At 36.8% G+C, this 288,358-nt stretch overlaps 2 protein-coding genes across 2 annotated transcripts; one reads left to right on the top strand and one right to left on the bottom strand.

Annotated features, from left to right (window-relative positions):
• The first annotated feature begins 149,212 nt into the window (after positions 1-149,212).
• N6AMT1 (N-6 adenine-specific DNA methyltransferase 1) lies at positions 149,213-180,166 on the top strand. The gene is made up of 6 exons (XM_036746150.1): positions 149,213-149,361; positions 165,538-165,624; positions 166,100-166,190; positions 167,480-167,563; positions 172,126-172,267; positions 175,716-180,166. Exons 1-6 carry the CDS (start codon positions 149,213-149,215, stop codon positions 175,820-175,822), a joined length of 660 nt encoding a protein of 219 aa, XP_036602045.1. The 3' UTR covers positions 175,823-180,166.
• A 631-nt stretch (positions 180,167-180,797) lies between these two features.
• LTN1 (listerin E3 ubiquitin protein ligase 1) lies at positions 180,798-281,110 on the bottom strand. The gene is made up of 30 exons (XM_036744270.1): positions 280,848-281,110; positions 265,602-265,805; positions 264,966-265,064; positions 264,128-264,358; positions 247,036-247,088; positions 244,242-244,422; positions 243,597-243,770; positions 242,896-243,086; positions 240,933-241,080; positions 239,479-240,303; positions 238,451-238,492; positions 235,476-235,665; positions 231,819-232,058; positions 230,385-230,538; positions 229,596-229,743; positions 229,127-229,313; positions 219,129-219,288; positions 217,670-217,774; positions 213,205-213,347; positions 208,015-208,150; positions 207,684-207,828; positions 196,030-196,231; positions 193,481-193,718; positions 191,979-192,053; positions 189,905-190,091; positions 184,749-184,920; positions 183,073-183,293; positions 182,143-182,337; positions 181,742-181,909; positions 180,798-181,223 (listed from the first exon to the last, which is right to left on the bottom strand). Exons 1-30 carry the CDS (start codon positions 280,887-280,889, stop codon positions 181,161-181,163), a joined length of 5,319 nt encoding a protein of 1,772 aa, XP_036600165.1. The 5' UTR covers positions 280,890-281,110; the 3' UTR covers positions 180,798-181,160.
• Positions 281,111-288,358: the final 7,248 nt, after the last annotated feature.

Here is a 288,358-nt window from a genome sequence, read left to right as displayed (position 1 = left end):
ACAAAAATAAAAATTGACAATTAAAAGAGAAAAACAAGGAAACTACATGTTGCATAAAGGCACCATTCATAATGAATTAATACCAAGTCTTAATCTAAATGTACTGGATAGAATAGCATCTAAATGTTTAAAGGAAGAGTTAATTTTTTTGCATGGTGAAATAAATTGTCGAGAATCTCATTGTGTCCCTCTTAGACCTTGAAAAGTCAAATCAAAAAATAAACAAGAAAAAAGTTAAAGATCTGAACAAAGATTTTTAATATTTAGATATGACACATCTTTGGTGATCACTGAGTAGGAACAGGAAAAAATACATATTTCTCAGCTATTATGGGACCTCTACAAAAATTGACCATATATTAGATGTAAAAGCCTTGATGGCATCAACAGTTAAGAAGACAGGAAGGTTTAAGAGCAGAGATAAGGAGTTTGGTTCTGGACATGTTGAATTCAAAACACCTGTGTAACGTATGGTATATGTCTATCTGATTTACTGTTACATATAACACCGATTAGTTTTATACTATTCAATGCATGCAATGAGCTTTATTAATCAAAGCATACTAAAAACAAACCACCATGATATTTTAGAGATTCTTCTAGGCTTTATTTTTACTGACCCAAATGTTCTATCTCTGCCCAGTTAAAGATTGAATGTCTCTCTCAGGGATGGTCTTCTGGAAAGTCTCCAAATCTCCACCAACCAATCAGCACTGCCCTTAAGCCATATGGATTTACTGGAGTATCAAGAGTGGAGAATATCAGAGCTGGACCTAGCTAGGAACAGGCTGATATCTAGGATCTCAGGTAGGTTTTTATGTTTTTAACTAAAATATTTACCACCTAATTTGACTGATAATTTAGTTCAAAATTACTGATGAAGTTATTTATAATTTTTTTTCTCCTGGTAGTCTGTCTTATCTTGAGGTATACATATGTTAATCAGTTGTTTTTAAGAATATACATTATTATAACAACATACCACACAGGACTTATCTTATTGTTGAAAAGCAACTTACTCAAGATAGCTCAATCAATCAAAAAACATTTATTAAGTGCTTACAATGTGCCAGGCACTGTGCTAAGACCTGGATTTAAAAATTGAGGTTTAAAACAAAATAGGTTAAGTTATGCTAAGTTGGTGAACAATCTTATTAAGATAATAGACCTTTTTCTCACTACATTATCAGTTATACTAAATTCATATTTATTTATACTATCCTATTAAAGTGATACATTACAATCTATAAGATATATAATTCAAAGTTTTAATAGGTAGTTTGTCATGTGGTATTGGAATTCAACATAGAGACTAAAGATGATATATAGATCTAGGAATAATTTTCTTGCTCAAATATTCAAATGGATCTATGATCTCATCAATTCAGAAGTTTTCTCCGATGATGAGATTGCAACACATTCATGTCTGCTTTTTCTGTATAATTCTTACACATGTCCTCACAATAATAGTTCGCCATAAGGAGCCCACCCAACATGCTATAAGACTTCCTTACTTTTCCCCAACATCAGGAAGGTTCAAGAGGGGCACTCTGGATGTCCACTTGTAATCTCTTGCTCTTGACACATGACCAGAGAATCTTGTCTTTCTGTTATATAATTATTTGTTGACTCCCTTTACTTTTGTTCTTCTTTAGAATATTTTATGGGTTATATGTTGTAGCCTGCTCACACCCACCATGTTCCATTGCTCTTTAAGTGGTATTTATATCTAGTTATTCAGAGGCAGTACTGTTTGACTTCTTTCTGCCACATAAAAACACTAGTAAAAGCTAACATTATGAAGATCAACCTTTGCTTTCATGAGGAACTTGGGGTTAGTAAAGGAACTTTTCAATTTCTCAAAAGCAATCCATCACACTCTTCCTTTACAAGACTAGGAAGAGATAATTATCCATCTTTGCTGTCTGTCCTTATTATCCTTATGGTTGGAAAAGCTCTATATGTGTTCAACAAAATTCATGTTGAAATTTGGGCAATATGCATTCTTCATCTACTTGTTATTTATTATGAGGATGGATAAATCAAAGTCCTTTAATTAATTATAAATCTCTTCTAGGAGACTCTTATATTCTGGGGGCTGATGGAATCAATATTTCAATCATAATCTTGAGAACCACTATCCATAGGGTTCCCTCTTCCATCTGGACTCTATACTGGTCCTTCTACCCACTACAGTAGCAATTACCTTTAGCAAGCATATCTCCCTGTTCAATATTTATCATTCAATGTGTTATTTGTGTTATTACATTTTATGAGGAATATTTGCATAGAGATAATAATTAAGTCAATATAAGTGGATCGAGTCACTAAGTGAATCTGGAGAGAAATGACAAGGGACACAGCATGGACAAAGTACACCCACAGGAAACATGATAAAGATGATGGTTCAGTAAGGACACTGAGTAGGAGTGTGTGGAAAGGTAGTAAGAGAAGCAATAGAGTAGTGTAATGGAATTAATAAGTATTTATTAAATGCCTATCATGTATAAGAAACCATGCTAGGTTCTGAAAATACAAATACAATAAACGAAACAATTTTTTTTCTTACAAGGAGCTTACATTATGATGGGAAAGACAATAACGGTATATATAAGAATATACAGTATCATTATAAAGAATACAAATACAAGGCAATTTGAGAAGCAAAATAGTTTTGAATAATATCCTATATTTTTTTGCATTTGTTATGAATTCTCTTTTTAAATTTTTGATACTGGAATTTTGTTTTCCCTCTTTTCCTTTTAATCGAATTGACTATTTTTTATTTAAAAAACTAGCCTCTAGTTTTGCTTATCAATTCAATTGCTTTTTCCCTTTTTAATTTCATTAATTTCTCCTATAATTTTCAAGATTTCTATTTTGGGATTTCATTGAGGATTTTTATTTGGATGATTTTTCTAGTATTTAGTTACATTCTCAATTCATTGTTTCTTTTTTTGTTGTTAAATAATGATGTTTACAGATAATAGAAATCCCCCCATAGAATTGTTTTGACCATAACTCCCAAATTTTGGAGTGTTGTCTCATTTTTGTTATTATCTTTCTTGATTATCATTAATGATCTAATGATTATCTTTAATAATTGTTTCTAGGATTAATTCTTTGCTCTAATGATTCTTTAGGATTAAGTTAGTCTCCAGTTGATTTTTGATCTTTTATTTTTTTGCTAACACTTTACTTAACATAATTTTATTGCATTGTGATTAGTAAGGGATGTGTAGAAGGTTTCTGCTTTTCTGTCTTTGTGAGTTTTATAGGTCCTAAAACATGTTCAAATTTTGTAAAGCTTCCATATACCACTAGGAAATTGAAAGTTAATTGAAAATTAGCTTTCAAAGAAAAAAATCTAAGACCAGATGGATTCACAAGTGAATTCCATCAAACATTCAAAACACAATTGATTCTAATATTACATAAATTACAAAAATAATAAAAGAAGGTATCCTATAAAATTTTCTTCCATGAGACAGATACAGTCTTGATACATAAACCAAGGAGAATCAAAACAGAAAAAGGAAACTACAGATTAACATCCCTAATAAATTTGGATAGAAATAGTTTGAATGAAATGTTAACAAAGAAGCTGAAACAAAATATCAAAAAGATTATATAGTATGACCAGGTTGGATTTATATCATGAATGCAAATTTGGCTTAATATTGGCCAAACTATAGATGTAAGCACATTGATAAAAAAAAATAACATTACTATATCAATAGATAGAGAAAGAACTGTGGACAAAATACAACACACATTTCTGGAAAAAAAAACCCAGAAAAAACACATAATGGACATTTCTTTAAAGTGATAAATAGTATATTTATGGTGATATTTGTACACATAAGGCATATTTATATTGACAAATAATACACCAAGAACTACTATCATATATAATACAAACAAGCTAGAATCCTTTCCAAAAAAATTGAAGGGTGAAACAAGGACGTCCATTGTCACCATGAGATAATAAAAAGAACTTGTGGGAATAATCATAAGAAGAAATAAATTTATCATTTTTGCATATGATATGATAGTATACTTAAAGAATCCAAAGGAGTCACTTAAAATTAATTTAACAGTTAATAACTTTAGCAAATTTGCAGGATATGAAATACATCCAATCAAATCATTAGCATTCCTATATAATACCAATAAATGCCAGCAAAATGTAATAGAAAGAGAAAAGTCTTTAAAATTATCACACAAAGTATAAAATACGTGGGCATTTACCTTCCAATATACGCACAAGAATAATATAAATATAATTACTAACAACTGTTCAAAGTAAAAAAGACAGACCCAAATAATTGAGAAAAGATTAATTATTCATGGATAAGATGAGCTAATATAACAAAAATAGCAATATTACCTTAATTAATTTACTTATTCAATGCCATTACAATTAAACTACTGAAGAATTACTTTTTAGAACTAGAAAAAATAGTGAAATTCATATATTTGAAATATTGCCAAGAATTTCTAGAGAAAATGAAAAGAAATGTGAACAAAGAACTAGCAGTTCTATTTATCAACTTCTATTACATAGCAGCTACTCTTAAAATAATTTGATACTGGTTAAGAAATGAATTAATTAGTGGAATAGACTAGGTATACAACATATGGAAACAAATGTATCTAACACCCCAACATTCAGTAAATACAAAGTTTCCAGCTACTGGGATAAGAGTTCACTATTGCACAAAATCTGCTGGGAAAATTGAACATCAATATACAAGAAATGAGTTTTGTATCAGTACCTCACATCTTATACAAAGAGAAGCTCCAAATACGTATGTGACCTAAGCAGATGTATCAGGAGGGCCGAGTTTATAATCTCAAAGAGGATCATAAACATGTCTGAAAGGTTCGGAACCGCCGGAGATAAGAAACTCTCAAAGTAGAAGGCAGAAGAATCAAACATTTATTTAGGCTCCACAGTAACCAACCCATGAACCAGAAGCCCCATTTTGATATGTTGATCATAATCTTCCAGGCCCAATAAGTACGCCTTGAAAGAGTAACCAGGAGGCTACAGAGAAACATGATTGCGTAAAGCAAAATCATGTTTCCCCCTTTTATGGTAATAAGATTACCCACTGGACTGAAGTCTTTGTTCAGCTTCCTCCCGTAGATCAGCTCTGCTACTGGCAGCTCCTGCCTCAGCTGTGTCTGTGTCTGTAACTGAAGCTGCAACTGAAACTGACGATGTAACGGTCGCTGTAACTGACGATGTAACTGTCGCTGGCTCCAACCGGAAAAGGAAAAGAAGAGTCTTCAAGCTGTCCTCTCCCCTCTTATAGGGTTTTTGACATCATCAAGCTCCGCCCTAATGACCAGGGCCGATTGGTTCCTGAGTTGGCCCCTCCCCCTAGCATAGCCGCCAACACCTCCCCTCAGCCAGCCCCATGACTCCTCACACAGGAAGCTGTCTGCTTCCCGGCATGCTCCCCGGGCCTCCTGCCCCGGAAGAGCAAGCCACAGTGTCCAGAGGCTCAATGAGGCAAGCTGAGCCATTCAAAGAAAACAAAAGCCATTATGGCTACAGCAGAAAAGGTCACATCACAAATAAGAGAAATATGAAAAATACCTACTAGAGCTATGGATAGGAGAAAAGTTCATGACTAGAAAGTAAGAGAGGGTCATAGAAGATAACATAGATAATATGGTTTGTATAAGATTTTAAAAGAGTTTGCACAGAAAAAAATCCAAAAAGCTAAGCCTAAAAGGGAAATAAATTAACAGGGGGAAATATTTGCAACATTTCTCTGATAAAGCTCTCATTCCAAGATACACAAGTAACTCAAATATATAAGAAAAAGATCCATTCTTCAATTGATAAATTATCTGAGGATGTGAACAAATAGTTCTAGTTCTTAAGGAAAGAACCCCAGGTTCTCTAGCCACATTTCCAAATCACTACTTTTTTATTTATTTTGATAAGTTTTTATTGGTATTTTCTGCTTCTTATAGCACCATAGTATTCTATGGATCTCTCTCCCTCTCTCTCCTAGAAGAGGGCATCACATATGATAAATACATGTATATATGAATATGCATGTCTAGGTATAATATATCTTTGATATCAAACCCCTATCAGAGAAATTTAACATGAAGACTTTTTTTCCCATTTAATCACTTCCCTTCTTATCCTAGATACAGTAATACTGTCTATGCAGAAGTTTTTTAGTTTCATGTATCAAGGTTATCTCTTTTATTGCTGCTCTCTCTTATTTGGTAAAGAATGGGTCTCTGGCCCATAAATGTGAGAAGTATATGATCTGTTTCTCTTCTAATTTTTTGTAGTGTATGACATTTAATATTAAAGTCACATATCAATTTATAATTGTGGAGTGTGGAGAAAGATGTTAGTTTAAGCCTAATTTCTGATACACAACTTCCCAGTTTTTCCCAGGTTTTTTTAAAATCAAATAAGGGATTTTTCCCTAGGTCATTAATTTGTTTTTTTAATTTATTTTTTATTTTTGATTTACAACACTCAGTTCCACAAGTTTTTGAGTTTCAAAATTTCTCCCCCTCCTTCTCCTCCCCCCTCCCCCCAAGATGGAATGTAATCTGATATAGGTTCTACATATACCTTCACATTAAGCTTATTTACACAAAAGTCAAATTGTAAAGAAGAATTACCAGTGGATTGCCAGCCGATGCAATGAACCATGAGAAAGAAGAAACAAAACCAAAAAAGAAGAAAAAAAAGAGAGAGAGAGCAAATAGTTTGCCTCAATCTGCATTCAGAATCCATAATTCTTTCTCTGGATGTAGATAGCTTTTTCCATCATGAGTCTTTAGGAGCTCTCTGAACTTTGTATTGCTGAGAAGAGCCAAGTCTATCAAAGTTAGTCATCACAGATACCATGTGTCTGTAATCGTGTACAATATTCTCCTGGTTCTGCTCCCCTCACTCAGCATCATATCACGTAGGTATTTCCAGGTTATTATGAAGTCCGTCTGTTTCCCATTTCTTATAGCACAATAGTATTCCATTGCATTCATATATCACAACTTATTTAGCCATTCCCCAATTGATGGACATCTCCTTGATTTCCAATTCTTTGCCACCACAAAAAGAGCTGCTATAAATATTTTTGTACATATGGGTCCATTTCCCACTTCTAAGATCCCTTTGGGATACAGCTCTAGAAGTGATATTGCTGGGTCGAAGGGTATGCACATATTAATAGCCTTTTGGGCATAGTTCCAAATTGCTTTCCAGAATGGCTGGATGAGTTCACAACTCTACCAACAAGCAATAGTGTTCCAATTTTCCCACATCCTCTCCAGTATTTATGATTTTCCTGTTTTGTCATGTTGGCCAATCTCATAGGAGAGATGTGGTACCTTAGAATTGATTTGATTTGCATTTCTCTAATCAATAGTGATTTAGAGCATTTTTTCGTATGACTATAGGTATCTTTAATTTCTTCCTCTGAAAACTGCTTGTTCATATCCTTTGACCATTTCTCAATTGGGGAATGACTTATAATCCTATAAATTTGACTCAATTCCTTGTGTATTTTAGAGATGAGGCCTTTGTCAGAGACACTGGTTGTAAAAATTCTTTCCCAATTTTCTGCTTCCCTCCTAATCTTAGTTGCTTTGGCTTTGTTTGAACAAAAACTTTTCAATTTGGCATAATCAAAATTATCCATTTCACATTTTGTGACGCTCTCTATCTCGTGTTTGGTCATATAGGTCATTAATTCCTTTTCTACTTTATCAAAAACTGATCTGAATTCTATTGTTTCTGAATCTCCTTTGTCTATTCTGTTCCATTGATCCAGATCTTGATTCTCTAACCAATATCAAGTGGTTTTGATGACTGCTGCTTTACCGTATAGTTTGAGATCCGAAAGCGTTATTTCCTCCTTCCTCCTTACTTTTTTCATCGTTCCCCTTGGTAGTCTATATTTTTTGTTTTTCCAAATGAAACTTGTAATTATTTTTGTCAAGTTCTGTAATGTATTCCTCTAGTAATTTGATTGGTATAGCATTAAAAATGCAAATTAGTTTTTGTAGTATTATGATTTTTGTTATATTGTCATGGCCTAGCCACAAGCACTGAATATTTTTCCAGCATTTTAGATTGTCTTTTATTTCTTTAAGGAGTGTTTTGTAATTGAATATATACAAGTCTTCTGTGTGTTGTGGGGGATTGATCCCCAGATACTTTTATGTATTTTGTAGTAATTTGGAACGGAATTTTCCTTTCTATTATTGCTTCTTATGTTTTGTTATTATTATAGAGAAATGCTATTGATTTTTTGAGGTTTATTTTGTAACCTAAAACTCTGCTGACTTTGTTACCTCATTTAGTATCTTTACTAATTTAGTATCTTTACGAATTTAGTGTCTTTACTAATTACCTGGGATTTTCCATGTATCCTGTATCATCAGGAGACAAGGATAGGTTTCTCTCCTCATTACCTATCTTTGTTCCTTTAGTTCCTTTCTCATGTCTTATTGCTAGCATTTCCAAAACTATATCAAATAGTAGTGAGCACTGTTGCTTGACTTCCTTATTTATTGGAAAAGGTTTTAGTATTTCTTCATCGCATATGGTGCTTGCTTTTGGCTTTAAGCAGACACCTTTTGGTTGTCGGTAAGTGAATCTAGAGAGAACTGATAAAGGACAGAGCATAGGGGTACACTCTCAGGGAGCATGATAAAGATGATGGCTTTCAAATTGCAAAAAGATGATTTCAATTTCCTAGTGGTGTATGGAAGTTTTAAAAAACTTGAACATGTTTTAGGACATATAAAACTCACAAAGGCAGAAAAGCAGAAACATTCTACACATCCCTTACTAATCATAATGCAATAAAAATTATATTAAGTAAAGAGATACAAAAAAGGATTAAAAATTAACTGGAGGGGGCAGCTGGGTGGTGCAATGAGTAGAGCACAGACCCTGGAGTCAGACAACCCTAAGTTCAAATCCGGCCTCAGACACTTGACACACTTACTAGCTGTGTGACCTTGGGCACGTCACTTAACCCCAATTGCCCTGCCTTCCCTCCTCAAAAAAAAAAATCAGCTGGAGACTAAATAACTTAATCCTAAAGAATCATTAAAAATGTGCCCATGCCTTTTCTATGCTCTATACTTTTCAGAGTTTTTAGCGTAAAAGAATGGTGTACTTTGTCAAAGGCTTTTTCTGCATCTATTGAGATGACCATGAGCTTTGGGTTTATTTGTTTTTTAATATGACTAATTGTGTTGATTGTTTTCCTACTGTTAAATCATTCTCCTCATACAAATTCCATTTGATCAAAATGAATGATTTCTTGGATAAACATTGATAGATTTTTGTTCAAAATTTTTGAGTAGGTGTTCCTTAATGATATTGGTTTATAGTTTTCTTTCTGTGTTATATCTTTTCCTGGTTGTGGGTATTAGGACTCTCAAAAAAAGATTCTGGTAAGGTGCTATCTTTCCCAATTTTTGAAAATGAGATTGATAATTTATTCCAAATTAATATATATTAGCCCTCTGGTGATGCTTAAAAACACCTCACGTTCTCAACCATCCAGCCAAAAGACTATGATGAAAGAATTTATTATTTATTATGTTTGTTTAATAATTTATTTTTCTCAATTATGTGCAAAAACAATTTTTAACATGTAAAAACTTTTAAGTTTCAAATTCCAAAACCTCTCCCTTCCTTCCCACCCCCCCTCATTGAGAAGGCAAGTTATTTTATATAGGCTATGCGTGTGCAGTAATGTCAAAAATGTTTCCAGAATAGTCATGTTGTGAAAGAAAACACAGGAAAAAAATGAGAAAAATAAAATTTTTTAAAAGTGTACTTCAGTCTTCATTTAGTCTCCATTAGTTCTTTCTCTGAAAATGGATAACATTTCTCATCATCAGTCCTTTGGAATCGTTGTTATTGCTGAGAATAGCTAAGTCATTCACAGTTGATCATTGTACAATATTGCTGTTACTACGTACAATGTTCTCCTGGTTCTGCTGATTTCACTTTGCATTCGTTCATGTAAGTCTTTCCAGGTTTTTCTAAGAGCATCCTGCTCATCATTTCTTATAGCACAACAGTATTCCATCACAATCATATATGACATCTCATTAGGAAACAAACCTAGTAGTGGTATTGCTGAGACAAAGGGAATGCATGGTTTTATAGCCCTTTAAGCATAGTTCCAAATTGCTTTCCAGAATGGTTGAATTAGTTCACAACTCCGCCAACTATTCATTAGTGTTTCAATTTTCCCATGTTCCCTCTAACATTTGTCATTTCCCTTTTCTGTCATACTAGTCAATCTGATAGGTTGTGGTAGTAGCTCAGAGTTATTTTAATTTGCATTTCTCTAATCAATAGTGATTAAGAGCATTTTTTCATATGACTATAAATAGCTTTGATAATTTCATCTGAAACTGCCCGACCTTTGACCATTTATCAATTGGGCAATGGTTTTTGTTTTCATAAATTAACTTGGTTCTCAATATATTTGAGAAATGAGGTTTTTATTAGAGAAACTTGCTATAAAATTTTTTATAGTTATGATTACTGTGTATTTCCCTCCATCCTATCCTCCCCATTTATCCTACTCTTTCTCTCCTTTTACCCTGTCCATCCTTTAAAGTGTTTTGCTTCTGACTACCACCTCCCCCAATTTACCTTCCCTTCTCTCAGCTCCTCTCCTTCTCTTATCCCCTTCCCCTCCTGCTTTTCAGTAGGTAAGATAGATTTCTATACCCAACTGAGTGTATATGTTATTCACCCTTTGAGCCAATCCTGATAAGAGTAAAGTTCAGGTGCTCCTTACCCCACTTCCCCCCACCACTTCCCCTCAACTGTAAAAGCTCTTTCATGTCTTTTATGTGAGATAATTTGTCAAATTCTACCTCTCCCTTTCCCCTTCTCCCAGTGCAGTCCTGTTTCTCAACCATAATTTTTATCTTTTTTAGATATCATTCCACCACCTTCAACTCACCCCCATGCCCTCTGTCTGTATATACTCCTAACTGCCCAAATAATGATAAAGTTCTTTGGAGTCACAAGTATAGTGCTCCCATGTAGGAATGTAAACAGTTTAACCTCATTGAATCCTTTATGATTTCTCTTTCATTACCTTTTGATGCTTTTCTTGAGTCTCGTATTTGAAAGTCAAGTTTCTATTCAGTTCTGGTCTTTTCATCAGGAATGCTTGAAAGTCCTCTGCTTTTTGAAAATCCATTCCCCTTCCCCCCAAAGTATTGAACTCAGTTTTGCTGTGCACATGATTCTTGGTTCTAAGCCTAGCTCCTTTGCCTTCCATAATATCATATTCTAAGCCCTCCAGTCCTTTAACGTAGAAGCCGATAGATCTTGTATTATCCTACCTGTGGCTCCATGATATTCAAATTGTTTCTTTGTGGCTGCTTGTAATATTTTGTCCTTGACCAGAGAGCTCTGGAATTTGGCTATAATATTCCTGGAAGTTTTTGTTTTGGGATCTCTTTTAGGAAATCAGGGCATTCTTTCAATTTCTATTTTACCCTCTGGATCTAAAATATAAGGGGAGTATTCTTCGTGGTTTCTTGAAATATGTCTAGACTTCTTTTATTATGGTTTCAGGTAGTCCAATAATTCTTAAATTATCTCTCTTCTCTCATCAAAAAAATTTTCTAATGAGATATTTCTCATTTTCTTCTATTTTTCATTCTTTTGATTTTACTTTATTGTTTCTTGATGTCTCATGAAGTCATTAGCTTCTGCTTTCCCAATTCTAATTTTTAAGGAATTATTTTCTTCAGTGAGCTTTTTACCCACTTTTCCATTTACCCAAATCTGCTTTTTAAGGAGTTCTTTTCTTCAGTGAATTTTTGTATATCTTTTTTCCATTTGGCCAATTCTGCTTTTTAAGGAGTCCTCTTCCACGGATATTCATGTCTCTTGTACCATTTGGCCTTTTCTGTTTTTAAGGTGTTATCTCCTTCAATGTTTTTTGTGCCTCCTTTACCAAGCTCTTGACTCTTTTTTTCATAATTTTCTTGCATCACTCTCATTTCTTTTTCCAATTTTTCCTCTACTTTCTTCTTTGATTTTTAAAATCCTTTTTGAGCTCTTCCTGGAATTATTTTTGGGCCTCTTTGAGGCTTTGGATAGAGCAGTTTAGACTTTGTTTTCTTCTGAGTTTGTGTTTTGATCTTCCTTGTCACCATAGTAACTTCCTATATTCAGCTTCTTTTTTTGTTGTTTGCTCATTTTTTGAGCCTATTTCTTGACTTTTAATTTTATGTTAAAATTGGGTTCTGCTCCCAGGATGGAGGAGGCACTGTCCTAAGCTCCAGATATATTGTGCAGCTGTTTTCAGAGCTAGTTCTGGGGTCTGTAATTTTTTAATTCTTCCAAGTTGGTATGATCTAAGGAGAGGTCTGTTTAGTACTCTTCTGGCTTATGCTCTGGCCTATGAGCAACCAAAAACACTCTTTTCTGCCCTGAAAATGTGACTAGTGTCCCTGATCCACTGGTTTAAGCTCTGATGTGATAATGCTCCTTCTCACCCTGGGACTGCAAACCAAGACTGAGACCCAGATTTAAGTATGGGCAATTCAACAGAGTCCTTCACCCAGTGCCAGCACAGGGACCCCTGTAATCTCCTTCTGACCAGTGTTTAGATCCCCTTCCCATCTGTGGGCTGAGAGTTCTGAAAGCCTCTACTGCCAATTCAGTTGCCCCCAAGGCCTGCTGCTGTCATGCCAGGATGTTACCTGTGCTGGACTATACTCCATTCTTGTCCCATTGTGACAGACCTTTCCTACCAATCTTTTAAGTTGTCTTGGGATAGAAAATTGTTTCATCTCATTCTTTTGTTGGTTCTGCTGCTCCTGGATTCATTTTGAGGTATTGTTTAAAGTCATTTGGAAGGGAATTTAGGAGAGCTCAGGCAAATCCCTGCCTTTTCTCTGCCATCTTGGATCCATCTTCATCTTTCTCAGTTATTGAGAATAATTTGTGAAGTATGGGTATAAACAGTTCTTTAAAAGTTTGATATAGTTCTCCCGTGAATCCATCAGTACCAAGAGTTTTTTTTTTCTTTTGTAGTTCTTTTATAGCTACATCTATCACATTTTTATGAGATTGTGTTATTTAATATCTCTTTGTAGTATTCTGATCATTTGGATATTTTATATTTTTGAAGGCATTCCTTTATTTTTTTGTTCTCAGTTTTGTTCATAAAGTTGTATAATGTGTTCTAATTATTGGTTTTTTATTTCTGCTGCTATTTCTTCTTCCTGCTATTTCACTTTGCTCATTTACCATTTTATTGATTTGATTTTCTGTTCTCTTTACTCAAATTAACTAAGGAAGGGTTTGTCAATTTTATTTGTCCTTTTGAAGAATCAGCTTTTAGTTTTATCCAATATTTCTATGATGTTTTATTTCTAATTTATCCATTTCCCCTCTAATTTTTAGTATATCCTCTTTTATGTTTATTATTTAGTTTCTTTATTTGTTGATTTTTTAATTTTTAGAAATGCATATTCAGTTAATCATCTATGTTTCTATTTTGTTAATGTATGATTCTAAGGCTATGATTTTGCCCCTGAGGACTGTTTCAGTTGCATCCTAGAAATTTTGGAATGTTGTTTCATCATTATCATTTTCTTTTACACAATTATTCTTTTATTGAGCTCATCTAAACGTAATAGGATCACACCCAGGTCCTTTGTCTAATCAGGTTCCCTCCAAGATCACTGGTTTTGATAAAGTTCTGAGGGGTTACATGTATCATTTCCCCCATAAAAGAATGTAAATAATTTAATCTTAATTAGTCTCTTATGATTGTTTATCTATGACATGTTTACCTTTTTATGCTTCTCTTAAGTCCTGTGTTTCAATGTCAAAATTTTTATTCAACTCTGGACATTTCATCAGAAATGCTTGAAAGTCTTCTTTTTCATTGAATATCCATTTTTCCCTCTGTAGGATTATACTCAGTTTTTCTTGGTGGGTTATTCTTGGTTGTAATCCCAGTTCCTTTGCCTTTTAGAATATCATATTCTGAGCACTCTGCTCATGGTTTATAGCTAAATCTTGTGGGAGCCTGACTGTGGCTTTATGGTATTTAAATTGTTTCTTTTTGGCTGCTTTCAATATTTTCTCCTTGACCTGGGAGCTCTGGAATTTGTCTATAATGTTCCTGGGAGTTTTAATTTTGGGATTTCTATTAGAAGGTAATTGGTGGATTCTTTCTATTTCTGTTTTGCTTTCTGGTTCCAAGATACCTTGGCAGTTTATTTTCTGGTCTCTTGAAATATGATGTCTATTTTTTTGTAGTTTTCTTCTCCTTTGGTCTAAAACTCCTAACCTGGTTGTTCCACTGCAGGATTATGTGCAGGGCTAAAGATTAGTACTGAATCCCTTACGCTGTACTGTTGAGCTCAGAGCCACATTGATATTTCCAGTGCTTGTTTTGTTCTCTGTCCTCAGTTAGGGCCCATCCTCCATTTCATCTTGGATCTGTGATTCAGAATTGGGCAATGGATAACACAGCTGCCAGATTGCAGCCATTCCTGAACCCAGTGCTTGCTCAGTGAACGCCTGGGATCTTTCTGCCCAGTGCTTCTTGCCCTAGTGATCTGCCTAGGCCATCTTTCTGTCTCTGACTGTTGGAATGTTCCCTGCCACCACCATATACTGCTGCTCAACCTTTGCCCTGGTGTAGTAGACCTCTCTATCTCCCTGAGCTTCCCTAGGCTTAAGAATGACTCGCTGTGACTTTTTCTTGGCTTTCTCAATCAGAGTTCAGGCTGGCCTATTTTCTAGACTGTTGTGGAAGAGGGGTGCTAGGCAAACTAGGCAAAAATGCTTCCTCTCACTCCTCAGTCTTGACTCTTCTGATTAACCAGATGCTGATCTTTCCACTGCAATATATAGAGCATTAGAACCCTGGGCACCTGAGATAGGTGCCAAGAATACCACTAAGAGAGGGAAAGAATGCAGAAAGAGAGCTCTGGATAAATCAAAGATCATCAAAATATACATATACAAATTAGAGAATACTGAATATAAAGGAGCCCTGATTGGGAAACTTTCTTAAACTGAAGACCACAATCTGCTCAGCAACATATAATCGTAGAAAATTTCTTGGGACATTGAGCAGTTAAGTGACTTGCCCAAGGTCACACAACCAGTACATGTCATGCATGGGATTTAAATTTGAGGTCTTGTTGACTCTCAGGCCAGTTCCCTACCCATCATGCCATATGGTTTTTCCAGAGCATAAACTAGCATGTAATAAAAGGACATACTTATAATCAGTACAGCATCACTGTGGTTCCAGACACAGGGGAGTAGCTAAAGGGCAAAGGAACAGAAGAAACTTTTCTATATTTTATCTCTTCTATAGGATTTACCATTTCAACTTTCCATTCAAGTCTCAGAAAGCAGTTTTCCAGGAAATATGCAGGGAAGAAGGGAAAAGGGAAGGGTACTTCCCACATAATAACAGTTCATATAGTCATAGAACTTTAAGGTTCATAGTACTGTCCTCAACATAACCCTGTGAGTTAAGTATTGCTCATTTTAAACGTAGCGAGACTAAGGCTAAGTTTTGACTTCCATGTGGTCACACAGCTAGTATCAAAGCAGGGATTTGAATCCAAGTCAGGCTCTCTTTTCATGCGAAGCTGTTTCCTGCCTACGTCTTGCCCAACTTTTTGAGAAATGCACAACACAGATCATTAATCATGGAATTTTAGAAGTAGAATGTCCTTAAAAAACTATCCCTGCCCCAAGGAGCCTGTAGTCTCAAAGGGGAGATGAGACATATCCACAAATGAAACAAATGCATGTAGTTAAATAAGACAATGTGCCAAAATTAAGACAAAGAACAAGTGTTACAGGATTTGAATGGAGAAAGTAATGCGGGGTGAGAAGGCATCACAGAAGTGGTGAGTTTTGAACGGAACCTTAAAAAAATAGAGTTTTGACTGTTAGAAGGGGGAAGGAGATGAGGAAATTTATTTTTTTTCTTATTCACTCTATTATGATCATATTTCAAGACTTCAGTAGTTTATTAATTTATACTATGTAGTGATTACAAAATAGCCAAATATTTTACTATGACCCCATCTCAGTGGATACCAAGGGCTTGGTCTGTTTTTGTTTTTCCTGCAAAGATCCCTGAGTAACATGAAGTAAAGCAGCTGACTGAAAATGTTGAGTTGTACTTTAAAAAATGTGCTAGACAGGCAAATCTGGCCAAAGTCCTAAATTCCATGGAATCCACTTATTACTTACAGCTGTGTTGGTTTGCCTTTATAATGCATTCTCAGCATTCTCACTTATGTGAAATATCCTGAAGTGCACAAACACAGATATGATTGACTTACTTTTGTTTACTAGATATGTATGTATTAGTTCATAAACATACACACACACCCCCGCAAGAGGGACTTTGTGTTTAAAGGGATCTGTTTGTTTTTCTTAAATAATAAAATCTTTTACAAAAAAAGTCTTTACTGTTTTGATGCTTTTGTACAGTGTAACCCTTGTATCATCAGCTCTCGCATTATCTGAAGGACCCTGGTATAGCGCGGGAGACGGTTACTGACTTTACACAGAAAGTCTGGGAAATGTGTTGTATGGAATGATCTAGTATAAACTTTCACCAACTTCCCTTCAAAGTGTTCACAAAACTCAAAGATGCAAAATTATATTTATAGGTCAATGAAAACAAATTAAACTTGAATAGTGCCCATGGAAAATAACATCACCTGCCAATGAGAAACACATAGCCTCAGTAAACTTACATTCAAATCCTAGATAGGAATTTTCTCCACAATGGTTTCTTCTGTGGTTTGGGGCAGCTCCCAGTAGGTGGCATCAATACTACTTCCCCATCATAACTTCTTCTGTTTTTCTGGTCCTGCCACTCAATTGTGGTTCCTCTGGGTATTTGTGCAGATCGTTAGGTGTTGCTAGCCCTTTGTCAGAGAGATCCCTTCACTGCTGTGGGCTCTGTCCCAGAGGAATGCTCCAGAATTTCCCAATTTTGCCAGGGGACACACTGCTCCCTGGGTGACTGCTCTAGTAACTTCCAGAAAAATAGATCATCATTTGAGGTAAAGTTTACAAAATTCTCTGTACTCCCAGTAGTTCATCCCTGAGATGAGGAACCAACTTTCTCATCTCCAAAGAAGTCCTATGCACCAACACCAGGTTCAGATATAATGACTTCAAAGCCTGATATACTTATCCCCTCTACCAGTTTAGAAACTTAACAAAACACTCCACTTTCTCCCCAGTTATCTTTTATTCATTTTTTCTTGGAATAATTGACCCTTGTTAATCAAAGAATAAGAACCTACTACCCTGAGGCGAAGAGTATTGGGTTCAAACTCTAAAGGCAATATGAAATTCAGGAAGTTAGAGCGAAAGAGGGGGGAAAAAGAGTCTTTATGTCACTGTGAAAAAATCCCCTCTCCCTCCATCTACCACAACTTAAAAATTGTAAAGTTTAAAATAGCTTTGAAGTCATTGAGTAAACCTTCCCAGACTTCCAGACTTTCCTTGCCTTAGTCAAGTCACTTCAATGACTCAAGTTTTCTTGGTTAATGAACCATTCTCCCTTCTGCCATGCTTCTATGTTTTGTATGCTCCAAGTATAAGGTACAGCCTGGGAAAAACTTCTGAAAATCAGAGGCTCAAAATGTCTAGGAAGTTGAGAAAAGCATCTGCCAAATTGTGATGATAGGCCATTCGAACAACTAGATGGGGAAGGATATTTCTTATCCAGCAAGCTGGAAGTAGCCAGCTTAGTCTAGGGAGAAAAAAAATAGATGTCAGTTTCTTGGTGGAAATCATTAAGAGTACACTACCAAATTGAAGAAAAAAAAGTTCAGATATTCTTCTTTGACCAAAGGGACAAAAACGTTTTTAAAAATATTTGCTTTTCTTCCAAGTCCTCTCACGCTTTTTCCAAACTTTCTATCTTAGCTGGTTTTCCAAAGTAAGACTAATAGTAATGGTTGGCTTTGCCATCAGAGATGAAGTTGTCTTATCCACCATCCTATCTACTATCCTATATTAGCCCCTCTGGAGGCCATGTGGCCTGGGTCCAGATGATAAGTCTTGAATGTTCATCTTACAATAAGCCTTAATTCCCCATGATGATTCCAGCTTAGGCTATACTCCCAGATTGAAATGCCTTTCTTTTTTGTACCCTGTGCCCTCGGATGGACTTCTCCAAGTTCACTGGCAAAGTTGATCTGTCAGACACACCCTGAGCCGATAAACATTTAATGCTTTTTTTGACCTGACTTTTGGCTGTAACTGTCTCCTTGCACTAGATTTCTGAGTAATGGCTCTTGTCCAAGGGAGTTGTTTCTAGAATCCTGATATATCACTAGAAAAATGCCTAAACATACAGTTATAAGAATAACAGAACATTTCCCAACAAAACCACCACCACAAATAATGATAAACTATAGTGCTACAGTCAGTATACAGGATTTGTTATTTTAATTATGACGTCTAGTAATTCATCAAAGATTGGGTTGGCACTTCATGAAATAGGATGAGGCTGAGGAGGATAGTAATTCCTCGTTGAACTCCATGTCCTAACAGAACTTTTACAGCCACAGTATGTCTAGTACTTAGAATTGGATAAATATGACTTGGCTGCTCCAAGTGTTTGGAGAAAACTTGGCAGGGCACACTTTGCCTCTTTGGATCTCCCTGTCAGTTTGAATCAGTTTTTTCAGTTCACATGATTAACGATACTCCCACAACACTGGTTCCATTGCTTCACCACTTCTGGTTATTTACTGTTGTCTGAGACCGGTTTATTGTATTTTAAATGCTATTTCTTAAAAGCAGAGTTAGCATTTTATAAAGAAACAAATTGAGTAGCGACAGGAACTCTATTAATATTTGGTAAACGGACTGCTAATGATGATAATGGGAGGAGAACAATGTAATATATTGTGTCAGTTTCAGAAAGACCTCAATTACAATACTGTCTTTGACACAACCTAGATATATTACCATGAGCAAGTCACTTAACCTCTCAGTCCAGATAACACTCTGAGACCACAAGTTACAGATGGAAGTTTCCTGAATCAGTTCAGGAAGTTTCTATACCAAGAGATTCTCTACACCTATGAAATCACAGGTTTGTGCCATGCACACCAAATAGATAATTCTGCCAGTTAACCCCTGATTAGTAAAGCATCCTTGCAAGCTTGTGAACTATGAATCTGTTGACATTTTTTAGTATTAGCCAATTTTTCATTTAAATTCTTTAAGTGTTTATTCACATCAAATAAGAATTAATAATACAGTCTACCATTTATGTAGCAGTTTAAGGCCTGTAAAGCCATTTACAAATATCTCATTTTATCCGCACAATAAACTCTGGCAGATAGATGCTATTACCTCCATTTCTCAGATGTAGAAACTCAGGCAAATAGCAATTGTGACCCAAGGTCACACAACTAGTAAATGTCTGAGGCTAAATTTGAACTCAAGTCTTCCTGAATGTGTCCAGTGCTCCATCTACTGTGCCACCTCCAGCTTGAGGATCCAATTCTTATTATATATGTGTTAGCAAAGACCTGGTTATTCATTGTCCTAAGTTCAATTTTAGAGGTGTGCCAGTGGTTTATGTCTGGGAACCTCATTATTTGGCTTGTTTTGGCTATCTCCTAAAGATACATTTCCTCATTGTAAGCAACAGAGGCTAAGACAGACATCAACATAGATAGGATTATTTCAGTGCATGTAAAGAACAGAGAAGTAAAAGTTTGTAGTCATAGATAGCTTTCTACACATTATCTCCACCCCAGTCCAAGTTACAATACCCACAAAAAATTCACAAAACTATTAAGAGAAGTTCCTATATCCACAACATAGAAGCAAGGGCCAATTCAGTGTCATCTGCCTTCCCTTTTCCCCTTGGGGTCAGTATGACTTTTACTCTAGTGTAAGCTGCCTTTCTTTTAACTCTCCTTCTTGGTCATCTGTTTGCAGTGGCCAGCACTACCGCTATCACTTGTTTTGCAGCTCTGGCTGCCTCAGATATTTTCCCCACTAATCTTTCAGAAATAGTCTCTGCCCACTACAGTTGATTTTCCTTCTTCACCACTGCCATCTACCTTGCTTGCATATATGAATTTTTCTCTTCTCTAGCAGTCTCTGCCAGGCTCTTTTTTTGCCAATACACCCTGAGCTCACAGTATTATTAGAGTGGATTCTTTAGGAAAGGGATCGTCTCCTCTTTCAGTCTGTATACTCAGAAAGGGACAGAAGACAGTCCCTGCCCTCAAAGAGCTAACAACTACTGGAGGAGACAACAAGCAAATATGTACAAACAAGCCATAAACAGCATAAATAGGAAATAATTCAGATAAAGCAAGCACTTAAAATCAACAGGATTGAATTGTTGTCCATTCATGCTTCTCCATCTTATACTTTAGAAGTGTGTGTGTGTGTGCATGTGCATGTGCGTACTTCAGTGCAAAATTTTACATTTATTTCTATTTGCTTTCATCTTATTCAATCCATTTTTCTAGCATATCAAGATCCTTTTGGATTTTGATTTTATTGTTTATGATGTTAGCTGTGTGTCATCTAATAATTTGTTGAGGCCCAGGGAAGTTTAGTGACTTACACAAGGTTATACAGATAAAAAGCTTCAGATGTATGATTTAAAGCCAGATTCTCTGACTCGAGTCTATCTTCCATATTTCCACTATATCACATGGCCTTTAAGGAGAAATGACATTAAAAAACTCAATGATGAAAGAAACATTAGCACAAATTGTACAGCAGAATTAAAAGAAGGGAAAGTGAATAAGCATTTATGTAGTGCCTACCAGGTGCAATGCACTGTGTTATATTCAATCATTTTTTTGGTCCTGTCTCTTTGTGGCCCCATGTGGGGTTTTCTTAGCAAAGATACTGTTCTGGTTTGTCATTTTTCTCTCCAATTCATTTTATGGGGAAACTGAGGCAAACAGAGTTATGTGGCTTGCCCAAGGTTGCCCCAGTTAGTGTCTGAGGCCAAATTTGAACTCATGAAGATCTGACTCCAAGCCTGGCTCTATATTCACTATACCACCAGCTGCCCAAATTTAATTCTTAAATTATGTTTCCTCAATCTATTTTCCAGGTCAGTTGTTTTTCTTGATGAGGTATTTCACATTTTCTCCTATTTTTTTCATTCTTTTGACTTTGTTTTATCATTTCTTAATGCCACATAGAGTCATTGGCTTCCATTTGCCCCACTCTATTTTTTAAGGGATTATTTTCTTCAATGAGATTTTATTCTCTTGTGCCTTTTTATCAAGCTGTTAATTGTCTTTTCGTAGTTTTCTTTCATTGATCTTCTTTCTTTCCCCAGTTTTTCCTCCACCAATCTTATTTGATTTTGAAAATTATTTTCTAGCTCTTCCAGGAATTCTTATTGGTCCTGTGTCCAATTCATTTTTTTTCCTTTGAGGTTTTGCTTGTAGCTGTTTTGACATCACTGTCTTTCGAGTTTGTATATTGATCCGCCTTACCGTAGAAGCTATTTATGCTCAAGTTATTTTTTTGTTGTTGTTGTTTACTCATTTTCCCAGCCTATTTCTTGACTTTGAACTATATATTAAAGCTGGGCACTGCTCACCTGCAGAGGGGGTGGGGTGGTTGTGGGAGGCACTGTCTCAAGCTTCAAGGTTTCTCACATTGAGGCTTTCGGTGCTAGTTCTAGAAGTCTGCAAGTTTTGGGTCCTTCTAATGTGGGGTGATCTGAGGAGAGGTGTGGTCACTAGTCTCCTGGTCTGTGTTCTGGTCCTTCTCCTTATCCTCTAGTGCCTTGCAGTCAGAAGTGCTATTGCTCCTCAGGGCCCCTACTCCCTTTTGACCAAAAGCACTCCTCTCAGCCCTGGAGCTGAGACTCTGAGTGTTCAAAGGTCTTGCCAAACAGTGCCTCATTCTGTGCCTAGTATTTAGCACGAGTACCCTATAATCTCTTTCTGACCAGTTGCTAAATCTCCTTACTGCCTCTGAGTTAAGAGCTCCCAAAGCTGCTGCTGCTGCTATTGCCATCAAGTCCCACAGCCACATGCTCTCTAGGCCAGTCCCCACTTTAGTGTTGCAGACCTCTCCTTCCAACCTCCTAAAGTGGTCTGAGCTAGAAAAATGTCTCATTCCAACCTTTTGTTGGCTCTGTCAGTCCAGAATTCTATTTGAGGCATTATTTTAAAGTTGTTTGGAGGGGAATATTATGAGAGCTCAGGTATAGTGTTTCCTCTACTCCATCACCTTGGCCTTATCCTTGGAAGTCCCCAGGTAAGTTATTCTTGGTTATAATACTAGTTCCTTTGCTCTTTGGTATGTCATATTCTCAACCTCCTACTTCTTTATCTTGTTCGATCTGTCTATGTGATTGTGTGTCTGAAATTTTTCTTTCTGACTGCTTGCAATATTTTGTCTTGGAACTAGGAACTCTACATTTTGCCTATGATATTCCTGGAAGTTTTAATTTTAGAGTTTCTTTCAGGACATGATTGGTGAATTCCTTCAATTTCCATTGTTCCCTCTGGTTCTAAGAAATATAGACAATTTTCTTTTATGGCTTCTTAAAATATGGTATCTAGGCCTTTTTATTTTGGTTGTGTTTTTCAAGTAGTCCATTAGTTATTTTCTGCAATAAGATTTTATGTCTCTTTTACCAAGCTCTTTATTATCTATTTGTTATTTTCTTCCATTGTTTTCATTTCTTTCCCCAATTTTCCTTTATCACTCTTATTTTATTCTTAAAATCATTTTTTTCTCTTTGTTATCCCATTTCTTTAGCCTTTTTAAAAATTTTTATTGGACTTTTGCCCAATCTGCATTTTTCTTTGAGGCTTTGCTTATAGCTGTTTTCATGTTGTTGTCTTCTGAGTTTGTGTCTTGAGCTTCCCTGTCACCATAGTAGCTTTTTATGGTCACGTTCATTTTGGGGGGGGAGGGGTTGTTATCTCATTTTTTCCAACCTATTTCTTGACTTTGGACATTACATTAGAGTTGGGATCAACTCTATTCTGAGGGGTATGGCTAGCCTGAACTTCTCTGGCTAGATCTAGGGACCTGTAAGTTTTTGGTGTTTCCACAGTAGTGTGATCCAGGGAGTGCTCTGGCACTGTCCTTCTGGTTTGTATTCTTGTCCTTATCCAGGTAGGCCTCTGCTCCCTAGTGACCACAGACCATAACCCCTCCTTTTGCCCTAGAACTGCAACACATAACTGGGTAATGAGTAAAGGAGGTGCCAAGTCTATTGTTAGTACAGGGCTCTTCTGTAATCTCTTTATGACTAGGTGTTTAGTCCCCTCACAGTCCTTAGGCCCTGAGGCCTCTCAATGCCTTCATTGTTGATGCTAGTGCTGCAGATGTAGGTGCTGAAGCCACCTCCATGCCCCATGGCCAGTGCAGTTTCCTCTACATGCACTCCTGACTAGCTCCCATCCTCAGTTTTCCTAAACTGTCCTGCCCTGGAAAACTGTGATAGATACTGCTGCTTATCTTTTTTGTTTACCAGTCATTTGGTCCAGTAGCTAGGCTTCTGTGGTTCGGATGAGGACTATCCATATTTCAGTTAAGTCACAGGAAATCCTGAGTTGTAAAGGAAAGTGTGAGTGTTGGTAACAATGTAAACATTGTGGCCTTTGTATGTCCAGACCCTTCAAGTATCTTTGGAGTTTCAGCATTGTGGGACTAGTTCCAGCCTGTTTTCAGAGCACCACAGCACTAGACCTCAAACATACATCTGTGTCTCCTGTAGAGAAATTCCATAGAGGATACTGCCAGCAGAAAACAACAGTGCTGAACCCACTGACTCAGGGATGGACACAGAGTAACTGTGCCTTTAGTAAATCTCAAGTAATGGAAGGATTGTCTGAGAAAAAAAACTTGGAGAGTTTTTCATTGTATGTCTTAGATGTGGAGTTGAAAAAAATACAGTCCACTTCAGTGACTCCCAACCTTTTAAAAATAAAGCTAGAAAAAAATAATCTTCTAAGAAAAATGAAATAGCATTTATTATGTGATTACTATGCTAAGCATGAGGGGAATAATGCAAAAGTAAGGCAATCCTTACTTTCAAGGACAGTAAAATCTAATAGGAGGAAGTAGTGCATAGAGTGGTGCTCAGGGAAGAGTGTTTTCATATGGGAAGTCACGGGAATGATGAGTGGAATAGTAAAGCCGACTCACCAAAGGAAAAGGAAAGTCAGAGGTAGTAGTAGTGCTTATTTAATTTCAGCTCTCAGAGCAAGATGTGGAAAGAGGATAGAGGGGAGGGGGATTGTGCACGGCAGCAGGGCAGAAAATGGACAGGTGAAGACAAGGCTACCTGAGTGGTTAAACCTTCCCAGGCATGTCCCAGTTTTGAGGATGAAGCAGCAGTGGCAGGAGGGCAGAAAATTGCTACAGTAATGACAAGGATGTGTATCCCCAATAAGTTCTTAGCTGAGTGCTCTCTGGGCACGGTCACTGCAGATACAGTTTGGAGAATGAAGTGACAATAGCAGAGACAAAGGAGCCATTGGAACCATTCAGCAAACTGTTAATATGACTGTCACAGTATCTTGTGGTACCTATAACAAGTATGGATTATCAGATGTCAAATAAGAATTGAAGGTGGATAAGTGCACTATGCCAGGAGTTGAAGATGTCTTCCATGCTTTTTTGGACAACAAGTGTCCCTGGGAATCTCATCATTCCCGAAAATCAAATCAGTCTTCAAACTTAGACTGAATCCGAACCCTCTGCTTCTCTGATTGGACAGTAGGGCAATGAGCTACTCCCAAAAGTTCCATTTAAAGATGGTGCCCAGACCATCCATCTATTTCCCACTCAATAATACTCCTTTGGACTTCTCCATTATGCCTTTGCACTAGATACCTTCATCACCACCACCCCTTTTTTTATCTTTCTTCTGTTTGTTGTTTCCCCCATTATATTGTAAGCTTCTTGAGGACAAGGATTGTCTTCCTTTTTTTGAATTTATATCTCCAGTGCTTAGTACAGTGCCTGGCAAAATGGTAGATGCTTAATAAATATTTGTGACTGACTGTTGGATCTGTGCTATCTTATTCCTATGGCAGAAGACAAGGAAGAGACAGCCTTCATGCTCCTCAGATAGAAATGACCTAAATAACCTCTGCTCACCACTATCACCCTCTCTCCTCCCACAATTAAAATAGCCCACGGAAAAACTCATAGTTGATATGAATTACTTGAAGGTGTTGCTATAGCTGGGTGATGTCATCATCATACCGGGGAAAGACTAAAATAACCAGAGGAAAGAAGGTATTAGGCTGTCTAGAGACTAGAGATTCTAAACTGTCCATTGACATATGTCAATTCTATCAAGTCTGTGCCAAACAGAGTATTTTGTATTTATTCCTGGGGGCAATAGGGGGCCACTGGAATTTATTGAGTAGGGAGGTGAGTGAGTAGTGGGGGACGTGACATAATCTGACCTGTGCTTAGAAATTTAGCGGATGGATGGAGAATAAAGGATGGTCTGAAGTAGGGAGAGTTTTGAGTCAGACAGACCCAGGTGTGAGTGATGAGGACTTGCACTAGAATGATGACAATGTCAGAGGAGAGAAAAGGGTATATTCAAGAAATGTTACAAAGGTGAAGTCGACAAACCTTGGCAACAGATTGTATATGAAAGATATGGAGAGATAGTGAAGAAACCAAGATAACTTCTAGGTTGAGAGTCCGAGGGACTGGGAAAATAGTGTGACCCTCTACAGTAATTGTTGTTGTGTTTGTCCTTCATTTTCGAAGAGGACTGTGACATCAGGGAAATGATGACATGACCCGCAGGTGACTTTGATTTGAGTGAGGGAGGGCTATGCAAGGTCACCAGCCTCACTTTCTCCTCCAGACTCAACTGGGTCCAGTGGCCTGACATTCATCAGGATGACTGGAGATGACTCAGAATTCAATGGGAGACACTGGCCCTTTTAGACTCAGGCCTTTTCATGTGCTCACTTAGAGTGAGGTAACTCCCATTCAGCGAATAAGCCTCTTTAAGAAGTGAGTCAAGGGATGGCCCCTTTAATTAGGAAAAAAGAAAAAAATCAAGCTAGGAGGGGAAGACCCTCAGGGTTGCTGTTCTCTTTGGAACATTGCCATTGGCATTCACTCTAAGGCAGGAGGTCCCAAAATGTAGTCATTAAGTGGAGCTTGCACAGGGACCTATTGTGGTTCAATCTATGAGCTTCAGAGTGAACTGGGTTTAAGGTTTTGTGAAAGAAAGAAAGAAAAAGAAAGGAAGGAAGGAAGGAAGAAAGAAAGAAAGAAAGAAAGAAAGAAAGAAAGAAAGAAAGAAAGAAGGAAAGAAGGAAAGAAAGGAGGAAGAAAGAGAAAGAAATCTAGCCAGTAAACCCCAAGTTAAGTGGGCAGCTTCTGGCCATCAAAATTTACCTTCCTTTGGAGAGGAGGAGAGTGAGAGGGAGAGGACAAGCTGAGTTACTGTATTGGTAATTAAGGTGGGCTTTTAGCACTTATTCAATCAAGTGCTCTTGAAGAGCTTGGCCTTTGTTTCCTTGATTAAATTAGGAGTCCTTGATGACCTCCTTGCCTCAAGGGAAAGCCTAGTTTACATGGGTTTGAGTGACATGTTTGTGACATCAGAGGCTTTTAGACCACATGGGTTTAAGTCACATTTTTGTGATGCTTTTAGGTCATGTGGATGAGTCACATGTGTGACTCAACTTTGACCCTGAACAAGATATATAAACCCAGAGGCTAGTGTTCTCCCTTGGGCCTCTGAGCCACAGGAGGACTGGCATGTGACTCTGGGCCAGCCATTGTTAAGAGCTCGCCGGCTCAAGGACCCAGATGTTGATGCTTTTTGGTAACTATGAATTATGATTTGGTTTGTTTCTAATGTATATTTGTAATTTGTTTGTATTTGCTCTGAAGTTCAGGATGCTGGCTTTTCCTCCTGAACTAAGTGAATGATATTTGTATGTTGGGTTAAAGTAAGATTGTTAACCCCTTAATGTTACTTTCCTTAGTAAAGCAGATCAAAAGAACCTGTACTGGCAGCATTCTTGTTGTTGGGCTTGTGTTGGTCTTCCACCCCCACAATAGCTGCTAGCTGAATTGTTGCTACAGTTACCCAACTTGCTGGGTCCCCTTTCAGGCAGCTTAGTCTACTCACAGGTTGTGTTTGTCCTTCATTTTTGAAGAGGACCATGACATCAGAGAAATGATGACATGACTTGCAGTGATAGGGAAGGTAGGAGTGGGTAGTATTTAAGTGAGAAGATGAGTTCCATTTTGTATATATCGAATTCAAGATGTCCACTAGACATCTAGCAGTTGAGATGTCTAAAAGGAAATTTGAATTGCTGGAAATTTGAGATTGGAGATCAGCAGAGAGTTGGGGGCAGGATATGTAGATTTGAGAATCATTAGCAGGGAGACAGTAATTAAATCCATGGAAGCTGATGACATCACTAAGAAAAATAATATAGAGGGAGAGAAGAAGAAGGCCCAGGGTAGAACTCTGAGGAGCATCTACAGTTAGAGGGCATGATCTGGAGTAGGATCCAGCAAAAGAGAGAGAGAAGGAGCAGTCAGATAGATTGGAGAAGAACCAGGAGATAGTGGTGTCCCATAAGCCTAGAGAGAAGTGAGTGTCAAGGAGGAGAGATATCAAAGAGGCCAAGGAGCAGAAAGACTGGGAAAAGGCCACTGGATTTGGCAACTGAGAGATCATTAATAACTTTTGAGAGAGTAGTTTCAGTAGAATAATAACGTCAGAAGTTGAATTGTGAAGAGTTAAGAAGAGAATGAAAAGAAAAGATATGGAGGCACCTGTTGTAGATGATCTGTTTGAGGGGTTTAGCTACAAAGGGCAGAAGAGATGTAGGATGATAGTTAGAGGGAATGGATAGGTCAAGAGTGGAGACATGGGCACTTTTGTAAACAGTAGACAACGAGCCAGTAAACAGGGAGACACTGAAAGTAAGTGAAAGTGGTGATGACAAAGGGGGTGATCTATTGGAGGAGATGGGTTGAAATGGGATTGCTCAAAGGGGAGTTAACCTTGGTAAGGACTAAGGCCACTTCATCATGTACAACAGGAGAGGACAAGATCATGGCAGAAAGCATATGAGTGATAGGAGATGAGGAAGAGGGAAGAAGAGGGAGCTCATGGAGAATGGCCTTAAGTTTTTCTATAAAATATGAGGCAAAATTCTCAGCTGAAGGAGTGGGGGAGGGCCAGAGAGGGATCCTCGTCATAAGAACCAATATGAAACACACTTACTTGATAGCTTTGTCAAGACACTTAGGGATCAAGTCAGTGGTTTCCTCCTAAGAAGGTGATGTTTGTATGGTTGAATAGATAATTGCATGCATTGATGAGTGTAAGTCATCAATGTGGGTTTATTTGTTCTTTTGGTATTAGCATATGTAATTGAAGATGAAGTTGTGTAAATTGGCTTGGTACATACACCATGTGTTACACTTCTCCTTGCTAGGAGAATACACAGCTGCCTGATTCCCTGGAACAACTTCACCTTAGGATGGATCCCTGTGGACAATGATAACCCACTGGAACTCATTCCTCGATGATTTACCTCTACCCTATCATACTTACCCCAGATTTTGAGCCCTAGTCTCCATTGTCCAAATCCTAGTTCTCCATCTTCCACTGACTGCTCCTTTATTCTTTTAACCCCCCCCCCAATTTCCCACTCTAAAATTCCCCAACATTTCCACTGTGCTCTCTAGAATATCTGTTCCACAGGTAACAAACTGGATTTCATTTTAAGCCTTTTCCATTCTCACTTCCTCTATTTTCATGAACTCGTTGAGATCTGGCTCCCTTCTGATGACACAGCTTCCCTGGCTCCCTTTTCCTGCCCTTTCACTCATACCCTGTGGGTCATAGTATGGGAGCTGGAATACTCCTCATGCCTCATTGCCACTACCATGTCTCCCTCCACCATTATCACTCAGTAACCACTCTTCCTTGGAGGTTAATTCAGTCCATATAGATTACCCAATCAAGATTCTAGTAGCAGTTGTTGACAGACTTACGGGATACTCTATTTCCGTCCTCAGTGAGTTCAGTGCCTGGCCTACAGGCATTCTCTCCTCCCCAACTCCTTCCCTCATACTAGGGGACTTCAACATTGGTGCTACCTCAAATATCCTAATTTCTCATTTCCTCAGTTTGCTTCATTCCCATGACCTAATGTTCCATTCCACCTTAGCTGCACACAGAGATGGCCATATCCTTGACCTTGACATCATCTACCAGGTTCCACTTCCATGTTCACAAACTCTAAAATTACTTGAACATAATCTTTATCATACAACCTCTAACTTTGCAAGACACCTGGCACAGCCATCACTGTAGAAGGAAAACAACAGAAAGACAACTAAAAAATACAAAAAATAATGTGATGACCACCTGAGAGTAGTAACAGTGAGGGTGGGAAGCCTGTAGGGCAGTTCCATTTTAGCATGACCTACATTCCTTCCATTGCTATTTTTCCCCTAAAGGCCATCACTCTTCCATTGGCGACACTCCTCTCCCTTCCCTATCTCAATCCCTTGCTGAATCAACTCAACTCTTCACTGTTCCCTAGCCACTTATCCTATTGCTAATCATACCTTGCCAAATCCCAGACCTGGATTGCTCCACCATCTCATGCTTTTGCTCTTATTACATGCTACTGAACAGAGGGGTAGAAAATCATCAAGCCATGTTGACTGGGCCCACAACTGTATGTTTTCTAAACTCAACTGGGCTGTCATTGCACCAAAGCAATAATTCTGTTGTTGTTCATCCATTCAGTCATGTCTGACTCTTCATAACCTCATAGACCATAGCAGGCCACACCCTTCTATCCTCCCCCATTTCTCAAAGGCTGTCCAAGTTCATATTCATTGCTTCCATGACACTATCTCAACTTCTGCTATCCCCTTTTCTTTTTGCCTTCAATCTTTCCCAACATCCCAATGAGTGCCATCTTCTCATTATGTGGCCAAAATATTTAATCTTCAGTTTAGTATTTGACCTTCCGGTGAATACATTGAATTAATTTCTTTAATTTTCTAATTAACTGATTTAATCTCTTTGTTGTCCAAGGGATTCTCAAAAGTCTTCTCCAGCAACACAATTCAACAGCATCAATTCTGTGGTGCTCCACTTTCTTTACAATCCAACTCTTTTAGCCATACATTGCTAGTGCAAAAACTATAGCTTTGAGTATATGGACCTTTGCTGGCAAGGTGATGTCTCTGCTTGTTAGTATGACGCCCTGAAGTGCCATAGCTTTCCTTCCAAGGAGCAAGTGTCTTTTAATTTCATGGTTGCACTCACCATCTGCATCAATCTTTAAGCCCAAGAATATAAAATGTGACACTGCTTCCATTTCTTATCCCTCTATGTGCCAGGAAGTGATGGGGCCAGTTGCCAGGCTCTTAGGGTGTTTTTTCTTTTAATGTTAAGCTTCAAGCCAGTTTTTATGCTTTCTTCTTTCACCCTCATCAAGAGGCTTCTTAGTTCCTCTCAAAAGAGTATCATCTGCATATCTGAGGTTGTTGATATCTCTCCCAGAAACCTTAATTCTGGCTTTTAATTCGGTCAGCCTGGCATTTCACATGATGTATGCTACATATAAGTTAAATAAATAACAGAACAATATACAACTTTGTCACACTCCCTTTCCAATTTTAAACCAATCAGTTGTTTTATCTTCAGTTCTAACTGTTGCTTCTTGGCCCTCATACAGGTTTCTCAGGAGACAAGTAAGATGATGTGGTACCCCGATCTCTTAGAGGACTTGTCTATATGTTTTCTACCCCTCTCATATACCCTCCAATTTTATAACGTCCCCCACACACACAAATATTGATTCACTCATAGGTAGAGTGTCACCAAGTTCTGTGCATAATGCCCCAGGCCAGCACTTTCACTAATATTTTTACTTTTACCTCTCTCTACGTGTTAACACTTAGAAGGAAATATCTTACTACTGGGACTGCTACGGTTGCTGTCCTTAGCCGTTGCATTCATTTATTCATCTTGAATTTCTATTGTCTGGGGTACTCAAGAATCAAATCATCTCTTCAAGTCTGGTTTTCTTTCTAAGAATTTTTCAAATGCTTCCTTACTAGTGACTGTCCATCTTTTTTTCGTTTATAGTTAAACTCAGATTTGCAGAGAAGCTCACCGTGGGCTGCATCCTGAGTACTTTGGAACACTTTATTCCATTCTTTTCTATGTTTTCTGTTGGGTCCAGAATAGTCTTGTGTTATTTGAATTCCTTTTCCTTTTTGTTTGAAGGTCTTTCTCCTAGTTGCTTGCAGAATTTTTTTTTCTCCATGGAAGTGTTAATTTTAATCACTATGTATGTTTTATTTTGCAGCCTTTTGTTATATTTTTGTTTTCTTTTCTTTTCCTGGATGAGATCTATGGATTCTTTTTATTGGTGCTTCATTTTCTGTACTCAGTAGTTCTGGATGGTTTTCTTATATTATTTCTTGCATTCTGGTGTTTTTGGTGTTTTGGTGTTTTTGTATTTCTGGTGTCCAGGCTTTTTATTTGTCATTTTCTTCTAAAAGGCCTATGATCCTTAGACTTTCTCTATGCATCCTGTCTTCAAGATCAATGTGTTTTGTTTGAATAGAGAGCATGTTTTTAAATGTTATTACTTTTTCACTTCTCTTCTTCTAGATTGTCTTTCACTTCTGTGTATTTTAATTCCCAATAAGTTGTCTTTTCTTTTGTTTCTTTGGAGAGAATTATCATCACAAATTCAAGTTTTTCTACTCTGCCTATTATTTTTTGCTGTGCAGGTCATAAATTCTGCTCTCACAATTCTTATATTTCTTTTTTAAACTGCTCAGGCCCCACATATTGTGGTTCCATGTTCTCCTCAAATTCCACAGGGTCCTATTTCTCATCAGGTGTTGGATCATTTTTCTTTGTTTTGCTGTATGTATTCATATATGTCTGAACTGGTTTACTAAATCTGGAGGTCATATTTCTTCCTGCTGTTAATTTTTCCCTATTGATTTATCTGTGTATATTTAAGGTCTTTGGCTTTTCTTCTTACTGATTTTTTTTATAATTTCAGTGTTTTTCCCTCTTATTTCCCCATACTGTTCACTTTCTGGCTTCCCTCCCCTCTGATGGATTTTCTAGGGTGTAAATCTCAAAGTGTCTCAGCCTTTTCCCACGTAAGGCAATTCATGATTCACCAGCCTAGGTCTCTGCCTCAAGTGACTTTTAGGTGAACAAATCTGGTTCCAGGTCTTTCCTGAGCTCTTTCCTTTAGGCTTAGTGGATCATCACAGAACCCCATATGTTTCCTAGGTATCTTGTTCTGGCATCCTATCTGGCTTTCTCCGTTCCTAAGTTTTTCTGCCATGAAACTGGCAATTCAGAGAGATTCCACACTGTACTACAGAGTTGATTTCTGTAGTTTTTAGGTCTCTGAGACTCTGAGAAGAGGTGGATGCGTTAAGGTACAGGGTTGAGCTATATTTCAAGCCCAGACACATGGTAGAAGGTGAGGAAAGGGTTCTGAGTGAGCTCAGGGTAGGTGTCAGTTCACAGGTAGTCTGGGTTTTTTTAATCTTCTTTTAGATTCCAAGTGTCTTAGATCATGGTGCGTAATTTGTGTTTTGGGAGAGGTTTAAAAGTTGTGGAGATCAGAGAATATATCTAGTCCTCCATCACATTGGTCATGTGACCTAGAAGTCGCCCTCTAAATTGCTTTAATTGAAATTGTGTATTTTTGTCTATTGTTCTAGTAGACTTTAAATTTAAAATATTCGTATTATTAATTGGTCCCAAATTGTGGGGGAAGGTGTTTAAAAAAAAGTTGGGACTGATTGTTAAGGGATCAAATATTTTAATTTAAAAACAATAATAGTCTAAATTAGCTTAAATGAGATTCTCCCTAAAGGCTTTGGAAAAGTAAGGTAGTAGGTAGTAATTTTTAAAGGTCTTTTTAGATTTTACCCTTTTAAAAATAATGCGAAAAAGTGAAATTTCCAGCAAGTAAAAGCCTAGCTAAAATGACTATTGACTCAATTAGAATGAAATTCCCTTTGGTTTCCCAAGAGAGTTGCTGCTTCCAATTCAAAGGTCTTTTTTTTTCCTGGTTGTTGTTCCCTGGAGGTAATAAGGACTTGTACACACTTTAAATGAGCATATTCTTTGTATGACAGAATCTACTAACCTAATGGGCTGATTCCACAAGGGTCTAGCTACCAGCTAGCACAGAGACTCTAAATTACACATTCCTTAGCCATCACTAGCTAAACAAAAACTTTCTACATGTTTTCTTTCAAGGATACCAGATATCCCAAATTCTTAGTACTTCTAATCTTAATTTAGACCTCAGATCTAATAAGAAAACATTCTAGAATTTATTGAAAGTTGAGAATAAAATAATTAGCTATATTGAGTTATGAGAATTTTTAAAATTGTTTTTACTGTAGAAAATGAATAATGAGAATTGTCTCCTCCGATCCTCTCCTCTCCTCCATGATTCCCTTTGGCATATATAGTGACTTCTATAAGCACTTGGAAGAATTGCTCATTGAATTCACTAAGGGAAATCTTTTAACCCAAGATTAAGATTTTTATTGTGAACATCTGTGTATGAATATTTGGTACAAAGTATAAAATGACTGCACTTTCAAAATATTCTTTTGCAAAAGTTCCCTTCTCTTGGGTGATGACTAATTGTCTTCTGGTGATTAGTAATAATGATTATGTAAAATGATGATTCTATGAGACTTTTTCTACCAGTAAATGAAATAACACATTTCATACTTTAGATTCTTGTATATTTAGTTATTCCCAAGAAATTAATGAGATACGTTTTATAATATGTATGCATATTATTACATGCATATGTCAAATAGAACAAAATTCCCTATGTTTTTAAGAGAGCTGTTACTATCTACCTAAAATCACACATATTTTCCATAACTGAATATGCATAAATCATATGGATGGGAGCAGCATGGTTCAGTGTTAAGAACTTTCAAATTTGAAATGGGAGGATCTGGGTAGTAATCTCAACTCTGCCACTTAAAACTTGTGTGGCCTTGGTCTAGTCATTGCACCTCCCTGAACCTTAATTTTGTCATCTGAAATATGAGGGAGCTGGAAATCTGTCCTATGCAATTCAATTCAACAAGTACTCATTAACACCCATGCTTTATACTGGATATAAAGACAGTCCTCAGCCTCAAAGAGGTTGCCCTCTACTGGGTAAAACAAGACCATAAGACATAAGCAAATACAAAATATACACAAAATAAACAAAAGTAATGGCTTGGAGGCACTAACAATATTGCACATGTGTTTGTGTAACGTCAGCTCTGGGATCACTCAGACCAGCAGGTCAGATCCCTTGAGGGTGGCCAATACTTTTCTCCTCAGCATTCTAGGGATAACCCTGGAGGTGAGGCTTGTGGCTTCTAATATCACTCACAAATACCCATCTAATATGTTCCTCACTGTCAGTTAATAAGTTAACATTTCCTCCATGTCAATCAATAAATTAACATCTATTAGTTTTTACACGGGAATATTTACTGAAAAGATAAAAACGGACCAAAGTACAAAAAGATCTCCTCAGGTCAGAGGCATACTTTTCCTTCTATCCGTGCCTTTGGTCCCCGAGGAAAGCTGACTCAAACTTAAAGCAATTGGAACCATATATGCACCAAAAAGAAACCCAGGAGTCTCTTACTTTCTTATCAAAAAAGTCCCTTCATTATGTCAGTCTGAAAATAGGCTCACCAAGTCTCCATGTGGATTTGAACCAGAAGAGCATATTGAATATGCCCTCATTGTCCAGATCCCCTTGCCCATTATATATGCACATAAGGGGTGGTTCTTTACCAGTCTGATAGCTTGTTTCATATTTTTAAATTTAAAATGAATTTTATTGTTTTTGTTGTTTTTATAATCACATATTTTATCTCCTTCATTGAGGGTCACCCCTAATAATAATTTTTAAATATTAACAAGAAGAGGGGAAAGTACCACAAATCTAATCAGCATATGAAATCTCTAAAGTTATCTGCATCCATGATCCTCCACTTCTCCAAAGAATCAGAGGGAGAGGCCTCATATCTCTTCTTCACGAACAAATTTGGTTCTTATATTTTTGAAGGAATAAGTTTTGATTACCGTTATATTGCTGTTCTATCAAATTACATTGTTGTAGTCACCATGTCTGTTATTTTCTTGGTTTTGTTTAATTCATTTTGTATCAATTCATAAGCCTTTTCATGATTCATGTTCTCACTTCTGAAATAATATTCCATTACCTTGATTACCACAATTTGCTGAGTTATTCCTCAACTGAGCATCTATATTGTTGCCAGATCTTTACTGTAACAAAAATTGTTGTTATAAAAATCTTAGTGTATATGAGTCCTTTACCTCCTAAAGGTTTACGAATAACAGGGTAATCTCTTGGTCAAAGGAAAGAATATTTTCAGGGAAGATGGTTTTTTGATATACCAACTCCACATAGATTAAAGAAAAAAGAATGAATGAATACAGCATTTATTAAATGTTTACTATGTGCAAAGTACTGTGTGAAGTGCAAATAAAAAAGTACAGGAGAGGACAGAGCCTAGAAAACAGAGTAAAGTGAGCATTTTTGCTGAGTTCTTCAAACAGTCCTCTCTAAACATCATTTTTAAAAATTCCTCAAATCAAATTCCAAGTGTCAGAACCAACAAAAAGTCATAATGAGTCATTTTTCCAACCCAGGACAACTTAGGAGGAAAGAAAGAGAGGTCTGTGGTCAATGGTGTGGGGACTGTCCAGGAACATGGCACAGAGGAAATGAAAGTAGCCGTAGGCCTTGGAGGCAGTAGTGGTGGCAAAAGTAGTGGTAGCAATATCAGGAGCTCTCAGTGCCCGGAAAGTACAGGATTAAATACTTAGAAAGAGATTAAAGGAGACCCAGGATTGGGTGCCATTTGGTAACTCTATCTCCCAGTACACAGTTCCGGGTCATAGTTTCAGGGCAAAGAGGAGCTAGGAATACAATAACAAATAATTTACCCAAAAAAGTGAGTATAATCCTACGGGGGAAAAATGGATGTTTAAAGAAATAGAGGACTTCTAAGCATTCCTCATGAAAAAACCAGAGCTGAATAGACAATTTTACATTCAGAAACAAGACTCAGAAAAGCAGAAAATGAGTGAGAAATCATAAAGAGGTTAAATCTTTTACATTCTAAAATGTTAAAATGATAAATGTAACTCAGAAGAAGATTATTACCATTGGGGCAATTAGAAGTAGCCAAATTAATAAAGCACAAGAGTCATTCCTAATTGATAAATGGTCAAAAAAATATGAATAAGCAGTTTGTAGAAGAAAAAAGATCAAAGCTACCAATAGTCATATGAAAAATGCTCTAAATCACTAATAATTAGAGAAAAATTAATTAAAATAACTGTAAAGTACCACCTCACATCTAACCATCCTGCAGAATAACTGGAACCATGTCCAAAGGGCTACAAAACTGAACATACCCTTTGACCCAGAAATACTGCTACTAGGTCAATATCCTCAAAGGAAAAAAAAGGATCTATATGTACAAAAATATTTATAGCAACTCTTTTTGTGGTGGCAAAGGTTGGGAAACTTAAGGAATGACCATTAATTAGGGAATAGCTGAATAAATGGCATTATATGATTATGATTGAATACTATAGTTATTCCTTCCACATCACAACTTTCCCCATTGTGGTTTCAATATATCACAGGTTCGCATAAGAAATTAAATGAGAATTTTAGGGGAGTTTTGCAGAAGCCACATGATATATTAAGGCCAGCAGATGACACAGAGCCTATGAACAAATACTTAAACTAAATTTTACGATAAGGTAAACACCCCATAAAAGAAAAAAATTCGGACTTCTTCTCTGGTACAAAGGGAGGACCAAAAAATTTTACTCAGATTTTCCAGATCGTGGGGTTGCTGCTCCCCTAACTCCCATGATGTGGAAAAATGCGAGTGTATTGCATTATAAGAAATTTATTAGGGGAAATACTTTCAGAAAAACCTGGGAACACTTATATGAATTAAAGAAGAGTGAAGTGAGCAAAAGTAGCAGAATATTGTACAGAATAACACTAATGTTGCAATGATGACCAAATGTGAGACTTAGCTACTTTGATCAATACAAGGATCCATGACAATTTCAAAAGACTCATGATGAAAGATGCTACCCACCTCCAGAGAGAGAACTAATGAACTCTTAGTGCAGATTAAAGCATATTTTTTACTATCTTTATTTCTTGTTTTTGTTTTTTTTTTTTTTGCAACATGGCTAATGTGGAAATACTTTGCATGTGTATAATGAGTATTGTATTTCTTGTCTTCTCAATGAGTAGGGAGGGGCAGAGGGAGAGAGAATTTGGAACAGAAAATAAACACTTTTTAAAAAGAAATTTAAGGTAACTTCTGCTCTCAAGAAGCTCACAGTCTAATGGGTGATATACATATGGAAAGTTTTAGCTGCAAGTCATATTAAAAGATCCTACGGTCTTTAGGATGTGGAAGCAAAGCAAATGGTAATGTTGCTTCTTTAATGTTGTTTCTACTGATAAATTCGCATCAGTTTCTGATCTTGCACCATTTGACACTGTCAAAGACTTTGGTGACTTGATTTTGTTTTCTTGGTCTTCAATATTACCTTCGTAAGTAATTGCCAAGCTGCATCTCCCTTAGAGTCTTCTAGGACGATGGCTTCAGGCACTAGGCTGGAAGCATTGCTATCTCAAGTTACTTGGGTTCAGGGTCCTGAGCTTTCTTCATCAGCATCTGGGGTGGGTAGGTGGGGGGATGATGGTCCAAGTGGTGGTGATGGCAGCTTGACTTCCTTAGCACACACTGTCTCCTATGTCTCCCTCAGGGTACCTTGGAGATTCAGTTAAGCTGGACCACCTGACCTGTGAGTAGAAAAATATACCTCTTTCTCCATGGGAGCAGTATTTAGTGGGATCTCCCCATTCTTTTTATATTGATACCTTCCCCTTTTACATCCCCAGTTTCACATTCTTCCTTCTGCCATACCCCTCCTTGTCCTGCAGTCCCTCTTCTTGCTAGGAGACCATAGAGATTATTTTCCTTTTGCTGCTTCCCTCCTTATGTACTTGCAGAAGCCCAGCATAAATATTCCCCCCAGAAGTGTGTAAAATGCAGCACTAATACATAGTTCAAAGTCAGGAAGAAGGCTGGAGGAATAAGCAAACAAACAAATAAAAAGAATCCTACCATAAAGAGGTAATTGAGAGATAAAGAAGCTTCAGACACAAATTTAGGAGAAGAGAATGATTCAAAAACATCTACAAGGAAAACCTTAAAGAAAAAAATTCAGCTTAAATACAAGTCCAAAAAGAATTCCTGGAAGAGATAAAATGAGAGATTAAAAAAGAAAGTTAAAAATTAATTTAAAAAGCAAATAATACCCCCTACTCCAAGATAAGGTCAAAATGGGTACACGATTTAGATATAAATGCTGATTCTATAAGCAAACTAGAAGAGTAGGAAATAGTTTACTTGTCAGATCTATGGAGAAGGAAAGAATTTATGACCAAACAAGAGTTATAGAACATGATGAAATGCAAAATAGATGATTTTGATTGCATTAAATTGAAAAGGTTTTGCACAAACAAAGCCAATGCAACCAAGATTAGAAAGGAAGCAGAAAGCTGGGAAATAATTTTCACAACCATGGTCTCTGATAAAGGTCTCATTTCTAAAATATATAGAGAACTGAATCAAATTTATAAGAATACAAGTCATTCCTCAATTGACAAATGGTCAAAGATATGAACGGGAAGTTTTCAAATGAAGAAATTAAAGTTATCTATAGTCATATGAAAAAAATGTTCTAAATCACTATTGCTTAGAGAAATGCAAATCAAACCAACTCTGAGGTACCACATCACACCTATCAGATTGGTTAACATGACAAAAAAGGAAAATGATAAATGTTGGAGAAGATGTGGGAAAAATGGAACACTGTTACATTGTTGATGGAGTTGTGAATTAATCCAACCATTCTGGAGAGCAATTTGAAACCATGCACAAAGGACTATCAAACTGTGCATATCTTTTGACCCAGCAGTACCACTTCTAGGGCTGTATCCCAAAGAGATCATACAAATAAGAAAAGGACCCACATAGACAAAAATATTTATAGCAACTCTTTTTGTGATGGCCAAGAATTGGAAATTGAGGAGATGCCCATCAGTTGGGAAATGGCTGAACAAGTTGTGGTATATGAAAGTAATGGAATACTATTGTGCTATAAGAAATGATGAGCAGGCAGATTTCAGAAAAACCTAGAAAGACTTATATGAACTGATGCTGAGTGAAGTGAGCAGAAGCAGAAGAACATTGTATGCAGTAACAGCTTCATTGTGAGATGACTACCTTTCATAGACTTAGCTCTTCTCAGCAATGCAAGGATCTACGACAACTCCAAAAGACTCATGATGGAAAATGCTGTCCACATCCAGAGAAAGAACCATGGAGTCTAAATGCAGATTGAAGCATACTATTTGCTCTCTCTTTTTATTGTTGTTTTTTGTTTCTTCTTTCTCATGATTCCTCCCATTGGTCCTAATTTTTCTTTATAACATGACTAATGTGAAAATATGTTTAATATTAATGGGTATGTAGAGCCTATATCAGATTGCATGCTGTCTTGGGGAGTGGGGAGTGGAGGGAGGTGGAGAAGACTTAAAACTCAAAAGCTTATGGAAGTGAATGTTGAAAACTAAAAATAAATTAATTATTAATAAAAAATTAAATTCACACAAATAGTCAATTACAGAGGTGAAAAAAGAAAACCAAATGAGATCAGTTGAGAGGAAAAATGCAAAAAGAAATAAAAGTTGTGGAAGAAAAAGATAAGAGAATGAATAGCTAGGACTAAGAAGTCCAAAGTTTGAGAGGCACAAAACCCTACCCAAGAAACAAATACTCTGAAAATTAGAATGGACCAAATAACTCCATGAGACAAAGTCAAAGGACTTTGAAAAGTCTTTCAAACAGAGAAAAGTGTGAGGGCTGTCATGGTAAAAATAAATGACCTGGAAAACAGATCAAGTAGAGATAATTTAAGAATTATCAGAATTAAAAGCCATGACCAAAATAAGAGTGTAGACACCATATTATAAGAAATTGCAAAACTACCCAGAACTCATAGAATTAGACAGCACAGTAGAAATTGAAAGAATCTACTCACCTCCTGAAAGAAACCTCAAAGTGAAACTCCTAAAAATAGCATAGAAAAAATTCCAAGTTCCGAGGTCAAAGAAAATTACTGCAAAAATCAGAAAGAAAGCATTAGAGAACCAAAAGTCACAACAAGAATTACACATAATTTAATAGCCACCAGTAAAAATGAGCAAAAATTTTGGAATATGATATTCCAGAAGGCAAAAGATTTAGCCTTACATCCAAGAATAATTTACCCAAAAGAAATGGAGTCTCCAAAAGAGGGGGGAGGAGGGAATGGACTTTTAATTAAATGGAGGATTTTCAAACATTCCTGATGAAATGACCAGAGCTGAGTAGAAAATATACAAACACAGGAATCAAGAGAAACATAAAAAAAATTAGTAATCAACAATAAGGGACTAACTAAGGTTAAACTGTTTACATTCTTATATAAGGAGATAATATACATATCTCCTTAGAAATTTATTATTATCAGATGTCATAGAGGAGGTCAAATTAAACAGAGGGCCTGAAAATAACTCTGTCATATTTCAATAATTTTAAGAGACAAGAAAGGCAAGAGAAGAGGGACACATTGGTAGAGAGAAGGAAGAAAAAGAGTTGGAAAAATTCAAGCACATAAATTGGGTATACAAGTAGTCATCCATAGAAAAAGAAAGAGGGAGTGATGATGGATTGAGCAACGTTTGGTAATTCTCATCTTAATTGGACAAAAGAGAGAAGAATATACATGCAAGTACAAACATAAATTTCACTCAATGAAGCAACAGGAGGGAAAATTATAAAGAGAAAATTATATATAAATATATATTAAAGGAAAGATTAATCAAAGCATAACAAACTCTTAAAAAGAGGATGGGAAAACAAAAAAAGGAAAACTATAAGAAAATAGGATGGAGAGAAATACGCAATCAACAATCATATTTGTGAATGTGAATGGGATGAACTTACTCATAAAATGGAAGAGGGTAGGAGAATGGATTAGAAACCAAGATCCCATATGTTGCTTCCACGAAATACACTTGAAACAGAGAGATAAATGCAAAATTAAAATAGGAGGCTAAAGCCAAATTTATTTTGCTTCAGGCAAAGTAAAAAAGGCAAGAATAGAAATATGATCACAGGCAAAACAATAGCAAAAATAGTTCTAACTTGGAAAGATAAACAAGGAAATTACATTTTGCTGAAAAGTATTGCATTGGTAACTAAGGTGGGACTTTCTTACTGTTTTAGAATGATAAAGTAATTAATTCTCTTTGATTGAGTCTTACTAGGTGCTAAACCCCAGGCCCACAGCCTTTTACTACTAGGTGCAAAGCCCCAGACCCAAATCCCTAATTACTAGGTGCTATGCCTATGTGGGAGTGAAGCCCTCAGGGTCCTAAGGCAAGTTGCTAAGACCAGAGCCAATAGTAGGAGCCCAAGTTCTGGTTGCTCAAATACTGTTTGATGACATCCAAAGACTGTACAAAAAGAGAGAACAGAGTTATTTGCTGGAGGCTCTCATTCTTGGAAGAGTATTGGCTTGGGACTCTGAGCAGTCATTGTAAGAGCCTTCTGGCTCCTCAACACAGATGTTGATGGTTTCTTGGTAATTGTGAATTATATTTGGTTTGTTTATATTGTGTATGTTTGTATTTGCTCTGAAGTTCAGGGTGCTGACTTTTTCTCCTGAACTAAGTGAATGATATCTGTATTTTGGATTGAAATAAGATTGTTAACCCATTAACGTGGCTTTCCTTAGTAAAACAGATCAAAACACCTGTGCTGGCAGCGTTCTTGTTGTTGGGATTGTGTTGGTCTTTCACCCCCACAATAGCTTCTAGCCAAATTGTTGCAAAAAGTACCAAAGTCAATGAATTGATAACAATATTAAACATACTAAATGACATAGCATGTACATTCTCTTTTTTTTAAACAAATACATTTAATTTATTGAAGAGCTTCATTCATATTTCCAGCCACACTCCTCCCCTCTTCACACATACAATCACATATGCATTCATAGCATTCACACACAGGAAAGGTTAATAGTCATTTAATGTAACTACATAAGTTACAAGCAATCTCCCTGTCCCAATGCATTTTCAAAGACTACATAAATATGCAATCTATCCCTCCCTTTTCCTATCACAACATTCCACTGGGGTGATTCTGATTAGCTCTCCCCTACTGCAGCTACAGAGAGAGGGGCTGATGGATGTATACTGGGCGTGAATGAAGTCAGCTTCTGCAGTCATCCATAAACCCAGCTCATTTGAATTGTTCACTGCCTACAACCTTTTCATGCTTCTCTTGATTCTTGTGTTTGAAAGTCAAATTTTCTATTCAGCTCTGGTCTTTTCACTGTGAAAGCTTGAAAGTCCTCTATTTTATTGAAAATCCATATTTTGCCTTGGAGCATGATACTCAGTTTTGCTGGGTAGGTGATTCTTGGTTTGAATACTAGCTCCATTGACCTCCGGAATATTGTATTCCAAGCCCTTTAATCTCTTAATGTAGAAGCTGCTAGATCTTGGGTTATTCTGATTGTGTTTCCACAATACTCAAATTGTTTCTTTCTCGCTGCTTACAGTATTTTCTCCTTGATCTGGTAGCTCTGGAATTTGGCGACAATATTCCTAGGAGATTTCTTTTTGGGATCTATTTGAGGAGGTGATCTGTGGATTCTTTCAATTTCTATTTTGCCCTGTGGCTCTAGAATATCAGGGCAGTTCTCCTTGATAATTTCTTGAAAGATGATATCTAGGCTCTTTTTTTGATCATGGCATTCAGGTAGTCCAATAATTTTTAAATTATCTCTCCTGGATCTATTTTCCAGGTCAGTGGTTTTTCCAATGAGATATTTTACATTGTCTTCCATTTTTCCATTCCTTTGGTTCTGTTTTATAATATCTTGATTTCTCATAAAGTCACTAGCTTCCACTTGCTCCAATCTCACTTTTAAAGTAGTATTTTCTTCAGTGGTCTTTTGGACCTCCTTTTCCATTTGGCTAATTCTGCCTTTCAAGGCATTCTTCTCCTCATTGGCTTTTTGGAGCTCTTTTGCCATTTGAGTTAGTCTATTTTTTAAGGTGTTGTTTTCTTCAGTATATTTTTCAGCATTTTTTTAGGTCTCCTTTAGCAAGTCATTGATTTGTTTTTCATGGTTTTCTCGCATCCTTCTCATTTCTCTTCCCAATTTTTCCTCTATTTCTCTAACTTGCTTTTCCAAATCCTTTTTGAGCTCTTCCATGGCCTGAGACCAGTTCATGTTTTTCTTGGAGGCTTTTGGTGTAGGCTCTTTGACTTTTTTGACTTCTTCTGGCTGTATGTTTTGGTCTTCTTTGTCACCAAAGTAAGATTCCAGAGTTTGAGACTGAATCTGGGTGCATTTTCGCTGCCTGGCCATATTCCCAACCAACTAACTTGACCCTTGAGTTTTTCAGTGGGGTATGACTGCTTGTAGACTAAAGAGTTCTATGTTCCACGCTTGGGGGGATGCACCAGCTCTGCCATACCAGCACTCCTCCTTCCCCAAGAACCCCCAATACGGACTGGACTTAGATCTTCAGCAGGCTTTTCACTCCTGCTCTGATCTGCCACTTAATTCCTCCCACCAGGTGGGCCTGGGGCCAGAAGCAACTGCAGCTGTAGTTCTGTAGCTGCCCCACCTCCACTGACCCCAGGGCGGTAGCCAAACCGTGAACTCCTTCCACTCCTGCAGCTTTTCCCACTAACCTTCTCTGTTGTCTTTGGTGTTTGTGGGTTGAGAAGTCTGGTAACTGCTGCAGCTCACTGATTCGGGGCGCTAGGGCACGTTCCGCCCGGCTCCTGGTCTGGTTGGTCCTCGCCGGCCACGCTGGGCTCTGTTCGGCTCTGCTCCGCTCCGCTCCCAGCTCCATGTGGTATAGACCTCACCCAGAGACCATCCAGGCTGTCCTGGGCTGGAGACCTGCTTCCCTCTGCTATTTTGTGGGTTCTGCAGTTCTAGAATTGGTTCAGAGCCATTTTTATAGGTTTTTGGAGGGACTCAGTGGGGAGCTCACGCTAGTCCCTGCTTTTCAGCAGCCATCTTGGCTCCGCCCTCCATCATGTACAATCTTAAAGGAAAAATTTAAATGAGTTACAGAGAAAAAGAATAAAACTAAAATAATGTTGTTCATTCATTCACTCACATCTGATTCTTCATGACCCCATAGACCATAGCACATCAGGCTCTTCTATTCTCCACTATCTCTCAGAGTCTGTCCACATCATGTTCATTGTTTCCGTAACACTATCTATCTATCTTAACATCTGCCATCCCCTTTTCCTTTTGCCTTCAATCTTTCCCAAACTCAGGGTCTTTTCCCATGAGTCCTATCTTCTCATTATAGGGCCAAAGTATTTAAACTTCAGCTTCAATATTTGGCCTTGCAGTGAATTACCTGAATTAATTTCTTTAAGTATTGACTTATTTGATCTCCTTGCTATCCAAGGGACTCTCAAAAGTCTTCCCCAGCAACACAATTCAAGGGCATCAATTTTGTGGTGCTCAGCTTTCCTCATAGTCCAACTCTCACAGCCATACATGGGTACTGGAAAAACCACAGCTTTGACTACATGGACCTTTGTTGGCAAGGTGATGTCTCTGCTTCTCCAAATGATGTATAAATGTGCCATAACTTTCCTTTCAAGGAGCAAGTGTCCTTTAATTTCATGTCTGCAATCACAGTTTGATATGATCTTTGAGCCCAAGAATAGAAAATCTGTGGGGCAGAGTCAAGATGGCAGCTGGAAAGCAGGGACTTGCTTAAGCTCTCCCCCAGGTCCCTCCAAACAACTGTAAAAATGACTCTGAACAAATTCTAGAGCTGGAGAACCCACAAAATAGCAAAGGGAAGCAGGACTCCAGCCCAGGAAAGCCTGGATGGTCGCTGGGAAGGGTCTATCGCACAGAACTGGGAGTGGCATGGAGCACAGCCCAGTGTGGGCCGTGCCAGGACCAATCAGACCAGGAGCTGGGCAGAACAGGCCCTAACACCCTGAATCAGTGAGCTGTGGCAGTTACCAGACTTCTCAACCCACAAATGCCAAAGACAACAGAGAAGGTTAGTAGAAAAACTGCTGCATCGGAGTGAGGTTGGCCCTAGCCTCAGAGGTGTGGAAGTGGTGCAGCTCTGGGGCTGCTTTCAGAGCTCCAGCTGCAGTTGCTTCCAGCCCCAGGCCCACCCTGTGGGAGAAATTAAGTGGCAGATCAGAGCAGGAATGCAGAGTCTGCTTGGATCTGGGTCCCAATCTTGGTTGGCGGTTCTTGAGGGAGGAGGAGCGCTGCCGTGGCAGAGTTTGCTGTGTAAAAGTAGCTCTGAAAACAGCAACAGCAGCGCAGCCCCTAAAGCTTGGGACAAAGTACTCTCCACTCTACAAGCAGTCATACACCGACAAAAAGCTCAAGGGTCAAATAGTTGGCTGGGAACATGGCCAGGCAGTGAAAATGGACTCAGATTCAGACTCAGACTTCAGAATTTTTTTTTTGGTGACAAAGAAGATCAACACATACATCCAGAAGAAGTCAAAGAGCCTACATCAAAAAGTCTCCAAGAAAAACATGAATTGGTCTCAAGTCATGGAAGAGCTCGAAAAGGATTTGGAAAAGCAAGTAAGAGAAGTAGAAGAAAAATTGGAACGAGAAGTGAGAGTGATGCAAGAAAACCATGAAAAACAAGTCAATGACTTGCTAAAGGAGACCTAAAAAATACTGAAGAAAATAACACCTTAAAAAATAGACTAACTCAAATGGCAAAAGAGCTCCAAAAAGCCAATGAGGAGAAGAATGCCCTGAAAAGCAGAATTAGCCAAATGGAAAAGGAGGTCCAAAAGACCACTGAAGGAAATACTACCTTAAAAATTAGATTGGAGCAAGTGGAAACTAGTGACTTGATGAGAAATCAAGATATTGTAAAACAGAACCAAAGGAATGAAAAAATGGAAGACAATGTGAAACATCTCATTGGAAAAACCACTGACCTGGAAAAGAGATAATTTAAAAATGATTGGACTACCTGAAAGCCATGATCAAAACAAGAGCCTAGATATCATCTTTCAAGAAATTATCAAGGAGAACTGCCCTGATATTCTAGAGCCACAGGGCAAAATAGAAATTGAAAGAATCCACAGATCACCTCCTCAAATAGATCCCAAAAAGAAAACTCCTAGGAATATTGTCGCCAAATTCCGGAGTTCCCAGATCAAGGAGAAAATACTTCAAGCAGCGAGAAAGAAACAATTTCAGTATTGTGGAAACACAATTAGGATAACACAAGATCTAGCAGCTTCCACATTAAGGGATTGAAGGGCTTGGAATATGATATTCCAGAGGTCAAAGGAGCTAGGGTTAAAACCAAGAATCACCTACCCAGCAAAACTGAGTATAATGCTCCAAGCCAAGAATATAAAATCTGACACTGCTTCCATTTCTTCTTCCTCTATTTGCCAAGAAGTGATGAGGCCAGTTGGCAAGATCTTAATTTTTTATGTTAATCTTCAAGACAGCTTTTATGCTCTCTTCTTTCACCCTCATCAAGAGGCTTCTTAATTCCTATTCACTTTCTGCCATCAAAGTGGTATCATCTGCATATCTGAGATTGTTGATATTTCTCCCAGCAACCTTAATTCTGGCTTTTGATTCATCCAGCCTGGCATTTCATATGATGTACTCTGCATGTAAGTTAAATAAGGTAACAGTATATAGACTTTTCCAATTATACTCCTTTTCCAGTCTTAAGCCAATCGTTGTTCCCTGTCCCATTCTACAATCTGTTGCATGCAAGAAACATAACTGAAAACAAAGACATACACATAGTGGCTGGAACATAATTTAGGTAAATTCCTCCAAAACAGGAATTGCAATTATGCTATCAGATAAAGAGAAAACAAAAATTCACAATGTAAAAAGATATAAAAAAGGAAAGTGCATTATGCTGAAAGGGACCACAGGCAACAAGGTAAATACATCTTTTACAGACCATAATGCAATAGTAATACTAACCATTTCAGGGACCACATAGACCCAAATGGAAATTTAACAATGAAATTCTAAGTAACCAGTGGATCAAAGAACAAATCACAGAAAGAATTTAAAATTATGCAAACTAAAATTATAATGGTGAAAAGACATACCAAAATTTCTGGATTGCAGCTAAAGCAGCCCTCTGGTGGGAAATTATATCCCTACAAACATACATTAAAAACATAGAAAAGGACATTATTGAACTAAACATACACTTTAAAAAGCTAGAAATCCAACAAATAACCAAACCTAAAGTAAGCACAAAACAATATGAGATGTTGACAATTAGAAGAGAAGTCAACTAGAAACAAAAGAGAAATTGTTTTGGCTTTTAGAAATTTTACTATAGTAACTATGTTGTAATTGTAAATCAGCTTGCAGAACTTATTCTTGCAAATCTACTAGGAGCTTTTCAGTTAATACATTTGTTCTTATGTTGAAGGCTAAATTTGTCAGGAAGAAAAAACAAATCAAATGCATTAGGTAATAACCCCAAATGCACGCCTGCCTAACCAGCCCCTCCCTTTGGCAAACAAAATTCAATGTATGCTTCATATTTCAGCGTCTATTTCTCTTTTAACTCTTAAAATACTTTCAGGGATGATTATCATTCTTTTCTTCAACTACTTTGTTGACTGTAGCACAAATAGAAAAAAAAAAGAATATTATAACTGTCTAATTGTTGAGAATCAGGACAGAAAACAGAAGAAAATGTTTACTTGAGAAGATATTTTATGATTTGGGTCAATTATACACCAGGGATGGGCGAATCCCAATGAAGTCTGGGTTTTTCAGATGAGCCAAAATTATTTTTCAAATACTTTGGGTTTCATTAAAAGTTTTCTGTATGACTTTTAAACTGATATAAATTGTGAATTGTAATCCATGTGGTTTTAAAATAATTTTCATGTAAATCATCAAAAAAAGTTGTTCAAAAACACTGTGAACTCATTTAGAAATTGTTAAAATTTTATACTGGGAATTTTTTCTTGTTATAAAAAAAACAAATAAAAATATGCCATATTCTGCTAAAGCTAAAAGCCTTTAAACCCCAAATTTCTTTTTTAATTTAAATTTTGATTTTAGTGAAATCTATAAAATTAATACTGTGCATATATTAATATAAAATTGATCTGTAGAATTTGCACATATATTGCCACAATTCATATACCTAAATATTACAACAATTCATATACTTAAATATTGCAACAAACACATGTGAAAGATCCCTTTGGTGAAGACAAGTTTGGAGGCATAATTTTTAAATCATTTGTTCCATCACATTTTATTTAGAAAGTTACTTTTTCAAGCAATCAGTGATAATATTTTATGGGAGAAATTATATCCTCACTACATTTAGTATAGAATATTATTTTTTTCCTCTATCTCTAGCTTAGTTGAATCTAAGGAATCAACTAACTAGGCAATTTAATATAAACCTAAATCTTGAACATTTATACACATGGTTGTTTTCTTTATAGAGTATGGACTTGGTATGTGTCTGTATTCCAACAAGCAACGTAGCTAAGTATGGAGAAGCTCCAGATCAGGTTGGCCAAAAAGCAAAGAATGTTTTTGGCGATAGCAACTCTTGACAACCTTCTCTCAAGCTATAGAGGACTTGTGATCTGCATTAGTGGAGAGAGGGAACATCAAGAAGGGCCTACTTTTCTGGTAACTTGAATTAAGAATTCATTTTAGAAGTAGCAGGATGTTTTTTGGCTAGCCTGGGCAAAAGTACATCCACTTCCTTTTTTGGCATCTTTATTCTCCTCTCATAGAAACCTTTTCATGTCTGCATCTGGGGTTGTATTGTATTGTTTGCATGACATGCTCGAGTAACTGAAGACATTGACTTATTAAACTATAAGAAAGAGCTGAGAGAATTAGCAGTTGCTGTTCTTGAATAAAAGACTTAGAAAGACTTGAAAAATCTTGGCTAATTTGTTTTTGTGTAATTTCATTATGAAGAAGAGATACAAAAATGTACCCCCCCTCCTCTCTTTTCAGAGATAAGTCTCAGTGAGTGTGGAATACTACCTATTTTGCCAGATTTGGTCAACATGCTGATATGTTTTGCTGAATTAAAAAAATTCTTTGTTTTAAGGAATGGGGAAGGGAAAGGATATGTGGAGAAATTAGTGATTTGTATTAATCTTTCATGTTTATTAATACTTCATATATTAGTTTATAGTTCTTTTGAGAGCTCTTTGTCCATATTCTTTGACCACTTATCCCTCGTAGAATTCCTTTCTGCAGTATAGATTTGGGTTGATGAGACATCATGGTATAGTGGATAAATAACTGGCTTCAGAGTTAAAAAGACCTGGGTTCAAGCATTGCCTCTGGTATATCCCGGTTGTATGACCATTGGCAAGTTACCTAACCTCTCAATTCCTAAGCAATTTTCTAAGACTATAAGTTGCCGAGAAGGTAATCTGCATTAGCAATTTAGTACTGAGTAGTGAGGAAATTGCTCCCTGACCACTCTCTATACTATTGAAACAATTACATACATACACTTATATTTTACTAGACCAGTAATTTTGTATACGTGCATATACAAATATATGTCTAAATATGTGAGTATATACACATTACATATGTCATATGTAATATACACTACATACATTTATATTGTTATGAACATTATGTATTATATGAATGTGTTAATATATATTTTATATAACATGTTTATATATGTGTATATATATATATACATACATTTATATTTGTTTGGGTAGAATGGCAACAGTGAACTAATATATCTCACTTCTCGAAGTCCCTTCAGAATGTCATTTTCCTTTTTTATCAAATTTGACAAACTAATAGGCATTTCTCTAATTATTAATAATTTAGACTTTTTTCCTATGGCTATTGATAACTTGCTACCTCTTCTTAATCCCTTCTATTTCTATTAAATCGCTACCATTTTTGTCTTTTATCAGTCCCAGTTTTTCATGAAACATTCCCTTGATAGCTCTAATTTTCTTGAAGAGATCTCTTGTCTTTCCTATTCTATTGTTTTCTTCTAATTCTTTGCCTGGCTCCTTGAAGAAAACCTTATTTCTCCTTGCTATTCTCTGGAATTCTGCATTCATTTGGGTATATCTTTCCCTTTCTTCTTTCCCTTTTGCTTTCCTTCTTTTCTCAGTTATTTGAAAAGCCTCATCAGACAGCCATTATGCTTCTTTGCTCTTCTTTTTCTTTAAATGTTTTTGTTGCTGCCTCCTGCACAATATTGTGAACCTCTGTCCATAGTTCTTTATGAACTCTATCTACTGGATCTAATCCCTTAAATCTATTCATCACCTCAACTTTATATTCATAAGGAATGTTATTTAGGTCATACCTATATGGTCTGACAGTTTTCCCTACTTTCTTCAATTTAAGTCTGAATTTTGCAATAAAAACCTCATGATCTGATGCACAGTCAGCTCCAGGCCTTGTTTTAACTGACTACATAGAGTTTCTTCACCTTTGGTTGCAAAGTATATAATCAATCTGATTTCAATATTGATCATCTGATGACATCTGTGTAATAGAGTCTCCTTTCAGGTTGTTTTATGACCAGCAAGTTATCTTGACAAAACTCTATTAGTCTCTTCCCTGCTTCGTTTTGTATTCTAAAACCAAACCTGCCTGTTATGCCAATTACATTTGATTTCCTACTTTAGTATTCCAATCCCCTATGATGAATGTGACATCTTTTTTTGGTGTTATTTTTTGGTATTATTTTTGAGAGTTGGTTGGTAATAATAGATATGAAAATAAAAGGGAGGGGGTCAAAAATATTATTACTACTTGATTAAAACTTTAAAATATTATTACTACCTGATTAAAACGTTGAAAAACAGTATATGAGAAGTTCACAATTTCTTGTATAGTTGTCTTCCTCGTTCTTTGTGTCTTGAGATGTTTGTTAAAAATTATTGAATTCATGATAGAAAGGATTTTTTTTTCAAAGAAAAGGGGTAACACAAAAGAACATTGCTTAAGATAAGAGAGTTGAGGGAAGGAGAGGGAAGATTTTGAACCACATTTAACTAGGTAGAAGGGAAGAAGAAGGGCTTAAGAGGATGAAAAATATTTATAGCCGCTCTCTTTGTGGTAGTAAAGAACTGGAAATTGCAGGGATGTCCATCAACTGGGGAATGACAGAACAAGTTGTGTTGTATGATTGTGATAGAATACTACTGTGCTGTAAGAAATAATGAGCTCAATGATCTTAGAAAAGCATGGATAGATTTGCATTAAATAATGAAGAGTGAAATAAGTAGAACCAAGAGAATGTTGTATACAGTAATAGCAATATTGTTTTAAAATGACTTTGAGTGAATAAGTTATTTTGACTATTATAAATACCCAAATTAACTGTAAAGGACCTGTGAAGAAAGACACTATCTGCATCCAGAGAGAGAACTGATAAATAGAAGTATGCACATATTTGTCTGTAATGGTAGCCATCTCTAAGGCTGGTGGGGGCGGATGGAGGGAATGGGAGGATAAAAGGGAAAAAAATTAAATTACATGATAACTTTATGATATGTTTAAAAGGAATAGCAAGTTGTACATAATAGATTTGCAGTTTTATGTGCAATCATCTTTTTTTTTCCTTATCCTGCTATGTTATGGAAACGCTTATTTTATTTCTTAAGTTCAGCTTCACTCTTTTCAGGCTGACCATAAGTCCAAATAGCATTTACTTTGAGCCTTTGCTTGTAGCTGTTTTCACATTGTTGTCTTCTAAGTTTATATCTTGGTTTTCCACCATAGTTGCCTTTTGCAGTCAAGTTCTTTTTTTGTTGTTTGTTTGTTTGTTTGCTCATATTTCTTGACTTTGAACTTTATGTTAAGTCAGGCTCTGCTCACCTGGGAGCATGGAGACACTGTGCCAAGCTTCACACTTTTTTGTTCAGATGCTTTCAGAGTTAGTTCTGGGATTCTGCAAGTTTTAGTTGCTTTCAAGGTGGCGTGAAGCAGGAAGAGGTGTGGTCATTGCTCTCCTGTCTGTGCTCTGGTCTTTAGCCAAGAAAAGTTCCTGTTCCCTTTCAGCCTCAAGTACTCCTGCTCCTCTTGGCCTGGAAACTGTGACCAGCATTCCTGCTCCCTTGTGACCAATCACAAGCACTCTTCTCCACCCTGGAACTGTGGCCCAGAACTATTTATGGATAATAAAGTTACCAATAAGTTCCAGCTGCACTCAGTGCCAGAAAAAAGTCATCTGGAATCTCTTTTTGATCAGTTATCTAACTCCTTTATCGTCTCTGGACTGAGAGCTCCCAAAGGTGTTGCTGCTACCAAAGTCGATGAACTTTAACAAAATATTTTTGATAACTGTAATCAAATATAATTGGTTTCCTTTGTAATCATATGTGTTTTATTTTATGCATTTAAAAACATTATTCTGAGAAGTTGTCCATAGACTTCACTGAATTACCAATGGGGTCCATGACACCAAAAAAGTTAAAAAAAACTCTGTTTCTAGGAAGAGTCGAATCTGCTTTGCCAATCCTTGAGCAGTAAGCATTCGTTAACAATCCACATGTGTAGATTCCAGGTCATTTATAGGGATGGAGGACTAGACATTTTCTCCATTCCTCATGAAATCTCAAAACTCCCTCTGTGCAGGCTAATACATCAAGAAGCCTGATGAATTAATATCAGACAACTCTAATTCTAATAATTAAATTACTTATTCAGTATCCCTTCCTCAATAGCCCCAGTTCTCAGAGAGGGCTTCAAAACCGACTTCTTATGCTCTGATATCAACTCGGGAATTTCCTCGCTTCAGTTGCATTGTCTGTTGATACACCTTGTCCCTGCCTTTACCAAACCATTCTGTTGCAACAAGCAGCAAGACTCAACAACACTGCCCACATTTCTCCCCCCACCCCATATATTGAGAAGGTAAAGGTATAGGAAAGGAGAAAAAGATTCTACCAGGAAAGACAGCTTACTGCACTACAGCAGTGATTAGACAGAAGAAAAAAAGAACAGAGGGAAGTGGGGCAGGAAGTCAGTGTGGGGAGTGGGGGTGGGGTGGTAGGGTGGTGATATGTGTGTGTGGTGGGAACTGCTTCAGACTGTCAGACCCAAAGGTGGGGCCAGTTCAGTCCACTGAGAAGTCATTTGGGGCTGGGAATAAGGCCAATGAAAAGTGAATACTCCAGCATTCGAGGAGGTTGAGACTAATTTGAGGATTTCTGGGTCACGAACAACAAGATGGAAAACAAGATATTTTCTCTGACTCCTCTGACCTCTCAAACCTCTCCAAAAAAGAAATTATACACTAAAGATAAAGCAATTCCAACTGTCTGCATGTCCTAGAATATTCAAACCTAAAAGAAGGTTTTAAAAAACCCAAACCATCAAGCTGACATTCATTGACCCTGACCTTGACCTCATTCAGCACCCCTCCCTAACCTCCAGTGCTACATGTAGTGATGCATTAGCAGACCCAAGGACCCAAAACAAGCCTACAAGAAAACCTGTCCCTATATCTCAGTACCCTCTCCCTCTTTCCAGGGCCTTTGGAAACCCCGGCTTTAGGCTGTGGAAGTTTGCTTGTGCCATGACAGCCAATGCACCATAGTCCTTCAAGAGCAAAAGCCTATCAAGGACCACAATTCTGTAGTACCAGCTCTGCCAATCTCTGAACTGTCTGTGTGGGGCCAAAGAATTGAGAAAGAGGAGTGGGACAGGTCACCTGGACAGGAAACCATGCGGGGAGGAGGCTCCTAAACAGCATTCCACTAAGCCTAAAGGAAAGAGCTCAGCATCCAGCTGGGGCCAGTTTTGTCCCCCTTTTCAGGGTCAGAGACCTAGACTGGAGAACTGTGAATTACCCAGGGTAGGCTGGGGTGATTTGAGACCCAGCCTATAAGCCACCATCAAAGAGGAAATAGTCAGAAAATAAACAATAATACAAAATAAGGAAGGGAGGGGAAGACAAATTACCTGGAAGAAAATTCACAGACCCTGAACACATGCAGATAAATAGGGACATAATAAATTAACAACAGAAAGAAATAAGGCCTCCAGATCTAGTAAAGAAGTTCAGACATCTATGAATAAATACAGCAAAACAAGAGAAAATGATACAATACTAGATAAACAAAGGGCCTTGTGGAATGTAGGGAGAACATGGAACTAGAATACTATTTCTGAGCAGTTCCAAAGTGAAATGAAAATTATGAGAGTGGAAATTATGGCCTACACAGCTAAAAGAATGGGCAGAATTAAAAAGCTAGAAAAATGGAGACTGTGTCAAGTCTCATCAAAAAAACAAAAAAGAAAACAATAGATTGAGAATGCAAATATACATAAGTGAAGGATCATCTAGAAGAAGAGAAGCAATAAACAATAACATTAAAAGAAAATACGTTCACTGTGCAAGCAAAGCATCCTGGTCTTGAAGATAGGATGTGTAGAAATAGTCTAAGGATCATAGGTCTCCCAGAAGAACACAACAGAACCCCTTTACCCCCAAAACAAACTCTTGATGTCATTATGAAGGAAATAATAGAAAAGGATTGCCTAGAACTTCTGAACATAGAAAATGAAAAGTATGCACAAACAACCATGAACTCCAACCCACTCTGCCTAATTGAATTTATAAGCAAATTCCATTAAACAGCTAAAGAATACTCAACTCCAATAATAACCATAAGTAATAGGAGAGGGGATACTACCAAATTCCATCTATGATATAAATATGGTCTTGATATTTAAGCCAGAGAGAGACAAAACAGAGAGAGAGAACTAGAGGAAATTTTCCCTAATGAATATTGATGCAAAAATGTTAAATAAAATAGTAGCCAGAAGACTGCATTAGTATATCACAAAGATCATACACAATGACAAGTCTGGATTTATACCAAGAATACAGGACTGGTTCGATACTAAGAAAACTACAAACATAATTGACCATATTAATTATAATATGATTTTTTAAATCATGTGATGATATCAATTGATATAGAAAAAGTTTTTGACAAGATATAACACCTCTTCCTACTAAAAACACTAGGAAGCATAGAAATGGAGCTTTCATAACATGACAAAGAGCAAACCACAAACAGCATTATCTGTAATGGGGATAAGCTAGAGGCCTTTCCAATAAGATCAGAGGTAATGTAAGAATGTTCATTGTGACCATCATTATTCAATAGTGCTGACCTTGCTAGCTATAACAAAAGACAGGTACAGGAAATTGAGGGAATAGGCAAAGAGGTAACAAGATTATTACTTTTGTAGATAATATGAGAAACAATTAAGAACTGCAGCAAAGTTACAGGATAGGAAATAAACCACCATATGTCATGAGCACCTCTGCATAGTACTAATAACATCCAGCAAGAAGAGATAGAAAGAGACATTCCTTTTAAAATAACTACAGAAAATATAAAATATTTTGGCATCTGCCTGATAAGGCAAACACAACTACAAAATGTTCTATCCAAGTAAAGAGAGATCCAAATAATTGAAGAAATATTCACTGCTTGTGAGTAAGCAAAGAAAATAGGATAAAATCACAATGCTTCAAAAATTAATTTGTTTTTTCTGTACAATTCAGTCATTGCCAAGGAATTATTTTATGAACCTAGAAAAAATAACTAAATTTGTCTGGAGAAACAAAAGGTCAAGAATATAAAGGAATTTAATGAAAAAAGTGAAAAGGAAAAGGGCCTTGTAATACCAAATCTCTAATTATATGACAAAGCAGTAGTCATTAAAATAATTTAATACCAGTTAAGAAATAACTTGTTCATTGGAACAGATTATGTGTGCAATATACAAATGCAAGTGAGCACAGAACCCTAGGAGGAAGGCTAAAGATTTCAGATAAGAAAAAACTCACTATTTGACAAAAACTGTTGGAAAAACTGGAAATAAGTCTGGGAGAAACTAGATATCACCTAGGTATTATAGGCTAGTATCTCATACCTTATACCAAGATAAGCTGCAAATGGGCACACGACTTAGACATATAGGGGAATATCGAAAACAAATTAGAGAAACAAGTAAGAAAATGCCTGGAAAGGGGAAGAATTCATGACTAAACAAGAGATTGAAAGGATCAGAGAGGGTAAAATGGATAATTCTGATTGCATAATTTTTTTTTAAATTTTGAAACAACAATGCAGCTAATATTAGAAGAGAAGCAGGTGAGTGGGGCAGAATGTTTGCCGAAAGTTTCTTTGATAAAGGTCCCATTTCTAAGATATAATGAAGAGTGAAGAGAGCAAAAATAGGTGAACAGTGAACAATGTAAAATCCCCCCAAAACAGAAGCAATAAAATGAATTACCAGAATTTGCTATGCATAGTTACATGCTAGGAAAACTGAAAATAAAAAAAAGAAATAGAAAAATGTTTTCAAAATAAAAAATATCCAAACTAATGGAAAAACAAGTAGAGATAAGCCAGCCTCAGAAACTCTCAAAGTGTGTATGTGGGTGGGTGGGAGGGTGGGAACTCCTGGCCCTGATGATTTCATGATGAATACTATAAAACTTTTAAAGAGCAATTTAAACCAAATGACAAACCAAGATTACAAAAACCATTTGCAAAGACTTAGAAAAAAGAATTCTATTATGTTCCTTATTTGAGAAAAATATAGTTTAATAACTAAAGCAGGGAAAAATAAAGCAAAGAAGGAGCACTATAGACCAATATTATTTATGAATACCAATGCAAAAACTTTTTAATAAAACACTTTCAAATAGACTTTAGCAATTCATCCAAGAAATCATTCATTATTAGCAAACTGGATTTATATCAAAGAGGCCAGAGTGGTTCAACATTAGGAAAACAATCAACATTACTAATTATATTAAAATAAAACCATCCCAAGCCACATTATTATCCCAATAGACGCAGAAATATCCTTTGACAAACTACAACACTAATTTATTCTAGACCTCCCCCTATTCCACAAAGTATTACATATAAAGGGACTTCTTCTTGGTACTATAGTCTCTAAACGTACAGCATGCATCATATGCAATGGGGTTATGTGAAATGTATCCCAATTAATAGTAAAGCAAGGATGTGTCTTTCCCCAGTATTATCTGATGTAGTTCTAGAAATGATACCATAGCAGCATTGTTGGCATACAGTTGGTCAAAATAATTGCTTCTTCATTAGTGGTGAATTCATCTTTTTCATTCCTCATACTGGTAATTTGACTTTTTTTTTAAATTAAATTAACCAACAGCCCACTTTATTAGATATTTTTAAAACTGGTTCCTAGTTTAATATATTATTGAATGATTTTTTATTTTCAATTTTGTTAATCTCTCATTTTCAGTATTGCTATTTTGGTTTTTAATTGGGGTTTTAGTTTTTGTTTTCTAGTTGTTGTTCTTGTTTTTGAAGATGCATGCCAAATTAATTGATCCATTCTTTTTGTCTTTTATTGATGAAAGAATTAGATATACAAATTCTCCCCATGTACTGATTTGTCTGTATCCCACCACCAATGCTGATATGTTTTCTCATTGTTGTCATTGTCTTTAATGAAATTTCCTGATTATTTCTATAATTTGTCATTTGACTTACCCGTTCTTTAGGATTAAGTTAGTTTCCAATATTTTTAATGTTTCTTCAAAGCCCCTTATTGAATATAATTTTTATTTGTTATGGTTGGTAAAAAATGATTTTTTTAATTCCGCTTTTCTATATTTTTTCATGAAGTTTTTATGTCCTGATACATGATAATTTTTGTGAATATACCATGCACAACTGACAAATAGATATGCACTTCTTATTCCTGTTTAATGTTACCTAGAGGTCTATCATATCTAATGTTTTATAAAATTATATTCATGTCCTTAACTTCTTTCTTGTTAATTTTTTGTTCAATTTGTCTAAGTCTGAGAGGGGTAAATTGAGGTCCTCCATTATTATGTTTTAATGTTTACTTCTTCTTGTAACTCATTTAACATTGCCTCAAAGAATTTAGATACTATGCTATTTGGTGTGTTTACATTTAATATTGATATTAATTCATTGTCATGACACCTTTCAGTAAAATGTAGTTTCTATGCTTATCTTTTGCTTTTTTGAGATCATTATTGCTCCCTGTGACTTTTTTTATTTCAGCTGAAGCATAATAGATTCTACTTTCACTCCTTTTTTTAAAAAAAAAAACTATATGTGTATTTTTCTGTTTCAAGTATGTTTCTTGGAAACAATATATTATTGGATTCTGGTTTCTAATCCATTATTCTATCCTCTTCTATTTTATGAATGAGTTAATTGCATTCACAGTTATGATTGCTCTGTATTTCCTTCCAATCTATTCTTTCATATTTCTCCTATTTTTTCTGCTGCCCCTTCAGGAGTCTGTTTTGCTTCTGACTTAACCTACCCTCTCTCATGTTCCCCTGTTTCCCCTTAACCTCTTTCTGTCCTGTTTTTCTGTTGGATAAAACATATTTCTGTACCCAATGGGTTGCATATGTATTCTTCCTTTCTTTTACTAGTTCAAATGAGAGCAAATTTCAAATATTGTTTGCTCCCTCCTCCACTGTCATATCCTCGTATAAGACTCTTTTTTGTGCAACCCATTCACATGAGAAAATTTCCCCCATTCCTCTTCTCCCTTTACTCCTCTCCTAATGCATTCCCATGGCCTCCCACTCTCCCATATTCAGTAGTTCCCAGGAGTTCTAACTCACCCTCTATATGCAGGACAAGTAGCCATTTCGAGAATCAAATCCCCCAGACCATTCCCATCTACCTTCATAAAACATCTCTTTTAATCCATAGGCATATTCATCAGCATAAATCCTTCCCACTATTAAATAAAAATCTCCCTTCTGGGGGCAGCTCGGTGGCACAGTGAGTAGAGCACCGGCCCTGGAGTCAGGAGGACCTGAGTTCAAATCCAACCTCAGACATGACACATTTACTAGCTATGTGACCTTGGGCAAGTCACTTAACCCCAATTGCCCTGCCCAAAAAAAAAAGTCTCCCTTCTTTCACTCCACCTTTTGAATTCTCTTCCCCTCCTATTCACCCACTTCACTGCAGGCTATTGTCTTACTAAACCACAGGAATTACCTTTCCATTCTTACTAGCCTTCAATAAGTCATGAAAATGATACATCCTTTATAAATATACAATGATATAAAATTACTATAACAATGTGAATGGAAATAATAACTACTACAAAATTATCAAAATAAAGTCACAAAATCACCAAAAAAAGATATGAGAAGGTACCCCAACTTGGGGAATACTTGGAAGAGTTGGGAAAATGGAGCACTATTCAGATGTGCTGGAGAGCCAGGAGAGTTGCAGTAACAAGTTTGTAACACCAACTCTTCACTTTCTACCGCACACGGTGCAAGAGTACATAAACCCTCTACTAGAATGGGTTACGCAGACAGGAGAGACAGCCAGCATGAAGGCATGAAGATGGGACACAAAGCGTTATAGATGAGGAACAATATGAAAATTTTGGCTGGGCCGTAGAGTGCAAGATGTGGCATAATGCATCATAATAAGATTACAAAGGAGGAATAGGTCCAAGTTGTATAAAGCTAAATGAACTAAATGGAGACACTTATATTGGATCCTTAAATTAATAGCAAGTTTTCTATCTATCTGAGTTTATTAAGCAAGGGAGTGATGTGGTGAGACTTGCACTTGTGGAAAATCATTTTGTCAGCTGTGTCGAGGATATGTTGGAGTAGAAATAGACTTGAAACAAAAATACCAATTAGGATCCTGTTACAGTAGTAAGTCAGTCAGGTAGCATTTATTAAGCACTAGGTGAGAAGTGTTGAGGGCCTAAAGTAGGGCAGTATCTATTTGTGTAAAGAGAAGTGGCAGATACAAGATTTTGCAGAGGTAAAAACAGCAAGACTAGGAAATTGATTAGTTGTGTGGCTTGAGAGAGAAGTATCAAGAATAACACTGAAATTGTCAATCTAGGGGACTGGAAGGATAGTAGGGCTCTAAACAGAAAATTCCTATATAGGGAAGTTTGGGAGAAAAGATGAGTTTTGGGAGAAAATAATGAGTTTTTAAAATAATATAGTTGGAGATGCCTATGAAAATATGCAGTTTGAAATATCCAAAAAGCAGTTGGAGATACATGATTGGAACTCAGGCGGGAGAGTGAGGTTAGATACAGAGAGATGATAATTGAATGCATGAGACCTGATGAAGTCACTGAGTATGAAAGTTTAAAGAGGGCAAAGAACAGGAACCAGACAGAATCTTAGGAAACATCTGAAGTTAGGGTCTATGATATGGAAGATGAAACAACAAAGGAAACTGAGAAGTATTCAAATAAATTCTCCTCCTATTGGAGGAGAGCCAAAAGAGAAGATTGGAGAGGAGAAAGTATTAAGGAGAAAAGGTGGTCAGCAGTGCCAAAGACTTCAAAAGGCTGTAAAGGATAAGGACTACCAAAAGACCACCAGATTTGGCAATTAAGAGATCACTGCTAACAGCAATTTAATTAACTGATGACCTTGAAGCTTTGTTACAAAGGGTTAAGAAGTGAATGAGAAAAGACTGGAAGGGAACACATAGAGAGATTGACCTTGGCAAGGGGAAGTGCCATCTTTTTATCAGAGAGTAAAGGATGAGAGGATTAGGTAAGTGATGTCAAGGGTTTTTGAGAGGCACAGAGAGAGGGAATTCATAGTGATGTTTTTTATTTTCTCAGGAAAGTATGATGTGAGCTCTTCAGCTGAAAATGAGGTGGGGAAAGGATGGTGGGCGAGGTTTGGTGAGGAAAGAGATTTGGAACAGACTCTGTAAGGCGTGGGAAAGAGAATCAATTAGGGAGGAGTAATAGGATTGTCTTGCTGAGGTGAGGTCCCAGTTGAGATTAAATAACATAATTTTGTAGTTCTCTCTGTTGACTCAATTGAGTGATTTCCTCTAGCTCTGTTCAGCAGCTTATGAGTAGAAGTAGTGGAAGAAGACCGTAGGTGGATATGTTTGCATGTTTACTATTGCTATTCCTTTGAAGTAAATGTAAATATTCCTTTGTAAAGGCTGATATATTTGTTAAGTGGCTAAATGCAACTGGGATCCCGCTGATCTCCTACAATTAGGGGCATGTGATCAGTGGGGCCTAGAGCCAATGGCAGAAAGTCTAGATACCCCCAAGCTCCCTTAAGAGTATTGAAGAAATATGGGGAGGGGGAGATGTGTGTGTAAATTGACATACTTGTCTTTCAGGCAGAGGGGACATTGTTATAATGAGAAGGTTGAAAGCACAGGGATTAACCACTGATTGGATATGGGAGTTAGAGTGAGGAGTCAAGGCTGACACCCAGGTTGCAAGCCTAGACATTGGGGAAGATGGTTATATATTTCACAGTAATAGGGAAGTTATGAAGATTAGATGGTTAGGGAGGAAGTATGAGTAAAGCTTTAGTTTAACTTAGTTTAGTTTACTTTAAGATGTCTAGAAGACCACCAGTTCAAAATGTCTAATAAGCAGTTAGAACTGCTAAACTGGAGGTTGGGAGAGAGGTAAGAAATGGACAAGTAAGTCTGAGAGTCATCGGCGTAGAGATGATGATTGAAACCCCAGGAGCTGATTACATCTCCAAGTGAAAAATTATTTTAAAAAAAAGTATAAAGGGAGAAGAAAAGAGAGGCCAGTTCATAATGGGTGTGACATGGATCCAGAGCCAAGCGAAGGAGACAGAGGAGTGGTCAGACAAGTAGGAGAATGAGGAGTGAGCAGTGTCATAAAAATGTAGAGAAAAGAGGATCAAGGAGAAAGAAGCTATTGACTGTGTCAAAAACTTGACAGAGGTCAAGAGTGACTTGTATTTTAGTACTTGAAAGTGTATTAGAAGGTGTGTTTATATCGTTCTTTCACGGTGTAACCTGTCAAGAAACAAATGAATAACAACAATTTTGCCACAGTCCAATGTGTTCTCTTTCCTTAGAAATCCATGTAATGAAAAACATGTGCAGGGGCACACAGACCTACACTCAAAAGCTTCTGGAAGAAAGGAGAACAGTAAGCCAATTGTCAGCAAAACCCCTCAGGCATGAATCATACCAGAACTTAAAGAACTTTTGAGATTCTATACAACAAACATCTTAAAGAGAATGGAAAAAATCCTACAATACTTAGAAATGCTTGGCTTTTTGTCACAGTTTCACAAAAATATGTTTCTGAATTTTCATGTATATTTTTATTTATTTTTATTTTCAGTTCCAATTTTCCTCATTCCCTCCACCCCCTCCTTCACTCTTTAAAAAGGCAAGAAATATAATATCCATAAAAATGAAGTTATGTAAAACATATTTCCACAATAACAATGTTGTGGGGGAGGGGGAGTTTAAAAAAAAGTAAAATGAAAAAAAAAACCATGCTCCGATGTGTATTCAGAGTTTATCAGTTCTCCCTCTGGAGGTGGGGAGCCTTATTTATCTCAAGTCCTTTGGAATTGTCATGAATCTGATCAGTAGATCAGAGTAGCTAAGTCTTTCACAGTTGATTATCGTTACCACATTGTTGTCACTAGTTCTCACCTCATTCTCCATCAGCTCATGTAAGTCTTCTCAGGTTTTTCTGAAAATATCCCCTTCATCATTTCAAATAGTGTAAAAGAATTCCATCACAATCATAGACCACAACTTGTTGAGCCCTTCTTCAATTGATGGGTGTCCCTTCTGTTTCTAATTCTTGGCTACCACACACACACAAAAGAGCTGGTATAAATTTTTTTTCTGTAAATATGGGTCCTTTTCCTCTTTCTTTGATCTCTTTAAGATATAGATCTAGGTGCGGTATTACTGAGTCAAAGGGTAGGCACAGTCTTATAGATGTTTGAGCATAGTTCTCTCTAAACTGTTCTCGAGAATTATTGGACCAGTTCACAACTCCACCAACAATGCATTAGTGTTCCTATTTTTCAACAACCCCTCCAGCATTTGTCATTTTTCTTTTTGATCATGTTAGCCAATCTGATGGATGTGAGGCGACACCTCTGTGTTGTTTTAATTTGCATTTCTCTAATCAACAGTGATTTAGAGCACTTTTCATTGGACTATAGATAACTTTGATTTTTTTTCTTCTGAAAATTAGCTGTTTATATTCTTTGACTAATTATCAATTGGGGAATGGTTCTTATTTTTATAAAATTGACTCAGTTCCCTATACATTTAAGAAATAAGACCTTTATTGGAAAAACTTGTTGGGAATTCCCCCTCTCCCAGTTTCCTGTTTTCCTTTTAATTTTGACTGTATTGGTTTTGTTTCTACAAAACTTCTTTAATTTCATGTAATCAAAATTATCCATTTTACCTTCTGTGATCTCTCTATTTCTTGTTTGGTTATGAGCTCTTCCCTTGTCCATACATTTTACAGGTAAAATTTCCCATGTTCTTCTAATTTGCTTATGATATCATCCTTTATGTCTAAATTATGTACCCATTTTGAACTTATCTTGGTATACAATGTGAAATGTTGGTCTATGTCTAGTTTTCCCCTGACCATTTTCCAGTTTTCCCAGTGGTTTTTCTTTTCTTTTTCTTGTATTTTTTATTATTTATTTAATATTTTAGTTTTCAACGTTGATTTCCACAAGATTTTGAGTTACAAATTTTCTCCCCATTTCAACTCTCCCCCCCACTCTAAAATGGCATATATTCTGATTGCCCCATTCCCCAGTCAGCCCTTCCTTCTGTCACCCTAGCCCGACCCCATCCCCTTTCCCCTTACTTTCTCATAAGGCAGGATAGATTTCTATGCCCTATATATCTTATTTCTAAGTTGCATACAAAAACAACTTTTTCTTTTGAGCATCCGATTTTAAAACTTTGAGTTCCAAATTCTCTCCCCTATTCCCTTCCTACCCACCCTCCCTAAAAAGGCAAACAATTCAACATAGGCCACACATGTATCATTATGTAAAACACTTCCACAATACTCATGTTGTGAAAAGACTAACTATATTTCCCTCCATCCTATGCTGTCCCTCTTTATTCAATTTTCTCCCTTGACCCTGTTCGTTTTCAAGAGTATTTGCTTTTGATTACCTCCTCCCCTTATCTGCCCTCCCTTCTGTCATCCACCCTTTTTATCCCCTTCCCCGTACTTTCCTGTGGGGTAAGAAACCCAATTCAGTGTGTATGTTATTCCCTCCTCAAGTCAAATCCGATGAGAGCAAGATTCACTCATTCCCTCTCACCTGCCCCTTCTTCCCTTCCAACAGAATTGCTTTTTCTTGCCCCTTTTATGTGAGATAATTTATCCCATTCTATCTCTCCTTTTCTCCCTCTCTCAGTATATTCCTCTCTCACCCCTTAATTTGATTTTATTTTTTTAGATATCATCCCCTCATATTCAACTCACCCTGTGCCCTCTGTCTCTGTCTCTGTCTCTCTGTCTCTGTCTCTCTGTCTCTCTCTGTCTCTCTCTCTGTCTCTCTGTCTCTCTGTCTCTCTCTCTCTCTCTATATATATATATATATGTGTGTGTGTGTGTGTGTGTGTATGTATGTGTGTGTGTGTGAGTGTGTGTGTGTGTGTGTGTGTATGTATGTGTGTATATATGTATACATACATATATATATATGTATATATATATATGTATATTCCCTTCAGCTACCCTAATACTGAGGTCTCATGAACTATACATATCATCTTTCCATGTGAAATGTAAACAAAGCAGTTCCACTTTATTAAGTCCCTTATGATTTTTCTTTCTTGTTTACCTTTTCATGCTTCTCTTGATTCTTGTGTTTGAAAGTCAAATTTTCTATTCAGCTCTGGCCTTTTCAAGGAGAAAGCTTGAAAGTCCTCTATTTTATTGAAAATCCATATTTTGCCTTGGAGCATTATACTCAGTTTTGCTGGATTGAGTGATTCTTGCTTTTAATCCTCACTCCTTTGACCTCCAGAATATCATATTCCAAGCCCTTTGATCCCTTAATGTAGAAGCTGCTAGATCCTGTATTATCCTGATTGTGTTTCCACAATACTCAAATTGTTTCTTTCTGGCTGCTTGCAGTATTTTCTCCTTAACCTGGAAACTCTGGAATTTGCTGACAATATTCCTAGGAGATTTCTTTTTGGGATCTATTTGAGGAGGTGATCTGTGGATTCTTTCAATTTCTATTTTGCCCTCTGGCTCTAGAAAATCAGGGCAGTTTTCCTTGATAATTTCTTGAAATATGATGTCTAAGCTCTTTTTTTTGATCATGGCTTTCAGGTAGTCCAATAATTTTTAAATTATCTCTCCTGGATCTATTCTCCAAGTCAGTGGTTTTTCCAACCAGATATTTCATATTATCTTCCATTTTTTCATTTGTCTGGTTCTGTTTTATAATATCCTGATTTCTCATAAAATCACTAGCTTCCACTTGTTCCAATCTAATTTTTAAGGTGTTATTTTCTTCAGTGGTCTCTTGGACCTCCTTTTCCATTTGGCTAATTCTGCCTTTCAAGGCATTCTCCTCCTCATTGCCTTTTTGGAGCTCTTTTTTTTAAGGTGTTATTTTCTTCAGTATTTTTGGGGGTCTCCTTTAGCAAGTCATTGACTTGTTTTTCATGGTTTTCTTGCATCTCTCTCATTTCTCTTTCCAATTTTTCCTCTACTTCTCTAACTTGCTTTTCCAAATCCTTTTTGAGCCCTTCCATGGCCTGAGACCAATTCATATTTTTCTTGGAGGCTTTTGATGTAGGCACTTTGACTTTGCTGACTTCTTCTGGTTGTGAGTTTTGATCTTCTTTGTCACCAAAAAAAAAGATTCTAGAGTCTGAGTCTGAGTCTGCATCCTTTTTCACTGCCAGGCCACGTTCCAAGGTAACTACTTGACCTTTGAGCTTTTCGTCAGGGTATGACTGCTCGTAGAGTAGAGAGTGCTTTGTCCCAAGTTTTAGGGGCTGCACTGCTGTTTTCAGAGCTACTTCTACTCCACTGTAACCACAAGCTCTGCCACAGCAGCTCTCCTCCTCCCCCAAGAACTGCCAACCAGGACTGGGACCCAGATCCAAGCAGGGCAAAGCAAGCCCTGCACTCCCTCTCCGGTCTGCTGCTTGATTCCTCCCACTGTGTAAGCCAGGGACTCAGGAAGCAGCTGATGCTGGAGCTCTGGAAGCAGCTGCAGGAACTTTCTGCTGCTGCTGTCACCACCACTGCACTACCTCTGCCACCCCCAGATTGGGGCCAGACTGCTTTCTAACCTGACCTTGCAGTTTTCCCACTAACCTGCTCCATGGTCTTTGGCGTTTGTGGGTTGAGAAGTCTGGTAACTGCCACAGCTCAATGATTCATGGCCCTAAGGCCTGCTCTGGCCCAACTTCCAGTCTGGTCTGTCCCAGTGAAGCCCACACTGGGCTGTGCTCCATTTCCAGTACCGTGTGGTAGACCCTTCCCAGCAACCATCCAGCCCATTCTGGGCTGGAGACCTGCTTCCCTCTGCTATTTTGTGGGTTCTGCAGCTCTAGAATTTGTTCAGAGCCATTTTTAGAGGTGTTCGGAGGGATTTGAGGGAGAGCTTCAGCAAGTCCCTGCTTTCCAGCCACCATCTTGGCTCCACCCCCAGTTTTTCTTAATAGTAAACTCTTGCCCCAACAACTGGAATCTTTGGGTTTATCAAACACTAGGTTACTCTGGTCATTTATTTATACATATGGTACACCTAATCTATTTCACTGATATACTACTGTATTTCTTAACCAGTACCAGATTGTTTTGAAGATTTTCAATCCCACTTTTTATTTTCATTGATTCCCTTGATATTCTTAACCTTTTGTTCTTCCAGATAAATTTTGTTATTATTTTTTCTAGCACTATAAAATGATTCTTTGGTAGTTTGATTGTCATGGCACTGAGTAAATTAAGTAAATTAATCAAGGTAATATTGCCATTTCTATTTTATTGGGTCAATCTATCCACGAGCAATTAATATTTCTCCAACTGTTTAGATTATCTTTCTTTGTATATAAAGTGTTTTGTAATTGTGTTTATATAGTTCCTGCATGTGTCTTGGCAGATAGACTCCCAAATACTGTCTGCAGTTATTTTAAATGGAATTTCTCTTTTTCATCTCTGCCTTCTGGGTTTTGTCAGTAACACAGAAAAATATGTAAATAAATAAAAATGTATAAAAATTTGGGGGTTTCATTTTAAATCTCGTAACTTTGCTAAAGTTGTTCATTATTTTAACTAATTTTTCTTTTAATTAATTCTCTAGAGTTCTCTAAGTATACTATCATATCATCTGCAAAAAAGTGACAGTTTTGTTTCCTCATTGCCTATTCTTATTTTTTTCATTTCTTTTTCTTGTCTTATTGCTATAGGTAGCATTTCTAATGCAATATTGAATAATAATGGTTATAATGAACAATTTTGCTTCATTCCTGATCTTATGGGAAAAAGCTTTTTGTTTATTCCCACTACAGATAATAGTTGCTTTTTGTTTTAGATAGATACTACTTATCATTTAAAGAAGAGCTCCATTTATTTCTATGCTTTCTAATGTTTTTAATAGGAATGGGTGTTCTATTTTGTCAAAAGTTTTTTCTGCATTGGGATAATCAGATGATTTTTGTTGTTTTTTGTTATTGACATGGTTAATGATGCTTATACTTTTCCTAATATTGAACCTGCCCTGCATTCCCAGTATATATCCAAGTTGGTCACGTATATGACCTTTGTGAAATATTGGTATAATCTCCTACTAGCACTGTATTTAAAATGTTTGCATCAATATTCATTAAGGAAACTAGCCTGTAGTTATCGTTCTCTGTTTCTAATCTCCCTGGTTTGGATATCATAATCATATTTGTGTCATAGAAGGAATTTGGCAGGATTCGTTTTCTACTTGTTGGTTCAAATTGTTTTATTGGTATACAATTAGGCAAAATAGCTCTTTATAATTGTTTTAATTTCATCTTAGTTGGTTGTGCATTCACCCTTTTCACTTTTGAGACTGGTAATTTTCCTTCTTTATAAGAAATAATCAAATTAACCAGTGGTTAAGCTGTTTTATTGTTATTTTTTCCATAAAAATGTATCCTAGTGTATTTATTAGTTCAATTTTTTCAAAACTTTCAACTTTATTAATTTCTCCTTTGATTTTCAGGATTTCCATTTTGATTTTTAATTTGTTCTTTTTCTAATTTTTTTATTTGCATGCCCAATTCATTTATCTACTTTTTCTTTCTTTTATTGATGTAAACATTTAGAGATACAATTTTTCCCCCAAGTAATTTGCATTCACAAATTTAGGTATGTTGTCTCATTGTTGCATTATCTTTAATAAAAGTATTGATTGTTTTTAAGATTTGTTCTTTGACCCACTCATTCTTTAGGACTAGATGTGTTTCAAATTAAATTTTAATCTTTGTTTCCAAGGCTTTTTATTAAATATAATTTGTTTCAATATGGTGTATCAACAAGGCAATAAACACAACATCAACAATAATTGTGAATATGCCCATGTAGTTCTGTATCACAAAATATGAGACTCTCCATATAGAAGGTAGAAAAAATAAAGCATTTATTCAGACACCAGAGGATGAAATCCCAAAGCCAATAAGGCCAATCCATCAAAGTAGCAACCGACTCTCCGAACCAGTAAGCCTACTTTATGATAACAGCAAGGAACTTAAAACACAATATCACAGCATGGAGCTTTCCCATCCCATGACTTTCCCACAAACACACTCATAGCACAGCTAGCAAGCCTACATCTGCTTTCTTCCTCAGCTCTAACTGCTTTGAGCATTTTCTGCTCCACCCATTCCTGTTCCTCTCATTCAGCAAGCTCCTCCCACCACATATGACTTAGGCTTTCTGTGACATAAGCAGATCACATGGGCCTATTAATGGATGGGAAAGATCTTCAACTTTACATTGCTATTAAATTCAGCCCCAAGAGCTTTCCTATCCATTACATAGGTCAATAGGAGTTCGGGGATAACTGGTGTCAACAGGACTTTACAACCATATAACAAGGATAACACAAAATAAGCACATAAAGCAATATCATCATTCCACCCTTGAATGAAAGGGGCTCAAAATCTTGGGGAAGGGGTAAAGGTCTTGTCCTCTATAGCTTCTTCCTTTTGAAATTGGATATAGAACTGTTCCTGCCCCAAGAGGTTAATAGTCCCATTCGAGAGGTCATTTCTTTAGCTGACATCCAGAGCTTGGTTGACACCAGGTCCAGGGATGACACATAGTTGACATCATAGTTGTCAGGTCCAGGGGTGACATCAGGGCATGACATCTGGCTTAAGCGATCAGGCATCTGCAGGTGGATGGTACTAAGCCTGTAGGAAACAAATCTAGCAATAAATTTAACAGACCAAAATCCAAAAAGAAACAAGGAGACTATCATAGCCTCATTCACGGCAGAATACATGAGTCAAAGGTACAATTTGGTAATCATCTTCTCTTGAATAAACAACAGTTACAGTATTATCCTTCCCATGTGCTATAATTTCCACCGACTTTGGAACATCGTCTGGCTTCCATTTTACCCCTACTTTAGCTCCCAATTTTATTTTATCAGTAGAACCAAACCCTTTGGTTCCTCTGATAGTTATTTCAGAAGGTGAGTCAGTTTTCACAAGGGATATTGTTTCACAAGGAATAATAATCACTTGAACTGTTCTGTCATTTTTATAAAACTGTATAGGTTCTTCACCCAAATTTTGGAAATGTCACAATAACTTCTCCTTGATAATTAGAATCTATCACTCCAACCAATACATGTCCTCAAGCCACTAATCCTGATTTAGGTAATATCCATCCAAAAAGATTCTTAGGGATTCTCATACATATTCCAGTAGAAATTTTTCTCATCTCTTTTCTATCAAACCAAAAGTCCTCTAAACAAAGTAAGTCATACCCTGCTGAACCAGGTATTTCTGGATACAATAGTAGGACATCTTCCCTCACAATCCAATACTCAATATGTAGGATCTTATATGTTTGTTAATTTTCTAATTTGCAGATTTGGGGTCGTCATTCTGGCTAGAGGTGTACTTCCTCCTAATGATATATTATTCAAATTACATAAAGCAGTGAACAAATTATCCTTCCAATGTTGATACAAATTATTAGAACTTAACTTTCTTAAATGTTCTTTCAATAATCCATTCACTCTTTCAATTAACCCAGATGCTTGTGGATGATATGGAATATGATATAACCATTCTGTATTGTTCAATACACAATCTCTCTTCATTTCATTACCTTTGAAATGTGACTTGTTGTTATTTGAATCTGCATTGGCATTCCATATTATAGACTTATGATATCTAGAGTTTTACAAGTGTTCTTCTGAGTTGCATTCTTATAAGGACAAGCCACTAGTACACCTGAATAGGTGTCGATACAAGCACATATAAATTTACATCCTTTATCTTGGGGTAGTGGTCTAATATAATCTATCTGCCAAATTTCTGCTGGAACTTTTCCCCTTGCTATTTCTCCAGTTACTACTCTAGGAACAGTTTATTCCTTTTCCAATTGACATATATAACATTCCTCTGCTACTTGTTTTTAACATTGAGTGAGAAATACTAATACCTTGATCTTGTGCCCACCAGTCTGTGGCCTGAACCCCTAAATGACTAGCTGTTTGGTGGACCCATTTTGCTAGAACCAGATCATCAGTTGGTGTCAGAGTAGGTACAATATGTTCAGTAGCAATCTTTGCTAGTAGATCAGTGGGTGCATTGTACTCACATTCTGGAAAAGTGAGGGCCACGTGAGCGTCTACATGAAAAACTGACAAATTAGCAAGCAAAGACATGTCCCGTATATCTTCCCATAATTCTTTGCCCCAAACTTGCTTACCATAAGTTTCCCAATTTTGATTTTTCCACATGGGCATCCTTGTAACCAACCCATTAGCTACTGCCCACAAATCAGTGAATATACGACACTGTCCTTGTTCTGCTTTAATAGCTTGATGTACTGCCGTAAGTTCAGCACATTGACTACTTCCACCTATCCTAATACTTTCTAAAGTCCAATTAGTGTACAGGTTATAGGCTACTGTTTTCCAATGTCTTTTATGGCCCAAATATTTTGCTGTCCCATCAGTAAACTATGCATGTTTCTTATGTTCTTCAGTTAATCCATCATATGTATCATTCCATTTTACCAAGGATTGTACCAATTATTGCCTTGGTTCAGGGAGTAATTATTTCCCTCAGTGTCTATGTTTGCTATAGATTCACGTAGAGCAGAAACTCCACTTTTGCCTGTTTTATATCTATTTTGAATATACCATTTCTATTTAATTATGCTAGCCTCTTGTGCATGTCTAATTCTGTGAGATGCTGGAGTACTCATTACCCAGGTCATAATCAGGATTCCAGGCCTCAGTGTTACTTCATGGCCCAGAGTCAGTTGTTCAGTCTCTACCAAAACCCAATATACAACTAACAACTGCTTTTCAAAAGGGGTATATTGAACTCTAGAAGAAGGAAGTTTCCTAGACCAAAATCCTAAGGGTACATTTTGGCTTTGTGGTTTTTGCCATACACTCCAGTTTGCATAGTCATCTTGTAAGGTCACTTGTAATTCCAGTGGGCCACTTTACATAGGCCATAAATCTAGAACCAATTGTATAGCAGCCTTTGCTTTTTCAAGTTTTATTCTGTCCAAATCCCCAATCAAATTCATACTTTTTCCTAGTAACTTTATATAAGGGTTTCAAAATCTGTCCCAAATGCAGAATGTGATGTCTCCAGTATCCAAATAGTCCTGTAAACTTTTGGGCCTCTTTTCTTATTGGTAGGGATAGGAAAATCTTGAATCTTTTGTTGGGCTTGTGGGAGAATTTCCTGCAGTCCTTTATTCCATTGTATACCCCAAAATTTTACAGTTTGAGCTGGTCCTTGAATCTTTGCAGGGTTAATTTCCCATCGTTTGCTTTTCATATGCTCAGTTAATAGTGTCAAACTCTTCTCCACTTCTTTTACATTTTCTCCCTGTATCATAATATCATCTATGTAGTGGGTAAGCTGTACACCAGGTAACTTTAATTCATCCAAATGTTCAGCCACAATCCTATGACAAATAGTTGGGCTATGCAGATATCCTTGTGACAAGCATGTAAATGTATACTGTTGGCCTTGCCAAGTGAAAGCAGACTGGTCCCATTGTTTAGAAGCTATTGAGATCATAAAGAAAGCACTGGCTAAATCAATAACTGCATACCAAGTCACATATTTCTGGATCTTTTCTATTAAGGTAACAGTATCTGGAACAGCAGCATACAAGGGAGGAGTCTCCTTATTCAATTGTCTATAATCCACTGTCATTCTCCATGTTCCATCTGACTTTCAAACTGACCAGACAGGATTATTCCATCAAGTGGTTGTAGGAACTAACACTCCTGCTTCAACATATTCCTTTATAGTACTGGCAGTTTCATCTTGTCCACCTGGCATACAATACTGCTTCAAAGTAGTTACTTCAGAAGGTTCAGGGAAAGTGATTGAGTCCGTTTTTATATTTCCTACTAAAACTCTATTAATTCCTGTCTTCCTTACTGCAAATTGATATCTCCCCTCAGGCAAATTCAGAGTCATACCTCTCAATATATCTATTCCAATGATGTATTCAGGAATGGGTACAATGACCACGGTATATTCTTTCATAGGTAATTTTCCAATTTTCATCATTAATTTCACTTGTCGGGCTGATATTTCAGCACTTCCTAGTCCTGTGATAGAGTTTCATGCCTGAACCTGTGTCAGGATGTCCATATATAAGAGAGGCCTTCACCCCAGTGTCTATTAATGCCCTAGTTACAGTATTTGATCCATTTTTCCAATATATAGTCAGATTAATATGGGGTCTGTAATCCCATCTGTGTGTTTCCTTAATCTGAGCTGGGGCTCAGCCAATTTCCTAGTCTCCCTGAAGGTGTGACTCACTTGGATACAAGGGTTCAAGATCTGTAGGGGCAGTTCTTATTTTGCTATTTTGTCTTCTATTAAGCCCCTTATCTTGGTACATTTTGTATAGCTCATTAGTTGGAATACCATCTATTCTTCCAAAATCTACCCCTGCTCTCAATAGAGCAGTAAACATTTCTCTTCTTGTCACTCTATTCTGACTTTGTACCTATTGGCTATTCACTCCTCTCTCAAGAAAATTTATCTCTTCCCCAGTCTCCTAAGTTGCTTAACTGCGAAATCTTAGCTAGCATCTCTGAAAGAGGGTGCCCTATCTCCCCAATTAGCAGAATCAGAACTAGGTGCTTATAAACACAAAGAGCCATCTTCACTATTAAATTTCTATGAGACACTCCCAAGGAAATATCATAGTAAACCTTGGCATTTCCAGTCATGATTGCTTTTCATTACCTCTGCCTTTAACTTTCTCATACAGTCCCTAAGTGAATACCAGGGTCTATCCCAACTGGGTCACATAGAATCAGTGGGATAGTCTCTGTTACATCCTTCTGCTACTAGAGCTAACAGACTCATAATCCTGTCACCTCCTTCAGATGATAGTCCCTAAAACCTTGCTGTACAAAAGGATTCTGACTAATACTTATGAATTTCATACAATCCATGCTGTCTACTGATTCTCCTGTGGCCTCTTTGTCACTGATTCTCACAATCCATTTTTCCCCTTGAAGGAATTACTCAGTTTTTCTGGGTTGGTCATTTTTCATTGTATTCCTAGCTCCTTTGCCTTCTGGAATACCATATTTCAAGACTTCTTGCTTTTTTAAAGTGGTAGCTGCTAAATCATTTGTGAACCAGACTGTAGCTCCACAGTATTTCAGTTGTTCTTTTCTAGCTGCTTGAAATATATTCTCTTTGACCTGGGAGCTCTAGAATTTGACTATAATATTCCTCTAAGTTTTCATTTTGGGATTTCTTCTAGAAGGTGGTTGGTAGATTTTTAAAAATTTCTTTTTTTGCCTCTGGTTCTAAGACATCTGGGCAATTTTCCTTGATAATTTCTTGAAATATAATGTGAAGCCTCTTTCTTTGATCATGGCTTTTAGGTAGTTTAATGATACTTAAATTATCTCTCCTTGATCTATTTTCCAGGTCAGTTGTTTTTCCAATCAGATATTTCATATTTTCTTCCATTTTTCATTCTTTTGACTTTGTTTTTATTATGTATTGATGTTTCATGTAGCTTCCACTTGACTAATCCTAATTTTTACAGTGAGGTTTTGTGTCTCTTTTACCATTTGTTCAATTCTACTTTTTGAGGAATTCTCATTCAAATACTCTTTTGCCTCTTTTTACAAGCTATTGGTTCTCATTTCATAATTTTCTTGCATTACTCTCATTTTTTTCCTAATTTTTTCTCTACCACTCCTTTAAAATTTTTTAAAATCAGTTTCTTGTTCTTTTCTATCTTTTTCTTTAGCTCTACTGGGAATTCTGGCTGTGCTTTGTTCAACCTGCATTTTTCTTCAAGGCTTTCCTTATAAATGTTTTCAAGATAGTGTCTTCTAAGTTTGCATCTTGAGCAAACTCATCATAGTAGCTTTTTATGGTCATGTTCTTTTTCTACCGTTTGCTTATTTTTCTAGCCCATTTCGTGACTTTGGACTTTATGTTAGATTTGGGCTCTGCTTACTTCTGGGGATGGGGAGACTGTGCCAAATTTCAGTCTTTAATGTCTTGCTTTGGGGACTGTAAATTTTTGGTGCTTCCAAAGTGGTGCGCTCCAGGGAGAGATGTGGTTACTGCTTTGCTGCTCTGCACTCTGGGCCTTTCCCATGTAGGGCCCCTGCTCCCTCAGGATCAAAGCTCTTCTCTATGTTGGGACTGCAACCCATATTCAGATATGGCTCTTGCTCCTTTGTCACCACAAGTGCTCCTCTCCACCTTGGAACTCTGATTTACAACTGTTTTACAGTCAATGGAGTTGCTAAATGATTCCCAATCCTGCACACAGTGCTAGTTAGCACAGTAGTCCCCTCTAGACTTTTTCTGACCAGGTGTTCAAACCTCTTACCATCTCTGGGCAATACCACTGCTACTACTGTTGCCACCATCACATTTGAGGCCTACAGCTGGTTTCATTTCCACCATGATGTGATCCTGGCCAGCCACCAACCCATTTTCTGCAAATCTTTATTTCTATCTTCCTAAGCTGCCTTGGTCCAGAAAAATGACTTATTCTGACTTTTGCTGGTTATCCCAGTTAGAATTCAATTTGATGTGCTTTTTAAAGTTATTTAGAGTGGAATGTTGGGAGAGCTCAGCCAAAATGCTTACATTTACTCCACTATCTTGGCTCTGCCTTCATCCATATTGTTGACATCATATTTTGACATCATAACCCAAGTTAGAATCCTAAAATATCCTTTATTTCCACAAAAAAGAAAGGTGAAGCAATTCAGCAAAAAATTTTAAATGATATAAATCTGCCAGTAGATTTTGAAAATATTCAATCAATTGCTTTTAACATATAGATATCCAGAACTATTAATAGTGCATATACTGTAAATTACATTTAATTTTAAAAATTCAAATTTATTTATCTTATTTGTTATCTTCACTGTAGCTATCTGATAGAGAAATCTGATAAAGATTTATCAACTCAGGTATACATTCATATCGGAGAATTCTTGATTCTCTTAGCCTTTAGTTCATTAGCATCTTTCCTACAAGATGGCAATTGAAGCACGAAAATTTAGTTACTCTTTGTATCTGGTTCGCTTTTGCCTTCATTCCTTGTGTTCCATGATTGTTTGAGAAGTTGCAAATGGAAATATTCAGAGGTCACTGCCCACATTAGGATGTTCAAAGGAAAAGCTCTAGCTGTAGGAGCTTCAATCTTCTCTGAAGTCCATTCTCCATGTGAAGGAGAAAAGTCTTGGATCCAGAGTTTCTGATTTTTCATCTAAAGAATGGTCCTAATGAATACATGATGTAAAAATCATTCATGAGCTGTGTTGTATTGCCTAGACCCTTTTGTCCCACTTGGAGAAGTGACTCTGCAGGCTAAGCAAACCAAAACTGCGTATAGAACTTCTGAGCTGGGAATAGATTATACATTCTCTGGTTGCTGCTAGGTGATGCTGAAGGCTAACAAAAGCCTTTTCCCCTTATTTTTTTTATTAATATGGAATTAAGCTTACATTAATTACGACTTTAACATATTTAAGGATATAATCATAATGGTCCATGGGCCTTGGCATACCATGTCCAATAAGCTTACCATTTTTCCCTTACAGTATATGTGTGTCTTTTACAGTTGCTCTTGGAAGTACTTATGAACAAATGAGACTTTAAAATTTTTTTAACAAATACTTGTTTTGTTCAACTATTACATTTTTAAATTCTTTAAAAACTCTTCATGATTATTTGGGTTTTTTGGCTCTGCTAACATCTTCTTTTAGCCTACAAAATAATGATTCCACATTTTAAAAAAATACAGCACTCTTTAAGACTTTAAAATGCAGCTCATTATATTAAACCTACTTCATTTTTTTTCTGATTATGTTTGTTACATTTGATTGTTGACCTCTAAAATAAATAGTAACCTAACTGTAGGATTTTTCACTTCTGCATTCAAATGTAAGCCAGATGTCATAGAAATAAACTATGGGGACACCTGAGTTCAGCATATGAATTGTATTAATAAAATTATTCTTGAATAATAGTCACATTGCTTTTTACTCTACACATTTAAGAAGACAAAACTGCAGCATGGGTGCAATTTTTTTCTTCCTTTTTTTGGGATTTTTATCAAAATATTATCTTATCTAAGCTTAGGTCAGAAAAAAAGTTGAGAAACAAAAGGTAATAAGCAAGTACAAATTTGTTGGATTTTATTTTCAGTCTAGTTATTACCTTTAATAATAACATAACACAGAGAGAGTAATCTGTCAGTAGATTTGTAAATTGTAAAAAATACAATAAGAAATTATTATGATGGTTTTAAATCTCTACATGACAATAACTCTGTCTTTGATCTTAGTTTCCTGGTTGATAAAAAAAAAAGTGGTTGCTCTGGGTGATCACAAATATCTCTTAGAGCTCCTGTCCTCAGCTTTGAACTCTGAAATTGTATGATTATCATAAATCTGTCATAAATACTCACATACTTACGTAAAGATAGAGAATATATATGAGTGATTTTGTTTTTAATGCCTGATACGTTCACACAGGTTACGTGCTTGTCAAACAAAGTTTTGGTAAAACATGTTAGCCTTGAGTGGTCTAGCTCTTAATTAGGAAAGTCTGAGTGCTTCTCCAGGGCAGTGCTTTGGGTACTCAAATGATTGTATATTGTTCTATGCACTGTTCTTTCAAGTATTATAAAATTCTTCAGTATTATAGATACTGATAGCCTTCTAGATAGCCTTCCTTTTAAGATGACAGTTGTTTTACATTCTCAGAATTCCAACTTGTTCAGTAATTGTTAAGGACCCATCCCAGTTCTATAGCAATTATGCAATCTGCTGGAATGAGAACAGCTGGCAAAAGTTTACAGATGACTATTCTAAAATTCGTGTTAGAAAACAACCCATTAGAACGTTCTGCTGCTGTCTTATGTGAAATCAGACTTGTTACTTAAGTCTGCCAAAACAAGGAACTAATTACTTTAAGGCAGGTTTTCTTAACCTGTGACCCTTGAATTTAAAAAAAATATATTTTGATAACTACATTTCAATTTAATTGGTTTCCTTTGTAATACTATGTATTTTATTTTATGAATCTAAAAACTTTCTGAGATGGGATTTGTAGGTGGCATCAAACTGCTACAAAGGTCTGGAAAAAATATGACCAAATAATATTAAGTTCTGATGTTGGAATAACATGATTTCTATTTTTAAAATTATTACGATTTGCCCTTTGCAGTAACACGCTGTAATGTAAAACATATTGTTCAATGAACACAATATTTCTTTATAAAGTGTTTTTCTTATTCAAAGTACACTCATGGCTATTTACTAATTAGATCCTTAATGAGGGAGGGTAGATATTATAGTCTCCATCTCACAGATGAATAAACTGAGGTGTTCAAGATCACAGAGTAAGTTGCTCACATATATATTAGACAGATATTGATTATGAACATTGAGGTGAGCCTAGAATTGAAAAAAAAGGAGGATAGTGGACTGGATTGTCTCCAAATAGCTGCACAGTGCTTTTCATTGCCCCATATTCTTCTCCATGAAACAAAGGTCTATTTGCCCAGTGTTGAGAAGCAACATAGCATAATAGATAGCAATCTAACCTCAGAATCAGGAAGACCTAGGTTTAAGGCCCATTTAGCTATAAGTCCCATAGATTCTAGTTATGTGACCCTGTGCAAGTTATTAGAAGACGCTAGGTGGCACAATGGATAGAGGACTGGGCTTGGAGTAAGGAAGTGACCCTGGAAAAGTCACTTAACCTTTTTTGCCTCAGTTTCTTTGACTACAAAATGGGGATAATAATAGCTCCTATCTCAGGGGTTGTTATGAGGATCAAATGAGGTATTTGCAAAAAGCACTTAGCATAGTGCCTGACATGTAGTAGGTGCTTATTCCTTTCCCTTCCCTTCCCTTTCCCCCCATTTAACCTTTCAGTGCCCCCAGGCAACTCTCTTAAGTAAACTATGGTAGTAAATGGAGTTTCTTGGTGAGAATTTCCCACATGAATTAAATCGCAGGTCTAGACCCCTACAGAAAAAAAAAATCCCATTGATGTTGTAGTGTCTGAAAAAGTAAGCTTGTAGACCATGAAAGTAATAATAAAGAGATGTATGGATGGTGAGCGTGAGTAGGCTTCACATATTACTAAGAAAGAATTGCAAAGGAGACTCAATGTAAAATAGATGTATGACAAGAAAAGAAGTTGGGCCAAACATACTACAAAAATGAGGACAGCCATGCCCCCATGCTTTATTAATATCTATACAATGTTAAAAGAACTTGGAGAAGACTCCCAGAATAACAGGTCAAACCCTTGTAGAGGATTTACAGGAAGACTTGGATAAGAGGAACAAATGATTGGTTTAAAATTGGAAAAGGAGTATGACAAGGCTATACATTGTTACCTTATTTATTTAACTTATATGCAGAGTACATCATGCAAAATGCCAAACCGAATGAATCAAAGGCCAGAATTAAGGTTACCAGGAGAAATATCAACAACCTCAGCTAAGGAGATGACACCACTCTGATGGCAGAAAGTGAAGAGTAATTAAGAAGCTTCTTGATGAGGATGAAAGAGGAGAGCATAAAAGTTGTCTTCAAGTTTAACATTAAAAAAATCTAAGCTCTTGACAACTGGTCCCATCACTTCCTGGCACACAGAGGGAGAAGAAATGGAAGTAATGAGGTACAAGGTCACCAAACTGTTGAGGTGCAAGGTGTGTGTGTGTGTGTGTGTGTGTGTTGTAGTGTCGTCTCAAAAGAATCCACTTAGGCTGTCTCCAAATCAAGTAAAGGCATTTATTCCAGGTAACATACCAAGCAGTCTCCCCCTTAAGGAAGGTCACAGCCCCTCAAAGGAGGCAGCGTCTTAGGGGAGGCAATCCTTCAAGGGAGCCAGCTCCATCAGGAAGATGCCCCCTAGACAGGAGAAGCTAGGGATTCTCAAAGAGGAAACATGCTCTACGGGCAGGAAGATGAGGTAATCAGGGATAGCGTTTTGATTCCATTGCCCAGCCCATTTGCCCAGGGCAGAAGGACCTCTGTTAGTTTCCGTATTTCCACACTCATGCTATCAATAACGCACAAACAACATTCTTTGAAAAAAATCTTTGGGAATTTTGTTTGGCTTTGAATTTTTATTATACTTTCAGACAGTAAAAGGTTAAATATCTTATTAGATTATTAGGAGGGGGAGAAACATTTATAATTGACAAGGGTATTGTCAATATTTTTCATTATGAAGGTAAACAAATTCTAACTTAAATAATCAATCATGGATTTTATATAAGAGAAAGTGCTTTTGTACATAAAATGTTTGACATTTTCAGGCAACAATAAAGCATGAGAAGATAAAACCGAAATATATTACTGGTTTCCCCAGACTCAGATAAGAACAGTTCAGTCACTTTTCAGCCAGGGATTTGCTCAAATAATGATTATAACAATAATAGCTAGCATTTCCCTAGTCTCCACTATGTTCTGGGGCACTATGCTTAGCACTTTACAAATATTATCTTGCTTGATCCGCCCATGAACCCCAGGAGGTAGATGCTATTATTATCCCCATTTTACAGCTGAGGAAACTAGGTGGAGATAGCTTATTTTCCCACAGCCCCTGGGACATCCTATTATTAATCCCCATTCAAAATGCATGCAAACCACCCATTTGGATCTTTCCCAGTAGTTTCAGTTCACCTTCCTCTACGCCCTGGACTCTTTTTGCTCATACCATTGGTCTCACACAGTCCCTCCTCCCTGAGGCAAGTGCTCATTTTAATGATGGCAATTCAAACAGATCTGTTCTGCTGTTAGAACTTCATCTCCTATTATTCATTCCTCTATTTTTTTTGGTACTCAGGTTACATATTTATTACAGTGAATTTCTCCTAGAAACAAGGTAAAAATATATGAGGAGTTACTTTGCCTAAATACGTATTCATGCTTGTTGTAAAACTTTTTCCAAAACTATATATTGAAACTATGGTTTTCTAATTTATGTTATAATTTTTATGAAAGAGAAATAGGGAGAAAAACATTTAACACATGTTGATTTTTGACATAGGCAAAAACTTAATCTCAATCACAACTTCTTAGTTCCCGCCAAATCATTTAAACAGATTATGAAAATGGAATCAATTTTTTATGGAAACTCTGAATATGTTTATATAAATATATAAATTTGGAAAGCCATTGTTGCATAGGAGAAGCCATGTAAAATAGATGTATGACAAGAAAAGAAGTTGGGCCAAACATGCTACGAAAATGAGGACAGCCCTGCCCCCATGCTTTATTAATATCTATACAATGTTAATTGATATTGATTATTAATTGATATGATAATTTTGCTTCCCTGATCACTCTTAAAGGGTGAGGGTAGCATTTAGCTTACACTTCTTCACATTAGCTTTTTCCCAACAAATATAAATCTCTGTATCAAAGAAAGTGGTAAATAGAAAGCTATGTATAAAGAAGCCCAATTTTCAGATAAGCCCTGAGCATGTGGTTGCCAAAGGGGCAAAAAGTGAAGTGTGGCATAACTAAAATGGCTAATTGCCTTGTAAAGGATGTTATGTGATGTCTCTTTTGTGAGTGAAGAGAATAATGATAAAAATGAGCAAGAAGAAAACTTGATTTAAATTGTATAAAGTGTAAGAATGAAAAAACAGTTTTCAAAGATAAAAAAGAATACTTCTTTCAAGACTGTGGACTTACGTTGTGGAGAACTGTAGTCCCTCAGGTCATATGCATATAACTTTTTAAGGAATAAAATTATATATTAAATAACTATTAGAAACTACAGGATGATTTAATAAGAAGTGTTGATTTCAAATGAGATATTTTATAAGTTTTTACCTCATAAGATAAATATGAATCACTGAGGATGAGGAGACACTGCTTTGAGCCATTAAAAGTACCAAAAAACCTGATTAGTGGAATGAGAGAGTGAAGGATCAGAAAGGGACTCAAAAACCCCGTGTGAAGAAACTGGGAGCAGGTATCAGATCACAGAGGGCTTCAACTGATAGACTGCTGATTTGCTGGATGAACTCTTTGGAAGAGAGCTTTAGTTTCAATTATTTCTCTTCAGCACCATCTACTGTTGAGAATAGTGAAGGCTTGTAGAAATACCTGTTACTCTCCTTTGGTTTGTGAGGGAAAGGAGAAAGGGAAGTGAGGGGGGAAGAGGGGCTTCCTATAGGATTTCCTATCTAAGAAGAGATGCTGATTATGTAATAGATGCTGTAGAATTCCACTGTGGAAAAAGCTGCCTGGATTTCTCTGCTTTACCCAGAGAGAGAAAGACTGATGAGCTTGGCAGGTCTCTGGTTTAAAGTAAAGTGTGCCTTTTTAAGGGTGATGGTGAGTTACAAGAGGCTGTAACTAGTTTATCAGTTCTACAGTAAAAGACAATTATTTGTCCAACATGAAAGTGATAAAGACTAAAGGGAAAATAGCAGGTAAGTGGCTTCATGGGAGGCAGATGTTCCTGAATGGATCCATAATATTAAAGCCTAGTTCAGAGTTATGACTTCCAGCCCAGATTTGGCAGATAGATTATATTGGACTACTACCCCAAGATAAAGGATGTAAATTTATATATACTTGTGTTGACACCTATTCAGGTGTACTAGTGGCTTGTCCTTATAAGAATGCAACTCAGAAGAACACTTGTAAAACTCTAGATATCATAAGTCTATATTATGGAACCCCAGTGCAGATTCAACTGACAATGGGTCACATTTCAAAGGTACTAAAATGAAGAGATATTGTGTATTGAACAATATAGAATGGACATATCATATTCCATATTATCCATTAATTGAAAGAATGAATGGATTATTGAAAGCTTTTCCTCATTGCCACATTTCAGCTACTGTGTACCTACTCTCCCCTACAGATACTGAGTGAATGATACTGGAAAAAACTCTGGTGATTTGAAAAAATAAAATACATTTTTAAAATTAATATCAAGAAATCCTTCAAGTTCAGGTAAACACGGCTTTCCCTAGGGCAAGAAAGATAGTGTGAATCACGTTTATACATATAATACATCAATCATTCCTACATTTATTTTATATGAATGCCTGTGATATTATTATTGCTTTCACCTTATTGTTAAGTAAACAGTAATATTAAGATCTAATGTATCATCATTGTTAGTGACTACATTTGTTTAAATGGAAGTGCACAATTGGAGGCTTAATATCTATAGTGGTGGGAGGTGGAAAAATGTCTTCCCTACAAGAGGACTAACTCTAGTACCCTGAAAAACTTTGGGTAGACAAATGGAGTCTACTGGCTACTTCTCTACTACCTAGAAAAACTCCCATTTCTCTCCCATCCTCAAAAACCCCTCATTTTATCCACCCATTTCCAATAGCTAACACCCTATGTCTCTCCATCTTTTTGTGGCTAAACTCTGAGAAGGCCTTCTACAATCAATGCCTCTACTTCCTTTCCTCTCATTCTTTTCTTAATTCTTTGAAGCCTGGCTTCCAACTCCATCATTCAACTGAAACTGCTGTCTCCAAAGTTACCAAGGTGTTATTTTTTTAAGAAAGTGTTTCTTTTAATAAAAAAGGAAATAAGTATCAAATACAATGAAAGGTAACTACAAAAAAGGCAGGAGGTATGTACTCCCTCTGCTTAGTGGGAAATGAGGATTGGATGAGTATCAAGTGAGGAAGGGGGCAGAGACCCAATCAGCTGGAGTCGTGGGGGATTTTGGGGGTGAGGGATCAAGCTATTGGCTCTGGGAACTGTCCAAACAGATTAGCGGACAGTATCCCAAGGCATCAAAAATAGATGAGTAAGACTTTCCACCCTGCCAACAGGGTGGTAGTGGGAAAGAGTACTCCCAGAAAGCCCATCTCTCTTTACCAGGGATCCTTAGGGCTGGCTGCCTGGGATTTCTCTGCTTTCAGAGAACCAGACACAGTTCAGAACTGCACCTCAGTCAGCAGTTACAAATAGACAAATCTAATGGCCTTTTCTGAATCCTCCTTCTTGACCTGTTCTAGTCTTTGACACTGTTGATCACCTTCTTTCCCTTGATATTCTCTCCTCTCTCAGTTTTCATGAAACCACTCTCTCCTGATTCTCCTCCTACTCCTTTGATCGGACCTCAACCTTCTTTATTAGATCTTAATCTAGGTCAGGACCACTAAAAGTCAAAGTCCTCTTCTCAACTTTCTCCACACTACATCACTTGGTGACCTCATCAGCCTCCATAGATTCAATTATCATGTCAATGCAGATGATTCTCAACCCTAACCTCACTCTGGATCTCTAGTCTTGCATCTGTAATTGCCTACTGGACATCTTGAACTGGTTGTCCTACAGAGATATTAAACTTAATATGTCTAAGACTGAACTTTACCCCCAAATGTTCCCCTCTTCCCAACTTTCCTTTTACTGTTGGGGATGCCACCATGCTTTTAGTCATCCTGCTTCCCAACTTACATGTGATCCTTAACTTTCACTTTCCCCCTCCATGTCTATATTTTTTGACAACTTCATTGTCCGTAAGCACTTCTAGATCATAGTTCCAGGATGAAGAGGCGTGTTTGTGATTGGTCATAAGGAAACAGGAGCCCTGATCACAGCTCCAGGAAGGAGGACCTCTAGACTTTGAGCTGCAGGAGAGCAGAGGACGGTCGGTCACAGATCAAGGGCAAAGAGGAGGGCTATCACTTGCAGGTACAGGGGAGCAGGTACTATTGCTTACCTTCACATCTTCCATATATTTACCCTTATCTCTTCTGATGCTGCTACCATCCTGAGACAGGCTGTCATTCCCTCAGGCTTAGACTACTATAATAGCCTTCTGATTGCTCTTCCTATCTCAAGTTTTTCCCCACTTCAGTCCATCTTCCATTCAACTGCCAAATTGATCTTCCTAAAGTAAAAATCCAACCATGTTACACATATCCCACCACCTGTGGCTCCCTATTGCTTCCAGTATCAATTTTTAAAAAACAACAGTATCTGTTTAACTCTTAAAGCCCTTCATAATCTGGCCCCTTCCTCCCTCTCTGGTCTTTTTATACCTTACTTTTCTCCACAGATTCCATCATGTAGTGACTCTGGCCTCCTTGCTGTTCCTCTCACAAGATACTCCATCTCCCAACTCTATATCTTTTTATTGGTTGTTCCCCCCATCCGTGGAATATTCTTCTTCCTCATCTCTACCACTTAGCTTCCCTAGATTCCTTCAAATCACAACTAACATCATATTTTCAATAAGTTTTTCTCAATCTCCTTTAGTGTTTGTGCTTTCTCTTTGTTGATTATCTCTAATATATCCTACATATTGCCCATTTGTAAATAATTATTGGTGTGTTGTCTCCACCACTATATCATGCTCTCCTTGAGAATAAGAATTGGTTTTGCCTTTCTTTGTATCCCCAACACTTAACACAGTCTCTGGCACATAGTAAGTGCTTAATCAAGGCTTGCGGACTGACTGACTAATTATTTGAATCAAACAAAACCTTTTGACCCAGTAGTCACATGATTGGAAAAATACCCCAAGGAAGTCAAAGACAAAACCAAATATAAGCCAAAATAATCAGCAAAATTCTTTGTGGTAGCAAAGAACGAGAAGCAAAGTGAGTGCCCATTGACTGAAAAATCTTAGGCAAGCAATGAATATAATAAAATAGTATTGAACAGCAAGGCTTTGAGTAGTAAAACAGAGCAAAACAAATTTCCTCCATATTTCTAGGGTAGTTGGAGGAGTTTGGTGCAGTTTTTTCTCTAATTCCCCTGTTTCAAAGACTTACCAGCAGTATTCTCATGCTATTTGTTGACAGTGATTAAGACCCCATTTCCATGTAACTACTTAACATCAACTAGCTTTTAAAGTGATATTTACTTTAAAGATATAGAAAGAAAAAACATAAACATATTTTTCCTCAACACCTAGAGGACACATTCTCCTGTACCCTACCTTGGTCTCTGGAGAAAATGGGCTCAAAATTAGCTTAGTTCCTGTGGAACATCGGGTACACAAAGTTCATGTCTAAAGATAGCATTGCTTCCAGATTAAGCCTTGTCTTAGCTACTGCTGGGATAGTTCTAAAAAATTCACTCTCAAAGGTCGCTCCTTGTTCCTCAGGGCACCAATACTGAATTGGCTATAAAACCTAGATGCTGGAAAGCCTGGAAGTTCACTGTCTTGACAATTAAAAACTCATAAGATCAGAAGATTCAATCCCTTCACCTAGAACAGAAAAGAAAAATGCAGAAACTGAGGGTTGAAGACAATTTCTTCTTGCCATCACGTGGCTTGTCCTTTGTTCTCAAAGAGGACCATGACATCAGGGAGATGATGACATGACTTGCAATTGAATTTTATTTGAGTGAGGGAGGACTGTGCAAAGTCACTGCCTTTCTCCTCCAGAACCATCTGGGTCCAGTGGCCAGATATCATTCAGGACGACTGGAGATAGCCAAGGATGCACTGGGAGACCTTGGCTTTTTTTAAGCTAAGGTCTTTTCAAATTCTCACTTTGAGTGAGGCAAGGCCCATTCAGTGAATAGGGCTCTTTAAGAAGTGAGTCAAGGGATGGCCCCTTTAATAAAAAAAGAAATCAAACTGGGAGAGGAAGACCCTCAGGGTTGCTGGCCAAAAGAGAAACAGTTACTGTTTACATTCACTCTGAACCAGCAGGGCCCAAAAACTAACCATTAAGTGGTGCTTGGGCCAGGACCTATTGTTCAATCCATGAGATCCAGAGTGACTTGGATTTAAGGCTTGGTCTTTGAGAAAGAAATCTAGCCAGTAAACCCTAAGTTAACTAGATAGGTTTCGGTCATCAAAATTTCCCAGAACACCCTCAGGTAAGGGCATGATATGAGAGGAGAGGAGAGGATTGTAATAGCAATTTAGATTTGAAGATCTTTCCCACCCATTAACAGGCCATGTGACCTGATTACATCATAGGAAGTCAAAGTCACATGTGGTAGAAGGAGCTTGCTGAGAGGAAAAGGAAGTTGTGTCACAGGAAATGCTCAGAGAGAGCAGTTATGGCAGTCAGAGCTAAGGGAAAGAGCAGACATGCTGTGCTATAAGTTTGCTTGTTTTGGGGAAGACCCCAGCAAGGCACGGATGATGAGGCTCCAGGCTGTGATACTATGTATCCAGTTCTTTGCTGCTATGATGGATTGGGTAGATGGCTTATAGAATATGGTTCTCTGGTGTCTGAATAAGTGGTTTACTTCTTCTACCGTCTATGCGGAGAGTCTTGTATATTTTGTGATGCAGAACTACACAGGCATTTTGACAATTATCATCTATATTGTGATTATTGCCTTGCTGATACAAAGACTTTATGAGAAGAAGGGTTACAAGGCTTCTCCCTTTACAGCATTGTCTCTGACAGATGGTGCCAGCAAAACAGTCACAAGAAGAGCATGGCTGCAGAAGGGAGTGAAACTTGCCATGTCTAGCTATATAACCAATGAAAAAAGCTTCTCCTAACCAAGTGGCCAAGGACTTGAACCAGTGATGTAATATCTGCACATGCTCCACACACTCACCAAGGAGCTCCACATCATCCTGACTCTCTGAGAAGTAGGCCTTCCATTCTCTCCAAAAGAGGATGCACACTATGCATGTGCCAATCCCCATTACAAGTAAGATGACAAATATGAAGAACTCAGTAAGAGGGAAGATTTGTATCAACAGAGTACAATAAAAAAGAATAAACAAAAAAGTATACAGTGGCTTAAACAGTTTAAATGGAGGGATCCTTAAAAGGAAGTTGATCTATCAGTAGAAAGGAAGGAAGGAGCATGGGGAAGCCAAGATGGAGGAGTAGAGGCAACAAACTAGCTGTACTCTACCAACATTCTCCTCCAAATGACTTTGAAATAATACATTAAATAAAATACTGGACATAGCCAACAAAAATGTCAGGATGATATATTTTTCTAGCCCATGATTACTTAGGAGGTTGAAATAAGAGGTCTGTGACACTGAGGTTGGGGACAGCCGAGAGCCCACATGTCAGCAACACATGGGCTGGGAGGTAGCTATGACAGAAACAGCAACAGCGTTGGGAGTTCTCAGCCCAGAGATGGTAAGGCGACTGGACAGATGCTCAGAAAGAGATTACAGAGGATGCAGAGCTGACCCTGGGAACAGGACTGGCTGCTGTTTGACAGCTTCATTGCCTATATGCACTTGCAACTGCAGAGGAGCAAAGGACCTGTTTACAATTCAAGGGCAAAGGGGAGTGCTATCACTTGCAGGTACAGGGGAGCAGGAATTCTTCCCGGGTAAAGACTATTTGCACACCAAGAGAGCAGTAATAACAGGACCCATTTTGAATGGATAAGACCACCTTGGAAGCACTGAAAACTTATAGACCCCCAGAACTAGCTCTGAAAATAGCAGCGTGAAAAAGCCTGAAGCATGGTATAGATCTCTAAATGTTTACACCAATAAAAAATAGGAAAAGCAGGTCAGTGAATTGGGCACCTAAAAAAAACTAGAAAAAGAACAAATTAAAAATCCCCAATTAAACACCAAAATAGAGATCCCAAAAATCAAAGGAGAGATTAATTAAATTGAAAGTAAAAAACATTGAATTCATAAAAAAAGAGTAGGAGCTGGATTTATGACTATATATATCATACATACACACATACACATACATATGTATATATGTATATAAACACACACACACACACACACACATTGGTTAATTTGATTTTTAAAAAGAAAGATGAAAAACAAGTTGTTAGTATCAAAAATGAAAAGGGTCAATGAAGATGAAATTAAAGCAAGTATTAGGTCTTTTGCCCAATTATATGCCAATAAAACTGATAATCTAAGTGAAATGGATGAATATTTGCAAAAATATAAATTGACCTTAGAAAAAGAAATTGAAGAAACCATAAACGAACTCCCTAAAAAAAAAAACCCAGGACCAAATGAATTTACAAGTGAATTCTACCCAATATTTAAAGTACTGGAAAATTGTTTCACTCCATCCTTTTGTGGGTTCTGATACTCCAAAATTCATTTGGGGACATTATTTAAAGTTGTTTGGAGGGGAATTTGGGAGGTCTCAGATGAATACCTGTCTTTTGTTTGCCATCTTGTCTCTGTCCCTCCACAGTATTCAGATTAAGAGAAGTTACTTTGTTAATGATACAATCACAACACATTTTGGGTATTATTTTTTAAAATAACAGCATTTCTTATGCAATGATTTCCCAAAAATCACAAGAAAAATTAGAAGTCTAACACTAACATAAATAATAATATGGATTTTAAAAACAAAACACAATTTTTTGCCAAATAATATCAATTCATCTGAAAGAATTTCTGAATCCTCTAATAATGAAAATCAACATCCATCAATTTGGCATTCTGTACAAATTATATTTTTTAAATAAACCAGTATATAGTAATTATGCTTAATAAAAATAATGATAGCAACAATTACCATGGACCAGGCACCATGCTAAGTACTTTACAATTATTATGTCATTTGATCCTCACAATGACCCTGGTAGGTATGTGCCATTATTATCCCATTTTACAGATGAGGAAACAGCCAAACAGAGGTGTAGTGACATTCTCAGGTCACACAGCTAATAAATTTCTGATGCCAGATTTGAACTAAGGTTTTTCTGATCCATGCAACTTCCAAGCATATCACCTTAATGCCAAATATCAAATGTATTTTGCATTAAGTTCTGACATCACAATCATCTTAATAGAAGAACACATTTCACTGTAAATGGGACCACTTTTTTATTTAGTTTCAGGATAAATTTCAACCAAATCAAATATGAATTTACAATCACTAATGGTAACACTGAAATTCTCAGTTTTCCCAAGGGCCATCTGCTACTGACATCTTAAACTATAGGCCCACAGCTTTCACATAACTTTTTTAGTAAATTAATTAATTTATTTTTTGTTTTCAATATTCACTTTCATAAGTTTTAAATTTTTTCCACCTCCCTCCCCTCCCCACTCCCCAAGATGGCGTGCAATCTGATACAGGCTCTACATATACATTCTTATTAAACATATTTTCACATTAGTCATGTTGTATAGCAGAATTAGTACAAATGAGAGGAATCATGAGAAAGCAAAAACAAAATAAAACAAAAAAAGAGAGCAAATAGTACGTGTAGATCTGCATTCAGACTCCATATTTCTTTCTCTGAATTTGGATGGCATTTTCCATCATGAGTCTTTTGGAATTGTTTTAGATCCTTGCATTTCTGAGAAGAGCTAAATCTATCAAAGTCAGTTATCACACAATGTGGCTGTTACTATGTACAATATTCTCCTGGTTCTGCTCACTTCACTGTGCATCAGTTCACATAAGTCTTTCTGAAGTCCTCCTGCTCATCATTTCCTATAGCACAATTCCATTACATTCATATACCACAACTTGTTCAGCCATTCCCCAATTGATGGACATCCCCTCAATTTCCAGTTCTTGGTCACCACAAAAAGAGCTGCTACAAATACTTTTGCACATGTTTTACATTACTTTTAAAGATTCATAGCAGCAGTTCCACATCCCCATCCCCCTCTTTTTGGAGTCCATTAGGCCCAAAGGATTGGGACATATTCTTCTAATGATCCTTCAAGGACAGAATTTTAGTATGCTGCCCTCAAATAATTCCATGCTGCAATTTCTATAGTTTCCATTTGGTAAATGTTGAAACCTGATAAAATATTGTCTGTCTGAAATTGATAACAGGCATTTCTTCAAAAAGTTTCTCAAATTCTTATGTCAGTAATATCAAAAATCTTCTCAAACATCTTTCCAAACCCTTGACTTTACTCTCTATTTCCTCTGTCAGTTACTCTCTATTTGGTGCAAAGGAACTCCACCTTTCTTGAACATTCCATCCATTCTCCTCTTATCTGTACTTGCTTAAACCTTCTCTCTTGAAGTTTTTTCCATACAGTGGACTTTGGTGAAAACCTACAGACTTCGAAACTGACCTTTTTTCAACACTCACTTTACCCTTGCTACTTTTCTTAAGTCCATCTCATCTTATTTCCAATCATATTCTACTCTAACATTCCATTGCATCTCTCCTGCACAGATTTCCTTATATAGTACCAATTACTTGCTGCACTTAAACTTCTTGAATTGTATAGTCTATTTCAACTTATGTGACTTAGCTACTAGTTTAGCTAAACAATTAAACTCTGTTGAATCATTTCAAATCATTCAATTCTGTTTATTTTCTAGTAGGTGAAATTACCTACTGCTAGAATAAAATGCATCTATCACCCTCATAAAGGGGAGAGCATAATAGTGGCATGTGTCATTTGTTTATGGTCTTGAACCTAGCTGCAAAACTCCAAAAATCCACTAAGATATTTTAGCAGTTATAAAACCCTTTAAAATATTTTCTTCCTTTTCTAGTCTGTCTTTATCTCTGCAATCCCTAACCTGGCTGGGGTTGTAAAGGAGGAGAGAAGGAAAGAATCTTGCAGTTTTCCTCCTATCTTCCACTAAAAGGCTAAACAAAAAAATCAGAAAGAGTGAGTGCCTGCTTAATATTACAGATAGCTGGGAGAGGTATTTTAGGTATGAGACTTCATTAGTCTTCCTCACCCTTCTAAGCTCCCTTTCTGTGCTGTCTTACAGCAATTTCCATGATTAGCAAAGTGTTCCCCTTCAAAGTTCCCTAAGGTAAACAAGACCTTGTGCAGACTAAAGAATTTCTGAAATAGAAACCCCCATCAGAGTCCACATCAATGTCTACCAAATACAAGTTTCCCTCACTAACTCAGGATCATCCTAAAGTGAATGAGTGTAGAACTATTGTCCATTTCACAAGGATGTTCACTGGACAGCTATTGTCCAGTCACAGATCACGAGGTCCTCTCTGTGTTCAATGTGATCCTGTGTTGGTCAGTCCCTCTCATCCTAGAATCATAGAGATGTATGTACTTAGCTTCTATGGTCTCAGAAAGCCTTTGGGTTTACTAGTGTAACCACCAGAGAATCCTGCTTCTGACACCATATTGTTGTTCAAGAGAACAAACCCCAAAACCTGAAATAGTTTTTTTTTTAAATTATTAGGTCATTTGGGAGAGGAGAGTAAGTCAGAACAAGCTCCCCTTCCCAGGTTCTGAAGGGCTTACATTATATAGGATTCCAACAAAAGTTTCTTCATGAGTCATACATAAATCACATGAAGAAAACTCAAAACAAAACCATGAGTGGATCCTAAACAAGTCCTAGATGTGTTAATCCAAAATAAAAATGCTTTGGGCGGATCCAGGACCGAAAGGAACCCAAAATTCCTTGAAGCCATCTGCAACATTCCTAGAGAATTACTGGGGTCAGAATGCAGTCTGGGTACAAAAAGTATCTAGTTAGATTTAAACAGAATAATAATTTATGTTTTCCAGCCAATATAATAAAACATTCTTTCCATAAGATAGAAATCTGGTAGAAATAACAGTGGAAAAGTCAGAGAGGGGGCATTATGGACTGAAGCTGGTAACACACTTCCTACAAGTGAATGCTTCTTTTGAGGGATGACATTACAAAATGGTAGGACATATGAATTGGGGGAGAGGGTAGGAAAATAAAAAGGAGTGAGTGAAGCACTGGGATCAAATCGAAGGATAGCCATGAAGGGAAGGTACCGTTGGTGGTCTCAGAAACAGAAGTGCCCACAAGGAAGTGTGAGTGAGGAAGATGGGGGGAAGAATGAAAAAGCGGAAAAAAAGAAGGAAAGGGAGGCTTCCATTTATGAATGCTCTTTGGGTGAAAGGAGATAAGGACTTAACACTGGATGAGGCCTGGGAGATTTTGGTATCTAAGACGTCTACTTGTCTGGGGACGGTGGGGTTGAGGACAACTAGCACTTGGAGGAGTGGGAGAGGATAGAGGAGGAGATTTCCAGGCAAATGGGATGGGGTGGGGGGGGAGGTCAACAAAAGAGGGTATAGATCAAAGTATGTGTAGTGGGGGAGGGAGGGGCAAGATGTGCCCTACCATAGCAGAGTGTCTTCTCTGACAAATGCAATAATTGGCATTGTTCTGAGAGTGAGACACAATAGAAAAGGAGAATCCATGGGGTAAGCCCTACAAAGCAGTAACAGAACCTAGAATAAATAAGTTTTGATTGTATGAAAAATAGAGAGACCATTGAGAGACCTGATAATTATAGGGATCATGAACCAGAGAATGGGGGTCTGGAGTAAACAGAAAGAGAAGATGGATAATGAAGAGAGTGAAAGAAAACCTTCTTCGAAAGGGGCACAAAAAAAGAAATTTTAAAAACTCATAAACAAGGGGAGGAAAGGAAAGTGGAATCTACATAAGAGAAAAAAAGGAAAGGGGGTAACAAATGAGAAGAGGGAATGAGGGGGAAGGAAAAGAGAGACAGTAGAATGAGGGCCACCTTTTAAAAAGATCAAAGTAGTTGAAGGAAAATAATATTTTGTAGCAGAAGGGGAAAAAAATCATAATGTGAAAAAAATTTTAGAGATAGATGGAGGGAAATACAAACCTAAATCTTATTTTTTAAGTGTGAATGGATTAAATAATCCAATAAAATGAGAAACAGCGACAGATTGGATAAGAAAACAAAACCTTACAATCTGTTGCATATGAGAAATACATTTTTAAAATGAAAACATACATACAATAAAACTGAGTATAGAAAAAAGTTTACAAGCATCAAGTGAATCCAAAAAAGCAGGAATTGCCATCACACTGGCAGACAAAGCAAAAGCAAATGTTCAAAAATAAAAGGGATAAACAAGTAAACTACATTGTCCTGAATAGAACCATAGACAACAAACCAATATCAGTAATAAACTTACATGTTTAAAATGTCTTAGAATCTAGATTCATAAAGTAAACCAGGGCTGTCCAACCTTAGGTTTTATTGAAACAATAGACAATGTATTTTGATTTGCCATTTTAGTGAGAGCTCTGCAGTAGCTGGGCTTCCTTTACTAAAGCATTTATGTAAATTTCTATGCTTGTAGGCATGCTGCATAAATCGCAGCATGGGCTGCATTTTGGACAGCCCTGAAGTAAACATTATCTGAGCTTCAAGAAGACATAGACAATAGTTACAGCAAACTTCAGTACCCTTTTGTCAGTTTTGTATAAGTCTAGAAGAAAGATGAACCAGAGGAAAAATATGGAGAAACTAGACTTATGGCATCTTCTAAATGGGAGAGTAAAAGAATATATATATTCCTCTACACCAAATGAAACTTTTAAAATAAAATAGACTATGTACTAGGATACAAATATGTTGCAAACAAATGTTAAAAGGCAGACATAATACATCCTTTACAGGCCACAAGGTAATAAAAATAAAAATTGGTTAAGGGGCCACAAACAAATGTGAGAACCAAATGAAGACTTAATGAAATCTTCTTTTTTGAGAAGCAGTTGGGGTTAAGTGATTTGTTCAAGTGGGTGTCTAAGAGCTTCTGATTCCAGGGCTAACACTCTATCCATTGTGCCACCTAGCTGCTCCATGAAATCTTGAATAATAAGTGGACCAAAGAATAAATCATAGAAACAATAACTACCATCTAAAAGAAAATTATAATGGTGGAAGGATTTACCAACATTTCTAGGATACAGCTAAAGCAGTCTCCAGGAGAAAAATTATATTCTTTCCATCATACATTAACAAAATAGAAAAAGAGAAGACTAATAAATTGAATATTCATTTTAAAAAGACAGAAATTCAACAAATAAGTAAACCTAAAATAAGCACAAAAGAGGAAAGACTAAAAACTAGAGGGGAAATAGTTAAATTTGAAAAAAACACAGAAATAATAAACAAAATTAAAAGCTGTTTTAAAAGACTAACAAAATTATAGTTATATAATTGTAATATAATAATATAACTATATATTTAAAACCAGCTGTTTTATACAATATAATTATATATTTAGATAATTGTGAGTATATATAATTACTAAATCATTAATCATTTAAATTAATTATTAAATAACTAAACATATAATTTTATAGCTATAATAGTTATAATTACATAATCTGATTATAAAGCCAGAAAATTGAATCAATAGCAAGTGAGCAAGGTGAAATTATAGCAAAGCCAAAAAAAATAAAAAGAACAGATGGAACATTATGCATAATTATATGCTAGCAAACCTGAGAACACAAAAGTAAAAGAGATAACAAATAATCCAATTTCAGAAAAGAAAATAGATCAATCTGTAAAGGAACTATGAAAGAAAAATACCATTGGACTGGATGGATTCATAGAAAAATCAAATATCTAAAAATCAGATAGTACCAATAGTTCACAAATTATTCTCAAAGACTGAGAAACAAAGTAGCCTACAGAATCCTTTTATAAGACAAATATAGTCTTAAAACCTAAACCAGGGAAAGATAAAACATGAAAAGAAAGCTATAGGTCAATATCATTAATGAATATAGACTCAAAAATTTTAAACAAAATCCTAACAAATAGATTACAATGAAGAAATCCAAGAAATCATTCATCATGTCTAAGTAGGATTTATATCAGGGGTACAAGGATAATTCAACATTAGGAGCCAATTGTGTTGAGACGATCTCAAAAAAAATAGATGTGTGAGAAAGAATGTGCTGGGAGAAGTGAAGGAGAGAAAGAATGGGGGAAATTATCTCACATAAAAGAGGCACACAAGAGCTTTTATAATGTAGGGGAAAATGGTGGGGGTAGCAAGCAACACTTACATGTCACTGTCATCTAAACTGGTTCAAAGGGAGGAAAAATACATATATATGCACACAGAGTCAATTTGGTATAGAAATCTATCTTACCCAACAAGGAAGGAAGAGGGGAAAGGGACATTATAAAAGGGAGGGGTGAAAAAAAGGAGGAGGATAAAGGAAGGCAGTGATTAGAAGTAAAACAAAATTTAGAGGAGGGACAGAATAAAAAGAAAAAGAGAAGGATAAACACAAGAAAGTAGGATGGAGGGAAATGTACAATTAGTCATTATAACTGTAAATGTGAACGGTATGAACTCACCTGTAAAATAGAAACAGATAGCAGAATGGGTTAGAAGCCACAATCCAACAATACGGTTTTTTTTAAATAATATTTTATTTTTCCCTAATTACATGTTAAAACAATTTTTAACATTTTTTGAAGTTCCAAATTCTATCTCTCCCTCTTTCCTCTGTCTTCCCCTTCCTAAGACAGTTAGCATTCTGATATAAGTTATACATATACAATCATGTAAAACATTTCCATATTATTCATTTTGTACAAGATGACTCACACACACAAAAGAAAGTAAAATATACTATGTATCAGTCTATATTTAGACAACATCAGTTCTTTCTCTAGAGGTGGATAGCATGTCAATTTTCCCCCCAGTTTTCTGCTTTCCTTCTAATTTTGGTCATGTTGGTTTTGTTAGTGCAAAAACTATTCTATGCTCTCCTAATTTGTTTATGTTATTACCCTTTATGTATAAATCATGTACCTATTTTGACCTTATCCTGGTATACAGTGTGAGATGTTGATCTATACCTATTTTTCCCTGTTTTCCAATTTTCCCAGCAGTTTTTTTGTCAAATAATGAGTTTTTGTCCCAAAAGCTTGGATCTTTGGGTCTGTCATATACTAGGTCACTATGATCATTAACTATAATGTGTACGTACCTAATCTATTCCACTGATCCACCACTCTGTTTCTTAGACAGTACTAGATTGTTTTGATAATTACTGCTTTGTAAGAAAGTTTAAGATCTAGTATGGCTAAACCACCTTCCTTCACATTTTTTCCATTGATTTTCCTAATATTCTTGACCTTTTGTTCTTCCAGATGAATTTTAACAATATGTTTTTTAAAAGAGACACGCTTGAAAGAGAGACACACAGGGAGTTAAAATGATTGGCCAGAATATAATCTATTATACTTTAGCTGAAGTTAAAAAAAATACGGGTATAACAATCATGATCTCAAAGGGGAAAAAATAGGCCCAATTAAAAGTGACAAGCAGGGAAACTACATCTTGTTAAAAGGAACCAATAACAATGAAGTGAAATCAATATGAAACATAATGCACCACATGGCACAGCATCCAAATTCTTAAAGGAAAAGTTAAAAGAGTTACAGGAGGAGAGAATAAAACTACACTAGTTGGGGACCTCAACTTTTCCCTTTCACAAGTAGATGAATCTAACCAAAAAAATAAACAAGAAAAAAGTTAGGGAGATAAACAGAATTTTAGAAAAGTTAGATATGATATACTTCTGGAGAAAACTGATTGAGAACAGAAGGGAATACATATTTTTCTAAGCTGTAAATCGCACCTTCATAAAATTGACTGTGTATGAGGGCAAAAAAGCCTCACAACCAAATAAAGAAAAGTAGAAATATTAAATGTATCCTTTTCAATCCATAATACAATAAAAATTACAACCAATATTGGCTATGTAGACAAAAATTAGTTGGAAACTAAATAATCTAATCCTAAAGAATGAGTGGTTCAAACAACAAATCACAGAAGCAATCAATAATTTAATTAAAGAGGATCACAACCAGGAGACAATATAACAAAACTTGTTGGATACAGCCAAAACAGTACTTAGGGGAAAATTTATATCTCTAAATACTTATATCAATGAAAAATAGGAAGAGAGCAAAGAATTGGGCATTCAGCTAGAAAAGAAAGAAACAGAAAGAGAACAAGTTTAAATCCCCAATTAAATACCAAAATAGAAATCCTGAAAATCAAAGATACAATTAACAAAAGCAAAAGTAAAAAAACCGTTAAACTAATAAATTAAGCTAGGAGCTGGTTTTATAGGAAAAACCCAATAAAATACAAAACTATTAGTTTGATTTAGAAAAAAAGAAAGCCATATTATAAGTATCAAAAATGAAAAGGGTAAATTCACCACCAATGAAAATGAAATTAAACCAATAATTAGGTGTTAGTTTTTCCAACCATATACCAGTAAAACTGACAATCTAAGTGAATAGATGAATAAATTACTTAGATTAACAGAGGAGTAATTAGAATACTTAAATTGCCCTATCTTAGAAAAGGAAATTGAACAAGCTATAAATGGGCTCTTTAAGAAAAACAGATGGATTAACAAGTGAATTCTACAAAACATTTAAGGAACAATTAATCTCAATTCTATATAATCTATTTGAAAAAATAGATAAAGAAGTCCTACCAAATTCCTTTTATGACACAAATATTGTGCTGATACATAAACCAGGAAGAGTAAAAACAGGGAAAGGAAACTATAGACCAATTTCCCTAATGAATGGGTTTTTTTTTTTGGAGGAAGGAAGGCAGGGCAATTGGGGTTAAGTGACTTGCCCAAGGTCACACAGCTAGTAAGTACATCAAGTGTCTGAAGCTGGATTTGAACTCAGGTCCTCCTCACTCCAGAGCCAGTGCCACCTAGCTGCCCCCTCTCTAATGAAAGTTGATGCAAAATTTTAAGTAAAATACTAATATGGAGAATATAACAATATACACAAAGATCACAGACTCTGAAGAGGTAGGATTTATATCAGAAGGACTGCTTTAATATTGGGAAAACTATAAGCCTAATTGACCATTTCAATAACAAAGCAACAAAAAATCATTTGATTATATCAATAGATATGGAAAAAGCTTTTGACAAAATACAATACCCATTCCTATTAAAAACATTAGAAAGCTTAGGAATCAATGGAGCTTTTCCAAAAATCTAAAGCCAAGAGCAAGTATTGTCTGAGAGATAATGATAAGCTAGAAACTTTCCCAATAAGATCAGGGGTGAAGAAGGATGTCCATTTTCACTACTATTATTTAATATTGTATTAAAAATGCTAGCTATAGCAATAAGACAAGAAAAAATTCAAGGAATAAAAACAGGTAGTCAGGAAACAAAACTATCACTCTACCTGAGAGAATCAACTAAAAAATTAATTGAAATCTAAAACAACTTTAGCAAAGTTGCAGGATATATAATAAAACCACATAAATAATCAGTACTTCTATAAATTACCTGCAAGAATAGAGAGAAAGAGAAATTCCATTGAAAATAGCTACAGGAGAGAGGATTCTGGGAAGATTGCAGAGTAGGTCAGAAAAGTCCAAGCTCTCAAGATTTTCACCCACAAAAGAGATAAAATAGCACCTTAGGGCAAACAAAGTGCAGGTAAAAATATATAAGAATAGGGATACAACCTGGGAGTTCCTGGGGAAAATCAAGAGAACCTCTGCTGACAAGGAGCCAGACCCAGCCCTGCTGCAAACAGTGGTGGGGACAAGAAGGAACCAGCACACGCTGGTGAGTGCAGAAGCAGTGGAGCAGAAAGCCCCTGGCTATTGGCACTTACAAGAGGTTAGAGGTTTGGCTTTGGTTCCAGGCTAGAGGAGAGAACTGAAGATCTGGAGCAAGAGGCACCATCTCCCATACCCCAGGGCTAGAGATGATTACAAGAATTAAGCTATTACCACAAAAAAAATGCACAGTCAAAGGAGAAAGAATCCCACCATAGAAAGCTATTATGGGAATAGAGAAGACTGGGGTTCATCTTCAGAGGAGGGTATTAAAGTAAAGAAACCCCCAAAGAGTAATGTCAAATGGTCAAAAAGTGAAACATCTTATAAGAAAAACAACAGATCTGGAGAATAGATCAAGAAGAGAAAACAAAATTAATTGGACTAACTGAAAGTTATGATAAAAAAAAGTTGATACAATAATATAAGAAATAATTAAAGAAAATTGTCCTGAAGCATTACAACAAGGGGGGAAAGTAGAAATAGAAAAAATCCATCGATGACCACTTAAAAGAGATCCTATAAGGAAAATTCATAGGAATATCATAGTCAAATTTCAAAACTCCCAGCTCAAAGATATAATGTCAAAAGCATCAAAGATTAAAGCAATTTAAATAAGATAGTGCCACAATTAGAATCACACAAGACCTAGCAGTGAAGACATTAAAGGACACAGGTCTTGGAACACTATATATCAAAGAGCAAAAGAACTGGGGCTCTTGCTGAAAATATCATATCCCACAAAATTAAGCATTATCCTGAATGAAAAAATGGACATTTGATCAAATGTCAGACTTTCAAGACTGTTAGAAAAGACTGACCTTAAAGAAGATCTGACATACATGAGCCAAGAGAAATATAAGGTACATACCAAAGATTGATTATAAGGGATTCATAAGGACAGACTGTTACTTATAAAAATATACTTTAAAACATACTTTTTTTACTTACAAAATATGCAAAAAGTAAAACACATATCTAAGATTCTTATGAATAACTGGGTAGCTCATAAGAAAGATTGGGGTAAACTAGAGTATGATATGAATTTTAAAAGTAAAACCATTTAGGAACAGTTACAAAGAGTAATTATTTTATACAAATGAGGTGCAAGAGGTAGAATGGATACAGAGGAATTAGATGGAGAAGGAGGGCTTGAAGTTCTGGTAACCTACTTTCACTGGGAATGGGTTTAAGAGGGAACAATACACATATATTTAGAAGAGTATACAAGACTTCTAAATTCAGAAGAAATAAAATGGTAGGGGCATAGGGAGGGAGGAGAGGACAAGGGAGGGATCTTTAGAGGGGACAGTGAGGGAATAGGTAAAAGGGGGTATAGTAGGGTCTTTAGATTTATAGGAATGGTAGGATAGGGGAGAGAGCCTTGGAGGGGGTAGGCAAGTAGTAGGAGGGCAAGGTAGCAGGTAGAACTAAAGTAGAGGAGGCAGGAGGGATAGGAAACAAGAGATATGCCCAAACATAAAAACAAAGATCAGGAGTAGAATTTCTTTGGGAAAGTATATGTGTGTGTGTGCGTGTGTGTGTGTGTGTATGCATATATATACACATATGTATATACATATGTATATATGTATGTATACATACATATGTATGTATGTGTGCATATGTGTATGTATATATCTATAGCTATAGAGAAACATATCCAAACTTAATGATAGCCTTTGGGGAGGAGGAAAGGGGGGAAAAAAGTTAAAAAGTGCACAACAGAGAACAAAAGAAAACTTACAAGGAAGCAAAGATGGACAGCTCTCAACACAATGTGTATTATTTACCATACCATACCATACTTTCTTGCAATGAAAATTTATTGTTACGTATTTTGAATCCTCTCTTATGTTCCACTATGTACATGATGTGCTTTTTTTTCTTTCTTAGTTTGTATTTAAGGTCCAATATTTAAGTTTATGATATGTTTTTGTTTCTTTTCTCTATTCTGTATTTGTGTTCTGGCCTTTGAGTCTAAAGTAAAAAAATAAAATAACTAAAATAAAATAACTACAGACATTATAATGTACTTGAGAGTCAAGTACAAACCGAGACAAAGCCAGGGAGAATATGAGCACAATTACAAAATACTTTTCACACTAATTAAGATAGATCTAAACAATTAGAGAAATATTCCTTGTTCCTGGGTAGCCCGAGTCAGTATAATGAAAATTACAATTCTACATAAGTTAATTTACTCATTCAGTGCCATACCAATCAAACTACTAAAGAATAATTTTATAGAGCTAGATAAAATAATGACAAAATTCACCTGGAAGAACAAAAGGCCAAGAATATCAAGGCAATGAAAGAAAAAAATGTGAAGGAAGGTGACCTAGCAGTATCAGATTTCAAACTACATTATAAAGACACAATCATAAAAAAAAACTGGGGTTAAGAAATAAAGTGGTGGATCAGTGGAACAGATTAGGTACATAATACGCAGAAGTAATTTACAGTAAGTTTCTCTGATAAAGGTCTCATTCTCAACTATATAGGGAACTAAGCCAAAATGATAAAAATAAGAAATATTCCCCAATTGATAAATAGTCAGAGGTTATGAAAAAATGCTCTAAATAGCTATTGTTTAGAGAATTCAAATTAAAATAACTCTAAGGCACCACCTCACACCCATTAGATTTTCTAACATGACAGAAAAGGAAAATGACAGATGCTAGAGCAGATGTGGAAAAATATGTCCACTAACGCACTGTTAGTGGAGTCATGAACTGGTCTAACCATTTTGGAGAGCAATTTGGAACTATGCCCAAAGGGCTATAAAAATGCATATCCTTTTACCCAAGCAATACCATGCCTAGGTCTATCCCAAAGAGATCAAAGAAAGGGTACAAAGACTTATATATACAAAAATATTTATAGCAACTCTTTCTGTGGTGACAAAGAATTAGAAATTAAAGGAATGCCCATTAATTGGGGAATGGCTGAGCAAATTGTGGTGTATAGTTGTGATGGAGTACTATTTTGCTATAAGAAATGACAAAGAGGATGGTTTCAGAAAAAAAAAAAAAACTAGGAAAGCCTTCTCAGAACTGATTTAGACACAAATGGGGATATAAGCAAGTTAGTGAAACAGAAATCACCTGTCAGAGCTATAGTTGGAAAAGAGTCCATGACCAAACAAGAAATAGAGAGGTTTGTAGGAGATAAAATGAAATTTTTAATTATGAAAATTTTAAAGTTTTTGCACAAACAAAACCGGCGCATCTAAAATTTAGAAGAAAAGCAGAAAATTGGGGGGAAATCTTTGCAGCAGGTTTCCCGTAAAGATTTCATTTCTCAAATACATAGGTAACTGAGCCAAATTTAAAATAATAAGAGCTGATGTGCAACTGAAAAATGGTCAAAGAATCTGAATAGGCAATTTTCAGAGGAATAAATCCAAGTTATCAATAGTAATATTAAAAAAATACTCAAAATCACTACAGATCAGAGAAATGCAAATTATAACAACTCTGACGTACCACCTCACACCCATCAGATTGCTTAATATGACAGAAAAGGAAAATGACAAATGCTGGAGAGGATGTGGGGGCTGTGAACTAGTCCAACCATTATAAAAAGCAATGCGGAACTGTGTCCCAAAAGCTATTAAATTGCACATACCCTTTGACCTATTGATAGGGCTATGTTGCAGACCAGGGCACCAAAGCACCCTGTAGCATCTCCTTTTGATGTAGGAAATCAGAGGAAAGAGGCAGGCAAAGCCAGGATGATCAGTCTAAGTTTTACTAGGGTATTTCCTTGCAGGAGCCCCTAGTGATAGCACCTTAATATAGACAACAAGCATCAGAGAATATGTCCTCCGTGCAGAGGCTTTGTTCTTAAGCTATTTATATGCTTTTTTACTGAAACTGCTTAAGAAGGGAGTGGTTTGAAAAAATGCAGGATGTGCAAGGGGAATTTGGCCAAAATAACAGGATGTGTAAATGTTCAACTAAGATGGAGTTGGCTGCCAGCCATACATCATTCTTGACCTAGCTAGAATATTTATGAGTTTCTTGTCCCTACTGCAACTATAATCCATGTAATCTACAAACCCGCTAATTACAACCCTGATCAGTTTAACCCACAATTCACCCTTTTATGGTTGACCTGTACAATCTTAGTGTTTACCTCTTCCACCATGCATCTAGGGATTCATGGAGGGACTACATAATGGGAATCTAATGGTCTTAGTTACCATGAAATTTGTAAATTGGAAGCATACGGCACACCAACAGTATAAGTACATGCAGAGCATAAGGGAACAGGATGCAAAGCAAGTATAGTAGCAAGCTGTTGTTTCCATCATCTGCCCCATCCAGAGAACCATTCTTATATCTAAGTTCACAAATTATCTTATTCCATATCTCTATGGACATAATTGCGGACTTGGAACATTAGTTACAACACATTGCCTGGTCTTAGTTTCATTAACAAAAATCTCTAAGTAATAGTAGTTATTGGCTCTCAGTGGTTCCACTTCCCAGAGTGTTCTTCCATGACCATGGATAGGCATAGCTGTACAGATTCAGCAACTGTAACTAAGTTGCTCATGTGCCATACGGGGCATCCAATCTATGTACTGGTTTTCATATCACCAACTGGCAATGATGTGGAGAGTCAGGGTGCATCATAATAACAATGCAATAGCCAGGTGGAAAAACCTAATATTCAATGAGCAAAAGGTGCAATTAGTAACAATGTTTTGAACATTATGTCTATCATAATAATGATACTGTCGGCTTCACTGACAGATGCTACAACTTCTGCCCTCACCTTTGTTCACTGGATAGTTTATACCAAACAGGTCATCCTTCGGATCAAAAGATCAGCACTGTTTTTCTTGTAACATCCTATAAGCACGTAATGGAGGAGGATGCAGCCTTCTAGCATTTAATAATGTAGAATAGTTTAGTCATATATACATGTTTCTTTACGCAGTACATAGGAGACCCACTAACTTGATTTTTTTTCATTTCATATTGCAAGAGCAACCTCTAAAAAAGGCCTGCCCAACCTACAGCCCACAAAAGGATTTTGGGCAGCCCACAAATAATGTGGAGGATATAAAACAAGCCTACACAACATACCACCTGTGGCCTTGTAACAACAATGTTGCTAGCAACTGTAGTGGGGGGTGAAAGACCAACAACACCAGCACACAGAAGGCTACCAGCACAGATTCTTTGATCTGCTTTCCTAAGGAAAGCAACTCTAAGGGGTTTACAATCTCACTTTAATCAAACATACATATATCATTCACTTAGTTCAGTGGGGAAAGCCAGCACCCTGAACTTCAGAACAAATACAAACAGAAATTACAAACAGAGACAATATAAACAGATCAACATTTCTGTCTAACCAAATTACAACACACATAGTTGCCAGAGAAGCACCAAAATATGGCGTTTTTTTTTCAAAGTCAGGGGGCAGGGGGGGGGGGTGGTCCTTAACAATGGCTACCCAGAGTCTCTTCTGGTCAAATCACATGACCCTCTTCCAGTGAGTGAGAGCCCCAAACTAAACACGAACCTCTGAGTTTATATATCCTGCTCAGGGTCAAAGAACATCACAACCATGCGACTCAAACCTATGTGAACCAGGCTTTCTTGTTTCTTAAGCAGGTCATCAAAGACTCCCAGATTGAATCAAAGAAACAAAGGCACTTGATTACTTCAGTGCCCCAAAACGGAAAACAGTAAAAAAGTTCCACCTTAATTACCAATACAGGCCTGTGGGCCATATATTGTGCAGGCCTGCTTTAAAACCAGAGTACACTTTTTTTTTTTTTTAGAAATTTCAACCCAGTTAAAATTCTAATTTGTCTTAAAAGTCTGTTTGTTTTTTTCATTCAACTATTCCTGCTCCTGCTGTAGGGTCGTAAACTAAATGGAAACTCCATTTGTTTGTTCTGCCCATCAAGCAACGTCATTATCCATAAAATGATATCCTTGTTCACTAATGATCCCCATGAGTGTACCATACATGAATATAAGGCATTTTAGGCCTTTTATAGTGGATGCTTGGGCAGCTAGGTGGCACAGAGTACTGGTCCTGGAGTCAAGAAGACTCTTCTTCCTGAGTTCAAATCCAGCCATATAAGCACAAGCTGTGCAACACTAGGCAAGTTACTTAATCCAGTTTGCCTCAGTTTCCTGGAGCTGGAAAGTAAATGTCAAACCACTCTAATATCTTTGCCAAGAAAACCCCAAATGGGGTCACAAAGAGTCAGACATGACTGAAACAACTGAACAACAACAAAATAGCAGATTCTTGGCTTGCTCTCTTTACAGGAAAAGCCTGCAACACCCTACTAACCGTACCTGTCTACAGAACATATAGTGCTCCTTGACTCTTGGGGAGGGATCTAATATAATCTACTTACCATATTTCACCAGGTTTTTCTCCTTGTTTTATTATCCTTCTCCTATTAGTAGTGGCTGAGCTTGACAATGTAATTGGCATTTGGGACATTTCTTGCCTCTTTCATCCAACATCCTTGGGTCACAAGGATGCTGTATTTCTATGTCCATACTAATGTGGAGTCAACATCCCTGTGGTATTTTAATATGCACCCAGGGAACCAGTTCATCCTCTGAAGGGAATATCTGAATATCTTGGGCAGCTAAGGTGTCAGCCTCTGTATGTACACTCACATGCATAACTTTTAGGAGGAGACCAAGAGTTTGTATTTATTCCTTTATATCTTTCTATGTGCTTTGTCCTCATATTGGGTGGCCATTAATCATTTATTTGTCCTTTCCCCCACCCCCACCACTATTGACCTAAGTTAAGTCCTCTATTATTGCCCAGGACTCTATACATATAATTAGGGGAGGGTCCTCTCCCATAAGTACCATCCACAGAGCCTTAAGTTCTGGCCACCGGCTATTATCTTCACTTTTGATTAAGCTATATGGTGTCTGTGTTAGGCTAAATGGTGTCTGTGTTAGGCTAAATGGCTACTTTTACCCATCCAGAGGGTTGCCCACGTGCAGAACTATCAGTATAAATAGGTATCAACTGGAGGGGTTCACTCAACTCATTTTCCCTTAGTGGGAAGAGTTATAGGAGGAGGGATTGCTTCTCCTGGTTCTAACTCCATACATTGTACTGGGCCTAAAAGGGTTTGTAATTCAGTGCTTAAAGGGCTATTGGACAGAGAGCTCTGCTATACTAGATAAACGTACCATTTAGTCAGGGTAGGGGTTTGTACAACAAGAGAAAGGAGCTTTGTCAAACTATTGTCTTTGCATCCCTTTATGGGTAGACATGTTCAAAGAATCACAGGGGACTCTTCTATACAGCTTCAACATGTTGTAAGGCTAGAAAGGCAGCTAACAGTTGTTTTTTTCTGGCAAAATGTGCTGTCTTTCAGATCCCTTGAACAGTTGTGACCAGAATCCAAGGGGTTGTCATACCCTAGGTTGGGGGCACTGCCACAGAGTCCAACTAAATCCCTCATTAGATGTAGTAAAATCTAATTTGTATGGGAGACTAGGGTTTGTGGCATGTAATGTAATAAATTGTGCCACCAGTGCCTTCACTTTAGTAAAGGCAGCTTGTTGGTCATTGCCTCATTCTCACTCCCTTCCTTAGAACGGCAGACAGAGGACATAGACATTGAGCAAGATGGAGCATCCATCTGGTATCCCAACAATTCCAAAAAGGTCTGCAACATTTTAACAGTAGTAGGAATAAGGAAACTTTGAATTTTGTTATCTGACAATACTATACCTAGGAACTTCCCAATATGTCCTGGTTCTTGTACTTTGCTAGGGTTTATTGCCCATGCCTTTTGAGGAAAGTATCATGCAGCTGGTCAAAATGTTGCTGTAGTAAAAGCAAATCATCAGATGTTAGCATAATATCAATATAGGTTCATGGTGGTTGCCCACAGGGGCTGGGATGGCGTCCAGATTCTGTGCAACCAGACTATATCTTATGGTATGGTTGTATATGTATCTTTGGGGTAGGAAAATCCCTTGCTATCCACCCCATGTGAATGCAAACTGCTCCAGCAATTCCTATGCCAAGAGAATACTAAAAAAATAGTAATAAAAAAGCATTTGTTAGATCGAGTACAATAGGCCATTGCCCCACTTTTGTGGTCAGTCTCTCTAAGAGAATAGTAAATCCATCCGGAAGAGCAGCATGTATTGGGTGAGTGATATTGTTTAATTTACAACAGTCTATTGTCATTCTCTGAGTCCCATTGGGTTTTTTCACAGGCCACACTGGACTATTAAAAGGGCTCTGGGTTTGCCATATGATATTTACTTTAGCTAATTCCAGAACTGTTTCTGATATTTCTTGGTGCCCTCCCAGGAATCTGTATTATTTAATGTTCACCACATTCTATGATGGGTGGAAGTGGGTATCCATTTAACAAAGTGCTTTTACCTCTTAGGCTTGTAACCAGAATTCCTCCATAGTTGTTTGCAAGGCTACCTCCAATAATAAATCTATTCCTTTAACATTTTTAGGGATTGGTGAAATATATGAAGCATGTTCTTGAGGTGGTGAATGTCCTATTTTTGATACAACCTTAATTCTTTTTTTACTGCGGTTTCAGTAGTCTGATTACCATTCATGTAAACTAGATCAAGGACTGTTTGTTTATTGTTCCGTGAACAATGTAAGGTAACTCCTATATGTGGCCTCCAGTCTCCCTCATCCACCTCATTCTTGGGGAATCTTGGCCCCACCTCTAGTTCAGGCATCTCCCAGGCAGCAAGGGGGGGGGGGGATACGAGTCTTTTTTTTTTTGGTCCCCTTCCTCATGTGTGGGACCTTATTTTCTTCAGAATTTTTTTTATTATATTGTTGATGAGGTTTCAGTGTTCTATACCTCTTCAGTAACACTGCATTAGATTTCCTATCTTTTTCTTCCCAAGGCACCCCAGCCCATATCAAATAAAGCTATATTTGCTTCCTTACAAGATTTTTTGACCGCTTTGTTGTGGGCATCTTTTCTGACTTCCTTTGTATGGGTCTTGCTCTGGTGGTGTTTAAATCTTGAATCTCAGCCAATTCAACCAATTCTTCCACAAAGTCATAGGCCAATGCCCCTACCAGGGTACCTAAAACAGCTAATTAGGGCTCCTTCCAATGAGCAGAGGCTAACTCTAAAAGTTTATTCCTCATCTCAGCTGTAACAGGTTCTGCATCAAGCCAATGGAACTCAGGGGCATGTGTATGCTACAAATTTCATGGCCATTTCCCTAAGGGTAACCTGGTCTCCTTACTTCTGCAAGGAGCTCATGCTACTGGGATATCAAGGGATCTGGCCAAGCATCCCTACAAACCATAATAACACAATTTCATAGGGAATGATCTGAATTAATGCAGAATGAAGTGAGCAAAACAAGAGGAACAATTTATGCAGTAGCAACAAAATTGTAAAAATTAACGATTTTGAAACACTTATGATTTAGAACTCTGCCCACCTCCTGACAGAGAGGTGGTGGATGAAATATGCAGTGTAAGACACAAATTCTTGGACATGAGCAATGTGGGAATATGTTTTGCTTGACTATGCACATGTTTTCCAAAGGTTTTGTTTTTCTTATTTTTTCTAGGAGCAGGGGAGATGGAATGGAGAGAGAGATGTTTAATTTTTTTAAAGAGGATTTATTTAAAGAAAAAGAGGGCCAGGACAATATCCACTTGAGTGAGTACATCATATGAAAAGTTGGTAAGCATTCCTTAGAGAGAAGTTCCTATGGAAGCCACAGAGCCACTGACCCCACCATTGATCCAATGGGCCCTATCATTAAAAGACTTGAACCCCAGAGATCAGTAATAAGCTCCCAATGATAATGAATATCAACAATAATGATTTGGTTAGCATGAAAGGTATGAAAAGGGGACTTTGGAACTTAGGAACTAAGTAGTTCCCACTTAGGAAAGTAGCCACTATACAGTCCAGAGCAAGAAAGACTATGGCGGTTGTGAGACCCGACCAATCATCTCAATGGGTGGAGTTCTGTGTGATGTGGATGGTCTGTGAATTTGCACTTAAGACCCACACGTAGCGGGCTACTAATGTAAGGTGATGATGAGAAGCCATTTAACTGATAGATCAACAAGCTGAAGCAGCACCAAAAAGATCAGGGACACAACACAGATGATGATATGTTGAGCTCAATTACAGATTCTTTCCTTGATGTAGGCATCAGTGAGACAGCACCAGGAACATCAAGGCCACAGCACAGATTACAGCACAGTCAACAATTCATCACACATCAGGATCATCTGTAGTAAAGTGGTTAAGAAATCATAAGCCTCTTGCAGGTAACTTGTCTCAGGATCTAAGTTGATATTGAAGCATTCCTAAAGCAATCACCCACTAAATATTTCCTATCTCAGAGAGAGCCAGAGATGGTTAACTATGACCAAAAATAGTCCATTCTTGTCAGATAAGTCTTCTTGAGAAATGAATGCCAGAAACCCCTTGAGCAGAGAGCTTTTCCAGAGTGCCATTGATTTGTCACAGACACAGCTTCTAGGAGACAGGACATCTGACTTGGGCACATAAAGATGAAGCTGTTGATTAGCAGGGGCAAACCTTTTGTCCTAAAATGAAAAAATGTCATTTTGCCAGTTGGGGACAGGTTGGCAGCCACTCAGGTTAGGTGGGTGCTCTTACTGAAACAAGTAACTATGCTTAGCACCTTAGCACCTTATCACCTTTCCAGTGTCCATATTGCCATTAGACATACTCCCCAATCTCTGATGTTTTTGAAACAGCTCCAATTTGGTTATTTAGCACATGATGCTATTAATGGGAACTGACTTGTACCACAAACAACTATATGCAGTAGGAGGCAGTGGTAAAATTCCTCCATTGGTTGTGACACTAAAAAGGTTTTATTATCCAGTCCTGTGTTCTCCAGGTCACAGACTACTATATTAAACTCATGAAATCACTACAGAGGAATATTTTCTTAATCCTGTGCTTCAAGGCTCTCACTTTTCAGCCATGCAACCTGAAGCTCAGGCTACTGAAAGGACTTGACAGGAGCCCTATTCCCTAGAGCAGCAAATCTCATGTTTGTTTACATCAAGACCCTTTTACACCTCTTGAAATTATTGAGGATACACATTGGGTCATATGTATCAATATTTACTATATTAGAAATTAAAGTCAGTATTATTATGAAAGAAGTTTTGACCTCACAAATCCATAAAAAGGTCTCAGGAATCCCTATAGGTTAGGAAGAGTCAGAACTTCTGCCCTAGGGTCTTAGTGACTATTGAAGTCTAGTTGTACATGTCCCTCTCACTTCAAATGGAGCCATTGTTAAACCAGGCAAAATGATGTTTTTAGGAGCCAGATACTTATAGAGGTGGGAGCCCATTAGACCAGTGAAGGAGGCAGGGTTTCAGTGATTGAACTAGAGAACTCAGCATCTTGCATGGTTGCCACCTGTCTGTAAAGGACATTAACTTTGAATGTGAATGGAATGAACTTCTCTATAAAATGGAAACAGCCGAATAGATTAAAAATCAATCCAACAATATACGGTTTACAAGAAACACATTTAAAAATGAAAGCTACACAGAAATTAAAACAGAGGGTTAGAGTAGAATTTATTATGCTTTAGCTGATGCAAAAAAGGCAGAGGTAGCAATCATGATCTCAGACAAAGTTAAGGCTAAAATAGATTTAATTAAAAGAGATAAACAGGGTGACTACATTTTGATAAAAGGTACCATAAACAATGAAGTAATATCAATAATGAATCTATATGCACCAAATACTATAGAATCTAAAATTTTAAAAGAAAAATCAAGTGAATCACAGGAGAAGATAGATGATAATAGTACTATAATAGTGGGAGACTTTAATCTTCCCCTCTCAGAATTGGTTAAATCTAACCCAAAAGAATAAATAAGAAAGAAGTCAAGGAAGTGAATAGAATTTCAGATAAGCTAAATATGAAAGATATCTGGAGAGAACTGAAAGAGAATAAAAAGGAATACACCTTTTTCTCAGTGGTTCATGGTACCTTTGAAAAGATGGACCACATATTAGGACATAAAATTTGTATAGTTAAAAGCAGAAAAGTGGAAATATTAAAAGTATTCTTTTCATATCACAATATAATAAAAATTATAATTAATAAGAAACTATGGAAACATACATTAAAAACTAATTGGAAATTGAATAAACTAATTTTAAAGAATGACTGTATTAAAGAATAAATTATGGAAACAATAATTTCATTAAAGAAAATATCAATGAGACAATATAGCAAAACCTATAGGATACAGAAAAAGCAGTAATCACAGGAAAATTGATCTCTAAATGCTTATATCAATAGAGAAAGAGCAGACCAATGATTTGGGTATGCAATTAAAAAAAACAGAAAAAGAACGAACTAAAAATCCCCAATTAAATGCTAAATTAGAAATTCTAAAAAATTTAAAGTAAGATTAATAAAAGATCTAAAGTCTGAAGTCTAAAAAAAACCCCTTGAATTAATGAATAAAACTAGAAGCTGGCTTTATGCAAAAAACAACAAAATAGATAAACCATTGGTTAATTTGATTTTTAAAAAGAGAAGAAAACAAAATCACTAATATTAAAAATGAAAAGGGTGAATATGCTACGAATAAAGATAAAGTTAAAACATTATAAGGGGTTATCTTGTCCAATTATATGCCAATAAATTTAACAATTTAAGTAAAATGGAAGAATACTTACAAAAATATAAATTGTCAAGATTAGCAGAAAAGGAAATAAAATATCTAACTAGATTTATTGTAGAAAAGGAAATTGAATAGTTCATAAATGATCTTCCTAAGAAAAAAGCTCCAGGACCAGATGGACTCACAAGCAAATTCTATCAAACATTTAAAGATCAGCTAATTCCAACATTAAATAAATTGTTTGGAACACTAGGCAAAGAAGGGATCCTACCAAACTCCCTTTATGAAATAAATATGATACCTACACCTAAACCAGGAAGACTAAAAACAGAGAAAGAAAATTATAGACCAATTTCATTAATGAATATGGATGCAAAAATTCTAAATAAAATACTAGCCAGAAGATTACAACAATATATTGCAAAGATATCTCGACCAAGTGGGATTTATGCCAGGAATGCATGGTTTAACTTAAGGAAAATTATTAACATAATTAATTATATCAATAATAAAAGTTTTTAAAATCCTATGACTATATCAATAGATGTAGAAAAAGCTTTTGATAAAGTATAACACTCATTTCTATTTAAAACACTCTTAAGTATAGGTATAAATGGATTTTTCCTTAAATTAATTAAAAAAGCATTTACCTAAAACCATCAGTAAGCATTATATGTAATGGGGGTAAGCTAAAAGCCTTCCCAGTAAGGTCAGGTGTGAAACCAAGATGCCCACTGTCACCAGTATTATTCAATATTTTATTGGAAATCCTAGCAATAGTAATAAGAGAAGAAAAAGAAATAGAAAGAAGTGGAACAAGGAATGAGGTAAAAAAAACACCTCTTTTTGCAGGTGATATGATGATATACTTGGAAAATCCCAAACACTCAACTAAAAAGTTAGTTGAAATAATTAATAATTTTAGCAAAGAAGGATACAAAGTAAATCCACATAAATCATCAGCATTCCTATGTATCACCAATAAAACCCTGCAAGAAGAGATAGTAAGAAATGCCTCATTTAAAATAACTCAAGATAGTATAAAATACCTCGGAGTACACCTGCCAAAAACAAACCCAGGAACTATATGCACAAAATTATTTTTAAATTTTTTATACTAATAAAATAATAATTGGAGAAATATTAATTGTTCATGAATAGGCAGGGCCAATAGAATAGAAATGAAAATTTTGCTTAAACTAATTTATCCAATGCCATCCCAATTAAATTACCAAAAAATTATTTTACTGAGTTGGAAAAAATAACAACAAAATTCACTTGGAAGAACAAAAAGTCAAGAATATCAAAGAAAATAATTAAAAATTTAAAGGAGGGCAGTTTAGTTATATTATAAGGCAATAATTATCAAAACTATCTGATACTGACTAAGAAATAGAAAGGCAGATGAATGGAACAGAATAGACATACAATTTGCAGCAGCAAACAAATGTAGTAACCTTGCACTTTGCAAGTGTAAAGAATTAAGTTTTGGGGATAAGATTGCATTATTTGGTAAAAACAAAATTGTTGGGAAAGCTAGAAAGCAGTCTGGCAGAAAGTGGGCATAGACCAATATCTTACACCATTTACCAAGATAAAGTCAAAATGAATAGATGACCTAGATTTTAAAATATTATAAGAAAATTTGAAGAACATGTAACATATTACTTATCAGACCTATGGATAGGTGAACAACTCATGAATAAACAAGAGATAGAGAACAATGTGAAGTGTAAAATGGATAATTTCAATTACATTAACTTTAAAAGGTTTCGTACAAATAAAACAAATCTACCCAAGATCAGAAGGAAAGCAGAACATTGGGGGAAAATTTTTATAGACCGTTTCTCAGACAAAGGTCCCATATCTCAAATTATAATATAAAGAAATTTGTCAATCTATAAGAATATGAGTCATTCCCCAATTGATAAATGGTCAAAGGACATGAACAGGGCATTCTCTGATGAAGAAATCAAAATAATTTTTAGTCATATGAAAAAAATGTTCTAAATCATTATTGATTGGAGAAATGCAAATTACAACAAACTTTAGATATCTTATACCTATCAGATTGGCTAAAATGATTGAAGGAGAAAGTGACAAATATGGGAGGAGATGTGGAAAAGTTGGGACACATTCACTGTTTGTGGAACTGTGAACTGAGCCAACCATTTTGGAGAGCAATCTGGAATTATGCCCAAAGAGCTATTAAACTGCCTAGACCCTTTGACTCAGCAATATGATGACTAAGTCTATTTTCAAAGATGATTGGGGGGGAAAAAAACCTATATGTTCTAAAATATTTATAGCATCTATCTGTGCTTGCAAAGAACTGGAAATCACAGGGATGCCCATCAATTGGGGAATGGCTGAACAAGTTGTATTATATGATGATGGAATTCTACTGTGCTATAAGAAATGATGAGCTCGTTGATTTTAGAAAAATATGGACAGACTCACATGAAATAATGAAGAGTGAAATGAGCAGAACCAAGAGAATACCATAAACAGTAACAATATTGTTTTAAGAATAACTTTGAGTGACTAAATCATTTTGACTATTATAAATACCCAAATTAACTACAAAGGACCTATGAAGGAAGATGCTATTTGTATACATAGAAAAAAAACTGATAAATTAGAAGTATGCATAGAATAATTTTACACACGCACATACATATATTTGTGTTAAATGGTAGCTTTCTCGGGGAGGCAGGCAGTGAGGAGGGAAGGAAAAAAATAAAGTTACATGATAACTTTATTATCTATTTTAAAGGAATAGCAAGTTGTATATAATAGATTTGTAGCTTCATGATAATCTTTTTATTATTCTACTATAATATGGAAATGCTTGTTTTATTTCATAAATAAAAATAAGTATAAAAAAATTTAAAGGACACTAACACTGGAGATTTCTACGCAAGCATGATTTTTAGTGTGTTATTTCCACTTAGCAACAGTAGAATAGCCTCCCATGTTCTACCTATCTTGTTAGAGAGACCATCAGGCAGCTCTAGATAAAGGACCCCGTGCCATCTGTTCAGTAGCAACTAGGGCCCAATAACTTTTTTTCAAAGGTGGTATAATGAATAGATTCCCTGGGGAACTTGGAGTTCCAGTAGCCAAAAAGTCATTGATTCTGGCCACCTCTTGGTATTCCAAGATGTTCCATTCAGCCTGTTTTTCATGGACAAAAACTTCCAGAAACACGAATGTTGCAGGACCATAATAGCCCAAGGGGAGAAACTGCTGGACCTTCCATTTTTTATCTTCCAGGATTTTAGCCTGTCCTAGGCCCCACTAGAAAGAAGACATGTAGGTGAATTGGTAAATGGGAGTCATTAAGAGTCTCAGGTGGGGAATATGGGTTCTCTAAAACCTAGAGTTCAAAAGTCTCTGGGCTTCCTTCTTAGATTGTTAGAAAGCAAGTGTCAAGTACCTGGAATCCTTCAGGTTTTACCCAACCACTGTATTCCCCAAAATTTGACTGAGGAAGGTAGACCTGGGATATTCTTAGGGTTGATTCCCAGCCCCTTGTTCTTCAAATGGTGGATTTGATCTAGGGCCTCTGTCACCATGGCCTGGTCAACACTATGTCATCTCTGTAGTAGTTTACATCAATACTCTCAGGAAGAGAGGCTTCTTTCACAATAAGGAGGAAGTATGAGGGAAAAAAAGATTAATAACCCTATACCACTCACCCTGACCCTGGGCTGCCTGGTCTATGACATTAACTAGGTCAAGAACTATAATGATGGACACAATGGCTTTGTTCAGTTCCCTATAGTATGTTTTAAGCTGCCAGGTAGCACTTGCCTTCCTCACAAGGTTGTCTTTAAAAAAGCTAATATAGTAATGGAATACTATGATGAACAGGTGGACTTCAGAAAAACCTGGAAAGACTTGTATGAACTGATGCTGAGTGAAGTGAGCAGAACCAGGAGAACCTTGTACACAGTAATGGCCATAGTATGCAATGACTGACTTTGATAGACTTAGCTGTTCTCAGCAATGCAAGGACCTAAAATAATTCCAAAAGATTCATGATGGAAAATGCCATCCACATTTAGAAAAAGAAATATGGAGTCTGAATCCAGATAGAAGTAGACTATTTTCTTTTTTTGTTTGTTTTGTTTCATGTTTTTCTTTCTCATAGTTACCCCCATTCATTCTAATTCTTCTATACAACATGACTAATGTGAAAATATGTTTAATAGGAATGTATATGTAGCGCCTATATTGGATTGCATGCTGTCTTGGGGAGGGGGAGAGGAGGGGAGGAATTTAAAACTTACAGAAGCGAATGTTGAAAACTAAAAGTAAATAAATTAACTCATTTTTTAAAAAAGCTAATATAACAAAGTACTCTAGATTCCTTTATCTCCTGGACTGGAGAAGAAACATCTTTCACTCCCCACCACACCCCGCCTGCTTCAGACTCAATATTTTTTGGTGTTAACTACATGGGATTGGGTCACTCCAAGGAATTGCATTTGGCCTTAAGTCACAATAACATGCACAGAGGTTGCTGAAGGGACCTCTGGGCAGATACTGACTCTCGAGATCACATGACATTCCTTCCCTCCATAGTCAACCCTCTGTAGCCTTCTCTGAATGACCCAAATAGGGCAGAAACTTAAGAGAATGATTTAGTCTTGAGTAGAGCTAAAGGGCCTCAGATGGTCTGGTGCTGATTTTCTCCACTGTTTATTAGTGCCTTCATGAGCTGTCTCTCAATGGCTTTCTTATCAACCCGATGTTTCAGGAGCTATGCCCAAACTCTCTGTGAGGGATAGTGTCATTGTCCTCTGCCCAATAATCAATTTGATTGGCACTGTCATTCCCCCCTGTCACCCCATTCCCAGAATGTTCTATTAGCTGTCCCTTGGCTTTCATTCCATGGTGCCTAAAAGCTAAGATTTCTGTTTCTAGTTGCTAAATTTACTGGGCCAATTTACCATCAGTCTTATTTTCCTGGTAAGACAAGCAACAAAAATCAGGAAATGTTTAACTTGGCACTTTCTTTCTCATGTTGGGAAGCCTCCCCCAATACCAAATGAGTTAATCACTTTGCATGAGTGGGAAACTGCTCCCTGTCCCACTGAAATGAATTTCCATACATAATCAGGACTCTTGCTACTGGATACCACCATGTGATATCTAGTCATCTAATTACCCCACTTAGGTATTTGTAATACCCTTCCCACACTAAGCTATGAACCATGAGTGATTACCCAATTTACTTACTTGTTGGGATTACCCAATTGCTAACTAGTCCAAATATTAGAGGCAGATCTAATGCCAGCACCCTGTTACTTTCAGTTTGATTCAGAGATAAAAGGAGTCATTAAACAATTATCAAAAAATTATTCAGACCAAACATAGCAATGTTATGTAATAAAGATGCGATGTCACTTGGTTTCTCTAGACTCAGCAACCCCTGTCTTCATATACAAACTTGTCAGTTAAGCAGGTCTGAGTATACCGGTCCTCACACATCTAACTAGTCAGTGAGGCCCAAACAACACATGGATGGGACTTTTTACTTATTCCCTTAAGTAACCAGGAAGCTGTGTCAAGAGAGGCAGGGGTCAGTCAGGTCCTAAGGATAGCTTTAGTGATTTTTAAGGAAAACTATTTCCTGTTCTAAAGAAATGGGGATGATCTGGTCCTATCACAGCATCCTAAAATAATGTATCTTGAAATCTGAGCCTAAGCCTCAAATAAGTGGAAATTTAACAAAAGGAACAACTCAAGCTATTCTTTCAAAAGATCCAAGAAGTAAACCTATCAAACAGAAGTAAAATACTTTTAAGTGTTAGGTATATAGTATAAAATACTAGGGAAATGAAATGTTTGTTTTAATGTGACAAGACCATTAGTGTGAGGTGGACGAGTCATTTGGATATATTAAATATTCTTTGTTTTTAAAAACCCACATTGAGGGTCATTGAAATGCAATAAGAGTAGCAATGGGCTAATACATCTAAGAAGCAAAGATAAAAGGAGAAAAATCAGAAGTGTAGGAATATGATATGCATTAAACTTTTAGGGACCCAGGAGGTTCACTTTTCAAAAAGAGTTGAATTCAGAGGTGCAAAGAACAGGTTAAAAAAGAGGAATGAGCTCCCCAGACTCTTCTTGTAGAGCATTTCCCCCTGTTGTTCCTGTTGAGAATTAACTTACTTAGGAATCATTTCTAGAGCATCTTAGAGAAGGAAAGGAACAGGTAATTAATGAAAAAAGAATCCACTGAGCTGAATCTAAAAAAGATAAAACTCAACAGGGATAAATGCTAAGTCTTGTATTTCAGTACCAAAAAAAATCAACTTCATAACTTTAAGGTGGGAAAGCATAGACAGCAGTTGTTTAGAAAATGATGGATGAATGAATAAGCATTTATTAAGGGCTTAAGTGCAAAGTACTAGGAATACAAGTAAAAAAAACAGGCCCTGCTTTCAATGAGCTCACATTCTCATAGTTCCACATATAAGAAGAATCGGTTGTAAATCATATGTAAAGATGCCATGGTCTTTGGGGTACAGTAGGAAAGTTGATGGTTTAGCATCTTCTTCAATGTCATTTCTCCTGATATAATTGTAATCAGGGTGACTGGTATTAGCCAATGAAAGACCAATCCTCATGAGCATGTACAGCAATCTCTGCCTGATGAAATTCCTGCCTGGACTTGAACATGTGCAGGCATTGTTTTTGGATGGTTTACCATATGAAAGAAAATGAGCTTTTTTGTTGGTTGCCAAAACAGAAAAGATCATGCATCCAAAAGACATTAATTAGTCAAGGTGAGACTTGCTATATTTCTCTGGAAAGCCTTGGATCCTCCCCAGGTGGGGTCTCCAGGTGGTTCATGAAATATAAGCTTCCATTATTTACATCTTTATGTTTGTTCTTTTTGGCTTTTAGTTAAAGATCTGGAGACAGCTATGATCTTATAAGCTTAGAAAGGCTGAAATGACAAATCGCCAGAGGTCTGAGAACCTGAATACATGCTAGGTTTTGTGGCCAGTCGAGACAATGAGGAGTTGAGATTTGCATGACCTGATTGACTCAGAGATCTAAGGCAGCCAAGAGGGAATAACAAATCATGTATTAACAATGCCACATTCAGAAGTGAATTTGGTGGAGTAAATATGTTGTTAGCAATCATTTTAAATTTCAGCCCACTGTCCCCAGGGATCAAGGGGACAGAAGAAAAGATATGCTCTCCCTCCCCGCCCCTGCACCCCAGATATCGTGGGTAACATTTGTACTTCTATTTTTGCACTATCTTCTCAGTGAATATCCCTTTGTAAAAGCTAATTGATGCTAATTGGATAAATGACACTGGATCACTGATGATTGATTTCGCATAGTATATAACAAAATGAGGGGTTGAGTGAATAGCACTAGAAAAAGACATCCTTCCAACCCCTTAAGGGTCTACAGCCCTAAAGCAGGGACATAGCCTTGCTGAGGGACCCAGTTTCTCTATGAGAATGGGAGTTGGGAGAAGCAGCCTCAGAGTTTATAAAGGCCTCAATCAGGGAAAGTAAGTCTAAAGTATTGATAACATCACATCCATCTCTGACGTTGAACCATTTGAGACTGCCAAACACAGGTGGCAAGAACTCTCTTTTTCAAATCTTTAGTAGCTGTGGCTACCAAAGAGATAAGTTGGGAGAACTCAAAGAAATAGTTGCCTGATTGCATCCCAGAATAATAGCTATGAGGGCTGTGCTAGAAGCATGATTAGTGATCAGGGAGAGGTGGAAAAGGATATTCCCACTCTTGGGCTTTTGGGCTTGCCCTTTAGTGACAGTTGGTCAGTAGTTGGTGGTGGTGGTGGTGGTAGTGGCAATGAGGTTAGTTAGGCTCCTTCTCCACAGTGATTTTTCCCCTCAATGATGGTTTCAGGACCTGGGCTGGAAGCAAGGCTGGTGGTGTGGGCAACACTGCTATTCTCAAGGTTCTTGCATTCAGAGTCCTTGGCTAATCCTTGTTGAAGTATGCTATCCCCCATCTCTTCCTTGAGATGCCTTAGTCAGTCCTGATCTGTGGATTTTTATAGACTTCAGGCTCAATATGAGGCCACACTGTGATGTGGTAGCCAAAAATCTAAAGCTATTGGGCTGTATTAGGAGAGATACAGCTTCTGGGAACAGGAAAGTCACCATCCCATCTATACTACTGTACCATGCCCTCATCAGACCTCATTGGGAGTACTCTTTAAGTTAGGCCACCATGTTTAAGAAGGACATTGATAAGCTGGACAGTGTCCAGAGGAAGGAGGCCCAACTTGGAGAATGGAAGAAAAGCCTAGCCCATGTCTTTGATTATTAGGAGAAAGGCCATGCTCACATTGTGGTAAGTAGCTGGAGGGGTGGGAAGAAATGGCAAAGTTCAAATCTGCTGAGAGTGAGCAGTCTTTCTTTTAGTCTTCTAGAAGGGTATTATCTTAGACATGGCTACCTGTTACCCTCTCAAAAATCTACATCTAGGGGCACGAGTCTGGGTTGAGGAGGAAAGCATATAATGAATCAGCTCTGAAATAAATCATAGCCAGTCACCTCCATGCATGACTACTGCTGTTGACTTCTCAATTTTGGAAATCATCTCACCTTTCAGCTCTCTAAGGATACAAAGTTTAAAATCTTCTTAAGAATTCTCTTTGTAATATTTCTTTGAATGGAGTCTTAAAACTGTGTTCTTCATCCTTTGTCTCTATCCTCTCAATCAATCTCCAGTTCTAATGGGTAGCTGAAGGTGACAGCTAAATTTCCAGTCTCCCAAGAGCCTATTCTCTCTTTCTCTCTCTCTTGAAATGGGTGTTGCAATTCAAAGCATATCTACTAAAAACAATGCCAAACACTCAAGTGTCCACTTGAACTACTTTTATTTAACATATTGTATCTGGGATGGTTTGGCATGCTTCCCAGGAACCTGAGCACACACTTCCTTTCCATAGCACATATCCTCCTGCCCTTTACTAAAGGACATGGGTGATCCAGCAACTTCTGGTCACTTGGCTCCTATGACTGGGGGACCCATAGAAGGTGATTAGCAACTGAGCCAAGAAGAACCACTGGTTCAGCTGGCTATAGAGGATTGAAAAGAAAGATTTCCTTTCTCTTCTGAGTATGTCACTTTGGGAATCTGCCAGCTCTTTGCAGAGGAAAGGGAAGATTTCTCACCTTTCCCCCAAGCAGTAGAAATGCTGGCTACAAACACATGGCATCCAGAACACATTCCTGTCTAAGAGAAGCTGAGTTGCCAGCTGCCTTTGTCTTTCTCATGTGGTATGTGACCTGCATGCAATGATGCTAAATAATGAGTGTTTCCAGTCTTAGCAGCCACTTTATAAGATTGAGAGTTCCTGGGTTACTGAGTAAATGCTAGCTGCCTAGCAGAATGTGCTTCCTACAGCTACAGAATTCCATGAAGTTGAGGGCTCTTCCTCTGACAAGATCATCCTGAATCTGAATGGACAAAGGAGCCATGCCTGGCTGGTTGGTAGGTTCAAATCTTGTGAATTGCTCATACTGAAGATGTGAATAAGTTTCTTTACCTTTCAAAGTCATTATTATAAGTGGGCCTAACTAATTTGCAACATAATCTCAACTGGACCTTACTACAGAGAGTCAATTCTTTTATACCACCCTAAATAATTCACTTTTTCACACACCACAATAGCTATTCCTAACTTTTTCACCCTCCTTCAAGCCTCCCATGGCACCTCCTCTCAAATTTTCTTACCTTACCTCACACTTCACTGAATAAAGATTGAGGCAAACTATTTGCTCTCTCTTTTTTTGGTTTTGTTTCTTCTCTCTCATGATTCATTCCATTGGTTATAATTCTTCTTTGCAACTTGACTATTGTGTAAATAAGTTTAATGTGAAGGTTTATGTAGAACCTATACTGGACTGCATGCTGTCTTGGGCTGAGGGGGGAGGGGAGGGAAGGGAAGAAAATTTGAAACTCAAGAACATATAAAACTAAGTGTTATAAACTAAAAATAAAAAATCTAATTAAAAAAAACATATGCCTATGGAAAGTTAAGGACTTAATCCTATCCTAATAACAAGACCCCCTATATGCTCAAGAGGCCTCTATCCTATCCAAAAAAATGGGGAGGGATCAAGGATCAAGGAGGAAAGAAGATGCAGGAAATGATTGGCTAGCAGATTGGAATGAAGGAGGAGAGAGGCAAAAAGGCAGAGGGGAAAAGAAGAGATGCTACAGTATCTAATTCATTAAAGCCAATGGACTGAGGCAGGGATGCAAACATACCAGTTGGCCCACAAATGTTCTTGGAATTTCTGCTTTTTAGGAATATAGTGTTCATTCAGAAATGTCCATTTCTTTGCGCTGGACTGGTTGGTAGTCAGAATTTTAGAGTTTCCCTAAGGAATGATAGTACCCACAATGCAAGACCCGACCAAAAAGCAAACAAAACAAACAAAAAACCTAATTAAGCACTGTCTTGCATTAATTCCAGGAATACAATTATTACTATACTGTGTTTCATAATACTTAGCATCATCCCAGGTCATAGACTAGCTATTGTTAGCTGACTCTCTGGATTCATATTAGGTGGAACAAACAAAGAATAAAGCTGTGTAGTGAGGTAGACTTTGGAGCTGGGAACATCAAAATGACGAAAGGGAAGGGTAGCCCAATCTGTTCCTTTTTAACCCAGGTTATGGCATGTGACTAAAATCGCAGAGCCAGAATGGCTGCTTGAAAACTTCCCAACTCATGATCCACTTGGGGTAACACTGCACACAAATGTTTATTATGTTCTTACTCTGAGCTAAGTTAGCACTTTGCTGAGCTATGCTGAGGAATACAAAAGTGCTCCCAAGGAACTTAAGACCCAATTGGTGAAACAAGGTAAACATACATAAAGAAGCAAACAATCTGAAATAGTACATAATTAAGAAGCTCATCAGAGATAAATTCTAAGAAAAGAGCCAATAGTAAAATCCTGACCTCAAATGTCTACATATAAATACCCAAAGCTTAGCCAATAAATAAGATGCACTATAAGTCCTATAGAGGCCATATAACTTCATAGGTGTCACTGACAACATGACTAAAAGCCATGATTAGAATATTGTTCTGGATGGGTACATCTTGTTGGGAAAAAAAAGTGTAGCTCAAAATGGGGCTGAGGCCTTGTATATGAAGACATTACACAGATGTGTGGAAGTCCAAGAAGGGGGAGAGGAGATATTGGCAAACATGGTGAAGAATATTTGGGTGAAGATTAATGGAGGTAAAAATAGAAGTATTTTTGTCATCAGAGTATACTACAGATAACTTTAAGAGAAAAAGGAAATAGATATAGGAGGCTTGGGAAACAGATCATAAGCCTGGAGCAGAGGCATAATATATATGAGGGGTTTCAATTTACCAGACACTTACAGGATCTATCTACCAAAAGCAGACCTATAAGTAACTTTTTGACTTGCCTTAATAACAATATAATAATTTAATTCTTCAGTAGGTAAATAAACCAATGAGGGAAAATTATATTCTGGATCTGATTCTCACTAAAATAGAGCAGATTACTGAGGTGAAAATAGAAATATTGTGGGATACTGACCACTCCCTCCTATAGTTTGTGATAGAGAAGCCTAAAGCCTGTCATAGGCTGACAGAGACCCCAGATTTGGGGAGAGCAGATTTCAAAGGATTCAGGAAAAAGGTAAGTAAGATCCCATGGACTAGAATTCGACATAGAAAGATAGATAAGAAGAAGTGGGGAAATCTTCCAGAAGGAAATTTTCTGAAGAAACCAAACTCAGTATACTAACAACTCACCAACAAATTTTGATTTTTTTCAACAGTATAGAAGTTAGAAAAAAGATCAGGTATCAGAAGATTTAAAAAGTCCTTCATCAAATGGGGTGACATTACAAAGGAAATGTGGTCAGATTAGTTGAGAAAACTTGGTCCCACTACGTAGGTCATCTGTAAAATAGCAAATGAGTTCTAATGGATTTGGCAACAGAACAAAGAAAGCATTTCAGCTTTATTCCTGAAAAGGAATCAAGCCTTGGCCTCAGTCTCTGTCTTGTTCTCCCTGACATCTTTTTCTCAGTCCTTATCTTTTTGGACCTCTCTCTAGCCTTTGATTGTAGATCAGACATGTCAAACATCTGGCCCAAAGGCCCCATACAGACTGAAACACTCCCAAGTACACCTGACCCAATTAAAATTGGAAATTTTTTAAATTGGAAAATATTTAACAAAATCAATTTAAAAACAACAAAACATAGATATTACATATCAAAAATCATAATGTGAATATAAGTTTATGATTATAAAATGAATAATTTACTACTTTTTTTTACTAGTTCTTATTTGTAAGCATTGATAGTGTGGCAGCAGTTGATCTTAAGAGAATAATTTTCCACTCTAAAGTGTATAGATGCTATTAGTAATTTTGGAGGAGGCAGGCAGTAGTTTGCATGATAATTTGGTGGTTGTCTTGGAAGAAGGTCAGAGCAGGGTGGTAGGGAGAGGAATGTTAGGAGGGAGGCTCAACTTGGCACGTGTAGTGGAAATTGGAGATGCTTACATACAAGCACATGAGCACAGTTCACAGCCAAGTTCCTGTCTTTGTAAATCACAATCCATTTCAGGTGAAAAAATTCAGAAAAATGTTTATTAAAAAGAACTTTATAATATTTTTAGTATTTGAATGGCTATTAGTAAAAAGTAGAAATGTCCATTTTCCTTTGTATAGTAGTTGTTATTGTGGCACCAGACATGACAGATTTTCATTTGACTAAGCACCCTGTGATACACCAAACACTTAGTCATGCCATCAACTTTGGTGCATAGGTACTCATACTCTTGTCCAGTATAATGTGTATGGGGTATTCAGGGAGGAATGGTACCTCTGATGTGAGGGCTAGCCGAGCCCTTTTCAGTGGTACTCATGTACCTTTGGTGTCTACTTGGCACTCAACTCTCACCTGTGACTCCCAAGAAGCTGTAGAATGTGTGGCGGCCACACCCCAGTAAAACCATCTCAGCAGACAGGCTAAACCAGATTGAAGATAACTAATAGGGTGAGTTAGGAGGATGTCTACCCCAAGCATGTGAAAGCTCCCCCCACTGTGGAAAAGGCAGAGGAGAACATTTTGTTCCAACAGCCATGAAGCAACTGAAGCAGGCACTGTGGAATGAGTAGAGCTTGGTCAAACATCAAAGATGCCAAGGTCATCCACTGCATCCTGGGCCATTGCCAGTTGTCCTGAATTATGTCTTGACATTGGACTTTAACATTGACTCTGGAAGAGAGAGGGAGGCTGATGACTTCATGCAAGTCTGCCTCACTTAAATTCAATATAACCCATGATGTCATTGGTCCTTTTCAAAAACAAAAGATAAATAACAACAACATTTGAAGCAAGTTATGGGTTAGGAGGCCTTTGCTTTTAGCTCAAAGTTTCACTTATATTGGAAAAGTACCATGTCTTGGCAAGAAAACTCTGGGAGTTTGTATGGAAATCAAGCAGATGAGACTGTTATTTCTGAGAAAGAGAAGCAAAAAGTGATAAGCATGGAGCAGCACCTTCTCTGCTCTGATTTGCTGTTCTCCTCATAGCATGTTCTATCTCTCTCTCACAACACATGGAAGCTCCTGTCATATTTTGAATTTTTTTCCCTAACAGTAGCCTAGTGGAAGAAGGCTTCACATGACCTAAGGAAGTAAATTCAACCCTCAAGATTCTTTTAAGCACAGTTTATATGGTTAATCTACAGCTGTGATCTTTGCACCAATGAAATTCATTCAGTGTGAATGGACATAAAGGAAATAATATTTTGTTGCTTTCATATTCAACAAGTCTTTACCATAGGTAAAAGAGGTTATGAGAAAAAAATTATACCAACTTATGTAAGGTAAGAAAATTATAAATTTATTTACAACTAGAAATATAAACTTATAGTTATTTGTTTTTAAACTTATTTTAATTTTAGAAGGGTATTAATCATGTTCTATTCTAAGAACAATAAGAAAAGTCCATACAAGAAGAAAACAGAATTTTTTCAGAGTTGAAGTGAGATTATTTCTTTTCAGAAAAAAAAAACAAGATTTTATGTTTAATTTACAGACACTATATTAATATCCCCAAATAATGACTTAAAATTCCATTATGAAATACATCATTTTGATCAATCAATTTCTGAGCAGGTATGATCAATACTTAAATACTTAAAATAAGAGAAAATAAATTAAGAAATTTGAAACCTACTCTTTAAAAATAGCAAAAAAGCATTGAAAAATCCCTAAGATAGTGAGAATATGGTTAAAGCTATGTTATTTCAGAACTCATAGCTAAACATTTAAAGTGGTTTCGTGAAGGTGAATTTGTGAAAAGAGCGTATGGTGAAAGCCACTGAAATTGTTTGTCCCAAAAAAAGTTACAACTTTTTAGAATATTTCATTATCATGAAACATTGTTGTGGAAAGAATGAATGAAATTGCCACCGACGTCAGTGGAAAACTTAAATCAAAACTGGAAATTCTCTCCCGTCCTCTGACCAGTCATTCTCCCACCCACTAAGAAAGCAAACAATATATCAATTATACATGTGAAATCATGCAAAACATACTTCCATATTAGCCATATTTCAAAAAAAATCAAGCAAAATAAAGTGAGAAAATTATACTTCAATTTGCACTCAGAGTTCACTAGTTTTCTCTTTGGAGGTGGAGTCCTTTGGAATTGTCTTGGATCATTTTATAGATCAGAGTAGCCAACTCAACAACATTGCTATTACTGTGCAAATAATCTCCCAGGTCTTCTCATTTTACTCTACATCAGTTTATATAGGTCTTGCCATGTTTTTCTGAAAACACTCCCCTCATTATTTACCATAGCACAATAGTCTTCCATCACAATCATATGCCACAATTTGTTCAGCCATCCCCCAATTGATGAGTATCCCCTTGATTTCCAATCCATTGAACAGAAAAGGAACTGCTATAAATATTTTAGAACATATATGTCCTTCTCCTTTTTCTTTGATCTCTTTGGAATACAGACCTAGTAGTGGTTTGCTGGGTCAAATGGTATGCACAGTTTTAAAGCCCTTTGGGCCTAGTTCTAAATTGTTTTCTAGGATGGCTGGACCAATTTACTACTCCTCCAACTGTTCATTAGTGTACCTATTCTTCCCTCATCCTCTCCAGTATTTGTCATTTGTGATAGGTGCAAGGGGGTACTTTGGAGTTGTTTCAATTTGCCTTTCTCTAATCAGTAGGGATTTACAGCCTTTTTTCATATAACTATAGATTGCTTTGATTTCTTTTTCTGAAAACTGCCTGTTTATATTCTTTGACCATTTGTCTTTTGTGGAATGGCTCTTATTTTTACAAGTTTGAATCGGTTCTATACTCAGTACATATTTGAGAAATGAGACTTTTATCAGAGAAACCTGCTGTAAAACATTTTAATATTACTTCATTGTCTATGGTACCTTTGAGCAAAATGTAGTTTCCCTCATTATCCCTTTTGCTTATGTCTATTTTGCTTTTGCTTTGTCTGAGATCATGATTACTATCCATGTGTTTTTTTTTTCAGTTCAGCTGAAACATATTAGATTCTGCTCCAGTCCTTTAGCTCTGTGTGTGTCTTTCTTTTTCAAGTGTGCCTCTTGTACACAACAGATCATTGGATTCTGGTTTCTAATCCATTCTGCTATCCACTTCCATTTTATGTTTGAGCTCATCCCATTTGCATTCACAGTTACAATTACTAACTTTGTATTTTCCTCCATCCCATTTGCTTGTTTATTCTTTTTGCTCTCTTTTTATCCTGTCCCTCCTCAAAATTCTATTTTGTTCAAAAGTCTGTTTTTCTCCCTTTTATCATCCCCCCTCTTTTTCTCTTATCCCCTTCCCCTCCTATTTCCCTACTGGTAAGTTACATTACTACATGTGACTGAGTGTGTACATATAACATTCCCTGTTTGAATTAATTCTGATGAGAGTGAGGTTCAAGCATTGCCTGCCTCACTTCATTTTCCCCTCCACTATAAAAGCTCTTTCTTGTGTGCCTCTTTCATGTGAGAAAATTTTCCCCATTTTTCCTCTGCCTTCTCCCTCCTCCCAACTCACCCCTCTTTCTCACTCCTTCAGATTTTTGGAGATCATCCCAACACAATCGATTCACACCCATACCATCTGTCCATGCAGACTTCTTCTAACTGCCATAATAATGATAATGTTCTTAGGAGTTTCATGTATCATCTTCTCATATAGGAAAGTAAAGAGTTTAATTTTATTGAGTCCTTTGCCTTTTTATGCTTCTCTTGGGTCTTGTGTTTGAATATCAAATTTTCTATTTACCTCTCATCTTTTCATCAGGAATGTTTGAAAGTCTTCAATTTCCTTGAATATCTATTTCCCCCCCGAAGGATTATACTCAGTTTTGCTGGAAAGCTTATGCTTGGCTGTAATGCTAGCTCCTTTGATTCCCAGAATATCATATTCCAAGCCCGATGTTTCTTTAATGTGGAAGCTGCTGCATTTTGTGTGATTATGACTAAGGATCCACAATATTTGAATGGTTTCTTTCTGGCTGCTTGAAGTATTTTCTCCTTGACTTGGGAGAGCTGGAATTTTTCTATAAGAGTTCTAAGAATTTCATTTTGAGATCTCTTTCAGGAGGTGATCAGTGGATTCTTTCAATTTTTATTTTACTCTCTAAATTTAAGCTTTTGGGACAGTTTTCCTTGCTAATTTATTTAAATATGATATCTAGGCTTTTTTTATCATGGCTTTCAAGTAGTCCAATAATTCTTCAATTTCTGCTTGATCTACTTTCCAGATCAGTTGTTTTTCTGATGAGATATTTTGCACTCTCTTCTATTTTTTTTCATTCCTTTGACTTTGTTTTATTGTTTTTTGATGTCTCATGTAATCATTAACTTCCACTTGCCCAATTCTAACTTTAAAGGAATTATTTTCTTCAGTGAGACTTTATCCCTCTTTTACCACTTGGCTAATTCTATTTTTTAAGGTGTTCTTTTCTTCAATTTTTTTTACTTCTTTTACCAAGCTATTAATTTTCTTTTCATAATTTTCCTGCAACTCTTTGATTTCTTTCCCAATATCTACTATACTTCTCATCTCTTTCTTTAACTCTTCCAGAAACTGGGTTCAGGTCCAATTAGCATTTTTCTTTGAGGCTTTGTTTGTAGCTGTTTTCACATTGTTGTCTTCTTCTGAATTTATGTTTTGGTCTTCCTTACTACCATAGTAGCTTTTTATGGTCAAATTCTTTTTTTCCTATTTGCTAATTTTCTAGTCTATTTCTTGACTTTGAACTTTATGTTAAAGTTGGGCTCTGCTCACCTAGGGGTAGGGAGGCACTGTCCCAAGCTTCAGACTTTTTCTTCCTGTAGTTTTCAGAGCTACTTCTGGGGATCTACAAGTTTTTGGTGCTTCCAAGGTGGTGTGATCTGGAGAGAAGTGTGGTCATTGCTCCCTTGGTCTGTGCTCCGGTCTTACCCAGGAATGGTCTCTAGTCCCCTAGCAGCTACAAATGCTAGCATTTTCTTTACCATGGAACTGTGACCAGAGCCTCTGCTCCCTTGTGACTGACCCCTAGCACTCCTCTCTACCCAGAACTGTGACTCAGAACTGTATATGGGCAATAGAGTTGCCAATCAGTGCCAGCTGTACCCAGTGCCAACAATGTGTCCCCTGCAATCTCATTCTGACCTGCTGTCTGACCCCCTTACCACCTTTAGGCTGAGAGTTCCTGAAGCTGCTGCTGCTGCTGTTGCTGCCACCTTGAATTTGGGCTCTGGACAGGCTTCCACCTCGATGTCACAAGTTTCTGTCAACCTCCTAAGAAAAGGTCTTGTAGACCTCCTTTTCTTATCTCTCCCACTCCAAAATTTGATTTCAGGCATTATTTTAAAGTTGTTTGGAGGGGAATGTTGAGAGAGTTCAGCTGGGTTACCTCTAATCTGCCATCTTCCTTGAATTATATCTTAAGAGAAGCCCAGATCCAGCACTATGTCAACTTCTTTATGTAATATTGAAATAAAATGGTCTTTGAATTTACCTGTAAACCAATTTCATCATGGCTTCCCTCTCCACCCTGCCCTCCACCTTGGAAATTCATTTATGGCTTATTTTCTTTTTCTGAGTTTATTCTATTTAAATTCTATATTTATTGCTGTGACAATCTGTGTGTTTTGTATTTTTGTAAATATTCATTCATTTCAGTTTTGTTTGTATATAACTGGGCAAAATAGTTTCTTATAATTTATTTTTCATTTGTTCTTTTCCTAACTCTACCTTCCTTTCCAAATCTTCCTCTTCCCTCTCCTAATTTCCTTATTGGTATTTCTACACCAAACTCTGCATGAGTGTATGCGTATGTGTGTTTGTGGAGAGAGGGAGGGAGGGAAGGAGGAAATGGGAGAGAGAGAGAGAGAGAGAGAGAGAGAGAGAGAGAGAGAGAGAGAGATTTACCCAGTTCAGATAAGAGTGATTTCCAATCCCCCAACCCCTTCCTTGATATTAATATACTCTTTTTCTCAATATACTAATTAGAAGAAATAACTTCTTCCTTTTTCTTTGTTTCTCCCCTACTACATTGCTTTTTACCTCTCATTTCTTTTCTCTCTTAAAACCATTAAAACAAGACAAAACAACTGCTAGGCCCTGAAGAGATTGGGATTGACTTTTCTCTAGCTAAGGCAACTAAGTGACACAGTGGATAGAGTACCAGGCCTGGAGCAGTTCAAATCTAGTGTCAGACACTTACTAGCTATGTGACCCTGGGCAAGTCACTTAAATTGTTTGCCTCAGTTTCCACATCTGCAAAGTGAGCTGGAGAAGGAAATGGCAAACCACTCCAGGATCATTGCCAAGAAAATCACACAAGGGATCATGAAGAGTCAAACATGACTGAAATGACCACTTCTCCGCCTGTTAGAATTTAAGTACATCATCATCCTATAACCCCTTCTAATTACTCAAGTATATTTACTCTTCTGGCAGCTAGGTGACACAGTGGATAGAATACCTGACCTGCAGTCATGAAGACCTGAATTAAAATCCAACATCAGACAACTACTAGCTCCGTGACCTCGAGTAAGTCATTTAACCCCTAATTGCCTCAGTTCTTCATCTGTAAAATTGAGACACATTTGAGAAGGAAATGGCAAACCATTCCAGTACCTTTGCCAAGAAAAACCCATGAACAAATCCATGGGGTCACAAAGAGTCAGACATGACTCAACAACAATAATAACAATTTATCTTTCTAGATTTCTCTTGACTCCTGTATTTACATTTTATAACTTCTACTCAGCTCTGGTCTTTTCATCAGGAATGCTTGATAATACTCTGTAACTTCTATTAAAGGTTCCCCCACCCTGACCCTCCCCCCTTTTTTCTCTATAGGATTATACTCAGTCTTACAGGGTAAGTTATTTGTGTTTGTTAACCTTCTTATTTTACCATTTGGAATATTATATTCCAATATTTGAGGCAGCAGGGTAGGACTGTGGATAGAGTGCTGGGCTTATGAAGATGATCTGAGTTCATAATCCTGTACAGGTAATAACAGTGAGATGGTGAGGTGGAAGATTTAATTTCTCCTATCCTTGGTTTCCTTATCTATAAAAGGAGAATGTTGGACTTTATGGCCTCTAGGATCCCTTCTAGCTCTAAATCATGTGATCTTAAGATGTCCCCCCCGCCACCTTCATAGTAGTTGCTTCTAAATGTTGTGTGATCCTGAATATGTATCTTTGGTACTTGAACTCTTTTTTTCCTCTCTTACTTTGACCTGGAAATTCTTGAGTTGGGCTCTGACATTCCTAAAAGTTTTAAACTGTGGGTTTCTTTAAGGAGGTAACCTGTGAATTCTTTCTGTTTTTACTTTGCTCTCTGGTTCTAATGGGATGAGTATTTTTCATTTATGATTTCTTGAAATATGATGTATTGTTAATGTATTTTTGCTTAATTTGAAGGTCTTACCATCCATTAATAGGCCCATGTGACCTGCTCAAATCACATGGAAGCCTAAGTCACATGTGGCGGGAGGAGCTTGATGAACAGGTAGTGCAGGAAGGTTAGAGCAGAGCCAAGAGGAAACGAGGTCAGACCAGTTAGATGATGGGAGTGAGAGGAAGCAGGCAAGCTGACAGCTAGGAGTGTTTGTGGGAAGGCCCCGGCAGGGGGTAAGGCTTTGGGATGGTATAGTTCCCTGATGTGATAATGTTATTAATTTCTTTGTTGCTATGATGGATTTTGTTTACTGGTGTTGGCATTTGGCTTTCTGGTGTCTGAATAAACGTTTTGTTTCTGTTTTCTATATAGAGAGTCTGTTATATTTTGCGATTCAGAACTATGCCAGTATAATCATAGTCGCCACCAGCACTATGAATATTGCCTTGGTGATATATGTGATATTCAGATTTCTTGCTTCATCATGGTTTTCAGGGAATCTGATTTCTAAATTTCCTTCTTTGATTTGTTTTTCAGGTCAGTTGTTTTTGATAGTAGACACTTTACGTTTTCTTCTTTTTTAATCTAACATTTGTCTTTGTTCTAATATTTCTTGTTGTCTCCTAGAGGAATTTTTATTCTACCCTAAATTTCAGGAAGTCTATAATTTCAATAAAGGTTTTCTTTTTTCTCTTATAAACTATTTTTCTCCCAATTCTTTTATCAAGAGTTCTTTTTTCCCCAAATATAATCTCATCCAGTTTGTTAACTATTCTTCCTAGTTTTATGCCATCTACAATTTAATAACATTGTATCTATCCCTTTGTCTCAGTAAGGGTTGCACATTCAGTGCAACTGACCACTCAGAACCTGAGGGATCAGATAAACAATTAATTTCATTTAATAAAAACCAACTTTTTAGACCCCCACTCCCCCAGGTAAAAGCATCCCTCAAGAAGGCAGAGTCACAGTAGGTAGAGTGGTCCTTACACACTCCTTACCCAAAGCATCCACAGCTGAGTTTCAGTTCAATTCTCTTTGGGCAAAGTTAATTCAAACTGTCCTATCTGTATATCACAAAATTAAAATGTAAAACATAGAAACTGCAGGATATTATTCTTGCCATTTTCTAATTATCACTTAATCCATCCTTCCCCCTCCCCGCCTTAAACCTATAAAAAAAATAAGGTAAAGCTGTGTCATGTAGAATTGGAGGACTGGAGCAATTTGTGGTTGTCAATTTGGCTGTGACTTTTTGGACAAACATTGAGATTAGAGATTTTCAGACCTTACCAAAGAGTGAAGAGCTGGATTATTGCAATGGAAGTAGTTTCTTCAAAAATTGGTAAGTTGAATACATAAGTACCAGGTAAGAGATCATCCAGGGATAATCAGAGGAAAGAGAAACAAGTTACGATGGCTCTTAGCTGAGGATTACCACAGTAATTATTTGTCAGGTTGACATAAATATCTGCCAAGAGCACCGTAGAAAGTAAAAAACTTCCTGCCACTCCTAAAACCTAATTATCACTAGTTACTCCTGGTGACTCATATAAAACATCATCAAAAGAATCCTAGAAAGCATCTCTAAGGATTACAAAATAAGAAAAACAAACAAATAAACCCCGAAGACCTTCATTACCAACTGCTTATGGGTCATCTCAAAGTGGATTCCAATCAACATCTCAAAATCAATGTATCCAAAACAAAGCTCATTTTTCCTTCCTCTCAAACCCTTCTGTCTTCTTGGTTTCACTATTACCCTTGAGGGTTCCACCAGCCTCCCAGTCACCCACACAAACAACCCTCAACCCTCAGTCACCCTCAACGCCTCATTTGTACATACACAATTTATTGCCAAATCTTATCATTCTACCATCTCTCTAACACAACCACCACCCTGATACACGTGCTCATCACCTCACACTTGGACTAACAGCCTCCTGGTTAGTCTCCCTACTTAACGTCTCTCCCCACTGATGAGTACATCATCCACTCAGCTGTCAAAGTGTCTTCCTTAAGTATTGACCATGGCTCCCCTCTAGTCAATAAACTCCAGAGCACCTAACTTCCCTTGAGGAGTTCAAGATAACAATCTAAGGTAGTCTATATATCAGGATACTGAAAGAACTGAAAAAGTGTAATTGCCAAATTGTCAGTACTCTTTAAAAGACCACAAATGATAGGTCTGGAGAAGGCTAGATATCTTATCCTCAGACACTTATTAGATGTATAAGCCTGGGCAAGTCACTTAACCTCTCTGCCTCAGTTTCCTCATCTGTAAAATATGGATAATAAGACCACCTACCTCCCAGGGTTGTTTGGAGAATCATGAGATAGTAATTGTAAAGCATTTAGCACAGTGTGTGGCACATAGTAAGTGCAATATAAATGTTAGCTATTATTATTATTGGCCAAAGCAGATTCAGAAACAATAGACATCAACAACTCAGTGTTTGATGAAATGGAAAACAGATTACCTAGGGGAAAATTCCCTATAAAATTTCATAATTTGATTATCAAATAGATCAGTTGACAAACACTGCTGGAAAGTGGTCTGGAAGTAATTGGACTTAGACCATGTAACAACAATGCTACTTGCCACTACTGTGGCTGCGTAAGACCAATAACACCAGCACACAGGAGGGCTGCTAGCACAGATTCTTTGATCTTCTTTTCTAAGGAAAGCAACTTTAAGGGGTTTATAATCACACTTTAATTAAACATACATACATCATTCACTTAGTTCAGGGGAAAAAGTCAGCTCCCTAAACTTCAGAGAAAACATAAACAGAAATTACAAGCAGAAATTATATAAACAGAACAAAATAACACAAATCAGCAGACAGGCTTCTAGCTGTTTGTCCAAGACACTACATACATAGTTACCAGTTACCAATATCTGGGTTTTTCAAAGTGGGAGAAGGGGGACAAGGAGGGGAAGGTGTCCAATGGCTACCCAGAGTCTCATCTGGTCAAATCACACGACACTCTTCCAGTGAGTGAGCCCCAAGCAAAACCTCTCCACCCACATTTCTGAGAGTTCTAGCTTACTGGCTACCCTCAGAATATATATACCCTTTTTTAGGGCCCGAGGGCTTCACACCTCTCTGACCTAATTAGCAAAAGGGTGTGGGCCTTCCTACAAATAAAGGCAAGACTCAATCAAAGGCTCTTGATTGCCTTAGTGCTGAGAAACACTCCAAAAGAAAAAACAGTAAAAAGTCCCACTTTGCTTGCCCTTACAGACCAACAACATATTCCACAATACAATTTAAATGGATACATGACCTTAACATTAAAGATTATACTATAAAAAATTAGAAATAGATCATATATCTGTCATAGCTATGGGTAGGGGATGTATTCTTAAGCAAATAAGAGATGGAGACATTTACGAAAGATAAGACAGATAACTGATTACTTGAAACCGGAAAGCTTCAGCATGGTCAACATTAATGTATCTAGGATAAGAAAAGAAATTGTTGAATGGGAAAAAAAACTTTGTACCAAATTTCTCAAATAATGGTTTCATATACAATATATATACATAATGAACAAATATATTTAAGACTAATAGCCATTCCCCACTGGATATGTGGCCAAAGGATATAAACAAACAGTTCTCTAAAGAAAAATTGCATAGTATTCACAAACACATGAAAAAGTGCTCCAAATCACCAATAATAAAAGAAATTCAAATCAAAACAACCTTGAGGTTTCACTTCACAGTCTATAAATGGGCAAAAAAAAAAAAAGGCAACAATCAATATTGGAATAGGTTGTAAAAGGATAGACACACCAATACTTTGCTGGTGGGACTCTGAAATGGTCCAAGCATTTTGGAAAGCATTCTGGAATTATGCAAATAAAGTGACTAAAATGTCCATATTCTTTTTTAAAAATTTATTTCATTTTCAATTTAGAGAACAAAACAAGCATTTCTATAACACAATAAAAAAAATGATTGCACATGGAATTGCAAATCTATCATGTACAACTTGCTATATGCTCCAGATATAACAAAGTTTTACGTAAATTTCTTTTTTGCTTCCCTACCCCCACTCTGCCCTAAAGATGGCTATTATTAGACATAAATAGGTGAATATATGTGAAATTATTCTATACATACTTCTGTTTATCAGTTTTTTCTCTGGATGTGGATATCATCTCTCTTTATATGTCCTTTATTTTTTATTTGTGTATTTATAATAGTCAAAATGACTTAGTCACTCTACATCATTCTTAAAACAATATTGCTGGGGTACATTCTGGGAAGATGGCAGAGTAGGTCAGAAATTTCCAGGCTCTCCAGATTTCCTCCACAAACAGAAAATCATCATGAAATGAACATAGAACAGCAAAAATAAAGGGGTAAAGCAGTTGTCCCCCTAAGACCTCTTGAGAGGACCTCAATGAAGACTCTAGAGTCTGAGGTTTAGTCTGAGTGAAGTGGAAACACCTCCAGGAAGACTGAATCAACAAACAGTGAGCCCTAAGGGAAGCAGACTAGGCCTCAAAAAATTTCACCCCACAAACTTTCATCTAAAGAATAGCAGATAGCTGAGTGAGGGAAGATTGAAGGATCCCCTGCTGTTTCTGGAAGTCAGGCCTAGCAGCAGTGCTGACCAGACTTGGATCCTGGCTGTGGCTGTGGGAGAGGAAGAGCAAGCACAAGCCCAGTTGGGGCCTTATGGAGGGAGCAAGAACATTTTGGGGACAGTGTGGCTGGGATTTAAGGGAGGAAGAAAGGCTTGAGCCCCTGGACAGAATTCTGAAAACAAGAGTAAGGAGGACCTGAGGCCTAGGGCAACATGACCCACATTTTGGGATTAAAATTTGATAATAATAATATTAAGCTGGTAAAAAAAAAAATAAAATAAGACAAATTAAAAATAAAAATGAGTAAGCAAAGGGAAGAAAAAACACCAACCTTTGATAGATACTTTGGTGTAAAAGAAGATCTGGGTTCATATTCGGAGAAAGATAGCAAGGTTAAAAAAAAAAAAAAAGCCCTTCCTACCCTAAAGAGTAACATCACAAGGTCCCAAGTCCAAAAAGAAATCTTGGAAGAACTTAAAAATAATTCAAAAATCAAATAAGAGAAAATGAGGAAAAAGTAGGAGGAAAATGTCAATTCAAGAAAATCATGAAAAGAAAGTTAGCCAATTAGAAAAAGAGATACAAAAGCATAAGGAAGAAAATAAAAAGAAATTCAAAAATCAAATCAAAAAGGAAGAGGAAAAGTTAGAAAAAAATTAAAGCAATCCAAGAAAATTATGAAAAGAAAGCTAAACAATTAGAAAAGGAGATACAAAATCTTAAGTAAGAAATAACTCCTTGAAAACTAGAATTGGGCAAGTGAAGTCAAATAATGTTATAAGACACCAAGATATAATAAAACCAGAAAAAAAAATAGAAGAGAATCTGAAACATCTCATTAGAAAAACAATTGATCTGGAGAAGAGATCAGGAGAGACAATATAAGAATTGTCAGACTACCTGAAAGTTATGATCAAAAAAAGACTCAGGATACAACATTAGAAGAAATTAAGGGAAACTGCCCTGAAATTCTAAAACAAAATGTTAAAGTAGAAGTAGAAAGCATCCATGGACCACCACATGAAAGAGATCCTCAGAAGAAAACTTACAGGAATGTCATAGCCAAATTTCAAAATTCCCAGATTAAAGAGAAAATATTGCAAGCAACAAGAAAAAAACAATTTAAATAGTGTGGAAAAACAAACAGGATTTCATAAGACCTAGAAGCTTTTACACTAAAAGACCACAGGTCTTGGAATATTATATTTTGAAGAGCAAAGGAGCTGGGGTTGTGTCCAAGAATAACTAATCCAGCAAAGTTGAGTATGATCCCAACCGGGAAAAAAAAAAAGGATATTTGATGAACTGAAAGACTTTTAGGTATTTCTAACAAAAAGGCCAGAACTCAGTGGAAAATTCAACATAAAAGATCCAGAAGAAATATAGAGAAATCATTAAAGACTAATTATAAGGCACTAATTAAGGTCAAACTGTTTACTTACGATATATGAAAATATCATTAATATTAGTAATTATCATTAGTAATAGTATTCTTAAAACTGTTGTCATTACTAAGGTAGTTTGAAAGAAAGGTTGGGGCTGAGTCGTATATGATGAGGTGATTCTAAAAACCAAAATTGTGTATGAAAAGTTTAAAAGGAGAAATTATCTCATGAAAACAGCCATGAAAAGAACACAGAGGAAGCAAGTGGACTTGGAGGGCTGAAAATATTGGAATCTTAATCTCATCTGGGTTGAAGAGGAAACAACACATACATCTGAAGGAGTCTTATGAACTTCTAGAGAGGTGAGAAAACTGGGGGATAGAATTTGGGAGGGACCTTTAGAAGGGTGTATAGATCAAGATAAGGAGGGTGAGGTGAATAGATAAGATAATAATAGATAAAAAGGGAATTTTAGAGGGGTGGGTAAAATAAAGAATAAGAAGAAAGGGGAAAAGATAAGGTAATAGGGATAGGGTGAAAAGAGTCTGAGAAGGAAAATAGTGAGTAAAAGTAACTGGGCATAGACCAATATCTTACCCAAGGTCAAAATGGATATACGACCTAGATATATAGAGAAATTTTACCAAAAAATTAGAACATGGGATGTATTACTTATCAGACTTATGGACAGGTTTACCTTTCAATATTTGTACATCTTATTACTGGTCTGTATTTTTTGATCCAGAGACACTGGCCTTCTTGCTATTCCCCTAAGAAACTCCATTTCTCAGTTTCAGGCATTTTTTCTTTTCAGGCTGTCTCACATTCCTGGAATGCTCTCCCTGCCTACCTGCTTCCTTGGCTCCCTTCAAGTTCCAACTAAAATTCCATCTTCTACAGGAAACGTTTCCTAGTCCCTTTTAATTCTAGGGCTTTCCCTCTGTTATTTATTCACTATTTATTCTGCATATAGCTTGTTTATACATATTTGTGTGTTTATTGTCTCCCCCATTATATTGTGAGCTCCTTGAGGACAGGGACTGGCTTTTTCCTTTTTGTACCCCCAGTGCTTAGCAGTATACACCTAGGCGGCACTTAATAAATGTTTATTGACTGATTGAATCTTGTGAACTACAGAATTAGGTAACTGCTTCCTAATTCCTCAGGGCTATCCATAAAACCCTGAGAAGTATATCAACTGAGTTTTGAAAACCTTATTTGCCAATGCAAATGGGGGTGGCAGAGTAGTTTCAGAACCTGTGCTACATTTCCATAAGTTTATTTATACTTAGGTTATAATATAATGCATATGAAGTACATATTATATTGTTATATGTTATGATTGCTGTCCTTCATTCTTGAAGAGGACCAAAATGCCATCACTATGCTTGATTCAAGATTCAATGTGTCTGACTGTGGTTTATCAGGCCAATACGAGCTCAGAATGCTCTACCACAGGTGGGGCACAAATAGTCCATGTGAACATCTGGGGTGGATTCTCCAAATTTGCGTATCCTGCATTTCTTTAGAGCTGTTTCAATTCTGCTTTGCTCATAGAGCACAGCACTTTCTCTGATGTGGGAACACCATGCTGAGTGGTCCTGTGCCAATGTCTCCCATGTCACACGATCAATTCCAAAGTTCTCGAGAGAGACCTTAATGTCCTTGTATCGCTTTTTCTAAGCACCATGTGAATGCTTGCCCTGTGTGAATTCGCCATAAAATAGTCTTTTTGGCAAGCGTATATTTTGCACTCGAACACTGTGGCCAGCCCATTGGAGTCGTGCTCTCTGAAGCAGAGTTTGAATGCTTGGCAGTTTAATTCAAGTAAGGACCTCAGTGTCTGGTACCCTATCCTGCCAGGTGATCTTCAGAATCTTCCTAAGACAATTCAAATGGAAGCAATTCAGTTTCCTGGCATGGTGCAGGTAGACTGTCCAGGTTTCACAGGCGAACAACGAGGTCCGCACCACGGCTCTGTAGACCTTCAGTTTGGTAGTCAGTCTAACACCTCTTCTCTCCTATACTTTCCTTCGGAGCCTCCCAAACACTGAGCTAGCTCGGGCAATGTGTGCATCAACCTCATTATCAATGTGTACATCCCTGGAAAGTACACTACCAAGGTTAAGTGAACTTATCCACAGCATTCAAAACTTTTCCATTTGCTGTAACTGATGGTATAAACACGTTATAAACACATGTGTTATAAATATATGTAAAACATATTTCATATAGATTATATTATAAATATAACCTAAGTATATTTTATGTTATATATTTATAATACAGTATGCTTCACAGTTGTCATGTGTTGTGTTTGTCCTTTGTTCTTGAAGAGGACCATGACATTAGGAAGACGATGACATGACTTGCAGTTGACTTTGATTTGAGTGAGAGAGGGCTGTGCAAGGTCACCAGCCTCACTTTCTCCTCCTGAGCCATTTGGGTCCAGTGGCCAGATATTAATCAGGATGACTGGAGATGGCCTGGGATGCAGTGGGAGACCTGGCCCTTTCAGGCTAAAGTCTTTTCAGGTTCTCACTTTGAATCAAGTATTCAGTGAATAGCCCTCTTTAAGAAGTGAGTCAAGGAATGGCCCCTTTAATCAAAAAAAAAAAAATCCAACTGAAAGGAAAAGATCCTCAGGGTTGCTGACCAAAAGAGAAAAAGTTACTATTTACATTCACTCTGAGCCAGGAGGGTCCAAAAAATAGCCATTAAGGAGTGCTTGGGCAGGGACCTATTGTTGTACAATCTATGAGCTCCGGAGTGAAATAGGTTTAAGGCTTGGTCTTTGAGAAAGAGACATAGCCAGTAAACCCCGAGTTAACTAGGCAGCTTTCTGTCATCAAAATTTACCTTCCTTTGGAGAGCACAGGCAGAGGCAGAAACAGAGTATATGTTATATATAGTATAATGTAGTATATGCTAGGTGGTACCTCTAAAGCACCGGGCCTGAAGTCATGAAGATCTGAGTTCTGATCTGGCCTCAGATATTTACTAGCTGTGTGACCCTGAGCAAGTCACTTAACCCCTATTTGCCTCAGTTTTTCATCTGTAAAATGGGGACACACTGGAGAAGGAAATGGAAAACTGTCAGATGTGACAATGACTGAACAATAATAATATGTTTTATAGTGTGTATATAATATACCATGCATTAAATTCTAATACTTAGGCTGGTACAGTGACATTTAATTTTACCTTCTTTTATTAAGAGAATGGAGAAAGTCCCATATTGGATGGATGTTCCTAGGATTTCAGCAATAGCAGATTCCTGGAGAGACCATTCATTACTCATAAAGTCTGCTACTTAATGAGGCAACATCACCATCTAGTGGTGAGAATCTCCAAATTTCAGCAAAAAGATGTCCCTGAGGGGATCTGCAGTGAGCATCCTGAAGATACGAACATATAGGATCATAGGATCATTTTAAAGGTAGAAGGAGACATAGAAATCATAGATTTAAATTTGCAAGTACCTCAGCCAGAGCAGGAGAACTTAACCTTTTCTGTGTCATGGACTCCCTTGGCATTTTGGCAAAACCTGTGGATGACATCTCAGAATGACATTTTTTAATGCATAAAATAAAATACATAGGATTATAAAGGGAACCAATTATATTTAAATACAGTTATCAATTAAAAAAAACAAGTTCAGGACTTCTGGGTCACAAGATGAACAAGATGGAGGAGTAGACATTTTCTCTCATCTCCTCATCCTCTCAAACCTCTCCAAAAGAGAAATTATTTCCCAAAGATAAAACAACTACAGCTGTCTCCATGATCTAGAACACCAAGGATTGAAAATAAGGTTAAAAAAAACATGAACTGATGCTTACCCTGTACTTACTCAACATCCCTTTCCCCGTTGTGCACCATGCTACCAGCGACAAAGCTATACTAGCCAACTGGGACCCAACACACATGGACTTGCAACAAAATCTAGCCCCAAACCTGGGGACCTCATCCATTTTCTTCCAGTGCCTTAATGGTAGACCCCAAAATCGATATCTTGGAAGTTTTGATTCCATGAAGAATACAGGGAAAATAGATGGCCTAGATTATAAGGGTCAGGAATCAGAGAATGAGGGCCTAGACTAGATAGAAAGAGAAGATGGATAAAGAAGAGAATGAGAAAAAGCCTCTCTGGAAAGGAGCACAAAAAAATTAAACTAGTTGAAGGAGAAGAGAGAAAGGGAAAATCTATCATCTGTGACAGATGAAAAAGGGGGCAGAATTAAATCAGATAAAAGCAGGAAAGAAGGAAATATCAAGCTCAGAGAGAACCTCAGAGAGAAAAGGGCAAAAAAAAATGGGAGGAGGGGATAGGAGGTCAGAGGAAGAGAGCTAGAGAAAATAGCTTCTTTTAAAAGAAGAAGCTAAAGCAACTAAAGGAACATAATACTGTGTTTATAGCAGAAGAAGGGGAATATTATAACGTAAAAAATATTAGACACAAATTGAAGAAAATATAAACCTACCTCATAATGATTCCTTCCCCTTCCCCCTTTCCCCTTTATCTTTCCCTTTTTCCCTTTTCCTCTTTTCCCCTTTTCCCCTTTTCCCTTTCCCCTTCCCTTTCCCTTTTCTCTATTTGGGTCCATGTTTTTTATTTGTGATCTCTGAACTAATTAATATTTTCATTGAGTTATGGTCAGTAAAAGATATATTTACCACTTTTTCCTTTTTATGTTTGTTTGCAATAGCTCTGTGCCCTATATATGGTGATTTTTTGTAACAGTTTCATGTGATGTTGAGGAAAAAGATGTGTTCTTTTGCAGTCCCATTTGGAAGATGCCGTGAGTCCTTTAACTTTAGTTCTTCCAACAGTTTTTTCTGTTCAATATTTTCTCTTTAGTTTATCCTTTTGTTAGACTTATCAAAACAGAGAAGGATACTGAAGTCTCCTTTCACTATTGTGTTACTGTAGTTATTGTCTTCTTGTAGGTCAGTTAGTGTTTCCTTTATTAATATGAATGCTAAGGCATTTGAAGAGTATAAGTTTGTTACTGATATTGGTCATTGTTCATTTAGAATAGTGCAGTTTCCCTGTATTTCCTTTTTATTTTTTGAGTTTTTTTTGCTATGTTTTATTCTAGCTCAGTAATTGTTTCCTTTATGACTTTGGATACTAAGGCTTTTGGAGTGCATACATTAAAATGTAAATGGATTAAACAATCCAATAAAAGGAAAATGAGGGACAAATTGGATAAGGAAACAACCCTACAATCTGCTGCTTACAAGAAATACATTTCAAAAACAAAGATATACATAAAATAAGATTGAGGATATGGGTATTAATTTACTATGCATCAAATGAATCCAAAAAAACCCAGCAGTTGCAATCATGCTATCTCATTAAGTAAAAACAAATATTCAAAAATAAGAGAATAAACAAGTGAACCATATCATACTGAAAGTGACAATACACAACAAGTCAATTCTGTATTAGTAATAAATGTAGAATTATCATTTTTATTAGCTTGGCCAGCCCATGAACAATTGATGTTTTTCCAATTATTTAGATCTGACTTTATTTGTGTGAAAAGCATTTTGTGTATTCATATAGTTCCTGGGTTTGTCTTAGCAGGTATCTGACAAGTTCTTAAAAGAAGAATTGCAAAGTATTCAAAATCAAGTGAAAGAATGCTCCTAATTACTAATAATGTAAGGGATGCAAATGAAAATAACCCCAACAGGGGCAGCTAGGTGGCGCAGTGAGTAGAGCACTGGCCCTGGAGTCAGGAGGACAGCCTCAGATACTTGACACATGTACTAGCTGTGTGACTTTGGGCAAGTCACTTAACCCCAATTGCCCTGCCAAAAACAAAAAACAAACAAAAAAAATTTAAAAAAAAAAGAAAAAAGAAAATAACCCTACAGTAAGGGGAAAGGGGATAGGGCGAAGCAGGTGATAGAAGAGAGGACAGACTGGGGAAAGGGGCAATCAGAATACACCTTGGGGTGGGGAGGAGGGTAGAGATGGGAAGAAAATTTGTTGCATGTTGAAAACTAAAAATAAATTTAAAGAACTCGGTAATTTTTAAAATATAATAATTTTTTTTAAAAAAAGAAAACTACCCTAACATTTCACTTCACAGTCTGCAAGTTGGCAAAGATGACAAAAATGCCAATAGCCAATGCTGGCGATACTCTGGGATGATAGGCACACTAATATATTGTTGGTGGAGCTTCAACATGGAGAGGCTGTTCTGGAAAGCAATTTGGAAGTGTATAAATAAAGTTGACTATAAAGTTTCTATACCTTTTGAACCAGAAACTCCATTACTGAACTTATATCACAAGAAACTATTGATTAAAAGAAAGCCCCAACATATGCCAAAATATTTATAGGAGCACTTTTTGTAAAGACAAGAATTAAAAGCAAAGTAGATGCTCACTGACTCTGGTATGGCTAAACGAACTGTGGAACTTAAAGGTAATGGAATATTGTTGTACTGTAAGAAATGATGTATGTGATAAATACAGAGAAACATAGATGGAACTCTTGTTATACCATAGAACAGTGGCAGAAGGGGGCAGGCAATGCCTCCATTAGAAAGTCACAAATGCCATGTAGGCAAATTGAAATAGTATCTTTAAGTGTTTGCATAAATAGGAGACTCTATAAGCAGAGACAGATTAATAACATAAATACTCCTTCATCTAGTAGTGATAAGCCCTTGTAGCAGAAGAGCTACCACTGGTAGAGAATACTTTCCTTACTTTTCCATTTTGGTGACTGAATGGAAGATGGACTGGACTGGGGAAAGACTTGTGGAAGGAAGAAAATAGTAGGTTATTACAATAGTCCAGGCATGAAGAAATAAAGACCTGCAGTGTAAGATGACAGAAGGGGGAATATTTGGTAGATGTGGCCTCCCTCGCTTCCTCACAGAAAGTGTCTGAGCAGTAGATCTACATGATATGATGACTCTTATGGTTGCCTACACTCACCAGATCTGAGAGGCATGGAGTCCATATGGATGGGGCTTTTTAGTGGGTCTTGGCTAGGAAGCTGTGTCAGAGAAGCTGGAGCCAATCAGGTTTTTGGGGGGTATGAGGTGGGGAGGAAGTTTCACCAGGGAAGCCAGTAGGGACACTGGGCCAAAGGAAGTTCTGTGTGGGGAAGAAGCTGTGTCAGTGTAAGAGGAGCTGTGTCAGCAAACTGCTGTCTACCACATGCCTTGCTGGCAAGGTCCTAATGACATTCTATAGGACCTTCCTCCATTTAAATAAACCAGAGTCTCCTTGTCATGCTTGGTACTAAGGAAAGGAAAAAAAGACAAAGGGGGAAAATAACAAAACAAAATTGTGGAGGAATACAGAATACCAGAGGTCCTAAGCCTTTCCTTCTTCCTTTAAAAAAGACTAAGTCTCAAAGTCTCATATTCTGGTCCACGTGATGGATAATATCACATCTTTGGAACACAGATGATAATATCTCAGTGTAGTCATGGATTTCTCTTGATGTGAGTTGGTGAAACGAGATGGAGCAGCTGCAGGAACATCAGAGCCTCCAAAAGAACACTTCTGACAGTCAATATTTCTTTATCCTGAATCAGGCTCATCTGTGGTGAAGCAGCTAAGAAGTCATAAGCCTTTGGGGATATAAGTTGATACTGAGGCTCCCCTGTAACACTATCCAATCAAACCTCCTCCCTGAGACCTTCATCAGGGGAATGATACAAAATTTTTGCTCCTTAAGAGGCCTATAAAGGGCTGCTCCCTTCTTCCCCAGTGCCTAAATAAGTACTCTCCATCAACCTTATCCAGTAACAAAAAATTACCAAGTCAAATAAGGTATCTCACTTCTTCTAGGTAAATACACATTCACCATAATTTACAGTAACAATTTCACTCCTCCCACCCCTATGCTATTAGAAAGCAAGACACTTCCCAAAAATACCACCCCTTGGCACCCCAAGCCTTTGGTGGGAAGGATTTCTGCCAATTGAGGGGGACTTGAGCTACTTCTCTAGAGTATATAGAGCCCTCTAAGGGCAAGAACCTTGAGACTGAGTAAGAGCCAGAGAGGATCAGTCAGAACTATGTCTCAAAAACATTCTTGTAAGTCTTTCTGGAGACTGTATCCAAGAAACTATTGGAAGAAGGAGCCCTTTCTCTTTCCACAGTAGCATCTACTCGTCATGAAGCTTCTTGGAGGCTGAGCACCTGATGGCGGCAATCAGACGAATAATGATGCAACTGTTCTTCTGTGCAACCCTCTCATCCTCTGATAAGAAAGTTCCATTTTGTCATTTAGGGACAGATTGAGGGCCACTTGGATCAGGAAGAGCTGTCTTGTCCTTAGTGAGAAAAATCATGATTCTGTGCCCAAATGTCTAAATTGACACTAGACCCACTTCCCAATCTGTTACTCTTGTAACAACTTCAACCTGGTTCTTTAGCATATGTCTTTGATGGGTGCTGACATGCCCCACAAATGGACCTCAAAGGAAAGGTTACTGAGTAATAGTGGTAAAGGGAGAACCTGGAAGAGGCAATGGAGAACAAGGAGAACTCCAATTCCCTCACCTCAAATAGTGAGTTGAGGGGAATGAGTGAAAGTGCATCCAGTACTGAAAAAAGTAGCCAAGGAAGCTGTACCCTTTTTGGGAGGGTAGGGGAACAAGAGAGCTAGAAGTTGAAAGCAAAAGAGTTCAGATGAAAGCAAGTTTCATTAGCTTTCCCAGCTGGCACAGTGGAAGGTATGAATAGCTTTTGGCTGGGACTTTGGGGTGGGTAGGCTGAGGGGGATAGGAATATGGAATTGGATAGCAGAAGGAGAATGATGACCTACAGAGGTCCAGAATCACTGGGATGTGTAGGACATGAGTAGGTAGAAGTATGTTAATCATTAAGTGACCTCTTTAGCCTCTAGTGAGGAGAAAAGACTCCTGCCATGCAGGATGAAAGGAGCAAGACTTGTGGAAGGCCCTCTGACGGAAGACCCCCACATACCTCTTTACACTCCTACTAATGGTTGGAAATCAGGCAGAAGCTGGAAGTCCCAGGATGGAAAGCCATCTCTCCTCTTCCTATAGGAGACATGAACAGCACAAGTGGAAAGGCGTATGGTTGGGAAGGAGGCAGAGAAGCCATCTCTCCTCAAATTCTCCTCTTCTCTTCCCTCTGGAAGCTGGAAATCAGGCAGGGGATACACACAGCACAATATGGAAAGCATGCAGTCAGATGGAAGACATCTCCCCCTCCCCCTTCCTTTTAGAGACGCCTCCTTATACTCTTAGTAGAGGCTCAAAATCAGGCCGGACATAGGTGCTGCAAGATGCAAGGCTGCCTCTCCTCTTTCTGCAGGAGACATACATACAGCAAGAGATGTAAGGCCTGCCTCCTCTCCTCTTCCTATATGTAAACGATGCCTATTTCTCAGAGACCATTCACTAGCTAATAACCACATTCAGGTAGCCACAGCAGGCACTTCCCACCCCATTTCATTCCATAGCTGTTTTCTATGAATGGTGAATTATTTACTAAATCAAACTACCCCACTTCACATAAAGTGATAAAATATCCAATCAATCAATTTCAACCATAGGCTTTAGACTACATACAGGAGGAGTTATTGGAAGTAGAGTGATATTGCACACGGATAAAAGCAGAAGAAATTTGGTCATTCCACAGGTATCACCTACAAATGACCAAGCTAATATAAGGGGGAGTATGAGGGTTTGGGGGGCAAGGGAGGGGGAGCACTGATTTGTTTTTGCCCAAGTAGATTACGTTTGTCTATAAATGTCGATCTAAAGGTGGCTCCAAGGGACGGGAGAACAGACATCTCCATCATCATCTCTACCCTTCTCCAAGGGAGAAGAACCCAACTGGTTCCTGCCAGGAGGACAAGTAGGAGGTTGGGGCTAAAGGTTGGCTCCCAACTCCCCTCAGACAGAGAGGGTTGTCAGACTAGAATTATATCTGGTCCCTTACTATCAATAGACTTGTAAATGTAATATTTAGGTTCAAGCTAAACTCCTGATCATTATTTCTTAATGGGGAAGAAGGGTTCCAAGTATTATATGCAAGGCTTGACTCCCATACCACCAAATAATGAATACACAAAGAAAATAGCAAATAAACGCATTTATTCAGACAGAAAATAGAAATCAGAAAAAGTATATATGAGAATATACACCAGACATTACACAGAGTAAATGAGCTTTCCCACTGGAAGTGAGATAACTTCGTTTATCTAAGAGAGTATCAAACCTCACCCAAGAGGAAATTTTCCCAAAGTCTAGCAAGTGTAGCAAGCTGGGAATAGGACTATGTTTGCAGTTCTGTATGTCAGCTCGTTCCCAAAATCTTTCTCCTTTCATGGACCTGAAGAGGGATTGGAATCCTGCATCTTCTCTCTCCATGATGGAAGCCAGAAGAATACAGATCCCTCTTGGTACTTTGACACAAGGGTTATACTAGTTTAGAACAGGAGTCATTCAAGAGATTGTAACAAGCATGACATTCCATGAAAATCCTTGAAGAGGAAGCACCAGAAGGGAAAGGAGAATCCTTGACATAGGTCTGCTTCCTCCTCTCTTCCACTAAGATTTTGCCCAGAAGAGGACCCTGCAACCTTCAAAGGCTCTTCTAATTTTTTATGGGCCTGCTTGCAACTTAAGGTCTGCTAATGGCATTCAACGTATGCAGCAGGAACCAAGGGCATACTTGATGAAGATACAAATTCATGGCGCCACAAAGTACCCAGCAAAGAAACTGATGAAGAGATAAATTCATGGCGCCACAAAGTATCCAGCAAAGAAACTTAAGATCCAAAGGAGAACTTCTTGGGCATCCCACAAATGGAAGAAAAGGACTTTCAGAAATGAGCTAGGACTTAATTAACCCTTGGCCAGATTTGATCTCTAAGCTTTGGTACACTTTCCTTTGGTCTCTGTATATACTTTTGGGACTAGGAGTGTTTGTTTTGCACCAACTAAACCGCTGTAGTCAATGCACATTTCTAAAAGTTATTTATGGCTTGGGTGACTAAATCGATCTAAACGTATAATCTGGGGGGGGGGGAGCACAATGGTAATAGTTCTGTCCCAAATTTCTCTGGGGGTACCCCTAGAATCATAAGGGTGAGATGTAGCTTTGGACACTCATCTGTGAGAGGAAAGGATGTGACAAGGGCCCTCAAAGCTTAGAAGGGAGACTTTACACAACGGGTTACCTCCGGCAAGAACACTGACAACAAATAAAACGGAGCCCCTGGCTTAGGGGCAGCTCTGCGCACGCTCCGGGAAAACGGGCGCGCTCCCGGGACTTACGAGCTCGAGACTGAGAGCGCCCAAGGCTACGCATGCGCAGCGCGACGCTGCAGTCATGGCCCAGGGGGGCTGGGCCCCGCCACGTTTTGCCACTCCATTGCACCGACACGTGGGACGGGGTGCTTTCCGGGAGGTATACGAACCTGCCGAAGACACGTTCTTGTTGCTGGATGCACTGGAGGCAGGGGCCGCGGAGCTCGCGGGGTGAGAGGGTGGGAGTGAAGCGGGGGTACAGAAAGGAGGAAGAAGAGAAGGAAACGGAAGAGAAAGAAGTGATCATTATTTTAGGGGGCGGAGGCGAAGGCGGGTGGGGCAGGGACGCTGCGCCGGAAAGGAAAGGGCGGGGGCGGAGGCGAAGAGGGGCGGGGCGGGCGGGGCAGGGATGCTGTGTCGGAAAGGAAGGGGCGGGGACGGAAGGTCGTGCCAGAGGGCGGCCGGAAGTGCGTCATTTGCTCCGGTTTTTATCTTCACAATCGCACTTAATGCTGGCTCTGGGAAAATATTGATTTTTGCCTAACTCGGAAGTGCGTCTTTGGCGCCTGCAGTCTTTTTGTTCAGTCGTTTTTTTGTCGTGTCCAACTCTTTGGGTCGTGACCGCATTTGAAATTTATTTTTGGCAAAGATACTGGAGTGGTTTGTCATTTCCTTCTCCAGCTCATTTTACAGATGAGGAACTGAAGCAAAGAGCTTTTTTTTTTGGCAAGATTTTTTTTTTTAAGCGCAATTTAGTTCCCGCTTCTACGGGGAACTACGAGGAATTGTGGCTTGGAATTTATTTTTGGTGTCAGAACCAATCTAACAGTATGATGGGAGTGACAGTATACCAAAAAAAAAAATGCGATTGTGTAAATAACATTTTGTTAGAGGGTTTTAGGATTGAGGTTTATTTTGTGTAATGTTGAGATGTTTACAGATAGCCTCATTAAAAAACTCAACTTTAGCTCACACGAGTCACTTTCCCCTAGTACTTTAATCTCTTCCTTCTAATGAGCTAATGATTTTTTTTTACTTTCTTTTTTGGCTATCCATGATTTCATATAATGACAATAACTTAATATTTATATAGTGTTTTAATGTTTTCTAGGCACTTTACATATATCTCATTTGATTTTCACAACTGTCTTGGGAAAGAGGTGACATTATCTCTTTTATTTATTTTACTATCAATTTTATTTTCAGTTCCAAATCCTCAATCTCCCCTGCCCATTAAGATAAGAAAATACAGAACTCAGTACAAGTATGCAGTTGTGCAAAACATTTCCACATTACCCCAAAATAAACTTAAATCTGCAATCTGAGTCCATCAATTCTCCATCTCAAGAAAGGATAGCATATTTTCATCGTGAGTGCTTTGGGATTGTGCTTGTGTCGATCAAAATTGCTAATTTTGGTTGGTTGTCTTTATATTGCTATTTCTCTGTAAATTATTCTAGTTCTGTTCACCTCACTTTGCATCTGTTCATATAAGTCTTTACAGATAGCTTTTCTGAAACCATCCCCTTCATCATTTCAGCACAGTATTGTATCAGTTTATCCAATCTTCAATTGATGGTGATTATCTCAGTTTCCAATTTCTTGCCATCACAAAAAGAGCTGCTGTAAATATCTTTGTGTATACGTGAGTTCTTTTCCTCTTTCTTTGATCACCTTGGGATACAGACCTAGTAGTGTTATTGCTGGGCCAAAGGGTATGCTCAGTTTAATAGCTTCTGGGGCATAGTTCCAAATTGTTTTCCAGAATGGTTGGACTAGTTCGAAGGTCCACTAGCAGTGCATTAGTGTACCTACTTTTCCATACTTCCTTCATCATTTGTCATTTTCAACAACCCCTCCAGCATTTCTCATTTTCCTTTTCTGTCCATGTTAGCCAATATGATAGGTGTGAAGTGGTACCTCAGAGTTGTTTTATTTTGGATTTCTTTAATTATTAGTGATTTAGAGCATTTTAAAATATGACTTGATAGCTTTCATTTCTTTCTCTTAAAAACTGCCTGTTTGTATCCTTTGGTCATTTATCAGTTAGGGGATGGCTGTTTAGCTCAGTTTCCTATATATTTTAAAAATTAATCCTTTATCAGAGATACTTGCTGCAAAGATTTTCCCACCATTTTTCTGATTGTCTTCTAATTTGAGCTGCTTTGGTTTTGTTTGTACAGATAGTTTTAATTTTATGTAATCAAAATTATCCATTTTGCTTCATGTGAACCTCTGTCTCATGTAGTCACAGCCTCTTCCCCATTCATAGCTCTTATAGGTAATTTCTTCCATGCCTTACTAGTTTTTTTTTTATGATTTTGGCCTTTATGTCTAAATTATTTACCCACTTTCAATTCATTTCACTAAACTGTTATTAGGAACCTACCAAGTGCAAGGTCCTGGAGATACAAATAAGAAAAAGCAATAGTTCCTGTAGTCAAGGAGCTTAAATCTAGTATATGTGGGAGGGGGGAGGACACTGTACCAAAGAAAGCTAAAAAGGGATCCCAGAGCTTATCTTGGAATAAGACCTGGTGTCTGTCAGGCTACTTTCTAGTTTTTCTAACAGTTTTTATTAAATAGGAGTTCTTGCCACAATACTGGGATCTTTGGGTTGATCATATACTGAGTTACTGTGCTCATTTGCTTCTGTACGTAGTGTACCTAATCTGTTTCATTGCTCAACCACTTTATTTCTTTTTTTTTCTTTTTTAAAAATTTAGTATTTTATTTTTCCCCAATTACATGTAAAAACAATTTTTAACATTTGTTTTTAAAACTTTTTGAGTTCCAAATTCGCCTTCCTTCCTCCCTCTTCACCTCTCTCATTGAGAAGGTAAGCAATTTTTGATATAAGTTATACATATGTAGTCATGCAAAACATTTTCATATTAGCCATGTTGTGAAGGAAAACAGACAAAAGGAAAAAAACCTCAAGAAAAATAAAGCTAAAAAAATATGTTTCAGTCTGTATTCAGACATCATCAATTCTTTGTCTGGAGATGGATAGCATTTTTTCACCATAAGTCTTCAGAGTTGTCTTGAATCATTGTATTGCTGAGAATAGCTAAGTCATTCACAGCTGATCATCTTACAGTGTTGCTGTTCCTTTGTATATAGTACATTTCACTTTTCATCAACTCACATAAGTCTTACAGGTTTTTCTGAGAGCATCCTGCTCATCATTTCTTATAGCACAATAATGTTCCATCAGTCACATAGCACAATTTGTTCAGCCATTCCCCAATTGATGGGCATCCTCCCAATTTCCAACTCCCTGCCACCAGAAAAGAGCTGTTAGAAATATTTGCGTTACATACAGGTCCTTTTCCCATTTGTTTTTTTTTTCTCTTTTTGGATACAGACCTAGTAGGGGCACTGCTAGGTCAAAGTGTATGCATGGTTTTGTAGCTCTTTGGGCATAGCTCCAAATTGCTCTACAGAATGGTTGAATCAGTTCAGAACTCCAACAACAGTGCATTAATGTCTCATTTTTCCCACCTCCCCTCCAATTTTATGTAATCAAAATTTGATTACATAATGTAATTTTATAATTTATCATTCTCCTTTTCACAATGTAATATCATAATGTAATTTATCATTTTCCTTTTCTGTCCTATTAGCCAGTCTAATAGGTGTGAGGTAGTACCTCAGAATTGTTTCAATTTGTATTGCTCCAATTAATAGCAATTTAGAGCACTTCCTCATATGGCTATAGATAGCTTTGATTACTTCATCTGAAAATTGTTCATACCTCTCAACAATTTATGAATCAGGGAATGGCTCTTATTTTTATAAATTTGACTCAGTTCTCTATATGTTTGAGAAATGAGGCTTTTATCAGAGAAACTTGCTTTAAAATTTTTTTCACAGTTACAGTTGCTAACTGTATTTCCCTCCATCGTATCTCCACCCCTGTTCATTTTATTCTCTCTTTCATTTCACCCTGTCGTTCCTCAAAAGTGTTGTGCTTCTGACTACCCCCTCCCCCAATCTGCCCTCCCATCTATCACCCTCTCCTCCCTGCTCCTTCTCTTATCCCCTTACCCTGTCCTTTCCTGTGGGTAAGATAAATTTCTGTACCCAGTTGAGTGTGTATGTTATTCCCTTTTTGAGCTAGTTTTGATGAGAGTAAAGTTCACTCACATTCCTCATCTTCCCTTCCTCTGTAAAAGCTTTTTCTTGCCTCTTTTATGTGAGATAATTTATCCCATCCTACTCCTCCCTTTCTCTTTTAGTGCATTCTTCTTTCTCACCCCTTAATTTTTTTTTTAGCTATTATCTCTATGTATTCAACTCACACCTGTGCTCTCTGTCTATTTATACTCCTCACTGCCCTAATAATGAAAAAGGTTTTATGAGTTACAAATATTATCTTCCCATATAGGAATGTAAACCTTAACTTATCGAGTCTCTTATGATTTTCCTTTCCTATTTACCTTTTTATGTTTTTCTTGAGTCTTGTATTTGAAAGTCAGATTTTCTATTCAGCTCTTGTCTTTTCATCAAGAATGCTTGAAAGTCCTCTCTTTCATTGTTTTTTTTCATTGAATATTTTTCCCCTGAATCAGGAAACCCAGTTTTGCTGTGTAGGTGATTCTTGGTTGTAATCCTAACTCCTTTGCCCTTTGGAATATCATGTTCCCAGCCCTCTTATTCTTTAATGTAGAAGCTGCTAAATCTTGTGTTATCCTGACTGTGGCTCCATGATACTTGAATTGTTTCTTTCTGGCTGATTGCAATATTTTCTCTTTGACCTCAGCCCTCTGGAATTTGGCTATAATATTCCTGGGAGTTTTCATTTTGGAATCTCAGGAAGTGATTGGTGGATTCTTTTAATTTCTATTTTACTCTCTGGTTCTAGAATATCAGGGTAGTTTTCCTTGATAATTTCTTGAAAGATGATGTCGAGGCTCTTTTTTTGGTCAAGGCTTTCAGGTAGTACAATAATTTCCAAATTATCAGGGAATGGCTTCTATTTTTGTAAATTTGACTCAGTTCTCTGTATGTGTTTGAGAAATGAAGCCTTTATCAGAGAAACTTGCTTTAGAATTTTTTTCACAGTTATGATTGCTAACTTTTGCAGGTCAGTTGTTTTTTCAATGAGATATTTCACATTGTCTTCTATTTTTTTCATTCTTTTGGTTTTGTTTTATTGCTTCTTGATTTTTTATAATGTCATTTGCTTCCACTTGCTCAGTTCTTTTTTTTTAAGGAATTATATTTTCTTCAGTGAGCTTTGGTACCTTTTTTTCCATTTGGGCAGTTCTACTTTTTAAGGAGTTTCCTTTTCTTCAATGAATTTTTGTGCCTCTTTTTCCATTTAGCCAATTCTGCTTTTCAAGGCATTTTTCTCCTCATTGGCTTTTTGTACCTCTTTTACCATTTAACCTATTCTGTTTTTTAAGGTGTTATTTTCTTTAGTATTTTTTGTGTCTCCTTTACCAAGCTGTTGACTCTATTTTCATAATTTTCTTGTGTCACTCTCATTTCTCTTACCAATTTTTCTTCTACCTCTCTTATTTGTTTTTCAGAATCCTTTTTGAGCTCTTCCATGGCCCAAGACCAATTCATATTTTTCTTGGAGCTTTGAATGTAGGAACTTTGGTTTTGTTATCTTATTCTGAGTATGTGTGTTTTGATCTTCCTCATCACCATAGTAACTTTCTTTGGTCAGAATTTTTTCTGTTCTCTGCTCATATTCCTAGCCTATTACTTGACTTTTAACTCTTTGTTAAAGTAGGCCTTTGCTTCCAGAATGGAGGACACACTGTCTTAAGCTTCAGGAGTTTTGTGCAGCTGTTTTCAGAGGTACCTCTAGGGTCCTGTAAGTTTTCAGTTCTTCCAAGGTGGTGTGATCTAAGGAGAGGCGTGTTTACTATTCTCCTGGCCTGTGCTCTGGTCTCTGAGTGCTCTGGCACTCTTTTCTGCCCTGGAACTGTGACAAAATTCTTTCTTTCACTGTGGCCTCAAGCACTGGTGTGCTAGTGCTATTCCTTGCCCTGGGACTGCCACCCAGGACTGTGACCTGGATCTGAGTACAGGCAAAGCAACAGAGTTTTGCCCCTAGTGCCAGCAAAGTGACCCCTATAATCTCCTTTTGATCAGTTGTTCAGCCCCATTACCTTCTGTGGGCTGAGACTTCCAGAAGCAGGTGCAGCCACTGACATTGCTAATTCAGTGGCTCCCAAGGCTTGCTCCTGGTTTGCTGGGGCTAGGTCTTTGCTGGCAAGGGCTGTGCTGGACTCTGCTTTACTCTCACCGAGGTGCAACAGATCTTTCCTCCAGACCTTTTAAGTTGTTGTTGGCTGGAAAATTATTTTACTCTGTCCTTTTGTGGTTTCAGCCACTTCAGAATTTGTTTTATAGCATTATTTAAAGGTGTTTGAAGGGGCTTGGGGGAGAGCTTAGGCAGGTTCCTGCCATTTCTTCACCATCTTGGTTCTGCCTCCCTACCACTATTTCTTATCAAGTATTAAATTGTTTTTATGATTACAGCTTTGTGGTACAATTTAAGATTTGGTATAGCTACATCCTTTTCCTTAGCATTTTTTTAATTGATTCTTTTGATATTCTTGACTCTTGGTCCACATTAATTTTGTTATCATTTTTTCTAGCTCTATAAAGTGATTTGATAGTTTAATTGGTGTGGCACTGAATAAGTCAATTAATGTAGGTAGTATTTTCATTTTTATTATGTTAGCTCAGCTTACTCATGAGCAATTAATATATCTCCAGGTAGTTTCATTTGTATGAAATGGAATTTCTCTTTCTATCTCTACCTTTTGGGTTTTGTTGGTAACATATATAAATTCTGATGATTCTGTGTGTCTATTTGATACCCTGCAACTTTGCTGAAGTTGATAGTTCTTTTCATTAGTTTTTTAGTTGACTCTAGGAGTATTCTAAATAAGTCATCGTATCATCTGCAAAATGTGATAGTTTTTTTTTCCCTCTCATTGCCAAGGCTTATTTGTTCATTTTATTTTTCTTAACTTATTGCTATAGCTTGCATTTCTAGAACAATACTGCCACTTCTAGGCTCTTTCACTTCACCCAGCCCTCAGTAACCTTTCTTCCTTGGAGGTTCATACTGCCCATATCAATCAAAATCTTGGTAGCAGTTGTCTGCAGACCACCACGTCACTCACAGTCCTTCCTCAATGAGTTTAATATCTGGCTTACAATTTTTCTCTCCAACCCAAATCCTGCCTTCATACTTCAACATACATAAATTGATTCTTCCTCAAATGCCCTAACCATTCAATTCCTCAACCCTCTCTCCTCCCATGAGATACTCCTACACCCACCTCAGCCACAAAAATGGTCACACCCTTTATCTTGTCATCCTCCATAAACATACCACTTCCATGTTCAAGAATTCTGAAATCCCCTTATCCAGCTATAATCTATTGGCTTTTTACCTCTCCTTATGCCTTCCCTTACATAACCCTACTCTTTGTTCTCACCATGACCTCTAATCCTTTGACCCTTCAGTTCTCTTCCAGTTCATTTCTCCTGTACTAACCACTCTCTCCTCTTCTCCCTATCAACTCTACACTGTCCTCTTGAATCCCTAGCCCCATTATCATATCACTGATTATAACCAGCCAAACCTCAGCCTTGAATCTCTCTCACCATTCATCTCTTTCACTCATATACACATGCTGCTGAACAAAGGTATAGAAAATCATGCAAATTCTGACTGAGTCTACTACAAATTCATGTTACCTAAACTAAACTAGGCCCTCACTGCTGCTAGGCAATCCTATGACACCTTCCTTATCAACTCACTATCCCACTTTTCACAGCAACTCTTCCAAATCTTTTTATCCTTTCTCAAACATCCTACATGTCCCCCTCCCTCTACTCTCTCTGCTGAGAACCAGCTGAGGAGTTGAGGATGACAGCTAGGTTGGGTACCTGAGGGACTAGGAGCATAATGCCTACCCTCTATAGTAATTGGGAAAGTGGAAGGTTTGGGGGTTGGTGAGGTTTTTTGGCTTTTGGGGTTTTTTTTGGCAGGGCAATTGGGGTTAAGTGACTTGCCCAAGGTCACACAGCTAGTACATGTGTCACGTATCTAAGGTCAGATTTGAACTCAGGTCCTCCTGACTCCAGGGCTGGTGCTCTACTCACTGCGCCATCTAGCTGCCCCAGTTGGTGAGGTTTTTGAAGTAAAAAGATAATTAGTGAGACCTCAACACTTTATAAATAAAGGAAAGACTTTTGAAACAAAAAGCAAAATTTATATGCTGGAATTTGAATGTTTGCATGTATTTGTAATGGCATAAAGAACTGGGTTTCCCTGGATGCATTTGATTGGATAGTTGTCATGCTTCAAATAGTATACTGCAGTAATTTATCTCTCCCTTGAAACCAGTCAGCTTTTTAATACACACAGGCTTTAATGGAATTTTTGGATTTACTAAATTACGAATGAATCAACACTCTTTTGTAGCTTGTCTCTTATTCTAAAATATCGCAGAATAGGTTCCAAACATAAACTATGTTAATGCCATGTAAGGAACTGATTTTGTTATTGTTCTGATTATTTGTGATAACGTAGCAGCTGGAACCTTCCTAATAGGAGGTATAAATCATACTACATCAGAGTATGATTTTTAAAATATGTAGGTTGGCATCACAGCAGATCTAGAAGAAGAAGAAAAGAATGATCAAAACATAATATGCATAGTTATATGCTAACAAAACTGAGAATATAAAAGAAATAAAGGAATACTTTCAAAATACTACTGTACCAAAACAATCAGAAGACCAGAGAGAGATATTAAATAATCCAATCTCAGAAGAGGAAATAGATCTATCTGTAAAGGAACTACCAAAGGAAAAAGCCCCTGGACCAGATGGATTCACAGGAAGTCTATCAAACTTTTAAAGAACAGTTAGTACCTGTCTTTCACAAATTATTCTCAGAAATTAAGACCCTTATCATAATCCTTTTACTGAGACAAATAGAGTCCTAATACCTAAAACATGCAAAGATAAAACATGGAAAGAAAACTATAGACCAATACAATTAATGAATATCGGCTCCTGAATTTTAAACAAAATCATATCAAAGAAGTTATAGCAAATTAACCAGGAAATCATCCATTGTGATCAAGTGGGATTGATACTCTGAGCTCAAGAATGATTCAACATTAGAAAAACAAATCACCATAATTATTATGTATTAAAACCCCAAATATTCAAAACCACATGTAATCTCAATAGATGCAGGAAAAACTTTTGACAAAATACAGTACTTTTATGCTAAAAACTGGACAAAGTATGGGCGTAGGAGGACCTTTTTCAATATCTTAAATAGCATCTATCTAGAACCAAAACAAACAACATATGCAATGGGGATACACTAGAACCTTTTCTTTTTTATTTTTAAATTTAATTTATTTATTTAACATATTTAGTTTTCAGCATTGGTTTTCACAAGAGTTTGAATTACAAATTTTCTCCCCACTTCTACCCTCCCCCCCACTCCAAGATGGCGTATATTCTGGTTGCCCTGTTCCTCAGTCAGCTCTCCCTTCTGTCACCCCAGTCCCCTCCCATCCCCTTTTCCCTTCCCCTCATGTAGGGCAAGCTAAATTTCTACTCCCCATTGCCTGTGTATCTTATTTTCTAGTTGCATGCAAAAAATTTTTTTTTGTTGTTTTTGAACGTCTGTTTTTAAAAACTTTGAGTTCCAAATTCTCTCCCCTCCTCCCTTCGCACCCACCCTCCCCAAGAAGTCAAGCAATTCAACATAGGCCACATGTGTATCATTATGTATAACCCTTCCACAATACTCATGTTGTGAAAGACTAACTATATTTTGCTCCTTCCCAACCCATAGCCCTTTATTGAATTTTCTCCCTTGACCCTGTCCCCTTTTGAAAGTGTTTGTTTTTGATTACCTCCACCCCCATCTGCCCTCCCCTCCATCATCCCCCCCTTTTTTTTATCTTCTTTCCTCTTCTTTCCTGTGGGGTAAGATACCCAATTGGGTATGTATGGTATTCTCTCCTCAGGCCCAATCTGATGAGAGTAAGATTCACTCATTCCCCCCTCACCTGCCCTCTCCCCTCCTCCCACAGAACTGCTTCCTCTTGCCACCTTTATGCGAGATAATCCACCCCATTCTGTCTCTCCCTATCTCCCTCTCTCAATATGTTCCTCTCACATCCCTTAATTTGATTTTATTTCTTTTAGATATCTTCCCTTCATCTTCAACTCACCCTGTGTCCGCTCGCGCTCTCTCTCTCTCTCTCTCTCTCTCTCTCTCTATCTCTCTACATATGTATATATATATATACACACACACACACACACACAGATATACACATACATACACATTCACTTATATATATATATATACATAAACATATATACATATATGCATATTACCTTCAGCTACCCTAATACTGAGGTCTCATGAATCATACTCATCATCTTTCCATGTAGGAATGTAAACAAAACAGTTCAACTTTAGTAAGTCCCTTGCAATTTCTTTTCTTGTTCTTTTTCTTGATTACCTTTTCATGCTTCTCTTGATTCTTGTGTTTGACAGTCAGATTTTCTATTCAGTTCTGGTCTTTTCACTGAGAAAGCTTGAAAGTCCTCTGTTTTATTAAAAATCCATATTTTGCCTTGGAGCATGACACTCAGTTTTGCTGGGTAGGTGATTCTTGGTTTTAATCCTAGCTCCATTGACCTCCGGAATATCGTATTCCAAGCCCTTCGATCTCTTAATGTAGAAGCTGCCAGATCTTGGGTTATTCTGATTGTGTTTCCACAGTACTCAAATTTTTCTTTCTGGCAGCTTGCAGTATTTTCTCCTTGACCTGGGAGCTCTGGAATTTGGCGACAATATTCCTAGGAGATTTCTTTTGGGGATCTATTTGAGGAGGCGATCGATGAATTCTTTCAATTTCTATTTTGCCCTGTGGCTCTAGAATATCAGGGCAGTTCTCCTTGATAATTTCTTGAAAGATGATATCTAGGCTCTTTTTTTGATCACGGCTTTCAGGTAGTCCAGTAATTTTTAAATTATCTCTCCTGGATCTATTTTCCAGGTCAGTGGTTTTTCCAATGAGATATTTCACATTGTCTTCCATTTTTTCATTCCTTTGGTTCTGTTTTATAATATCTTGATTTCTCATAAAGTCACTAGCTTCCACTTGCTCCAATCTAATTTTTAAAGTAGTATTTTCTTCAGTGGTCTTTTGGACCTCCTTTTCCATTTGGCTAATTCTACCTTTCAAGGCATTCTTCTCCTCATTGGCTTTTTGGAGCTCTTTTACCATTTGAGTTAGTCTGTTTTTTAAGGTGTTGTTTTCTTCAGTGTATTTTTCGGTATTTTTTGGGGTCTCCTTTAGCAAGTCATTGACTTGTTTTTCATGGTTTTCTCGCATCCTCATTTCTCTTCCCAATTTTTCCTCTACTTCTCTAACTTGCTTTTCCAAGTCCTTTTTGAGCTTTTCCATGGCCTGGGACCAGTTCACATTTTTCTTGGAGGCTTTTGGTGTAGGCTCTTGCACTTTGTTGACTTCTTTAGGCTGTATGTTTTGGTCTTCTTTGTCACCAAAGAAAGAATCCAAAGTCTGAGACTGAATCTGGGTGTGTTTTCGCTGCCTGGCCATATTCCCAACCAACTAACTTGACCCTTGAGTTTTACAGCGGGGTATGACTGCTTGTAGACTAAAGAGTTCTATGTTCCACGTTTGGGGGGGATGTGCCAGCTCTGCCACACCAGCACTGCTCCTTCCCCAAGAACCCCCAACCCGGACTGGCCTTAGATCTTCAGCAGGCTGTGCACTCCTGCTCTGATCCACCACTTAATTCCTTCCACGAGGTGGGCCTGGAGCTGGAAGCAACAACAGCTGTAGCTGCCCCACCTCCGCTGCCCCGGGGGCTGGTAGCCGAACCGGGAACTCCTTCCACTCCTGCAGCTTTTCCCATTAACCTTCTCTGTTGTCTTTGGTGTTTGTGGGTTGAGAAGTCTGGTAACTGCCGCAGCTCACTGGTTCAGGGCGCTAGGGCACTTTCCGCCCAGCTTCTGGTCTGGTTGGTCCGCGCAGCTCATGCTGGGCTCGGCTGGGCTTGGCTCCCCACGGCTCCCCTCTGCTCCCAGCTCCATGTGGGATAGACCTCACCCAGAGACCATCAAGGCTGTCCTGGGCTAGAGCCCTGCTTCCCTCTGCTGTTTTGTGGGTTCTGCCGTTCTAGAATTGGTTCAGAGCCATTTTTTACAGGTTTTTGGAGGGACTCGGCAGGGAGGTCATGCTAGTCCCTGCTTTCCAGCCACCATCTTGGCGCCGCCCCCCCACTAGAACCTTTTCTAATAAATATGGGCATAAAACAAGGATTCCCCCTTTCCCCATTATTATTTGATATAGATCTGGAAATGGTAGCAGTAGCAATAAGACAAGGGAAAGAAATTAAAGGAGTAAAAATAGGTAAAGAGGAAATAAAACTCTCCCTGTTTGCTGATGATATGATGGTCTCCTTGGAAAACCCCAACAAATCAGCATAGATGCTAATTGATTGCTGTTGCTTCAGCAAAGTTGCAGGCTACAAAAGCAATATTCAAAAATCAACAGCATTTCTTTATCATCATAACAGAACACAAGAAGCAGTAAAAGATAGGAAAATGCCATTTCATATTAGTACAAAATATATAAAGTACTTGGGAATCAACCTCCTAAAGCATGCAGAAGACTTGTATAGATTCAACTACAAAGTACCCCTTAAAGAAATAAGGAACAACTTAAATAGTTAAAGTAATACTCAGTGCTTATGGCTAGACCATGCCAACATAATAAAGATGATAATACTGCCAAAATTAATTTACACTTTTAATACCATACCATTCAAATTAACAAGAGGACTCTTCACCAATCTTAATAAAATAACAAAATTCATTTGGAAAAACAAAATATCTAGAATATTCAGGGAAATGATGAAAAAAAGGAGAAAGGGGGACTAGCACTTCCAGAGCTCAAACTATATTATAAAGCAGCAGTCATTAAAATTATCTGGTATTGGTTAAAAAATACATCAGTGGAGCAGACTAGACAAATAAGATTCAGAAACAATAGAACTCTGTAGTCCGGTGTTTGAAAGTAGAAAACCTAAGTTACCCAGGGGAAAAGTTCCCTATTTGATAACTACTGGGAAAACTGTGAAGCAGTCTGGCAAAAATTAGGCTTAGACCAACACCTTGAACTGCACTCCACAAAACATTCTAATTGGATATATGACCTTAACACTAAATGTCATACTGTAAAAAAAATTAAAAGAGAAACATGTCATGTACTTGTCACAGCTCTGGATAAGAATATTTTTTAACCAAAAAAGAGATAAAGGCAATTACAAAAGATAAAATAGATAACTTTGATTATTTGAGACTGAAAAGCTTCTGCATAAAAAAACTGCATCTAGGAAAAGAAAAGAAGCAGTTGAATAGGGAAGAATTATTTTTGTTAAATTTCTCTTATGATTTGAAATCCAAAATATATATACAATCAGTAACTAATAGCCATTCCTCAATCAATAGATATCGATATGAAAGGATATGAATGACCAGTTCTCAAAAGAACAGCCAGGTATCAATAGCCACATGAAAAATGCTCTAAATCCTTAATAAGAAATTCAAATCAAAATATTTCTGAGGTTGTACTTCACACATTACAAATTAGCAACATTGACAAAAAATTGAAACAATCTTTGAGGGGTTATGGGAAGATAAGCACACTAATGCGTTGTTTGTTGGTGGAACTGTGAAATGGTACAACCTTTTTGGAAAACAATTTGGAATTATGCAAGCAAAGTGACTAAAATGACCATACCCTTTGAACCAGAGACCCCAATACTGGGCTTATTATACCCCAGAGAAGCCATTGATAAGAAATAAGCCCCTATTTACTCCAAAATATTTATAGTACTATTTGTGATAGCTAAGAATTGGAAACAAAGTTGGTGTCCATCAATTGAGGAATGGCTGAACAAGTTGTGGTACATGACTGCATTAGAATACTACTATGCTGTAAGAAATGATGCTTGTGATGAATACAGAGAAGCATGGAAAGATTTGAACTGATGCAGAGTGAAGCAGAGCCAAGGAAACAAGTATACGCAGTGTCTATAACAATGTAAATGGAGACAATGACACATTAAAAAAAATCAAAGTAAATGTAACAAACTTATAAAGATCAAGTGGGCCTCACAAGAAAAGATATGAGAAGATATCCCTTTGTGTAGGTAGGAGATCCACAAGTGTTAACACAGCACACATATTTTTGAACTTTTTCAAATGTATTGATCAGTTGTGCTGATTTTTTCTAAAGCAAAAAGACTCTACTGTTTGTCTTATGGGATGGCTCTCGGAGAGGGGAAGGGATATATGGGATACTCTGGTGATGTAAGAAACAGAAAACAAAAAATTTTTAAATAGGACAACTGAAACATATGGACTGGCTTCAAAAGGATGGTATTCTCCAGCGTTCATTAGTTTGTTGTTGGATAGAGTCGAAAATGTTTATGTCCGTAATGGCAGTAAAGACAAACAACTTTGAAAGGTTTGGGTAATGATCAACACAGTACTAGCCACAGCTGATATAGGTGAAGCATGTTCCTCCCTCCCTGGCAGGGAGGCAGTAACTCAGTGTAGAGTGAAACTTTGGCCAGGGGCGGGAATATAGCCAATTTGCTTTGCTTGACTATACATGTGTGTAAAAAGTTCTGTTTTTCTTGGTTTTACAAATAGGGAAATGAAGAAGGATTAAGAAAATGAATGCAGATCTGAAATGAAATAAAATTTAATTAAAGAGAAAAAAATGGCTGTGTCCATAGGACACTTACTCATCCCATCAGGCAGGGTTGATTTGGGATTCTTGTTATTTGTAGGTATATAATTTATATAGATAAATGTAATCAAATAATTTGAAATTTATTTTTGGTCCTGACCTGTAATTTCATATGATTTGGGCGGCTCCTTTCTACCTAGTGTGTGGGTTACTTTCCCTGATTTATATAGCCTTTGAGAGTTGCTGGAGGCACTGAGAAGTTAAGTGGATTGTTCACTGTAATACAACAATGTATGAGAGGTAGAATTTCAAGTCCACAACTATGCTTCTCTATCCACCTTTCCAACTGTCTCTCTTGGAACTAATATTAGGCTCTTAATTTGGATAATACCATAAAAGCTCTAGCATTAAATGTGCAAGTATTTCACTGTTTCACCAAAGTCTTCTCAGCCTCCTTACTGCACACTATATAGGGAATTCCTTTGCCATTCTAAATTAGTGCCAAGGGTCCTTTGCCTTTCTAATATATTATAGAATTAAACCACTAAAGTAATTTTTCAGGAAATAAGTAGTTATTATGTAATATTTTACTGGAATTACCTTTAAAGCCATTTAGGGACACTATCAGTATACAGTTTTTCCTAATTCAATAAGACACTATTTGCACAGTATAATTCTGCAATTTTGAGCTTTACAATATTAAGCATAAAAAGATTATAAGTATTTTTGCATATGATTATAGTGTTACCTTTCTAGGGGGTGGGGAGGAAATGACAACAAGGAAAGATTTTTTTAAATTTAAATTTATTTATTTTTTGTTTACAACATTCAGTTCCACCATTTTTTGAATTCCAAATTTTCTCTCCCTCCCTCCTCTCCCTGCTCCCCACCCAAGAGGCATATAATCTGATATAGGTTCTACATATACCTTCAAGTTGTAAAGAAGAATTATAACCAATGGAATAAACCACAAGGAGAAAGAAACAAAACAACAAAAGAGAGAGAGAGAGCAAGCAAATAGTTTTCTTCAATCTACATTCAGACTCCGCAATTCTTTCTCTGGATGTGCATAGCTTTTTCCATCATGAGTCTTTAGGAGTTGTCTTAGAACCTTGCATTGCTGAAAAGAGCCAAGTCTATTAAAGTTAGTCATCATAGATACAATGTGTCTGTAATTGTGTACAATGTTTTCCTGGTTCTGCTCCCCTCACTCAGCATCAGTTCATATATGTCATTCCAGGTTATAATGAAGTGCATCTGCTCCTCATTTCTTATAGCACAATAGTATTCCATTACATTCATATACCACAGCTTATTTAGTCATTCTCCAATTGATGTCTATCCTCGTGATTTCCAGTTCTTTGCCCCCACAGAAATCATATTTTTGTGCATACGGGTCCTTTTCCCATTTGTATGATCTCTTTGGGATACAGCCCTAGAAGTGATTTGCTGGGTCAAAGGGTATGCACATTTTTATAGCCCTTTGGGCGTAGCAGAACAGGAAAGATTTATGCTAAAAAGTAGTGGGTGACATTTGGTAGAGTCCATTTTTGTTGTTGTGTTTTTTTTTTAACTAAATATAACATTTTCAATGCAGAGTAGAGATATGCCTTGAAATAGGATCAGGATCTGGCATCGTATCTGCATTCCTGGCTTCAGTTATTGGCCCTCGGGCTTTGTATATGTAAGTATAATTGTACCACTTATACCAAATGGTGTACTTTGAGTAATTAATTGAATAATAATTATTTGAATACAATATTTTACGTTAACGTTTACAAATATACATGTTTGATTTTTAAATGCAATAGTTAAATGAATAGTATGCCTTTTGTAACAATTTAAACTATATATGCAATTGTAATTTGGGTCCAAGTTACTCGTCTCTGTTTTTTTTAATTGTATTTTAAAGAAATGATGTATAAAGTCCCTTCCAGCTCTAACATTCTGCAGTTCTAAACAGTTTTATAGGGATGCCAGTTGTCAGGATAAAAAAGCCACAAATGTCCATCTGTTTTCTTGCCCATTATTATACTTATACTTTATTTACAAAAAAATTAAACATTTCTTGATTTCTGTCATAGATTTGCCCCATTAATTTGTAAGGTTTTATTTGTTTTTCAAAGGATTACACCGTTGTTTTTTATCTTTTTTTATAGGTGTACTGATATCAACCCCAAAGCAGCCGACTGTACCTTGGAGACAGCACTGTGTAACAAAGTTGACATTCAGCCAGTAATTACAGATTTGGTGAGATAGTAGTCCTTTTCCATTACTGGTATAAAATAAAAAAATTTTCCCCAGCTTTTAGGAAGGTGTAGGTTGGCATAGGGAGACATAAAGAGCCAGTCATAGTAGATAGAATCAGGAAGACCTGGGTTCAAATTTGGCTTCTGGCGCTTGACTATGGGAGTTATTTAATTTGTCAATGCCCAAGCAACATTTTTACTTCACGGAGTTATTGTAAGGAATAAATAAGATAACATATAAAGCAGCTTTTAAGAGAATAGTTGTCCGAGCAGCTGGACTTTTTGGATGGTTGAGGCTTCATCCTTTAAGTACTAGGTTAAAAAAAATTTTTTTAACAGTTTTGGATACAAGTCTTCTTAAAATGTAATGGCTTTGCCTTCTTAACTAGTGTACAGAAAATACTTAACCCTGAGTAATAAAGAAAATTGTTGACCATTATTTAAAAAAAAAAAAAAAGGCAAAATGGTATCTGTGTTATAACAAAATGAATCTCTAATTAAGGACTGCCAGGGAAAGAAATTTAGCAGTCTTTCTGAATAAGCATGTCTTTTTTTAATCATCTACTTAATGACTACGTAACTGTTTTAAGTTTAAAAATAGAATTTAGAAGACTTTTAGAATTTTGATAGTCAAAATCTTTGATGTATACTATTTCATTATTTCTGAGTCAGAATTTGACATTGAAAGGAACATTTAAATGAAATACTGTAGGGTAGCTATTATTAAGGAAGCATTTGATTTAGAAAAAAAAATCTGAACTAATAACACAGGGAGTACAGAAATTCTAGAAGCATAAATCCTACATTATACATATATGTGTATGTATGTATGTATATATATGCTACATCTAGTTTGACTGAATTTATTGACTCAAAAAAAGGCATCTTTTTTCCTAGTTCTCAATCATAAAATACTACCAAGTTTTAAGTATTTATGGAATGCAGCTATTTCTGTGTCCAGCTTGCTATAATCTGTGGATTCTGCTTACCCTTTACTTCATTTTATAAAAATATACCAAAGTGCACAACCTGGATCATTGAACAGCAGTAACATACCCAGACATTTTATGCTTCTTTTGATGAACCAGCTTCCATGTTCCAAAACAAATTATTATTCTGTGTAAATTTAGGTGAGACTTAAGATGAAAACGTATGAGATTTTAAGACATGTCAGCGCCACATGCTTTGCAGTACATTAAACAAATTTCTTCTGTAAGAATACAAGTGTCATTATTGAGGGCACTAACATTTAACCACAAAGTCCAACTGACTATTTTTTTTTACATCCAGGCCGAGGGCTTGCTACCGAGGTTACTCAGCAAAGTCGATCTTCTGATATTTAACCCACCCTATGTAGTAACACCTTCTGAAGAGGTAAGACATGTGTAACAATTTAAAATGACCATTATCTCTAGGTTACACATTGGCTGGTTTTGAATGAATTTTACTATGTCATCATTGCCCTGTCTCCAGTAGGGGGTAGCATCAATGAAAATGGCACCCACTCCAACCTCCATCATTACATGGTTAGATGGGCAAAAACTTCTGTTGCTGCAGAGTGAAGAAATGCAGCCTCCACTGCTCCCCTGTATTGGCCCTGATTAAAACTGTGGTGGTAAGATATGGAAGAATAAGGAGGGTACACTGCCATGTGCTCCCTGAGACTTCAGGACTCCTTTACTGCGTGATCCACCCTCTCCTCCTGGTCATGGCACCAGTCCCCGTCATGAGGATTAGTGATTAGTGACCCCTGTCACCATATGACCTTCTAGCTGCCGTTGCCCCTCGCAACCCCTACTTCAGTCAGTTGAGTACTCCATTGCTATGACTAGCAAATGCCCACCTTTTTCTGGAATAAGTTAAACAATACATGTCATTTTTACCTCTTCTGGGCCTTTGCTGCTACACAGCAATCTGTTCATTCATGATTGACTCCCACGTACTACCTAGCGGCTGATCCACTATGAACTTTATTCTCTCTTCTCAAGACCCTGACTCTGCTCCTTGTCTGCTTTCTTCAGAAGATGACCTTGCCTCCTATTTTAATGATAAAATTGAAGCTATCCATGATGAAGTTCTCACTGCTCCTTGGTGTTGGGTCTGTAAGAGACATTTTATACACATTCACAGAAGTATTGTAGCTTGGAGGAAGATTCAAATGGCTAAGTTATTCCTACTAAATGAAATTCTCCCTACCCGTGCAGGGTCTTCATACGTACATTTCTTGGTTTTCAGAAACAGTGATAAGTTTCCACGGTCAGGATGAAGCCAGGGTTCAGAATGTATTCTTTGATTCATCACATAGAACAACAGTAACTTAAAATGTCAGGGGAATACAGACTCAAATGTGAAATAGTTTCTGCACTTTGGAAGCTTATGTTGTATTCTAATAGGGGATGGTTGGCCAGGAAAATAGTTATGGCATGGAGAGTCTCAGAGCTGGTGAACAGAACCATAAAATAATTGAATAAAAGCAATTAAGTGCCTACTGTGTACCATGCTCTGTGCCAAATGCCTACAGTCTGATTACTGTTCTCAGTAGCAAAAGGTGAAATCTAGATGGGAGAGGGGATATGCATATGGCAGAAGGACATTTAGCAAAATCTCTAGGATCTATGGGATTTGAAATATGGTCTGGGGCTGGTGAGACAGAAGGGAGTTAAGGGAGTTTCCTTCCACTTACTATTCAGGACAGCTCAAACCCAAGGCAGAGTTTCAAAGCTAGGTGGACATGATGAGAAAAACATGGGAAGAATGTATGAATAAGTACAAAGTAAAGAATGCAGAACCCACAATGACTGAAATATTGTGAAAACATTTAAAAGCTATTTGAACTGATTAACCACAGTGACTAATCTTGGTCCCAGAGTGCTGAGATGGTGAAAACATGTCTCCTCTTAGTAGAAAGGGTAGGGAAGTACAGAGGAAGAATGTGGTTTATACTGTGTCAAGTTCATAGTGTCTGTTAGTTTGCTTGAAGTTGAAGAAAACTTTATTGTAGGAGGGAGAGGTGTTAAGGGAAAATGATATGTAAAAACAATAAAACTGAACAAAAAGTTATTCATAATCTCTAGGTGGCTAAAAATTAGCAATTAAGCAAAGGTTTTAACAAAAATTTTCTCTCATTCCCAACGTCTTTGCCCTTCCTGCATCTTTTAATATGGTGTCCCAACCCTCCTAGTTACTTCCTTTACCCTTGTATTCCGTGACACTGCATTCCTCAGCCTCCTTTATTAGCTTATATATATCCTACCTTCTAAACCTAGACATCCATCAGGGCTCTATCCTAGGCGCCTGTTTCCTCCCTACAATTTCTCTTGGTCATCCCATTTGCTTCCACTGATTTGATTATCGTCTTTGAAGATGACTCCTTAATATATACTGACTGCTAAACAGTTCCACTTGAAAGTCCTTTTGGCACCTCAGATTCCGTCAGAAGCTAATATTGTCTTTCCCCAAATCCGGCTCTCTTTACTTCTTGAAGGTAGCACCATACTGCTTAGGGTCATAACCTCAGAGTTTTCCAAAGTCCAATTAGTTGCTAAACTTGTTGATTTTTGATGCCATCTTTTATCTCCCATCTCCTTCTCCAATAACCACTACCTTATTTCATGCCAGAATCAATGAACAGTATCGATTTGATTATTTTTCTGAGAATGAGAGAAAGTGGATGAGAGATGAGCTATGTATATATATATCAGCAGGGCATAGAGCAAGATGCTTGTGATAGTATGTGAAGCATGGCCTAGGTCATGACCTCTCATCTTGATTGGTTTTTGTTCACCTCTTTCAGTTATGTCTGACTCTTTGTAACCCCATTTGGGGTTTTCTTGGCAAAGATACTGTAGTGGCTTGCCATTTCTTTCTTCAGCTCATTTTATGAGGAAACTGAAGCAAATAGGGTTGAGTTACTTGCCCAGGGTCACACAGCTAGTATCTGAGGCCAAATCTGAACTCAGGTCTTCCTGACTCCAGGCCTGATACTCTATCCACTGTGCTGCCTACCTGCCTTTCATATCCTGCCTATAAATAACTGAATTTCACCAGTTTCTTCCCTCTCAAAGTTTTCACACGACTCCTAAATTTTTTTCTCTAAAGTAAAGGCCTGGCCGTATCTCACTACTTTGCTCAAAAACTTTCAGTGACTCCATCAAACTGAAATTTAAAACTCTAATAAATCAGCCCATCTTCCTCTCTCCAACTTCCCTCCTTCCTCTCTTTTCTGTTTTCCTCTTCAAGTATCCTGTAATCCAGCCAAACTTTGTCATGTTCTGTTTCCCCACTTTAACATTCTATTTCCCACCTTGGTACATTCATAATGTTGAGAATGCACTCCTTACTTATTTCTACCTTTTAGAGCCCTTTTTTTCCCAAGGCTTGCTCAGGCGCCCTTCCTGATAGCCCTCCTGATTCCACCAGCTGTTTGTGCTCTCTATTACTATAGGTTGAAATTTCTTGAAGTTGTCTTTGTCTTTGTATAACCAGTTTGTGAAGTATGATGCTTTGCATGTAATATTTGTTTAATTGAGCTGCAGTGGATATGTAAACTAATTCTCAAAAAAGATCAAGCTAAATTGAGAGGGGATCATAAAACTACTACCATTTACCAAGGATTACATTATTTATTTACTACTAATAAAATTGAGTTAGGATTAGACTGTTTTGAGTTAGGTGTTATCCTTACCATGTGTTATTGTCATAATAATCTTGCTCAGTACTGGAGGAACCATAGGCGTAGACTCCATAAATGACAAACACTGGCATGAAAATATTCTTAGAACTTTAGAAATGGAAGAAATGTCAGACATTGTCCTTTTTGGTTTACTGGTAACAAAAGCCCAGAGAATCACATTCTAAGAGTTACAGAGACACTCATCACACTTTACTTACTACTCTGCACCATAAAGATCACATTACTCATGAAGATAATCAACATAAAGTTCACCACAGTGAACTGTTTCTCATTTCTTCCCTTGATGTCACAAAAGGCCCCACCTACTTCCACTTGAAGTGCTAAAGGTGAAAAGAGAATCACATCAAGGCCCACCTCCAGTGGGGAATGGAATACCTGAAAGGTGAGACAGGATGGATGCCTGTCCACAAAATAAATATATGGGTAGTGATTTAGAAGGCTTGTTTTTATCTCTCTTTGATTCAGAAATATCAGTGGTCATGGCCAAGTGAAGATGAGAATTAAGGCAGGCTTTCCTCTGAGATTTCTTGATCTCTCAAACCCTGGAGGATTTATAAGACAAAATGGGCAAAAGTCATACCAGATGAGAAAATCCAGATGGGTTACAAGCTCTGTTGGAGGGCACACCCACCCTAAGATCACAGATTCACCAAAGTAGCACCCACCCCAGTTTTCCTACACAGCCTGGTAAACCAAATGAATCCTGAGCCCTCTATTGCCAGAGGAACATAGCTGCTATCACAGCTTTAAGATAAGATTTTGCCACCTTGGACATGAGATTACCATGGGTCATTCATAATGTATTTCTTCAGAATCTTACCTCTAGAATCTAATAGTTGGGTCATCTTTGGACCCAAAGCAAGTGGATGGGTTTTTTTTAAGTATATCTTCGCATATATTCTTTAAAAGTTGTATGCCAGTTTTTAAATAGAATCTCTTAAATGTTTTAAATATGTCATTATGCCAAAAAAAAAAAGGGACCTTAAAACTCCTTTGTTTCTATAAAACAAAGAATATAATGTGATCTCTGGCACTTAATCTAGCACTTTAAGTTTCAACTTTTCCAAATATTGTATCAGGTTTCTTAAAAGCAGGACAAATGTGTATAGAAGTTAATTTATGTTTTCCAACAAAGTATTAACCATGGAAATCTAAGGTTGATTAAGAATTTCAATAGTTTGAAATTCCAGACATAATTTTAATTCAATAAAAATTAAAAGATTCTTTCCAACTGGTAACACAGGTAGGAAGTCATGGAATAGAGGCAGCTTGGGCTGGTGGCAGAAATGGCCGAGAAGTCATGGACAGATTCTTCCCTTTGGTTGCAGATCTACTATCACCAGGAGGATTTTTCTATTTAGTTACCATTAAAGAAAACAATCCAGGTAATACAATTTAGTCTATCTTTCAATGATTTACTTCTCTGAAATTATGTAACAAAGTTTTCAAAGCATAAGATAAGGAGATACTAACACTGGAGAGGGACAGGATATAGTAAGTTTTTGATACATGCTGCTTAATTGGCTGTTAGGTAGTTTTATTTTAATCATTTTAAAACAAAATTCATTTTGCCCAAGTTTCTTGAATGTGTATACTGCTACTTAGACATAAAAATGTCTATAACTTTTTCCAAGCACCATATCCTCATCACAATGAACTTCCCATCTCTAATCATCTTCACTATGCTTTTATTAAATCCTTTTTTATTCAGCCGAAAAATTATTATGGATATCCATGTTGTTGTTTTTTCCCCTACCTTGAATTTGAGCTCCCTGATCATGCTATTAACAATGACCATAGGTCAAGACTCTCAAGGGAATCAGTGAAAGAAAATGTGAAGACAGGCAGACCTAGGAGTACCAAATTTCAAATTATATTACAAAGCAGTAATCATCAAAACTGTCTGATACTAACGAATGCAGTGGTGGATCAGAGGAATAGATTGAGCACACAATACACAGTAGTAAATGGCCATAGTAATCTAGTGTTTGATAAACCCAAAGATCTAAGCTTTTGAGGCAGAACTCACTACTTGACCAAAGTGGCTGAGAAAGCTAGAAAGCAGTCTGGCAGAAGCTGGGCACAGACCAACATCTCACACCATATACCAAGATACAGTCAAAATGGCTACATGATTTAGACATAAAGGGTGATGTCATAAGCAAATTAGGAGAGCATGGAAGAAATTTGCCTCCCAGATATATGAATAAGACTAGAGTTTGTGACTAAAAAGAGATAGCAAGAATCATGAGAGATAAAATGGGTAATTTAAGTTTTTGCACAAGCAAAATCAGTGTAGCCAATATTAGAAAAATCAAGAAAACTGGTGTCGGTGAGTGGGGTGGAATTTTTTACAGCAAGTTTCTCTGATGAAGGCCTCATTTCTTAGATATATTGGGAAGTAAGCCAATTTATAAAAAAATAAAAGTTGTTCCCCAATTGATAAATGGTCAAAGAATATGAACAGGCAGAAGAAATCAAAGCTATCAATAGTTATGTGAAAAAATGCTCTAAATTGCTAATTGAAGAAATGTAAATTAAAACGACTCTGAGGGACAACCTCAAACCTTTCAGATTGGTTAAGATGACAGAAAAAGGAAAATGAAAAACCCTGGAAGGGATGTGGGAAAATAGATACGCTAATGTACTGTTGGTAGAGTTGTGAACTGGTCCAGTCATTCTGGAGAACAATTTGGAACTATGCCCAAAGGGCTATAAAACTGCATACCTTTTGAGCCAAGCAATACTGCTACTAGCTCTGTGTGCCAAAGACATCAAAGAAAAAAGAAAAGGATCCACATATACAGAAACATCTCTTTTTGTGGTAGCAAAGAATTGGAGGATGCCCATCAATTGAGAATGGCTGAACAAGTGGTATATGATTGTGATGGGATACTATCATGTATGAGAAATGAGCAGGATGGTTTCAGAATAACCTACAAAGACCTACATGAACTGTTACAGAATGAAATGAGCAGAACCAGGAAAACATTGTACAGAAATATTGAGACAATAATCAGCTGTGAAAGATTTAGTTTCTGTGATCAACATAATGCTCCAAGGCAGTGTCAAAAGACTAATAATGAAAAATGCTTTCCATCTCCAGAGAGAGAACTGATGAACTCTTAGACTGAAACATATTGTTTTTCACTTCCTATATTTTTCTTGATTTTTTTTTTTTTTGCAACATGGCTAATATAAAAGGTTTTGCATGACAGCACGTGTAAAATGGTTATAATATTGCTCACCCCATTGGGTGAGAGTCTGGAGAGAAGAAGAGAATTTGGAACTCAAAATAGTTTTAAAATGTAAAAATTAAATTTCAAAATTAATATTAAAAAATGATGAGTATGTAAAACACAGCAAGATAAAAGAGATAGAGGGCTGGCTTTGCTGTCAGAAAAACCTAGGTTCACATCCTGTTGCTGATACATATTTGCTCTGTGACTGTGACAGTCACTTAAAATACCCCCAAGCAGTTTTATATGGCAATGAGTTAAAAACTAGTTGCTGATCTGTTTTGGTGGAGAGTTTCCATACCAGTACTTTCCCATGCCAGTGAAATAAAGGGAGATCCTACCATTCCTTCCTCACAAAGGTGCACATTCATTTTTTCATATTTCAAATTCAACAATGCTCCTTAGGTTTGAAATTAATTTGCTTTTTCTATTACATTGTAAGGGATCATTTTTTCAAAAACAAATTACACATTCTATTCCAGAAAAATTGAGATTTTTATTATCAGAAACAGATACTATTTTCTTAGCACACAGGCTGAAAACTAATAAGGAACCCTATTTACTAACACTAAACATTTCTTCACTGACATATTTTCAGTGTAATATTCCATGTGATTTTTGAGTGAATCTGTGATCTCATCAATTTCAAAGTTCTCTCCATTGATCAAGATTGTAACCCATCCTGTGTAACTCTTATTCATATCTTCCCATGAGTTCACCAGAAGGGGTCCACTCAACCATTTTAGATATATACGTTGTGTGTAAATGTGTACATTTTAGAAATATTTATAAAATATATAAGTAAATGTATTTTGCCATGTGTGTATGTGTACATATATACACATATACATACATACACATACCCATACATCCATATATATATATATACACACACACACATACATACACATCCATATATATTATATACACACACGTGTGTGTATATGTGTGTGTGTGTATGTATGTATGTATGTGCTGTGCCATAGCTCTGCACTACAGTACTTACATGCTTCCTTACCTCATGGAGGAGACCTTGGGTTTTTCTTGAAGGCTATGCCAGCAGAGCAGAAGCTCTGCTAGTTTACATATGCCATGTTGGGAAGGCAATAGTATGGCCCTAGCAAAAGAGCAAATCTGGTTTTTGAGAAGCAGCACAACTGATATGGAGAGATTAATCAACAGTCAGATGGCCACTTGAATGTTGGATCCCTGACCAAGGTAACTCATGAAGCAAAGACAAATACAGATGACCTATATGTATAAAACTGGCACTATATATTTTTGTATGCATATCCTACATGCAATGCAGTCAATTGTCAAGAAAGTAAAGTTAAAAAAAAACTTTGTAATAATTACTACTTTAAATTATTACTTTTCATTTCTTAAGCAAACTGCCACCATAAAAGTAAGCTATATAATAAAACTTGCAAAAACTTTTAAAGTTTGTAAAATCTAAGGTCATTTTGCCAGATGAAGGTGTTTTAAAATATCCTGTGATTATAATTTTGCTATATTTTTTTTCAGCGAACATCACAATTAGATAAATTTTACCAAAACGTTGTTAATGTGATTTTATATTTCATTTTGATTTCAGATGAAATTATGGAAACAATGAAGAAATATGGTTTACAAGGCAAAATTGTACTTTCCAGACAAGCAGGACAAGAAATTCTTTCAGTCCTAAAATTCACCAAGTTCTAATATACGTAATGTGAAATGTTCAGTCACTAGTATACTTTTAAAGCCAAAGCTATTCCAAGAGCCAGGTAAAAATGTGAATTGTAATTTTTTAAGTGTTGAGAACAATTTAGGCAAACTAAGTTAAAAATCAGTGCTTTTCAAAATGTAATCTGTGGCTTTTCAAGAAAAGTCTCTCTGGGCTTTAAGCTAAGTCAGAGTGGTTTATTGAACAGTGTTCATAAACATTAATAAAAATGTTATGTCATAGCAAATGTCACTGTCACTAAGTAATGAGAGAAGGGTTTGACCTATATGTTTATTGTTCAGTCATGTTCAGCTCTTTATGTCCCCATGGACCATAGCACGCCAGACCCTTCTATCCATTATCTCCTGAAGTCTGTCCATGCTCTTTCTTTTTTTTGCTTCCATTACAATATCTATCCATCTCATCCTCTGCTATCCCCTTTACCTTTTGCTTTCAGTCTTTCTCAATATCAGCCTTTCTTCCAATGAGTCCTGTCTTCTCATTATGTAGCCAAGGTATTTCAGCTTCAGCTTCAGTATTTGACCTTCCAATGAGTAGTCTGAATTAATTTCTTTAAGTACTGACTGATTTGATCTCCTTGCTGTCCAAGGGACTCTCAGAAGTCTTCTCCAGCAGAATTTGAAAGTGTCGATTCTGCAGTGCTTAGCTTTACATATAGTACACTCTCACAGCCATATATTGCTAGTGGAAAACCTGTAGCTTTGATTATATGGACCTCTGTCAGCAAGGTCATGTTTCTTTTTTTTAGTATGCCATCCATGCTTGCCATAGCTTTCCTTCCCAGGAGCAAATCTCTTTTAATTTAATAGCTGCAATGATCTTTGAACCCAAGAATATAATCTGACATTTTCCATTTCTTCTCCTCCTATTTGCCAGGAGGTGATGAGACCAATTGCCAAGATCTTCATAGTTTGGGTTTGGTTTTTTGATGTTTTTAAGCTTCAAGCCAGTTTTTACATTCTCTTCTGTTTTCACCCTCATCAAGAGGCCTCCTTATTCCTCTTCACTTTCTGCCATCAGAGTGATATCATCTGCATGTCGAGATTGTTGGTATGTCTCCCAGAAACTTTACTCCTGGCTTTTGATTCATCCAGCCTGGCATTTCATATGCTATTCTCTGCATACGTTAAATAAATAAGATGACAATATATAGCTTTGTCATACTCATTTTCCTTTCTTAAGCCAATCAGTTGTTCCATGTTCAGTTCTAACTGTTGCTTCTTGGCCCACATTCAAGTTCCTCAGGAAACAAGGAAGGTGATCTGATGCTTCCGTCTCTTTGAAGACTTGTCCCATTTTGTTGTGATCCACACAGTGACAGACTTTAGTGTAGTCGGTGAAGCAGAAATAGATGCTTTTCTGGAACTCCCTTGCTTTCTCCATAATACAGCAAGTGTTGGTAATTTGGTCCCTGGTTCCCTGCCTCTCTGAAAACCAGCCTGCTCTTTCAGTAATTGTCAGTTTACATATTGTTGAAGCCCAGCTTGAAGAATCTTAACTTGTAACATTGCTGAAGGGTGAAATGAGCACAGTTGTTCAGTTGCTGGAACATTCTTTGATCTCGTTCTTCAGGATTTGTATGTGAACTGATCTTTTCCAATCCAGTGGCCACTATTGAGTTTTCCAAATTTGCTGCCATATTGAGTACAGCACTTTTAACATCATAATTAGGATTTTAAATAGCTCAGATAGAATTTCCTCCCCTCCACGAGCCTTCTTGTTAGTAATGCTTCCTAAGGCCCACTTGACTTTATTCTCCAGGATGTGTGACTCTAGATCAGCAACCACACCATTGTAGTTATTGGTGATATTAAGATCTTTCATATATAGTTCTTCTGAATGTTCTTGCCAGATCTTCTCAAGTCCCTACCATTTTTTGTTTTTTATCATGCCTATTTTTGAAGGAAACATTCCTTTGATATCTCTAATTTTCTTGAAGAGATCTCTTTGTCATTCTAGTGTATTCTTCTGTTTCTTTACATTGCTCATTTAAAAAAAAAACCTTTCAGGGCAGCTAGGTGGCGCAGTGAGCAGAGCACCAGCCCTGGAATCAGGAGGACCTGAATTCAAATGCAGCCTCAGACACTTGACACATGTACTAGGTGTGTGACCTTAGGCAAGTCATTTAACCCCAATTGCCCTGCCCCCCCCAAAACACCTTTCTCCCTGTTATCCTCTGGAATAATGCATTCAGTTGGATATATCTTTACCTTTCTCCTTTATACCTTTCACTTTCCCTCTTTCCTCAGCTATTTGTAAAGTCTCATCAGACATTTTGCTTTCTTGTTCTTTTTCTTTGGATTATTTTTTATTGCTCCTTCCTGTACAGTATTGCAAACCTCTATCCATAGTTCTTCAGGTACTCTATTCACCAGATCTAATCCTTTAAATTTATTCATCACTTGTATTTCATATTCATAAGGGATGTTATTTAGGGCATATACCTATACAGTCTGATGGTTTTCCCTACTTTCTTTAATTTACATGGGAATTTTTCAGTAAGAAGCTCATGATCTGAGCCACAGTCAGCTCTGGCTCATTTTAACTAACTGGATGGGACTTCTCCACCTTTGGCTGCAAAAAGTATGTAACCAGTCTGATTTTGATATTGACCATCTTATCTTGTGATGTCCATGTGCAGAATCACTTTGTGAGTTGTTGGGAGTTTTTGCTATGACCAGTGAGTTATTTTGACAACTCTATTAGTCTCTACCTTGCTTCATTTTGTACTCCAAGGCCAAACTTACCTGTTATACCAGTTATCTTTTGATTTCCTGCTTTAGCATTCCAGTCCCCTGTGATGAATGTGATATGGTTTTTTGGTGTTACTTCTAGATGTTGTAGTTCTTCATAGAACTGATAACTTTGGCCTCTTCAACATTAGTGGTTGGAGCATAGACTTCTATTGCTGTTCAGTCACACATACAAATGTACTTTCATTAGAAAAATAATTTTTAAATCTCAGCAGAAAATATTTTCTCTCTCCTGAAAGAAATCACTTCCTTTTAGAATTTTATTGTGGGTTTTCCTACATGGTTCTTTTAAGGGATGAGTGATAGGGTAGGGATAGGGATAGGGTCTAGACCTTTGATTTCAATGTAATAGAGAACTCCAGAATGAGGAAATTCTGTGAATGCAGGGTAGCACCATCTTCTTAAGTTTAGAAATCTTAAGAGAGTTGCCTAGAGCATTGAAAGGTTAAGTGATTTTTCCAGGATCACAGAGCCAGTATATCCAGCTGGATTTGAATCCAGTTCACTGTACTACACTGGCTCTCATTTGATCAATATGAATTATAAAAAAATGTTTTGTGAATGCCAAATCATGATTTCAGAGGACCAAAAAGAAAGCACATTACCACCCATATCCTGCCAGAAAGGTGATGGACTTAAAAGGGGTTTTTTGTTGTTGGTTTTTTATTATTTTTATCATTAGCAATTTGTTGGGGACTGGGGGGTGGTAGCTAATTGGAAAAAATACTAAAATTTAGTTTTAAAAAATATTTTGCAACAAGCATGTATACTTTCTAAAATGGGCAGCATAAGATTGATGGCATTTCATGCCACCGATATGACAAAAGGGGACCTAATATCCACATATCGTATTGAAAGTAATTTGTTCCCACACCAAGAACATTTGGGTTTTAGTTCTTTGGACTTTGGTTAATAGACTTTTAGTATCATGAGATTTAAATGTTCTTGTATTTATTGTTGAAACTTTTGGGTTATTTGTATAAACCCTTTAACACAATTATACAAATGTTATTCTTGACCAGAAAAATACTTTTTGTCTTTACAGAATGAGAGGATACACTATCAAATGTTGGTCTAAAAATAAAACTGCTATATTGCTATTAAAGCCTTGAAAAGTAGGTATTCCATTCATTACATAAATGAACTGTGAAAAGTGAATCCCAGAAAGTTATTTTAAAAATTCCTTTGACTTCTGAGGTCAAACACAAAATTAGTAAAGATTCTGGGAGAATTCTTCCCCTAAATATAATTTTCAAACTACTATAAAGTTGTGGTTGTAAAAGTGCTATATGTTATATATGGTTTATTACCAGTGTATGACATTTTTGATCTTGAACTTAAGTAACTATGACAAGGTGAGACTGATTTATGCCATTGTACAAAGTAGTACTTCACTAACACCTGAAGACTGCTTATGCACTTTGATTTTTTTTTTAAGTTTTAGCTAATTTATGCTGCTATAAGTTGACAAAATTATTAGGCTCTTAAATTTTATTTTTCCTACCTTGATCCCAGTTTTTGGTAGGTAAGAGAAAACTTGACAATAAAATTGGAGGTCACATTGTATCACCTGTTAATTTTCCTCCTTTTTATAAATCTTAAAAAGCTTCTTAAATTTAGTTACATTTTTAAAATTAAATAAAAAGGACATGAGAGATTGAAAGGCTGAATTCATTGTTAATTGAGAGCTGTCCCATGCCCAGTACCTCTCAAAGCCTCTGAAAGCATACTGTTTATTTTCCACTGACAAATCCATTTAATCTATGAAATTCGTCCCCTCCACCAGCAAAAGGATTTAGAACAGAAAAGAAGTTTTAAATAGCTGCCTGTTTTTGACTTAAATTTTAACGTAAAATTATATATTTTTTGTTATTGTTTAGTTGTTTCAGTCATGTCCAAGTCTTTGTAATCCCATTTGGGGTTTTCTTGGCAAAGATACCAGAGTGGTTTGTCATTTCCTTCTCTAGTTCATTTTACAGATGAGGAAACTGAGGCAAACAGACTTGCCCAGGGTCACACAGTTCGTGTTTGAGGCAAGATTTGAACTCAGGAAGAGAAGTCTTCCTGATTCCAGGCTTGGCATTCTATCCATTGCACCAAGTTGCTGCCCCAAAATTATATTAACATAATTAGAACTATTTTTAGTTTTATAGTATCTGTAGCCCTTAACAAATGCCTCATTTGATATGCCCCACATACGTATTTGGAATCTGAATTGCAAGTTTGTCAGCATGCCACAATTAAATGATACACCCATGTACACAAAAATTCTGTAATGTTATTTTCAAATTTATTTTTAATATGCAAATTAAAATAAACTAAGTTTTTTACATTGTAAATTTGCCAATACTTTATGCCAAAGAAAAGCTTCCAAATGCTTTACAAAACAACATAGAGGTAAGTTAACCTGATTTTAGGATCATCATAAAAACCAATGGAATTTTCTAGTTGATCCCATTCAGAAATAATGGTCATATGAAAATGGTTTCTTCAGCACTTAAAATGTCTGACGGGACTGACAGAGCAATTTCAGTAATCTCTGAATGAAACAATCTCTTTCTCAGAAAAATGTTTCCCGGCACAGTGGACAAGTAGATTTGTTGCTAGACGTAAACCATTTGTACTGCAAAAGAAAGATAAATGTTAAAAAAAATTAAAAACAATAAAATACCACAGTTGCTTTCTTCTAAGCCAAAAATCAAGGCAATGATAAAGAAATTTGCTCTACATTACTTTCACAGACTATATCACGTATCAGGACTTACAAACACGTAGGCCTATCACTTTCTTCTCTCCAATATAAAAACATCCTACTAAGTGAAAATAAGTAACAAAACCTTTTTAAATATCCTGTTCGTAAGCATACAATCAAAATAAAGTATTTTATACCTTTTCTTTGTTTATTCTTTTGGTCTAGTCACTTGAAATAGGAAAATAAAAAACAGAAGAAATAGTTATAAAGTTCAACAGTGCTACCAGTCTACTAGAACTATATATATGACTCCACTTCATTAACTAAATTTAAGAAATCTGAGATAATACTGGTAAAAAAAATTTTTTTTGAGTCTTAAATATTACATCCTTTGCACCAATTACACAGACCACTCACAATTCTTGACCTTTTTTTTTTTCTAGTCTTACCAAACAAGCTGAATGGAATTTTTTCTTGCATGTTCTGCAAGCTTTCTTGGGAAGAGAATAGTTGAAACCATGAATGACTGAGAAACAGATCATGCAATCTTCAACGCCCTCAAAACGTTTGTCCACATTATTTTTCCATAATGCCAAGCCTTCCATAATACTTCCATTCTAGCAAGAAAGGAAAAAAGTACACTATCAGTATGCATACCATGTCACTGGTGTTATCTTTCAAATTAGACTTCACAAATTAAGATTTAGATAAGAGAATGTGTTTAACTCTTACGTTTTGTAAACTGCTTTTCAAATGGCTTCCCATTTTTTGGGAACCAGATGGAATTCCTCCATCAAAAAGTAGCTCTGATTTAGTTTGAAAGCTAATAGACATTGCATTTGAAACTCACCTGATGAGTGAGGTATGTGCTTAACTGCAGCATCCAGTTACGCCACTGCTGAACAGCCACTCCAACTCTTTTTCCACTTTCCACTGTTATTGAGCCCAGTGGATAATTCAAAGGAAGCTGAATGATAAGTTCAATGAATATGTCATCAACTGAGTAGGTAGCAATGACTTCTCTTGTGGTAGAGCGAGCTTTTACCTGGAAGAAAAAGAACAGCAATCTTCAAACCATTATTCCCATAAGAGCACCGTAAGCAAAGATCTTTACTTAAGAAAAATCAATATATATGAAAGTGAGTATATAAATAAATCTTAGTGTTAAATGTACTTGCCATTTGTAAATTGAGTTCTTTGATGACCAATTCAAATGTCAAAATATACTATGCAACATTTATTACACATAATAATCATATAACTTTGTAACTTACATTATTATAGTTATGCAAGATACCATGCCAAGTGCTGGAGAACATAAAAAAATTATAGTTCCTGCTTTTAAGGATCTTTCAAATCTAATGGGAGGTCCATGTATTATATAAAAGAAAAGGAGATATCCAGGCAATGTAAGACATTTGAAAAGGAAGAGGCTATTTTCAGCTTGAAGGAGAAAGAAGAATTAATAGGTGTAATTGTGGAGCTGGTAATGTCCAGGTATGAAGCACAGAAATACAGGGTGTAACAAAGCCTTGCACACTGTATTCAATTTATTTTATGAATGAAGCACTGACTCTCCATTACAATCAACATTATCTTCTAGTTATGATACACTCAGTGAACACAATCTTTCATTTTAAAAACATGACAAAAGTAACATTCAAAAAAGTTCATTCAACTTAATGATTTTTGTACACTAAAACTATTAAGCTTTAAAACTACAATTAAGAGATACAGCCAATATTCTAAAAACTCTTAGAAGTTAAAAGATGATACTAACCGTCATGCCGTTAAATAGCTGTGTACTCGTCTGCACGGAAGATATTTCTTGAAAGGAAAGCATATTACTCACATACTTGCTTGTAAATTTATCTACAACATTGAAAACACGCTTCTCGCAGCTATTCCACCAAAGTCTAACCATAGCTGGCAAATCTTTTAATGTGATTTGATAGACAGAACAAGCCAAGTGGGGGATCTGAGATGAAAGGGTTGCTGTCTCTGGGGGAGAAAAAGTCTTAGTTATCCATCTATATATACACACATCTAAAGATGTTCATTTACATTAAAAAATAAAGTTTTATTCATTGGCAACAACGCTACCAAATGCAAAGAAGATCTAGTTCCCTGTGTTGTCAGCTGATTCTTTTTTCTCTCAAATTCATAATGAACCACGTAGAAGCCAAATTTAGTGTCTGGCAATTGAGATGCACAAATACCTTAACCTCCTGATAGAGTTGCCTCCTGTGTGTAAATAAGACTCATCATGTTTACCTACTAATTCAGAGGAACATGTGTTATTTTAGCGTGGTATTCACACTGGGGAGTCCATACATTGATAAAATCACTAGGTCCATTAAAAAAATACTAAATTTTCAGTAGTTGTAATTAAAGGAACTAAATGGTACACAAAAGGCATTAGTATGGCTTCAATAAGACTGTCTCAATTTCTTCTTGTATATTGTACATTTTAAATATGACTCAACTACATACCAAAGTGAAGTTTTTTTAAATGAGAAAAAGGTGAAAACTCAAATGAGGAGAATAGAAAAAGAACACTTTTGGGACACATGAAATGAAAACATACTTCCAACACAGAAGTGAATTATTCACTCTGGAATATCATGTTACATCTTTTTCCCCTACCTATTAAAGTTTCTTAAGGGATTGTGCCTAAGTTCATCTTTAGATCCCTATTGTTTAGCATGCTTTTAAGTTCTTCATTAGTTCCATAGGTTTTAGGCAATCTATCTTAAGATCATTCACCTAGGCACAATCTCTAGCTGGATGGGGGTCATTTTTAGCATATCTAATAAAAAAAATTTATTTTTTTAAAGATTGGTTCTCTACCTATTTAATAGCCTAGGCTGGAAATGCAGTGACTACTCATGAGCCCAATGCCACTACTGATCAAGCAAGGCAGACCTGCTCCTTTTTTGACCTAGGCCAATTCCTTCCTTAGGGCACCTGATTCAACCCCTATACTCCACTCCCAAAGGCTCACCATTTTGATGCTAGATTTAATGCAAGCACCTGATTGGCTTATTAGCCCAGTGAAGCTCAGAACTCCCAACCTCAAGAGATTTTGTGAGCATTCACTTCCTTGGAAGTGGAGATTATAGGTATGTAACACTACACCTAGCTCTTACCTAGTAAGATACTGCAGATTTAGCATGCTAAAGAGTTCACAATTAACTACATTCAATGACCATCCCAACCCCAAGTTCTGTATAGAACCAAAAAGTATGATTTCTCCTGTCACAGGTGAGCGATTCTGGAACATCTTAAATGTCACTTTTTTGTCAGCAATTATGATTTTTCTTGACTTTGAGACTAAAGAAAAAGCTGTTTCCCTAAAATGTAAGGTCTTTCCCTGGAAGAAAGCATATTTTAACCTTAAATCTGAAGTGAGTTTCATAAAAGAACAGAGAATAAAAACCAATATACTTTACTGACCTCTGACATGTAAATGGAGTTCTTCTGTAAAGAATGTTTTAGTTTCCTTATTTGGGAGCTCGACAGCTGGCCCGACATAGGTGGGTGTTTCTGGCATAAGTCTGAACAGGTGATAGAGCAGCTTATTCAAACTCTTTGTTCTTCTAAGATACAATGAATAAAGGGCACGAAGCTGATGGAGACAAAATTACTTGTTAGTAATTCTAGATTAAACTACAGTGAGAAACACAAAAACAGATAAAGCAAGGTGTGGTAAGGGAGGAAGAAAGTGACTCAAGGTATTTGGGTTGAAATCCCACCTCTAACACTACCTGTGTGTGACCCGAGGTGTGTCATGTAACCTTCATGGACTCGAGTCTTCTCATCTACAAAATGGGGGGTGGGGGGGTGCGGCGCTCCTGGGCTGTATGTGGAGTTTTTTGTGGCTCTAGATCCATTATGATCTTATGAAATAACTCAGACAATGAGAACACAAGATTGAATGATACTCAAATCCCAAACTAAGAAACACTCAAGTGAAATGACATTCCTGATTCTTTTCCAAAAGTATTTTGATAACATCGCTCCTCTATTTAAAAAGCCTACCACAGCTTTCAATTACCACTTGCATCAAATATAATTTAACTGTACACTTTGATTATACATTGTCTCCTAGCTTACTCAGAAGGGCAGTGAACAGGGTGCTGAACTCTGAGTTAGGAACATCTAAGTTCAAATCCTTCCTCAGAGACTTATTAGCTGTGTGATGCTGGGCAAGTGACTTAACTTCTCTCAGCCTGAGTCTCCTCATTTGTAAAGTGGGACTAATAAACACATATCTCTCAGAGTTGCTGTGTGGATCAAATAAGATAATATATGTAAAGCGCTTAGTAAATACTAAAAGCATTATACAAATGCTGTAATACTTTCATCACCTCAACCTAGATTCTCTGAGGCAGACAGTAAAGCTCCTTGTCTATTATCCAAAACTTGTATGGTCTCCAAGTTTTCATTTGTCATGTCCTTGCTTAGAATGTTCTTCGCACTAAGCTACATCCTCCTCTTCTTTCGAATTCTTCATCACTACCTGTCTAGGCTATTCGAATAGCCTCCTAATCCATACCCAGTCTTGCCCCACACTCCAATCATGTGACTTCAGGTGACTGCCAGATTTATATTCCTCACATGTACAAATCTGATATTACTACTCTTCCTGAAACCCTTCAATAAATGCAAAATGAAAAATATTCAAGTTAGTCTGACATTCAAGGCCCTTCACGATCTAGTGCCACCCTATCATACTCTCTGCTTCAACCAAACTGAATTCTTTACCATCCCTTGTTTCTATTTCTCAATTTCTCCTCAGGCTTTTGCTTACGCTGTTTCCCTATATTTAGAATACTTTTTTTTTACCCTCTAACTCTATATCTACCTACCAAAATCTTAACCATCCTTCAAGACCTAATTCAAATGCCATCTCCACTAAGTCTCACACAATTTCCCCAGTTGGCAATGGATCTTTCCTTCTTCAAATCTTGCATAGCACTTACCACTCTTATGCACTCATCATGTTCTATTTTCTCATTGTAGTCCTTTTATCAGATTACTCTGTTCAATTCACTATTTATCAGGTTCTATATGCAAGGTGCCAAACATACAAACAACTATCCCTGCCCTCAAGAAGGCATCCTTTTAGAAGCAAACAAGTACAACACATTTAAATGAATAGGAAATGTATACCAAGTAATTTCCTGGAGGAAGATACAGGTCTAATATTGACTGGCAGTTTGTAAACACAGAACGGGAATTCAGGATGGCCTACTGGGAAGCTGGGGAAGAGTGGAAGCAGCACACCCAAGGAAGGGGGATAACATGGAGAGAAGAGAGCAGGGTGGTCACTGAAAGGGGCTTCAACCTAGGGAGCCCACAACTCAGAAACAGATATTCTAAGTAGCGCCAGAGCTGTAGAGCAGAGGAGTCAAGCTGCCCTGCAGCCTCCAACACTCCTGAGTGTGACAAATTAAGATTAAAATGTAACCGGGAAATATTTAACAAAGCAAATAAATATACAACAGAACCGAATTATGTGGTTTTTTAAGTCAATATGCAGCTTCAAGGGATGAAGTTTAGTGGCCCTGTTTCTTTTTGAGTTTGAGACTATTCCCATAGGGAACTAGAATGTCACACCCTACACAGTAAAAAACAGGTAATATGATTTGACTGCCAATCCATGAGTTGGAGGGAGAATATATGAATGAAGGTGTATGAGTGTGTGAATGTGTGAGTGTGCTGGGAGAATATAAGCATGGCTGCAGGTCAGATGTCCAGTTCCTGATCCTGACCAAGGCAGAGATAAATGAAGTCCTGGGCCAAACTGGTTATAGAAGAGTGAAGCATGTTTGAGTCATGAACTGCCGTAAGCCTCATTTCATGAGGTACAACGATTATATGCCCCATAAGGAGAGGTAAAATTATTTATCTTTGTACCCTTCCCCTTCCTGGCCCTCCAACCAGGCTCTGCACACAGTAGCTACTTGTTTATCAAAGTAAGAACAATGTTTAAATCCCTGCTCAAGTTTACTCCTCCTGGAGTATTCCCTGAATACTCTACCCCATCCACATATAATCATGTAACTTCTTATTACATAATTTACATTTACCAACGTTTTATTTGTAGAGCTACTATCTTTGTTAATATACATTATTAGGCTGAACTCTCTAAGAGCTGGAATCGTCATAAATCAATTTTCCTAAATTACCTCAGACTGAAGTAGGTTGCTCAAAACATAACAGATGCTCTACAATGGGACTCGAACAATATGGACTACATTGGCTTGATTTAAGTTTGGTTCCAAAAATGTTCTGATGGAGAGGCACAATGGAAAGAAAACTGGACTTAAAATCCAAGAAACCTAGGTTTGGGTCTCAGCTCTACCATTTATGATCTGTGCAACTGTGTTAAAGCCATTTACCACTTCTGAGTCTCAGTTTCCTTACCTATAACTGAGGCTAATGCCTGCACAGTGCTTTATGTTTCATAAATGTGAATTATTACTGTGATGTTTAAGTTTAACTGTTTTAGGAAACAGCTTTTGTTCCTTCCAAACTAGTACATTAGACTATTTTGAAATTGGGGAATGAGGGAAAAAGGGAAAGGGTAAAGAAAGAGAAAAATTTGGGTTTACAGTTCATTAAGAAATATTTAGTTTTTGTTCAGAGTTCCAGACTCAGAGAGAGTGAGGAAAACCTGAGTTCAAGTTGTACTGATACCAAAGATCAGCTATACCATCCTGCGCAAGTCATCCTTCCTCTCTGTGCCTCGAATAGGGGGCTCAGGTACATTGGGAGAGGAAGCTCCCTACTCCAATGAAATCACAGGTCTAGACCTGAGGCTTTGAGGCCACATGTAGCCCTCTAGGTCCTCAAGTACAGTCCTTTGACTCAGTGTAAGTTTTTGTAATGGTAATGGAATATGAAGATCTTGCCCGTCCATTAATAGGCCTATGAGACATCGAGCCCACTGGAAGCCAATTAGCTACTGAGTCAGAGGATTGTGATGCCTGCTAGGCGAGCGAGAGCGAGAGCGAGAGCGAGAGCGAGAGAGAGAGAGAGAGAGAGAGAGAGAGAGTGTGTGTGTGTGTGTGTGTGTGTGTGTGTGTGTGTGTGTGTGTATTCTGAGGTGAGATTTTGCTTTGGGGGCTTGCTCATGAGAAGGACCTGTTGATTCCCTGGATGGGACTCTGACTAGCCATTTGTTAAGAGACTCCCTCCCCCCACTCAGATGTAGTGGTGCTCCTCCAATCCAGTGGTGTATGTAGGTGGTTGTGTTACTTTGTTCAGACAGTTGCAGTCCTGTCTGTTGAATCTCTGTGCTAATTTCTTTGCTTGTATTCTCTGCTTCTACTTTCTCCATGTTCAGGGTGCTGACCTTTCCCCTGAACTAGTGAATGTAATTAAAAGAAGCCTGTCGACCCCTTTAAAAGTAGTCTTTCCTTTTAGAAAAGTAGATCCAAGAACCTGTGCTAGCAGGCCACTTGGATGTGCCAGGGTGCTTGCTGATACAGTTTTATAGAACGAATCCTTTTAAGGGGATTTGTTCTGTAAAGTTTGGATTCAGTCAGAGCCACACTTGAGGACCTAGAGGGCCACATGTGGCCTTGAGGCTGCAAGTTCCTCACCACTGGGTCTAGACCTAAACACAAATACATGAAAACAAAAAATGGCAACAAAACTACTACACATTATCCACTAAGGTTAGTTTTGGACAGCTTTAACTGATTTTTTTCAACTATGATGAAATGCACTAAACTTATTAACTAAAATCTTAATAGCAATGGAATGAGTAGTTTGAAAAGCTGCTTAAAGAGGAAAGACAGAATTTTTTGTGGAAGCTGAAAGCCAAAAACAAAGTAGGTGCTCACAGACTGAAGAAAATGGATCAACAAACTGTGATATAATGCTGTAATGGAATACTGTCATTAGAATAAACAATGATGAGCATAAGGAACTCAGAAAACCATGGAAAATTTCTATGAAATGATACAGAATGAAGAAAGAACCAAGAGGACAATATTGACAACTGATCACAATGGTGTACAGGAAAACAACACTAAAAACATCAAAATTTAGATTAAATGAAATGGTCAGTCTTGGCTCCAGAAAAGTAATGATAAAGCATTCACCCTTATCAGAGTTGGTAAAGTGGGTTCAGAATGTTGTATATATACTGTCAGTCAAGGTATCCATCATTCTATTTTAAAATCAGTAGAGAGTAATTCAGCCCAGCCAGATGAACTGGGGCAGGGAACCAATGAGCATGGCTACATCCATCCTGAAGGAAAGGGAACTGAAATCCAGCTGTGGTGTGTCCTTTCCCTCCAGAAGCTACTTGAGGCAGGGACTACAGCCAGTCAAAAGCAAGTTCCACAGGAATTTGAAGGAGGCTAGGGCAGCTTGCTGTCTAACCATCAAATAGGGATGAGTCAGAAAGTGAACAATATAGATAATAAGGATGGGGTGAAAAAAGAAATAAGGGATAGGGGAGGTGAAGAATAGGTGAGAGGAAGTTTAAATAGACTAGGTCCAAAGTTGTTCAGATAAGATGAAAAACCACTTTCCTTGTTTCCTTTTAGTAGGATATAAATAAGAGGGGACAGAGCTAATGATTTTGGACATACCTGAGATGTAGCTGCTTTGAAAAAAGTAAGTATTAATTTCCATGTGAGGAGGTACCCCAAAACATAGCAGAACTCCTCACTCAATGGCTGAATAACTACAAACTCTCCAACAGGGTAACACTCCAGAATATTTTCTAGTAAATCTTCCAAGATGCCAAGAACAGCCATCAAAGCTGCAGGTGGTGACCTAGGAATTAATGATAAATTATAGATTATGAAATATTTTCTAAAATTTAAATCTTTCTATAGAACCAATTTGCTACCAAAGTTGTCATTATTTAAATGCTTCGGATATCTTGGCTCCTAAGTCTCCTTAAATTACATTTTTAAACTTAAGACACAACAAGACACTTATGCAAACTGAAAGACAATTTATGCAAGTCTGGATACTAGTTAGTTCCAAACCAATACTTTTATCACCTTACTAAGGTAGTATGCTTTTTAGCCATATGGAGGCTTTAAAGAAGGAAAAATAATAGTCTTGACACTTAAGTCCTTAAAATAGTACAAGGAAAACATTTTCTTTTATAATGGCCATTAGCACTGCATTATTGTGAAAATTATCATAAGGAGAATAACTTATTTCAGTTACTTAAGGATGCCTAACATGGTTAGTGTGTACTCTTCCACTGACATAGATCACAACCCTTCTATAATTTGATGAATAGTCTTCCGGAGTTGCTACAGTCAAAAAATTCATCACTCTGCAAGCAACTTATTGACAAGCCTTCTAAAACTAAGATTGTCTGGCCCTCAGATGACAGGCATAAAAACCATAACTAAGCCTGTACACAAAGCATTTCTAGCTTGCCCAGAAATGCCAAAGCTTGTAACCCATTGGCACAGGCTTAGAAAACCCAGAAACCCCATATAAGAATGAGGAATGGAGTTTTTATATAAGGTTATACATATGAAAAAATTATCTAATTTTTATCACGGAGCAAATAGTTGGAAACTTTCTCAGATTTAACATTCACTGAGATTATGAAAGATTCAAACTTTGTTTCTCCTGAACATCAGTGCTGACCAATTTACTAGCAATGTTTTTCTCACTATGAGAGGAGAATGGATAAAGTATATTTTGTCCTACTCTCAGCTCCCATCTTCCTTAGTCTGGAAGAATGTTTGAATCCAGAGATGAGAGAACTCCTAATTATCCAATGGTAGTTTTTAAAATTTACTGTTTTCTCCACTATAGAATACTAAGTATGCCATGCCTTCCCACTACAAAAACAGAACTTTCAGGGTTTTAGATAAGCATTCATTTCTCTCCCTCCTTTCGTCTTCTTTTTTTTTGGGGTGGGGGAGGGTTTGGGAGGAGAGGGTTGAGTATAGGGGTGAGAAGGGAAGGAAGAGGATTGATTTCCCAACTGTAAAAACATTATTAAAGAAACAAATACCAGCCCTAAAAAAGAAACACACAAAAAAATTTCTCAGGTAATTAAACTGAATTCAGTGTAACAAATGCATATTAAGGGTCTGCTATGTGCAACACATATTACTATTCAAAAATTATATAGCCCCTGTCCTAAAGGAGTTTATATTCTACAGAGGGCATACAACATGTATAGACAAAACTGTATGAGACAGTTTGATGAAGAAACTACCAAATCATATCTAACTGCTACTTAAGGCCAATTCTTATTGATTCACATGCAACAAAAACTGAAGATATGATGATGTACAAAAGGAAGAGGTTTCTAGATACTGAATCTAAGGAAGTAAGCGCTACCTCTGCTGTTAGGATAGTGCTTGGCACATAGTAAGCATTTAATAAATCCTTTTTTCATTTATTCCCTTTGAAGTCTTTTAATATTAAGTGCCAGGGTATCTAATTAAATAAGAAGCAGCTAGGTAGCTAAGTGCCTAGAGCCCTGGGCCTTCAGTCAGAACGACCTGAATTCAAATCCAACTTCAGACACCAAACTCTAGGTCACAAAACCTTATAAATTACACCATATGATCTATTTGTAAAATATTAAGAACAATAACTTATCAAATGAGAATTTTAAAAGCAACTATAATACATTAAAAGGATTCAAATACAATTAAATTAGAATTTTAAAAATCTCACAAGGCAGGTTCTTCTTCTTCATCAACATATGATTTAAGATCATCATCATCAAACCTTGGCAATTCAGGCATCAACCTAAGGGTTGGAGGAAACACTAATTAAAAAAAAATTTTTTTCTGTATGCTCAATTATATTTATATACAGGATTAACAACTTTTACTTTATATTAGAACATTAAGTTTAAATAATCCATGGGGACAAATTTTCCAAACTATGTAAATGCACATATTGTAGCTTACCATACAACCAGATCTTGTTTGAAATGATTTACAAAAAAGAAATCTGAATAAACCAATGTAATATTTACAATGAATATAGTAAGCAAATGTAAGTAAGGTCAGCATTGAGAGGCCACAAAACTTTGTTTTTGTAACTTTGCTATTAAAGTTAAAGGACATCCCTCTCCCCAACCCCACACATCCTTTTCTGTGAACAGTTTTTTGGAAATTTACTTTTCAAAGTAGTACACTTGGATTTTGTTGGGAAGTATCTACTATTTTAAAACAAAACACATCAGTATGTTTTAAAATTAAAGGAGAAAACAAATCTTTTTTAAAACCATAAAAACACATCTTTTTTTTTTTTTTATAAAAACACATCTTTGCTACTAAATATTAACTCAGTCAATGTGAATATATTTTAAGGCCATATAAATTTTGTATTTGTTCATCTTTAACATTACACAAATTTGCTTGGAAAATATTTCTTCTTAAAGAAATATTAAGTAACAACAATAAAAAGAAATTAATGTTTGCTTGAAAGTAAGCCTTTGATTATAAATACTTCTTTATCAGTCAAATGAATGGGAAGAGCTGGGTGAACTCTAAAGCTCCTTCTAATTCTGTAACAATTCTATGATTAATTTTATAAATGATTTTATGATTTTAAAAGCAGGAGCATCTAAGTGGTGCAATAGACAGACTGATAGACCAGAAGTCAGGAAAACTTTATTTCAAATTGAGCTTCAGACACTTACTAGTTATGTGACTGGGAAAATCACTAAAAAACTGCCTGCCACAGCTTCTTCATCTGTAAAAATGGGGATAATAAGAGCACCTACCTCCCAGGATTGTTGTGAGGATAAAATGAGATAATATTTGTAAAGCACCTAAAGCATCACATGAATTCTAGCTATCATTATTAACTTAAAATACCTTAATAAATTAAATACTTAAAATTCACATAGACTGATAGCATAGTTCTCAATGCAATTTCCCTAAAAGTAGGAACTAATTTTTAAAATGAACCGCTTTATAGAAATTAGCACTCTATTAGAAATATAGCACCTCTTCTTCCACTTAATATACTTCCTAAATAAATTTATTGCATAAAGTTTTCTCTATACCACATAAATTTAAATTCTCTCAATTTTAACTAAACATAATCTGAGTTGTCCAACTTTTTAAATGAAGCAGAAAACTAAAGATACGCACATACACATTTTTCAAAGGTTGAAAGCTAAACAAAACCCAACACAATCAGTACATTAATTTAATTCTTACTTATACAACATATGATAAACTGCAATTTGCACAGGTCTAGCTCTGAAGAGAAGTAATGGGGCGAGCGTATTTAACAAGGTCTGGAGATGTTCCGGAAGGTTTGTCTTTTGGTCAGGTGTTAATCTAATGGCAAGTTTATGATTGAGCAGTTGATCCTTTGAGATGTATGTTAGTGTTTCGCCCAAAGGTATCAGCACTGAATTCTGAAAAGACGTTTCATTTGTATCTTTGCTTTCCTCTAATAAAAGAAAAACAAAACAAAATTAAAAGATCCAATGAGACAGATACCATAATTAATACTTGAGAGAAAAACAGTAGACAGCTGCAGAATATTATTAATACAAAGTACATTTGTTACCTAGAGATAAAATTTTTTTTTAAAAGTCCTATACTCAGTTAAGATATCCTCATTAAGACTTCAGGAGTATTATTATTCAACTTAATTTTGCAATAGTTTTTGGCCAAATAAAAAATATTCTGACCTAATCCCCTCCCTGCTAGCTCCATGTGTTTGTGTGTGTGTGTGTGTGTGTGTGTGTGTGTGTGTGTGTGTGTGTATCCCTGCCTGCCCCCCCCATTCATATCTTTTTTTTAATTAATGAGTAGAGGTAATGTCAGTTTTTTTCCATTGGGGTGTATGTCAATAAGTATTTGAATAGTACAAAGCTCTGCACCTAGTAAATTCTTAATCAATGCTTCATTCATACCTTTTAAAAGGCCTAACATACTCTGTATTGCTTACCTCCACACCCAATTTTTCAATATTTATTTTACTTTCCCCAATTACATGTTAAAACACCTTTTTAACATTTTTTTTTAAAGTTTTGAGTTCCAGATTCTAGCCCTCCTTCCTTCTCTCCTCGTTCCCCTTCCTGAGAGGGTAAGCAATCAAATGTAGGTTATACATAAGCAATCATGTAAAACATTTCCATATTAGTCATTTTGTACAAAAAAGACTTGAATACAAGAAAAAGAATGAAAAAAGTGAAAAATAGCTTGCTTCAGTGTGTATTCAAACAATATTAGTCCTTTGAGATTGTCTTGGATCATCATATTGCTGAGAATAGCTAAGTCATTCACTGTTCTTCACTGTACAATATTGCTATTACTATATATAATGTTCTCCTGGTTCTGTTCATTTCACTTTGTATCAGTTCATGAAAGTCTTTCCGGGTTTTTCTGAAAGCATCCTGGCTCATCATTTCTTATAGCACAATAACATTCCCTCACAATCATATACCATAGCTTTTTTTTAGCCATTCTCCAATTGATGGGCATTTCTTTGATTTCCAATTCTTAGCCACAACGAAAAGAGCCGCTATAAATATTTTTGTACAAACAGATCCTTCCCCCTCCCTTTTTTTGGATATCTTTGGAATATTAATCAACCTATTAACATCTTTCCCTACTCATTAATAGTTATAATCCAATGTTTCTTCTATTAAAAAAAACACTCTAAGAATAGGCCTCCATGATTTAAAAAGCAAAGGAATTTTGAAATTTTCTAAATAACCAAATGCCCACAAAAACTCTTTTGCTCCAGACCATTCTCTACATCCTTCCTCAACAAGGACTTACTCATATACTGTAGACCTCAAAAGAAAAGGAAGTGATTTGCAAAAGACTTTGTGTACCATGCATAGTTACTGACTAGAGTCTTGACAACAAGATATTTTTTTTACAGCACTTGTATTCAAACCAGCACCTCCTAACAAGATTAACAAGTCCATGGCATAAGCGGCAAATCAAACAACCTTTCTAATCAGAATAATGCCTGACTGTTTATGTCACCCTCTTGAAAAAAAGTTAAGTAGGAGAGGTAAGTATTTTTGTCATGTTAAAAATAAAAAGCCTTGTGAAGTAAGAAAAACTAGATCATTGTACACAGTAACAGCACTGTTATAAGGATGATCAACTATCAAAGATCTGGCTACTCTGATCAATACAATAATCCAAGACAACTCCTAAGGACTCATGATGAAAAAATGCTACCCACCACAGGAAAGAGAACTGATGAACAAATTGAGTGCAAACTGAAGTATAATTTTTTTGATTTCTTTTTGTCTTTTTTTTTTTAACAGCAAGGCTAACATGGAAATGTGTAATGTATGATTCCACAGTGGGTTGGGGAGGGCTGGGAGGAAGGGAGAGAATTTGAAACTAAAAATTTAAATAGAATGTTAAAAATAAATACTAAGTTTTGGGGAAAAAAAGAAAAGGCTTATCTCTGTACTCTTCCTTCTTACAACTGTTTTAGAAGGGATTTTCTGTCAAGTGCATGCTCAACTCCTAAGTTAAAAATTGTCATCATATTATCTCATTGCTATAAAAAGCAACATAACTGCTATAATTTCTACCTCACTTTCACCATTCTTCATCTTACCCTTCCCATACTACTTTAAATATTTCTAATACCATTTCAATTTCTTTTAGTCTGAATTTTTATAGATAAATCTACAGTTATCAATCTATAGATAATTTTACAGATAAATCTCATGACTATCAAGCTACCACTTCAAGAACAGGACATTATTTCACTTTTTACTTGCCTGTAATCTTCACCAAAAGAGGTAAAAGTAAACTGTGTACGCCTTCAGAAAAAAACTCATGCCATTCACCGATTAGGTTTACAGGAAGGTTGCTGCTTATGGAACTGAAATAAGCACTCAGAGTACAAGCCAAATCACAGCTAACACAGGCGAACAGTTGCACAAGTGGAACAGCATACAGTGCATGATTTTCACTTGTTGTCTGGAATAAAATCAGGTAGAATTAATTCAGCAAATTTCTAATTATGAAAATCAGATGCAATAATGGTAACATATTTACATTATATTTTTAAGACTTTATAAAGCATATTCTTCAAATGCTTAAAGTATTCCTGTCATCATTCAATCCTATATTTCTTAAAGCTAGGAAAACTGAGGCTCTGAGAAGTGACTTGCCCAGGATCACACAACTATTTTTTTAATTAAATATTTATCTTTTCAACCAGCAAAAATGCACCTTTTCTCTCTTCCCTTGCCCTCCAACTCCCCCTGTCCTCCCTCCCCAAATGCCACTCCTTGAGGACAAAAGAAAATAAACTGTTAGAAATATGTATTCAGGCAAAACAAATTTCTGCATTGGCCATGTCCAAAAGGGAACAAACCCACACATATCTACATTTGTATAGTTGTGTGTGTGCAAGTCTGTACTCAGTCACTTTTTATCTATAAGGAAGCAACAGTATGTTTCATCATTAGTCCTCTGAAATTGTGGTTGACATTATGCTGATCAGAGTTCCTCGGTCATTAAATATATAAACTGTTCTCCTGGTTCTATTCACTTTACTCCGCCTTACTCCATACAAGTGTTACCCGGTTCCTTTGACCATCCCCTTCATCACTTCTTGCACCATACTAGTAATCCATCACATTAACATATGATCATTTTTTTCAGCCATTCCCCAATTAATGAGTACCCATTCCCCTCACATTCCCATTCTTTGCCACCTCAAAAAGAGCTATAAATACTTTGGTATTCCCCTTAAAGAGTTATGCTTAGGATGAATGTCTCCTTTTTCTATCCTCCAATTTCCCCTTCTCCCTTTTCCTGATTTCTATGAATATAGTTCTGTACACAACTCCTGGGGTGTTGCTATTTATTCTTCCCTCCTTTGACTAGTTCAGATGAGAATGAGGTTCAAATGTCAGCTGCTTTCCTCCTTATTCCTTTAAAAAACAACACCTTTATTTCTGCTCTCTTTAGTCTGTATCAGTTCAGTCAGGTCTTTGCAGGTTTTTCTGAAACCATCCTGCTCTTCACTTCTAGCACACTAGTATTCCATCACAATCATATACTACAACTTGTTCAGCCATTCTCCAAATGATAAACACCCCCTCCATTTCCAATTCTTTGCCCCCACCAAAAGAGCTGCCATAAACATTTTTGTACAGAGTTCCTTCTTCTTTGATCTCTTTGGGATACAGTCCTAGTCAAAGGTTATTATACAATCTTATAATCCTCTGCAAATAGTTCCAAATTGTTCTCCAGAATGGTTGGACCAGGTCACAATTCCATCAACAGTGTTATCATTTTTTCCACCTCCCCTCCAGCATTTGTCATTTTCCTTTTCTGTCATGTTACCCAATCAGGTATCTATGAGGTAGAACCTCGGGATGGTTCCTTCTGTTTATCCTCCTTTTATCTTTTCCCTCCTCAAAAGTGTGCTTTTCTTCTGACCACTGCCTTCCTTAATCCACCCCCTCTCTTTTATCCCTTTCCCCTCCTACTTCCCTGTTGGGTGAGATACATTTCTATACTTAATTGAGTGTTTGTATATATAATCTTCCCACTTTGAACCCATTCCAATGAGAATGAGGTTCAAGCAACACCTGCTAAACCCCGTCCCCTGCCTATTTTCCCCTCCACTGTAAAAGTTCGTCCTTGCATGCTTCTTTTATGTGAGCTAATTTTTCTTATTCTTCCTCTCCCCTTCTTCCAGGGTATTCCTCTTTCTTACCCCCCTCCCTTTCTTGGAGATCATCTCAACATAACTCACACCTCTGTTCTCTATGCAGACTTCTTCTAACTGCCTTAAGAATGATAAAGTTTTTAGAAGTTACATGTATCATCTTCTTATACAAGAATATCAACAGTTCAACCTTATGATTTCTCTTTCATGTTTACCTTTTTATGCTTCTCTTGATTCTTGTATTTGAAAGTCAAATTTTCTATTCAGCTCTGGTCTTTCATCAGGAATGCTTGAAAGTCCTCCATTTCATTAGATCACCAGCTCCCCCCCCCCCCCCAAGGATTATACTCAGTTATTCTTGGTTGTAATCCTATCTCCTTCGCCTTCTGGAATTATCATATTCCATGACCACTGCTTCTTTAACATGGAAGCTGCTAAATCTTACAATCTTGACTGTGGCACCATGATATTTTAATTGTTTTTTTCTGGCTGCTTTGCAATATTTTCTACCTGACTTGATAGCTCTGGAATTTGGCTATAATACTCCTGGAGTTTTAATTTTGGGATCTCTTTCAGGAGGTGATCAATGGATTCTTTCAATTTCTATTTTGCCCTCTGGATATAAGATACAGAGGGAGTATTTATATTCCTATATAATTTCTTCAAATATGACGTCTGGGCTCTTTTTTTTTTAATCATGGCTTTCAGGTACTCCAATAATTCTTCAATTATATTTCCTTGATTTGTTTTCCATTGAGTCATGTTTGTGATGAGATGTTTCACATTTTCTTGGTTTTTTTTTCATTCTTTTGACTGTTTTATTGTTTATTTACATCTCATGAACTCAGCTTCCATTTGCTCAGTTCTAATTTTTAAGGACTTCTTTTCTTTAGTGAGCTTTTGTACCTCTTTTTCCATTTGGCCTATTCTACTTTTTAAGGAGTTCTTTTCTTCAGCAAATATTCGTGGCTCTTTTACCATTTGGCTAATTTCTTCTTCAGTATCTTCTTGTGCCTTTTTTTTTTAACTAAGCTGTTTCATTCTCTTTTCATAATTCTTTGTACCATTTCTTTTCCCAATTTTTTCCTCTACCACTCATCTCTTAAATTCCTTCAGGAATCTTTGTTGGGCTTGGGGCCAATTTACCTTTTTCTTTGAGGCTTTGCTTACAGTTGTTTACATGTCATTGTCTTCTTCTGAATTTGTATCTTGGTTTTCCCTGCCACCTTGACACCTTTTTAGAGTCAAGTTCTTTTTTTGTTGTTTGCCCATTTTTCTAGCCTATTTCTTGACTTTGAACTTTATATTAAAGTTGGGATCTGTTCACCTGGGGATGTACGTGGTCACTTGGGGCACTGTCCCCAACCTTCAGGATTTTTCCTGATGCTGTTTTCAGAGCTAGTTCCAGGAATCTGTAACTTTGCAGTGCTTCCAAGGTGGTATGATCCTAGGAGAGGTGTGGTTACTACTCTCCTGGTTGGTGCTTTGGTCTTTACCCAGAAAGGGCCCTTGCTCCATTTTGGCTGCAAGTACTAGTACTCATCTCTGTTCTAAAACTTCAACCACAGCCCTTACTCCCTTGTGACCAAATATGGGTGCTCCTCTCCACCCTGGAACTGATCCAGTATCACATATGGGCAACAGCTGCCAAACAGTCCCAGGTCCTGGTTCCAGTGTCAGCTCAGAGTCCCTACAATTTCTTTCTGACCAGTTTTTCTGGGCTGAGAGCTCCTGAAGTTGTTCACTGTTGCAGCTGCCTCCAAGTCCCCTGCTGGTGTTGCCACCATGTTTGTTCTGGGCTGGTCCTCACATTAGTGTCACTGACCTCTTCTATTGACCTCCTAAGTTGTCTTGGGCTGGAAAAATACCTGACCCTGACCTTTTGTCGGCTCTGCCATTCCAGAATTCAATTTGACATATTTTTAAAAGTTGTTTGGAGGGAAAAGTTGGGAGAGTTCAGCTGGGCTGCGCCTTCTATTCTGCCATCTTGGCTCCCTTGCCCCCCTCTCTCTTATTCCTTATTTGTACAGAAATCTACTTGCACAGACTGATTATGTGAGATAATTTTCTCTAACTTTTCTTTCCTTTTCCCCCAATGTATTCTTCTTTCCTTCTCTTTCCATTCTTCTCTTAAGATCAAGAGATCATGGACCCAATCCGAGGTCACACAACTAATCAGATTCCTTCTATGACCCCTGATATAAAGATAGGATTTATAAGGGATGCACGTATCATCTCTCCATACTTGGATGTAAGGAGTTTACTCTTTATCATTTCAGTCCTTTGTCATTATTCATTCATGTTTACTTTCTTATGTTTCTCTTAATTCCTGTTTGAGCTGTGATGAGCTTTGACACAGCACCTCATATTTTTATCAAGAATGTCTGGAAGTCTTCTATTTCATTAAAGATCCATTTTTTTTCCTCTCCAGAATTATACTGGGTTTTTTCTTGGCTTGTAAACTGTATCTTTTGCCTTATAGAAAATCTTATCACAAGTACTATACTCTCAGCACGATGCTGGCTGTTAGATTATGGGAAGCTCCTCAGCACCTGAATTCTTTCTTTCTGCATGCTTGCAGTTTTTTTTTTTATTTGACCTGGGAGTTCAGGATTTAGGCTATGATATTACTGAGTTTTCATTTTGGGAGTTTCCTTCAGGATGTGGCTGGTGGATTCTTTTTATTTCCACTTTGCCCTCTAAGAGATGTGGGTAGTTTTCTTCTATGATTTCTTAAAGCATGATGTCTAGAGTCTTTTTATGGTCATGGCTTTCAGGTATTTCAAAGATTTTATAACGTTTTTCTCCTGATCTGTTTTCAGTAAGTTGCTTTCTGCTATGATACTTTATATTTTATTTTTTTTCAGTCTTTTGACTTTGTTTTATTATTTCTTGTTGTCTTCTGGAGTTACTGGCTTCTATGTGGTCCATTCTAATTTTCAGGGAAATTTGTTGCTTGAGGAGGATTTTACACCTCTTGTGCTAAGCTATTAAACTCCTTTCCAATTCTTTCTTCCATAGCTCTCATTTCTTTCCCATTTTTTTCTTTAGTATTCTCATTTGATTTATTAAAACATATTTAACTCTTTTTTAAAGCTCTTGCTTCATCTATTCAGGAACTTTAGTTGAATTTTGATGAAGCTGGGTTTTCCCTTGAAGCTTTGCTTGTGGATCCTCTGGAGTAATTCTTCTTTTCAGTTTGTGTACTGGATGTCACAGTCCTATAGCTTTTTTATGGTGAGATTCTTTTTTTGTTAGTTCATTCCTCCAGCCTACTTTTTTACTTCAGGCTTTATGTTAGGGATCCTCTATACTTCTGTCATACAGCAGGAACCTCTTCATCCTGGAAGATCACTTCAGCTCTAAAATTCATACTTCATCATTACCTGCTACCCTTGGTGCCATCCACCCCCACCCCTCCCCCACCCCCACTTAATTGAAGAATTAAGAGGGATCTTCCCAGAACTTCCATTTAAGGAAGATACCTAAGTCAGCCATCTCTTCATTTCCTACTAGGCCACCTTCCTTGTAACAACAATGTTACTTGTGGCTACTGTGGCTATGTAAGGCCAATAACACCAGCACACAGGAAAGCTACTAGCACAGGTTTTTTGATCATCTTTTCTAAGGAAAGCAACTTTAAGGGGTTTACAATCTCACTTTAATTAAACACACACACACACACACATACACACACACACACCCCATTCATTTATTCCAGGGGAAAAAGTCATCACCCTTAATTTCAGAGAAAACACAAACAGAAATTACAAGCAGAAACTATATAAACAGAGCAAATAACACAAATCAGCGGACAGAGCTTCTGTCTGTCCATAGCAATACATACAATATGTACAATTACCACAGAGAGAAGCACCAACATCTGGGTTTTCAAAGCCGGCGGGGTTCCTTAACGGCTACCTACAGTCTTGTCCGGCCAAGTCACTCTTCCAATGAGTGAGCCCCCAAAGCAAAACGGTTAGAGTATGAACACACTTCTTCAGGGTCAGCCCACAGAGATGTGACTTAGTCTTTCTTGTGACTTAAGCAGGTCATCAAAGACTCTTGATTCAAACAAAGGCAAGTCTCAATCAAAGGCATTTGATTACCTTAGTGCTGAGAAGAACTAGAACTCCAAAAGAAAAAAGAACAAAACAAAAAGTCCCACTTTGCTTGCCATTACATTCCTCTGGCCTTTTCCATCATGTTCTCAAACCATGTATCTTCTGCTCCCCTGCAACCTTTTCAACTTCTTTTTATGAGCTGTTGCCCTCTCCACCACCTTCCCACCCTAAGAAGCAGGGACTATTTTTCCCCCTTATATTTGCATTCCTAGTACTTAGCACAGTGCCTGGCATATAGTAAGCACTAAATACTTCGTGACTGGCTGTGTACTTCTGGAGGGAAAGTCTGGGCTGGTCCTGTGTTGCCGCTTTCTTGAGGTACTGAGTTCTGTTACTGTCAGGGACATATCTCAGGGACAGCTTAGGCTGAAGACCTTCAAGCTATCAGTGCTCCCAAAGGGGTCTGATGCAAGGCAAAATCTAATGACTGACTCTCTGGTTTCAGCTCTGCAAGTTGTTGACTAGGGCTAAAGTCTGAGCAACACAGACTACTTGTTGACTACAGTCAGTTGGAAAGCTCTGTTGGTTCAAAGTAACAGGACTGCAATCTTCTTTTTGGTTTTGGATTTTGCCCTGGTTATTCCACTGTAAGATTTACAATGGGTGTGAAGTTGGAACTAAGACCCTGCTCTGCTCCTCAAGTCTGAGCCACACTGCTGTTTCTTGTTTTCAGATACTACCCAGCCTGGAGGGAATTCTCAACCACATCCCATTTACTGCCATCCTTAGGGCACAGGTCCCTTCCTCTCTTCTCTGGAGCTGTGACCTGGATCTGGGTAGTGAGAAACAAAGCTGCCCATGGGCATGTGTTCCTACATCCTGCATAAAGTCACAGTGTGATGCTGACCGGGGTTGGAAAAAATGATGCACTGTGATTTTTTTCTTGGATTTCTCCACCAGGATTTGGTCTAGTACATTTTTTAGATCTATTTACAGGACTTTTGGTAAGGCAGTCACTGTACTTCTTCCTGCTACTCTGCCAATGACTTCATACCCTCTATGGTCACAAAACTGTTAAGTGACAGGACTAGAACTTTTAATCTCCTACCTCCAATCTAATGCCACATTTCATACCACTGTCCAATCCCAAGAAAAATTACCAAATTTTTCATTAAAAAGAAATTTCCTCTTAAGTAGTACTAAAGATTTAATATTCAAGGTTTTTCTTTTTTTTTCTTACATGTTGCAAGTATGACAAAAACAGATCATCCCTCTCATGCAGTCATGACAAAAATCTGACAGCTTCTCCCTGTATGACACCCCTCCCCTTCTTTGAAATACAGGTATAAAATTAGTTATCCATTAAACTTGCATTCTCTCACTAATTAGCTCCAGCCTTTACCCTAATTCATTAAATATGAATTAATGGATAATCTATAGAAACCTCTTTTCTGATAGTGATAATCCTTCTTGTCTCTCAATAATTAAATATTAAAATTACTAAATATATACAACTTATTAACCAATAAAACCTATAGCAAATATAAAGACATACAAGATTTATAATATTTTGTCCATGGGGAAGATTACAACCAGAGTTACCTCAAACCCTCAATATAAAAACTGATGACTCCTCTTTTCATTTTTCTGACAACCTGGTCTCATATTATCCAGTTAATTCCAGATACTGATAAAAGTCACTTTAAATTATTCTTTATATTTCTCCTCAATATAAGAAATAAATTCAATCTCTTGGGAAGTAAGCTAATTAGTCCTTTTTCTTTGGCCTCACTTTGATAATTACAAAAAGCAGTCTTTCCAAAAAAACATTAATCATCCAAATAGAGACTAGCTGAAGACATTATGGTATACGAATGTGATGGAATATTGTTCTTCATAAGAAATGACAAAAGGGATGGTTCAAAGAAACCTGCGAAGCCTTGTATAAATTGAGGTAGAATGAAAGGAACAGAACCAGGAAAACAATTTATAAAACAAACAACAATATGCTAAAGAAAAAGAAATTTGAAAAACTCAAGAATTCTGATCAATGCAATAAACAACCATGCTCTAAAGGGAAGATGATGAAGCAAGCTATCCAACTCCTGACAGAGGTAGTAGACTCAAGGGGAAGAACTGATCTAAGATTTTCAGCTGCGGTCAATGTGTGGTGGATATGTTTCACTTGCCTATAAATATTTGTTACAAAGTTTTTACTTTGCTTTTCACTTTTCAATTGGGGACAACGGGAGTAGGGTGGAGATTAAAAGAAAGGGGATAAACCCTCCCTCCCTCCCTCACCCCCATCACTATAATATTTAAAAGAAAATACCTAGAAGAGAAAAGAAGGAAAATCATAAAGTAACAGACAAAGTGGATGGCTGCTACATGTTGAATTTCTTATAAAATTTTTTTAAAAGCAAGCTATATATAGCAAGAGAAATTTTCAATTTCATATGAGAATTATCTTTTTCTGTTCTACTGTGTAAGTGAAAAAACTTACTTTTTGGTGTTTAAGTGTAACAAAAATTAAAATTTTTTTTTATGGCTCTGTAATTTTTTCTTTTAGAGTGGGGAAGGCAAGGCAATTGGGGTTAAGTGACTTGCCCAAGGTCACACAGCTAGTAAGTGTCAATTGTCTGAGGCTGAATTTGAACTCAGGTCCTCCTGACTCCAGGGCCGGTGCTCTATTCACTATACCATCTTGCTGCCCCCATAAATTTTTTTTCGAAAAATATACAGTATTTGTGATTTTTTTTGTAACACATCACTTACAACAGTTTTGATATGGAAGAAGTTTCGCATCACCTTCTTCCCTTTGTCTTCTTCACAAAGTCCTCAGAGCTCCTCAGAGATCAAAGATAAAACTTATCACCTTCTTGCTGACTCCTTAGAGAGAAGTACTTCTTGGTAAAACATTTTTGAAGTATCACTTCAAAAATGTCAACATGAGCTGTTTTTCTAAACATCCTGTGATCTTAAAGAGACATTAACAGTCTCTGTAAAGGAGACTTTTTGAAACATGGGTTACATTTATACAGATGTTCTCACTTTAAATGGACTGTTTAACTAGACCACGACTTAAAGAGATATTTACACAATGCAAATTTGCTGGACAGGCAGAGGCCAGAGGGAGAGAAGCAAGAGCAGAAGGAACACCAGGAGTGGGGAGGGCTGGCAGACATGTGGGAGCCTGATATAGACACAGACACGAGACAGAAAAGAATGGGTGACAAGTTGGAACTGGGTACAGATGGAAGTACTTGAGCATGGAGGTAGGTAGAATGGAGCACAAGGTTTTTTGGAATACAGTTTCTTTCACAATTCTTTTACGTAAAATCAAATTTAAAAATGTAATGTGAATTTACATATTGCTTAAAGCAAGAATTGTTTGTAGCATAATCCTGAACTTAAGTGAAACCAAACCCAACTGACTCAAGGGTACCAAAGGAAAAGTGGGCCCTCTCTAAATTTTCTTGTACATGTCATAATGCAGAGTGGTAAAAAACAGAATGTTGGGTCAGGAAGACCTAAATCTAACCTACTTCTGACATTTACTGGCTATAGAACATTGGTACTTAACCTCTAAGTGACTCTGGCAATTTCAGAAGACTCATCTACTAAGTCAGACAAGTATTGATCTGGAGATAATTCTTACACTTTAAGTTTCATATAATGATGAACTTCCAAATTTCTGGCATATTCATGTATCGTTATATGCAAAAAGATGTGCTGGGCCCTCTTTCTTCCTCTCTCTACACTTTTTCTCAGTACTCTCAACAGCTCCTCCCAGTAAAAGTGTCATCTCTATACTGATGAGTCACAAGTTTATATTTTCTTCACTAGCCTTTACCCTGAATTTCAGGCCCAAATCACCAAATTCCTATTGGATATTTCAAACTGGATGCTCTGGAGACACGTCAAATTCAACATGTTCCAAGAAGTAATTTATTATGTTTCCCCAAAATCTACCCTTCTTCCAAATGTCCCAATTTCTGTAAAGGGCATTACCATTTTTCCAGCTTGCTAGGTTCATAACCTCATCCATTATCCTGTACTCTTTCATTCTCCCTTATTTTGCCTGCCTCACCCCACCCCCGAAAATCAATCGCCAATTCTCAACATTTCTCCTCTACAATATCCCTCATATTTAACTACTTCTCTCTTCAGGCTCTCATCATCACTGACCTAGATTATTTCAATGCTGTCCTAACTGGTCTTACAACCTCAAGTTTCTCCCCACTCCAATCCTACGTCCACTCAGCTGCCAAAATGATTTTCTTTAAGAGCACACAGAACCATGTTATTCTCCTACTCAATAAACTCCTCTGGATTCCTATTACCCCTAGGATAAATTCCCATTAGGCTTTTTTTTTCCAGAGGGGGCCTGGAGGGTTAGGAATGGGACTCCCCTATCTTTCCCAGGATGGAAGTGCCATTCTATCCCACTGCTTGATCTGTAGTTTTGATCTGCTCCATTCTGAACATGGATTGGTTCACCCTTTTTAGGCAACCTTGTTCTTCTCGTAACCCTTTCCCTTGAGCATATGGGATGTAGTGAAGTCACCTGATCAGCTTAGCTCCACTGCATCTCAGAACTCCTGAGCTCAAACAATCCACCCTCCTCACCCTCCTCAGTGCTCCTTAGGCACAGGTGGTAGACTACAGGTGTGCACACCAAGCCTAGCTCTCTGACTGACTCTTAAAGCTCTTCATAACCTTTCACAAGAAGACTCCTACTTTTCCTTTCCAACCTTATTCGCCAAAGTGGGTTTCTCTCTATTTCTCACATGACATTCAATCTTCCTTCTTTGTGCTTCCGTACAGGTCATTCCCCAGGCCTGGAATGTATTTCCTTTTCACCTCCACTTTAAAGTATCCCTCACTTCTTTCAAGACACAGTTTAATCACCATCTTCTACCTAAATCCTTTTCTGACTTTCCCCAATTGCTAGTACTTTCCCTTCCCCCCTTGTATTTATTCTATACTTATTAATAAGGATTCTTTCATCCTTTATGTCTTCCCAGAACTTAGCACAGTGCCTGTCAAAAACAGTCAAAAACAATAAATATTTGTTATTTGGTTGGCTGATCATCACAAATCTACTTCTGTAGAGCACTTACAATTCTATTTTGTGATTTTTTGGAAAATGTGCATTCATAAGAAACTAAGAAATATGATATGAAAAGGCTCTTGTTTTAAAGAACAAAGGTGTAAAGAACTCTCCTCATGGCAGAGATTAACGAGAAAGAGCAACTGAAGAGAATTATGAATATGCATAGGATGCAGTATCAGAATATGTGGTTTGCTGGTAATTTCTTATCCTTCATTTTATTAACTAATCAACATAACGACTGATGCATAACAGCAAGAGACAAGGCAATATAATGGAAATAACATTACAAATGAAACAATTAGTCTTACATTTTAGTCTTCTTATTAGATTTATGAATTTTAGCATGTTATTTAATGACAGTGACCTTGTTTTTTATTTGTAAATGGGAATACTACACAACCTCGTAGAACTACTCTGTGCAGATAAAATGAGATACTAGATGTGAAAGTCTATAAATAACAAACTATTGTTTTTATAAGTATAAAATGTTGAGTTTCTTCAAAATAATTTTCATAAGGATTGAGAGAATTACTAATGCTTATGTGGAAACATATGAAATCATATTACCTCTAACCAAGCCAACATTGAGCACATGATGAAGTCCCAATCACCATCCACCAAAAGAGATGAAGAATACTTCAGTAATGTGGAAAGTAAGTGGATTATTTCTATATTTAAGCCAAGCAGTTGAGGACTTGCTTCTTTCAAATTGCTGTACCAAAAAACACAAAGGATTAAAAATATTCTTAAGTGGAAAAAACTAAAGATAATTCATTTCAACCTTGTCATTAGCCTTTTGATTTAAAGTTCTACGATATTGTTAGTTTAACAAGCTATGTTAAGAAATACACTTTATATAGAAAAAAAGAAGAAAATTACAGCACAGCACACGACCTACCAACTGAAAAGAAAAATATCTTCATGGTCACTCTTCCATGACATGATAATTTTTAGTATTCCATAGAGTTTCTCTCCACTGTCGATGCTTCCCTTTTTCAGACAAGAATTCAAAATGGAAAGATATCCAAAACTTCCTAAAGCAAAAGCCAGTGTGAAAATGATATAGCTGTTATATAATGGCACACACATTCTTTTAAAGGATCAATTTCTTCTCAAATGAATAATTATTACAAGAAATCTACACAGCACTTACAGGAAGTATCAAACAACTTCTTTAGACTTAGGGACAGGAAGAGAAACTAGACCTGTGATTTCACTGGTACAGCGAAATCCTTCTACTAACTAAAATCAGCACCTTCTTTACAACTCAGTCTTATTTCAGAGGTGGAACTTGAACCCAGTAATCCTGACCTGTAGGTTGGCTCCTGGCTCTCCACTGTATATACCATACATACCCAAAGAGGGGGATACTGTGCCTGGGAGGGTGCTGGAATGATTTGGGGGGTAGTAGTAGCCTCAGGTGACACAAATGTCAAAAAATACTGTTAAAGGGTTAAATTTCCCAAGGGAGGGGGCTGAGCTGAGTAATTTTTTTTTTGAAAGGGGGCAGTACACCAAATAAGTTTGAGAACCTCTGCAGTCTACACCATGCTGACTTTCAACTTTAATTTAAAGAAAAAATAAATGAGAAACTGTTCATTTATATAAGGCAAGCTATATGCCTTTGGGATTTCGTTTCCTCATCTGTCAAAGTAAGGGGGAAATGTACAATTTTTTTAAAAGTTTTAATTTTAAAAACCATTTCCTCTATTTTCCTCCATCTTCCAAATGTCACTTTCCTTTTTATTACCACCTATATGGCAGGCATAAAAAAAATTACTTCATGGTGAAATCTATGCACAGTAAATGAAATTCAATTCTTACTACCCAACCTAAATAGATAATCAATAGGATAGAGAAACACTGAATGGATTGGAACTATGGTGTAAAAAGAAATACAGTATGTTTCCCTTTTCCTTCACATGTCAATTAACAGTCAACAAGGAAAGAGACGGGTTAAGCTTTGAGGACACAGTGTGATACAGTGAGAAATGTCTTAAACTAGCGATCAGGAGATCTGGACATTTAGATCTAAAAACAAAGTTTAATGCTCTGAGGAAGAAGCATCTACATATCCAAAAAGGAATGATTAAATTCAAGGTACTTCTAAGTGATCACCATGTAAGAGACAGGAAGAAAATGGTAGTGGGTGGTTGATAACTCAATGCTGATGGGAAATGAGGAAGCTATTTGTCAATCTGATTATAGGAACAGATCTCTTGTCTTTCCAGGGTATGTACTTACGATATACCAGAGAAGCTCTCAAAACCTGTCAAAACAGATAACTACTAACTACTTTTGATTATTCATATGGGGATGAATGATCACTAGTCTTGCAAAGAGGGATAATATAGTATTACAGGATCTCAATTATCTAGACATATGCTGAAGTTCTTCTGCCAAAAAGAGAGCAGCTAATAATTTCTTAATCTGAATTACTGATAACTTCATCCTTCAGAAGGAAGAGAAACTAATGGGGAGAATTTTCCTTTTGTTTGACAAACAGAAGAGGGAAGTAATGAAAATTTTGAGAGAAAAGTTTTCAACTCCCTTCTAGAACTTGTGATAAAGAAGAAAGCCAGATTGATATATCCCCTAGATTTTCAAAGATTTCAAAAGGTTCGGGGGAGAATATGTAGAAATCTATGGACTAAAATTCTACTAACAAAAGCAGCCCAAAAGGGATGGGATGCACTTGAATGAAATTCAGAAAACAAAGGAAAAACTTGCAGTAAGGAGGAAAAGGAGATGTCTGAAACAACTGATGTAGATGCACAAAAAACTCACAAATCAACCTGGATTTTTAAAAACTACATATACAATGTGGAAATGAGAGTAGATTATAGAAAGTAAATATAAAAGTGTGGAATGATACTGTATAAACATCAGGCAACTAATGTGAGAAATTCAGAGAAGCATGAAAAACTTTGAATAAACTGATAAGCAGAATCAAAAGGACAAAAAACACAAGGACTATAACAATATAAATTAAAAGAATGACAAAAAGGAAGCTGAAGTGTGAATAAAAATTATGATAGTCCAGGGAAAGGAGTAATGAAAAGATACATCCTTCCTTATGGCAGAGAAGTGTGGGAAGGAGGATCTATTGGGCAAGATACTGAATACACTGTCAGATGTGGTCACTGTGTCAAAGGCATTTCCTTAATTTTTTTATGCATTTTTTTGACAAGAGAGAAGTCGATTTTTCTACTTCCCGTCTGACTGGATTAATATAAATAATAACTTAAATTTCTTTACAAAATATATATGTAGGAGAGTGCTAAAGATCAGGAATGAATTAAGGCTAGCAAGGAAAGCCAAGGACAACAAAAAAATGGTTATAAATTTTTTTTGTTTTGGGGGGGGTGGGGAAGAAGAATTGTATTGCTTAATTGGGGGAAAAGAAGCAGTTCAAAGAAGAGGTAGGACCACTGTTTGGGGATGGATAACAGGGTAAGTGACAAGACAAGGTTGAACTACTCATTTCTAAATTTACTTCTCTGCCAAGGAGAATGACCTTTGAATGATAAAAAGAAGAAAAATAGCTAATTGAGGAGATAATTAAGAGAGAACCTCTTTGCCCTTAACGAATTCAAGTGTCCTGTCCCAGACGAACGATATCATATCCTTAGTACCGAAAGAACTGGTAGATGTTATTGGTGAGCCAATGTCAATGATATCTGAAAGATAGCAGAGAAAGGAAAGGGCAATGTGGGATTGACTGGAGAGGCCAAACGTACTGGTTTTCAAAGAATGGAAAAGAAGAGAATGTGCAAAAATGTAGAGCAGTTTGAATGGAACAAATTCAACAAAGTATTATTAAACAATTTATAGGAAAGGAAACAATGATTATAAAAAGCAGCATAACTTCATTAATAATGTTATGCCTTACTAAACTCATTTCCTTTTCTACTAAATTATTAAACTATTAAATCAGAACAATGCCACAGTTAGACTAGATATTAGCAGTGTATTTGCTTTGCCATTTTTGTGAAAAAGACATAAAAATGCAGTAAGTTAAATGGACTGGGAAACGGTTAAATGGTCAGATTCTCAATGTGGTAGGACTAGAAATGAAAAGAACTAAAAGAACAGTTTATACAACAACCACATATAAAGAAAAACAACTTTAGGGGCAGCTAAGTGGCACAATGAATAGATAATGGGGTAAATCACTTAACCCCAACTGCCCTGCCTTCCACCCTCCAAAAAAAAAAAAACAACTTTGAAAGACTTGAGAATTCTGATCAATGCAATGACAAACTATGACTCTAGAGAGAGGTGATAGACCCAAGGTGCAGAATGAAGCATACTTTTTTTAAACTTCTTTTGCCTAACTATACTTATTTGTTAGAAGGGCGTGGTTTTGGTTTTTCTTTTTCTTCTTCTAATGATGAAGACTTGGGAATAGGAACGAGGATAGGAGGAAGAAAAGGGGGGGGAGGTCATTGAGCATTTCTTTTCCTTCAAAGAAAGAAAAGACAACAGAGGGAAGATGAGAAAGAAGCAAGGTGGACATGAAAGTTACAAGTAAAACTCATAGACTTAAAAGAGCAAGATGTACATAATAGCAACCTGCAGTTTCATGTATAATATTATTTTCTGCTTTATTATATAAATGGAAATATCTATTTTATTTGGTATCTGATAAGTTAGATCGAATAAGTCAGAATAACTTAGGCAGTTTAAATGAGAGTTAAAAAAAAACAAATAAACAAACCTGACAGGACATCTCTAGTGGAATGCCTTAAGAATCTATGCCTGAGCTTGTGCTCTTTAACATTTCTGAAAGACAAGTGAAGATGCAAAAAGGTTTTGCCAGACTATAATATTGGGCTGAATAGAACATAACAAAATTTAATGGGGAAAGATGCGAAGTCTTTCAAGGTGGGTTCAAAAAATCAACTTCAAGAGCATAATGGGAGATGTATGGTCAGATAGCAGATTGTCTGAAAAAGATCTGGGGGATTTGGTGGACTATAAGCTCAATGAGTTAAGAGTGTGAATATGGTTGCCAAAAAAGTTACTATGAAATTGGGCTACATTAAGAGGAGCAAAACTTCCAGGAATAAGGAGGTGAGAGGTTTGCTATACTCCGCCCTGGTCAGAACACACCAGGAATACTGTGTTAAGTTCTAGGAATCCCAGTTAAAGAAGGATTATTTCTCAACTGAAGGACATACAGAAGAAAACAAGAGTGGTAAAGGAAAAGGAACTCAAGTTGATACCTTATGAAGATTACTTTACAGTATAGGGAATGTTTAGCTTAGAAAAAGAGAAGATTTGAGGAAGACATGATAGCTATCTCACAGCAATGAGCGGAAATTGCAAAGGCAAGCTTAGTCTTGATTTTAAGACAAAATGTCCTCACAATTAAAACTATCCATAGGTGGAATGGTCTGATGAAGCAGTCACATAGGGGCAGCTAGGTGGTGGAGTAAGTAGAGCACCGGCCCTGGAGTCAGGAGGACCTGAGTTCAAATCTGGCCTCAGACACTTGACACACTTACTAGCTGTGCGACCTTGGGCACTTAACCCCAATTGCCCTGTCTTCCACCCTCCCTCCCCCACCCCCCCAAAAAAGAAATCTTCATATAAAGGCTGAAGGACCAGCTGCTGCATGTGCTGCAGTAAGAATTCTTTTTTTGCCTATGTGTAGAACCAAAAGAGTCACTGAGATCCCTGCCAACAGTGAAATTCTGTGATTTTGTCATCTGGGTTCTCAAAATTACTGAACTCCTAGTTTTTCTCATCTATAAAATCAGAGGATTTACAAAGTAAACACAGAGAACCTCCAAGTTCTACAGTATATTGGCAAGGTATTCTATATTTATAAATTAAGGACTAGACTAAGGGGTTCACTGTGGCTATAAGCCTTTTTTATGATGGTATTAGCAGAGGCACTACTATACATCAGGAATAGCAATAAATGATCATGTTCCAGCAATATACACTGCCCTGTTATTTGCATGTCATGTATTTGACTTGTTAACTAATTTTTCATTCTAAAAATAAATATCACCTCCAGTCATAACTACTCAATGGAGTACAGATAAACAGGAAAGTTATTTTTTTAAAGTTAACTTACCATCCATATTACAAAGATCTTTCTTTGTGCATGTCAAAAGTCTAGCTGTACACTGGTTAACTAGTTCTTCCTTATCTTGTAAAGGCAAAAATGGAGAGAGACTCTGAACAGTATGCAAACTACCTTCTGTTACTGGAAAAAACCTGTCCATAGAGGGGAAAAGATGTTAATAGAAAGATTTTTAAAATAACACCTCTACTGTAAACTTGTATAGTTAATTCAGAAAAATTCCCAATATCCATCCCACTTTTGTTTAGGCTATTGAACTCATATCACATAATGCATCAAGAGAAATCAGCAAAACTCTGGACAAATACAATAGTCAATGTGAATACTACCCTGTCAAAGCTAAAGGATATATACCTTTTTTTCTGCAAACAATTAACTTTTTCTTATTTTATGTTTTGTTTTGTACTTTTGAGACCAAGTCTCCCTATCTCATCCACACCCAGAAGTGGAGCAACCCACTCATGGTGCCTCTTATGCATTGTTATGCTTTGTATTATAATTATTTGTAAATCTGCCTCATTCCTATTCCCAAAACATTTTCAATTTCTTGGGGTCAGGGACCTGGACCTTTAAAAAATTTTATAGATACATTTTGTATTCATATAGTAGAAAACAAATCCCCCTACAGAAGACCTTCCTTGAAAAATAGTTAATACTGAGAAGCATGAAGTTTTGAGCAGCTCTGTTTCCAACCCAGGCCAGTTCACTCCTATTTTGTCAGTCTGATGTTCCTCCATTCCTGGGGTCTAACACACTGATGTGTTAGTAGTTAGTTGTATTAGTGTGGTTACCTGTATGTAAGGTGGATTTTAGTGTGTGTAAAGTGGGTTTTTGTTACTATTTCTTAGAGTTCAGTTTCCCAGGATCCATGACCATAACAATCTGTTTCCCAGGCTCATGGTTTAAAACATATCCACCACACTTGTGCAGCATTATATAATAATAAATAATATAAACATGTGTGCTTAAATTGTAAATATCCACTGCAACTGCACAGTGAGATACAGGGATGTATGTAAGCTTGTGAGGCTACGGCTGGCAACATGGCTTCTTTGTCTGTTGCCCTATAAAGCAGGTAGGCAGTGGGCAGTGAATGGGGAACCCTTTGGGATAGAATGCACAAGCTGGAATGCCGTATGTGCCTTGACTGGCCCCTATCAAGGTTTGGGGGGAATCTGTGTTTGCCTCAACTGGCCCCCATTGAGGCTTGAGGAGATTTAGGGGAATGCACAAGTTGTGCCTGTCTCAATTGATCCCCACCCCACTTCTTGCTGGCCTCTGCAAGAAGGGTAATTAGGGAATCCTATAAATTTGTGCTCATTATCAGCAACTTATTATCAGCAATCCCCAATTAGGGAATGCTGTAAGTTTGTGCTCATTATCAGCAGAAGACTAGACTAGAATAAAGTAAGATTATTAATCCCTTTGAAGCTGTCTTTCCTGTCTGACCAGATCGAGTGAACCTGTGCTAGCAGCCCTCCTGTGTGCTGTGTTCATCTGTCTTACATTACCCTATAAACATAATCCCTGCATCTTAGAACTTGTGAGCTCAAGCTATCCACGCGCCTCAACCTTCCTGGTAGCAGATATCATAGGCCTCCATTACAACACTTGGCATGAAATTCTCATGAGAGATCAAAGCGGAAGGAGCAATCACTTCTAAGAAGGGAGCATGGGAAAGGGAGGAAGAATTATCAAGGAGAAAGCCTTTGATTTGGGCCTTGAACAAAAAGTTAAGATTTTAAACTGTGGAAATATAGGACATATTGAGAATTCCAGGCATTTAGAATAACTTGGAAAGGTATGGAAGTGTAAAAGCCTCAGATACATTCAGAAAACAAAGAGTAATTTGGGTTGGCTAAAGGAAAGGTATGGAGTAGGATAATCAAAGATAAGACAGGTATGGAGTGTCCTGGAGATGAAAATAAGGAGTTTTTAATTTTTCCAGTAGGCAACAGGGAAGCATTGAAGGTTTCTGAGCAAGAATGACATGATTAGACCTCTACTTCAGGAACTCTGACTTGATAATGTTCTACAGGATGACTGGGGATTTGATGATGTTCTACAGGATTACTAGAACAGGGAGAATTGAGATCATTTAAGTTACTGTAATACACAGCGCAAGAGGCAGTAAAGGCCTCCTGTAGGCCAAATCCAGCCCTCTACCTATTTTGTACAGCTCCTGACCTAAAAATGGCTTTTTACCATTTAAATAAAGTTTTACTGTACTTTTAAAATAAAGTTTTGTTTTATTTTAAAATGTAAAAAAGCATTCTTAGCTCATCTGGGGCAGTCCTCAGGCCATAATGTGTAAACTAAGTGATAGACCTGAGAACTATTGTAGAATTATAATAAACAGAACTTGGCAAATAATGAACTATCCACATGGAATTTCCTAGTAGGCAGTTCAAAGTGGGGGTCTGGAGCTTGGGAAAAAGTAAGAGTCATTCACTAAATAAAATAAATAACTAAAGCCTTGGGAGTTGATATCATTACCAAAGAGAATTTAAAGTCAATAACAGACCCTAGGAAATATATGGACTAAGGAGGCAGAAGGAGAAAAAGGAGAAAGAGTACTCAGGAGAAATAAGGAAAGAAATGGATAAGTTCATTGTTGTGGAAGCCAAAAGAGAGATAATCAAATAGGAGGACGTGTGGTTACTGCAACATTACAAAGATGTAGGGGATTACAACTGCAAAAAGATCACAGAAGTTAACAATTAAGTGACTGACAGCCTTGACCAAAAAATACCAAATATATGGTGTCATGATGTCATATTGTAAAGGATTAAGGAACACCAGCATTAAGGGAAAGGGCAGGAAGTAATGTAAAAATCAAATGGCTCTATTTTAATAGGTTTAGTAGTTAGTGAATGGGACAAGACAGAAGGTTATAGTGAAGCTTTAGAGCATGGCAGAGTTAAGGGAAAGCTTTTTTTAAAGTATTGGGGAAACACATGTTTATAGACAAAAGAGAAGTTGCTAGCAGAGACGGAGAAGTCACAGATATGATAGGGAACAGGGATTAATATTAATGATAGAGCAAGATCAGAGGAGAAAAGAAATGGGATAAAAAAATCAGAACAGAATTCACCTTAACAAGGACTATCTCCTCTGAAATAGTAAGGAAAAAAAATAGAAGGAACATAAAAATTCTGAATCGGGGGAACTCAAATCAGCAGTCAGAAGTAGTGAGGAAGACTAGGATAATGGCCATGATTGTTGGCAATAATGTAGTAATAGAAGTGAAGGTCACGGATACTGCACAATGAAAGAGAGGCAATCAGAACTGTGAGATGCATGGAGCAAAGAGATGAGTGAAGAAGGGAGAAGCTAGAGGAATGCTGTGAGCTTGGTACTTTAGTACCAAGGGAAGTCTTTAGATGGCTGTAATTAGGATAGGGTAGCATATGAGACGGTGTGGAGTTCAAAAACAAATGGCTCTTGAGTGACAGTACAAAAGCAATATTTGGAAGGAGGATGAGAAGTAATGCTTATCACTTTTCTTCTCAACTTGAACTGAAGGACAGAGTAGCCTTCACTGGGAAGTGTTTCAAGAAAAGAGGTAGGTCATCAGGCGAAATCTAGGTTTAGTCAAAACAAGGAGAGAGAAAAACTAATCAAGGAAAAGGTCAATAATGTCCGTTATTTATTGAAAAATGCTGATGCAAAGTGATTTCTTTAAACATTTGTAGTAGTAATAATAACACTAACAGGGGGCTTCAACATCTACAGAAAAAAAAAAGCTTAAGTTAGTACATGACTAAGGCAAAATAATATACAGTGCTCTAGAAACAGCTTGGGTTGGGGAGAATACTTCCAGTTGGGGCAATCAGAGAAAGGAGGTGGTAATGATCTTTCCACTGACCACACAGCTTCTTTGATACAACTTGCTCTTCAATATTTTAACTTTTGTGCTTCATTACATATGACTAGAAATACTTTCAATTAAGAGTTAATTCAATGATTAAAAGCCACTTGCATACTATCTCACAAGGTAATTCTAAACATTTGCTACCTACCTTTCTTTAAACGGCTCAGAGAAACTGGTTTATTTAAATACAATGTTCTTCTTTTAAGAGCAAAGGATAATGAAGTCTGTTGCTACTACTTTAACAAGGCAAAAAAAGGTAATTTGCCCTAACTTTGAAAAAGTAATAATTTCATGACAAAAAGTGAGTTAGTTTTGGTTCAAAGTAAGAGAACAGACTTTTGAAATGCATTGTTGAGACACGCACAAAGTGAGGCCAAAAATCAAATAGTCACTTTCTCAAACACAATTCAGTTGAAAGCACTTGGAAAATATGAGCATTTCTTACAAAAGTGATAAATTTTTAAAAATACAACTGGGATTTTCTTAAACTATATCAGTTCATTAGTTCACCTCAGTCAAAAGGTAACATGCATGACTGCCTAAAGAACAATTATAAAGTATAATAATTATAAATTAAAATACCCTTCTGTTGTCTTATAAAGTTGTTTAACTTCATCAGGTGAAATGTTCTTAGAATGTATCAGTTTAGAAATAGTGAGAGCCCAAAGTGTACCAGTGTCCCTGGACCTAAAAGAAAACAATAGAAGAAAATTATAAGAAAATCTATTTTCTAAAATTTATTACTGGTATAAATATTACATCTTTTTCACACTGCAAATAAAACAACTTTGATCCCTCATATCCTTTAATTAGGCAAAGAAAGAAAAAGTCTGTCTGAAGAGACTGTGAGAAGGGAGACACGCAAATTCATTGCTAGCAGAGCTGTGAGCTGATCTAACCATTCCATAAAAGTCAACTGGAACTGTACTACAAAGGATACTAATCATTAAATTTAAATTCTTTAATCAAATGATCCCAGTGCTGACCATCAAAGGCCAATTAGAGAAAGGTTGCATATATACCAAAATATCCATACAAGTAATATTTTTAAAAACAAAAAGCTAGAAACAAAGTGTGTGTTCAACAATTACAGAGAATGGTTTAACTAGAGATGGTGGCTTGAAAACTATATGTGGTACATGAAAATAATAAAAATACATGAATATTGCTACAAATTAATGCAGAACCAGTAAACAATATACATAATTATGACAATAATGTAAATGAAGGCAATACTAAAAGATAATAAAATTCAGATTAAATGTAAAAATGTTGGTTTCAAATTTATAAAGTATAAATCTTTCCTTTTTGTTAACAAACAGTAAATTACAAAAACAAAATTGTTTGAAGTATTAGGCTCTTTTACTGGGGGCGGTTTGTTGTTGTTGGTTTTTTTATGTGAAGATACTGTAGTTGGGAGGGTTTGTTTACTACAAAGTGGGGGGAAAATACCAAATATATCAATTAAATATTTCTTAAAATTTTCCACAAAGGTATATAATTACCCTATGTCTGTATAGCTGTCTGTTTATTTATCTATTGCCACAGCCAAAAGTATTATTTTCCTTAAGCTTCTGGTAATCTCACTAATAAATGACTTCTACTATTTATGTCAGATAACACTCTAAATCCAAAAAGGATCTAGAACCTCCAAGTCCTATGGGTAGTAGGATGGAGGTTAAGGTGGGGCCTAGGGATGCATTTACTAGATGTGACCGTCTACTGGGGAATGACTAAAAAAACTGTAAAACAGGAAAACAATGGAATATGATTGTTCCATAAGAAATAAAGATAAATATAGATTCAGAGAAATCAGGGAAGTATTTTAAAAGTAAATGAAATCACAGCTAAAATAAATATGTATAATGTATATACACACACATACATATCTCACTTCCAAACAGTTACTACCAACCTCAAGACAAAGAAGGAAATTTAAATCAATTCTCTTGGTGAAAAAGGCAATACATGAAGTCAGCTCCACATTTCCTGACATCCTACGTCATAAATAAAGAAATCAGGAAATAAAAGGGCTTCTTACCTGATAAATATCAATTGCAGCAGTCCAGGTATCTTGCTAAGTACACATAAATTATCATAAGTAATACCCATTCCTTGGAGCATCTCACGAAATTCAGTTAGCATGCTATTTGGACTTTCTAATTCTTCACACCACTGCAATGAATACAGCAATTCTGCAACTAATGAAAAGGATGAGATCAGACTGAAAAAATGTACTGTGCATACACATTTCCATTTGCCCAATGTCACTTCCCAACACTGAGCATTCTGTCTACTCCTATCAAAATAACATAAGGACCACATGAAGTGCAAATACAGACCTAGAACAAGAAGTTCAAATGGTATGTCAGAGCCATGGGTTCAAGGATGAAGCAAGGCTCTTTTCCTTGACCCAACTTTTTCACTTTGAATAATTAGCTAGCTGTACTACTTATCATTTCAGCTTCTTATTCTTCCTACAATACATGTTTTACTCCCCTGTCAGGAGCCTCAAAGTTGTGTGGAAAAAAGAATTTTTTAAATTAAATTTTAATAATTTTTTTGATACACTTTAATTTCAAAATTTCCTACCTCTTTACCCACCCCCCCATACCGACTAGAGAAGGCCACCATTCAACACAGATAGATAGCTAGATAAAGAGACATGTAAAACCACCTGATGCACACTCCTATTTATCAGTTCTTTTTCTGGAGATGGACAGTACCCTGATTCATAAGACCTTTGTAGTTGATTTGAATATTTATAACACTCGAAATAACTTAATTTTTCAGTTATTCCTCAAACAACATTACTATTACTGTATATAATGTTCTCTTGGTTCTGCTCATTTCACTCTTCATTATTTCATGCAAGTCTTTCCATGTTTTGCTAAAATCAAACTATCATTTCTTACAGCACAGCAATATTGCATCACTATCATATATCACAACTTGATCAGCCATTCCCCAATTGATGGACATCTCAATTTCAGTTCTATACCACTACAATGAGAGCTGCTATGAGTATTTTAGAACATATAGTTTCTTTTCCTTTTCCCCTGATCACCTTGGGAAACAGACTTAATAGTGGTATTGCTGGGTCAAAGGGTATATATAGTTTTATAACACTTTGGGCATAATTCCAGATTGCTCTCCAAAATGGTCTTGTAGTTTCGCCAACAGTATATTAGTGTCACAATTTTTCCACATCCCCTCTAACATTTGTCAATTTCCTGTTCTATCATTTTAGCTGTTCTGATAGGTGAAGTGATATTATCTCAAAGTTGTATTAATGTGCATTTCTGTAGTCAACAGTGATTTAGAGCATTTTTTCATATGACTATAGATAGCTTTGAATTCTTCATCCAAAAACTGCCTTTTCATACCCATTGACCATTTATCAATTGGAGAATTACTCACAGGTTTATAAACTTGACAAAGCTTTCTATATATTTGAGATTTAAGACCTTTATCCAAGAAACTATCTACAAACATTTTCCCCAATTTTTTGCTTTCATTCTAATCTTGGCTACATTGGTTTTATTTGTACAAAATGTTTTTAATATAATCAAAAGTATCCATTTTAAATCTCAGAATACTCTCTATCTCTTGTTAATTCATAAATTCTTCTATTCATAAATCTGATACGTAACATCTTCTAATTTACTTATGATATATTTCCCCTTTGTATGTAGGTCATGAATCCATTTTGACCTTATCTTGATAAATGGTCATGTTGGTTGATACCCAATTTCTGCCAGACTGCTTTACAGTTTTCCCAACAATTTTTCCCCAAATAGTGAATTCTTATCCCAAAGGCTTAAATCTTTATATTTGTCAAGCACACTATAATCATTTACTACTGTCTATTGTGTGTCTACTCTGTTCCAATGATCTACCTTTCTATTTCTTAGCCAGTAGCAGACAGTTCTGATAATTACCACCTTATAATACAATTTAAGATCTGGTACTGCTAAAACTCTTTCCTTTACATTTTCCCCTATTAATTCCTTTGATATTCTTGACATTTTATTCCTCCAAATGAATTGTCATTTTTTTCTAACTCAATGAAATAATTTTTTGGTAATTTAATTGGAATGGCACTGAATAAGTAATTACTTTAGGGACAAGTGATATTTTTGTCATATTGGCTCTGCCTACCGATGAACAATTAATATTTCTCCAATGATTTAAATCTGACTTTATTTGTATAAAGTGTTTTATAATTATGTTCATACAGTTCCTGGGTTTGTCCTGGAAGGTGTACTCCATGGTATTTTATGCTGTCCATGGTTTTTTTTAAATGGAAAATCCTTTACTATCTCTTCTTGCAGTGTTTTCTTAGTGATTATAGAAATGCTGATGATTTGCATGGGTTTATTTTACATGTATACATATGTATATAGAGAGTTATATTTTATATACTATTATTGTTAAAATTGTTTCAATTAGCTTTTTAGTTGACTCGAGGATTTTCCTAGTATATCATTATATCGTCTGCAAAAAGGGGTAGTTTTATTACCTAATTAGCCATTCTCATACTTCAATGTTTTTTTCTTCTCTTATTGTTATTGCTAGCATTTCTAATAAAACACTGAATGATACGGATGATAAAGAACATTTTTTCACTCCTGATCTCATCCCCATTTCAAAAATAAGGCTTGCTGATGGTTTTAGATAGATGCTTCTTACCATTTTAAGGAAAAATCCATTTACACCTATGCTTTCAAGTGCTTTTAAATAGGAAAGAATTTTGTATTTTATCAAAAGCTTTTTCTGCATCTATTCAGATAATATATGACTTTTCTTACTTTTGTTATTGATGTAATCAATTATGTTAAGTCTTTCTTATGTTAAACCATTCCTGTTATAACTCCGACTTGGTCACAATGTAAAATCTTTGTGATACATGATTGTGGTCTCCTAGATAGTATTTTGAGATTTTTGACATCTATATTCTTTCTTATTTTCTTTCTGTTTTTGCTCTTCCTGGTTTAGGTATCAGCACTGTTCCTAAAAGGAATTTAGTAAGACTCCTTCTTTGCCTATTATTCCAGATCATTTATTTAATTTTGGAATTAACTGATCTTTAAATGTCTGGTAGAATTCACTTGTAAATCCATCTGGTCCTGATGCTTTTTTCTTAGGACGCTCATTTATGGCCTCTTTAATTTCTTTTTCTAAAGTAGGTTATTTAGATGCTCTATTTCCTCTTGTTAGTCGAGGCAGTTTAGATTTTTGTAAATATCCTTCCATTTCACTTAAATTGTTAAATTTGCTGGCATATAATGGGGCAAAATAACTCCTCTAATAATTGCTTTGATTTCATCTTCATTGGTGCTATATTCACCCTTTTCATTCTTGATACTCATAATTTGTTTTCCTTCTCTCTTTAATAATATTAACCAGTATTTTATTGTTTGTTTTTTTTTTATAAAACCAACTCCTAGTTGTATTTATTCAGTGGTTTTCTTACATTCAATTTTATTAATCTCACCTTTAATTTTCAGGATTTCTAATTTCATATTTAATTGGAGGGTTTTGTTTAATTCTTCTAGTTCTTAAAATTGCCCATCCAATTCATTGATCTGCTCTTTCTCTATTTTACTGATTTAAGCACTTAAAGATATATTTTCCTGATTATTGTTTTTGCTGCATTCCATGGGTTTTGTTATGTCATCTATTTTAATTCTCTTTAATAAAATTATTTATTGTTTCTCTGACTTGTTCTTTAACCTACTCATTCTTTAACATTGGATTAGACTCCAATAAATTTTTAATCTGTGTTTCCATGATCACTTGTGAAACATAATTTTAATGTATATTATGATCTGAAAAGGATGAATTTCATATTTTTGCTTTTATACATTTACTATAAAGTTTTTATGCCCTAATATGTGGTCCATTTTTTAAAGGTACCATATACCCATGAGAAAAAAGGTATATTCCTTTCTATTCCCATTCAATTCTTTTCAGATACCTATCATATCTAATTTATCTAAAATTTTAATTATCCCCTTGACTTTTTTTTTACTTAATTTATCTAGTTCTGCTGGGGAAGATTGAAGTCTCCCACTATAATAGTTTTGCTATCCATTTCCATCTGTATTTCATTCAGCTTTTCCTTTTAAAATTTTGAGTGCTATAGCATTTGGTGCATATAGGTTTAATATTGATGTTATTTCATTAACTATGGTACCTTTTACATAATGCAATTTCCCTATTTATCTCTTTTAACTATTTTACCTTTAACTATTATGTTTGGCTTTAACTTTATCTAGTGCTTGTAAGCCAGATTTTCTGTTTGGTTTTGGTCTTTTCCTCAAGAAAACCTGAAAGTTCTTTAATTCACTAATTAATTTTTTTTCTATGCAAGATTATAATCAGCTTTACTAGTAAGTTATTCTTAAAACCATCTCCTTTGCTCCTAAAAATAACATGTTCCACGCACTTCAGTCTTTTAAAGTAGAAGCTGCTAAGTCTTGTGTTATCCTAACCGTAGCTCCATAATATTTAAACTGTTTCTATTGCTTGTAGTATTTTCTCCTTGACCTGGAAGCTTCAAAACTTACCTATAATGTTCCTCTGAGTTTTCATTTTGGTATATCTTTCAGGTGGTGATCCATGGATTTTTCCAATTTCTATTTTGCCCTCTAGTTCAGAGGTTCCCAAACTTATTTGGTCTACCGCTCCCTTTTCAAAAAAAAAAATTACTCAATGCCCCCCTGGAAATCTACTTTCTTTAACCCTTTAACAGTTTCTTTGAAATCTGTATCATTTCCAAAAAATATTTTTTTAAAACAAGCATCTTAAATTTAATAATTTATTGTACATTTGTAGGTTTTTTCCTGAATTGAAATTTTGATAACACAATATTGCATCATGAAACCATATAGTATCACATTGTAAACAATTATACAAGCATATTCCTACCGATGCATGCTGGACTTCCCAACAATGCACAACATGCTCACCTGCCAACGCTTGTTTGTTAAGACCTGTCAACTGACTTGACCACTGATCAGTTATAACCCGAATTTTGTGTGTTTATTTGGAAAATAATGTAATCACTACAACTGTTACACAACAGATGAAAAATGTCATTCCAGTGCGCCCCAGGAGGCAGTATCTCCTACTTTGGGAACCCATACTCTAGCTCTAGAACTTCAGGGATATTTTCCTTAATTTCTTTAAGTATAATGAGACTTTTTTTTTTAGCATAACTTTCATGTAGTTCAACAATTCTTATATTGTCTCTCCTTGGTATGTTTTCCAGGTCAGTTATTTTTGTAATGAGATTTTGCATTGTTTTATTTTTTCAGTTCATTTGATTTTGTTTTATTATTTCTTGGTGTTTTATGAAGTTATTAGCTTCTGCTTGCCCAAATCTATTTTTGTAAGGAATTATTTTCTTCTGTAAGTTTTTGGATCTTTTTCCAATTGGTTGACTTGCTTTTCATAATTTTCTAGCATTACTATTTTTTCTCTAATTTTTCTTCAACCTCTCTGATTTTAAAGTCCTTTTAAAATCTCTTCTAAGAACTCTTTTTGGGCTTGTGACCATTTTACATTTTTCTTTGAAGCTTTAGAAGGAACTGTTTGGACTTTACTTCTTCTGAGTTTAAACCCTGAACTTCTCTATCACCACAGTAGCTACCTATGATTGGGTTCTTTCTCTTTTGCTTACTCATTTTTTTTTTAGCAGCTTATTTATTGGCTCTTAATTTTATGTTAAAGTCACGCTCTACTCCCAAGGTGTGGGGGATAATGTTTCAGACATCATGTTTTTTATGCTATTGTTTTTTTAACTCTATCTGGCTGCCTGACCTCAGGTACTCCTCTCTTCCCAAGAGCCACAAATGGGACCCCCACCACAAATGCAATTACTCCCTGCAATCACTCCCATGGCTGCAAGTTTCAGCTCATCCCTGTGCCCTGGAACTGAAACCTGGGACTCTGCTCTCCTGCAAGCTACCACAGCCAGCAGGGCCGCACCACACTGCACTCACCAGTGTGGTATACTTCATCCTGCTCACCCATGGCCTGGGATCACATCTGGTCAGCAAACCTGGGACCCAGATCCAGCATCAGCAGGGGGTCCCAGAATCTTCCCCTGATCAGCTCTCTGACCCCCACACTGTCCATGGGGCAAAAATTCCTGAACCTGAGGCTACCACCTATACAGCTGCCTTCAAGGCTTGTGGTTTTTTGATTAGGTGGTGTCTGCCCCAAGGTACCTTCATTTCAGTAAGGCCAGACCACCACCAAGGGAGGTCAGATCTTTCCTAATGTCTATTCAAGCTGGAAAACTGCTTTACCCAACTTGTAATTACTTCCACCCCTCTAAAGTTCTCTTGAAAACATTATTTTAAATTATTTGTGGGGGAATTCAGGAGAGCCAAGTAATTTCCTGCCTTATGATGCCATTTTCCCAGAATCCCCCTCTGGAAGAATTAATAACAGATCTATATAAGCCTTCCATATTTCTAATCCAACCAATATTGCAAAAGCCCTACCCAGACAAAATATCCATCCATGTTGTCATTTGAATCTCTATCTCCTTTTAAAAAGCAAGAAAACAGATTCTGCTGAAGTTCCAAGAGGAACAACAATCTTAAGTAGAAAATGGATATCCTGAGAGTAGATTCTGAGAAGATGGCACAGTAGGTCAGAAAATTCCAAGCTCTCCAGATTTCCCCCACAAACAAGATAATAACAGCACCTCAGAGCAAACACAGAGAGGTAAAAATAAATAAATAGGGGCAGAATAGCAGTCCTCCTGGGACAAACAGGAGAGATCTGAAGAAAAATCCCAGGAGGTTTGGTCCCTATGAAGAGTAAACACCTCCAGGCTAGGATCACTTAGGGCCAAGTCCTGGGGTTAGCTGGGTTGGGAGGCTGCCTCAACCCCAGGTGCAGGAACTTTTATCCCCAGATCAATGAGCAGTGCTGGGCATGAGTCAGAGAAGACTGAGGGAAATTCTGTTGACGAGGAATGCCAGACTCAGCTGTGCTATAGAGACACAGCCAGGGTCAAGAAGGAAACAGCATACACCTGGTGAATGCAGAAGCAGTGGGGCAGGGATGCTGCTGGCCGTGGGCATGTACAGGAGGCTGGAGGTCTTGGTTTCAGTTTCAGTTTCAGACCTGAGAGAAGAACTGAAGGAGGATGTGAGGCCAGAGGCACCATCCTCCATATCCCAAGGCTAGAGGTGATTACAAAAACTAAGCTGCTACAAATTTTAAAAAATGAACAGGCAAAGGAGAAAGAATTCAACCACAGAGAATTACTATAGGGATAGAGAAGACCAGGGTTCATTTTCAGAGGAGGAGACTGAAGCAAGGAAACCCTCTCCTACCCCAAAGAGTAATGGCAAATGATCACCTGCCCAAAAAGAATTAATTGAAGAACTTAAAAAAGACTTTGAAAATCAAATGAGAGAGATTAAGGAAAAACTAAAAAGAAAAATAAAAATGACACAAGAAAAACAAGAAGTCATGACAAGAAAGTCATCCAATTAGAAAAGGAGATTCAGAATCTTAAGGAAGAAAATGACTCCTTGAAAATCAGAATTAAGCAAGGGCAAGCTAGCGAAGTTGTAAGAGATCAAGAAATAATAAAATATAAAGGATGAAAAAATAGAAGACAATGTTAAACATCTCATAAGAAAAACAACTGATCTGGAGAACAGACCAACAAGAAAAAACATAAGAATAACTGGACTACCCAAAAGCTATGATCAAAAAAAGAATATTGATACAATAATACAAGAAATAATTAAACAAAATTATCCTGAAGCAGAACAAGAGGGGAAAGTAAAGATAGAAAAAATCCACCAACCACCACCTGAAAGAGAACCTATGAGGAAAACTCACAGGAATATCATAATCAATTTCCAAAACCCCAAGCTCAAGGATAAAATACTGGGAACAACAAGAAAAATCAATTTAAATATGGTGGTACCTTGATTGGAATCACACAAGACCTAGCAGAAGCGACACTAAAAGACAAGTCTTGGAATACTACATATCAGGTCTTGAAATACTATATATCAAAGAGCAAAAAACTGGAGTTCTGGCCAAAAATATCATACCCAGCAAAGAGAAGCATAATCCTGAATGAAAAAAAATGGTCATTTAATGAATTGTCAGACTTAAATGATTATTTAAAAAAGAAAAAACCTGAACCTAACAGAAAATTTGACATACAAGAGCCAAGAGACATAAAAGGTACATACCAAAGACTAATTATAAGGGGCTCAATAAGGACAGTTTACCTTTTATGTATGTAAAATGTATGTCTAAGATTTTTATTAGTAATTGGGTAGCTCGTAAGAATAGATCTGACTATGACATGATTTTAAAAAATAAATCCTTTTAGGAACAGCTAAAAAGAGTAATTATCTTATATGAAATGAGGTGCAAGAGGAAGAACCGACAGAGAAGAATTAGATGGGGAAAGAGGGCTGGGCTGGTAGTTCTGAATACCTACTTTCATTGGGAATGGGTTCAAGAGGGAACAATAAATATATATATATGTAGAAGAGTACAAAAGTCTTTTAAATTCAGAATGAAATAAAACACTAAGGGGATAGGGAGGGGGTAGAGGATAAAATAGGGATCTTAGAGGGAAGGATGCGGGAATAGGTTAAAGATGGGTACAGAAGGATGTTTAGATTAATAGGTATGGGAGGATAAGGGAGGGATCCTTGGATATGGATATAGGAAATAACAGGAAGGCAAGGTAGGAGATAGAAGTAAAGGAGAGGAATGGGGAAGGACAGAAAATAAGAGATACACACAAACATAAAATCAAGAGATACACACAAACAATAAAATAAAGATGAGGAGACTGGAATTTGTGAAGGAAAGAGGAGGGCTGTAATCATGATCTCAAACAAAGTTAAGGCTAAAATAGATTTAAGCAAAAGGAAAAATAAGGAAATACACTGTGTAACAGCCATATTTATCAATGTTGTTTTGGACTATTTAAAACAACTACACAGTTGTAGTAATGTTGCTATAGCGTAAGAAATAACAAGTTGGTGGACTTGGAAAAATATTGAAAGACACAGACTTACTAAGGAAGAGGTTATCTACCCTCAGGGAAACAGAGGATAAATAAGTATAGTATGGTCTTATATAGATACATATGAATGTATATGACTATGATTATAGATATCAAAGAATATGTATATATAAGTACATATGTACAGGTGTATGAATGTTTATGTATATCTTTTTGTGTATATGTCTATATAGATATATATGTGTATACATATGTACATATGTGCATATTTGTATATGTATATATCTCTCTATGTAAATATAACTATGCTTAATTGTAGCATTCTGCAGGTAGGAAGGGGGGAAAAAGAACAAAGTAAAAAGTACACAGCAGAGAACAAGAAACCTTCCAAGGAAGCAAAGATTGACAGTTCTGAACACAATGCATATTATTTATTATACAGGCTTTCTTGAAATGGAAATTTACTGCTGTATATTTTGAATCCTCTCTCACATTCGATTGGGCATATAGTAATGTTTATTCCTTTTCTTATTTTGAATTATTTTAGTTTTCGTATTTAAGTTTGTTTCTTTTTTCTTTTCTTATATTTGTTTAAAATTAAAAAAATTTTTTTTAAATTATATCCCCTATGAAAATGTTAGGAATGTTAAAAAAAGGTACAGAATTCCTAACTAAACACTGCAATCTCTTCATTTATCATTTTCTGTGTGTGTCATGGAAATCAACAATTCAATACATTAATTCATTAAACATTTATCATGATGAAGACCCTCTTGGTAATTACATAACTAATTCTTCCTTAGATGAAACCAAGACAGACCTATTTTATGCTTCCTTGCTTACAGTATTTTAATAAAATGTCAGTATGTTCCCATTTGATACCTAGTTTCATCTAATATCTATCACTTATGTCTTTCAACTTCCCTCATCACTAAAACAATGTTACTATCCCTTTTCACATATTTTATGTAAGCCAGGGTCTTTCAATTTCATCACAAAGTAATACTTACTTATTTTTTCAGTTCTATTATCTTCAAGAATTATTTCCTCTTTCAGAGTCAACAAGACTATTTTGCTTAATAACGCTGTGGTACACAAATGGCTTGGAAGCTTCATTGTACTATGTTCTTTGAAATCCGTTTTTGAGTGTTCATAGTTCAAACTCAATCTTCCTTCCAAAAGAGGTTTGTGTAACCACTGTTAATTAAAAAAAAAGTGAGAGATAGCAGTTCTCCTGGTATACCTTATATAGGTAATGTTAAGTCTCAAACTGAAAAAATATGATCGGGGATATGCAGTGAAATAATAAAATTCCAAAATTATAATATAACAAAGGTGTACATTAAGAGTCAAAGAGGTGGAAAGTTTTACCACTCTCCCCAGATCATATAGCAAGCAGAAGATGCTAGCTTGAATGAAATCATTAAGAGAGTTCTGAAGGAGACAAAGATTAAAGGAGTTTTCCAGTCTGTAACATACCTGCGTAGAAAGAGAATGCCTCATATTTTCCCATTCACTATCACTTGGCATTATATTTTCAATATAAAGTCTCAGAAGAACATGTGTATCGTAAGCTTCTAAAATATTACTTAGTAAGTCATCGACAGTGGACATCATAACTCGAAGACTAAAAAAAAAAAAACACTGTAGTTAGATTGTTACTTTCATTTAAGGATATCCGTATAATATCTTTATTGAACAAGAAAGATAAACTGAGAGGGGTAAATGATTTTCCCACATCATATAAATTCATAAATGAGAAATATGTTTTTTAATTTTAAATCTCATGCTTTATTCATTCCTCTTGAAACAGTACCATGTATCTAAGAAGAATTTCATCCTGGAAAGTAAAATACAGAAGAAAATATCACCTCACCTTTTCATCCTTGAAGGTTAGGACTATTCTGTAACTGACCTCTAGAGCAGATCTGATCCCAATTTGTTTCTAGTTATACCTGTTTCCTGAAAAACCTCCATTTCAGAGATACTGGGATAAGAATACCAAAGGGTGCTCCCAACAAGAGCAGACCTCTTCTAAGTTTACCTTAGACTAGAGATGCATTTATGACATGGGCAAAGATAAATTCTTTCCAATGTCCGATTATCCTTAAAGAGATTTGGTAGTATTTAGTCCTCATTAGCAAGAAATCATCATTAAAGAAACTTAAATTAACTCTATACAAGGAAGAACACAAATAAACAAGGCTTGCTGTTTTGAAAAAGATTACAAAGAAAAAAACACTAAGTTATAGAGTATAGAGAACTTACCCTTTGACATCCAAAGATGTGGACTGAATTTGGTTCTTGAGCCAAAGAGCAGATGAGTGCAGGAAGGTGCTCTGCTTATTTTCATTTCCAAACTGAAGAACCAGTGAATGTAAGCCACACAACCAAGTATGCTTCAGTTTACAGACAAGAAAATCTAAAATCAAGCAGTTAATATATAATTTGCAACACGAAATGTCCAAATACTTTACAAATCTGAATCTGGCCATAGTTTACAATAGGTTTCAGTTTTTTAAAGCATCATTTAAACAGAAAATGTAAAATAAACATTCAACTACCAAGCAAAGCATTTCTGAATCATGAGACTAATACAAGTAAGCACATAACAAATACAAACTGACATGATTTCATACAACTCTTTGATTGTGAAGGTTGGAAAGATACTACCATCATTTCTAGACAGGGTAATAATGAGGTATTTTTTTAAAAGTCTCTATTTCTTTTCCTTTCATATATGAAAGTACACTAGAGCAGTGGTGTCAAACTCTGGTTGAAACAGATCCCTGAGGGCAGCATACTGACCTAGAAAACCACAAATTCATTTGGTTAAACGTTTCCCAATTACACTTTAATGTGGTTCATGCATTCTGGAGCTTGTAGGTAGCAAGTCTGACACCTCTATACTAAAGCAAGGGTTAAGAAATATAGTTTTTACAACAGACAATCTGGATATGATATCACAGTTGATTTTATCTTGTAACTATTAGGAAAGATGAGGCAATGTGATGCTGCAAAATAAACCATGAGAAGACCTATTTTTTTTTTTAGTCTGAGTTTCAGCACTAATCATCTATGTGACCTTTGGGAACTTATTTCATTTTTCCAGGGCTGTTTCTAGTGTTAAATAGGGGGAAAGAAAGGAGAAATGGTAAATGACAAGATGATCTCTAAGTCCCTTCTAAGTCTAATATTCTATAATTCTCAAAAATGGTACATGTCACATGTCAACCTATGACTTAGAATGGTTAAAAATGTTTTAAATACCAACAACAGGAATGCCATTTTCTTGAATATTTTAGATATGAAGTCATGGGAGACAAACTACTTGGTATCTCAAAATCCTTTTCTACCCTAACATTCATTATCAAATAATCAAACAACATTAAGTAGCTAGTGCAATACATTATATTAAATGCTACGTAAAAAAAAAAACAGAAGTAAAACAATTTCTCAAGGAACCTATGTTCATTCTCATGAGAGAATAACCAGACTGACTATTTAGATGTTTATCTCCAGAAACCTTTAAGCCTCATGTCTAAAACAGAACAATGGTGAGCATTTCTAATCCTCTAAAACAATGTTTTAATTTTCATGTTAAAATGAGAGCATGTGCAAATGTACTTTCCAGTATCCAAAGCCGAGTTTCCCAATAACAGAGTTAAGAAAGTAACTATTCAAAAGTATGAGTATTGCTACCTGATAAGTGTGTAAAATCCTGGTTCTGAGCACACAACTGAAAGATAGTTAATAACAACTCTTCAGAGGATGGCATTAAACAACATCCTTTCATAGAGATGAAAAAGTTAGAGGCCACATCACAGATGAAAGATACTGGTGACTCAGTATTTCCACCTTCTGAAATATGCTTTGCTTTGGATAGAGCTGCATTAAGTTTCCTGATAATTCTTTGAATATAAGCTTCTCCAATCAAGTAATCTGTTGAAAAAAATTAAAAAGAAATAAAATATTATAAATATTATCACTGCATTTTCAAGCACTTCTATTATATATTTTTATTATTGGCAATTCTTCATCAGAACAATCCTCCAAATATATAGGCAGCATGGCATGGCACGGCATGAAAGCCAGACCGACAGCCGGTCTTTAAAGTCGTGCCTCTGACACAGCTCCGTAATTGTGAGCAAGCCCATTAACCCATCAGTGGCCCAGCAAGCCTCGAAGACTATAAATTATAGACACAATGCCAGTCTTCAATAATGGAAAGAGATTCCACTGCACATGAATGAAATCAAAAATCCAGACCCAAAAGAAAACCTACATACATAAGCATAAACACACACACACACACACACACACACATATAAACACAGATACACACTCAAAAAAACTTAAGGTGACTATTCAATCCACACTTTCAAACTTAGCTCAAAAGCATATAATAAAAATGCTGATGTTCTATTAAAAAAAGCAGATTAGCTTAAAAAACTCAAGTTAAAAAAAGTAAATTTTTTTCCAAGTAATGCTGAAAGGATTAAGAGAACACTAAAGATGCTTGCAACAGATCCTGCAAATTAAATCTTTTTAGATATCAATAATAAAGTCTTATGGCTTCTCTAGGCCAACAACCAACAAGCTAACTGAACCAGGATCACTGCCGTGTCGTGGCCAAGGGGCTTGCACAGCACAATGAAATTATGAACTAAGCCATGTAGGGTTATCTAAGACAGACAGATGATAGTAGAGAGTTCTGATAAAAAGTGATCCACTGGAGAAGGAAATTGTAAACCACTCCAGTATCTTTACCAGAAAAACCCCACGGACATTACTAAAATGATAAAAGAGGTGACATCAGAAGATGAGCCCCTCAGAAAGTGCCCAGTACTCTACTGGAGAAGGATGAAGGACAATCACAAGTAGCTCCAGTACTAATGAAGTGGTTGGGCCGAAACCAAAAGGAAACTCAGATACAGATGTGTTGGGTATTGCATAGGATATTGAACACTGCAAATGAATGTTGCATGGAAATTTGGAATATAAGATCTATGAGCCAAAGTAAGCTGGATGTGGTCAAACAGAAGATGCAAAGATTAAACACCAACAACTTAGATATCAGGGAGCTAAATGAATGGGAATGAGTGAACAGGTGATCACTACATATACTACTGTATGTAAGAAGGGAGCAGCCCTCCTCAGAGTGAATTAAAGGGTGAGAAAAACAGTACTGGGGGTATCATCTCAAAAATGACAAAATGATATCTGTTCAAGTTCAAGGCAAACCAATCAACATCACAGTAAAACAACACCATGCTCCAGTCACTGACGCCAGAGACTGAAGCTGATCAGTTCTATGAAGATCTACAATATTTTCTAGGAATAACACCAAAAAAAGACATCATTTTTGTCATAGGGCAGGGCTGTCCAACCTTAGGTTTTTACTGAAACAACAGACAATATATTTTGATTGCCATTTTAGTGAGAGCTCTGCGGTAGCTGGACTTCAGTTTACTAAAGCATTTATGTAAACTTCTATACTTGCAGGCGGGCCGCATAAATCGCTGCCCACGGGCAGCATTCTGGACAGCCCCGTCCAGGGCACTGGAATACTAAAGTAGGAAAACAAAAGATAATTGGCATAATAGGCAAGAAATGAAGCAGGACAGAGACTAATAGTTTTGTAAAGATAACTTGCTGGTCATACCAAACACTTTTCCAACAAACCAAAAAGTAATGCTACACATTGAGTTTTGTCCTTCACTTTTAAAGAGGAGCATGACATCAGGGAAAGGATGACACGACTTGCAGTTGACTTTGATCTGAGTGACGGAGGGCTGTACAAGGTCACCAGCCTCACTTTCTCATCCAGAACCATCTGGATCCAGTGGCCTGATATTCATCAGAATGACAAGAGATGACCCAGGATGCAATGGGAGACCCTGACCCTTTTAGGCCCATAGACCACAATAGGTCCCTGCCCAAGTTCCACTTAATGGCTCTATTTTGGGCCCTCCAGGCTTAGAGTGAATTTCGATGGTAAAGGTTTCTCTTAGGAACTGCAACCCTGGGGGTCTTCCCCTCCCAGCTTGAGTTTTTTTTCTTTTTTCCAATTAAAGGGGCCATCCCTTGACTCACTTCTTAAAGAGGCCTATTCACTCACACTAGGTGAGTACATGAAAAGGCCTGAGCCGATATTTGCTGTACTATAGAGAAAGCAAGGGAGTTCCAGAAAAGCATCTACTTCTGCTTGACTGACTACGCTAAAGCCTTTCATTGTGTGGATCACAACAAAGTGTGGCAAGTCCTCAAAGAGACAGGAGTATCGGATCACCTTACTTGTGTCCTAAGGAACCTGGATGTGGGCCAAGAAGCAACAATTAGAACCGAACATGGAATAACTGATTGGCCTAAGAATGGAAAATGAATGTGACAAAGCTATATATTGTCACCTTATTTAACTTATATGCAGAGGATAACATATGAAATGTCAGACTGGATGAATCAAAAAGCCAGGAGTAAAGTTTCTGAGAGAAATATCAACAACCTCGACATGCAGATGATATCACTCTGATGGCGGAAAGTGAAGAGCAATTAAGAAGCCTCTTGATGAGGGTGAAAAAAGAAGAGAATGTAAAAACTGGCTTGAAGCTTAAAAACATTAAAAAAAACCAACCCAAACCACAAAGCTCTTGGCCATTGGTCTCATCACTTCCTGGCAAAACAGGGAGAAGAAATGGAAGCAATGTCAAATTTAACATTCTTGGAGTCAAAGATCATTGCAGATGGTGACTGTAGCCATGAAATGAAAGACATTTGTTCCTTGGAAGGAAAGCTATGGCCAATCTGGACAGTATACTAATAAGAAGACATATCACCTTGCTGACAAAGATTAATATAATCAAAACTATTATTTTTCCACTAGCAATGTATGGCCATGAGGATTATTCTATAAGGAAAGCTGAGCACCACAGAATCTATGCTTTGAGTTGTGCAGGAGAAGACTTTTGAGAGTCTCTTGGACAGCGAGGAGATCAAAAAAGTCAACTCTTATAGAAATTAATTCAGGTCATTCACTGGAAGGTCAAATACTGAAGCTGAAGCTTAAATACTTTGGCCACGCAATGAGAAGATGGGACTCGTTGGAAAAGACCCTGATGTAGGGAAAGATCAAAGACAAAAGGAAAAAGGGACACAAAGGATGAGACGGATACATAGTGTCATGGAAACAGCAAACATGAACTTGGACAAACTTCACGGGCCTGGTATGCTATGATCCATGGGGTCATGAAGAGTTGGACATGATTGAACAACAGACAGTAACAAAAGCTGAACCTGGGCAATTCTAGAATCTCCAAAAACTGATCCCCAATTGGCAAAATAAACCCACCCTGAACATACCATTTTTAACATGCTGAGACAATACCAAACTTAACAGGGTCCATCTTTCTGAGGTAAAAGATTCTGAAGATACTGCAACTTCCAAGTCCTTACTGCACAAATGATCAGCCAAAGTTACCAATTTCTCTCCTAGAACATCTCCCTTTAGCCAAGTAGATACTAACAAGTATTTATCAGAACTTGAACATGCCTGAAAACAAAAAATGCAAGAGGTAAACATTAGCAAGATTTAGGCCAAAGATATGTAAGTTTACTTAATTCATTAGTTTTCCTAAAATGCCATTTAATATTAGTCCCTTGCCTAGAAACCTTCAATTATCCACCACTGTCTGAAGAAAAGTAGTAAGTATCATCTATACAGCACTTTAAAGTTCATAAAGAGCTTTCTTTACAGCAACCTTGTGAGGTAATCCCCCTTCTACTGATGATGAAACTGAAGCTTTGGGAGATTAAATGACTAGTCACTAAGTATCTGAGGCAGAATGTGAATGCAAGTCTTTTGACTCCAAGGCCAGTACTCTAGCCAACATGCCACATTATCTCCCCGTAAATTCCAAACTCCTCAGTTAACCCCAACCAACCTTTCAAACTTTTGTCTCCCATTATTTTTTAAACATATAGCCTCTGTTGTATTTAGGTTTGTCTAATGCCATACTCTCAACCTGTCTCCATGCTATTCTCTGATGCTACCCCTCTATACAAAGTCTAATGATTAAATTAGTCTGCAACTACTCCAGACACTAACGATTACTCCCCTCTCTGAAAAACTCTGTCTGTACAACTCATTTGGGAATTTACTCATATAACATTCTGTACTTCCATGTTCCAAATGTATGTCTTCTTCCCAAACAGACTGTAAAGTTCTTCAAGATAAGGGCTATTTTATAATTCCTTTGTATTCCACACAGAGCATAGCACTGTGTTATACATACTTTATCCTTCATAAAAATCTTGAGGAGTAAATTTTAAATAAAAAATACCTAACAAATATTATTTTCTGGTTCTTTAATTTTAGTGAAATTAAAGAGCACTTGATGTATAATAGTAGGAAGTTACTTCTGTATTAAAGATTGAAATTATACTGCCGTTAAAAAAAAAAAAAAGAAAAACTTAGGCCCAGAAGCATGTTATTGAGCCCAGATGTCTAACTGCAAATGACCGATCTTCAAGGAAAAAAAATCCATCAATCCATTCCAGAAACATGCTGATCCATGTTCCTCATGCTCCTTTTGTTTTGGGGATTGAGGAAGAAGGGAAATTGCAACTTGGTTCATTTCAAAGCAATCTGGAAAAAAAAAAAAACATCCAAAAACCAAGTGCGGATTGGGAAATGCCTTACGAATCACTCTTTGGAAATAATCTATTTTTTAAAATGGGTCGAACAGCACAAAAGGAAAGCTTAACAAAGTTCTATTTCTGGCTTTGCCACTAAATTGCTATATAACCTTAAAGTAACTTCTTGGCCTCTATTTCCTCATATGTAAAATGAGAGAATTCAACTGGGTAACTTCTAGTGTCCCCTTTGTCTCTAATATTCAAAGACTTTTTGTTCTAAAAAAGCTTACTTTAGAATCTTCTTTAGTTTATGGGTAATCCCATTTTACTAGTCAATTTATTTTTTTTCATTTGAAGCTTGATGTTAAATGGATTGTTCAATACGTACAAAACGACATGAAAACTAGGCTACAATAGTAGTAGATTACTACTGGTCTAAGGAGCAAATCTATTAAAAAATTTTTATCTGCTAAGAAATTTAAATCTCACACAAAACAAAAACATCATGAAAAAGGAAGAATTTTAGGAGGGCAACCACAAAAAAAATTTTTTTTATCATGCTTGGGCACCATTAATAAAGGACACAAATCATTTCTCTAGTGATAAGATACTCAATCTGTGATTTCATTGGTATAATTAACACCTGAATGAGGAAACATCTTCTACCAATGCAGGGTGGCACCTTTTCTGCAATTTGTAGTCTTAAAGAGGTACCTGCAGAACTGAGAAGTTAATGTCTGGCTCAGGATCACCCAGCTAGTGATGGAACTTGAATCTAGGTCTCCCTGCCTTCAAGACTGGCTCTCTATTCACTAAGTCACACTATCACTCATAAACCTTTTCCATATAGAATGAAAATGAAGGGATTATATAGTGAATTATTATTACAGTGATTGTACTGCCTTATTAAAAAAATTATAGATTCGAAAACTATGACAGAATTTTTATCAATGTGATGACCAAGGCCAATTCCAAAGGACTGATGATGAATTATACTATCTACTTCAGTAATAAAGAGAGATGGACTCAAGATGCAGAATGAGAAGTGTATCCTTTTGGACATGGCCAATATGGGAATTTGTTTTGTTTTCATTGGGTGGGGAAAAGGTAGGAAAGAAAAGAAAAATACTGGCTGAAAAAAATGTTTAATTACAAAAAAGATTAACAATCTGCTGCCTTAGTGTATTAAATGAAACTGAATTAAAAAACAATCATGACAACTACTTTTGGAAACAGCCAATGAGGGAACTTATTTTACTCGACAAAACAGATTAGCTATGAAGTGTTTGGGTTTTTTCCTCCCAATAGAGAAGGAGATGGTAAGGAAATTAAAAAATTTAAATAACTGAAACTAAAATTTAATTTTAAAAAAGCTGCACACTGGTACTAGGAAAATAAATTTTCCCCCCGAAGTTGCCCTGGATTTCTCAAAAAGTGCTCTTCCTTTTTTTTCTACTTAAAGCCTGGCTAGAATAAATTATGAAAAAAAAGAATAGTGAATTTGTTGGTAAGAAATTTAAGTTCCAGAATTACGAGAAAGTGGATTTAGCAATACCAAAATCTGCCACAATAACCACATTGGTAAATAAATATGGAAATAGACTTAGTGAATACTGACTTATCAACTCTTAAGTTTGAAGGACACTAATTTTTTCTAAAACTACAAAAAATTAAACATAAAAGAAAAGTGAAGAAAATACCTTTTGAATAATCCGAAGAAGAATATTCCATTTCAGATCCAACTGAATGAGGGGAAAAAAAAGTTACTTACAATACATGAATAGGGCAAAAACAACTTCTGAAATATCAAAATTGCTATGGCACAAAGAAGAATTAAAATTAATGAAGCTAGAAAAGTCACAATTCAGAAGAATGGCAATTAAGGTTTCCTAAATTGAAAGAACCCATTCACAATCTATAGACTGAAGGCAATAACTGAAAGTTTGCTGCTAAACTCTTATATGAAATTACAGAATTGTGAAATTGGAAGGAACCCCATAAATCAACTAAGTTCTACAACTTCTCTGTAAATATCTATCTAACTTATCTGCTTTAATACTTCCAGTAAAACAGAGCTACATACTGAAGCCACCCATTGGCTCTAATCATGATGAAGCTTTTCTGAAATTTCTATCTGTAGTTCCTAGTTCTACCCTTCACAGCCAAGCAAAACAAATTTAATCCCTTTTGCATATGAGCAACTCCTTCAGATGTCTGAAGACAGCTATTAAGTCTTTTTTTTTTAACAGACATCCCACTTTTGTATAATTTCCCAATGATGAACAATATCATATTCTTTAATTTATAGCCTTAGCCAAAAAAAGAGTAACCATGTTCCAGTGCTTAACACAGTTTCTGGCACATAGCAAGCATTTAATAAAAGCTTTGACTTAATAAATGATTTGTGAATATAGAGCAATCCAAAAAAAATAACTTTCTGAATTTCAACTTATTCCATCCACTTTTAGAGTGTCTGTGGAATGACACACCAGCCTAACAGCAAAAGAACCCCACAATAATAATAATAATAGCTGCTATTTACATGTAGCACTTTAAGTTTTACAAAGTGCTAATACAATCTCATTTAATCCTTACAGTACTACCTGTGAGGTAGTACTACGTATTTTTTAATGGGCAAGAAAACTGGGGCTCAGGAAGATTAAGTGACTTGAGCATAGCTATACACAGCTAACTAAATGTCAAGAAGGAGTAGTCAACTTAGTAATACCTTTGTCAAATCATCCAATATATTTTTTCTTTCTGTATTAGTTTCACAGCAACAGAGGACGCTGTACAAAATATCAACCAGAAAATCAATGTTTTGCTTCTTGTCTTCACCAAGCCAATTCATTAGTCTGTGATACATAAATTGTATTGCAGGATTGTCACGGACAGGTCTTCCTATTTCTTGAGGTAGTGGAGTGAGGTTTTCGCTGGCAATATTTTTTTCTTTTGCTAAGTCCAGCAGAGCTTGGAATACTTGGCATGAAGAGAAAGACTTGAGAAGAGAAGCCAAAAAGCCTAAATGCTGTTCTGACTTCACTTCACCGATACGTACAATACTCTGTTCTGCAAGTTTACAAACTAACTCATACAGAGGTCCTTTCCTTAGATGAGATACAGGAACTGGAAGATTCTCATCCCAACAGAATTCGGATTCTTCAATATTCTCTTCTGAAAGTATATCTATTTTGTTCTCTTCTTTGTCGTTCTCTGTGCTACTTTCAGGAGCCTCATCTATCAATCTGACCTTGGCAACTTTTGTTTTGTTTTGTTTCCATATATTTTCTGCCCTCTGAAGAACTTCTAATAAGGTAGATACGCCCAATAATGATTTCACATCAGTTTCTTGTGCATTAATTTTCTGAAGACAAATTTCTGATAGACTTGTCCAAAAAGTTTTCAGCACATTTTTCAAAGTATTAACTACTGTATCATCTCCTTGGGCTTCTGCTTTAGTTTCCCAGGAATTTAGTGTGTCTGCTAACTGATCAAAGAGCTGTTCATTCTGCAATCTTGGCTCTTTCAGTGCTGTATCAACAAAAGGGATCAACTAAAAATGAAAGGCAAAAAAAATAATAATAATTTTGAGGAGAAAGAATTTAAGTAATATATTCCTAACAAACTGTTGTAGTGTTGAAAAATATATTTCTCCCCAGAACACTGAAAGTTAGAGATCCTACAGCCATAATTAGAGTCTGCTTGAATTATTTCTTAATTTTTTTTAAACCAGGCCTGTGATTTTTTCTTCAGTGTAAGGAGCTCCCAGTGAGAAATTTCTCTCAACTAATACGAACTGGGGGCAGCGAAAGGTTAAGTGACTAACCAGGACCACATATCTAATACATTTTTCTGACTCTGAAGCCAGCTCTCTATTTTTTCATTAAGTAACATGGCCTCTCTTAGATATGAAAAAATAATGCAGGTTTCTTTCTCTGTCTGTGTTTATTCCAAGCTTTTAATTTCACTAAGGGCTGATCACTGACACAACATATGGTTAATTCCAACTTCACCATAATTTTAGGCTTGGGAATAATAATCACAGAATTCTAAATTTATCTAGCCAATATAATATGTTACTTAATGCATAAGTGAGGAGAAGTTTAAAATGATGAACATCACCAATTAATATTAAAAGTAAAACATTTTTAAAATAAGAAGTCATTTTTATTTTACAAATACCTGATCATTGATAAGCATCTTCTGCATTTTTACTGATTCTTCTTTTACGCCTAAATTTTGTTGCATTATAAACCGTAAACATTCAAAAAATGCAGATATTACTGCTGAGCGTTCTGACTGGCTGGTCAGGATTCGTTCTGTTGACAGTCTAAGAAATAATAAATTAAGCAATAAGAACAATAATTTTGCAATTCTAAGAAACATTATAGCATGGAAATAGAGGCACTACAGAAAATATTCTACCAACACCAGAAAGACAGATTCTTAAAGCTACTAAAAAATGACAAGTACTTAGGAATCAGTGTGTTTAAGTTTGAAGGAACATTAGGTGATGGCATAAAAGGGAGTTTAGGGGCCATCTAGACCAACTCCCTCACGTTGCTAAGGAAACTAAGCTTCCCTGCCCCGAAATTAATTGATTTAGTCATATTCACATAGCTAATAAGACTTATATTCAATGAGCGTAAATACTTTTTATTTATGCTGAGTATCTAAAAAGGGAGTAATAAGTTAAAACTACAGAAAGAAATCTGCAAGAAAATTTTTTGAAAAGGTATTAATTTTCCATTAATATTAATATTTAGGTAGCACTTTAAATTTGCAAAGTGTTTTCCTATTTTATACTCATATCCCTGAATGGGTAGATGAGTTCAAGTATTATTATTTCCATTTTTATGAGAAAGAAACTAAGGCTTCAATGGTTTGCCTGACATCACTTGCAAAACTAAAGTGATAAAGTTAGAACTGGAAACTTTACTTTCAAATCACTGAAGGAGTACTTTTTTCACTAAACAACCCTGCCTCACAAATTAACTCATATATAGAGTAGCAGGTGACTCCTGCACAAATTAAAAAAAAAATTAAGAAAATAAGTTCAAGAATGTAGATGTTTTTATTACCACTACAATGAACTGAATTTTCACTATTTGTTGAACTTAAATCATTACTTTAAAAACTAGTTATACTAATGAAACCCTTTAATTAGGATCTTGTCTATAGTAGGTCTTATTTCTCAAAATGCCACCAAACTAATCCACTTAGCAAAGTGATCTCACTTTTGACCTTAGTATACCGACTTCCCTGTTTTGTGTAACCTGCTATTATGAGAATTCCAAATTAAAGAATTATTAGACTACAGTTTTAAACACATTTAAGTAGGTAATATTTAAGATCAGAGATACAGAGTTGGTAGAGATCTCGGAAGACATCTAGCTCAAAACTCTTCATTTTACAGATGAGAACAATGAGGCCCAGAAAAGTAAAGTGACTTATCCAAAATCACAGACGTAGTAAATGGAAGATCTGGGATTCCAACCCAGGTAACACTGTCTGCAAATTCAACACTCCCACTATACTGACTAGAATATATAAATACTTGAAGAATCTTACTCATAGGATTACAGATTTAGAGTTGTAAGAGATCTTAGAAGCCACTGAGGCTAAACCACTTCATCTGATAAATGACGAAACTGAAGAGGTTAGGTGATGTGTCCACAGTGTCCAATGTAGGATCTGAACTTGAGTCTTCCTGACTCCAGGCCTATCATTCTATCCACTACACCTCCAAAGCTATAAGTGTAGAAGATTATAGACTATTACAGATTATCCAGTTCAACCGTCCTCATTCTATAGAAGAGGAAAATGAAACCCAGAAGATTTAAGTCATTTGCCTAAGATACCACAGTGACAGAACTCTTCTACTTCTTGGTTCAATAACGATCTCTCCTCTTAGGCTCCCACACTGTCCCACTGAATACTTACCAACAGTAAGGTATATTAACTATAAAATTCTCCCTCATCCAGCCAAAAGAACACCTATAAATTCACACACCTAGACCAAGACACAAAAACAATACTATCTATGGCATTTTATACATGGAGACACATTATATTTCTTTTTCTACTTCTCTACTTCTGAAGAAAATTATTTGTACTTTAACAATCAAGATTTAAGATATCTTACCCTTTAGTTATATAACTGAAAAAACTTCTGAAGAATTCCAAGTTCAAGTCTGTAGTCGAACTAGGGATCTTGCTAATAAAAGGCAAGAGATAAGGATATATAACCGTAGCTAGGCCTCCTCCTCCTTCACTAAGAATAGTTGACAGTTTGGGAAACACACTTTTTTTCGCATTTACATGACTCCAACAGTCCTACCAAAAACAAACAAAAAATAGAAATATACTGAATCATTCAATTTATCCCTTCCTATAATGTTCTTCACCTCTAAAAAAATAAAATTCAGGAAAAAAACACAGATTGAGTCATACTATAAGCATTAGTCATAGTCACAATGTAGTCAAAATCATAACATAAATCAGTGTTGATCAGAATTCACATAGACAGGCATTTGGTTTAAAATAATTCTATTAGGGCTATTTTCTGAAAATGACAGCTCAATTCCATCTACCTTTTAAGACTCATATGCTGCTCTTGTTTGTCTGCAAGTTGTAAGATATTAATGGTTGCTACTTTAAGTAAGAAACTAAATACAAGTTTTGTGAATTATATTTCTATATTTAGGTTAAAATTTGTACCAAGATTTAGATGAAGTTTCTTTTACCATCTTTTAGTTTTCATAATGGACTTCTTTATGTTTAAAGCTAGATACTGATCCATTAACGAAGAAGGGACAAAAATAATTTTGAAGTTGTCTTACATACCTCAATGGTAGTAAGGATATAAAGCACAGCTTCCCAAAGAGGTGGACAAACCATTGGATCACTTTCATCAATGTTAACAAGCACTGCAGGAGATACTTTGGATGATTCAGCTTTCACAGACTGAGGAATATACTGACATAAGGCAGAAACTAACTCAAAAAAAGCTGAACGAACCTAAAAGAGACAACAAAGAGAAATAATATAAAAGTTATGAACGCTTAAAAAGCTGTATTAAAACTAAGGCCGAGTTTTTTAAATTTCTGTTATACACATACAAATATACCAATAAAATACATGGATATGGTTTGTTGTTTATGATTAAAAAAATAAAGAGCAGTTAAGGTGCACACTAAAGAACAATAATTTTTAAATCTATTAATCAGAATTTCAATTAATTCTGATTTCTCATAACAATACAGGAAAATATGAATGGATCTGGGTTCTCGCAAACATACCTAAAAATTAGGTATGTAAAATGTCAAATATATTTATAACCAAAAGCATTAATGACTAAAAACTTACAGAATTTAATTCAAATAAGCAATCAGAATTGATCAGAGAAATGTAAATAGATATTTACTTAAGGTATCACCTAAAAAGGAGAGAGATAACATAGGCATTATAATGTAAAAAGGACAAAAATACCTGGGGTGAACTATGCTTTCCATATTTCCAAAATTTGTTCTGTGATAGAAGAGGTTTGAGTTTCTCCTCTAGAGAGGCAATCTCACTAGAAGGCAACATGCAAAGCAGTTTCTTTAAAGCCAACAGGGAAGAAGTTAAAATTCGAAAATATTTGGCTTCTCTTTCTTCTTCTGGAACAGTTCTTAATTTGAAAAGGACAAGGGGTGAGGGTAATGGAATTTGTATTAAATATGCACACAAGAAATAATAAAAGTAACAATTATTTGTATCATTAAGACACAAAATGCTCATTATAAAATCATTACAGCAACCACCAAATTAATCAATCAACAACAAGCATATATAAAATATCTATTCACTATGTATGTGTCAGGCTTTGTGCTAAGGGGAATACTAAGACAGAAGTGAGATAATTCTTACCCTCAAGGACCTTACACTCTAAGAGAGAAAGAAGGTATACATAAGCACATAAATGATATATACAGTTTTTAACCATAGTGCCTTATATAACATAGGTATTTAAATAAAGTTTTGCTAAATAAACGAAAACTTACAAATCAGAGGTTTTAGCCTGGAGGATTCAAACCATTAGTACTAGGCCTGCCAACATGGTGGATCATCCATGGCCTACTCCCTAACTACAGTTGACCTCCAAGGCTTTCTCTTCTTTTCTCTCTTACTAAGAATAATCAATCAATTAATAAACCATTTATTAAGTTCCTACTGTGGTGGGTGAAAAATGAAATGAATCAATGCATGCCAACTGCCCAACAAATCAAGACCAGTAGCCTTCCTCAGCTTTAGCACTAGACCCCAAATACAGAGGGAGACTGACTTACGCATTAAAAACAATTAATCAAATAAGACCAATTAATTAAAAGAAAACAATTAACCAGGATACAAAATTAGGTGACTTGATTTCTAATTGGAGGAAGGATTAGGGACTTTCCAAGTTGGGACAGAGAATGAAGAGGTATAATTCCTTGAAATCAGAAAAAAAGGTGTCTCATTTCTCCCCCCACCCCAACCCAAATGTCTACATACAACTAAAGGAATATGGAAACAATAACTGACCATTACAGAGCCAGGTAAGAAATATGGGTTACTGCGGCAGCTAGGCAGCACAGTGAGTAGAGCACCGGCCCTGGAGTCAGGAGGACCTGAGTTCAAATCCAGTCTCAGAGACTTGACACATTTATTAGCTGTGTGACCTTGGGCAAGTCACTTAACCCCAATTGCCCTGCTTTCCCCCATCCAAAAAAAAAAAAAGAAATATGGGTTACTTGAGAGGTGTAATTGTGAGAAAACACTTTACATCAATCTTTGGATCTGACTGAGTTTCTGGTCAGCATAACCTAGGTCCTTAATTAAGGGTCTCGAAGCAGCAGGTGGTGGTGGTCCAACATCCTAGCCATACACACCTAGGTTCAAATGCAATAAAGTCCTCTCACAATTCCCATAATTGAATAAAATTTTCTTATATAACAGAAACTAGACTAGGCCTATAACTGAATAAAAAGGGAACTTAACTGAACAGGAATTCATCTCCCACTTCCAAGTAACAGTACATGTTAACAACATGCTAGGCAGACATTCCCTCTTCAATTCCACCTCTTAGAATTCCTAGCTTACTTCAAGGCTAAACTCATGTCCTACTTCCTATGTGAAGCCTTTCCAGATCTGCCCTTTTCCTCAAATTCTCATGTAGATATTTATCCATTTAAACATTATATCCCCCAGAAGATAAATGTCTTGGGGGCAGAGGCTGTTTTATCATTTTGTCTTTGTAAGCCCAGAGTTTAGCACAGTATCTTACATATAGGAAATACTTAAATGGATAGAGTTTAAGTTCCCCCTATACATTATATATACAACATATATTATGTGTATATACACACATACATCAAACATATTATGGCTTTTTTAAAATTATAATATACCATATTTCTACTTACAGTATATGCTACATTTATTTCTACTATCTCTCTCTTATTACCACTTTGAAGATAATGTATTACTAAATAAGGGATTGTAGAAGTTAGAAAACTAAAAGCTGATGATGATAGGATGAGTGTTGGCACTAAAATCACTGCGAATTCAGGGACGAAATGTCTCTTTGACGAAGACTCTAAAAGCTTGATCCTGATGCCACTTTAAATAACTCTCTGTTATGTTCAACAGGGTTATTTATGATTCTTTAATCATTCTTTCTAAAAGCACTGAGAGGTGGGAGAAGGGGTGCTAATACATTTGGCCAGGGAAGTGGTAAAGTGGAACAAATTCAAATACGTTATTTTCGAAATCAAAACACAGGAAAATATTTTGTAGTGAAAAAGTGATTTTGCACATTGCAAAAAAGACAAATAGGTATGTGATACGCAAGAAGTTCTTTCTGAAACAATGTTTAAAGACTATAAAAACTAGGTCTTGTATTCTCTAGAGATTCCCAAGTATGAAGGTCAGAAATGATCATGATTTAAGTCATATAATGGAAAAACAAGGAAAAAAAAGAATATTAACAAAACAATAAAAAAGTAAAATCAAAAAACAAAGAAAGACTATCACCTTTTTTCCCCCATATGTGGCCAATGTAATGGAGAAAATAATACTTGGATGAAAATAATTTTAGTTCTTATATACTTTGGTAGGGCAACTCTAATAAACCCTAATAAAACTTACTTTTAGAAGTCATTTTAACTTGTCGCTTAATGAATAACTGATTACATCTAGGTGGGTTCATAGTAATAAAAGTATACCTTTAACGTGAGATAAATAGAAACACAGCATAACTTACTGTGGGTCACTAAGTGTATCAGGTGTTTCTTTTAGAAGATGATCCTGTAGTACCTACAGAAGGTTTAAAAAAAAACAAACCTTTATCACTTCATAAGAGATTTTATTGCAGAGTTGGTGAAGAGCAGAAATAGCATGGAGACATGGAAGTTACAGATAATCCCAACACTCATTTTTAAGTAAGATTTTCAACCTCTTCCTTAGCAAAATTATTTCCAGAATTACTACAATGTAGCAAAAAAACTGATGTAAGTTTTTCTTCTTTCTTCTGGGGTTTTATATGGTACAGAATACACATTTACACAGGTACCACTTAGTCAATCACCTCAACTATCCGTAATATAGTTAAAACCCAAAAAGAAGCAAAAAAAAAAATGTCTATGAACAGGCAAAATATGTCACCACGACCATAAACAAAAATCATTTATTTTACCCACAAAATGACATCTCAGGCCCTCAATTCTAACAAGTTTCATTGTGTTCCCAGTTAACAGGAGTCTAAAGCTTCAAATCAGAAAGGAGAGAGTTATGAGAGACAGGTGATAAACGCATACTGACACAGCAGCAAAAAGTGACAGTGGAAAAGTGAGAGAAGAAACTAAACCAAGCAGGCTTAAATTCATTATCAACACATGATTACTAAGAACTTACTTTATGCAAAGCACTGTGACAGACAACAGGAGAGATATAAAGATTAAAATAAGACATAATCCCTATATATTATTCAAAGACCTCATAACTAGCTGAGAGCAAGGGAAACACAAAAGTATGCCTAGCAAAACCAAAGTCAGTATCGACAGATGTTTACTAAGAACTTGACTGATTTCATAATATAGTAGGATACAAGAGAATTTCAAGCATTACAAGCCATTCAGTTATGGGGGCAAACGGTTCAAAAAAATCACAAAAGCCTGTGAAGAACATCACCACATTTAGTTTTTGTCTATTTTGGTGGGGTTTTTTTTAACCTGTACAAACACTGCCAAGTACAATAACTGATGCTGACAATAGTGTTGAATAAACCTGGCAAAAAGTTAACCTATGAAAGAAAGGTCCTATGTAAATTAAAATATTCATAGTAATTTTTTTATGAAACAAAATGGGGCTCTCAAACTGAGCAATGGCTAAACACATTGCAATACATCAATGGACTATTAAGATGTGTCACATACAAGGAAATCAGAGAGACATGGGAAGACTAATATAGAGTGAAGTAAACAGAACCAGTAAAACAATATATAATGACAACAATATGAATGAAAAACAATTAGGTGAAACTATCTGATTAAAATTCCCATACCTGGCTCCAAAAAAAAAAAAAAAGGCAGCCTCCTTCTTTCATTGAAAAGGTTAAGGAATATAGATATGAAACACCGAACATGATACAGAGGTCCATCAATGTGTTGGCTAGTTTTGCAAAATTACTTTATGAAGTTTTCTTTATCTTTTCTAAGGAAAGGCTTACCAAGAAGGGAAAGTGAGCGTATATCCAAAAATGAATTATGATACAGATTTCCAGCCAAGAAGGATTTCTAAACAGGGGCTGGCAGATTAGCTTTCCTCACCCAGTCCAACAAAAACATAAAAATTGTGCTAGCCCAAATTATGGTCAAGAAATGCAATTAGAAACTAAAATAAGCGACTTATTCCACTCCAGAACTGAATAAAAAGACAGCTCAAGGCCCTCAGGCAAAAGGGAAGGAGCCCACCAGCAAATCCAGCACCAGATCAGGTAAATAAGTCAGCAGCCTCCCGTTGCAATCAGAGATCGGTCAAAGACTCATGTAGACATCAGGATTATCTTTGGGTAGAAACATTAACAGCAGGGAGTTCCTCCATGAAAGCCCCAAAGTGGTGAGAAACACAGAGCACAGCCCTTGGAAACCATAAGGAGTGGTGGATGCAACAGTGTTTAGACAGTCATTTAATCAACTTATTAAGTAAGCACCTAATATATGGCTGGCACCGCGCTAAGTACTAGACACTCTAAGGCCCCTAGGACGTTGTCTTGAAAAGTCATATAGGGTCCTAAAGATGTAAGTGATCTGCAGTATGACTATTATGGAAATGTTTTGCATAATGATACATGTGTGGCCTATGTTGAATTGCTTGCCTTCTCAAGGAGGGTGGGTGGGGAGGGAAGAAGGGAGAGAATTTGGAACTCAAAGTTCTAAAAACAAATGTTCAAAAAAAAGTTTTTGCATACAACTGGGAAATAAAATACACGGGCAATGGGGTACAGAAATCTATCTTGCCCTACAAGAAAGCAAGGGAAAAGGGGGCAGGGAGGTGAATGGGGTGACAGAAGGAAGGTCAGACTGAGGAATGGGGCAATCAGAATATATGCCATCTTCGAGTGGGGGGGGGGAGAAACGGGGAGAAAATTTGTAACTCAAAATCTTGTGGAAATCAACGTTGAAAATTAAAAATATTTAAAAAAATATGATAAAGTAATTCTAAAAAAAAAGATATAAGTGCTCTGAACATCAACGATCCAGGGAGAAAAAGTCAATATGGGCAATCAGGGAGACCAACACAGCTGATCACCTGACTTTCATCTGAACTGGACAAAGGCTGAGTCACACACACACACAAATGTAGTACTGAAATACACTGAATTCAAAAGAGAAACGAGAAGAAACAGGAAAATGGAGAGGGGGAATGAAAAGGAAAAAAGAAAAGTCACAAGCAAAACAAATTTCAATGTTAGATGGGGAGGATCATGAAGGATAGACTAAAAGAAAGGAAGAAAGAATAAAAACTTGGGATCAGAGGGAGGGCAAGAATAGTGGCAAAGAAGAAGAAACAAAATGCCCTTTCTTTTAGCACCTCATTTATAAAGTAGGCAATGGAAGCAAAGAAAAGAAAAAGGGCAGCAGGATTAAGGGAAATACACACTAATCATAACCCTAAATGTGACAGGGTGAAATCATCCATAAAACAGCAGACTGCAGAATGGAGTAGAAAGCAAAATTCAACGACATGTTTACAAGAAACATACTAAAACATAAAGACTGACAAAAATTAAAATAAAGGACTGGAGCAAAACATATTGTGTTTCAGCTAAACTCAACAAAAGCACGGGTAGCAATCATGATTTCAGATAAAGCTACAGTAAATATATAAATGACAAAAGGAGATACGCAGGGAAACTAAATTATGCTTAAAGGTACAATAGGAGATGAATCAATATTAATACCTAACTTATATACAAAAGGGACATGTAAATGCTTAAAGGAAAAATTAATTAAATTGGAAGGAGAAAAAGAAACTGAAAATATAATAGCAGGATCTTGATGTCCAGTTTAGACCTAGAAAAAATCTAAATGAAAATGAACAGGACAAAAGAAGGACCTTACTATAGCACCTAATAAGAGAACCTGTCTCACAGGATTGCTGTAAGAATAAATGAGTGTAAAAAATTTAAAGTACTCTGCAAATATTAAGGAACAGCACAAATGCTAGCTATTATTACTATTATTATGAAAAGAAATTTTAAAAATTGAAGATGACAAGTATCTGGCAATTACTGAATGAAAATAAGAGTTTACATACAAGGCGTTCCAAAAGTGTTAGTGTGGTTTTAAATTTTAATAACTTTCAAAAGTATAAATGCAAAAAGAATTTTTAAATCATTGACTAAGCATTTAAATTTATTTTACACTTATACAGTTGTATATTTTGAATAAAGTTTTAATTTGAACAAGATAAAGCACCCTGTCCTTACACATTACACGTGTGATATTTTTCTGTATGATACAAATGGACTGATAAAGAAGGACCTTTTACTTGGCTACCTGAGTCACCTGACTAGACTTTTTCTTGTGAGGCCACACCAAAATTGTTGTGTATGTATCAAAATCTTTCTCTTTGGATGCTCTCAAGGCTAATATTACCAAGACAGTACAAAGTCACTGAGCAGAAACTGATAAAAGTTTTTCCAAAGTTGGAAAATTGACTAGATATAGAACAATGATATAAAATTCAAATAGAAATGGATCTGTATGAGCCACACACTGATTTAGAAAACCATAAATTAACATTACCTGGTTCAGGCTACAACTGGGAGTTTTGCAGGTAGTGAGTTTGACACCTCTGCTACAACCACTACAAAGTGGTTATATTTAGTTTTTATAAAAAATATACCAATATTTTAAAATTTTAAATAACTGAGATACCAGCGCAGAGCCTGCAGCCACAGGAACAGCTACCCCCGAGGCCTCCAGCCCACAGCCTAAAGGTTTGAAACTGGCCATTGTGGCCAGGTAAATCAGCTCTCCTTCCCTCCCTCATCCAGGGAATACTACACCTAAGGAAAAACAGAGGAGCCAGAAGTGGGACTTCAGTAGCCTTTTAGTGAGAGAAGTTGGGGAGAGGACCCTTCTTGTCGTGGAGGAAGGAGACTAGTGCAGGAAGAGGTGTCCCAGCAGGCCCCCCATCAGCAGAACAATGAAAGTTACTGAGCCCCGGGGGGGGGGGGGGGGGGGGTGCTAGCAAACATCAACACCAGGACCCCAGGCGTGCCCTTGCACACCCAGGTGAAGTGGCAGACACCAGCATAGACAACAGCTGAGACCACCCTCGATGTAGAGCATTTCTGGGGAAGAGCAGACTTCCAGCAGCCAGACTACCCCTCCCCCACACCTCACAAAACCAGAGGCCATAGCACACAAAGCCAGTGAGCAGGCCTACAGATCCCAACACAAGAAGCTTCAGACAGAGCCCCCTGAGCCCCAGAAGCAGAAATCCAGGAGGGAAAAAAAAAAACCACACGAAAAACCACAATAAAGAACCAAAGACCATTGATTCCTGTTGTGGAGACAAGGAAGATCAAAATACCAATTCACAAAGAGGACAGCATGGGCACTATGCCCACATCTGAAACCTCAAAAGGGAATGTGAACTGGTCTCCAGCCCAAAAAGCATTCCTAGAAGAACTCAAGGAGGACTTTAAAAACCAAATTAGAAAGTTCAAAGAAAAAAATGGAAAAAAATTTACTGATGAAAATAAATCTTTAAAAAGTAAAATCGGCAAAATGGTTAAGGAGATTCAGAACATAAATGGAGAAAATGTCTCATTGAAAAGTAAAATCAACCAAATGGAAAAGGAGATAGAGAAGGTAAAGGAAGAAAACAATACATTAAAAATTAGAATGGGCAAGTAGAAGCTAATGATTCTATGAGATATCAATAATCAAAGAAAAGCTAAAGAACAAAAAAAAAGAAGAAAACATGAAATATCTGACTGGAAAACAATAGACCTTGAAAATACATCCAGGAGAGACAATCTAAGAATTACTGGTCTACTGGAAAGCCACAATGAAAAAAGAGCCTGCACAGTATCTTCCAAGAAATCATCAAGAATAACTTCCCCCAGGTCTTAGAACCAAAGGGTAAAATAGTCATCAAAAGACTTCATGGAGCAACCCCTGAAAGAGATCCCACATTGAAAACTCCAAGAAATATTATAGCCAGATTCCAGAATTATCAGGTCAAGGAGAAAATACTGCAAGCAGCCAGATTCACAATTCAAATATCGTGAAACTACAGGCAGGATCACGCAGGACCTTTCAGCTTCTACATTAAATGACAGGAGAAACTGGAATATGATATTCCAAAAGGCAAAGAAGCTTGGACTACAACCAGAGATCAACTACCCAGCAAAACGGAGCATAATTCTTCAGGCGAGGAAATGGACATTCAATGAAATAAGGGAATTCCAGACCTTTCTGATGAAAAGGGCAGAGCTCAATGGAATATTTCATCTTCGAATACAAAACTCAAGAAGACATAAAAGGTAAACAGCGGAAAAAACCCTAGCTGATCAATAAGACAAATTATTTACATCCTTATATAGGATTGTATTGTTTTTTATATATGTCAATCTTGAGAATAGTACAGTTATTATGACAACGGAAAGGAATATACACAGACTGTGGGTGTCAGTATAAAATAACTGATAAAATGATAAAAACATAATTACGACATATAAAGGGATGGTTCTGGGAGAAGAGGTAAGGAGGCAGTAGAAAAGGCACATGAAGAGGCACAAAAAATATTATAATAGAGGGAAAGAAGGGAGGGAGAAGAGCAGTATTTGAGCTTTATTCTCATCAGATTTGGTTCAAGAAAGGAATAATACACTCTGATAAGTATAGAAATCAAACTTGTCCTACAGGCAGTAGGAGGGGAAAAGGGAAAGAAAAGGAAAGGGGGTGGTCAGAATGGAGCGGGGGGGAGTAGCAAGGGGAAAAAGGTAAGATAAGGGAGGGGAATGAAGAGGGAGGGTAAACTGAGGAAGGCAGCAGTCAAAAGCAAAACTTTTTTGAGGAGTGGAAAGGAGAAGGGAAAAATAAAAGCATAAACAAGGGGATGGAGAAAAAGACACAGATAGTAATCATAACTGTGAATGTGAATGGGATGAACCCTCCCATAAAATGGAAGTGGATAACAAAATGGATTAAAAACCATAATTCTACAATGTTGTTTACAAGAAACACATCTGAAACATGGGGATACACACAGGGTAAAGGTAAAAGGTTGGAGTAGAATATACTGTGCTTCAGCTAAAGCAAAAAAAGCAGGGGTAGCAATCCTAATCTCAGACAAAGCAAAAGCAAAGACAGATCTAATTAGAAGACATAAAGAAGGACACTATATCCTGCTAAAAGGCAACATGGACAATGAAGCAATATCATTATTTAACATATATGCACCAAGTGGTATGGCATGCAAATTCTTAGAGGAGAAGTTAAGGGAGTTACAGGAAGAAATAGACAGCAAAACTATACTAGTGGAGGACCTCAATCTCCCCTCTCTGAATTTGATAAATCTAACCTCAAAATAAACAGGAAGTTAAGGAGGTGAACAGAATTTTAGAAAAGGCAGCTATGATACACCTCTGGAGAAAACTGAAGAGGGATAAAAAGGAACGTACTTTTTCCTCAGCGGTACATGGCACATGCTCAAAAACTGACCATGTACCAGGGCATAAAAACTTCAGAATCCAGTGTAGAAAGGCAGAAATAGTCAAAGTATCCTTTTCAGATCGTGATGCGATAAAAATTATATGTAATAAAAGACCATGGAAAAATAAACTAAAAATTAATTGGAAACTAAATATTCTGATACTAAAGAATGAGTGGACCAAAGAACAAATCATAGAAACAATTAATAATTTCATTCAAGAGAATGACAATAATGAGACAACATATCAAAACTTATGTGACACAGCAAAAGTAGCCCTTAGGGGAAGTTTTATGTCACTGAATGCTTACATGAATAAAATACATAAAAAGGAGATCAATGAATTGGGCATGCAACTGAAAAAGCTAAAAAAAGAATAAATTGAAAATCCCCAATTAAATATCAAATTAGAAATACTGAAAATCAAAGGAGAGATTAATAAAACTGAAATCAAGAACTGAACTAATGAATAAAACTAACAGCTGGTTTTATGAAAAAACCAATAAAATTGATAAACCTTTGGTCAATTTGATTAGAAAAAAGAAGAAAACCAAATTACCAGTAAAAAAAAATGAAAAGGGTCAATTTACCTCCAATGAAGAGGAAATTAAAATAATAATTAGGAATTATTTTTCCCAATTGTATGCCCATAAATTTGACAACCTTAGCGAAATGGATGAATATTTACAAGAATATAAATTGCCCAGATTAACAGAAGAGAAAGTTAAATAACTAAATAACGCCATCTCAGAAAAAGAAATTGAGCAAGCCATCAATGAACCCCCTAGGAAAAAATCTCCAGGGCCACATGGTTTTACATGTGAATTCTATCAAACATAAGAACAACTAATTCCTATACTTCATAGACTATTTGGGAAAATAGGTGAAGGAGTCCTACCAAATTCTTTTTACGACACAAATATGGTACTAATTCCTAAACCATAGAAACAGAGAAAGAAAATTATAGACCAATTTCCCTAATGAATATGGATGCAAGAATTTTAAACAAAATATTAGCAAAAAGATTGCAGCAACTTATCACGAGAATCACTATGACCAGGCAGAATTTATTTCAGGAATGCGAGGCTGCTTCAATATTAGGAAAACTATCAGCATAATTGATCATATCAACAACAAAACTGGCAGAAATTATATGATCATCTCAATAGATACAGAAAAAGCTTTTGACAAAATACAACACCCATTCCTATTAAAAACACTAGAAAGCATAGGACTAAATGGAGCCTTCCTTAAAATTATAAATAGCATCTACCTAAAACCATCAGCAAGCATTATATGTAACGGGGATAAGCCAGATGCATTCCCAATAAGATCAGGGGTCAAACAAGGATGTCCATTATCACCCCTATTATTCAATTTGGTACTAGAAATGTTAGCTGTAGCAATACGAGAAGAAAAAGAAATTGAAGGAATCAGAATAGGCAAAGAAACTAAATTATCACTTTTTGCAGACAATATGATGATTTACTTAGAGAATCCTAGAGAATCAAGTAAAGAACTACTTGAAATAATAAACAATGTTAGCAAAGTTGCAGGATATAAAATAAACCCATATAAATCCTCAGCATTCCTACACATTACTAACAAAGCCCCACAGCAAGAGACAGAAAGAGAAATTCCATTTTAAAGTTACTACAGACACTATAAAATTTTTAGGAGTCTATCTGCCAAGACAAACCCAGGGCCTATATGAACATAATTACTAAACACTTTTCACACAAATAAAGTCAAATCTAAATAAATGGAAAAACATCAGTTGCACATGGTTAGGCCGAGCTAATATAATAAAAAGGACAAGTTTACCTAAATTAATTTACTTATTCAGTGCCATACCAATCAAACTACCAGAAAATTATTTAACAGAGCTGGATAAAACAACAAAATTCATCTGGAAGAACAAGAGGCCCAGAATATCTAGGGTATTAATGAAGAGAAATGCTAGGGAAGGTGGCCTAGCCATACCAGATATTAAACTGTACTATAAAGCAGCAGTCATCAAAACTACTTGGTATTGGCTAAGAAACAGAGCCGTGCATCAGTGGAATAGGCTAGGTACACAAGACGCAACAGTCAATGACTGAAGCAATCTACTCTTTGATAAATCCAAAGGATCCACCTTCTGGGCTAAGAATTCACTATTTCACAAAAACTGCTGGGAAAAATGGAAAATGGTAGGGCAGAAACTGGGCATAGGCCAGTATCTTACACCATATACCAAAATAAGCAATTTGGGAGAGCAAGGAATAGTTTACCTATCAGATCTATGGGAAAGAATTCATGACACAACAAGAGCTAGAGAACATTACAAAATGCAAAATGGATAATTTTGATTATGTTAAACTGAAAAGTTTTTGTAAAAACAAAGCCAATGCAAAACAGATTAGGAGGGAAGCAGAAAATTGGGAGAAAACCTTTATAATCAGTGTCTCTGACACAGGCCTCATCTCTAAAATACACAGGGAAGTGAGCCAAATTTATAGGAATACAAGTCATTCCCCAATTGAGAAATGGTCAAAGGATATGAACAGACAGTTTTCAGATATCTATAGGCATATGAAAAAATCACTGATTAGAGAAATACAAATCAAAACAACTCTTAGGTCCCACATCTCTCCTGTCAGATTGGCTAACATGACAAAACAGGAAAATGATAAATGCTGGAGAGGATGTGGGAAAATTGGAACACTTAAAACTGTTGGTGGAGTTGTGAACTGATCTAGCCATTCTGGAGAGCAATTTGGAACTATGCCCAAAGGGCTATAAAAATGTGCATACCCAGGGCAGCTAGGTGGCACAGTGAGTAGAGGACAGGCCCTGGAGTCAGGAGGACCTGAGTTCAAATCTGGCTTCAGACACTTGACACACTAGCTGTGTGACCTTGGGCAAGTCACTTAACCCCAATTGCCCTGCCTTCCCCCCTCCAAAAAAAAAAATGTGCATACCCTTTGATCCAGCAATACCACTTCTAGGGCTGTATCCCAAAGTGATCACAGAAATGGGAAAGGGACCTGTATGTACAAAAATATTTATAGCAGCTCTTACTTTGTGGTGGCAAAGAACTAGAAATCAAGGGGATGCCCATCAATTGGGGAATGGCTAAACAAGTTGTGGTATATGAATGTAATGGAATATTATTGTGCTATAAGAAATGGGGAACAGACGGACTTCATAATAACCTGGAAAGACCTACATGACATGCTGAGTGAACGGAGCAGAACCAGGAGAACACTGTACACAACCACAGATACAGTGATTCTGTGATGACTTAACTTCAAAAGACTTGGCTCTTCTCAGCAATACAATGTTCAAAGACAACTCCAAAGGACTCATGATGGAAAGAGCTACATCCAGAGAAAGAATTATGGAGTCTGAATGCAGATTGAGGCAAACTATTTGCTCTCTTTTTTCCCTTTTCTTTGTTTTGTTTCTTCTCTCATGATTCATTCCATTGGTTATAATTCTTCTTTACAACTTGACTATTGTGTAAATAAGTTTAATGCGAAGGTATATGTAGAAGATGCATCGGATTCCATGCCATCTTGGGGGGGGCGGGGCAGGGAGGGGAGGAGGGAGAGGAAGAAAATCTGGAACTCAAAAAAATGCAGAACTGACTGTTGTAAACTAAAAATAAAAAATCTTAATTAAAAAAAAGTCTAAAAAAATTTATCGGAAATTCCTCTGCCCAATTATATATGCTAACAAAACTAGAGTACTTTTAGAGGAAATGGATGGATATATACAAAAATATAAAATATTCAGATTAACAAAAAAAAAATTTAAAAATTCTGTATCAAACAATTGAACAAATCATAAATAAACTCCCAAAGGAAAAAAAACCCTCCAGAACCAGATGGATTTTATCAAACATAAAAGAACAGTGAATTCCATTATTACAGAAACTCTTTACACAAATAATAAGAGATCCTTCTAATGATCTAGTGTTGGTAACCGAATGAGAGAAAAAGCAGAGGAAAAAAAACTATAAACTAAGGATTCTTAAATTTATTTATTTTATGGGCCCAGCAGGTAGATATGACAAAGCCCATGGACTCTTCCATAACATTGGCTACTCCAAATGGAAAGAAATGTTGAATTTCCTGGAGATTATAGTGAAACTAAAGATGTAAATGTTTCCACAGAACCCCTGAAATCTATCTACATAATTCTGGAGAATGTCTACCCCAAATTAAGAACGCCTACTATAAACTAATGAACACCAACACAAAAGTTTTAAATAAAAATTAGGAAGTACAATACAATATTTTAGGAAGAATATATACTATGACCATTATGGATTTGTACTGGGAATGTAAAGTTGGCTAAAAAAGGAAGAATATAAACATAACAAACTTACAAAGAATAAAAAACATATGATTATATCAACACTTTTTTTATAAATAAGTTTTTTTAATTTTATTTTTATTTTATTTTAAACTCAAGGGCTAGAATACAAATACTGAATAGAGGAAAGAAACAGAAACATATCATAAACTTAAATAATGAAACTTATCAACACATTTTGAAAAAAGTTTTTGACAAAATCCAATATCCCATTTCTGTTAAAAAACAAAAAACAAACTAGAAAACATAAGTATATATCTACGTTCCCTTTGTACTATAAATAAAATCTATCTAAAACCAAAAGTAAACATTACATGTAATGAAGAAAAGTTAGAGGCTTTTTCAATAGGATTAAGGTAAAGTAAGGATGCATTATCACCACTATCATTTAACATAGTGCCTGGAACATAGTAGGTGTTTAATAAATTATCACTGACTTACTAGAAATGCAAGCTACGGAAAGATTAAAAAAAAAAAAGAAATTGAGGGAATAAGCACAAGTAAAGAGGAAACAAAATTATCAGTTCTTGCAGCAATAAGACAATAATGAGAAAATGAAGGAATAAGCACAAATAAAGAAGCAACAAACTCCCTGAAAATTAGAATGGAACAGAAGTAGCCAATAATTCCATAAGACAATTTAAAACAAAGTCAAAAGACTGAAAGAATAGAAACTGTATCTTACAGCAAAATAACTGACCTGGGAAACAGACCAAGGATAAAAACATTTAGGAATCATTGGATTATATGTATGCCATGACCACAAAAAAAGCCTAGACATCATAGTTCAACAAATCTTAAGAGAAAACTTCCTAGATCTCCGAAAACCAGAATGCAAAGTGGAAATAAAAAAAATCCTCTGGTCACCTCCTAAAAGAAATCACAAAATGTAAACTCCTACAAACAAAGGAAAAATACTACAAGCAGCCGGAAAGAAAGAATTCAAGTAATGAGTAGTCACAGTCAGGATCATATGCAATTTGGCAGCCATCACTATTAAGGATAAGACTTCCTGGAATAAAATATTCCAGAAGGCAAAGGATTCTTAAAGCCAAGAATAACATAGGCAGCAAAATTTAGTATAATCTTAAGGGGCAAGAAGGAAATAGATGACTTAAGAGTTCTGTTACATCATGACGATCTTAAAAGAATGGAAATAGAGGGGAAGATAAATACACTGGGGGTGGGGTGGGGACATGGAAAAGAAGGTTAGAGAAAATTATCTTGCATAATCAGGGTGCATAAGTAGACATAAATATAAAAACAGAGGAGGGGTGAGGGGAAGAGCTGGCAAACGAACCTCACTTTCATCTGACTGGCCAAAAGAGAAAAGAAACACGAACTGGATACAGAATTAGACTCAACAAGGAAATAAATGGGTAAAGGGAGATGGGAGAAAGAGAAATTAGAGGGGCAATAGAATAAAGGGAGGGATTTGTCTTGAGCAAAACAAGCTCTGATTAAGGATGTACAAAAATATATTTACAAGGCTCTTTTTGAAGAAGCAAAAAATAGGAATCTATTTTATGGAGAACTCACACAAGGCAAGCATTCATATGGAGGTAAGAGGAAGCAATACAAGGACACTATCAAGGTTTCTTTGAAGAACTTTGGAATGTATTGAATGACATGGGAAACACTGGCAAAGCACTGCCTAGCATGGCACGCCCGCATCAAAAAAGGCACTGTGATCTATGAACAAAGCAGAATTGCAGTGGCTTACAAAAAATGCGAGATGCACAAATTTAGAGACAACTCCACTCACAAAGTTCATATGGACTACCTGTGCCCGACCTGTGGTAGAGCATGCTGAGTTCTCAACTTCACTCTCTGTTCCCCTTTTCTCTGGGTTACTATACAAATCACATCAACTCTAAATTACTCACATTATCCTCCTAGCAAAGTTCATATGGAACTGAATGGAACTAGAGGAAATCATTAAAGGGTTACCTGGGCCCTCTACATATTTATGGGATCTAATCCTACCCAGGCCCTCATTGTAGCAAGGTAAAGGTATTCTTGCCTTAGTCACCCTCCCACTTTCCACAGCTGTGCCCCAAAATTTCTCATCATTCCTCAAGCCCTCCATGACATACCCTTCCCTAAATAATCACAAAGATACCTTGCAATTTCATACCTCACTGAAAAAATTAAGACTATTCACCAAGAACTGTCTTTTTCTCCCTCTTCCTCATTTCATATCACTCAGATATATTCCTCCACTACCTCCCCCTTCATTCTGGTCTCAGGAAAAAAAAAAAAAACAAAAAAACAGGTGGTTTTACAAGACAAAGTCATCTACAGCAACCCTTGACCTCCTCCAGGCTTCTCCAGAAAATTTCCCCCACTATCACTGCTCTTCTCTCTCATTTTCCTTCTCTCCAACTCTGCTGGCTACTTTTTCCTACTGCCTAACAAGCATACACATGCTTACCCCATGCTTAAAAACCCTCTCTTGAGCCTACCATCTCTGATAGTTCCATTCTCCTTCATGACCAAACGCCTTTAGAAAACCATCTACTATTGATGCTCCTACTTCCTCTACTCCCACTGTCTTCTAAACCCCGTGCAACATGACTTCTACCCTCAACATTCAACTGAAACAGCCCTCATCAAATTCACCCATGATCTCTCTTAATTGCCCAAATAGCCTCTTTTTAATCCTGATCCTCTTTGACTTCCCTGATGCATTTGATACTGTGCATTACCTTCTCCTTCCAGGCTCTCTCGTCTAAGTTTTCATAAGACTTATTTCTGTTTCTTCTCCTTTCTGTCAGACTCTTCATTCTCAGTCTCCTTTGCTAATTCTTCATCCACTTAATACCCATGAAATTAATCACTATGAAGATGATTCCCAGATCTACATATCCCAGCCCTGGTTTCTATGATAAGATAGTCATGAATCTCCAAACGCTTCTTGGAAATCTTAAACTCAATGCCCCTGTAAACATCTCAAACTCATCATATCCAAAACAGAACTCAACATCTTTCCCACAAATCCTCTCTCTAACCGTTCCCTATCACTGTCCAGGGCACCACCTTCCTCTAACTCGCCAAACTTACAACTTCAATGTCACCCTATTCACTCTAATTTGCTCCATGTACCCAATCCATTGCCAAATTTGTCATTTCTTCCTCCCCAATATGTCTTGTATGTCTATCTTCTCCTCTCCAGTCATACTGTTATAAATCCAGTTTGGATTGTAACCCTAGTTACTTCTTGCCTGAACTATTGTATTTGCAGTAGTGATCTTCATGTCTCTTGCCATTTCAATCCATCCTCCACTGAGCTGCTGAGATGGTTTTCCCCTTCTTTTTCAAAACATAGTTCTAATAATACTATACCCCTGCTCAATGGGCTCCAATGGCTTCCTATAATCTTTAGCATCAAATATAAACTCCCGTTTGGCACTTAAAGTTGGTCACAACCTGGATTCTTCCTACCTTTCCAGTCTTCTTAAAGATGTCTTCTTACTCCCCACATTCCATGACAAAGCAACAATGAACTATTTGTTATTTCTTAAACCTGATCTCCTACCTCCATGCCTTTGAACAGGCTGTCCCTCATATCTGGAATGCTGTGCCCCCTAACTTCTGCCTTTCAGTTTCCTTGGCTTCCTTCAAGATGCAAAAAAAACCCCAAAATAAACAAAATAAACCAATGAAAAAGACACAACTCAAATCTCACCTTCAACTACTCTCTCTATAGACAGATGGATAGATTGCATATCCAGATATTTACAAGTTGTTTCCTCTATTAGAATGAACAGTCCTTATGGAATATTTGGGACTTCTTTTTTGCCTTTCTTTGTACCTCTAGCATTTACCACAATGTCTGGCACATACAAGTAAGTGCTTAGTAAATTCTTGTTGATTGACCAACTGGGAGACAATAGTTGAAAGCAAAACAAACTTATTGCTCCTTGAGGATCAAAAGGGAAAAAAAAGGACTGCAAAAGAACTGGAATCTAAGGTGATGTCTGGGGGAAAGGCTAAACTATTTATGATGTGAATGTAATAGAATATGATTATACCATAAAAAATCATGAAAGAGATTTATTTCAGAGAATCCTAGAAAATAGGAACCAATGAAGAGTCAAAAGTAGAACAGTTTCTACAAGGACAACATGGGAAAGGAAAACAATTCCAATAATAGCAGTGACCAACTACCACCTCCAGAAAGTTAATGGACTCAAGATGAAGAAAGAAAAATAATTTTTGGACGTGGCCACTGCGTGGATCTGTTTTGCTTGATTACATTTTCTTTCTTGGTTTTTAAATGAGGAGTGGGGAAGGGCTGAGGAAAAAAAATTAAGGAGGGATAGTGAAATATTTTTAAACATACAGAAAAGAAAAACAGACAAACATGACAGTCTTAAATGTCATATGTGGAATTTATTATGTACTGTTTACAAAAGCTAGAGGTATGAAAATGGAAATTCAAGGTTTCATACAGAATCCTCTTTTTGTGTTCTGCTATCTATAAAGAAATGCTTTTTTTGGTCTTTAACTTTAGAGGGAAAAAAAGGAAAATGAATATGATGGAAAGGCCAAAAGCTTCAATAAAACTTTTTTAAGTTAGTCTACGTTTGGGATAAGAAATGTGTAATGTAATGCATCTTAGGAAGATTTTTATTCAAAATGAATAAAAATAGTTTTGTCATTTAAAGGGTGAAATTACTTTGCATTTACTTTGGACATATTTTGTATATTTGTATCTGTGTATTTGTTGCTTCCTTCCCAACAGAATGGAAGCTCTTCAAAAGCAGGGACTGTTTCATTTTTGCCTTTGTAATCCCCAATTCCTAAGATAGTTCCTGCTACAATGGATACTTAACAAAATGCTTGCTGAAAGAATGAATGAAAAACTTTGAAACTTTTTTTTCTCTACATCTTCCTATCAGCTATTCCCCCAAACCTTGAATGTACTTTCTCTTCACTTCCAAGTCTAGAATCATTAGCTTCTTTCCAGGCTCTGCTCAGGTACCATCTTCTGCATTCTATTTTCCAAGCAAAGCAGACTTTTTCCCAGAGCAAAACGCTGCATTTTCTAACTCTGAACATTTCAACAATATCTTCCTATATCCGGAATGTACTTCTCCTCAAACCCACCTCCACTTCTCTGAATCCTTACCTTGCTTTGAGGATCAGAGCAGACACATCGCTTCCAGGCAGCTTTCCCAAGTCCCCCTAGTTATCAGTGCTCTTTCCCTCCTCAGGTAGCTTTTTGAGGTCATACTGCTGAACCCATATTAAAACGTAAACTTATTATTAGAGACTGTTTCATTTTTGTCTTTATATCCCCAATGCCTAGAACAACTTGAAGTAAGCACTTCATTAAGTACTTATTGAACTGATTACAAACAACAAATACAAAGTTGACAGAAAGCTTGCTTTATAGTAAGGAAGACTGGGTTTCAAGTCCCACCTTTGATACAAACTGGCTCTTCTTTCTTCTTGGATTTTACTTCTCTTGCCCTCAGTTTCCTCAACTATAAAATTAGGGGTTTGGATTTGATGACCTATACCTTCCATTTCTAAATCTATGACTCTATGTCTTAACCTCTCAGTGCCTCCAAGCAACTAAGACTACAAACTGCAGAGCAGTTGCCCAGCTTCATTAGTTAAAGGAGTTCCTTACCAGATGTTCTCTATATCAATAAAATCACAAAGACACAGAGACAGACACAGACACAGACACAGACACACACACACACACACACACACACACACATGAATAGAGATATAAACTTTTTTCAACTTACATTAATAATTTCATCTTTGCAAAATACTAATGCTTCGGACTGCTTGCTTCGAAGGAAAGCTGCTTCAAATGCTATTTTTGCCGCAATTGCAGCTGGGGCATAAGTGTCACATTGCGCTATTAGCCAATATCCCATAAGACTTTTTAAATGAGGTGCCAAATGTTTCTTTACTTTTAGGATAAGTTTTTCAAAAGCTAGTTGTGTGGCTTCTCGAACTCGACGGTCATAATCCTATTGAAAATACAAATATGGTTAAAAAATAATTGCATCTTCCTCCTAAGACTGTACCTACATGCACAACTAACATATAACTGGAAGTATTTCTTTCTTTTTAAACACCAGTAAAAATCAAAAAAATAACCAAGGTTATTTTTGATCTTACATGACAAGTACCTGGTTTGTCTGAATCTTTCACTTTTCAAGTAAGTTATTGATGTTATACAGACATGGCTTAAAAAACAGGGCTGGAATCTACTCCTTTCTCTGATGCTAGTTTGTTGGAAGGATTGCATAAGAAACCAACTTATATTTTATTTCTCTTAGTCTTCAAGATGTAAACAAATAAGGATTTAAAATAAGTAATTTATAAGACAAAAAAGTATTGGTGGAAGTCTGCAGCTGGGATCTAAAGTATGTTATTAACAGTTATAAAAACAAACACAGTCCCCAGAGTCTATGTAAAACACAGGAGTCTTTTACTTTGCTCTCACAATGTTCCTTAGAATTCACTGTTCTTTTCAAAACTTCATCAAAAGGAGATCACACAAATTTAACTGCATTTATTACTGCAACAAAAGAAAACAGCAATTTTAAAACAAAAATGTGCTTCAGTACTTACGAGAGAGATTTTGCAATAAATTCTTGGCCAGTATGGAAGAACACCTTTTACAATCTCTGCATCTCTTTCATCACACATTGCCCCAAATTCTTGCATAGCCTAATGCAAAGTATTAATATACGCAAGGTTACTAATTCTCTTTGTAGGAATACATGAGTAGCAAAACAACCTCCATGATATATATGTCACATTTATTTTGTTCATTTTGGCAAAGTTTAAATAATGTAAATGGAGATTACGTAAGTTAATTTTCACCTCTGCCATTTGGAAATAGTTAAGACATTCCCTGACAGACTAATACAATATGGAATTTGACATTTTATAAAAATCCTCTTAAAATAATTTGAATTCACAATTATATTCCCTAATATGTATTAAAGAAGTCAAAATTTAAAGAAATTTTTTTTTAAATCACAGCAACAAACCAATTCATCTATCACCGGGAGGCAGATTCAGCTACTATGTTTCTGAAGTTTATACTTCAGAAAAACCACTTGTAAATATGTACACCTAATCTAATTTTCCTTACAAACAATATAGCTAACATAACAAGTTATGCTTTTGACTTTTCTAATGGAACACTATTTTAATAAAAGGGCTCTCTTGCCTAATGTTTAGGTAAAGAAGTAAACTTGCTTTTAATTTTGTTGTGACATCTTTCTTGGAAAGTTTTCGTAGGACCATCCGGAAATCAGAATCTACCAGGCTGTCTATTTCTTCTGCTCCTTGCACAGCAGGAACATAGCCTAGGTCACTCTGAGATGTCCCAAAGCCAATAAATCCAGGTACTGTTCCACGTTCTTTTGCGAGGAGTTCTGCAGCACGGCCACTGTTTGAGGGCTGATGAAAAGCAAAGAAGACAGAAAAAAGAATTATCTTCTAAGACCTAATAAGGAATTGCTTAAAATTTTTTCATAGTTGTTAAGGGGTCCCCTGAATTTCTCTTTTTAAGTCGCCAGATTTTCCAGAAACACTAGACCCAGAGTACATAGGAGGCCCTGAATATGTCAAGGACAAAGGTCCTCCTGACCTGACATAATTTGTTTTTTATGCCCCAAGGTGGACTCCCTGTGTGTCCCTGAGAATCCAGACAGGTACCAGACAAGTCTGCACTAGACTGGGAAACAGCCTGCATAGCTGGGACCCTCATAGACAAGCAGACCATCACATCTTCATAGTTTAAGTTCCCAAGGGAAAAGAATGCTGCTTTTGCCATCTTAATTATTCATGATTTTTCCCTCCCCTGCCACTCCCATTTAGGTGGAGATTTCTGTTTCTCCTCCTCTCTTTGCTGAAATTTCATAAATATGCAAGCTTCTGTTTGGACTGTGAATTCTTTGCCCTGGCTTAGGGTTCTACATGCATGTTCATTTCTCTCGTAATAAATACAGCTGCAACGCAATATCTCATGCATTTGTGATAGTGTTTTTTGGTTAATATAGTAAATATTCACTTGAGAATTTTTTTTAGCCTGAGATCTAGGGTATCAAACACTCCTCTATAGATTCGCCTATCTTAGCCTAGCAATACTAGATTTCAAACTATATTACATAGGGTTAACCATGAAAACAATCTAGTACTAGCTAAGAAATTAAGTTGTGGATCAGTGGAATAGATTAGGTACACAATACACAGTATTAAATAGTAGTAGTAAATGTTCATAGTAATATAGTGTTTGATAAACTCAGAGATCCAAGCTTTGGGGGCAAGAACTCACATTTGACAAAAATTGTTGGGAAATCTCAAAAGTTGTGCAGAAAAAACTAGGCACAGACCAACAACTTACACCATATATTAAGATAAGTTCAAAATGATAAATGATTCAGACATTTAGGATGATATCATAAGTAAATTAGAAGAGAATGGAAAAATGTACCTGTCAGACCTATGGATAAGAAAAGAATTTATGATCAAACAAGAGATAGATGGGAAGTAAAATGGGTAATTTTGATTAAATGAAATTAAAAAGGTTTTTTTTTAAATCAATGAAGCCAAAACTAGAAGGAAAAAAGAAACTAGGAAAAAAATTTATACTAAGTTTCTCTGATAAAGGCCTTATTTCTAAACTATATAGGGAACTGAGCAGTGGTGGGACTCAAATGAATTAACAATCACTTTTCCATGAACTGAACTGAAGCACCTCCCTGGCCCCTGATATGGACAGCATAGGCCCCGCCCTCGCTAACAATCAGTTCACAGAACTCAGCCAAAAATTAGGTGTCTAAAATTAGGTACTGGTTCTACCAAACCGGTGCCAACCGGCTGAATTCCATCACTGGAACTGAGCCAAATTTATAAAAATAAGAGCCATTCCCCAATTAATAAATGGTCAAAGAATATGAACAGGCAGTTTTCAGAAGACAAAATCAAAGCCATCAATAATCACATGAAAAAATGCTCTAACTCACTATTAAAGAAATTCAAATCAAAACGACTCTGAGGTGCTATCTCCCACCTATTAGAGTGGCTAACACGATAGAAAAGGAAAATGAAAAATGCTGGAGGGGACCTGGAAAAATAGGGACACTAATGCACTGTTGGTGAAGTTGTGAACTAATCCAACCATTCTGGACACAATTTGGAGCCATGGCCAAAGGGTTATAAGACTGTGCAAACCCTATGACCCAGCAAGACTAGGTCTGTATCCCAAAGAGATCAAAGAAAAAGGAAAAGGGCCTATATGTACAAAAATGTTTATAGCTGCTCTTTTTGTGGCAGCAAAGAACTGGAAATTCTTGAGGGAACATCCATCAATTGGGGAACGGCTGAACAAGTTGTGGTATATGACTATGATGAAATACCACTGTATTATAATAAATTTCAAGAAGGATCGTTTCAGAAAAACCTGGGAAAATTTATATAAAACTGATGCAAACTGAAGTAAGCAAAACAAGAAAACTGCACACAGTAACAACAAAATTACAAGAATGATTAACTGTGAAAAACACAGCTAGTCCAATCAAGACGATTTAACACAATTCCTAAGGACTCATAATGAAAAATGCTATCTACCTCAAGAGAGAACTGATGAATTTTGAGTGCAAACCAAAGCAAATTTTTTTCACTTTCTTTTTTCTTGGTTTTTTGGGGGGCGGGGGCATATCTTTCACGAAAATACGTTTTGGGTGATTTCACATGTATAATCAATATCATCTTGCTTGCTTTCTCAATGGTAGGGAAGGGGAAGGAAGAAAAGAATTTGAAACGCAAATTTTTTTTTAAATGTTAAAAAAATTTTTATATGTAATTGGGAAATATTTAATTAAATAAAAAAACTTAAAAAAAAAAGAATGGTCTATCTTTGTCATCAAGGAAATTTAAACAAATTTGCTTCCCAGTTTCGACAGCACAGAATATTTATCTCGTTCGAAAGGACATATGCAGCTTAGTGAATTTTGCTGAGAAGCCACAGAAAGATGCCAAAAATGCTCTTCAAACTTAGCTCACATAAAGAAACCGGTATTTGTTTTTATAAATTTGTTTCTATAAATTTTCAAAATTACCTTGTTTCCGTGTTCTAAAGGCTTTTTGGATTAGTTCTGCCACTTGAATTACTCCAGTAACATTTTCTTGAATCTTCCAATTAGTTAACCTTCCAGACTACTAATCACTTAACTCTTATAAATATCTTGATGCAATTTAAAGTACATAGTTATTACCACTTGTGTTTATATAAGTCCTTTTATGTGCCTCAGATTCAACATCAAAAAAAGGAAGGGGTTTGGACCACATGCCATCTAAGAGCCCTTACAACTATAACAATGAATCTTTAAATATTTTCATTCATCCCCCAATTCATGGAGGTGGAAAATCCCCAGGTCTTATACACTGCACATGTTTTCAGACTTTCTCAATGTATCAATCAGTTGTGCTGACTTTTTTTCTCTCTAAAATAATACTATTTACACTATTTACAAAATAATACTATTTACAGCGATGGTTGCCTGGGAATGAGAGCAAAAGAAATACATGGGATGAAATAGCAACAAAAACTTATTTTAAAAATTGACTCTTTGTCTTTTTCTGTAAGTTCTTCACCAGCAAGTGCCTCATATTTTATTTCATTTCTTTTTGCAATTTTTCTAATATCTAGTAAAACATTTTAAACACTATGTATGTTCAATAAATGTTGTTGGCTAACCGTAAATGTAAAATGACAGAAGCTCAGGCTGGACATCCCCCTAGAGGTATACAGAGACCAATATGAACAAAAGGTTCAAAGTTAAGAAGCAGGATGGTAAAAAAGAGCAAGCCAAAAAAGTACCCAACCATAAAGAGCTGTTATGGTGATAAGGCAAACTCAAGACTTAAGTACAGAAGTAAAAAATTACTCAAGAATATCTACCAGGAAAGTCTCAAAGAAAAAATATGTCTAGTTACAAGTCCAACAAGAATTGCTAGAAGAGGTAAAGAAACTGTTAAGAAGAAATTTTTTAAAAGATTTTAAAAACCAGATGAGAACAAAAGGAGAGAATGGGAAAAGAGAAAGGAATTAGAGAAGAAAAATATGAAAAGAGAATTAACAGCTTGGAAAAATAAAATCTTACTGAAGAAAAGAACCCTGAAAATTAAAATTGGCCAAATAGTAGCTAAAGATTACATGAGAAATCAAGAAATAATAAAATAAAGTCAAAAGACTAAAAAAAGTAGGAAAAAATTACATTAGTCTCACAGGAAAAAGTAGCCTATAAAACAGATCAAAGAGATGTAACTTAAGAATCACCTGGAAACTGATGGAATCCTAATAAAGCTGCTCCCAGCCCCAATATTCTAATTTCTTTAAGTGCCCCACTGAACAGCAGGCAGGCATGTCCTGATTTAACCACACAATATGGCTTTAACCACACCTGACACCCCCAGACTCAATACAGCCACTGCTCCCAGATCCAATTCACATATTTGAACAGGTGTGTTCTTGTACTCAACCACAATCACATCATCCATTTATCCCAAGACAGGACCACAATCTTGACCAGACAGGACCACAATAGCTAGGTAATCAGAAAGCAGAACAACCAGGACATCTGACCGTTAAACCACAGAAGAGACCTCTCCCCCATTACGTAATCACTTAACAAACTCCTCCTGCCTTTTTAATATTCATAATTTCTGTTGTGCAATCAGCATCATTATGCTATAAATTTGCCTGTGTTGTCTTACTGAATTGATGGTTCCTCTTGGAACCTAGCCCACTTCTGAGGGTCATCAATCCTCAATAAATGTCTATATTTCGATTAAAGGTAGTCTTACTGAATTTTTTGAGATGGTGCAGCCACAACACACACCATGAAACAGCAACAAAAAATATGAATGTAAAAAAAGATTAAACATCATATTTTGGAAATCTTAAAAGAACTGTTCAGATATCTTAGAAACAGAGGACAAAGTAGAAGTTGAAAAAAATCCACCTCCTGAAAGAAATCCCAAAATGGAACCTTCTGGGAATATTTTGGTCAAAATTCAGAACTCCCAAGGCAGGGAAAAATACCTCAAGCAACTAGAAAGGATTCAAGTACTGAGGAACCAGTCAGGATCACATAGGATTTAGCATCTACCTCCAAAAAGCAGTGGAAAGCCTGATATATGATATTCCAGAAAGCAAATGAGCTGGGGTTACAATCAGGAAAAACCTATCCAGCAAAACCGAGCATAATACTACAGAGGAAAAAAATGGATCTCTAATGAAATAGATTTCCAAGAATTCTTGATGAAAGAGAGCTGAATTAAAAAATGTGACATACAAACATAAGAATCAAGAAAAGCATAAAAAAAAGACCAACCATGAGTGAGAAATAACAAGGAACTAAACAAGATTAAACTGTTTACATTATTTTATGGGGAGATGATACATGCAAGCCCCTCAGAAATCAGAGTTTAATTAGAAGGACTAGGTGTGACTGTTGTATTTGGAAAATCTCAAAAGAATGCAATGTGATGGATAGAGAAGAGGAATGCAATGGAGGTGGGAGGGGGGAGAAGAAGAAAGGGAACAACTATGTAAATGGAGTGCATAAAAATGAGTTTATACAACAAAGAAAAAGCAGTGGAGAGGAATGGCATGACATTAGAACTTGACTCTCACCTGAACTTGTTAAAGGAGGAAAGAATAAACACACACACACACACACACACACACACACACACACAGAAGTGGGTAAAGAAATATATTTTAGCCAATAGGAAGGAAAGGGGTGAAGAAAAAAGGTGGGAATAAGAGGGAGAGGTCAAGTATGGGAGGTATTAGAAGCAAAACATACTCTTAAATAGAATAGGGGAAGAAAAGGATAAGTATAAGAATAGGACAGAGAGAAATATACTGTTAGAAGTCATAACTGTGAATCTGAATGGGATGAACTCTACCATAAAATGAAAGAAGATAGCATAATGTGTTAGAAACCAGAATTCAACAATATATTTGTAAGAAACAGGAGCAGCTAGGTGGTGCAGTGAGTAGAGCACCAGCCCTGGAGTCAGGAGGACCTGTGTTCAAATCCAGCCTCAGACACCTGACACACTTACTAGCTGTGTGACCTTGGGCAAGTCACTTAACCCCAATTGCCCTGCCTTCCCCCTCTAAAAAAAAAACAGCTGAAATAAAAAGTCATACATACAATTAAAATAAAATAAGCAGAATCTATTATGCTACAGTTGAAGTAATAAAGAAAGAGGTAGGGGCAGAGCCAAGATGGCAGCTAGAAAGCAGGGACTCACCTAGGGCTCTCCACCAGGACTCTCCAAAGACTGCTAAAAAAATGGCTCTGAACAAATTCTAGAACTGCAGAACCCACAAAATAGCAGAGGGAAGCAGGGCTCCAGCCCAGGACAGCCTAGATGGTCACTGGGTAGGGTCTATCGCGCACAAAGCTGAGAGCAGAGTTCAGCATGGGCTGCGCCTGGACCAACCAGACCAGGAGCCAGGTGGAACAGGCCCCAGCTTCCTGAATCAGTAAGATGAGGCAGTTACCAGACTTCTCAACCCACAAACACCAAAGACAACAGAGAAGGTTAGTGGGAAAAACTGCAGGGACAGAGTGAAAGGAGTTCATGGTTTGGCCACTGTCCCAGGGAGGGGGGAGTGGGGCAGCGGGAGTGGTACAGCTACAGAACTACAGCTGCAGTTGCTTCTGGCCCCAGGCCCACCTGGTGGGAGGAATTAAGTGGTGGATCAGATCAGGAGTGCAGAGCTTGCTTAGATCTGAGTCCCATCCAGGTGGGCGGTTCTTGGGGGAGAAGGAACACTGGTGTGGCAGAGCTGGCTGTGTAGAAATAGCTCTAAAAACAACAGCGCTGCCCCTCAAGCTTGGAACAAAGTACTCTCTATTCTACAAGCAGTCATATAACCCAACAAAAAACTCAAGGGTCAAGTAGTTGGCTGGAAACATGGCCAGGCAGCAAAAACTGACTCAGATTCAGACTCAAACTTTGGAATCTTTCTTTGGTGGCAAAGGAGACCAAAACATACAGCCTGAAGAAGTCAACAAAGTCAAAGAGCCTACATCAAAAGCCTCCAAGAAAAACATGAACTGGTCTCAGGCCATGGAAGGACTCAGAAAGGATTTGGAAAAGCAAGTAAGAGAAGTAGAGGAAAAACTGGGAAGAGAAATGACAGTGATGTGATAAAACTATGAAAAACAAGTCAATGACTTGCTAAAGGAGACCCAAAAAAAATACTCAAGAAAATAACACCTTAAAAAATATAACTCAAATGGCAAAAGAGCTCCAAAAAGCCAATGAGGAGAAGAATACCTTGAAAGACAGGATTAGCCAAATGGAAAAGGAGGTCCAAAAGACCACTGAAGAAAATACTACCTTAAAAATTAGATTAGAGCAAGTGGAAGCTAGTGACTTTATAAGAAATCAAAATATTATAAAACAGAAGCAAAGGAATGAAAAAATGGAAGACAATGTGGAGTATCTCATTGGAAAAACCACTGACTTGGAAAATAGATCCAGGAGAGATAATTTAAAAATTCTTGGACTACCTGAAAGCCATGATCAGAAAAAGAGCCTAGATCTCATCTTTCAAGAAATTATCAAGGAGAACTGCCCTGATATCCTAGAGCCACAGGGTAAAATAGAAATTGAAAGAATCCACAGATCGCCTCCTCAAATAGGTCCCAAAAAGAAAACTCCTAGGAATATTGTCACCAAATTCCAGAGCTCCCAGATCAAGGAGAAAATACTGCAAGCAGCCAGAAAGAAACAATTTGAGTATTGTGGAAACACAATCAGGATAACACAAGATCTAGCAGCTTCTACATTAAGGGATCAAAGGGCTTGGAATATGATATTCCAGAGGGCAATGGAGCTAGGATTAAAACCAAGAATCACTGACCCAGCAAAACTGAGTATCATGCTCCAAGGCAAAATATGGCTTTTCAACAAAATAGAGGACTTTCAAACTTTCTCAGTGAAAAGACCAGAACTGAATAGAAAATCTGACTTTCAAATACAAGAATCAAGAGAAGCATGAAAAGGTAAACAAAAAAGAGAAATCATATGGGACTTACTAAAGTGGAACAGGTTTACATTCCTACATGGAAAAATGATGTGTATAATTCACGAAACCTCAGTATTAGGTAGTTGAAGGGAATATACATACATATATATAGACAGAGGGCACATGGTGAGTTGAATATGAAGGGATGATATCTAAAAAAATAAAATCAAATTAAGGGATGAGAGAGAAATATATTGAGAGAGGGAGAAAGGGAGAGATAGAATGGGGTAAATTATCTTGCATAAAAGTGGCAAGAAAAAGCAGTTCTGTAGAAAGGAAAGAGGGGGCAGGTGAGGGGGAATGAGTGAATCTTGCTCTCATTGGATTTGACCTGAGGAGGGAATAGCATACACACTCAAATGGGTATCTTACCCCACAGGAAAGAAGGAGGAAGAAGATAAAAAAGGGGGGACTACAGAAGGGAGGGCATATAGGGGGAGGAGGTAATCAAAAGCAAACACTTTCGAAAAGGGACAGGGTCAAGGGAGAAAACCGAATAAAGGAGGATAGGATAGGAAGGAGCAAAATATAGTTAAGTCTTTCACAACATGAATACTGTGGAAGGGTTTTGCATAATGATACACATGTGGCCTATGTTGAATTGCTTTGGGAGGGTGGGTAGGGAGGAAAGAGGGGAGAGAATTTGGAACTTAAAGTTTTAAAAGCAGATGTTCAAAAAAAAAAAGTTTTTGCATGCAACTAGGAAATAAGATATACAGGCAATGGGGCATAGAAATCTATCTTGCCCTACAAGAAAGTAAGGGAAAAGGGGATGAGGGGGAGTAGGGTGACAGAAGGGAGGGCTGACTGGGGAACGGGGCAATCAGAATATATGCCGTCTTGGAGTGGGGGGGAGGGTAGAAATCGGGAGAAAATTTGTAATTCAAATTCTTGTGAAAAATCAATGCTGAAAACTAAAAATATTAAATAAATAAATAATAATTTTAAAAAAACCAAAAAAATAAAGTGACCTTTAAAAAGAAAAAAATTAAAAATATATAAAATTATAAAACTAGTTATAAAATAATTACAAATATTTTGTTTGGTGCATTCTGTATTAGTAAATGAATTGGCAAGACTTCATATTAAATTTATTTTGTTGAGCATGAATAACATTTTTAATGAAGTAAGTCATAACTTGGAAGATGTTTAACATAATAACATATAAACTTAATTTTGATATTGGGCTTTTTGTTTGAACAAAGGTTTGCAATAATAATTGCAATAATAAATCAACATCAAATGTTCTGGAAAAAAAAGAGGTAATCCTATTCTCAAAGTCACAGTAAAAAAAAAAACAAATTAAAAGAGGAAACTACCTTTTGTTAAATGATATCCTAGACAATGAACTATTATCAATACTAAACATATAGGCACAAATAGCATAGTATCTGAACTTTTAAGGGAAAAGATAAAGGAAAAATTAACAAAATACAGGAAGAAATGGTAAAACTACAATAGTGTGGAACCAAAATTTACTTCTCTCAGACCTAGATAAATTGAACAACAAAGGAAGGAAAGAAGGGAGGAAGGAATAAATGGATTAAATAAGACTGTAGCCCTTGGATTTGGAGCCTTTTAAAGATTCAAGTTTAAATCCTGGCTCTACCCCAAGTATTCATAAAACCTTGGCCCAGACATTCCACTGCTAAAAAAAAAAAATATGAGGTTGGCTGAGATGACCTCTAAGGTTCCTTCAGTTCTGAATCTCTGATCATATTTACATCTATAAAACTGAACTAAATCATCTGCAAAAAATGAGCAATCCATAGGACCTCATATGAACCTAAAGGGAATGCTGCTGTGATTTAGACTCTGTCCTGAATGACCTACAGGAAAATGGCAAACACCTTTGGCAAATAAATGGATCCCTGTTTTATGCCTCCCTTGATAATACTACTCAGAAAGCCACTTAAATAAAGTTACAAACGCTGTTATATCTTTCAAAGAATCTTTTATAGTTTTGACATTCACAGGAGATATCTTATTATAGGAGATCACTTAAAAAGGTACTTCCCTCTACTCAATTTTTTTTTAAAGTCAACAAAAAAATGAACTTAAAGGCATCTCATAATTCTCTATAAGCTTTCAATCATGTGACTATAAACACGTGGTCTATTGTGGAATTTCATTTGCGAAGATCTCATACTTTGAGGATTCCTTCAATGTGAGTACAGATTAATCTCAAAGATTTTATTAAGATGGGAAAATAGGCATTCAAGTCAGTAACTATTGATATTTTCCCAAATGCCTTTTTATGGCCAAAAAACAAAAAATAAGGTCTGTGATTTTGTCCAAACTTTTTGAATTATCTTTTCTTTGATACCTGAAGAATCAACCTCAATAATCTTAAAATTGTGTTGCCTCCAGCAGACTTATTCTGTGTATACTTGTTTTCATCTAGCTGATCTTCTAATCTTTTGTTTCTCTACTTCCTGGCCATACCATATTTTCTATGGGTAGTGGATTGGACCTACGGCTAAGATGCTGATGAGGAAGGGCATTGGGAAGCCCAGCTCTCTCACAAAAACCCCAGCAAATATTTAAAAGGACTCCAGAAAGATCACTGATAAAGAAAACAAAAAAGTAACAGAAACAAGCACCTCCATCTAACACAGAACAGCAAAATAAAACAAATCAAAACAAAATACAGACAGAAGCTGACAAAGATTAATAGAGGTGTGACACCAAAGAAGCCAGCAAACTCTTGGGTAAATACGACTAGCAAAGGTGGGGAGCCTACCAAGGAAGACAATCCAAGTTCCCACAAATGAACCTGAAGCTAGACTCCAAGCCTAGCCCTTCAGAACAGAAACAAAGGACAGGCTAAGGCAAAAACTCTGATTTGAGGTAGAGAGTGAAGCCACCTCACCTAGATCTTCTGCAGGAGTAGCATTCAGATTAAAGAGGGAACAGGATCAAAAAAGACCTATTCAACCAATCTAAGTACTGGAGAGGAACTGGCTGACTGGTACAAAATTCCCATCCAGGAATTGAGGCTGAAAACACAAGCAAATAAAAGAAAATACTAAACACAATGAAGAAATACTGTAGCTGAAGAGAGACTCAAGGGGTATACCCAGAAAAAGAAAGGAACACCAAAATAAGCAGAGCCTTCTGAGGGAAAAAAATGGTTAAGGCCATAAGACCTACAAGAGTCCCTAGAGAAAATTAAGAACTTAAAAATTACATTAGTAAGAGCTCTAGAGGAATGGTGCTTGTCCTACTCATGTTCACCTTCTGCCAAACACTAATAGTCTAAGACATTCATTTGATACTTGCATCTGCTAACTCCTATTTTATATATGATTATGATATTATATGTGAAAGTACTGAAATAGTAGCTTCATTGTGATGTTCTAGGGCTGTGAACCTGGAACACAATAGTTTCTAAAGAACTGGAATTTCAGGTGACCCAAAGACAATGCGCATCAATGTGGTGGTTACATTAACAATAACACTATTAACTATATAATAATAATATATATAATATAATATATAATATAATAAAATATAAATAATAACACTAATAACAATAACACTAACAAAGTTTGCAGAGAGCTTTTAATACACTAAATTTAACATTAAATTTAAATAATTTTTCTTATGTGTATACTCCTATTTGTAATATGTTGTCAACGTGTGTTTGTGTACAAGATCTGACTTCCAAATAATTTCAAACCCTAGTCTCTTGCCTTTATTCCAGTCCTATAAAATCCCTAGTTTTATGGCTATCTCTGCCTGGAAGGCATTTCAAATCACACACATCCAAACAAACATTGTCTCCTCTTAAATTCCCCTCCCCTCCTCTAAACTTCCTGGTTGCTGCTGAGGACACCACAATCTTGTCAGGCACCTGGGTTCACATTTCCAGAGTCACTCTTAAATAACCCCTTCTTGTCCCTTCACCTTTCACAGCCCCATCCACTGCCCAGCTCTGGCTGATTTTACTTCAATATCTCTCACATTCATTTCCTTTTCTCCACTTACTGCTACCACTCTAGTTCAGGGCCTCATCTTCTCTTGCCTCAACTACTATAATATCCTCATAATTGGTCTGTTTTCCAAATACAGTATTCTTTTCACTGTACTATGCTACCTCTTTAATACTGGGGACAATCCATTTTCATACTTAGGAGATAAGGTCTTCACTGAACAGAAAAGAGACTGATATGCTGTAAGATAGCATAGTTTAATAAACTTTAATGAAATGCTTTTTGGGATTAGCAAACATCTCTGTGATAACTGAATTAACTCAAACATTAGGAGTGTGTAAAAGGGTTTGGAGAGGAAAAAATGTCATCCGAATTGGGGGCGGGGGGTGGGGGGGTGGGGAACCTGGACTAAACTAGAATCTCTAGATTTAGAACCTCTAAGGTTTGCCTTACTTTTCAGATTTGAATGTTTCTTTATGTCAGGGTGTTTCACAAGGAATGAAAAAGAAAATAATGTAACTTCAGCAAGGAAGAGGAAAATTGAGTGTTTATGTCAGACATTTGAAATACTTGAAAACTTATATGGCAAATTATCTGTTCTCAAATTTTATATACAAAAGTGTACCTACACAAGTATTTCAGGTGCAGCTTGTTAAAATTCAGACGGAAGGATGCTTAGAACTGCTGAAACCACTGAATTAATATTTGAGAATCAAACATTTCAATAGCAGATTTTTTCACATTTTTAAAGGAAGCTTTTAACTAGTTATTTTTTGACAAAAGGAAGCTATATTCTAGCTGTCAAACTGGCGGATTTAAATGGGAGACAGGAAATCTTGTTGCTATCTCACTTCTGGCAAATTAGTAAAAGAGATGTTTTGTTAGTTGGAGAAAGAGGTCTAGAGCCCAGGGCTGGAATTACCTAAACTAGTTTCTTCACTTATAAAATAAAGGTGGTTATAACTTCACGATCTCTAAGACCATTTCTTGTTAAAAATCTAATGATCTGCCTAGAAATGATTATTGAACCCATAAAGACACATGGCCTAGACTGAGTAAAAATGGAAAAAGAAGAAAACACTATGAATAAAACCTTGAGAAACCACCAGAAAAAATTTGGAGCCAGAAAAGATAAGAAACTATTAACAGAGCTAGAAAAAAGCAGTGTGATACAGTGGTAGGAGCAACGGAACTGAAGTCAAGTCAACAAGCATTTATTAAGCACCTACTAATGTGCCAGGCACTGTGCTAACACTAGGGATAAGAAGAAAGGAAAAGGTCTCCCCTCCACAATACAATGGGGGAGATGACATGTAAACAGCTATGCACAAACAAAATATATACAAGATAAATTGGAAATAATCTCAGAAGGAAGACAGTAAGGACTGGGAACAGTTTCTTGCATTAAGTGGGACTTTAGCTGAGACCTGAAGGAAGTCAGGAGGTACAGATGAGGAGGGAGAGCATTCCAGACATGAAGAACAGCCAGTGTAAAAGCAAAGAGTCAAGAGACGGAGTGTCTCATCCGTGGAAAAGCAAAGGTGTTGTCACTGCATGGCGGAGTATATGTAGAGGAATAAGGTGAAAGAAGGTTGGAAAGGTAGGAAAGGGGCCAGGTTTTAAAAGCCAGAGAATTTTGTATAGATCTTTGTGAAGAGAATTCTGATTTTTGTAATAATCAATATGATATGTGTAATGAATATACTGAAAGATTAGATTTTTCAGAACTGCCTCTCTTGGGAGGGAACTCACAATGCAGCTTGAACTGACCACTCAAACCTTGACAAAGCTCACAATCACTGGCATCCTTCTGTCTGTGTACCTGAAGTGAAGCGAATCAAAGATTGCAGAATCTGTTCCCGTCACAGAACTCTGGTCCTGTAACCCACACCAAGTGATGACCCCCAAGGGCTTGAGTAGTATTGCTCCCACAGGACTCCAGAATTGTTGTGTTTCCTCCATTTTGGGGTTTGTCATGAGAAACCACTCTGGCCCTGGGAACAAATGTTTGTAATCCACCTTCCCCCCTCCCTTCCCACTTGTGATTTATGTATATATAATCTGTCTTCACAGGAGAATATCTGATTTGCAAATCTTTTCCCCATAATGAAACTAATTAATTAAATGGCTACCTGATTACTGGCACTTTGTCTCTGGCCTTCTGTTTCATCATTTTTGGGTTAGAGACTGGCTCAGTAAAATCCTGTTAACATCCTGGAGTGTAAAGCAAGCCAATTAAGTTTACTGAATAGGTGTTCAAGTGCTGGTGACATAATCAGAAATGCTCTACAGGGAACATGTAGAACTAAATGTTGTAAACTAAAAATAAAAAATCTAATTAAAAAAATGCTCTATAGGAAAACAACATTGATGGATAAATGGAAAATGTACTGGATGGAATGGGGAGAGATTACAAGCAGGGAGACCAACTAACAGGCTTTTACAATAGGTGTGAGGTGGTAAGGGCCTGAACCACGGGGGTGGCAAAGTCTGAGGAGAGAAGGGGCCTTTATCAGAGGGATGTTGCAAAGGTGAAATGGACAGGCCTTTGCAAAAGATTGGATAGGAGGAGGAGCAGGGCATGGCAGTGCCCTCAACAGTTACAGGAAAGTTAGAAGAGGGAGAAGCTTGGGGAGAAAGGTAAGGAGTTCAATTCTGGACATGCTGAGTTTCGGCTATCTACCAGACCCCCGTCTGAGATGTCTGAAAGGCAGCTGGGAGACGTGGGATCGTCAGAGAGGTGGATTTGGGAACCATCAGCAGAAAGATGAAAATTAAATCCGTGGGAGCTAGAGAGATCACCAAGTGAATCTGTGAAGATTTTGCAAATCTTTAGAGGGTTTAAATAACAAATGCCAGCAACTAGTAGTAGTGCTGAGAAGCAAATCAAGGAGACTAGAATTTCCAAAGGCAAGAGTCTCCAGAAGGAGGGTGACCAACAATATCAATGCTGCAGAAAAATAAGGCGAGGAAAAACAAGGATATGCTATGAATGCTCTCTGGGTGGATAGATTCAAAGGCGCGTTGGGGCAGGGATCGCCTGGTGCTGAGCAGAGTTGTAGGGGAGTAGTATTGGTGCCAAAAACTTTTTCAAGGGGTTTGGCTGTGAAAGGTGAACTCGGGGTGCAAACAGCTGTGCACTGTCCTAACTTAGTAAGGAGAGGGTGGAACGGGGGTGCAGTCATCGATTATCCCTTCGCTCGCAACCCAAGCTCTCACTTCTCAAGCCACCCGGGCCCGCAACACGAAGCTACCACGAACGCGTCATTTCCTTGTAGATGCGGACTTTGGCCTAACACTGCCTCTAAAGTTGCTCCCACAGCGGACAGGACGCTTGGAATGACGGAGCAACAGCCCAAAGTGGAGAAGCGGGGCCGGACGCCCAACGGTCTGCGGATTCCCAGAGGATGGCGCCCCGCCCCCGCGAAGCCCTCCCACTCTACTCACCCTCTGGTTCCCCTTGGTCCGCTGCTTGTTCTTCCCACCCATGGCATCCGCCGCCGTCCACCAAGCCCCGGGATACCCAGACTTCGCGCGAACCAAACCCCTCGGCCAGGAGAGCGACTTCCGGGCACGCAGCGCCCGCCGGAAGAGGGCTCCCAAGAAAACACCTTCCCCTTCCCTTCCCCTCCCCCCTCCCGCCTCCCGCCTCCCGCCTCCCGCCTCCCGCCTCCCGCCTCCCTCCTCCCGCCTCCCGCGTCCCGCGTCCAGCCTCCGGGCCCCTGCCTCTAGAAACCCCGTCCCGGTCTTTCTCTCCTTTGCCCTCGGAGACGTCATAGTGTAAAGCCCTGCCCAGAGGCGAGATAACCATTCTCATCCAATAGAAACCCAAAGATGGGCAGCTAGGGTAAGATAGGAGGGGAGGGGCAGGGGGCAGAGGCAGGGGCAGGGGCAGGGACTCGGACCCGGACTAGAACAGGGGCGGGGGGGAGGGGAGGCAAGGGGAGGGGAAAGAAATGAATGAATGAAAATTGAATGAAATGCGTCACTTCCGAGATTCCTAGGATCAGGTCTCCCTTAGCCTTGGCCACGTGAGCTTCTGCCCTGGGACGTTCTGGACCTAGTGTGCAGTGGTGGGTTTCATTCTTTTCTTTTTAACGTCAGCAGTGTGCTGGTGGAAAAGCACAGGCATACAGGATGAATATCTATTGTTTTGCTTGACTAAACGTTAAAATGTTGGGCTTTTATTGGGGGAAGGGATAAGTTAGTGAATAATGATTGAGATGCAAAAAAAAAAAAAGCACCCATAAGACATTTAAAGACACACAGAAGAAAACAGAAAAGCCAAGAGAGGGTACAAATAGGTCGGTTTTGTGAAGGCTATATCAAGTTTATGATTTCATATACAATCTTTGTCTTCTCCATACAGAAATGTGCTTGTCCATTAAGTTCATAATAAAATAATCTTCAAAGAAAAGCACTAGTCGTAAAACTTTAGAGCTAGAAGGGTACTGAAAAGTACTCCATCGTGGTTATTTTTACAAGTGGGATCCCAAGGCTTAAAGAGGTGAAATGGTAAAAATGACCAGTCCGTCACCTCATAGTTAATAAGAAATAAGAGGAAATGCCTTGCTCTCTTCCCACAATGACACACCAAAGAACTGACCTTCCTTAAGCAGATTAATCTCTGTGCACTTCCTCCCTTGTAAAATGGAAATAATACCTATAGCACAAGATAGTTCTGAGGAAATCCTTTTGCCAACCTTAAAATGCAGCGGAAATGTGAATCAGTACTCCTTCCACTGGTGCAAATGCCAACCCATTTCTATCTCATCTTGTGTGATGTTTTTCCATGACTTTAAGTAAAACCTTACCTGGCACTTTTAACATTTGACTTATTCCATTATAACCCTCCATGTGTTCATCTATTCCTCTTTTTGCTACTCCTTTGTGGATCATACCACTTTTATGTCATTGGTAACATGCTGCATAATAACATCCACCACATATCTTTTTCATTGGAATGCCTTCAAATGTGATAGCTGGTCAAAAAGCATTATTAAGCACCTATATATAATGTGCCTGGACTGGGAGACAACAAAAGGTGAAAATGAAAAAAAAAAATCCCCATCCGCAAGAGGCTCAGAGTCTAATGGGGACATGATACAAACAAATATTTACAAACAAGATGTATACAGAATGAATTGGAGATGATCTCAGAAGGAAGGCACTAACATTAAGGGGGATCTGGGAGGCTTCTTGTAGAAGGTGGTATTACAGCTGGCATTTGAATGCAGCCAGGGAAGCCAGGAGGTGGAGATTAAGAGGGAGATGCATTATTCCTTACGAAAGGAACATCAAGGATGCCAGTATCATTGTGTGTGGGACGAGTGAAGACCTCTCATAAAAGGGAACAAATTAAATAAATAGAAATAAGTAGGATAGTGAGTCCCATTTCTCTACTTAGATATTTTCCTTTCCACAAGCCTAGCTAGTGACCGTAAGGCCCCCGAGGTTAAGAACAGGTCCTGTGTATTTACCTAATGGCGAGAGGCCTGAAAGAAAGAAGGGTTGAGGTGAATAAGTCAGCAACCATAAAATTCTCTGAGGATAAGGATAAGACACAGGATACTCACCCCCTGTACATTGACCCCAAGATAAGAGAACCTCTGTTTGGGGAAGAATGGATGGAAAGCCGAAAAGCCAGGTGCAATATAGATGTGCAAGATTAGGTAACTAACAACTAATTCCTGCCTGTCACCGATAACCGAACTGTTTGTTTAATCGTCATTGTCATTTAAGACAGATTTACTACCTTGAGATTGATAGTAGAATGAAACAAGGATGGTGGGAAGTTTATGACTGTCTCCTGCTTGTAAAAATAACCATACTGTTTGTTCCTTGCCATTATCCCTGGGTAGATTTATCGCGTCTAGATTGTACCCTCAAAGCTTACGTCTGCAAGCTGAGAGGAAGGAGGTTGGGAGGGGGAATTGCGGTTAGGGACCTATATAAACACCCCAATTTTCTGTGTCCAGTGCGCTCTGACACTGAGAGGACCCCCAGTCCTTTCAATGTCCGGGTTGCCCTTTCCTGCAGGATCGTAATAAATTTTCCTTTCTACTTTCACCTTGAGATGCCTCTGTTGTTAATTTTTGGATTCGTAAAATCCATCCCACACAATTGGATTACACGTTATGTGGCTGGAAACGTGGAGGGAAAGGCAGATTATGAAAGGCTTTGAATGCCAAACAGAGGATCCTGAAGGTAACAGGGAGTCACTGGAGTTTTGATTAAGAGGGTGCCAGGAAGATCAATTTGATGGCTGGGTAGAAGATAAGACAAGAGTAGGGGAATACTAGAGGCAGGGAGACTCAGAAGATAGGCTACTGCAAAGATCCGTGTGTAAAGTGATGAGAGCCTACACCAGTGTGTGGTAGCAGTGTCAGAAGAGAGAAAAGGACACATGAGAGAGACGATACCAAGGTAGAATGTACAGAATTTAGCAACTAATTGAATATTGGGGGAGGGGTGAGAAAGAGTGAGGAGTCAGGGATGACACCAGGGTCACTGGGAGAATGGTAGTACCCTTAACACTAAGAGGGAATTTAGGAAAAAGGGAGGACTTGAGGGGACGATAATGACTTCAGTTTTTTAATATATTGAGTTTAAAATGATCTGTTTATATAACATCTAGTTCTCCATGTCCAATAGGCAATTGGAAATGTGAGACTAGAGGTTAGAGGAGAGTTTAGATAAGTAGATCTATGAATCATCAGCATAGAGATGATAATTGATTCCATGAGAACTGATGAGATCAAATAAAATTATATAGGGAGAAGAGGGTCCAGGATATAGCCTCTGGGGACACCCACTATTAATACTGTTAGTGGTTGTGAGCTGGATGAAGATCCAGCAAAAGAGACTGAGAAGTGGTCAGAGAAATAGGAGGAGATCTGTGAAAGAACAGTATCATGAAAACCTAGAAAGAAAACAATACCAAAGAGGAGAGGGTGATCAAAGAAAAAGAGAAACAAGAAAAATTAAGGACCTGAATAAAACTTTAGAAAAATTAGATGTGATAAACCTGTGGTGATTATAGAAATGGAAAATTTTACATATTTTTTAGCCATGCATGGCAGGTTTACAAAAATTGAAATGTTTTAGGATATTAAAAAATGTTTTAGAGACATAAAAACCTCACAAATGCAGAAATATTAAACATAACCTTTACTGATCACAATGCAATAAAAAATTAGACTTAATAAAGGACCACAAAGAAAGGATTAACAATTAATTGGAGGCAAAACATTTTAATCCCAAATATTTGGTGGGTCAAAGAACAAATCAGAGGAACAATAGAATATTTTATCAAAAGAAATAATGAGATGTGCCAAAACTTTTGGAATGCTGTAAAGCCATTTCCTACTGCTGACCACTGTCATTGCTACAGGTAGGTAGGTAACTGCTGTCCCTGGAGATGGTAAAACTGCTTCTGGCACGGCTGCTGGATCCTACAAAGCAGTCTGGTGTGATTGCTTTGAGGGCCTGCTACTCCAGAACAGTCCCAACTGCCATTGCAACAGCCTAGTGTGCTACCTTCCTGTTCAGGTCCTGAGCACTGCTAATGCTCCCCTTTCCTTAGGCAAGTGCTGCTGTTTAAAAAAAAAAAATTAACATTCTTTTTTTTTTTTATTTTGAGGTCCAAAATCTCTCCCTCCCTCCAGATCCTCCCCAAATTGTTGATAAGACAAGCAATGTGATATCAATTAAATGTGTGAAATCATGTAAAACATTTCCATAAAAGCCATGTTGTTCCCCCACCCCCACCCCTGCTATAAAAAGGCAAGAAAAGAAAATGAAAAAAATTTACTTCAATTTGTACTCAGAGTTCATCAGTTCTCCCTCTGGAGGTAGATAGCACTTTTCATCAGAAGGAACTGTGTTGGATAATTGTCTTGATAAGAGTAGCTAAGTCTTTCACAGTTAATCATCATTCCAATAGTGCTGTTACTGTGTAAATGTTCTGTTGGTTCTGCTCACTTCACTTTTCATCAGTTCATATAAATTTTCCAGGGTTTTCTGAAAAAAAAATCCTGCTTGTCATTTCTTATATCCCAATAGTATTCTATCACAGTCATATGCCACAACTTGTTTAGCCATTCCTCAATTGATAGGCATCCCCTTAAGAATTTCCAACACTTGACCACCATAAAAAGAGCTACTATAAACATCTGTTTTACATATAGGTCCTTTTCCTTTTTCTGTGATCTCTTTGGGATACAGACCTAGTAGAGGTCTTGTTCAATCAAAGGGTATGAACATTTTGGGCGGGGGGGAGGTTCTGTTATGTCTTTATTATCTTATTTTTTTCCACTTGATAGTATTTTATTTTTTCCAATTACATGTAAAGATAGTTTTCAACATTCACTTTTATAAGATTTGAGTTCCAAATTTTTTCTCCTTCTTCCCCCCTCCCCTAGGCAGCAAGCAATCTGATATAGGTTATACATTTACAATCATATTAGATATAGTTCCACAATAGTCATGCTGTGAAAGAAGAATTAGAACAAAAAGGAAAAACCATAAGAAAGAAAAAAGGTGAAAATAGTACACTTTCATCTGCATTCAGATTCCATAGTTCTTTCTCTGGATGTAGACAGCATTTTCCATCATGAGTCTTTTGCAATTATCGTAGATCATTGTATTGCTGAAAAGAGCTAAGCCTATCAAGTTGATCATTTCACAATGTTGCTATTACTTTCTCCTTGTTCTGCTCATTTCACTCAGCATCAGTTCATATAAGTCTTTCCAGGTTTTTCTGAAGTCCACCTGTTCATCATTTCTTAGAGCACAACAGTATTTTCCATTACATTCATATACCACAGTTTGTTCAGCCATTCCCCAATTGATGGGCATCCCCTCAACTTACAATTCTTTGCCACTACAAAAAGAGCTGCTATAAATATTTTTGTATGTGTGAATCCTTTTCCATTTTTTTATGATCTCTTTGGGATAAAGACATAATGGTGTTATTGTTGGATCAAAAGATATGCACAGTTTTATAGCCCTTTGGATATAGTTCCAAATTGTTCTCCAGAATGGTTGGATCAGTTCACAACTCCACCAACAGTGCATTAGTGTCCCAGTTTTTTCACATCTTCTCCAACATCCTGCATTTTCCTTTTCTGTCATATTAGAAAATCTGATAAGTGTGAAGTGGTACCCCAGAGTTGTTTTAATTTGCATTTCTCTAATCAATAATGGTTTAGATCATTTTTAAATGACTATAGATGGCTTGATTTCTTTTTCTAGAAATTGCCTGTTCATATCTCTTGAGGAATGTCTATTATTTTTATAAATTTGACTCAATTCACTATACATATTTGAGAAAAAAAGGCTTTATCAAAAAAACTTGCTGTAAATTCCCCCTCCCCCCCAGTTTCCTGCTTTCCTTCTAATTTTGGCTGCATTAGTTTTGTTTGTGCAAAAAAAATTCAATTTTACGCAATCAAAATTTATCCATTTTACTTCTCATAATTCTTTCTATCTCTTGTTTAGTCATACTTCCTTTATCAATAGATCTGATGCTCATTTTTCCATTCTCCTCTAATTTGCATATGATATGGCTTTTCATGTCTAAATCATTTACCTATTTTCACTTTATCTTGGTATATGGTGTGTGATGTTGGTCTATACCTAGTTTCTGCCAAACTGCTTTCCAGCTTTCCCAGCATTTTTGTCAAATGGTGAGATATTTGAGTTTATCAGACACTAAATTAATATGGTCATTTGCTACTGTGTTTTGTATAACTAATCTATTCTATTGACATACCACTCTGTTTTTTTAGCCAGAAACAGCCTGTTTTGATAATTACTGCTTTGTAATATAGTTCGAAATCTGGAAGTGCTAGGCTACCTTCCTTCATTTTTTTTTCATTGATTCCTTTGATATTCTCAAACTTTTGTTCTTCCAGATGAATTTTGTTATTTTTTCTAGCTCTATAAAATAATTCTTTAGTAGTTTGATTGGTGTGACAGTGAATAAGGAAATTAACTTAGGTTAAATTGTCATTTTTGTTATATTGGTTCAACCTACCCATGAATAATTAATATTTCTTTAGTTTTTTAAATCTGTCTTTATTTATGTAAAAATGTTTTGTAATTGTGTTCATATAATTCCTAGGTTTATCTTGACAGGTAGACCCCCAAGCATTTTATGTTGTCTGCAGTAATTTCAAATGGAATTTCTGTTTCTATCTTTTCCTGCTATATTTTGTTCATAATGTATAGAAATGCTGATGATTTATGTGGGTTTGTTTTATATCCTGCAACTTTGCTAAAGTTGTTAATTATTTCAACTAGTTTTTAGCTGATTCCCTAGGGTTCTTGAAATATACATTGTCTACAAAGAGTAATAGTTTTGTTTCTTCTTTGCTTATTTTTAATTGCTTCAATTTCTTTTTCTTGTTTTATTTCTACAGCTAGCATTTCTAGTACTATATTGATTAATAGTATAATAATGGACATTCTTGCTTCGCCCTGATCTTATTGGGAAGGCTTTTAGTTCATCCTCATTACAGAAAATGTTTGACTTCCAGTGACAAGATGGTGGATTAAGGAAGGAATCCTCTGAAGCCCTCCCAAATTCCCCTCCAAACAACTAGAAAGCTGGCTCAGAATTGATCTAGGAGTAGGGAAGCAGCTGATCAGCCTGGCAGGAAAGGTCTGTGTCACCAGGATTGGAGGGGAGCAAGGTCCAAGAGCAGCAGCAACAACAGCCAGCCTCACAGCAGGGGGCCAGCAGTAAGGCTCCAAGCCTGGGGAAATCCACTAGCAAGGCCATGCTCTCTTGCAAACCAACAGCACCCTAGGCAACTGAGCAGCCTGTGCAACACAGCAAGGGCCCACCCCAGAGACCCCATCCCCAGCACAGGCCACCAGCTAGGACTTGACCCCATTGCTGACAAGCAGTGAAGCCCCACCCTGGGGTCTGCTAACAGAGAGACCCTGTTTCC

The sequence above is a fragment of the Trichosurus vulpecula genome, chromosome 2 (assembly GCF_011100635.1).
Source record: "Trichosurus vulpecula isolate mTriVul1 chromosome 2, mTriVul1.pri, whole genome shotgun sequence".
NCBI classification, from domain to species: Eukaryota; Metazoa; Chordata; class Mammalia; order Diprotodontia; family Phalangeridae; genus Trichosurus; species Trichosurus vulpecula.
Note: the sequence above shows the minus strand (reverse complement) of the source record. Positions and strands in the feature narration are given on the sequence as shown.

Bases quoted from the DNA above. Each gene is read 5' to 3' on its own strand.
- N6AMT1 (XM_036746150.1), top strand. From the start codon at position 149,213: ATGGCCCAGGGGGGCTGGGCCCCGCCACGTTTTGCCACTCCATTGCAC. The intron at 166,191-167,479 runs GTGAGATAGTAG...TTTTACATCCAG, and splicing joins AGCCAGTAATTACAGATTTG to GCCGAGGGCTTGCTACCGAG. The intron at 172,268-175,715 runs GTAATACAATTT...TTTTGATTTCAG, and splicing joins CATTAAAGAAAACAATCCAG to ATGAAATTATGGAAACAATG.
- LTN1 (XM_036744270.1), bottom strand. From the start codon at position 280,889: ATGGGTGGGAAGAACAAGCAGCGGACCAAGGGGAACCAGAGG. The intron at 244,423-247,035 runs GTAAGTTATGCT...TTTCAAATTAAG, and splicing joins GATACACTTAGTGACCCACA to AACTGTTCCAGAAGAAGAAA. The intron at 208,151-213,204 runs GTAAGTTAACTT...CTTTTGCTTTAG, and splicing joins AGATCTTTGTAATATGGATG to GAAGTTTTGGATATCTTTCC.